The sequence below is a fragment of the Girardinichthys multiradiatus genome, chromosome 21 (genome assembly GCF_021462225.1).
Source record: "Girardinichthys multiradiatus isolate DD_20200921_A chromosome 21, DD_fGirMul_XY1, whole genome shotgun sequence".
NCBI classification, from domain to species: Eukaryota; Metazoa; Chordata; class Actinopteri; order Cyprinodontiformes; family Goodeidae; genus Girardinichthys; species Girardinichthys multiradiatus.
This window is the reverse complement of record NC_061813.1, coordinates 23,772,086-23,986,370: the sequence shown is the minus strand read 5'-3', so window position 1 is coordinate 23,986,370 and position 214,285 is coordinate 23,772,086. Positions and strand designations below refer to the sequence as shown.

Below are 214,285 nucleotides of genomic sequence, written 5' to 3'. Positions count from 1 at the left end.
GCTGGTGTTGGTCCACTGTGTTTTATCAAGGGCAGGGTCAATGCAGCTAGCTATCAGGAGATTTTGGAGCACTTCATGCTTCCATCTGCTGAAAAGCTTTATGGAGATGAAGATTTCATTTTTCAGCACGACCTGGCACCTGCTCACAGTGCCAAAACCACTGGTAAATGGTTTACTGACCATGGTATCACTGTGCTTAATTGGCCTGCCAACTCTCCTGACCTGAACCCCATAGAGAATCTGTGGGATATTGTGAAGAGAACGTTGAGAGACTCAAGACCCAACACTCTGGATGAGCTAAAGGCCGCTATCGAAGCATCCTGGGCCTCCATAAGACCTCAGCAGTGCCACAGGCTGATTGCCTCCATGCCACGCCGCATTGAAGCAGTCATTTCTGCAAAAGGATTCCCAACCAAGTATTGAGTGCATAACTGTACATGATTATTTGAAGGTTGACGTTTTTTGTATTAAAAACACTTTTCTTTTATTGGTCGGAAGAAATATGCTAATTTTGTGAGATAGGAATTTTGGGTTTTCATGAGCTGTATGCCAAAATCATCCGTATTAAGACAATAAAAGACCTGAAATATTTCAGTTAGTGTGCAATGAATCTAAAATATATGAATGTTAAATTTTCATCATTACATTATAGAAAATAATTAACTTTATCACAATATGCTAATATTTTGAGAAGGACCTGTATATTGTAAAAAGAATCCCAAAAACGTGGGTTATTAAAAGACAAATACTTTGTGTTACAACTAAAATTTAAGAAGATTTATAAGTAATACTTTTGCCCTAATTAACAATAAAACGTCTCCATCCACACAAAATCAGTCCAGGGGCAGCAAATGGACCCCGGGCCGCACTTTGGACACTCATACCGTTATCAAAATATATAATTATCTGCAAATTCTGAAGTATTTGCACATTTCTATACAAAAAACGACACAAGAAACATAAATTTCTAAAGTTCATCTTTACATTAAGCTTTTGACCCTAATACCTAAATTAGGTGACATTATGCATTTTTGAACTGATCAAACTACTTCCGACAATGCATACTAAATATTTACTAGTCCTCCAAATGAGAGCAGACTCAGGAGAAAACAAGGAAGCTTCTGTAAAAGCAACCACTGTATGATGTAGTAAAAATACTCCTAGAAGTACTTTTATTTCCAAAACACTACTCAAGTAAATGTAACGAAGCAAATGTAAGTCGTTAGTAGTTTCTAATGGCCTGACCCGAGGCAACATGCTTTTAAAACTAGGCTACAGCAGGGGCGGGTCTACAAAATTTTACATACGGGGGCAAAGGAGGCACAAAAGGTCTAGGTGGGGTGGCGATGCTGGACCTCTTTAATGAAGTACATATAGACTCAATGGAGTCAACAACAAAAAAAACAAATTTCTCTGACATTTTCTTCTTAAATAAAGACACCTTTTAGGTATCATTTTACATCCTTTTATATCTAAAATCTATGACAGAATGATCTAATAGTTTTCATTGCATTTCTGCGCTGTAAAGCTGGCTGATCACTGTTTTATCCAAGATTAATGGAAAGTCGAGTGAAAGGAAAAATTATATATATTATAACTGCAGCCTTGACATGTTGAAGCAAAGTCAATTCAAGAGGTTGGGGGAGATTTACGTCTCCATACAAGTCCATGCTAAGACCCACAACAGGACATGGTTTGTAACCGGCACATTCCTTGGTAGTTCATTCCTGAACCAAAAATCTCTGAAGCATCTAAATGAATTTTCCAGCAGGATTCGGTACCCTCCCACACCATAATATCGCTGTGCTTTACTGGGCAGAAATCTGGCCTGATTAAGCCCTACAGGAAATCTTCCAAATCATTGAGAAGATGAAGTGAGACACCAAACCCAAGGCAGATGACCCACTGTCGAAGTAACCTGAGCCTCCAGGACCCTAAAGCAGGTTCTACAGGCCGATCACTCCTATGCCACGCTGCACTGAAGTAATTCATCCATAAAAACATCCCTAACCCAGTAGTGAGTGAACATACCACACAGTACATGCACATACATACTAGGCTGACATGTTTATTTGGTAATACTCGTTTTCAGATAAATGACCCCCTCCCCCATTAGCTGTAAACCATAATAAAACCTAAATGTGAGAATCTGTAAGAAATCTTCAAATTTTAAATTACTGAAACAATCTTTCGAGGCTACTCTAAATCTATACCTGATAACCCATGATTCAACTATGTGGCATCTAAACATGGGTTTAGATGCACTACTCAGGTTTTAACTCATATTCAAAACAAGTAGAGGTAGTTCCATTATACTCTTTCCTGCTATGGCTCAGAATAATTCATACCAGTTCATTTCAACTGTGGTCTATACCAGGGGTGGCCAACTCCAGACCTCAACCACTGGTGTCCTGCATGCTTTAGTTGGGTCGATTCCTACACAGCCGAATTACCTCATTACATCAAGCTCCACTGATAAGAGATCAAGTCATCTAATTCAGGTGCCTAAAGATTGAAGTTGACCACCTCTAGTCTACGCAACATCGGTCCTGCTTACTATAAAAGCAAGGGAACATTAACGGAGTTGATGATTCTCTTATTTAATTATATTAATGTGTGAATGCGATATGAAATGCTTGTGACATCAGCCCATCACTCTCAGTTCGCCGGTGAAAAAAGGTGCTTTTGATTTCATTTTAGGAAATCAAAGGAGGAGAATCATCACTGAGTGAGGACTCATTATAGCACTTCAACTTTCATTAAAGCATGTAAAAAGAAGACCAAGTGTCAGACGGTATGTGTACAAATATCTTTATTCATTTGAGCGCTTTACGCCATGAACTCGTAGGGGATGGGCTCCAGCAGCTGAGGCTCGTTGTTCTTGGTGCTGACAAAGTGAGCCTGACGAGGAGCAGCAGGCTGAAGAGGCAACAAATAGTCATTAGGACTTAAAATACAATGTCAAATTTAAAAAGTTTAACAGCAAATAAGTGCTTTGTTTTGGTGCTTTGAATGCATTTTAACCTGAGGTGTTCTCAGGGTTAGATCTGCTCGTACCTGGCGCTTCAGTTCCACCCAGGTGCCTTTCTGCTTGGCCTCCAGCTTTTTGCGCTCGTTCTCTTTCACACGCTGCAGGAAGCTGTCCCTGCTCTTCGAATGCTTTATGTGCTCAATGCGCACGTTAATCCTTTTGGCCAGAATCTTGCCTCTGAAACGAAATGTTAGCACAAACACATGAATAAAAACAACCTTTCTGTAATGCCCTGCAGAGCTGCAGTCCTGTGATGTTTCCTCAAAACAACCCAAAGCCAAAACACAAGGTTTAGACCGGGGTGCATGAGGATCAGCTATTGTCCCCCACATGAATGACCACCGAGGACAAAAAGGCTCCAGGTGGCAAAGTGAAGATGGGGATTTTAAACCGAGTGTGAAAAACAAACACCAGAGGTTCAAGCAAACTTTCATTCCTCAGAGCAAGTGACCAAACCCCCCGTCTCCAGACACTAAAGTAAAATGTCACAGAACACTGAATAACCACCTTCTACTTACTTGACCTGCTTGTTGACAATAATGCCGACAGCATGTTGAGTCACATTGTAGACGCGTCCTGTTTTGCCGTGGTAGCATTTATGAGGCATACCTTTCTGAATGGTACCTGTGCCCTGGAAAGACACCAAACATCACAAAAACAAGTTAACGGCACAATCTGAGTCCTTTTACTGTACATCAACAGCATGGGAGGCATTAGCTGTTGCTCTTAAGAGCTACAAACACCTCGCAAAATGATTTGTTCCATTCATTTAAAAAAACGTTTAAGTCTAAGATTTTTGCTGTATGGAAGCATCCTGCACACCTTTTATGTCAAATTTCCATATTTTTCCACAATCAAATATGCAGAGCATTCTCAAACCAATTTGTGAGGTTTTTTTTTAAGCATACCTACCAAAGTTCAGTAAATGAATGTGGCAGAGATTTTCCTTTAGACCTTAGGCTTTAAATATGGTTAAATAAAGAATATAAGATGGTTAGATGGTTGACGGATGAATGAACAGAAGGTGGAAAGAAAAGACTTGCTGACCAATAAATGGCTGGTTTGCTGAATACAGATGGATAAATAAACAGATGGATGTAGGGATGGTTGAACTGGACGGATAGACTGAAATGATCAGACTAAGATAAGGACGGATTTAGACAATGGGACAGAGACGACGAGTCAGCGCCTACAAATAAAATCCTACGACTTCAGACCTGGAATACTTAACTTCCATACTCCTCCCAGGTGGCCTAAAACGCCAAAAACCTTAAAGATCCGTCAGTCATCTTTCACATCATGATTACAGACATTTTAAGGCCATTTTTGTGGTCCCCATGTCCAAATCAAAACCCTGATTTACAAGTTTTCTGGAGATCAGAAAAGCAGCTAAATTTTTTTTGTTTCTGCTCAGTAAAATGACATCTTTTGGAAAATTAATTAACGGGATAATCTCAAAATAATATTTTTTTTTCTTTCACACACATTTAAAAACAAAGTCAAATTCTACAAACATTTAAGACTGTGCAGGACACTTTTTTAGCAACTGATGAGCAGTGGACAGTTCCATGTAGGGGTCAAAGTGCACTGTGGAACTCAAAGTTTCTTTATTACATGTTAAACAAACTAAATTGACATCACTGCACCAACTATTCCCTTCTATAAACTAGTAAACATCACTCAACACCTGAATAAACACAGAGGTTTACATTCAGAGGTTTGACTTTGTAGTTTATGCTGATGAACCGAACTGGCCTGAATTCAACAATGTGCAATGTCCCACCTTGATGTCTACAATGTCTCCTTTCTTGTAGATGCGCATGTATGTGGACAGAGGGACTGGGCCTTTGGAGTACAGAAAAAAAGATCAACATTAAAATAATAAATATCAAATAAAAGATAGTTTTTCCACGCCTGATGAAAACACTTTGCTCACTCCATCAATAACATAACATTTTGTTAGCCTTATAACATAATTGTCAAATTAGGCGATTATGCTAGGATTCCTTTCTATTCAACACAAATCCTGGACAATCAATAAGCTACACATTTTTTAGATTTCTTCAAAAAAATTAAATAAAATTACAATTTCAATTACCCCCTAATTGTTCACGTGTCTCCACATGTAGTCATTAGTATATTATTAGTATTTGAAAATTTGGACTAAAGCTGTTTTTACACCAATGACCACAGATGTTTAGATTTCTTAGAAGGATTGTATTACAACTATTTCATACCAGTGAAAGCCTAACATTAGTATTAGTCTGAAAGTTTGGACCTTTCTTCTAGCACCGGATGAATTCCTTACCACAGAGGACTTAATGATCTAATCACCTCTATTAGAAAGATTGGATTAGAACCAGCTCTAACCAGTAAAGTCCCAAGGATTATTAATGTCATTTCATATGTTTTTCTGTCATTGTAATGTTTTTCCTCATGTACAGCGCTTTGAGTGCAGTGTTGCTGAAAAGCGCTATATAAATAAACTAGACTTGACCAGTTTGAGTAAATTACTTAAGTGCTCAAGAAAACAAATTTCCAAACAAAGAATTACAATTATCAAAAATAAAATAAAAAAAACAAATAAAACATTTGTCATCACTAAATATTCAGAGTTATCAAGGTTACAATATGAAACCTGCAAAAATGATTCATGATTGCAACTTTCAGACAGTGGGATAGGGACTAAAGTCAGAAAACAAAGACATTTACAATGCAGAAAGACACTTCCAACTTCCATACTTGTCCAGACTGTATAGGAACTGTGTAATAAGCACAATTACTCCTGACAGATTATTCAAAACATAAGGAGTATATACGGAGTTATCACAACGCCTCAGATGATGCACCTGCCAGTTAATAAAACATCATTAGCAGCTGTGAAAGCGGCCCAGACATCTACTTTTAACCAAACTACTCACCGTGTTTGCGGAAGGGCCTGCTAAACATGTACCTGGTCCCCCTCCTCTTGCCTCTGGTGTTCGTCATGATGCCTGAAAACTGCAGAAAAACAGAAGAGTTTACCAACCTACAACATACACCAAAAGCTAAAGTTATGCTATTAAGTTTTCAAGCAGTGACAGTTGTGCGCCCCCCAAAAAAAAGTTATCACCCAATTTAGTACTACCTTACAAGACGATTTTCAAAATTACTCAACTATAATGTAATTACATTATTATATTATGTAATTAATTTGTATTGTATTGCACCGACTACGCCAAAACAAATTCCTTGTATGTCCAAAAACGTACTCGGCAATAAAGCTTTTCTGATTCTGATTATCATTTTTGAACAGAACGCCATTTATAACCGACAACTGCGCATACGGTGATGAACACCATTGGCCAAACCTGTAAATGTGTTTTATGACAACAAGAGATGCTACAAGCGTATTAACTGGATTTAATTCAGATTTAGTGTATTTCAAAAGGACATTAACGCTTCTATTCAGTGTTTCTGAGGCAGACAGGGCCGCATGGAGAGCCACGCTGCTCCTCATTCTCACAATTAGCAAACAAAACTACACTCGGCGATCATTTTCCACCCAACAATACTTAAGTGGGGTCTAAATGTACATCTCCGGCTAGCGTAGTGATATACCGGGGTATAAATCAGGTGATAATTAAGAGGAAAATAAGGATTTCAAAGGAGAACATCTTACCCCCGGTCTCTACAAGATGGCGGGTACGGCGGAAAGAGAGATTAAAGGCCCCCAAGCTCCGCCTTGTGAAGTAGGATTTAGGCACACCATCAGATTGCCTGAACTAAAACAAAGACGTTAGATTTGTTTTAGGGGCTAATAACGTTTTCAACAAATTCTCACATACAGTAATTATAGGTATGAATTTCATATTAATTTCGGGGTGTCAATAATTTATTTAAGCAACTCTTTTAAATGATTATACAACCAACTTCAAAGTTTTGTAGTCTAGATCTTACTACTGTCCACCACTGTTGAATATATTCGATACATGTAGTCGCATACTACAATTAGTGAACTGCTTTCAAGATTAAATAAATAAGTAAATAAATAAATAAATATGGTTGCCCCCGGGAATGCCGCTAAGTTTAACAGTTGGCATTACAGAGAGGCATCAAGCATGTCTTGACCAGAAAAACAGGCTGGAACAGAGTTAAAAACAGTTTCTTCCCAATCAAATGCATAAATAAGGCATAAAATATAACACAAAAACTAAAATGGAGATTTATTTTTTATCAAAGGGGTACAGGAATTGTTTTGATGAGGGCTTTTTCTTTGTAGTGTGTATTTTTAGTTTTTCTTTGGTGCTGATCTTACCAATTGTGGTCAACTTCTTAAATGTGAGCTCAGCAGCGTGTGATATGACCACTCATCTACCAAAGCAGAGCTTTGTGCTCTCTCAAAGCTATAAGAGCAACTAACTGGTGAACTCGAGCCACTGGGTGTTTTATGGATGCAGAACTCTTAGATATGAAATCTTCAGTGTCTTTGTGCAGACACTGAGCTCTTGAAATTCAGACATTTTGTTCACCTTTACTTCTCTCATATTACAAATTTTAAGTTTATAGTTCATAGAGTTTCGTAGCCACAATAACTCTTCAAAAGTGTAACTTCTTGGAATTGTAACAAAATTATCTGAAAGATAAAGTAGTTGAAGTAACTGAATGTGTATGATGTTGTGGAAACATCAGTTATCCTCGTAGTTTCTGAAACTTTTTTCTACCATACTTTTTCCTTACACTCAACTTTCTATTGAAATGCTTGGCTGCAGCACACTACGACTAGCCAGCTTATTTAGTAATGACCTTTTGTGGAGGGTTTCACTGACTGTCTGCTGGACAACTGTTAAATCAGCAGCCTTCCCCATTTTTGTGTGGGCCACAACATATTATCAATGTATTAAAAACAATTTTTACCCCTAAATCATATTGTAATTTCATAAGCTGTAAGTCATAATCATCCTAATCAAAAGAAATGAGCACTTGAAACATATCACTGTTATGAATCTATACAATTACAAAATAAATACATCTATAGAAATTTAAATAAAGTATGAAGATATGTATAAAATGTTTAGTTAGCACATTTTTAATCGCATCGTGAGACAAATGAAGAAAAAAACTCTCGTCCTGATCATATGTGGGCATTGACGTTACAGGGTTAAGTATACATTAGAACAAATTGAGGTGTGGAAGGTTTCTGAATTTTTTTTTTTGGATTTTTTAAGATCTAGCAAAACTGATTTTTAAAACTTATTTTTTGTTGGTTTTGTTGTTTTTTAGGAAATATATTGTTTTGGTAAGTTGCCCTGTTCTGTGGAAACACAGTCATGAATGATGTGGGTATACAGTTTTTTTTTCTGAAACACATATGCAATAGAGAAAGTGGGGGAGATTAAATGTCTGGATGGAGTAATGATTTTAAATGTACTACTAACTTTCCTACTACTATAGGAAAGTACAGTTATGTAATGATGGTCAATTCTATATGTGATGCAATTACAACCAGAGGTCTCTTCCAAGAACCTGGACTGTACCTGGCAGCGGTGCACAGATTATGCACACAGAGACAGAGAAAATGCACACACACCCTGTGATTTCTGACACAGCTCAGTTGTTATACTGGCTTCAAAAGGTTTTTTCTTAGTGTTTGTCACTGAAGAAGGAATAGGACAGCCACGACAACATACAGGTTGGTGTTGGTCCACTGTTTTCTTAAGTCCAAAATCAGCTCAGCCATCTATCAGAAAATGTAAGAGCACGTCATGCTTGCTTCTGCTTCTTGCTTTGAGGAAATGCTTATTTTATTTAACAGCCGGATGTGGCATCTTCCCACACTGCCAAATACCAACACCTGGTGATCTCAGGGCCATGGTATGATTGTCCTTGATCAATCAGAAAACTTGCCCGAGAAAGACATCAACCCCTGTAATGCATATGAGCTGAAGGCCTCTATTGAAGCAAAGTTGACTTCCTTATCAGCAGAGCCACAAAGAGATTACATCCTTGCCCCATTGATGCAGTAATTCATACAAAAAGAGCACAAACCAAGTATAGAGTGCACCGACATTTCATCCATCCATCCATTTTTTTTTGCAAGGGTGGCACGCATGCGCAAACAAAAAGAGCGATAAATTATAACTTGTTTACTGACACCGACCATTTTAAATGACGTAACTTATTTATTTTATTTGTGTTACGAATTTTCCGTTTGAGGTTTAGTCAGGTCCGACTGAGTGCCAAAACTGAAAAGCTACGAGAATCCTACGACTCGTATTAATCACGCGAAACCGGAAGCACCTAGCAGTGAACAGTCTTGTCTTCTTCAAGCTGTTTGTCCGCAGCAGTCGCGAGCTCAGCAGCGTCTCCTCACGAGGACATCCAGCCCAGTCCTGTCAGCGCGCGGCTGTGTTGTGGAAGATGGCGCTAGCCGAATGGAAATCCTAATGACAGTCTCAAAATTTGCCTCTTTTTGTACCATGGTGAGTGCGCAGTGGCCACATACTTGCATTATTTACACTGTATGATTATTCAGAAACCACGACTATACCGTTATTAGCTATTTAAGCCGTGGAAATAGACATGAAAGCAGTTAATGCTGGTGGTTGTGCTAGGCAAGCAGTATTCGGTATGTAGCCACCCACAGGCTTCTCCTCCGCAGTTTTTTTTTTTTTTTTTTTTTTTTTTTTTGGCTAATGGCTAAATACGGACTTTACTAGTATATATGGCTTCCTAGGCAGTAGCTTTGCATCTTAATTATGTCATGTTTGTCGGAACCTGTTGTGCGGACGGTGACTGCACCTGCTGACGCTGGGATTCGAAGCTAACTAGCTAATCTGTAGCTAAAATCAGTGTCTCTGCTTGTCAACAACTGGGGCAGCTGGATAATGGATGCCTTCAGAGGGAGAGACAGTTAGCCTATATTAGTTATTAGTTTTATTGGACAAAAAATCAACTCTGAAACTAAGATATTGCACTGGGCTTTAACCAACTAACAGATATTAGTTAGGTGGGCAATGACGACGTTTTTTTTTTTTTTTTTTTTTGTTTTTTAACGGCGCAGTTGTGTTCTCCGTCTCCAGCTCTTTTTAGGTCCTCTCTTCTTTCTACGGCTGGATTGTGTTCTCATCACATTGTTGCTATCAAGCCACACCATTCAAACATTTAAAACCTTAGTGTCGACTCCTAGAAAAAATCACCCAGACAGTTTTGCATTCAAAGCCCGTTGAAGTTTAGGCATGCCCACCTTTACTGTCAGGTAAAATGTATGCATGCTTTTAGCTCTAGTGACAAAAGTGCAATGTCTGATAGTGTTGTCTCTCTTTTTTTGAAAATATTTTATTTGAAAATGTAATTTTTCATTTCTTTAAGCCATAGATGACCTTTTAAATTCATGAGTTTGTAAAAATAGCATGTATATGTTGCACCTTTTACAGGGCGCCAATGCCTCTGCTCTGGAGAAAGAGATTGGATCTGAGCAGTTTCCGGTCAATGAGCACTACTTTGGCCTGGTCAATGTAAGTAAATAAGGGAGTGGTTCTAGATTACATATCATTTATTAAAAGTTTATTTAATTTCCTCAAATTGTCAGCAATTGCCTTGATAAAAAAAAATACCTTGCTGTATGTATTTATTCTATTTCATCTTTACTCAACAAGTCTGTTGTGTAGTGTGAATAAGACATTAAAATATTAATCTTTATAAGACTTCCTGCTAGTTTCACTAGTTTATGAGCTCCAATGAGTTGGCTCTCCCCACTGCAGCATGCTCTTTCAGCAGACTGATCGGCCAATCACTGGCGGAGTTTGGTTAATATGCGAGATGAGTACATGTGCAGACTGTAAGTAGGAGGTTCGAAGGTTTAGGCGTTTTGTCCGCACAAATATTGATTGGTTCATTCAGGTCGCCCTGTTTGGACCAGTTTCTGGTATTAATAGATATCAGGGTTTGTAATTATACCATTGTTATGGTGTACAGTCTTTTCTAATGAGATGCCAGAAAAAGTGCTGAAGTGACCTGTATGGAGCATAAAGTTACGCTGGGCCCCTCCTCACTGCCAGTCAGCTGGCTGAAACAAAGACGCTGTACTTTGTGTTACTTACAAGACAACTGTGCTATTTTGAAATATTTCCAATCACAAAAAAAGGATGGTTTTGATGCAAGTAGTGCTACCCTTATTAAGGTAATCTTGGTCTGTTAAGCTGCTTACTTCGATTCTAGGAGCACAGACATCTAAGTTATTAACCAGCAAATATCAGCTGGTTATATGTGTTTTTTCTATACAGCGTAAAACAGCAAAAAGGTATAATTTGCTTTGGTCTTTTAAATAAAAACTTATGTAATCCTTTTCTTGTATGTTTTCATGTTAATACTGTGAAACTGCGGGGATTTCTACACAAGGTTATCATACCGTGAGAATCTCATACCATCCCATGCCTACTCTGTTTATTTAAGACAAAACCAATAAAAATGCTGAGCCTTAACATTAGGAAGATGGATTTATGACTCGGTTTTATACATTTATGTTTCTCAGATGGTGGAACAGGTCATGACGAGGTTGAACCGTATGCTTTTCAGACTATAAACTCCTTTTCGTATATTGATTTTAGTCTTGTTAAAAATGTTTAGCTTTTTCATTGTGTTTAATGCATATGTATAAGTATCAGTTCAAAAATATCTTACGGTAATTTCTTAAAAACCTTTGTTTCATTACCAGTGACCAGTGGGCCGAAACACCTGAGAAATTTTACTCTAAAGAGGCCCGAAATTTTTATGAGTTATTTTTAGGACGTGTGAGCACGGTTTGCAGCAGCTGTTAACAGCTGGAGTGAACTCCTGGACTGCATCCCTCCCTTCTGTGCAACAAGCAGTGTGTTTTATGGGGAGGGTTCCTAAGCAATCTGAATGTTGGGAAATAAAAGCTTATTCTTACACATACTTGCTTCCCGCTTCCTTTTGGTAAGATAAAAATGTGAATCTGATCTTATTTGGTCCAAAATAAATAGCTTTGATTTTACATTTAGATGGTGACCTCTACCTGTGATTTATCTTATCAGAGCTTGAGCTTCTGTTCTTGATTTGGGTGAATTTCACTGATTGTTTTGTGACTTTAAATCCTTTTCACTCTTGGTGTTAAACTGGACTTTTGCACTGGGTTCAGTTTAGATGCCATAAAATGTTTTTTTATTTATTCTTTGTGTTGTGGAGGTATTGCTGACTCACCGTGATTTAGAACATCTGTGTTTAATCTAAAATAGTCCAGTTTTCTAAGTATTATATATTTTAACAGATTTTAAGTTTGTCCAGATGCTAAAACATTGTGAAATAGCACATTGCCACATTGATGTATCAGAATCCAGCTTTACCACTGTGTTGTTTTCATGATTTACTAAATATCAGAGAGCATGCAGCACCTACCCTGAAACCCTCACTCTACCAAAGTTCTAACTACTATTATTGTTTTTCTAATGTGCAGATTCCTGCGGTTTTGCCATGGCCGAATTTAATTGCACATTGGATCTTGGAATTTCCAAACTTCAGCATGAACTCTGTTTTTCCTCTTTGGTGCTGTAGTCCCATGGATGATTGTAGCTTTTTATTCTACTAAGTAAAGTCAGATGTAGAACTGTTTATGACCCGTTGATCTGGAAAACAAGAGCAGGAGAGTGGTAACTTGTCACTTCCTTGGCACAGTCAAGAAATACTTCAGCATTTTTTGCGAAAGATTGTATGAGGTACTTATGAGTAGCCTAGTTAGCGTTAATTTGGAGGAGTGGAGGGGAGTTTCGAAAGAGAAAGCCCCCCCAGATCAGACTAAAGCAGCTGAAATATGCCGAGAAAGTCACGGCGTTCCAAGAAACTAAATAAATCTCTTATGCTAATTTTTCTTTGCAGTAGTGGTTTACCTTCTTTATATTCTTAACTGATAAATGTCCATGTTTCTGTGCATGTTTGTATGCACAGTGGCAGCTGCACCGGGTTTTTCTGCCGATCCGATCAGGAATTGTGGGGTTGTTTTTTGACTGCTGGAAGTTAGTATTGTAAGAATGTTTTAAAATGGTGCCGATTGTGCTTTTTCAAGCTCGTCTGGGGATGTATGTTGGGGATTAGTTAAGAAAACAGGCACTGTGCTTAAAGTGACCAGAAGCCAGATCATTTCCTTTTGCGATTTTAAGCATTAAAAAAAAGGAACAGAAAATAATGAAACAACATGCATGTGCAAAGTGAATTTCTGTACCACAAGCAGTGAGGGACAATTCCAACAGAAAATACTTACAAAAGAATTATAATATTTTCCAATATTTATTGTTGTTGTTACTTTAATATTTTTAAACATTGCATCCTTTTATGCACACAATGGACTCATAATAAGACTGATTGATTTACATAATTTGCGCTTTAAGTTACACTGTTATGTTGCAAGAGGCAAAAGCAACAGCTTTGCTGTAGAAATTTAGCCAGTTTTTTCTAAATTTGTGTGTCTTTTACCACACGTTTACCATCTGGAACTGGAGCGCTCTTTGACGGAGCAGAGGTTGCTGGCACACACTAAATCTAAACTGTTCATTTTTCAAAGGGCCAGCGATCAAAGCGGAGACTTGAATATGTTATCTGGCTGTAACTGCAGCCCAGCTGTGGCTGTAGGAGTTTTTTTGTAGGTGTGGTGCTGAACCTGACATAGATAAGCACATCATTTTCTCTTTTGTGATTTTTAGTTTGGGAACACCTGCTACTGCAACTCAGTCCTGCAGGCTCTGTATTTCTGCCGGCCGTTTCGGGAGAAGATCCTAGCGTACCGCAGTCAACCTCGGCGGAAGGAGAACCTGCTCACCTGCCTGGCTGACCTGTTCCACAGCATTGCCAACCAGAAGAGAAAAGTGGGGGTCATACCGCCCAAGAAATTTATCACAAGGCTACGCAAGGAGAACGGTAAGTGGGAAAGAAAATACGACTGAGGAGCAAGATAGAAGATCATTTCACCACCTTCAACAGTGCCTCATATCTGGAGATCCGGAACATGTTGTAGTTCTGGCTGAACGTGCAGCAGTTCTGAAGTTTCTCTTCTGCTCACTCCTCAGAGCTGTTTGACAACTACATGCAGCAGGATGCTCATGAGTTCCTAAACTACCTGCTAAACACCATCGCAGATCTCCTGCAGGAGGAGAGGAAGCAGGAGAAGTCAAATGGCCGTCTTGCCAATGGCACATTGGACTCCCAGAACAACAACAGCAATGCCACACCTGCTCCAACCTGGGTCCACGAGATCTTCCAAGGCACGCTGACCAACGAGACGCGTTGTCTCACCTGTGAAACGGTGAGATCCCTTCCATATTTTCATTTCATTCAAATACATAAAGTTTCACTGAAGTAGGCCTTTATATTTTGAGGACTGAAAATTTGTAACCCTGGTTTTATTCAGAAAGATGACGGGCCTCCATTACACATCATGTCAAACTAAGAAATTAAATGTCTGACTTGCTTTTGGTTCATCAAGACGTTTGAATGTTTTTTCCTCTCCAGATAAGCAGCAAAGATGAAGACTTTCTGGACCTTTCTGTGGATGTAGAACAGAATACCTCCATCACGCACTGCCTCAGGTAGAGCTACACAGCTTTTAGCACAGAATGATTTATTGAAGAGCTGAAGACAAGATGTGCAATCCTGCAACAGACATCCGAGTTTTGAGGAATTGTAATGAAGGCTGTTTGCTCTTTTCAAATGGTTGCCGAGCATCATTTTCAAAAATAATACCGGAGGAATCTGTGAGTTCTGTCAGTGTAAAGGTGAGTTTGACAGACGAAGATTTACTGCTGGTTTAGCTGGTGTAGAGAGGTTGAACTTGCAGCTTCCTCCAACACAAGAAATAAATCAATAATTTATTTTAATGAATCAGCTTGAATGCCTCACTCTAAGCACGATAAGACCACAGGGAACCTGGCTGTTTCTGTGCGGAGGCAGAGAGTTCTGTCAGGTGCTGAACAGTCAGGGTTTATAGCAGCAAGGCTCTGGTCCAAATCCACACTGAACAGCACGTCAAACCGGACCGATGGTACAAAAAAATGCGAGCTGAATCACAGAATTTGATTTATAAAAACATGGAATATCATAGTTTGTCCTATCAGTGTACCGTTACACCGACGGGCGTAGCGACTGTTTTGTGACCCACTCAGCCGCAGCTTGGTTCCCCCTCAGACTGACAGCTGTCCGATAGAGACCTGACTGCAGCATAACTATGTTCATTAATAACTACATCCTCCGTTTATGAAGCTGAAAAACGGCTCGAATGGTGAGTTTTGTCCACACATGATTACTGAGAACTGCAGAAACATGTTCTGATCCAAAAGATCAACCAGAGCATGTAATCAAAGAGAGCAGTAGTCTATCAATTCTGTAAACTCCTTCCTCAGCAAAGCGAGATGCACATTTATTGCAAAAATCATTAGACAACAGGGTATTTTCTTTTAGCTTTACAAATACATTAAATTCCCAATAAATTTGACCCATTTTCTATTTAACAGCTAAATCTGCCAGGGTGTGAAATTTTATGGCTGAAGTGAGCCGTGTGTTACGAGGTGAAGTCTGTGATGCAACCCTTAGAAATCAAGTTTTATCCATCATCTTTTTCATGTTTCTTTTATGTTCTTCAGTAAAATGAAGCAGCCATACCTTTTTGTCTATTTACCTGCATTTCTGTTTTGTATGTTTTTGGTTTTCTTTTAAAGCTTTGCTTTATGAAATCCGCTGAATTGTTTCCACAACTGCAAATGAAAGAATGCTTAATTGATGATCACTTGTTTGGAGGTTGCCACACAGCTCGAGTCGCGTTGTGTTGGATATTCAGGTATTTGACCTTAGCTTGGCGGCCTGACTGCACCATGTCCTAAAAACATACTGCCAACCACAGAGGTGGGCCAGTTATCCTTTAACGGTGTAAAATAGTTTTCCCTTATCACCGTTTATGTGGTCAACAATGCTGTAGTAGCCTTTAGGTTTGTTATTTCTGATTTTTATCAATGAAAAGACCCTACCCTCTACAGGTTAGGGTCCACTTCAGGGTTGTTCTTTGACTTAGCCAAGCTGACAGAGGGAGTAGCTTCCTAAAACTGGTTATTAAGATGCTCCTTCACTACTTTTTAATATTTCTTTAGAGCAGACATGTTGGTATCAGCCTTGGGAAAACCTTTTTTGGGCTTCTGCGTTATCCCCTAGCCCAGCAAAGGTTAAAGGGGGAAAGTTTGGTGATTTAAGATATATTTAACCTAATACCAGCTGTAAAAAGGCTTTGTTTCGGAAGCCCCTAACGGCACCAGGAAAATGTTGGGATAATTTTAGCAAATGTAGCCCTCAGATTGAACTGATGTTCATTTGTTTCCTCTCAGAGGGTTCAGTAACACAGAGACTCTGTGCAGCGAGTACAAATACTACTGTGAGGAATGTAGAAGCAAGCAGGAGGCACACAAGAGGTCAGTGCAGCAGATCTTTTTGTTTACAATGTCCTGCCGAAACATTCATACAGCTTGAAGTATTTTCACATTTTGTCAAGGTGCCTCCAGACTTCAATGTGTTTTTGTGGGAGTTTATGTGAGAGATCAACACAGAGAAGAGCCAGAATGAAGGAAAATTAAACATCTGAGGAGTGGTCTCTCAATCTAATCTGATTTTAAACTGTTTTGTAAAGAGTGGATACATTTTTTAGTCTTTAAATGTGTGAAGCTGGTTGAGTCGTACCCTACAAAAATTGCAGCTAAAGGCTTTTCTAAAAAGTATTGCCTCGGGGGGAGATGAATACAAAGGCAATACATGCCAGATTTTTTTTTTTTTATTGTACACAAAAGTATTTTAAACCATGTAATCCTTTCCTTCCACCTTAAAATTATTCACTGCTTCATGTTGATCTGTCACATAAAATCCCAATAAAACACATTGAACTTTCTGGTTCTCACATAAACAGTTGTGAAAGGCACGATAAATCTGTTCACTTTATTTATCTCCGACCCTAAAGGATGCGCGTAAAGAAGCTGCCAATGATCCTGGCTCTGCACCTCAAGCGCTTTAAGTACATGGAGCAGCTCCAGCGATACACCAAGCTGTCCTATCGCGTTGTCTTCCCTCTGGAGCTCCGTCTCTTCAACACCTCTGGAGACGCCACAAATCCTGAGAGGTTATACGACCTGGTTGCTGTGGTAGTGCATTGTGGGAGGTGAGTGTTTGAACATGTAACCGGCGTTAAACAGCTGGTCCTTTTGACTCTGTGAGTGGGAGTTAGTATGTCTGTGTTTATTTAGGGTGTTTTCCACTTACTGTTCAGTAGGTACATGCTGAAACAGACTCCAGCTCTGCACGGTGCTGAAAACAAAAGTAAAGAAGGGAAAGTAGAATAAAAGGTTGAGCTTTAGAGCAGAACACATGACCTATATGTGTAAAATGACCTCTCTCCTTTGAGCTAAACCCTTTTTTGTGGCTTAAGAGCCATCCGCAACTTAATGTCACTAATACTGTCTAGAAAAGGCTGAATAGAGGAAGCATCTGCTTGAGGGGCAAAAGATTTGACATTCGTCTGCATATAAATGGAATAGAGTCCCTTATTTTACTTTGGACAGTTCCTGTTGGCAAACGGTACAGGGAGAAAAAGAAGAGGCTCAAGAAAAGAGCGTTATTGCACCCCCTCATGGCAGGTCAGCAGTGGAAGAGACAGAGACGCCAATCCTCTCACAAAAATGTCTGTCGTGGAGGTTGGACTTCAACCACTGGAGAGCTGATCCTATGGTCCCCACCCATTGCTCCGGCCATGGAATCAGGATATCATGGCAACACATATTTTCCACAGTCAGATGCTAAATAATATTGTTAAAACACATAAGAGGTTGTTCTGTGCTGTGGAATGATGCAGACATGTTGACAACATGTCACAAGGAAGGCAACCCTCAACAACTTCCAAACTCAACAGTTCTCTATTATGGATTAAAAGTTGAGGCAAATTGATCAGGGAGGCTCCTAAAAGACAATCGGTAATACTGAAGGAGCTGCAGGAATTACTGGATTTGTGTTCTTCATGCAGCAACAATCTCCTGTATTCTCTGTATGTCTTGACTGAGGTTTAGGGTTGCAAGACAGAAGATTTCTCTTTGAAAGAAAAACATCCAGGCCTGGCCAAAACCTCTCTAAACCTTGTTGGAGAACATGTTCTGGTATGATGGAACCACAATTTCCTTCAGGGTCACAATTCCAAAGGGCAAAAGAGCACCATGCCCACAGTGAAACATAGTGGTGGCAGCGTCATGCTTGAGGGTTACTGTTCTTCAGATTGAACTGAGGGTTTTTGCCAAGGTGGATGAAATTATGACCACATCAGATATTGGTCAGCTTTGACCTGAAACCTTCAGGTGTTTGCTGGAAAGTTGAAGATGAAGAGGGATTTTATTTTCTAGCATCGCAGTGAGTCCAAGCGAGTCTAAAGAATGGCTTCACCCAAAGAAAAGGTTTTGGAACTAATCGTGGTGTAATTATTTTTACCTCACATAAACCTTGCATTATAACAGGATTATCTACACTGTATGGAAATATATTCCCCACTCAGATTTCCAAAATGTTCTAAAAACTGACACTGAAAATCCCACATATTTTAGTCTGGAAATGTTTGAAACTGAGTTGGTAAACTAATGTCTTGTTTCTTTTCAGCGGTCCAAACAGGGGTCACTATATCGCCATTGTAAAAAGTCATGACTTCTGGTTGCTCTTTGATGATGACATTGTAGAGGTAAGCAGGTCCTTTCTTGTTTAACACTTGAAGGAAGCGTTTGTTTTTCATCATTCTACTTTTTTCCCGCTAACCGAGCTGAACGTCTCGTTTCTGCTCTCGTAGAAAATCGACGCCCAGGCCATAGAAGAATTCTATGGTCTCACTTCTGAAATCTCCAAGAACTCAGAGTCGGGCTACATCCTCTTCTACCAGTCCAGAGACTAAATGAGACGTGGACCCGAGTGCTTTGCCACGTTGTCCCAGAGACTCCCTCTTTTACCTTTTGTGGGGGACAGCAGATTGTAAAGTTGCACGGTGTCATACTTGCCTACACAGCTGTAACTCATACCTGTGCTTTTACGCACCTCAGCTCTGCAGCTCAGTCGTGGCAGTTCCCTCTACTTACCTGCTGACCCCTCACCCTGACGGCCTCCGTGTCCTTCCTGCCCCTCCCCCCATCTGCCGCTGCGAGGACAGAGGGAGACAATAACTAATGAAACTGTGTGAAGATTGTTTTAAAAAAGGAGTAAGGGTTGTACAGATATTGATTGGTTGTATGAGTGGTGTTCTAGGTTTTTCCTTGGGTGTCGGGTGAGTGGGTATTTAATTCATATGACGTAATATCGGCCTGGAGTCTTCACCTCCCACAATGTTAACCTAAACTGTGACAGAGGTATTTTGGTCATGGATGTAACGGAGGATGGGTGCGCCACTTACAGGGAGAATTGGGCTGTGTATTTCTAGTGTACAGAATGGTATTTGTATAAATATTTCATTAAGATATTATCATTGGAAAATGTTAGACTTGGAGAAGATGTATTAACACTATGGTGCACTTTTGATACTGTTTTGTAGGTGTTGGCAAGCTTAATGTGAGGGGATTGCTTGAAAAGGCCTGTTGTGAAGCGATCATTTTCTGTTTTAAAGAAAAAGAAATAAAGCCAATAAGATTGCGGGACCGTCTGCTTCACTTTGTGTCCCACAGGTGCGCACTGATGACTCATGGGTGAGGGGCTGAACGTCGCCATCTAGTGCCGTTTCATCAGGAGTTATTTTTAATCCGTTCAGATCCAGGAAGGCAGGAGCTTTGGAAAAAGACACACAGCCTAAAGATTTTATACAGGTGCATCTCAGTGAATTAGAATATCATTGCATGTTCATTTTAGTTAATTGAAAGTGTTTAATTTTGATTATCATGATTTACATATTACATAAGAGAAATGCAATTATACAATCATTGGGAAGGAAAGTTGTGCACCACACAGTCAATAACATTCTACAAGGAGGGTAAGCCACAAAATGCCATTAGTAAAGAAGCTGGCTCTTCATGGAGTGCTGTATCCAAGCATATTATTAGAAAGTTTAATGGAAAGAAAAAGTGTGGTTGGAAAAAAAAGTGCACTATCAATAGGGTGAGGGCAGCATTGAGAAGATTGTGAAGCCCATTCAAGAAGGATTCATAAGCTGTAAATTGTGGCTGGAATCTGTGCGTTGAAGTTCATCCCACTGATGTTCCCATGGCCATGGGTTAAAACTATTACATTCCTTTTTTAAGCCACTTTTGCCAAAATCAGGAATGTCTTACCTCCTATATACACTGCTCAAAAAATAAAGGGAACACTCAAATAATACATCCTAGATCTGAATGAATGAAATATTCTCATTGAATACTTTGTTCTGTACAAAGTTGAATGTGCTGACAACAAAATCACTCAAAAATTATCAATGGAAATTAAATGTATTAACCAATGGAGGCCTGGATTTGGAGTCGCACACAAAATTAAAGTGGAAAAACACACTACAGGCTGATCCAACTTTGATGTAATGTCCTTAAAACAAGTCAAAATGAGGCTCAGTATTGTGTGTGGCCTCCATGTGTCTGTATGACCTCCCTACAACACCTGGGCTCCTGATGAGACGGTGGATGGTCTCCTGAGGGATCTCCTCCCAGACCTGGACTAAAGCATCCACCAACTCCTGGACAGTCTGTGGTGCAACGTGACGTTGGTGGATGAAGCGAGACATGATGTCCCAGATGTGCTCAATCAGATTCAGGTCTGGGGAACGGGCGGGCCAGTCCATAGCTTCAATGTCTTCATCTTGCAGGAACTGCTGACACACTCCAGCCACATGAGGTCTAGCATTGTCCTGCATTAGGAGGAACCCAGGGCCAACCGCACCAGCATATGATCTCACAAGGGGTCTGAGGATCTCATCTCGGTACCTAATGGCAGTCAGGCTACCTCTGGTGAGCACATTTCTTTGGAGGGCTGCATTACTGACCCACTGCCAAACCGGTCATTCTGAAGGATGTTGCAGGCAGCAGATCGCTCTCCACGGTGTCTCCAGACTCTGTCACGTCTGTCACATGTGCTCAGTGTGAACCTGCTTTCATCTGTGAGGAGCACAGGGCACCAGTGGTGAATTTGCCAATCCTGGTGTTCTCTGGCAAATGCCAAGCGTCCTGCAAGGTGTTGGGCTGTGAGCACAACCCCATTTGTGGACATCAGGCCCTCATACCATCCTCATGTAGTCTGTTTCTAACCTTTTATGCAGACACATGCACATTTGTGGCCTGCTGGAGGTCATTTTGCAGGGCTCTGGCAATGCTCCTCCTGTTCCTCCTTGCACAAAGTTGGAGGTAGCGGTCCTGCTGCTGGGTTGTTGCCCTCCTACAGCCTCCTCCACGTCTCCTGGTGTACTGGCCTGTGCAGAGTCCAACTTGCTTGAGGTCCAGTCTAAAGTTTCCTCAGTCCGTGATTATTTGCCGAGTCATGTAATCTGCTGATGTTGGTCCTCTGTATATTATCAAGTCCAAAGTCAGTCCAGCCAAGACAATTTTAAAGCGCTTCATACTGTCGGGCTTTGTGATTAGGCTGATTTTATTTTTTCAGCTCTTGAAAATTTTCTGACCTACATCCCATAATAAATATGTGGGTTATTGTCATAAGGAAGATGAGCTGAACGCCACTCATCTTGGAGCACTTCAACAGTCACAGGTTGATCACCTCCATGCTACGCTGCATTAATGCATGCATGTACTGTACAGTAAATTGACATTTTTTCTCTAGGCAGACATTCAGTATTAAACATCTATTTTTGGTTCAATGTAATATTCAAATTTTCAGAGAACCCGTATTACTCTAATAAATCTGGAAGTTTCACTTTTTGAATTGTATTTAAAAAAGTAGAATTTTGAATGACATTTCAATTCAATATGATGCACCTGCATGATCAGATGGACGCTTTTTTGTAACCCACCTGTCTGCTGAGGTGACTTGGAGGCGGCGCAGCAGAAGATGGAGGACAGGGAGGAGACGGAGGAGGAGGTGGAGGTGGTTGACACACATCAGGGTTGCTGTTTAATAACACAGACAAGACCAGAATAGCAGGGCGTCTCTGCATCCAGCCATCTTCACGTCTGAAACTTAAGTCGGGCCTAAAAATGTTCTTCCAGAATAACCTTATGAGATACGAGAAGTAATCATATTCTCCAAGCTGAAGGATAATTGACTTTTTTGTGAATGAAGCCTTCATTTGAAAATTGTGTTCTCAATTATAAATTTGTCCTGATGAGGCGCGAAGCCGACATTACTAGTTCAACCAGTCTCCGGCAGTCTGGCCCTTCTGGGACTCCTCCGTCATCATCATCATCACCTCCACCCTCCTCTCTTCTCACTCACCTCCTCTTCCTCTGCTCCGCCGCTGCTGCTTCACTCGCTGCTCCTTCCCCGCACAGCCGCAGTCCACGGCCCCGTCAGTGGCCGAGCCGCTGCTGCGCTCTTTTCTCCCTTTTTTCTTCCATGATCATCATCCCTCTTCTTCCCTCTTCCCTGAGCTGTGTCTCTGTCCGCCGGCCTGAATCATCTGCACCCCTAACATGGGAATACAAAGCTGTCGTTCTTCCATCTAGACGGGAAGTCGCAGCTCACAGAGTCAAGGTAGGCTGAATGGATGGATGCTTGCATGCATGCAGGGAGGCGGATTACTGAGCAACCTTTGCATGCATGGAAAGATGCATGTTTTCTTCCCTCTTTACTCTCACTGTCTCTGTTGTGGACGGAGATAGTGGAGGTGCAATGTGTTTCTCCAATGCAAGGTGCGCAGGGATGCATGTGTGCAGGCTGAGGTGTTTCCATGACGGGTGCGGTATGTTCTCTAGCAGCTGGCGCGTTGAGCTATGACCAGGGCTGTCGATATCGACTATTGCAACCTGGAAGTTACTGGAAAGGATTGATTTCGGTTATTCGCACCCTTCTGTCGATTCGTTTATAAACAGTCCTTCAGTGTAACAGACCTCTGTTGTGATAACTTTTACAGTCAATCGGTCACATCTCTCCACTAACAATGCTGCTGTACAAGTGTATCTTATATAGTAATTGCAGTGGGTAGTCTTTAATCATTTTTTTAAAGGAATAATGATAGAAAATATGCTTAATGTCCAAGCAGCAACACTAATGCTCCATGCTTAGGTTTCTGAAGCCCAGAGAACACCCAGTACCACTGGTGGAAAGCCATGACTGTCCTCGCAACCAGTAAATATTCTAAAAACAGCTGAAAATCAAAGCTGAACAAAGTGATTTAGCACAGGGACACAACCCCTTTTATTTATTTGTTATGGACGAAAGATTAAACAGAGACCAAAACCAGCAAAAGAGATTTATTAATGTTGCTTCTCAGTGGCTAATCGTTCAGGGCGCCATCCTTTGAGGGGTGGCAGAAAAGCTATAAGAAAAAAAGTCAGTTTCGTCCTGAATAAGCTTGTATTTCTTATTTGCGTGGCCAGGGAATGGGGACTCTATTATGTCTAGGGTAACCTCTGTAGAAGATTTATTAAACCTTTATCTACTTTCTTGCAAAAATATATTGTTAAGCTTCATCTCATCTCCCGATCATGAACCAAGTATCATGTGTTAGCTTGTGAAATTAATATATAACAAAATGCAGGGCAAATGAGTAAGCAATAAATTACTAAATGCAGGGATAATTCATAGGTATACAAGTAAAAGAGCAAAATTCTGAATGAAAATGAATAGATAAATGAACTAGAAATGACTGAAAATCATAAAAAAAGTAAAACATTTTAGTGTTTTGGTTTAAAATTTTGAATTATAGAGGGGGGATCACACACACAACATAGATTAAAAAAAGCAATAGATGAGGAGATAGTCATAGTTATTTTCAACCCTTTTGTTGTTGCTGCAGGTTAAATAATTAAAGGGAGGTGAACAGGCTGCTGGATACAGAGACTCAAATACTGTCTATATACAGGTCCTTCTCAAAATATTAGCATATTGTGATAAAGTTCATTATTTTCCATAATGTCATGATGAAAATTTAACATTCATATATTTTAGATTCATTGCACACTAACTGAAATATTTCAGGTCTTTTATTGTCTTAATACGGATGATTTTGGCATACAGCTCATGAAAACCCAAAATTCCTATCTCACAAAATTAGCATATCATTAAAAGGGTCTCTAAACGAGTTATGAACCTAATCATCTGAAACAACGACTTAACTCTAAACACCTGCAAAAGATTCCTGAGGCCTTTAAAACTCCCAGCCTGGTTCATCACTCAAAACCCCAATCATGGGTAAAACTGCCGACCTGACTGCTGTCCAGAAGGCCACTATTGACACCCTCAAGCAAGAGGGTAAGACACAGAAAGAAATTTCTGAACGAATAGGCTGTTCCCAGAGTGCTGTATCAAGGCACCTCAGTGGGAAGTCTGTGGGAAGGAAAAAGTGTGGCAGAAACGCTGCACAACGAGAAGAGGTGACCAGACCCTGAGGAAGATTGTGGAGAAGGGCCGATTCCAGACCTTGGAGGACCTGCGGAAGCAGTGGACTGAGTCTGGAGTAGAAACATCCAGAGCCACCGTGCACAGGCGTGTGCAGGAAATGGGCTACAGGTGCCGCATTCCCCAGGTCAAGCCACTTTTGAACCAGAAACAGCGGCAGAAGCGCCTGACCTGGGCTACAGAGAAGCAGCTCTGGACTGTTGCTCAGTGGTACAAAGTACTTTTTTCGGATGAAAGCAAATTCTGCATGTCATTCGGAAATCAAGGTGCCAGAGTCTGGATGAAGACTGGGGAGAAGGAAATGCCAAAATGCCAGAAGTCCAGTGTCAAGTACCCACAGTCAGTGATGGTCTGGGGTGCCGTGTCAGCTGCTGGTGTTGGTCCACTGTGTTTTATCAAGGGCAGGGTCAATGCAGCTAGCTATCAGGAGATTTTGGAGCACTTCATGCTTCCATCTGCTGAAAAGCTTTATGGAGATGAAGATTTCATTTTTCAGCACGACCTGGCACCTGCTCACAGTGCCAAAACCACTGGTAAATGGTTTACTGACCATGGTATCACTGTGCTCAATTGGCCTGCCAACTCTCCTGACCTGAACCCCATAGAGAATCTGTGGAATATTGTGAAGAGAACGTTGAGAGACTCAAGATCCAACACTCTGGATGAGCTAAAGGCCGCTATCGAAGCATCCTGGGCCTCCATAAGACCTCAGCAGTGCCACAGGCTGATTGCCTCCATGCCACGCCACATTGAAGCAGTCATTTCTGCCAAAGGATTCCCGACCAAGTATTGAGTGCATAACTGTACATGATTATTTGAAGGTTGATGTTTTTTGTATTAAAAACACTTTTCTTTTATTGGTCGGATGAAATATGCTAATTTTGTGAGATAGGAATTTTGGGTTTTCATGAGCTGTATGCCAAAATCATCCGTATTAAGACAATAAAAGACCTGACATTTTTCAGTTAGTGTGCAATTAATCTAAAATATATGAATGTTAAATTTTCATCATTACATTATGGAAAATAATTAACTTTATCACAATATGCTAATATTTTGAGAAGGACCTGTATAGTCTGTAGATGGATTTGTATTAAATGAAGACAAAGTATTTTAGCAAGTACTAGAACCATATTGAGAACACCTTGACAACATTCGAGGATCATATATTTAAGTCCATATTGACAAGATTGCATTGCTCAGTTGCTACAGATTTGATGGCTGCATGTTCACAAAGCTAAGCTCCCCTTCACACGCCCAGTTGCTCTATTGAACTAAGATTGGGTGATTGTGGAGACCATTGGGGTACAGTGAACCTATTTTCATATTCAAGAAACCATTTAGGGATCATTTGGACTTTGTGGCATTATCCTGCTGGAAGTAGCGATCAGACGATGAGCACACAGAGTTCCTAAAGGAATGGAGACGGTCAGCAACAATACTCGGGTACGCTGTGGCATTCTTCATTTGTTACTGGAGGGTACAAAGTGGGGCCGAGACAATACCCCCCTATACATTACACCTGCAGCAGTAGCTCAAACTGATTCTACAAGGCGGGACGGATCCATGATCAATCATGTTTTTCACATTAAAATTCTAGCCCTACCATGTAAATGTGGCAGCTTAAACCGAGAATCATCGGACCCATCTGTTATTGTCCATATTTGGTGAGTCTGTGAGAATTGTGCCCTCAGTTTCCTGTTCTGAGCTGATAGGAGCCGCAGTCAGTGTGGTTTTTTGATGTGGTGGCCCATTTTCTGAACGGTTCTGAACTGTGCTGCCAGAGATGGTGTTCAGAATACTGACCAACTATAATGAATGGTTATTAGAACTACTGTTGCCTTTGCAGCCGCTGAAACAAGTTGGACCATTCTTCTCTGGCCTCTGACATCAACCAGGTATTTTCATTCACACAGCTGCTGCTCACTGGATATTTGCTGTTTTATGAACAATTCTTTGTAAACTTGAGACATACAGTCTCAAGTTTACAGTCTCATGTAGTTGGAAGTGAAAAACCCAGTAGATCAGTAGTTTCTGCAATAGTCAGACCAACAACCATGCCACATTCAAAGTAACCATGTCTAGATGTCTAAATATATTCAATACCAAGTATGAGCAATTGAAAAGATGTTAAGAACAAGCATTATTTCTTGGACCACACCAGCCAGCCTTTCCTCCCCAAATGCATCGTGAGCCATGACCACTCGTGACCATGTCACTGGGTCACCACTGGTTCTTCCATGGTCCACATTTGAAAGTGTCCACAGCAGATTGGGAACACCTCACAAGCGCTGAAGTTTTTGGGGTGCTTTGATCCATTTGTCTAGAGTAGGATTTTCTGGTACTGTTTTACACTGGTTCGGATCTTATTTGGCAGACACGGATTACTTGGGTCATTTGGTAATTCTAAATCTGGGCATATAAAAATGAATTGTGGGTTTTCTCAAGAGTTCATTCTTAGGCCACTTTTATTTAACATCTATATGATCCCGTTAGCTCAGATTATAAGGTACTCCAACATACTACACTGCTCAAAAAAATAAAGATAAAGGGAACACTTAAACAACACAACTGGACTGGACCTCAAGCAAGTTGGACTCTGCACCTCTCTACTATTCCTCCAATTGCTGGGACCTTGATTTCCAAACAAAATCCAAAATGTACCTTCATCTGAAAAGAGGCTTTGGACCAATGAGTAGCAATCGAGTTCCTTTTTATGTACTGCTCAAAAAAAAAAGGGAACACTTAAACAACACGGCTCTTGAAAACTGCTGCTGCCAAAGCCCTGACCAACACCAGAGAAATAGCTCATAGCACACCAGTTCTAACATTACTGCCATGGCTCCCCGTTTGTCAAAGAACAGATATAAAATTTCTGCTATTGGTCTATAAATGCTCTTGTGTCAATACACATTTCTGAGTTGCATGTCAAGTATGAACCATGAAGACCCCTCAGCTGTTCAGAGACTTGCTTACTCGGTCTTTCCAGGACCAAAACTAAATCAGGTGAGGCAACATTTGGTTTTTATGCTAGTCAGCCCTGAAACAAACTTCCTGAAAACCTGAAATCTACAGAAACAGCTGGCTCCTTTAAATCAGGACTGAAAACATTACTGTTTACTGCAACTTTAAAACATAGACTCTGATGCACTGTTAAAAACATGTTTAATTTATGCCTTTAATATCTATATTTTAACATTTTTATTTTGTGTAATGATTTTATGCTGATGCTTTGTTATTGTCTTTTCCTTGATGTCCTGTAAAGCACTTTGGATTGCCTTGTGTATTTTTATATGAATAAGCTTGTCTTGCCAATCAACACAATCTAGCCTTTGTCTAATTTGCTCACTTTCTTATGGTTGCTTAGTCTTCCTGATTCTAACACATAATCTCTTCATGACTGAACAGAAGGTGCAAAGATGGAGAGATAATCAGTGCAGTTCACTAAGCCTGTTCATGAGATTCACTCACTACTGGTTCATGGGCCTGATCTTTACCCTTAAATATTCTGCATAATAATTGTTGTGTGTGCGTTTCCATTTCAGACGGGGAGCATAATGAGTGAGGAGCCGCCGGTCTCCCCCAGCTGGCTGGGCCCCGATCCGACAGCATGGGCCAGCGGGGGACCAATGGACAACACCACCAGCTTAGGGATGTTCCCAGCGAAGGACTCCCCACTGCCACCCAGCCAGCTGCCGCTGCTGGTCAACCCCTGGGACATCGTGCTGTGCTCATCGGGGACTCTGATCGCCTGTGAGAACGCCTTGGTGGTGCTGGTGATCTGGCAGAACCCGGCACTCAGAGCTCCCATGTTCCTTCTGATCGGCAGCCTGGCTCTGGCGGACCTCCTGGCCGGCCTAGGCCTCGTTCTTCACTTTACCTGTGCCTACCTGCTTCGCTCGGACTCGGCCCAGTTGCTGACAGTAGGTCTGGTGGTGGCTTCGTTCTCGGCTTCTGTCTTCAGCCTGCTGGCTATCACCATTGACCGCTACCTGTCGCTGTACTACGCCCTCACCTACAACTCGGAGAGGACGGCGGCCTTCACGTACACCATGCTGGTGCTGCTGTGGGGTCTCTCCCTGTGTCTCGGCCTGCTGCCGGTCACTGGGGTCAACTGCCTGGCCGAGGAGGCTACCTGCAGCGTGGTGCGACCGCTGACAAAGAACAACATCGCAGTTCTGTCCGTCTCCTTCCTGCTCCTCTTCGGCCTTATGCTGCAGCTCTATGTACAGATCTGCAAGATCGTGATGCGCCACGCCCACCAGATCGCCCTCCAGCACCACTTCCTGGCTGCCACGCCCTACTACGTCACTACGCGGAAGGGCGTGTCAACCTTGGCCATCATCCTGGGTACCTTCGCTGCCTGCTGGATGCCGTTCACTGTCTACTCCCTCATTGCTGACTACACCTACCCTCCGCTATACACTTACGCGACGCTGGTACCTGCCACCTACAACTCGGTCATCAACCCGGTCATCTATGCCTTCAGGAACCAGGAGATCCAGAAGGCGCTGTGGCTGGTGTGCTGCGGCTGCGTGCCAACCAGCGTGGCTCACCGTGCTCGGACACCCAGCGACGTGTGACCGTGCAGGCACAGGTGGGACGAGAAGAGGCAGCCTGGGTCAGCTCTGCTCCTCGTTTGACCCGTCCGGTGTCACAAGGAGGGCAGCAGCAAAGGGCTGTGGGTGCGGCTCTGGCTGGAGATGCAGCAGCCCACTTTGTCTCACTGTCTTCCCTACTTAAGGCCAAGAAGGTGGGAGGCATCCTGCCCACACCAAGCACGGCACGCCCTTTTCTTATTTCTGCAAAAAAAAATGCATCCCATGTCCCATGCGGCAGCTGTGCGCCTAAGACATGCACACACTAACAGCTCTGTAGCTTGACTTGATTTAATGATGCACATAAATGATCGTACAGATGCGCAGCGGCTGAGCAACACTCGCAGCCTGTCTGGGGCAGCCAGCAGCAGCGTCCCGACACTGTTGGTACTGCTGCTGCACTCTGGACGTGCGTCGAAAGCCGAGCAGCCGCGGGGAGTTAAAAATAGACCCGATGCTCTCTGATCCGCTCCACAGACGCCGGGGAAGAAATCTAGCCTCTATTTCTCCTGTCCTCACCCATTTCCTCCACCTACTTTCTCTCCTCCCTCTTTTGGCTGTAGTTTGCAATGCGCAACAATAAGAAAGGCTCCAAACGGACCCGCCCTAACATTACCTCTCTTCTATATTTTTGTTGCTATATATACACCAAACCAAACCAAGCCTATCAGATTATCTTCATGTCCTTCTCTTTAACATTTTTAAGGCATCTCAAGATCTAATTGGATATCCAATTCACCAAAGTTAGCTAGAACAGCAAAATTATTTGTGATTTGATCAGAACCATTAGATTTAAAGCAACTGGCCAGACCTTTCTGTACAATAAATCAAACTCACTTTAGATATAGTTTGTCAGCTATAGAACAAGACGTCACCATCAGTTTAATCTATTTCTATCTCATGTTTTATTAACATGAAATCCCCCCAAAACAAGCTTCCACAGGAACATGCCTCCAGTGACATCACACAAGGTAAAAGGCAGCTGCCCAGAGTTCTTCTGAGCAAATCCATCCGTATTATTGTTTTCTTCCTCTATTTTCATGACTTCAGTCAACATAAGGTTGAACTCCTTGCAATTCAAATTCAGCTCCAATGGTTCAGAATCAGTGTTGCAATCTATCCATCATAAGGTTCGCTAATGCCAGCTGTTTAGCTTGGTTCTTGTGCCTCTTGTGATGTCATAAATCCGAAACAGAACGCAGTATTTCCTTCCTTGAGCGCCCTTTTTAAAACCATAGTATTTTGTGAAATCCATGTTTCGCTACCAGGCTGTGTTCATATTGTCAGTGTACATTTGTTAATAAAAGCAAAAACAACACTGGAGAACATCTTCAAATAAAGAAATTAGCCGTGATTTGCATGCAACTAGCACAGTTCAGTGAGGTAGGTCACACTGGCCACTGCAGGCAATGTGCCATGGCTGCCTGACATCATGGTGACCCAAATAATTTTGTTTATGTAGAAAGCACCACAGTGTACCTCACATGTGCTGCATTTTAAGAGCTAAAACAAGGTCATGGAAGCTGTTATTTGTTTAAACAATGTCAATATTTTTGCTTTTAGCATTACAATACCTTGCAAAGGTTTTCACACTTTAAACTTTTTCAAGTTGTATCACGTTACAACCTAAGACCCGAGTGTTTTTCATTGGGATATTATGGAACAGAAAGAAATTATTGGGAAATTATTTTAGGGGTATATTTGGGGTCATTGCTGCTAAAAGGTAAACCTCTGCACCAGTCTCAAGTCTTCTGTACCTTCTAATAGGTTTACTTCCAGGATATCATATATTTAGCTCCATCTATGTTCCCATTAACTCTAACCAGATTCTCTGTGCCTGAGAAATCAAACCATCCCCACAGCCTGAGGCTGCCATCACCCTGTTTTGCAATGTTGATGGTGTGTTCAGGGTGATGTGCCATGGCACTATATAGTGTTTTGCATGTAGGCCAAAAAGTTCAATTTTGGTCTCATCTGACTTCTAAAGGCAGTTGTTTGCACTAAATTTTATTTAGCAATATAGGAGTAAGGGGGCCTGAATACAAACGCATCCCACTTTTCAAATTTTCACTTGTAAGAACATTTTGACAACCATGTATCCTCCCACCTGTTAGTTGCTACTTTGTGTTGGTCTATCTAATATAATCCCAATGAAACCACGCTTTGTGGTTGTAGCGTGATAAAATTAGAAAAACTTCAAGATGTTTGAGCACCTTCGCAAAGCACTGTATATGTGCTACATGCTGAATGAAGACAAGTCCTATCACTTCCATGCTGCTCTGAGTTACTGTCTCCAATCATCTGTTGGTTCTCTGATCCTTCGGATCATGTTAGCAATAACTAGCCTGAATGGTAGTTATTTTTTAGATGTGAAGCAATACTCTGACAACAATAGCATCCGCGGTTCCCTGAAGCACCAGAACGTCTTAGCAAGCAGGCTCTGACAGCCAAAAGTGATAGATAGTAGAAAAAGTGTTGTTAATTTCTCCCGGGGCAAGATCAAACTGCTTGTTCATACTGGTGACACCACTGCCTCATTTTATCCACAAACCCTAAATAGGGTTATGATCATTTGTCACATCAGGAGGAGAATTGTGAGGTTCTTCTTCTCTGCCTCTCCTGAGTGTACAAGGTGTCGTGGGCATTGTTACCTCAAAGAACAAAAAGGGATTTCTTTCTTTGTGAGTGTGTGTCTGGTCTAAATTGCCTGGCATTCTGAGCGTGTGCACAGGTGTGTGTTATTATGTGTCTTATGTGTTGTTGACACCCCTGACCTTAGAGGATTACACTGTCAGTCTTCCTGTCGGTACCGGGAAAAGTGGCCTCGTTCCGGGTTCCTTGGAGGGAGATGGGACAAGGAGGTTTGGCGCCCCAGCACTTCAAGCCAAGGGGAAAAGGGACTCTGAATGAACTGCGATCCCAATCCTGCTGTTTTCTTCTGTGTCGCCTGTCGTTACACTCTACCTTAAACCAGTCTGGCTGAGACAGATGTAGGTTAAGTGACCTCAATGATCCTATAAGGTAAAAATGGCTTCTTGCAAATACAAAGATGAGGTTTTATTTATTTTGATTTTATCTTTGTTTAATTCAGCCTCATAAAGACATTCCAGGAGCTTCAAATGTTCCTCTTTGTGGCAGGAAAGGAATATTTTTTAAAATGGAGAGATTAGCTCAGAAAAGGAAAAACATTTCTAATCAAGGAAAATTAGCCTGTGTGGGATGTTGTGTGAAGAGGCAGACTCAATCTTGTAGATTTACAATATCTTGTAAAAGTATTCAAGCCCCTTTAACTTTTGCACATTTTGTTTTGTCACAACCAAAAATGTCAAGTATTTTATTGGGACTTTATTTGATAGAATAAGACCAAGTAAGACGTGAAGAAAAACATTAGATGGTTTCAAACATTTCTACAGCTAACAATCTGAAAAATGTCTACATGTATTCAGCCTCCCTGAGTTAATGCTCTGTAGAGCCACGTTTGGCCAGTTACAGCTACAAGATCTCTACCAGTTGAACACATCTAAAAACTGAAAATTAGCTCAGGCAGATTGGAGGGAGAAAATCTGTAGACATAGCCCCAGACGGCAGTTTGGAAACCACTGATCTAAACCATTCCAATACATCCAACAGGTTTTCTTCCAGGATTGCACTGCGGTTCGCTCTACCCCCCTTCCCATCAACTCTGATCAGCTTACCTCTTTCTCTGGTGAAGAAAAGCATGATGCTGCCACCATGTTTCACCATGTTGATGGTGTGTTCAGGGTGATGCGCTGTGTTAGTTTTCTGCCATACATATCATTTAGCATGTAGAACAGAAAGGTCAGTTTTGGACCGACCGTTTCCCCTGTCGTCGCTGAAGAAAACTATCCCCACAGCACCATCAGTTGGCTGCACCAATTGTTACTTAGGAATATCAGACTCAACGGTGCTGCATACAAACGCACAAAACACGGTTCAGATTTTTATTTAAAAAATGAATTTTGAAAACTATGAATCAGTTTTATTCCACTTCACATTTAAGCACTGCTTTCGTTCTCTCATGTAAAATCCCAATAAAATACACTAAAATCTGTGGTTGTGACTAAATGAGGAAAAGTTCAAGAGGTATGAATACTGTTGAATGTTTTTGCAAGGCATCATGGGTCATACTGGTTCACCATAACCATCATTACTTTTTATATGTTATAGTAACTCAGAGGATGTATTTTCTATTCATCCCTTCAGGTGTCTGATGTATGACACGAACGTGCTGTAAAGCCTTTCTCTGAATGTAGTATCTATAAAACATGGGTTGCACCATTTTGTTTTATTTGTTAATGTCTGAATCATTTTCTCCATTTAATATGCAGCGGTGTTTGTTTTTAATTTTGTCCTGTCGGACTTGCAGACTGATGGGGCAAATGTTGGGGAATTCAATCGACACACAATCGGGGAATGCGAATCTCTTGTTGCATCTGTATTGACGAGATTTTCATTGCTGAGCATCTGAACAAGGGCTTTGTATCCAGGAAAGGTGACGGACTGCAAAGGTTGAGTGTATTTATTGTTGTCTAACACACCTGTTTATCTACTTAATGCATTTATTTTGTAATAATGCACAAAAATGTGAACAAAGTAGTTTTTTTTATATAAATAACTGTTGGACCAGCAGGACGAGGTTGTCTTCCTTTCTGATGGTTACTATTTTAGAGCTAAATATCAAAACACTCAAGGGCCTGTGAATGTGTGTGTGAGCGTGAATGACATCAGGTTGAAGCCACAGAAACAGCATCTTGTGTAGACGTAATTTTCAATGTGAAATGCACTTTATTTTTCTGGGGGGGTATTAAAATGGCACAATGAATAATTTATCTGCAAAGCGCAACGTATAGACGATAATCAACCTGCACTAACTTAACTAAAATATTGTAAAAAAAAAACAAAAACAATGTTTGTGTGAACGTGGCGTCTATTTTTCAAAGGTGTTAGATGTACTTTTTATTGTTTTGGTTAGTGCACTCAGAGATCTTGTTAATTTTGTATTAAAGACAAACGTGCTGTGCATAAAACTCCTGCCTCCTCTGGTTTTTTTTGTGTGTTTATTTTCCATCCTTGCTATGGCTCACTGCCCTCCTTTTATGCGCTCTTGTTTCCTTGGCAACCCTCCTTCATAGCAGCACTGTTGCGATGGAAACCGAAATCCCGCAGCCAGGTGTGTGTTGTGTCTGCGATGAGAGCAGAGCATTAAAGAGACGTGACAGCTCAGCAGTGATCCTTATTCATGATTTTATTTCTCTTTGGGTCAAAGGTTACAGAGTTACAAACTACCCCCTCCACACACACACACACACAAACACAAACACACACACACACAGCAGGAAGCGATTGCAAATGCAAGTGGCTCATTAATTATAAGACTTTTCACATATCTTTTATCCATCACCACAGTGTTTTAAACACCAGCCTTTGCCACATTACAATAAAAACGTCTATATATTTTAATTGTATTTTATGTGATAGGCCAACACAAAGTGGTGCGTAATTGTGAGGAGAAAATAAAATAAAAACAGAAATCTAAAAAGTGTAGCATGTAGACAGCAAACATAATGAACCCAGCCAGTATCCCCATGGGAAACATGGTGGTGGAAGCATCATGCTGTGGGAAAACCTTTCTTGGGAAGAAAATCTGTGGCAAGGTTTGAAAATTGATGTTCAGAGATGCTCCCCATCCTATCTGAGCTAATCTGGAGAGAAGAACATACAGAAACATCAGCCTCTAGATGTTAGGAGCCCATTGAGACATTCTCCAAAACACTTGCAGGTGTGAGAATGGCAAAAAGATGGTTTTACAAAGTAGCATTATCACTAACTGGCACTACGTATCATCCCTAAAGCAGCATCATGATTCTGAAACATGGTGGTGGCAGCATCATGCTGTGTGGAGGCTTTGTTTCAGTACAGACAGGGAAGCTATTTAGAGTTTTGGGAAGCTGGTAGAGAGTTGAAGCTGTAATTGTAGCCAAATTCAGTTCTGCAAAATTAATATTTTTTATTTGTAAAGAGATGTTAAAACCATGTTTTTTTTTTTATTACTTCCACTTTAAATACTTTGCGTTGGTCTATCACACAGGATCCTAATAAAATGCATAAAAGTTTCTGGCTGTAACCTGACAACATTTGAAGAAGTTCATAGGTTATGAATACTTATCCGAGTCCCTGTAAACTATTTTTTTCAAAGTGGGGTTATGTGGAGTTGCAATTTGCGGTCAGTATCTTCAGCACAGCAACAATTTCTAAGAACAGTTTGGGGAAACAGAAATCCACTTAGGATCCACTCTAATCTCAGCTTCTCCAAACAGGTCAATCAGATGGCCACCTCTACAAGTAAGACACTGACTACTAATGACACTGCCACACAACCCCGCTGAACTGCCCCTTTCAAACAGCCACCACTAAACGTTCCCCATTCTTCCAGTTATATTTCTCTGCAATTTCAAGACTTACCTCGGGATCTATAGCATAAACAGGTATTTCAGTAAAAACACTTAAAAAAAACATAAGTACATAGGTTAGCTCAAGAGGAAGGTTTCTAACAGCTCTAACACTTTCAAGCTTCAACTATACAGGAAATAATCACGTTCACGTGGTGTGTTTTTATAGAGAAACATCTACTTGGGTGTATTCACAATGCTTTAAAGTATATCGAAGCTCAGTGGTTAACAGAGTGGTCAGCGTTACTCGATATTTTAAGTTTAGGTAAGATATTTGTGCATATTTGCCAATATTTTCCAGTTTTAGTCCCTACAGCTTATATCAGCCCTATAGCATGTGATTGTGTTTAGGTGCAGCTTCTGTGTTTTACAGCAACAAAGTCTCTGATGGTCTGTGGATGTGTCACAGTGGGCATTCTTCAGGGTGAGCGTGAGATTAACCGTGTTTCAGTAGTTATCCTAGGTTTTTATATGTGTTAATCTGACCAGTCGTTTTCCTCCAACTCGGAGTCGTCCTCCGAGTCGGAGTATTCGACGGCGATGCGCCGTGACAGGATGGTGGCCACGTCGTTCCCAACAGGTTCTCTCTTAGCCTGCTGCTCCTGTTGCTCCTGCACCTTCTTCAGCTGGATGCCTGAAGATGGAAAAGCATATTTTTACCACTGCACTCTTTTAGAGCTTCTGAAACGTTCAAGAGATGGGGAAGAATTAAATACTTTGGACTCTACAGCACCCTCTACATCTATTGGAACCCCTGGTAAACCAACTTGAAACAAAATCCCCATCGTCACAATTATTTGCAATCCTTACAATTCCTATTAAATTAGTTTTTAGAATATCTTTTATGTAGATAGTTTACCTTTTTATATTCAAGTGCCAAATAGTTAGTTCATTGGTTTGTTAATAATACATAACTTCCTGTTTCCTTGGGTTATAAATATGATGTGACTCAGAAACCATTTTCTTTTAGCCTATCTTCAAAATGGGAAAGACGGGAGAACATGCCATTCAAGTAATATAGATGCGTGTTGATCTTCATAAGTCTGGACATTCCTACATGATGCTAAATAACTGCACTGAGCTGGAACTGCGACATATATGACAGGATGGATGGATGAATGATGGATGGATGGAAGTATGGATAGAAGGATGGATGGATAAAAGGACTCTTGACCCGCTGGTGTCGGCTGGAGCGCTGGGTAACGTCACTTCCTGTTTTCGCTGTTGGTGAATTGTTTGGTGTGTGAAGCTCTCTCGTTTGATCTGATTTCTCTCTACTGTGATATCTCTTACTTGTTGTAATACATAAGCACGTTAAAACACATACTTTCTGTTGGTACTTTTAACGTTTGGGGACTCTCCGTCTCTTACACGGTTTTTCCAGTAGTGGTAAAGGGTCGCTAGCTTAGCGTTAGCTTTAGCTCCATCATGGCTACCCGTTCTGCTGTTTCTCTCTCTGAGTCTCCTCCTCTCTGTGTCAGATGTTCAGTTACTCCTCTGCCTCCTTTAGTGATAATGGTACGTGTAATAAATGTAGCGTTTTTGTAGCTTTGGAGGCGAGGGTCCGCACTGTCACCGAGGGTAGCTCCCCGTAGCAGTCCTCCAGCAGAGCCCGCGCAGCCGGGGCTTCAGGCCAGCTGGGTGACGGTACGTAGAAAGCATAGTCCTAGATCCCAGACCACAGGTTAACACAGGACAACAGATTTTCCCCGCTCAGTGACACACCCGCTGAGAAGCCAACTCTGGTAATTGGCAGCTCCATAGTCAGAAACGTGGCACTAGAGACAACAGCGACCATAGTCAAATGTCTGCCAGGGGCCAGAACGGGCGACATCAAATCATACCTGAAACTGCTGGCTAAGGATCAGCGTAAATACAGTAAGATTGACATCCGGTTACGTCAATCGGAGGTCACCAAAGTTAGTGTTGCTTCGGTGTGTAAATTTGCCAAAACAATGTCGGACTCCGTCATTTTCTCTGGTCCCCTCCCTGATCTGACCAGTGACGACATGTTTAGCTTCATGCTGTCATTCAATCGCTGGCTGTCTAGGTGGTGTCCAGAAAACAATGTGGGCTACATTGATAATTGGCGAACATTTTGGGGTAAACCTGGTCTGATCCGGAGAGACGGCATCCATCCCACTTTGGATGGAGCAGCTCTTCTTTGTAGGAATCTGGCTGAATTTTATTAGCTCTCCAAAACTCTGACAGCTCAGGGTTCAGACCAGGAAGCAGGGTCGTAGTTTAACACTCCTTTCTGCAGCTTCTGTACTGCTACCCACCCATTACCCTATTAAGACAGTGTCTCGCCCACGGCCAAAATTCAATAGATTAAAAAATAATCTAAAAGGAGGAAATCAGGAAAATCTCATAAAAATAAATACAACTCAGACTGAAAAGAAAAATAAAACAATTAAATGTGGCTTACTGAACATAAGATCTCTCTCTTCAAAGACATTGTTAGTTAGTGACCTGATTTGTGACAATCAGATTGATTTATTTTGCCTCACAGAAACCTGGCTGCAGCAAGAGGATTATGTTACTATAAATGAGTCAACTCCTACTAATTATTTAAATTTTCACATTCCTCAAATTACTGGGCGAGGAGGAGGAGTAGCAACAATCTTTCAGTCGGATTTATTGATTAGTCCCAGACCAATCAATAGCTACAACTCTTTTGACTATTTAACCCTTAGTTTTCCTCATCCAAATTGCAAAGCACTAAAACCTCTTCTGTTTGTTGTTTTGTACCGTCCACCAGGTCCTTACTCTCAATTTTTAGATCAGTTTTCAGATCTTTTATCTGATTTAGTGTTAAATACAGATAAAGTTATTATAGTGGGGGTTTTAACATTCATGTAGACGCTGAAAGTGATAGCCTAAATATAGCATCTAATGCTATCTTAGACTCAATTGGCTTTGATCAAAACATTAACAAACCTACCCACCTTTGTCTTCATTCTCTGGACCTTGTGCTGACATATGGCATTGAGTGTAAAGACATAACAATATTCTCTCATAATCCTGTCCTGTCAGACCATTTCTTAATTACCTTTGAGTTTAATTTAACCGAGTACTCCACACCTGAAAGAAAATTTCATTATAGTAGATCATTATCAGACGATGCTGTAACAACCTTTAAAGAATCTGTTCCACTTTTAATTTCCTCATTATCACTGAAAAACACAGTGGAGGGCAATAATTCTGTTTCTGCCCTTTCACAAATGGATTCTCTTGTTGATAGTGTTTCTTCATCGTTGCGTGATGCATTAGACAATGCAGCCCCCTTGAAAAAGAAAATAATCATTAATAGGAGGCAGGCTCCTTGGTTTAATTCAGAGCTGCATACTTTAAAGCACAATGTTAGAAAATTGGAGAGAAAATGGCGCTCTACACACCTAGAGGATTCCTACTTAATCTGGAAAAATAGTCTACTATTGTATAAAAAGACACTTCGCCAAGCTAGAACAGCTTATTTCTCATCATTAATAGAAGAGAACAAGAATAATCCTAGGTTTCTCTTTAGTACAGTTGCTAAACTTATACAGAGTCATAGCTCTGTTGAGCCATCCATTCCCTTAGCTCTTAGGAGTCATGACTTTATGGGATTCTTCTTAAATAAAATTGATTCTATTAAAAAGAAAATCTTTGACATACTCCTGAAGACGATTACTTCATCCTCAGCAAGTGAGACAACATTGGAAATAACTGTAGAACCTGATTTGTGTTTAGACTGTTTTGATCCTGTGAAGCTTCCTGAGTTATCAGAAATATTAGCTTCATCTAAACCTTCAACTTGTATGTTAGACCCAATCCCAACCAAATTATTTAAGGAAGTGTTCCCTCTGATTACCAGCCCCATTTTAGATATGATTAACCTATCTTTAGTAAATGGATATGTACCACAGGCTTTTAAGTTAGCTGTAATTAAACCTTTACTTAAGAAACCTTCGCTTGATCGAGATGACTTAATAAATCACAGACCTATATCCAATCTTCCATTCTTATCTAAAATTCTGGAGAAAATAGTTGCTAATCAAATGTGTGAGCATTTACAAAGCAATGACCTGTTTGAAGAGTTTCAGTCAAGCTTCAGAGCTCATCATAGCACTGAAACAGCTCTGCTGAAAGTCACTAATGATATTCTTATGGCCTCATTTGATACAGTCGACCATAATATTCTCTTAAAAAGGCTGGAATATGCTGTATCACTTAACCTGGATGGCATTAAATTGACCTCCGATAATAAAGTAAAAAACCATGGTGTTATTTTTGACCAGGACATGTCATTTAAATCCCATATTAAACAGGTTTCTTGGATTTCCTTCTTTCATCTCCGGAACATTGCCAAAATTAGAAATATACTGTCCAGGAGTGACGCTGAAAAACTAGTCCATGCATTTGTTACTTCAAGGCTGGACTATTGTAATTCTTTACTATCAGGATGTCCACAAAATGCAGTTAAAAGCCTTCAGCTGATTCAAAATGCTGCAGCAAGAGTTCTGATGAAAATTAAAAAGAGAGATCATATTTCTCCTATTTTAGCTTCCCTTCATTGCTCCCTGTTAAATCCAGAATAGAATTTAAAATTCTCCTCCTCACATATAAAGCCCTTAATGATCTAGCTCCATCATACATCAGAGATCTGATTGGTCCATACGTTCCTAACAGAGCACTTCGTTCTCAGACTGCAGGTTTACTGGTGGTTCCTAGAGTCTCTAGAAGTAGAATGGGAGGCAGATCCTTTAGTTATCGAGCTCCTCTCCTGTGGAACCAGCTCCCAGTTTTAGTCCGTGAGGCAGACACCCTGTCTACTTTTAAGGCTAGGCTTAAAACTTTCCTTTTTGATAAAGCTTTTAGTTAGAGTGGCTTAGTTTATCAGGGAGGGAGCCTTCCTCCCTCTCTGTTGGTTGGAGTAAGGGGGAGTCAGGTTTAGCCTAAACCGGCTCAGTTATGGTTGAGGTGCAAACACACCCTCCATTTCTGCTACCTGTCTGACCCCTTCTCTTTTCCAATGGTTAAAATCAGTCTGACAGAGGGAGGTATCCCAATCCTTGTGGTTTTTAGTATAACAATGACCATCAGTGGGACCCTTTGTGGGGCGCCTTGAGACGACATTGTTGTAAATAAGCGCCGTTTAACTAAATAATCTGAACTGAAACTATCTGTGTAGTTATGCTGCTATAGGCTTAGGCTGCTGGAGGACATAATGACAACTTTCACCTTCTTCGCTACATTCTCACACTACTCTCCAATTTTGCATTATTTGCTGTTATTTCAGCTTTTAACTTTCTGTTCTCCCTCTTTTCTCTTCCTAGAAGCTACACCTGGCCTGACTCTGTGTCTACCTGTGACACCTTTCTGGAGAGGGGAATCGTCCGAGCTTCTGCTGGCAACAACTTAATGCTCACCCTCTACCGATGATCCACATAGCCCTGTCTTTTAGTGTTTAACCCTTTCTCTCTCCTAGACATGGAAATTGACTGAGCTTAACTGTAACTAATTATATGTGCTCTCTTTCAGACTCTAACCTTGAAAACTGGCTCAGAGTTTATCTGTTCTTTCTTTCTAGGTGAAACGACTAAAGGAGCTACATCCATTAACATTTACTTCTCCTTCCCATAGAAAGTACTCCTGGATCAGTGCTTCTTTGTTCTTTGTGTCTCTGCTCTGTTCTCTCAGACACCCAGTCGGTCGTGGCAGATGGCCGCTCACACTGAGCCTGGTTCTGCTGGAGGTTTCTTCCTGTTAAAATGGAGTTTTTCCTCTCCAATGTCGCTACATGCATGCTCAGTATGAGGGATTGCTGCAAAGTCAACGCCAGTGACTGTCCACTGTCTCTACATGCTCATCCAGGAGGAGTGAATGCTGCAAGTCACTGACTGGATGCAATCTGCTGGGTTTCCTTAGATAGAAAAACGTTTTATCCAATTTGAATAAAAAGCTAACTCCGACTGCACTGTTCAATTGTTAGGATTAATAGGAATGTATGAACCTTACTGTTGTGAAGTGCCTTGAGACAACATGTGTTGTGAATTGGCGCTATATAAATAAACTGAATTGAATTGAAAAATAGAAGGATGGATGGATGGATAATGGATGGATGAATGTAAGGATAGATAGATAGATAGATAGATAGATATAAGGATGGATAATGGATGGAAGTATGGATGGATGAATTTAAGGATAGATAGATAGATAGATAGATAGATAGATATAAGGATGGATAATGGATGGAAGGATGGAAGGAAGGAAGGATGCATTACAAAAATCCTCTTTACTTATTAAAACTTCTCTGAAGGTTAGAAAAAGTGTTCCTCAATGATAGACATAAGGGATGACTCAAGAGTTTTGCACAATACTCTACATCAGCCTTTTTGTTAATGTTGTTTCAACTAAATCTTCTCCTGTATAAAGTAAAATAAATCTTACCCATACGTATAGCAGCTAGCAGGTCACTGCGAGCGTCGCTGACCGCTGCGTTCTCGGCCTGCACCGTGGAAGACATCTTGTAAGATGTAGAGTGAGAGGCACCGGGTGGAACGGGTAGAGGTGGTGGACCTGGGGGACCAGGAGGAGGCGGAGCCGCTTGAGCTCCAGATACAGGTGGCGGGGCGTAGCCGGCAGAGACAGCCATGGGGCCGGGGGACATCGGACCTCCTGGTGGTGAGGCGAAGGCCGTCTGTGCAGAAGGTATGAGTGGGGCAGGGGGAGGTGGAGGAGGGCCAGTGTTGGCATACCCGTCCATACTGTAGAAAAAAAACAGAATGAGGAGGTAACACATATTATTGCAGCCAGTAGCAAAACACTAGGTGGCAGTAATAACACAAACATTTCACCTCAGAGCCTGAGCTGAGCTGTTTACTACTTTCCATACCAATTAAAGGCAAGTACTACTTGAACAAAAAAAACCCATTTGCCAATAGGTTAAAGCTCAGAGCTGTGTAAAATAATAAGAACCGGGCCTTTGTTAGCTGGATCCTCTAAATTAAATCCGCAAAGTGTCCCGGGATTAGACAATTATGTCCCCTGTTTCTCATTTGTTCTGTCATTAAAGTTTAATTGCTCAGGCAGGATAATGAAAGTAGGTGAATCCTTTTTAGGTAATGAGATTTTGAAAAAACCACATTAAACATCATCAGGTTTTCAGATTAACCTCAGAGGAACAACAGTAAAGTGACTGGAGGGAAAAAAAAAAAGAAATCAGTGTGTTGCAAATTGTTTTGTCAAAGTCTGAACTTAACCTGTTTGAATCTGAGAGCGAAACATAAAATGATGCCTGTAAACCTCCGTTAATTAAAGCTACATTCTGTTCTTCAGTATGTAGCTTTAATGTAGCTTTTCATACACTGCTTCTGTTGGTTAAGCTTGTTTTAATAAATAAACACAAGATGTAATTTGTCAGGAGCTGATTATTTGCCAGTTTATGATGGAAAAAAACTTTAGAGCTGTCAGAAAGAAAGAGTTTCTGTAAAAATCTGTTTCTGTGATGCAGGTATTTTATGTTCATGCTGAAAATGCAAAACACAAAGAAAACCGCAGATACATGATAAGATGTTCACACCCCTTGTTTTTTTTGGGGGGTTTTCAGTCTGTTTTATTTGGATTTTATGTAATAGACCAACACAAAGTGGAAGGATAATGATACTATGTTTTTAATCTGGTATTGCAAAACTATGCAAAGCGTGGCCTGCGTTTGTGTTCAGGCTCCTGACTCAATATCTTGTGTAATCAGTTTTCAAAATGCACTGACTGCTGCAAGCCCCACATTCAGAGACTGGCCCATTCTTCTTTAAATAACACCTCAAGTCCAATCAGTTTGGGTGAAAAGCATCTGTGCACATCCATTTTTAAGTCTTACTAAAACTTTTTAGGTCTGGACTTTAACTAGGCCATTCTAATGTATGTAAATGCTTTGATCTAAACCAGTCCACTGTAGCTCTGGCTGCATGTTTAGGGTCATTGTAATGCTGGAAGATGAACCTCTGTCCCAGTATCAACTCTTCTGCAGCATTTGATAGGTTTTCTTCCAGGATTGTCCCGTATTTAACTCCATCTCCTCGCCAACTCTGAGCAGCTATTCCACGCTGAAGAAAAGCATCCCCACAGCATGATGCTGCCACCACCTCGTTTTACCATGGGATGGTGTGGTCTGAGTGATGTGCACTGTTAGGTTTCTACCCCACATAGCACTTTGCATTTAGGCCTAAAAGGTTTCATTTTTTACTGATCTGACCAGAGCACCTTCTTCCACCTGTTTGTGGTGCCCACATGGCTTGTGGAAATCTGCAACTGGACTTTGTATGGCTTTCTGACACCACTGGCTCTCTTCTTGCTACTTCTGGATAAAGGCCAAACATTTATAGTAAATAACAAACGGTTGTCCTGTCAAGAGATTCTACCACCAAAGCTGTGAATTTCTGCAGCTCCTCCAAAGTTACCCTCTCGGCTGCTTCTTTAATAAATGTTCTCCTTGCCCAGGTGGTCAGTTTAGGTGGATGGACATATCTTGGTAGTTTTGTTTATTCTATTCTATTCTATTCTATTTAAAGGTCTAGTGTTTGTTTTTAATAAATGTTCACGTTGCAAAAAAAAAAAACAACAAACATAACAAAGACCAACTAGTGATTAAGTGAAGCCTTTTTTTTTTACCTGTAGTCCATTGGTGGCAGAGACATAAAACCACCATTCATGGCCTCAGCTGGTGGAGGAGGCAGAGGGGCTTGGTGGTGGTGAGAGCGACCCAGTGTCCCACCCTGGTAGGCCATCATGGTCCTTCCTCTGCCGTCGTGCTCGCTTCCTCCACGTGGGGCGTGTCCTGCAGCCATCTGGGCGGCCAGAATGCTGGGCGGAGGGCCAGAGTAGGTGTGGGCATGGCCGGCATGGTTCATACTGTTTGGGTAGTGATGCTGATCCACACCGTGACACCTGAAAGAAATAAAATAGTTACTGAGTTTTTAAAAACATAAAATAATGTTCTGTTTTTTTCTTTAAGTACCTGTTTTCTGGTGACATGGACCCTTCAGAGGAGGCTGCTCGGTCTCTGTGAATAGTGTGTCGGTGGTCTGGCCTCAGCTCCTTATCCAGAGCCATCATGTTCCACTCCTGCCGACGGTTCCGTGCCTTGCGGACCTTCTTAACCTCCCTCTGCAGCGTCCCATCCACACAACGCCTCTGCTCCTGCAGCAAAATAAATAAAACAGGCAATGTAGAGCTTCTCAAACTCTACATACAAATAAACTGCTAACGACAGGTTAAAGACATGGTTGTGGTACTTCTTATGAGCTTTCAAACCAAGTTCCACTGAAATTACTTTATGTTTTATTCCTCATACTGTGGGAGAAAGTTATGGTTGGCAGACAATTAAAATCTCATAAGCAGATGCGATCAAGCAATGTGGGAAATTAAATCCTAGCCATTTTTATTACCTTCTGCTTCCTCTTCTCTTTCCTTTTGTCCTCAGTGTCCTGCAGCATCTTTTCTTTCCACAAGTCAAAAAAGTAGGAGGGGTCTGTGTAAAATTTAAGGGCCTCCTTGTGATCATCTCTAAAGAAACAAGCACAAACAAGGTTATCCTAATTTACAGATCTCTCTTTGCATATCCACTCATCATCTGCATGAACGTCATATAATTATTGGGCTTATAATGAAAGCCGTTCTGGTTCCAGGGTTCACTGATTATACAAAAAATAACTTCAGTTAAGCAAACATCTTTCTCTAAGCTGTAAGCTACACTTCCTCACTCATATTTGGTTCAGTGTAGCAAGGACACATCACACTTTTCTTGGCTGTCAATAAGCTCCTGGCAACGTTCTGGCCGGTGTTTGACCACTCTTCTGATCAGAGTTGGTAAGGTTTAGGGAGGCACCAATATGAACATTTGGGCCGATATCAATATTAATTTTGCTATTATGGCCGATAATCGATATTTACCAATATTATATACATGTTTCACTACCCTTTTGACAGTGTGAAAAAACAACAGTATCGCTAACATTGCTTCTTTGCCTCAGTTAAAAACCCCACAGTCCTTCACTGCATCACTACCACTGTCACATGGGCCAGTTTTACATATCCGACTGATTTCTTAAGAAAAATGATAGTAATAGGCAGATACCGATGTTAATGCTGATATATTGTGCATCCCTAGTAGAATTCATCAGAATTTCTTGGTTTCCTGGCACAGACCCACCTATTAAGAACAGTCCACAAAGTTCTAACAGGGACGAGATCGGACCCATTCTAGATGCTCAGTGTTAACCATTTTCCATTCTAAAACCAGTTTTGAGGTGTGTTTGTGTTTCGATGGCTGCTTCAGTATGGCTGTCTTATTTTGTTATTTGTCTGTACTGCGACGTGACTTTGTCTTGTCTCATACTGTGTCTACGTGGTTTTTGTAGTCACTGAATTAAAGTCCACAACATATTTCCCTTAGGGGACAATAAAGTATGTTTGTCTTATCTTAAGTTTCCCCATCTTTGACCATCTATTTGGACGTATTCCTCCTTCTACCATTATTTCATCCACTTGTTGTAATGGACCACTAACACTGTCAGCAAAACAGACCCTCAGCATGACGCCTTCATCGCCATGCTTGACAGGTTGTACTAGGTTCTTAGGTTCGAACGTCTCAAAATGCTCCTGGTCATCGTGGTCAAGCAGTTACATATCTGTTTTATGTCTTTCCGTTTCTGCAGAAGGCATTTGGGTTGTTCAAGAGAGCAGCTGCACACTTCAGTCTAGTTTGAGTGTGTCTGTTTAGAAGCAGGAACCGGTCCATGGAAAACTTGCTTCATTGTAGACAGTGACACTGGTGTTCCAGCAGTCTCTGATTCATGGCACAGCTGAGTTTTGGTGATTCCTGGAGTGTTCCTGGACATCCTAACCATCTACTGACAGGGCCGGATCAGAAAAAAGCCACAATAAATTGAAATCTGAGCATCAAATTCTTGCTTTTTTAGACCATTGTATAATAATTCTAACCTGGAATAATAATTAAAATGTATCATCAAAAACACAAAATTAATGTAAACGTCTGGCCAGAAATGTATGTCAGTGCTGTTGCATTGCAGAATGACGGATATGTTCATGTGAACTTTAGAAGTAGGTCAGAAGCAACCATGTTTCCATATAATTTAGATAAATTTCTGCAGAGGTCAATACAAGATCAATAACTATAACTGAGCATAAAATGAAAACTAACTTAACAATTACAACCAGAGATCATTGGTGCACAAATACTTTAAGCTCTCTTACTGTTGGACTGGATCAGAATTAGGTCTTTTTTTAACAGAATCTCGTATTTTTCAAAATCACAGCTGTTTAAAATTTTATAATTTGTAAAATATGCATTTAGTAACTCAAGGTTTCCTATGGATATCTTCCTTGATGCTACTAGATGGAAAAAAAAAATAAAAAATCAAGCATATTTAATCAAAATGTTATGAGAAATATGACCCTTTTTTTTTTTTTTATTACGTGGAACCAGAATCAACTTCATACGACAGTCTTTAAATGCTTGTAAATAATTTAGAATCACAGTTGTTGAATAAAAGGTTGTTTTCACATAAAGAGCCAGAAGGAAGGCCTAGCGTTTGATAAACATCTAGAAACCTCCAGAACCCCCGACCTGTAAGGCGTGAGGATGGTGAGGGGTGGAGGCTTGTTGCTCAGGTTGTACATCTCTTTGACAGGGTTGGGCACGCTGCTCTTGGACACCACCTGCTGGTCTTGTGTAGTGGCGCTCTTAAAGGCCTTTCTCATGTTGATATCTTGCAGAGAAACTGAGGGCACAAAATCAATCAGATGAAAGAGGAGAGATGATTGCACTACTAGAAGACTAAATTCAAAACAGGGATTTTGCTGGGTAGAACTAGCCAAATAAAACACAGAAGACTGACAATGCTTTGGTGACAGATGGTGGCTTGCTCTACCCTTCTACCCACCTTCCTCCACTGTGGAGTCCAGCTGCGTGACTTTGATGGCGAGCCGGTCGATGCGGTCCTGCAAAGAGTTGGCACGCAGGTAGAAATTGTTGGCCTCGTTAAACAGCTCGCCAAATATGTCCTCTGCATGTTTGCCTGGAGAAAAGAGGAGCAAATAAAGAAAGAAGAGATGGGCGACTGAAGGAGTAGGAGGGAGACTTTAATCTTCATTCCTAGCCAAGCAGATCCCCATGGAGGCTGAAGTCCAATCAATACAACGATAATGTGATACAATGAGAAAAAGGAGTGGAAGGATCTGTGCTGGGAAATGTAGCTCATACAACTCCAAAAAGAAATTACCTCATGAATAATTTAACACCAGCCAAATATAAATCTACCAAACTGAACTCGGAGCATATTAGTTTGCAGCAAGTGACCAAAAGCATCTGCGTTAGTCTTCAATCCCATTGTTTTTCTACTCACCCATAAGACCTTGCTACACTCTGTGTTTTTGGGTTATGTGCCTGCCAGCTTATTACATCTTTTGCCCCGTCTTCTTAAACAAAATAGCTCAAGAGCATCTGTGAACTTTATCTCCATCCATCTTTCCATCAACTTCCACCAGCTTCCCTGTCCCTGTCGAAGAAAAGCATCCCCCACATCATGATGCCGGCACCACTATGGTGCCATGTTAGTTTTCTACCAAACAGCGTTTTGAACGTAGGCCAAAAGGTTCAGTTTTGGTATCACCTGACCAGAGCATCAGCTTCCACAAACTGCAAAACATACCTTCCTCCAACAATGGCTGTTGCCCTCCTCCATGGGTGCCAAATTAGTAAAATGCATGACTTCTGCAGGGAACTGAATGCAAACGTAAAGTACTTTGTGTCGGTCCATCTCATTTCATACCAGTGAAGTAAACTGAAGTTTGAAATTGACACGACAAGGAGTGAAAAGGTTTAAAGGGTATAAATATAAATGCAAGCCCAGTATTTCTGAAAATGTAGAGCATTGACTTAACATTTATTGACATATTTATGAGCCAAAGTGGAAAAACAGGGTGGTAAAAAATGATTAGTATTTAATTAAAGCATTCTAGAGAAAATAGGTTAACATTTTTTAACCCAAGCAATTGCTCCTTCATACAGTTTACAAATATTTCTGGAAAACATCGGTCCCATCCCTGTAAGTTGGGGAGGAAGTAGCATGCAATAAAATGGACAATGTTGCTCAATGCAACACTGATTAAAACCAAATGGGAGAACTTTCATTCTAGCTTTAATGACTATTTCAGTGCAGAACATTATGTCCAATGTTGTATGCAGAATGGCAAACAAGGGGCTATTTCTGTCACGCCTGCTGACAGGATGGGCTGCAGGAAAAACATTTAGAGGAAGGAAGAATCCCAAATCTGTCACGCTGAGCCCGTCAACTCCGGCCTCTCTCTTTATGGTCTGGCCACACACACACACACACACACACACACACAAGCACAAAAAAATCTACGGCGGACACAGTGTGTAGATTTCCTCTGTCAGGCCCTTGAAAGCATTTATATTTAACCCGCACAGCTGCTGTTCAAGGGCCAACTCCCTCAGCAGGAACTTGACACAATAAGATGGAGACAGAATCAACATAGACGGGGCCAGAAGAGCAGAAAGGATGGACGTTTTCCTTTATCCCAGCAAAGATCACAACAAACTTTCAACACAGTTCACGTGAGAGCTGGAAAATGAACGCAGCTCTGTGTCAAATAAAAACACATTAACAGCCTGATGGACGGTGCTATAAAAACTCCCAACATATCGACAGATCAGCCCGTGAACAGCTTTCAGATAAACACACACTCTGAGGCACTCGTCCAGTGAAACAGCGCAGTCACATGTCCACTGCTGGATGGATAAGTCCCTTTTGCGCCGCTGTCTGAAATGATTACATTTCAGCGCTCGCTGCTCCAGTGTGAGGCTGTTGTAAGCCTGCAGCTAACCCTCTGACCCCTCCGCCACTGTAACCATGACGACACGCAAATCAATCACAGCTTCGTGATTAATGATGAAGCCATGTGATCCGGCACAAAGAGGATACACAGAGTATAAACATCATCGCGCTGAGCTTAACGGGGTAAAAGCCTGAGGGTGCTGTAGTCTGCATCTGTTGATAGTTTCTGTTTTAATTTATTCAAATTCAAGTCGTTTTGGCAGCAGTTTGTTTAATTGAAAGTCTCATCTAGGGACACAGCATTTGATTGGAAGAAGATGCTCTGCTCAGATGAGCCTAAATGCAAGAGCGCTGCACACCACCTGAAACACACCTTCCCCATGGTGGCACATGGTGGTGGCAGCATTATCATGTGGGAATGTTTTTCCTCAGCTTAGACATGGAAACTGGACAATAAATAAAGCCACAAAATGTGAAAAATTGAATACTTTTGCAGTTGATCGTTGAGCGTCTGATGAGTGTGTGTCTCTTACTCAGGCTGCTGAGCTGACGGATGATGGCAGACAAGGTGTTGTTCATCACACACTCCAGCTCGCTGCCGATCCCATCCGGCAGTGCCCCCCGGCAGAGGTGACGCGGCTCGATGTTTCTCTTCACCAGCGGCATGGCGAGGCCTCGAGCTGACAACAAACCGCAGGGAATAAGGATGGATCAAACACACACCCAATGAGACACAGATGTAGATGGTCAGCATCAAATCTGCAGAGCCGTTAATGAGCAAAAAACATTGATTAAACTCCTAATTGCTTCAATGACTGATGCTGCAGTTTATATATCAGAAAGCAGTCAGATTTCCCAGGAGTGACATTTAATTGCAGAACCGGGTCAGGTTTTACAGATTAAAACCAAAGCGGAGCGACGGATCTTCTAAAAAACACTGGAAACATGAAGCACATTTTCATGTCAAAGCATGCACACAACCACAGGTTTAGTTTTAAGACCAATGGTAGGGTGGGGAGCCTGCTCCGACGGGCCTTCATCTAACCCTTCAGCAGGGATGGGTTACTGACAACACAAATGTTATTTAACCATTCCACCAAGTTGTTAGTGTGAAAGCTTCAGCGCAACCAGTAGAACCAGTAAAATATGCAACCCATATTCAGAGGCTTCAGTCCTCCACAGCCTGCCACGGGTTCAAGTCCCAGCCCAGGTGACCTTTGCTGCATGTCTTCCCCTCCTCTCCACCCATTTCCTGTCAGCTTAAGGAAAATAAAGGCCACTAGTTACATGTAAATGGCTATTCCACAGTTATTACGGAACCCTGGGCTGTATTTGGTTACAGCTACTTGAAAATCTAACATGCTGAACTGGATAATTTCGCAATGAACAAGAATTGTTTTGTGCCGCTAGTGACCCATCGATAGCTAGACAGCAAGAAGGGCAGAGAGGGAAGGGGAAGCCGCCTCCATATATGATGCACCTGCCTTACCCCCGAGCCGCAGGGCACCTTTTTTAAAAACACAGTTTGGTTTTTAGAAAACCTTTATTAATTTGTAAAAACGCAAAAATTAGGGCTTCCACAGCCCTGTTCAGTGACTGGCTGGTTATAAACTAAAATATACCATCTACAAAGTCATTGAAATACTGATGGATGTATTAAGTCATTTAGAAGCCAGAGTTACATCAATGAATATCCTTATGTTAAAATGGCTCAATCAAAGTCCAGATCTAAATCCAAGAGAAAATCTGGAAGGACTTGAAAACTGATGTTCACAGACACTGTCCATTTAATCTGACCAAGCCTGAGATACCTTGCAAAGAACAATGAGGGACGATTTAAGCTGGTAGAGACGTATCCCCAAGACTCCCAGCTGTTACTGCAGAGAAAGGTGGTTCTACTGCAGAGCTGAATACCAAGGCACACAACATTCGCTAGATTTTTATTTGTAAAACAAAATGAGAACTATGCATAATGAAATCCTCCCAAAACACATGGCAGTGTGTGGACGTAATGAAGCAAAATGTGAAAAGGTTTTCTGCAAAGCACTGTATGTAGTGTAAAAACAAGTGGTGTGTGTGGGCTGCTGACCGAAGGATAGTGAATGACGAGCAAAGCCAGACTCCTGGCGACCAGAGGAAAGATTAAAGCATTAGACAAGGGAAGATACAACATGCCAGCTAATCCCAGGGCAGCTCGTCACAGGTCCAGCTGGAAAACTGTCACAGCCGGTAATTCTGCTTTGCACCAAAAGAAGAAAAACATAAATAAAAACTTTGTTACGTCCGAAGCTCTTTGGCTTTCTACAGACAATAAACTGTGCTTTGCTCAAACCCACTGCCACTCTGAACATGATTCAATAACTTAGACCTCAGTCACGAAGGATCAGACACTCTTATTCTCTGTAGTTAAAAGGACTACAAGCAGGAGAGAACCCAGAGCATCAGAGTGGTGGTCTTGTCAGTCCCTCCTGCTTCCTGTTTTCGAAGCCCGAGTTCTCCCCCTGTTTCCTGGTCTTCCTCTGGTGTCTCCTAAAACCTTCCCGTCCAAACACTTGGGAAGAACAATACAGTTACGGCTGGACAAGCAACCAGAAGGACAGTTCTCACACAGTTGAGTTCAGAAAAAGGATTCGGTTTTGATTATGATCCCAGGGCGTTTTTACTGCACAGCTTTGCTGAAAAATGGGAGAAAAGAGAGAAATCAGCAGAAAAAAGCAGGTTGCAGCGACACGGGAGATCTGGCAGCCTGACGGGGGGCTAATAATAGCAGGCTGGCGCAGGAACTGTAGGAAACACAGAATAAAACATAAAGGAATGGGAATTCTTGGCAACAACTTGATATGTAAAGTATAGTCTAATTAAAATCCAGACTTTGACTAGGTCACACCAAAACCTTCTTTTTTGTGCCATTTCTGCTGCTTCAGGTCTTTGTCCTGCTGCATAAGCTTGACGTCTTAAACGGGTGGACGGACATTCTCCTTCAGGATTTTCTGCCATAGATCAGAAATCATGGTTCTATCAATATGGTAAATCTCTCAGGTCTGCAGCAGCAAAGCAGCCCCAGACCATCACACTACCACCACTATGTTTGACTGCCAGTATGATGCTCTTTTTGTGAAATCCTGTGTTCGCTCTATGCCAGAGGTGGCAGCAGAGGCTGGAGTCCCAAAGCCTTGGTAACCCGTTCCAGTCTGAAACACATGAAGCCCAAATGTATTCAAACCTCTGGCAGGTTTAGATTTTAAAGTATTTTCATTCAACCAAGAGTTTTGTTTTTGAAAGAAAATAAAACAGGTGTACGATTATAAAACAATACAAAAGTGGTATCAACTTTGAGAAAAATTATTTATGTTTTAATTTGATTTCTTAGATCTTTTGGCCTACTTCAAGTTGTCAGACAGGTTCCAATAATGTGATTTCTTGATTCTACAGGTTTGACAATAATCAAGACCGAGTGTGGCTGGTGAAGTCGAGCTCCGCCTTGCCAAAAAGTGTCGATCATCATCACTTACGTTATCTCTGTTTGATATTATTAAGAACCTGAAACCTGTAAGTGTGACAAAAAAACAAAACAATACATCGGTATTGTTAAGGTAAGGCCAATATGAGGACATTTAACACAATAAAACACAATGTCTCAGCAGGAAACCACAGTAATTACATAGTGTCATTAAACGACGATGGCCACTGCTGTTCACCCAGAACAATTTCCACCCGCAGACACGGCCCTCCTCCGGCTCTGTTCCCAAGCAAGATCAGGCAGCATCGTGCCGTCAAGCTAAAACAAAGTGTAAAATCACTCCCACAATGTGCTGCCACGCAGACACCGCCAATAAGATGCCCGCAGTGTCCCAAAACCACAGCTTTTATCTTTCTACATGAACACTTTGGAAACACTGTGCTTTCTGTTGGAAATGAGGTGATGCAAATTAGAAGATTGCGTGTTTTTGCTCACACTGTCTGACTAGCATGACAATCATGCTGATGAGGCGAAATAATGAGCAAACCAGAGGGGGGGGGGGGGGGGTGAACCATTTCTTGCTTTTGAGACATGAGGGGAAAGAGGAGGGCGCTAAATGAGACACCAAGTGGGATAAGAGTGGGACGGATGAGATACGGATGAGTGTGTGTGTTTTAGGGACAAGTGGGAAGTAGACAACAAGGTATGTATATGTGATATGTGTGTTTCTGTGTTTGTGTAAGGGAGAAAGACTGGATGGAGTTGGGGGATGGGTATGAAGAGGGGCCTCAGGGGAGCCACTGAAAGGTTCCCGGGACAATAGAGCTCCGTTCACACAGCAACAGCTCCAGCTCCCTCATGAATCCCCCCCCCCCCCCCCCCCTCCTCCTCCTCAACCTTCTTTAAGCCCCCCCCCCCCCCTCCACAAAAAGCAAAGCAGCCGAGCGCTCGTTCCTCAGAGAAACTGAGCTCAAACTTGACACATATTTCCTGCTCCTAACACTTCCTCGGGGTCATGTGTTTGGATGCTTTAATCGTTAAACACAACATGCGCAGTCAGCCGTTCACCAAAACATCACACCAGGTAGCCTCTTAAATGTCCCATTAGCAGCCCAAAAAAAGCTCTGTCTTTGATCCCCAGAGATGTGACAGTCAGGCTGCATCCTGGGCAAAATTTAGCCCTCCTGGGCCCTCTGGCAGCCCTCCGGCAGGACGCGTCCACGGACCGGGCCTCACTACTATGGCTGCGAGAGCTCCATTAAGTTCTGAAATGGGGAGTCATTACCAATTTATGCTCCGAGTCCAGCTTCTCATGTCGGAGAGTGTTTTGCTTATTCTGCTGTTATAAATAATTCATCCTGGATTACGTCACATCTCACTGCCCTAAATATGATGTCTGAAAACAAAAAAAGAAACAATCTGCCGTAGAGTCTTTCCTGTCCAGGAACGTCTACTTGTTCTAATAATATTCTGGGACAAAAATAGTGCAAAATGTATTTTTGTATTGCATCCTGGCAGACTGAGAAGAGGATTTTCACCCATTTCTAATTCTACGAACTATAACATAGAAAAGAGAAATGTAAAGTAGGTTTTATCCATCCAAGCATATAAACTTTAACAGATTTTTAACTCTTAACTAATTTTGTTACAAGTATTTTCGACATCTACCTCTTTAACAAAGTAAGTACTTTTCTCCAAAACCTGCAGTATTAAGTACATATATTGCTAAATATATTTTACACATTCTGCATAATAATAGGGCTGCACTGTGGTGAAGTTGGTAGCGATGTTGCCTTTCAGCAAGAAAGTCCTTGGTTTGACTCCCGGCCAGGGGTCTTTCTGCATGGAGTTTGCATGTTCTCCCCATGCATGCGTGGGTTCTCTCTGGGTACTCCGGCTTCCTCCCACAGTCCAAAAACATGACTCTTAGGTTAATTGGTCTCTCTAAATTGCCCTTAGGTATGAATGGATGTGTGCACGGTTGTGTCTTAAAAGCATCCAATGAACAATTCAGTTGGAATTTTCTGACAACAGACTCCTGTATCAAGCTTTAACAAGTCAAGTTTCAAAAAGGTCATCAAATTACATGCTGCTGGTTGATGTCTTTATAGATCTTGATTTCTGAGTGTCTACAGTTTCAGGTTCCCTTCGGTCTTGGCCCCTCTCGGACTAGCTGTTAGCTTCAGCCTCCAGGACCAGCTAATCTGGATTTATATCAAATGAAGCAGCCCAGATAATTTACGACAGAAGGTAGGATATTAACTACGCAAACCTCTCAACAGAACACCACTTCAAAAACCCTGAACTATACCTATAAAGTGATAGATTTCCTAGAGTGAGGTTCAATAGAGTTGTTATCAGCAGTCAACTACTTACCTGCAGTAATATTATTTGTGTCGTTTTGCTACAATGTTCTATATATTTTGCATCATAGTTTTGATGTCTTCACTGTGTATCTATAATGTAGGAAGTAATACAATAAAGAAAAGAGATATAGCAAAGGTGGTTGGGGTTGATAATATGTATTGAGAGTCATCTTTTGCAAACGTAACAGTGGTGTATAGGTTTATATTGCAGTGTTTGCATGAACCACTTTATGATTTTTGGGATTGAGGGTGGCAGAAATGTGCTTCACCACTCTAGCTAACTGTTACCTCTACTCTGTGAGGAAAAATCTACCTTTTTCTCCAAACTGGGATTGTTCAGACTACTTTCCATGACAGATACAACACTGACTGCTAATACCAGCTTTAACAAATCCCACTTAAGAATAAGAAAGGTATCCCTGCATCTATTCAGTAAAGTTTTTTAACCTAACATTTTTTTTAATTTATGCATTTAAAACCATCTGCATATCTGTTAAGCTGCTGACTGCATGCTGTGCATGAGCAGATTGCCTGACTAAAAATGTACCTATTAACAGCTTATGTTTGTTACTATATAAATCGTGAAAAGGTAAGATTTTCTGCACAATAAGCACAGAAAACTTCAATTGAATGTAGATCATTTATATTTTTGCTTAAATCGTCATATCAAAACCAAAATATTGAAAAAAAATAAATATTACGGGACATTATTATAACTAATAATCAATATGTTACATTCTTTGGCAGCCGTTGTAATTGTTACTTTTCTGTTTAAAATTAATTCCTTACCAGCAAATGCCCTAAAAACAGATTTGAATGCAAACATGACACAAAGGTGTCATAATCCTAATGGTTCAATAAATGGGATAAGAAGCTATTTTATTTCAGGCCAGTCCATTAAATTATTCAGTTTTTAATAATTGCACAAATTAAAAACTTAACAGCTCTGGTAGCTAACTGTTTTTCCTATTTAGAAGAAATATTGAGCATTTATTTGGGTCTAGTCAGAGAGGGATTTTATATTTTCGTTTAATCAACAAACAATTAGCATTGAGGACTGTCTCAATTACAAAATGCAACGACTTGCACCTTATGTTTCTAATGGTCGGTTGTCATATGTAACAAAAATGTAAATATGTAATATTTTATTTGGGGATTAGATCTAATAAATCACATGTTGTATTTTATATTGTAAAATTGTACTGAATATCGTTCACATTGCAAATCCTAGTTTAGCCATTCTACAATATATTTTACTTTTTATTGCACTACTTTGATTTTTTTTAAATCCTTACAATATTTAGTTTAGCCTGCATAATATTTAGATTTTTATATTTCCAGTTTAAGCGCTTTCCTGCTTTTCCTTGCCCTCCGGTTTATAAATACACACACACACACATACACACACACACACACACACACACACACAGAGGCGTAAATTGATGGCAACCGCGATCAATCACTGTTCCGCACCGTCGCTTCTCGTTACCAATACACTGACCCACATCTGTTCATCTCTCTCGCTCCTCACTTTTCTACGATTTTAATCTAAATTGAATCTGGCGTCTTTGGTTTGGTTGTCTTACAAACGCGACTTATTATTATTTTTTGGTTAAATAGCTTCAAAGTAATCTCATAGCAGGGATAATATTCAATGTTTCGGGGTCGTGTTTTATATTATCCTCCGCCGGGGTCCGCTCTGATTGACCACTCTGGCTAGCTAGCTTACGTCCAGTCTTTTACTATTTAGTTTGGTCAAATTAGGCCGAAGTCGGCACAAATATCTATATAAATGTCATAATTATAATAAATGGTATCACTATTGGTTGTAAAAAGTATCAGAAGGCCCTCACCAGAACTTGAAATATTAGAAGAAATCACTCCGTCCGCATGTCCCGTTAGTTACTCCTACTAGCTCTGCCATCCTGTGTCCCCCCAACCCGTCTGGTCACTCCGGGGAAAATCCTTTGAGGATGAACACACGCCCACCAGCCGTTTTAACCAATCACATTTCAAAGCTGAGGATTTATCACATGACCGACGTTCGTACTAACCAATAGAATCTCTGTAGGAGAGACTGACAGGGAACCTCCCCAGCTCTGAAGCAATGCTGAGAATGGAAGAGGCGGGACAACAGTTGGGCGTTGCTCAAGGGATTCTTTCCCACCATTCAAGTAGCTTGTCTACATCATAGATGCCATTAATGAAAATATTTACAATCTCTGTTTTATTGACTTCATAAAATCGCGTTCAGTAGCCACAGAGGTTTTCAGAGTGTTTCTAAATAATCACAGGGCACTAATACAATAAGGAAGCCGAGTATTGTATTACAAAAAATAGCTGGGCCAGCATCCTTCAGAGAGAGGTTCGATGGAACCTGATCCAGATTTATAGTCTAGCCTTTCAGCTGTGTGGTCGGGCGAAAATACTCAGCAAAATATACCTGCAACAAAAAGGATAAAGAATGAAAATTTAACAACTAGGCAAATAAAAACATGTCACACTAAGAGAAATCAATGTATTTTCAAATGTTAGTGAAGAGACAACTGTCCCAAGTTATTCTAATTTTTTACTGCTGGAATAATAAACCAATACGCAGATAAAATCAAAGATGGCAGGTGTCAAACCTAAGAAGTTATATGTAAACTACCCCCAAGCATCTGGACAGTACCAACCCTCCTAATTCACATTAAGGAACACTGCTTCCAGTACTATGTATTACTTGTACCTGAAGCTGCCTTTACCTTATTTTAAAACTAAGCAGATCATTTTGTTGTGCTCTGACATATGTCATTAGCTTCGAAAAACTGATATAATTCTGTATTTTATATCAAAGAATAAGTGACTTTTGCATATCTTTTAAAAAGTAGTAGTGGTTTTAAAGAAAATATTAAAGTGCCTTCTTATATGTTGTAATCTAGAGAAATGCAGCCTTTTCCACAAGTTTAAAAAAATGATCAAACTTAATGTTTCCACCTTTATTGTCAGGATATTTGTTGCATGTAAAATATTTCAGTACATTACAGTACAATGCATGTTCCATCGGCCTTCCTCCGTGCCATTGGTTGGTTTTGCCGTCACGTAATCTAAGGCTTTAACCAAACCACAGCATGCAGTGGCCGAGTGCTTGGCTCAGACAAGCTGCTCTTGCCGTGAAAACAAAACCATGACCACAGATAAAATTATAAACTATTAAAATCTTGTAATTTTTCTTTGTCCTCTTTTGAAAATAAAAAGAAAAAAAATCCACTCAACAGATGCAGGAGATCCGCATCCACCCAGCATGCCTCCCAGCAGCTCTTTGCAGCCATCACATGAACGGACACACGGAGAGGCGGACCGACGGGCTGGGAATCTGTCCAGGCTGGCAGTCACATAGCAGCTTTCAGGTTCATCCAAGCTTTGACAGGAGGTGAATTGGCTGGGAGAAGGTCAGTCGCAGAGTAGAGGAGAGGACACCAGAGATTCTTCGTTTTTATTATGTCTGAGTAACAGAAACAGGTCGGATTCTATCACATTTCCTTTTAATTTTCCCTTCCTGTTATCCGTTTCACGAATCAGGCTCTATGCTTTGTTTCTCAAACTGGATTCCTTTCATAGTCTGGAACAAGCCAAGTTTGTTGATAGGTTGCTGCAGATATAGCGCCCTCTGTGGGGTTGGTTAGTTGATTGGTTGATGGGGAACGTTTCTCCACATCCCTCAGTACATTCGTTTAGGTGGGCGTGGAAAGAGCTGTGTGTGTGCGTGTGCTAGAAATGGGTGTGTTTATGTGCAGGGAGGGGTGTTTCAGTAGCGGTGGGTTTGGTGGGAGTACTGGGGTGGCTGTTGGGAGGTAGAGGAGTATCCCATGCTGCTTTGGGGCAGTGATGTGCTTGGTCCAGGGTTCTGGTAGGCAGCATGTGGATTTGAACGCTGTAAATACAAACAAGACTGCCAAATTAAAAAATTTTCGGTTTTCTGAAATGTCTTTTAAGCTTTGCGAACACGATTTACAACAAATCGGTAACTTTCTGACTAAAGGTGAGGTTTTTTTGTTAGACAGCAAATTCTGTTATTTTTTTAAGTTGTTTACAACTTTAAAGAGGCAACCAGAACTAGCCCTCAGACTAGCATAATGAGAAAAAAAGAAGCTAAAACTAAAATCCTTTAAAGGTTTTATTAAAAATACCTTAATACAGGCCTAGTACGTCTTTACAACAATGATAAAAGTCGGCTGCTTTGAGAAACTGGGCGGCTGCAGAGTGACGTCAGGATAGAGGGACTCACCTGGTAGTCTGAGGTCATTATGAGGCCACCTGAGGTAGTGGTGGGTGGGACAACCCGCACTTTCTTTAGAGGCGGGCCCTGGGCGTGGCTGTTGTCAGGGTTGCCGGTGTGACCTGCCCCATTTGTGTGGTTGTTTCCCTGTTGCTGCTGCTGGTTTTTCTACAAAACACCAAACACGATTTTGTAAACATGCTTGTTGCTGTCAATGAAAATATTTGAAAGAAGGAATGGAAAAAGAACTTGTAACCATTTTCACAATTTGTTACGTTACAGCACAATGTCCAAAGTATTTCAATGGGATTTTATGGTATAGACCAAAGCAAAGTAGTGCAAAATCGTGTGGCATGCATTTGAATTTACACCCAGAGTCTTTGTAAAACCACCTACAGCTTTGACTAGGTAATTTCAACACATGAACATGTTTTGATCTAAACCATTCTATTGTAGCTCTGGCTGTATGTTTAGGGTCTTGTCCAACTGGAAGGTTAACCTCTAACAGCCTCTAACAGGTCTTCTTCCAGAACTTTTCTGTACTTAGCTCCATCCAACTTCCCATCAACTCTGACCAGCTTTGCTGTCCCCACTGAAGAAAAGCTTCCCCACAGCATGATGCGGACCATCGGGATGATGTGTTCAGGGTCATTGGCAGTTTTAGGGTTTTTGTCACACAGGCCTAAAGAAAATTCTGTTTTGATTTTACCTAACCAAAGCACCTTCTTCCACATGTTTGCTGTGTCCCTAAACGGCTTTGTGGCGAATTGTAAGTTGGACGTTTTATTACTTTTTTCAACAGAGGCCTTCTTCTTGCCACTCTTTCATGTAGTTCAGGTTCGTGGTATTCATGATTAATAGTCGTCTTGTCAACAGATTACCGTGGGCCTCTCGGTTGCTTCTTTGATTAATACTCTCCCTGCCCAGCCAGTCAGTTTAGGTGGACGGTCATATCGTAGCAGGTTTGCAGCCCTATACTAACCTAACCCTGCTTTAAACTTCTCCAGATCTTTTTTCCCCTCACCTGTCTACTGTGCTCCTTGGTCTTCATGTTGCTGTTTGTTCACTAATGTTCTCTAACAAACCTCTGAGGCCGTCATGGAACAGCTGCACTTATACTGACATACAATTAAACACAGGTGGACTCTCTTTATTAACTAGCTGAATAATGACGCCGGATTTTATTTAGGGGACATCAGCGTAAAGAGACTGGAGACACAGGCACACCACACTTAGATACAATTCCAATAAAATAGAGACAAGTGGCAAAATTTGAAAGAAGATTAAATAATAATTCAAGAAGTATGACTAATTTCGCAAGGCCCTGTAAACCAAATAAATGAGGACAATAAACAGATTTTACTTTGTCTCCTTTGTCCTCTGGCTCCTCTTCTGTCAGGAACTCTCTCTTGGGATAAGGAATCTGACAGCCTGCAAACACACTAGAAGAAAAAAAGGCAAGGACGGCTGTCACCTTCATATGTTTATTCCCATGACTCAGCTCAAATTAGCCAGGTGACCCATTCAAGAGGTCTCTGAATCATGTGAGTATAGCTTAGAACTATAAAAAGAAAGAGAAACTGGTGGTAAGCGTGCTGTATCTCACTCAGAGGTTGGAAGAGGTTCTTCTAAAAAGTAGGGATCCTGCATCGCCTGCTCGGAAGTGATTCTACGGATGGGGTCCATGGTCAACAGTTTTTGCAGCTGTAATGAAAAACACAGTTTTAGTGTGAATCTAGAAGGCATATCATAATTATAGCAGAGCGGATTAATTTAAGACTCACCAAGTGGAATGCTTTACTGTCTGGTTTAACTTTATGTTTTTCCATGTACTTTATAAGGCTGCAGTTTGTGTATCTATAAAAGAGAAGGAGTTACATAATAATGATTCCTTATGTTAACCCACCAGATAAACTCAGACTGGAAAATTTGTGCAACTCCAAATGAATTTTTGCCAGCAGACACACTTTGCTTTGCTCCCGCTTTGTTTTAGATCTTAGATTTGTAAAATTGGGACAAAGGTTGTTTTGCAGACTTACGTGTTCCTTCTAAAGTCTTTCATCAGTGTGGAGTGCTCCGGCATCTTTTTGATGTCCTCCCAGTCTTTATCTATCAAACGACAAAGACAAAATTACAATTCGCTACATCTTTATTCTAATAAAGATTATTTAGACTGAAGTTAGCTTCAAACAAAAACATATTTTTATCCCAAGCAATGACTATAAAACAAAGCTTGAGAAGCAGTCTATTAATTATTTATACATCATTACCTTTATATTTAAAAAGAACTCGTAAAACATGTACACAAGTTAGCTCTCATCTTTTAGGTGACAGAGTTCCTGCAGATCTTTCATGTTTAATTCTCTGCTTTTCCAAACTCCACATTCCCTAATTGTTTTATGCTCATTTAATGAATATATTCCTACAGGTTTTAAATAGGAAACCTGCATAACGGCTAGATGGATGGATGATATGATCAGGAAGAAAGAAATGATGGATGGATGGATGATATGATCAGGAAGAAAGAAATGATGGATGGATGGATGATATGATCAGGAAGAAAGAAATGATGGATGGATGGATGGATGATATGATCAGGAAGAAAGAAATGATGGATGGATGGATGGATGATATGATCAGGAAGAAAGAAATGATGGATGGATGATATGATCAGGAAGAAAGAAATGATGGATGGATGGATGATATGATCAGGAAGAAAGAAATGATGGATGGATGGATGGATGATATGATCAGGAAGAAAGAAATGATGGATGGATGATATGATCAGGAAGAAAGAAATGATGGATGGATGGATGGATTATATGATCAGGAAGAAAGAAATGATGGATGGATAGATGATATGATCAGGAAGAAAGAAATGATGGATGGATGGATGGATGATATGATCAGGAAGAAAGAAATGATGGATGGATGGATGATATGATCAGGAAGAAAGAAATTATGGATGGATGGATGGATGATATGATCAGGAAGAAAGAAATGATGGATGGATGGATGGATGATATGATCAGGAAGAAAGAAATGATGGATGGATGGATGATATGATCAGGAAGAAAGAAAGGAAGGATGGATGGATGATATGATCAGGAAGAAAGAAATGATGGATGGATGGATGGATGGATGATATGATCAGGAAGAAAGAAATGATGGATGGATGGATGGATGATATGATCAGGAAGAAAGAAATGATGGATGGATGATATGATCAGGAAGAAAGAAATGATGGATGGATGATATGATCAGGAAGAAAGAAATGATGGATGGATGGATGATATGATCAGGAAGAAAGAAATGATGGATGGATGATATGATCAGGAAGAAAGAAATGATGGATGGATGATATGATCAGGAAGAAAGAAATGATGGATGGATGGATGATATGATCAGGAAGAAAGAAATGATGGATGGATGGATGGATGATATGATCAGGAAGAAAGAAATGATGGATGGATGATATGATCAGGAAGAAAGAAATGATGGATGGATGATATGATCAGGAAGAAAGAAATGATGGATGGATGGATGGATGATATGATCAGGAAGAAAGAAATGATGGATGGATGGATGGATGAATGATATGATCAGGAAGAAAGAAATGATGGATGGATGGATGGATGGATGATATGATCAGGAAGAAAGAAATGATGGATGGATGGATGGATGATATGATCAGGAAGAAATAAATGATGGATGGATGGATGATATGATCAGGAAGAAAGAAATGATGGATGGATGGATGGATGGATGATATGATCAGGAAGAAAGAAAGGATGGATGGATGGATGGATGATATGATCAGGAAGAAAGAAAGGATGGATGGATGGATGGATGATATGATCAGGAAGAAAGAAAGGATGGATGGATGGATGATATGATCAGGAAGAAAGAAATGATGGATGGATGGATGGATGATATGATCAGGAAGAAAGAAAGGAAGGATGGATGGATGATATGATCAGGAAGAAAGAAATGATGGATGGATGGATGATATGATCAGGAAGAAAGAAAGGATGGATGGATGGATGGATGATATGATCAGGAAGAAAGAAAGGATGGATGGATGGATGATATGATCAGGAAGAAAGTAATGATGGATGGATGGATGATATGATCAGGAAGAAAGAAAGGATGGATGGATGGATGGATGATATGATCAGGAAGAAAGAAATGATGGATGGATGGGATGATGATCAGGAAGAAAGAAAGGAATGGATGGATGGATGATATGATCAGGAAGAAAGAAAGGAATGGATGGATGGATGATATGATCAGGAAGAAAGAAATGATGGATGGATGGATGATATGATCAGGAAGAAAGAAATGATGGATGGATGGATGATATGATCAGGAAGAAATAAAGGAAGGATGGATGGATGGATGATATGATCAGGAAGAAAGAAATGATGGATGGATGGATGATATGATCAGGAAGAAAGAAAGGAAGGATGGATGGATGGATGATATGATCAGGAAGAAAGAAATGATGGATGGATGGATGATATGATAAGGAAGAAAGAAAGGAAGGATGGATGGATGATATGATCAGGAAGAAAGAAATGATGGATGGATGGATGGATGATATGATCAGGAAGAAAGAAATGATGGATGGATGGATGATATGATCAGGAAGAAAGAAATGATGGATGGATGGATGGATGATATGATCAGGAAAAAGAAAAGATGGATGGATGGATGATATGATCAGGAAGAAGAGATGGATGGACTGATATGATCAGGAAGAAAGAAAGGATGGATGGATGGATGATATTGCTCAGGAAGAAAGAAAGGATGGATGGATGGATGATATGATCAGGAAGAAAGAAATGATGGATGGATGGATGCTATGATCAGGAAGAAGAAAGGAAGGATGGATGGATTGGATGATATGATCAGGAAGAAGAAAATGAGGATGGATGGATGGATGATATGATCAGGAAGGAAAGGAAAGGAATGGATGGATGGATGATATGATCAGGAAGAAAGAAATGATGGTGGATGGATGGAGATATGATCAGGGAAGAAGACAATGATGGATGGATGGATGGAGGATATGATCCAGGAAGAAAGAAAGGATGGATGGATGATGGATGGATATGATCGGAAGAAAGAAAGGATGGATGGATGGATGTATATGCTCAGGCAAGAAAGAAAGGAGGAATGGATGTATGATATGATCAGGATAGAAGTGAGGATAGATAGATAGATAGATTAGATAGATATGATAGATAGATAGATAGATAGATAGATAGATAGATAGATAGATAGATAGATAGATAGATAGATAGATAGATAGATAGATAGATAGATAGATAGATAGATAGATAGATAGATAGATAGATAGATAGATAGATAGATAGATAGATAGATAGATAGATAGATAGATCTCAGAATATAAACCTAGTATTTCTATACTCTATCTACTGTTTTCCATTCTTATCCAGATATAGAAAACCTTTAAATCAAATCCAAACTTTTTCCAGACTCTAAAAACGCTGAAATAAAACCCCAGTCCATTTAACTGGCACCATTACATTTTTTTCCCTAATGTTATTGGGAATCAAGGAGGAACTTTTAAATAAACTGGTTTATTAAATGGAAAGAGCTCCAGAAAGGGATGAGGATCAGCTTAAGTGAACTGGAAAATTTTGGTGCAAATGTATCCCTGCCAGCAAATGTTTCTGTTTGTTACTTAGTATTTGTGCACAGACTGTGGATTGTTGTTCAGAGCCCACAGACCACATTAATCCATTCAGAAACGGAGCAAGTAAAGCCTCAGGAAATAACAAGCCTCAGCCAGGAATGGAAAATGACAACGTCTTCATCTCGTCACATCTCTCCAGATAAAGAAACAACACAACTAAAACTAGTGGTATAATAACTGCATAATAATCTGATTAATTTAACTAAACTGATGTTGCTTTTGGAGTATTTCCCTCTGAGGATAGCAGAGGAGTCTTACCAGCAGGGAAGCCCATAACGTTAAATATTCGGTCCAGCTGGTCGTGGTGGTAAGGGTTGCTGGTCTTGATGTCTTCCTGACGACAGTGGAATATGGGCTCAGACGTAAGCAGCTCTGCAAAAATGCAGCCGATCGCCCAGATGTCTGTAAGGAAAGCAGAGCAGATACTAAGCAGGGTTTCCTCAACACAACCAGTCCACATGTACAAGAGCAGAACAGAACTAAGCTTCACCGATGGCTTTGGTGTAGTGCCGAGCTCCCAGCAGCAGTTCAGGTGCTCTGTACCAGAAAGTGACTACCACAGGGTCAAGATCGGCTAAAGGCTTCAGCGGTGAATTGAAGAGGCGTGCAAACCCCATGTCCGCTGCATAACAGGCATATGGGGCGATAAAGGTGAAGCAAACCAAAACAATGAACAAGATCTAAACATTTTGACCCCATACATACCAATCTTTACCCTGCCCCTCTCAGGCCCTTCTCCCATCACTAAAATGTTCGCTGGTTTCTGATGGTGACAAGGCAAACATGAAAAAAATATTCCAAACGTTCAACTTTTGACTGATTCAGTTGCAGAAGTTCAGCAAATATAACTCTTGCTGCCCTCTAGTGGACAAATGAGTCTCCTGCATCCCACTATTCACAAGGGTTACCATTTCACATAATCTTGAGGTTGTTTTTTCAAAACAATTAAATAAAAGCACTCCAGTTTAGTATTTAATTATCTACATAAATGGCCAGTCTTCAACCTGTTAATGTTATAGTAATAATCAAGTGGTCACATCCCAACTGACCTCTCAGCGATCTAATTTTTCCTTGCGCCTAAACGCCTAACTTCCCCCCCTCCTCTTACCAGGTCTCTGTGGAGCACCCAGTTGGCGTGGAGGTAATGGATGCCATCCAGAATCTGGTAGAGCAAGGACTTGACCATTCCTCTCGGCAGCTGAAGTGGCTTCTTGTTGGCCTTGGATGCTCTGTGAAACTTAATAATGTGCTGAGGGGAGATAAGATAATAGTTGATGTAGCATGCATTGACATTTGGGTTGAAATACATGGCTTTTCTTTGTAAGCTAAATTGCAAACATTAATCTAGCTACAGGGAGGAGAGGCAAGGCTGATATTTATGCCATATGTTTTCACTTGTTTCAAAGGGCATTGTAAGTGTTGCAGCTCCGTGGCAGAAAGTGCTATTCAACTCAGCTCTGATAGTCTGCCAGCTGTAGCTGCAGTCTGTAATGCAGCTGAGGTTTAACTACCAAATGTGGAGACCATCTTGGTTTCTGTGTGTGTTTCATTGAGGTTTGGCAGTGAATATTCAACCAATTATGTGTATTGATTGGAAAATGGGTGGAAATCTGCAGTGGTAGAGTTTTTTTTTTATATAAAAAAAAGAGAGAAAGACATTTTATAACTCTGAGGTGTTCCAGAATCAAATTCGGAGAGTTAATTAATTTTAATACAAATACAAAAAAGCCATAATAATTTTATTGCAGATATTTCTATTGAGGTCTGGCTTTGAAGATAGGCTCTGCAAGAAGCTCTGGATGGAAGATGGGGAGGAAAGAGGCAGAGATGAGAAGAAAAGAGAACTGAAGGAATAAAAGGGAGGAAAAATTGGAAAAACGGTAGCAGGGAAAGAGATAGAAGAAATGAGGAAAAAAGCAGGGGAGACAAAAATGAAAAGAAAAGGAACAAGCAATGGAAGAAAGAAATAAATTTGGATGGAAGGGGAGAAGGATGGATTAAAAGGAAGGAAGAAGTAAGGAATAAGTCAGGAAGGAAGCATGTATATAAAATGAAAGAGAAGACATGGAAGAAAATAAAAGGCAGCAAGGAAAAGAGAAAGGAAGGATAGAAGGAATGGAAAAGATGGAAAGACAAAAAGAAGGAAAGGAGAGATGGAGAAAAGGGGAGTAATTAAACAAATAAGGAAGGACAAAGGAAAAAAATGAAGCAAGAAAAGAAGGAAAAATGGAAGGGAAAGTGGAGCTGAAAACAAATAAGAAGAAACTAAGGAAACATAAAGAATGAAAGAAATGAAGGAAAAAAGGGAAGCAGCTAAGAAAAGAAGGATGTACAAAAGTAAAGAGCGAAGGACAAAAGGAAGCAAGAAAAGATGGAAATACAAAGATATAACAGCAAGAAGGAAAGAAAGCATTAAGGAAGGATGGGAAGCAAAACAAGGAGCAGAAAAAGGAAGCAAATAAAGAAAGAATGAATTACAAAAGGAGAGAAGGAAGGAGAGACAGAATAGAAAAGAGATGGATTGTAAGAAGGACTGAAGGGAGGTTTGAAGAAAGAAAGAGAGAAATGACAGAAGAAGGAAGTGTGGATGGATACAATATAGGGCTGCACAATGGATCATGAATATATCATCATACTAATATAACCATATAGCAAAGGACTGGAGTAAAATAACTGGTCACAGAGCGATGGGAGCACAGAAGAGAAAGAGAGGAAAGAAGACAATAGTCATAAATCCCACTTGACATCGCCGTCGCAAGGTTTTCTAATATCATGCGGCCCTCATACAATATTTAGATAATAGAAAAGGAATATTGGCTGGAAATGCAGGACACAACATTGAGTGCACAACATGTTGCCCCGAACACAGGACAAGATAACATACTTAATGAAGCTGAGCTCCAGTTTCTGTTTACACTTTTACCCAAAGATCATGCTCGGCGTAGTCGAACAGCAGCCACACCTTGCGGTCGCTGTGGGACAGGAAGACCTTCTGCAGCGCGATCACGTTGGGGTGCTTCAGTTCCCGCAGCAGCTGCAACACAAGAACCATTCAGAGAATGACCGGGCCAGGAATGATGCATGACAGTGAAAGTCAGATTGTATTTATTATTGCAATTAATGACTGAGAAAATGGTAAATAACTGTACTTTCTAACTTAAAATCTATATGCAGTAAGAAAACAGAGCTAATGTTTTAATTCCCATTTTCGATTGTTTTCATTGATTACCTTTGACTTCCCCAAATTACTACAGCACTGAGGAACTGTGAGAGCCGTTCCTTCACAGACCAAACAGAAAAAACAAAGCAACTCTTACTGCAATCTCTCTGCAGGCCGACATGGAGATACCGGTGCCTTCAATCTGCTTAAGGGCGTAGTCCTTATCGTCCTTCCTACAAACACACAGAGAGAAAGGCACAGCGACATGAACACCAGACCAGACTGCTGGTCCCTGGAGAGGTGCCTATGGAGGACAAGGCCACTTGGCAGCAGCTGGCACAGAGGAGAAGGGGCCAAGTTGCATTACCTCCAAATTTGTGTAATCTAGCTCACCTCTGAAACTTTCAACAATAAGAAAGGGAGAGGAAACACACTCTGTGTGGCAGCTGGTGAGGGACAAACAGGGCAAGAGGTCTGTCTAACCCCTTCCCTCCGGCTGGCCAAAAGCACCCCATAAACCCAAGCTCTGTGACTTCTCCAGAGTGTAAAAAACAGCAGAATTACATAGCTCACTGTGCCTCATAAACAGCAGTAAAACAAACATCTTTAAACACTTTGGGGCTTTATTTTATGTTCCTGTTGGTACCACCGTTCAGGCCGTGATAATGGCTCCTGCATGGACTTGGTACCTCATGTTCTCCCCAGATTCGGTCTGCTCACAGGATACTGATTACAGACAGCGGGAGAATTATGGAAAATATTGCAGGTTATTAAATTGATATCAGCATTTAGAGTAAGCCTAGTTTTTCCCTTAACTATTGTAGGCTTCAAATAGAAATGACCTAAAATGCAGAAACGGAGGGCACAGACATTTGTTTAAATGGGGCTTTAGTTATGATAAAAAGATTTTCACCCTTAACATACTATCCCCACAGTGGAACATGTTGATGGCAGCATTATGCTGAGGGCTGCTTTTCTTCAACATAGACAGGGAAGCTGGTCATAGTTGATGACGGATGTATAGAGGACAATCCTGGAAGAAAACCAGTTAGTGCAACAGAATTCATACTGGGAGGAGGTTCACCTTTGGAAAGATTCAATGAGGGCAAACAAGTGTTGATGTCCTGCTTATTGCAGGTGTCCATGTTGTTACAGTTGAATGCAAATTTATCGTAAACATTAAATCAGGGGGAAAAAAACAACCGAATAAATCGCTCCGGTGGTGGAATTAGTATAAAATTTAAACTTACAGAGTCCACTGGACTAACCAAACAGACGGCTTCTGTTAAACACTGTAGTGTCGTAGTTTTACACAGAGCTACAAAAAGCCCAAACAGAAAGGTTGGAACACAACCAAGGCTGAAACCATCCATACAAATCAAACTAGATGCAGCATATCCAACCCAACCTTCATCCAGGTTGGTTTACACCCATGTTAATACTTGCACTTGAAGCTTCAACAATTACTGATCAAATGCAAATAGTTTAAAAAGCCTAACAATTAACACAACTGAACATTACTTTTGCACAAAGCATGAATGACGAACCCGGGCCGGGTGCCAGAATCAAAGTTATCCTGAAAAGGTAAGGTTTCAATCCGGCTCCAACTACCATCCCCAAATCTACAGTTATAACACCCGCTTGCTGCTAGGCACTGCTGTTCAGCTGGCTAAAAGAAGGTTGCCACACTTTTGCCATGCTTACATGAAAGACAAATTTGGATGTCTGTAAATACTTTTGGATAAAAAAACAAAAAACAAACCACAGATGACCACAGTGTGGAAACTAAAAGGACCTCCGCCTTTCCCTCCTATCAACATTATGCTGGGACAGTTGGCAAGCAACAAGCTGCATGTCGAAAGCACCCAAATACTGGCTGGCTACCCGACAAGATGGTAATTAATAGTGACTAATTAACCCAGGTGTCGGCAACCTGTGGCTCTGGGGCCACATCTGGCCCCTCTGCTGTGGGTGACCAGAGAAAACAGGAACTCCAAAAAGGTTTTGGTGCTCTACTTTGTGCATTAAGCGGATAGAGCTTTCACAGCAGAAAAGACCAGATTATTGGGGGTTTGGCTGCCGTTGTTAAACACGGCATTAAACTGCTTTAAATACCTGGTGCAGCTGCAGATTCTGCTAAATATGACGTATGAAGTTTCCAGCAGAATGTTTTTTTAGGTCAGTTTGACTAAGAGTTCATTAACCATCTTTGTACTTTGTTTATCTATTTACTCTGGCATGCAGTGCCAGAGTAAAAGTCTCTCTTTAGAATACAAGAGAATACTTAGATTTTTAAACATATTTTATTTGCAAATATTGTGACGAAACAGAGAGGGAAGTTTTGCAGACCTAATATAAAACTAATAAAGTTTTATGCATCAATAACATGTTGAAATAAGTCATTCATGTAACAGGAAATAAACGTGCGAATCTGCTGAAAACATTTAGATCGTAAATGTTGTAGATTGTCGAACTGACCTAATATTAGCTGGTTAAACTGGTGTTACTCTTTAAAGAACAGAACTGCAAAAAGGCATCATGTTCAGTGTTGATACAGAGGGTAACAATTCAGATAGTTTGGGCTAAATTAATTTTATATGATGTTCTTTTTCTTTCAAGTCTTTAATATGCTTTCCAAGCTAAAGCAGTCTGTATCCCATTCCCAATGAAGTTTATAACTACAATATCAGTAGCAGTTTATTTCTGTTTTCCCTCAGGTCCTATAGGGCTGGAGACCAGAGGTCAGGTTTTATTGTTTTCCCTCAAGATGAAGACATTTTTCAATGTAGTGTAAATTTACCCATTTGCTAATTTGAGATGGGAAATGAAAAACTAAATTTAACAACCTTGCAAAACCAAAAGCGTAAAACATTTATCAGAATGAGGGTAGCTGCTATTTTTTTTTAAAACTTCTAAGCAATATATACATTTTCCCCCATGCCTCTAGTGAAAAAAGGGGGGAAAAGAATATATATATATTTTTGTCCAGCTATTTATTTTTAAAAAGACTTTGCACAAAAACTGGTGTCTCCTATAATACCCACCCCCCCAAAAATACTAATTTGCATATGAAGAATAGAAAGAGAATTTAAAGAGTACTTTAATTGCTAAAACTGTTATTTAAAAGGTTCAAATTTCAGAAAATTCATGCATATTTGTTAGACGTAGTAGGGACTGAAGTTAATAATGGTAGTTATGGAAAAAAAGGAAAGCTATGTCTATATAATATCTCTTTATTAATCCTAAAACGCATTTTGTGGGTGGAGCCACAAACAAAATGATCCCTAAGGGTTACATTTTAGTCTTAATACTTCATACTCAGGTGACCATATTGTAAGAATCTCTTACTGGTTCCTGTTTAGAAAAAAAATATGTATGTTAGGATGAATTATTACCTATTTATTTTAATATCCTTTATAAAGTCATCAACCTTATATGCTCCTGCCAAATCCGACCAATAAGCACCTTCGCTGTCATCAATTTACTAATGTTAACCAAACACAAGAGAGGGAGAGCCACTGTCCCAGCAGTAAATCACGTCCATTCATGATGTCTACGTGAATGTGCAGCAGTAAGCCTGCTTTAAACGGGACCAAAACGAGAGAAGTCATTTAAATATATTTGGGAGAAGGAGGCAGGGAGGGGTGCTGGCTGGCTGGAGGCCTGCTACTCATCAAACTCACCCATCTTTTCTCTTCGCCTTGTACACATGACCGTAAGTGCCCCTTCCCACTTTGCATCCTTCGTACTCAAACAGGTCCTCGACTCGCTCTCTTTCGCCGGTGAGCTTCACTTTAAAGTCATAGTCCATTTTCACCACTGTTTGGCCTGAAGTGTGTGCACTCCTTCCTTTCTTAAAGCGTCGCTTTGGGAGGCAACTGTGCTCCTCCAACGAGCTCGGTTTGATATTTCAGCTGGTTCCCTTCCCCAGCGTGGCCCTTTCTTCTTTTAACCCAGCTTCCACATCGAGCTGTCGAGGTAAATTTAATGTTCCGGCGGAGGGATGCGCGGTGAACGGAGTTGGTCCAGGGAGAAATGACCCCGAGTGAATTGTATTTTCTCTTGCTGTTGCGTTTCCCTCAGCCGGTATCTGCTCCAAAGAGACGCACTTCACTCGGTAACGACGGCGTATTCACGCACGGCAGTGTCGGAAAACGTCGTAAAGACGGACCACGCAGTTGTGGTGGTGTGAATTTTGTATTTTCTCCGGGATCCGGGTCAATTGGGCGGCTCTTTCGAGTTCTAAACGATTCTTCAATTATCACCAGGGCTTTGAAAATGATTCATATCTTAAGGCTTTTCACACTTTGTCACGTTCCAACATAAAATGTCCAACTTATTTTTAGGGGAGTGGAGAGATATTCTGAGATGGATCAGCCCAAAGTAATGCATAATTTTGAAGTGAAAGGAAAAGGATACACATTTCATTTTTTTATATAAATAAAAATCTGAAAAGTGTGACATGCATTTATATTCAGTACTTCAAGAACAATTTTTCAATGTAATTTTAGCTACAAGTCCTTTAGATGCCTTTACCAGCACTCCAAATCTACAGACACATTTTTTTGTGCGAATTCGTATTTGCATAATTGTTATAATAAGATCTCAAATTGTTATAGTATCACCCTGTATTTCACTCCAGCACTCATTTAATCAACTCTGATCAGCTTCCTTGTACCTGCTGAAGAAGAAAAGACATCCCATCAGCATAACGTGGCCTTTGTCGTATTTCACAGTGGGAATGCTTAAATATATACAGTACAGACCAAAAGTTTGGACACACCTTCTCATTCAAAGAGTTTTCTTTATTTTCATGACTATGAATATTATAGCTTCACAATGAAGGCATCAAAACTATGAATTAACACATGTGGAATTATATACTGAACAAATAAGTGTGAAACAACTGAAAATATGTCTTATATTCTAGGTTCTTCAAGTAGCCACCTTTTGCTTTGATTACTGCTCCACACACTCTTGGCATTCTGTTGATGAGCTTCAAGAGGTAGTCACCTGAAATGGTTTTCACTTCACAGGTGTGCCCTGTCAGGTTTAATAAGTGGGATTTCAAGCCTTATAAATGGGGTTGGGACCATCAGTTGTGTTGTGCAGGAGGTGGATACAGTACACAGCTGATAGTCCTACTGAATAGACTGTTAGAATTTGTATTATTGGCCATCATTACTTTAAGAAATGAAGGTCAGTCAGTCCGAACAATAGAGAAAACTTTGAAAGTGTCTCCAAGAGCAGTCGCAAAAACCATCAAGCGCTACAAAGAAACTGGCTCACATGAGGACAGCCCCAGGAAAGGAAGACCAAGAATCACCTCTGCTGCGGACGATAAGTTCATCCGAGTCACCAGCCTCAGAAATCGCAGGTTAACAGCAGCTCAGATTAGAGAACAGGTCAATGCCACACAGAGTTCTAGCAGCAGACACATCTCTAGAACAACTGTTAAGAGGAGACTGTGTGAATCAGGCCTTCATGGTAAAATAGCTGCTAGGAAACCACTGCTGAGGACAGGCAACAAGCAGAAGAGACTTGTTTGGGCTAAAGAACACAAGGAATGGACATTACACCAGTGGAAATCTGTGCTTTGGTCTGATGAGTCCAAGTTTGAGATCTTTGGTTCCAACCACCGTGTCTTTGTGCGGCGCAGAAGAGGTGAACGGATGGACTCTACATGCCTGGTTCCCACCGTGAAGCATGGAGGAGGAGGTGTGATGGTGTGTTGGTGCTTTGCTGGTGACACTGTTGGGGATTTATTTAAAATTGAAGGCATACTGAACCAGCATGGCTACCACAGCATCTTGCAGCAGCACGCTATTCCATCCGGTTTGCGTTTAGTTGGACCATCATTTATTTTTCAACAGGACAATGACCCAAAACACACCTTCAAGCTGTGTAAGGGCTATTTGACCAAGAAAGAGAGTGATGGGGTGCTGCGCCAGATGACCTGGCCTCCACAGTCACCGGACCTGAACCCAATCGAGATGGTTTGGGGTGAGCTGGACCGCAGAGTGAAGGCAAAAGGGCCAACAAGTGCTAAGCATCTCTAGGAACTCCTTCAAGACTGTTGGAAAACCATTTTAGGTGACTACCTCTTGAAGCTCATCAACAGAATGTCAAGAGTGTGCGGAGCAGTAATCAAAGCAAAAGGTGGCTACTTTGAAGAACCTAGAATATAAGACATATTTTCAGTTGTTTCACACTTTTTGTTCAGTATATAATTCCACATGTGTTAATTCATAGTTTTGATGCCTTCAGTGTGAAGCTACAATATTCATAGTCATGAAAATAAAGAAAACTCTTTGAATGAGAAGGTGTGTCCAAACTTTTGGTCTGTACTGTACATGTGATATATGTGTGGTTTTCCACCACATATGGGCCATGAAGTTTGGTTTCAGTCTCATTTAATCAGAACACATTCTTCCATGTTTTTGCCATGTTCCCTAAATGGCTTGAAGTAAACTTTAAACAATCCTTCTTATGCCTTTCTTTCAACAATGGCTTTCCTCTTACCTAATTTGTGGCATACAGGACTAATAGTTGTACTGGCAACAGATTCTTCCACCTGAGCTGTGAATTTTTGCAGCTCCTCCAAAGTTACACTGGGCTTGTTGGTTGGTTCTTTGATTCATGTTCTTCTTGCTCAACCTGTCAGTTTACGTGGACAGCCAAGTTCTGGTAGGTTGGCAGTTGTATCATGCTCTCTCCATTAGATGATGCATTATTTTACAACCTAACCCTGCTTTAAACTTCTCCATAACTTCATCCCTAACCTCTCCTTTGTCTTTCTTGGTCTTCATGACGCAGTTGATTCATTAATGTTCTCTAACAAATCTCTGGGACCTTCCCAACATTGCTGGATTTATAAGATTCAAGTACTACACATTTATCAGGTGACTTCTGAACGTAGTTGGTTGAACTTGAACTTTTTTGAGGCAGGCATCAGAGTAAATTAGAAAAAAAAAAATAGAAATCAAAACATTGAAAGATCTTTTTTCATTCCCTCTTACAATGATGTGGTACTTTGTGCTAGTATATCATATTAAATATAAAAAATACATTGAAGACTGTGGTGTGATCAAATATAAAAACATTGAAATGGTTTGAACACTTTTGAAAGTCATTGTACCTCTAGCATTTAGGAAAAGACATGTGTTTTCACATTTAATCAGTGTGTGTTTATACACAAATTATGTATCACAAGAAACCACTCCAGCAGCCCATGTCCTGTGACAACTCGTGCTTACAGAAAAAAGGTTACTGAACAGAATCAGTGATTAACAGCTTCTCCTGTGATTACAGCTAAATACAGCTCTCTTATTTACAATTATATTTTTTAGCTGCATTGACAACTTATTCTTAGTCTTAGATATCACACACAGAAGCATGCAGAATCTGTCAACGTTCCAGGTTGAACATTTGTTCTGATGTCACTATGAAGAAAACTTTAAGTTAAAAGGAGCTGGCATCTTGAGCCGGATCGGCCATGAAGGACACATTCCTATGCAGAGCAGAAAGATCAGGGAAAAATGGATGGAGAGACTACATCATGTGGAGATTCATACATATATTTATCATAGCACAGATATACATTTTATCATAACTAATAAATTGTTGTTGTATAAATATATTTTTATATGAACCATATTGCTGCAACATGGTTGTAGTTGCAGCATGCTGTGGAGAGACTTTTTCTTCAGCGTAGACAGGAAAGCTGGGAAGATAGATAGATGGTAGGATTCAAATTTACATGTTTGAGTCTTAGATTGAGTCCAGTGACCTCCCATGCCATAATAAATACTGCTTTGGATGGCAAAACCTAAGCAAAACTGTTGCCTTGTAATGATAACAATGCTACTGGCATGGTGGGGCTAACTGGTAGAACAGGGGTCATTGTAAGTCTGCCTCTCATGTAGTCATTTTTGGTGGCATTAGCAGTTTTTCGGGAAACATTTTTGGGCCATGAAAAACATCCTAAAAGAACACTTCGACCAGACTGCATAGTTTTTGCCATAGCCATGCTCAAAATGATTACTAAAGGTCTTTAATAAGGAAATGGGACCAATCCAGTCTGCCTGCTTCTCTTCACAAACTGCCTCCAGGTGCTTTACTGCTGCCAAATTATCCTTAAATTTATGCAGTGTTCTGAAATACATCTTAAAGTTTTTTTACTCTATTTGTATAGAAGAAGAGTAAACACCCTGAAGAAGGGGTCTGATTAAAAAATGTGCAAATGAGGAGGAATAAAGAACAAGAAAATACAAATGAATGTGCTACCAAACATTCTGATCAGTTGTTTTAGACCGTCTATAAATAAAATGTATAATTATAATTCTATAATGTTATCAGAGAAATGTAAGAGCAAGCTTGTTTTGGGGGGAATAGATTGTATCTTTCATGGATAATAAGTTAATAAGTTACAACTATATAGCAAAACAAATCAAATTTCTTTTATGAATCTCTTTGATTTCATAAATGATTTCACAAATGTATTACAGGTTTTACGCATAAATATAGTAATAAAAAAATAATAATAATAAAAAAAAAATATATATATATATATATATGTATGAAAATCTGAGGTGAATTTATATATATATACTTCAGATTTTGAACTTAAAGTTATCAAATACTGTCCCCCCCTTGAATTGTACCACCTATATAGGAATCAAATACCAATTTGAGAATAATTAGTGAGCTGCTGCAAATGACCAGATTTTTTTACAGCACTTTTACACTGTCTACAACTGAGTCGGACACCTTTCCCTATTGATTGGATATGCAAATGAAAAATAAGAAAACATGTCCTGGCACAACTGAGGTGTCAGGGGACGGCACAGTGGTGCCATGGGTGAAGAAGCATATTGCCCTTAACAAAAACTGCTACAGGAGACAAACTATATGAAAAGTGAGGCTGTCTGATTTTACAGAAAAGTCTGGCAAGTTACATTAAGACACAATATATTAATAAGCCACCTTTAATTGTGTGTTTTTCTCCTAATGATCCTTTTGACTTTCGATATCACTACTTTGATTGAAAAAATATTAGATGCAATTCTTTTGTATTTTATGTTTGCTTAGTTATTATGTGAGGAAAAGGGTGTTTCGTTGAAATGACATTTTATAGGAACAAGTGAACGACGGACACTGTTTCTGACGGACCGTATTAGAATCAGGACCACTGGTCCCATCTTGGTTTGAGAGAGAAGAGAGCTCAAAAAACCGTCCATATTACAGCTGCTTTGTCAGGTACTTCAGTCGCTCAGTCTCAGTCAGCAGTTATTGATTTATGATCTCTGTCAGTTTCAGGCTTCGTATATCTTATCTGTTTTATAACATTATTTGTCATGAGTGTAATGTTGAATTTTTCTGACAGTTTGCTCTGGTGTCGACTGATTGCTGCTCACTGGCTATGCTAATATGCTAGGGCTCAGTTAACACCGAGGCGTTGCGCATTTAAATGACGCTTTGCAGGCTTGAAACGTCTGCAAACGCAAATGTTGTGTCTTGTCAGTAACATTTAATTTCATCACCGGGTGTAAACGTCTTATTTAGGATCAGCCAAAAGTGCTGAGGGGATTCTTTGTCTTTCCTTTGGTGCTTTGCGTTTACATGGAGGAACCGTCCGTTTAGCCTCCAGTGACCCGCCTTTGCGGCGTACTGATTGGATGCCTGAGGTGTCACTCATTAAGAGTAGGTTGGTGATTGGTTGCTGACTCGGATGACAAGTCCAGCCTCTGTGCTTTATTAGCTTCTGTCTACTTGGCTTTCCGTAGATGCTAATAGAACCTAATGTTGACCTTTTGAAAGATACGTTGTTATTCTATTTGTTAATAAATCGAGCATCTATGCACATGTCAAAACTGGATGGTTTTACTGCACTTTCCTTCAGCGTAAGTGCTAGCACGTACGTCATGGCCTTGCCCAGCTGTTGAAATCTTTAATTAAGTATTGTGTTGACTGCCTTTGGTATATCATTGAAAGAGGGGTTTAAGTTGCATTGCTTTACACCTGTGATTCTCAACCCTGGTCCTGATGGTCCACTGTCCTTCGTGTTTTAGATGCCTCTGCTCCAGCACAGCTGATTCATATGGTTGTATGTCCTCCGTATGCCATGAAGTGCTGCAAAAGCTTGTTAATCACCTATTTATTTAAATGAGGTGTGTGACAGCAGGGAAACACATAAAGCATGCAGGACTTTCGGCCCTGAGGACCAACACGATTAACAACATGGAGTGGCAAGCCCAATCCCTGGATTTTAATCCAATGGCAGACTTGTGGTGATGTCAAACATGCTGTTTTCAAGGCAAAACCAAGATTTACAGAGGTGGAAGAATGTAGTTCAATCATCCTGGGCTGGAATACCTGCTCAAAGCTAGGGATGGGTACCTTTCACATTTGAACCGATACAGTACCGATGCCCAGTACCTGGGAATCGGTATTGGTACTCAAGGGTACCCTTTTTTGGTACTTTTTGTGTGTTTATGTGGTAATAAATGTTAATTTGTTTAATAATCTGAAAATTTTTTCAATTTAACATATTTATTTCTGAATATAAAAGCTTTGAAGAATATATCAAAACAACATCCAGCTGTTTGTGTTGTAACATCTCAGTTGTTTCAAACATTTCTTCGCCCATGTTCCTGGCTGCAGACATCAAGTCGCTTACGGTGCCGAATGCAGGAGTTGTAGCCGTAGATCTGAAGCTGACGAAAGTTGTGCCCTTTTCAGTCTTGTGCTTAACCAGGTGCTTCCTTAGATTAGAAGTACTCTCGCCGCTGGTCTTGCACTTCGCGTCACAAATACAGGTCCTTCTCAAAATATTAGCATATTGTGATAAAGTTCATTATTTTCCATAATGTTATGATGAAAATTTAACATTCATATATTTTAGATTCATTGCACACTAACTGAAATATTTCAGGTCTTTTATTGTCTTAATACGGATGATTTTGGCATACAGCTCATGAAAACCCAAAATTCCTATCTCACAAAATTAGCATATCATTAAAAGGGTCTCTAAACGAGCTATGAACCTAATCATCTGAATCAACGAGTTAACTCTAAACACCTGCAAAAGATTCCTGAGGTCTTTAAAACTCCCAGCCTGGTTCATCACTCAAAACCCCAATCATGGGTAAGACTGCCGACCTGACTGCTGTCCAGAAGGCCACTATTGACACCCTCAAGCAAGAGGGTAAGACACAGAAAGAAATTTCTGAACGAATAGGCTGTTCCCAGAGTGCTGTATCAAGGCACCTCAGTGGGAAGTCTGTGGGAAGGAAAAGTGTGGCAGAAAACGCTGCACAACGAGAAGAGGTGACCGGACCCTGAGGAAGATTGTGGAGAAGGGCCGATTCCAGACCTTGGGGGACCTGCGGAAGCAGTGGACTGAGTCTGGAGTAGAAACATCCAGAGCCACCGTGCACAGGCCTGTGCAGGAAATGGGCTACAGGTGCCGCATTCCCCAGGTCAAGCCACTTTTGAACCAGAAACAGCAGGCAGAAGCGCCTGACCTGGGCTACAGAGAAGCAGCACTGGACTGTTGCTCAGTGATCCAAAGTACTTTTTTCGGATGAAAGCAAATTCTGCATGTCATTTGGAAATCAAGGTGCCAGAGTCTGGAGGAAGACTGGGGAGAAGGAAATGCCAAAATGCCAGAAGTCCAGTGTCAAGTATCCCACAGTCAGTGATGGTCTGGGGTGCCGTGTCAGCTGCTGGTGTTGGTCCACTGTGTTTTATCAAGGGCAGGGTCAATGCAGCTAGCTATCAGGAGATTTTGGAGCACTTTATGCTTCCATTTGCTGAAAAGCTTTATGGAGATGAAGATTTCATTTTTCAGCACGACCTGGCACCTGCTCACAGTGCCAAAACCACTGGTAAATGGTTTACTGACCATGGTATCACTGTGCTCAATTGGCCTGCCAACTCTCCTGACCTGAACCCCATAGAGAATCTGTGGGATATTGTGAAGAGAACGTTGAGAGACTCAAGACCCAACACTCTGGATGAGCTAAAGGCCGCTATCGAAGCATCCTGGGCCTCCATAAGACCTCAGCAGTGCCACAAGCTGATTGCCTCCATGCCACGCCGCATTGAAGCAGTCATTTCTGCAAAAGGATTCCCGACCAAGTATTGAGTGCATAACTGTACATGATTATTTGAAGGTTGACGTTTTTAGTATTAAAAATACTTTTCTTTTATTGGTCGGATGAAATATGCTAATTTTGTGAGATAGGAATTTTGGGTTTTCATGAGTTGTATGCCACAATCATCCGTATTAAGACAATAAAAGACCTGAAATATTTCAGTTAGTGTGCAATGAATCTAAAATATATTAATGTTAAATTTTCATCATGACATTATGGAAAATAATTAACTTTATCACAATATGCAAATTTTTTGAGAAGGACCTGTATTGCAGTGAGCGTAATCTGCATCGCATTTTGAAAAGTGGAGCCATACTTTGGAGAGCTTACAATTACCTATGCCTGCTTTTTTGACTGTAGCAGTGGCTACAGACACCGTTACGCTCCTGTGCGTGCAATGCTATGTTCATGTCTTGCATGAAAAATCACCCACTCTTCCACTGCATTAGTGTGACAATGTGTTTAGGTACCGAAACATGGTACCATCTACATGATGTGAAGCAGTTCTCAGAAACAGTGAAATGTTATCTTGAACCGTTTTTCGGTCTGACTTTGTAAAGACAATGCATGCATTTTTGTTAAAAGTTTAAACATTTTCTTCATAGTTTTCTTTTGAATGGTACTTGGTCCCAGTGCATTTGCGTATTTGGAAATAAAGGCCATTATAATATTTTTGAGCATACCTCACTTTTTAAGTACACTTATTATTTTTGAACAGAACTATATGTCCACTTGTGCAATGCTGCGATTCCATCCATGACTGAGAATCAAACCCATCTGCCCCCACAGCACGTTTGATGGTGATGGACCCTCCTGGTGGGGGAAGCGAACGGCGGAGGCAGGCAGAGCGTCTTCGACGGGAGGAGGCATACTACAACTTCATTAATGAACTGAGTGAAGATGAATACCGCCTGATGAGAGATGGCAATCTGCTGGGCACTCCTGGTAGGACACACCCTAATTAACCCTTAATGGACTAAGCACATTTTCTATAATTTTACCTCCACTCATGTATTTACCTACAGACATATCACACCACGATGGCCTTCATGTTAATACATACCATATTTTATAGGGGAGGTGACTGCAGAGGAGCTCCGTCAGCGCCTGGATGGAGCAAAGGAGCGGGTTTCGTCTCAGCCCCACACCGAGCAACGATCGCAGACTGCCGATTCTGGAGAGCAGCAGAGCAGTAGCAGCGGAGGAGAGGAGAGAGGGGCTGGAGGAAGAGGAGGGCCAGGTAGGATGGGGGGTAGGGGCCTTACCTGAACTCGCAAAATCTGGCTTATGCCCAATGGAATATTTAATGTCTCGTTAATGTCTGCATACACCTTGAACGTTTTCACATTTTGACAAGTTGCGACCACAAACGTCAATGTGTTTTATGGAACAGACCAACACAAAGTAGTGTATTATTGTAAAGTAAATAAAAATTGATGCTTGATGTAACTTCTTTGTATTATGTTTTATAAAAATCAAAAAAGTGTGTTGTGTAATTGTGTGAGGTAATGCTACATAGATCCATCTTTCCCTGCTATCACTGCTGTTGGACTTTTTCCATCTCTACCAGCTTTGCACATTCAGGGACATAACCTTTTACCCGTTTTTGTTTTAGCTCAAGCTCAGTCATATTGGATAGAAAGTGTTCATGAATATCATTTTTCAGGTCTTGCCACAAATTCTCAATTGGATTTAGGTCTGGGTTTTAACTAGGTCATCCTAACACAAGAATATGCTTCAAAGCTGTTTTAATTTTGAGTACACAGAATATGCCTTTTAGAGGCTGCATGGGTGTAGCCTTGCAGCATGTCAATCGGCAAGGCACTTAACCCCAAGTTGGCTACCACATCCATGTGGTGTAGGCGTTTGTAATTTTGGCTCTAATGCAAAGCTCTTTGAGTGGTCAGTATGACTAGAAAGGTGCTATATAAATTCAGTCCATTTAAGGTTCTCCACAACTTTCTCTCTGAGCTGTCTGCTGTGTTCCTTGGTCTTCATGATGCTGTTTGTTCACTAATCTCCTCCAGCAAACCTCTAAAGCCTTTTCAGTGCAGCTGTATCTATATTGTCATTAAATTGCAAATTTTTCATGACAGTTGATTGCTCTGGGTTTTATTGGGCGTCATCAGAGTATAGGGGCTTAAATACAAATGCATGCCACATTCCTCAGATTTTTTGTGTTTAAAAAGAAAACTAAAAACCCTGTTTTAATTTTTATTTCACCTCTTAACTAGGCACTACTGTTACATCCCAGTAAAAGATACTGAAATTGGTGGCTGTATGGCAGCACAGAAGAAATAACCTCAGAACATTGTTGTTCAAATGAAATCATAAAAGTACAATTTAGTCATTCACATGACTTCACAAGTGATAGTTTTGTGTGTGAACATTAATAATGACACAGTGTGATGCATATTGACATACTTAGTCTGACCCATATTATTTTTTTTTTTTGTAGGGGTCACAGAAGCTGGAGCAGAACCTTCTAATGGTGATTCATTACTGGAGTGGCTGAATACGTTCAGGCGCACTGGTAATGCTACCCGAAGTGGCCAGAGTGGCAACCAGACGTGGAGGGCTGTCAGCCGGACCAATCCAAACAGCGGGGAATTTCGTTTCAGCCTCGAGATCAACATAAACCACGATCAGCCTGAGCCGGGAGAGCATATTGAAATGGTGAACTCTGCAGATGTCCCAGAACTGCCAGTGATTCCTCTAAGCCCCTCTGCACCCTCTGTCCGCACTGTATCCCCGCTCTCCAGCTCTCAGCCTTCAGCAACACTGAGGCCAGCTCCGTATCCCTCCCCACGCCCGGCCATACGAAGGATCGAGACCCGGCGAACACGCAGCAGCACCACCGCTCTGTCCGTGGGCCCCGTCACACTTCCTCCTGCAGAGATGGTCCCAGTTGCCACTCCACGGCGGGCTTCTACTTTGCACTCTTCAGCACCTTCTCCCGCTGTCTCCAGTCCTCCCTTTGAACAGACCACTCCATTTCAGCATCAAGTCCTGAATGTAGAAGTAGAGCAGGGGCATAATGAACTGCCTGCTTCTCTAGACTGTCCTCGGGTGTCGCCTCAGGGTGAATCGCATCCCCAGGCTGTGGGACACGAATTGCGCAGCAGCCGGACTCGATCACGTGGCCGAGCGCGCAGGTCTGCAGCGGGCAGTGGAGTTGCATCTCGTGCATCGAGAAGAAGTCGATCCCCTTTGAACAGAACGCCTGGTGTCAGTACCTCCCCACCATCCGGGAGCGGTCCGAATGGGTCTATGGTCCAAACTGGTGAGCCGAGCGGTGTCACAACCTCTGTATCCATGGAGACTGGAGGAATTGTGTCAGAACCAGATGCTGTGCTGGAGTCCGCTGTGGAAACAGTAGAGCGTGCGAGTGAGTCGCCCCCAGCAGGAGCAGGAAGCTCCGCGGTCAGACGGCATCCAACAATCATGCTGGACTTGCAGGTGAGAAGGATTCGGCCTGGCGAGAACAGGGACCGGGACAGCATCGCCAGCAGAACTCGATCCCGTGCACGGGTTGCAGAGAACACTGTTACATTCGAAAGCGACAGCGGTGGGTTTAGGCGCACCATTTCCCGTTCGGAGCGAGCCGGTATCCGCACCTACGTCAGCACCATCCGTATTCCACTGAGACGCATTAGCGAGACGGGCCTCGGGGAACCCAACTCCACCGCCCTGCGCTCCATCTTGCGTCAGATTATGACTGGCTTTGGAGAGCTTAGCTCTCTCATGGAGACGGAGGCGAGTTCTGAAAGCGTTGCGCCCAGCCTTGCAGATGTCGGCGCTACAAACAGCAGCAGCAGTCGTCTACATCTAAATGAGAATGGACCTGGCCAGGTTGGGACAGGTGAGGTTCTTCAGGGGATGGAGGGGCATGTGAGCAGTGAGGACGGGCAGATCGGGCAGGCCAGACTTGGGGGTGGAGTAGTTGGCTCCGCAGACGGACGGGCAAACAGCAGAGACACCAACAACCTGGTGGAAAATGGCACCCTGCCCATCCTGAGGTTGGCTCACTTCTTTTTACTCAACGACGAGGAAGACGACGAACATCCCAGAGGCCTGACCAAAGAGCAGATCGACAATCTATCCACACGTACGTACGGTCAGGCCAGCCTCGAAGGCGAGATGGGTCGCGCCTGCAGCGTGTGCATCAACGAATACGCTCAAGGCAACAAACTGCGGCGCCTGCCCTGCTCCCACGAGTTCCACGTCCACTGCATCGACCGCTGGCTCTCCGAAAACAACACCTGCCCCATCTGCAGGCAGCCCATCCTCGCAGCACATCATGATTGACCCGCTCACTCCTGCTCACGGCTGGCTGAACAGAGCAAACCCAAGTGGGCCTGGCGTGTACATATCGCTTTCACAGTTTTTCTTTGAAAACCTCTGTTGAGTTGAAAAAGGCCGAACCAAAAGTGTGCAAAGTAGGAAAGAAACTTTAAATCCAGAGAATTAACAAAACTTTATTTTTTTAGATGCTATGTTTTCAGAAGGTCATTTAGCTCTTCCTGTGACCTTAGTTGCTACTTGTTTCATCGGGCCTCAGAAGTCTCAGTAGATGGCCTTTATGCTTTAGGATCTCCTGCATTGACCGTTGAATAGTCTGATTCTAACTCTTTTGTGTGAGATATGCGTGACTTTTTCCACAACTGACCATACAAATCACTTGTGGGTTTGGTTTAATCCGTATGAGCTGTATATACGAGTGCACTGCTTATCAGGTTCTTGAAGAGATACAAAATTAACATCCCATCTACTCAGAATGGAAGAAGGAAGCGTTTTTGTTTTATTTTATTCTAAAACCTTAAGTCCATTTTAAAGTTTCTTAAATTGTGAGTTTTGAGAGAGTTTTGTATTCACTATGGAAATACTGTGCTTGTATTAGTTTAAGCCCTAAAGTTAACAATGCAATAGAGAAATCCATCAGTCATCCCCTAAAATCTGTCACTTTGAATTACAACCATCTCCTGATTTGTCGCCACGGTTCCAGTAAAACACAGGCTGTTGATAATCAGACTGGTCAGTACAAGTTGTGCAATATCAAGAGAGGGAGATCTTGTCTTGTTGGACATTAACATTGTTGTCTCTGATTGCCATTTCCACTCTAAAACAATCTCTGAAGTTCATGTTTTCTCAGATATCAGTTGAGAACAGACTGGGAAGATGAGACTGAGGAAATAAAATAATTCTGCAGTTTGTCCCACTAACCCAAAATCCCTCATATAGCATCTGACTTTGTGCAACCTGATTTTTTTTTTTTCATCTATTTTTTTTCCCAAAACATGCACAGAAAAACATTTTTCATGTAGAAGACATGGATTAAGAGCTACCCCACCCAGTTTCATTTGTTTCTGTCACTTTATACATAACTGCAGTACTCGCCACTTAACTGCATCTCTGCAGTTTCTGTGTCCCCAGCTAAACTGCAGGGTTGTTGGAGAACAGTATGTAGGAATGTGTGAGAGTGTGTGGTTTATTTGCCTGTGTGTGTTTGTGTGTAAAAAGAAGGCCTGGTGTCCATTACGGTTGGTTCTATAAGAACCCTTCTGTTCTGTATGGCCACCTCGGTGGGTTGGTGTGGGCAAATGGTTCAGAAGTGAATATTTATTCTGTTCCTATTTAATATGATGGAAATGAGTCTTTGAAATATGAACTGATAAATGTTGCTATGTGGTGAGAGTAAATAAAATGGCTTTGATGAATATATGGGAAAACCAGACGTTGGTTTTCTTCTCTGCTTCTTAGAAATTACTTGCTTTATAAGTGTCTCACAAAGGATTCCTACCCCTTGAATTTGTTTTAACATTACAGCCTAAAACGTAATTGTATTTTATGTGATAGACCAACACTAAGTACTGCCTAATTGTTAAGTTTAACAACCATCCCTGTTTTTTTTGCACTGTAACTCTGTCTGATTGGATGGAGAGCATCTGTGCACAGATTATCCATTAAATTTAGGTCTGGACTTTAACTAGGCCATTGTTGTTTTTAAAAAAACAAACATTTATTAAGCTAAACAAATCATTAACGATTAGTCCCACACTTATATATACACTGCTCAAAAAAATAAAGGGAACACTCAAATAACACATCCTAGATCTGAATGAATGAAATATTCTCATTGAATACTTTGTTCTGTACAAAGTTCAATGTGCTGACAACAAAATCACACAAAAATCATCAATGGAAATCAAATTTATTAACCAATGGAGGTCTGGATTTGGAGTCACACACAAAATTAAAGTGGAAAAACACACTACAGGCTGATCCAACGTTGATGTAATGTCCTTAAAACAAGTCAAAATGAGTCTCAGTATTGTGTGTGGCCTCCATGTGGCTGTATGACCTCCCTACAACACCTGGGCATGGTTCTGATGAGACGGTGGATGGTCTCCTGAGGGATCTCCTCCCAGACCTGGACTAAAACATCCGCTAACTCCTGGACAGTCTGTGGTGCAACGTAACGTTGGTGGATGGAGCGAGACATGATGTTCCAGATGTGCTCAATCGGATTCAGGTCTGGGGAACAGGCGGGCCAGTCCATAGCTTCAATGTCTTCATCTTGCAGGAACTGCTGACACACTCCAGGAACATGAGGTCTAGCATTGTCCTGCATTAGGAGGAACCCAGGGCCAACCGCACCAGGATATGTTCTCACAAGGAGTCTGAGGATCTCATCTCAGTACCTAATGGCAGTCAGGCTACCTCTGGTGAGCACATTTCTTTGGAGGGCTGCATTACTGACCCACTGCCAAACCGGTCATGCTGAAGGATGTTGCAGGCAGCAGATTGCTCTCCACGGTGTCTCCAAACTCTGTCACGTCTGTCACATGTGCTCAGTGTGAACCTGCTTTCATCTGTGAAGAGCACAGGGCACCAGTGGCTAAGTGTCCTGCACGGTGTTGGGCTGTGAGCACAACCGTTTGTGCAGACACATGCACATTTGTGGCCTGCTGGAGGTCTTTTTGCAGGGCTCTGGCAGTGCTCCTCCTGTTCCTCCTTCCACAAAGGTGGAGGTAGCGGTCCTGCTGCTGGGTTGTTGCCCTCCTACGGCCTCCTCCACGTCTCCTGGTGTACTGGCCTGTCTCCTGGTAGCGCCTCCAGGCTCTGGACACTACGCTGACAGACACAACAAACCGTCTTGCCACAGCTTGCATTGATGTGCCATCCTGGATGAGCTGCACTACCTGAGCCACTTGTGTGGGTTGTAGAGTCCATCTCATGCTACCACGAGTGTGAAAGCACCACCAACATTCAAAAGTGACCAAAACATCATTCAGAAAGCATAGGTACTGAGAAGTGGTCTGTGGTCTCCACCTGCAGAACCACTCCTTTATTGAGTGTCTTGATAATCACTAAAGATTTCCCCCTGTTGTCTATTTCATTTGTACAACAACATGTGAAATTGATTCTCAATCAGTGTTGCTTCCTAAGTAGACAGTTTGATTTCACAGAAGTGATTTACTTGGGAGTTATATTGTGTTGTTTAAGCGTTCCCTTTATTTTTTTGAGCAGTGTACATAAGCATTACCACCGTCTACATGTTAAAATCTGATTGTACAGAGTATGAGAAATATCACAGTAGAAAATAAAAATTAAGTCCTTGTAGATGGGATATGACATTTTTTAAAATAAACATTCTTAGTTGTAAGGTTGCTATAATGTCCATACTATTCAGTTTTCAGCCTTTAACTAGGCCATTGTATGACATGAATATGCTTTAATCTAAGTCATTACCTTGAAGCTCTAGCTGCATGATGAGGGTCATTGTCCTGCTGGAAGGAACCTCCACCCCAGGCTCAAGTGTGTTTTCAATTAAATTAGAAAATGCTTTATAATCTCAAAAGGAAATTAAATGTCAGAACTCAAAATATCCAAGTTTCTTCAAAGAGCCGTTGTAGATGGTGATGGCTATATTGCAGTCTGAGGATGCTCAGGGTTGTCAATTTCTGATTCATTTTATGAAACATCCTTTGCACAGTCATCTCCTGAGGCTCCAGAGCAGTCCCTAGAACAGAAGTGGATGGTCACATATTGGTAGGTTTGCTGCAATAGTACTCATTTTCAGATGATGGATTGAACACCTGTATGAGAAGTTCAAAGCTTGGGATGATTGTTCTGGCCTTAATCTTGCCTTAAACAACTCAACTTTACCCCTGACCTGTCTGCTGTGTTCCAGTCTTCATGATGCCATTTATTCATTAATGTTCTCTAATAAAATTTACATTTATACTAAATTACATACAGGATACCTCATTACAGTTTACATTGGCTTCAGAAGGTAATTGGGGGGACTATCTTTTATTTATAAAATAAATGCTTGCCACTCTTTAAGATTTTTATTTCATAAGACTTTCAAAATCATGAATTATTTCCCTTCTCGATTATATCCTACTTTTTGGTTGTCTGTCACATGAAACCCCAAATAAATACAATGAAGTTTGTGTTTGGAACAGGACTGATGGTGGAAATGCTTTTTGCAAGATGTCGTGTATCAAAACATCGGTGTGGAATTTGTTTAATATTTTGTAGTTAATAAAATAGGACAATGGTGTTTGGATGAGCAGAACCTGAAACAATTTTTTTATCAAGAACTGTTTTGCAGTTGTATTTTGAAGAAAAGAAATCCACATGAATAGAAGTAGGTGGTCAGGATGTAGACATCTTGGAGGGCTTAGTTACACAAACCTTTTTCTTTATTCAGAAACCACGGTTTGTTTTTACTGTTGAACTACAAAATTAAGGTAAAACAAAAATTACAATTATACTATGATTTATCTTTTCTTTTTGAGTATTACATAATGACTGCAGAATCCATTCAATTTTACATTTTCTTTGCCATTGTTGGAGACCTGACTAAGAGTGGCAACCAGAAAGAAGCTCAAGCAAACATGAGGAAAGCCTTCTGGAGACTCAACTGTCATTGAGCTGTTTTGCCACAATGGCAACAAAAATGTTAGGAGTTGGGTGAGACTTTTAAACCTAAGAACATTTTACAAATTCTCAAGGATGGTAGTGGCAGCATTATGCTGAGGACCTATTTAGCTGCAGGGTGTATGTAATAGTATTAATAATAATGCAGAACTGGCTAAATTTCTAAAACCACATGAAATCAATTACTAGATGGTTAAAACCTGGACACAACAGTAGGGCAACGATCCTGATTCTAGCGTCTTGTCATGCTGAAAAGTAGAGTCGATGCCAAGAAACCAACCAACTTAAACCATTTCTAATAAGAAAAGTGGCCACAGATCCAGGCAGAATTATCCCAGAAACACAAAGATGTCACACAATATTCACAATATATTCACTTGAGCCCAGTTCATCTGTATGTTTAATGATATTCCATTCTGGAAAGCAAAATTACATTTGGCACCTTCAACAGGAACCTGTTCAGTTTAGTGTTTTATTTTGAAAGAATCCACCGGATGTGTGGTAATCTTATTTCAATGTAATTTACGCTGTTTGGAGCTGTCCCTTCACCGTGTCCTCGGCGGTCCAGCAGTAGAGAAACGATGATTGGCGAGCAGCTCCAGCAGCAGGAGGATCAGCGGCAGGTGAGGTGGACTCAGCCCGGTCCCAGGGCGGCTCTCCCCGGCTCTGTTGGTGGGCCGTGAGCATGTTACCGCTCCGGCCTCCTCCTCGTCCCTGCCACACCGACTGTCATTCCCCTCTAACAAGATGTATTTCAACCGGAGAGGCAAGAAGATCCACAGTGAGGGAGGTGAGATAAATAACCTAATTCGGATATTTTAATGGTTGACCAATCAGGGTTCACCCCGCCGCCAGAAAGTGCGACCTGTCCTGTCTGACTGGGGGGGGGGGGGGGGGGTGTATGTGCCTGGCATAATAACTCCGGACTGCGGCATGCATATGGGGTGACTTGCAGAGTTGCAGCATCTTAAAACCGCTTAATTCATTTTTAGGCTCCGGGTGGGAATTCAAGGGCAATTAGGCTGCAGATGACGGATTTATTGTTTAACCCTGATATTTTCTCATCAGGGAATCCGTGATGATGCAAAACCTTGGGATAAAAATAACTCGAGTGCAACCTCGTACCTGCATCACCTGATCCATGACATAATGCATAAATACGTCGGATTATTGCATCTCACCCACTTGGTTGTAAGAGTCGACTCGCGTGTTTTTTAATTTATATATATATATATATTTTTTTTTTTCTTGTTTTATAGCGGCTCATAGTAAAATATCAGTACATTTTCTGGGCCAGACGTCTTGGCCAAGCACCTGACCACGTGACCGTCCAAAGAGCGCACCTAACTGTCCCGTCAGGCCATCTACAGGTGCATCTCAGTTGATTAGAAACTAATCGAAGAGTTAATGTATTCAAAAAGTGAAACTCATATGCAGATTGATCACACAAAGTTAACCAAAACCCTAAAATTCAATTTATCTGAAAATGACAATGTTACATCGGGCCAATAAACAAACGATTTGTGATACAAAAATGTTTGGGAATCATTGAGAAGACCGAAGACTAGACAGTTGTCCAGCCGACAGTCGCTGACACCCTCCACATGGAAGGCATAAGTCACGAAAGGTCATTGCTAAAAAGGTTGGTTGTTCACAGAGTGCTGTAACCAACCATATCTTTGAAAGTTTAGTGGAAGGAAAACGTGTGTTAGAAGAACTTACATAAGCAACAGGGATAACTGCAGCTTTGAGAGGATTGTGAAGTAAAGCCCATTCACGAGTTTGGGGAAGATTTACAAGGTGTGGTCTGCAGCTGCATTCAGAGCTTTAGGAGCCACCACACACAGACGTATTCAGGACATGGGCTACAACAGTGGCATTTCCTGTTAAGCCACTCCTGAAACAGAGATGTCAGAAACGTCCTACTTGGGCTAAGGAGAAAAAGGCACGGACTGTTGATCAGTGGTCCGATGCTCGTTTTTCAGATAACAGTATTTTTTCAATGAGAAATCTAATTTTATTACCTCTATGCCATAATAATCAAAATCTACTAAAATAAATGCTTGAAATATACCAGTGTGTGGGAGTTTCGTTTATTGAATTGAATTACTGAAGTAGATGAACTTTTCAATGATATTCTAATTTATTTCATGGGGCCCTTAAAAGAGTTTGATTGGTGGGCGTTCCAAGCATCCGCATCAGTTACCAAAGCTCAACTTGTGTCTTCCTTATATCATCCATAGTGCTGGGCGATTGTGGGTCTTGAGGAGCAGTTGTGGGTTTGACTCCAGCTTCCTTCACTGAACCTTTAGTTGCCTCAAGATCTGTGTATGAATGTGTGAATGTTGTGTGACCTGGTGAATGTGGCTCTGTGTAAAACAGCTTTAAGTGGTCGGTATGACAAAAAAAAAAACTATACAAACTATACAAGTTAACTGTTGCCTAAATCATATTTACATTGCTTTTCTAGAGCCGGCCTAAGGTATAAGCAATCTAAGCTACTGGTTGGAGTCCCCCACACCCTCAGCATGGCCCCAAAGAAAGCTTCATTTGATGCTTCTACACTGAGAATGAGAATAAATTATATTTAAAAAGACAGTTTTAAAGTGGTTATGTTAACATGGTCACAATTTAATGCTACCGGTTTGATCTTTTCTGTCACTTCTATGTGAGCCAAGGTGGCTGACAAAAACATACCAATTTTCTGTAGCTGTTTTTATGCTGAACCAAATGCTTAGTTCACCACAAACACATCTGTTGGGTCCTAAAAAAAACCCACACAGGTTAATTTACATGAATATACTTCATGTCTACAGTCTTTTGTTTAAATTAGTGTATCATCTTTTTCCTTGAGTAAAAGCTAGGGAGAAGCACTCATGTGATGCTGCAGTAGATGATTTCATGTGTGGCAAACAGGGGGTCTTTGTTTTTGTGTGTGTCTGCATTGTTCCTAAAGCTTCCAGAAATTTCCAGGATTTTTTCAATCTTAAATGGTTATTTTTTATGGACATGTAATCGCACTGTGGCCCATTTGAATCAGACTAATGTAAAACCTGACTTTTCATTAATAAAAATGTAAAAGTTGACTTTTGAAAAAGAAGCTTGCTCGTAATGCATTACTTTATTTAAAAATCAAAGTAATAGCCCTAACACAGGACTGATGCTTTTACTCTTTAATCTAAGGATTAAGTAGTAGTGGATAATTTGGAAGTGCAATGCAAAGCACTTCATAATATAAAGTGTGGTGTATACATGCATTCAGTCACCCTGAATTCCTGCTAGAAGTCTTACAGATTTAAACTGGATTTAGGTCTAACACATAAATGTACTTTAATCCTGCTCTATTACGGTTCTGGCTGTGTGTTTAAGGTCATTGTCCTGCCAAAGGATGAATCTCTACTCCAGTGTCAAGTCTGTTGCTGCCTCTTTCAGGATTGACCCATTGTAGCTGACCTGGTGAAGAAAAGCATTCTGCACATTATAATGCTACCACTGCCATGTTTCACAGTGGGGAAGGTGTTTTCAGGCAGAGTTAGCTTTCCAACATATAAAGTGTTTTGCCTGAAGACCAAAGTGTTCAATTTTGGTCCCATCTGACCAGAGACCTTCCTGAACGTAATTGATGTCAGTGGGTTTTATTTAGGGATATCAGAGTAAAAGGTTCTGAAGGCCACATGTTGTAGATTTCTATTTGTAAAAATAGCTAAAAACCATGTATTGTTTTCCTTTGTCTTCAGTATTTTGCACTATTAATCTATCACATAAAACGCCAATTAAACAAATTGAAAATAACATTTTAGGACATTAATGCGACCTGTGAAAAGGTTCAAAATGTATTTACAAGGCGCTCCAGCACAGTATATACCGTACTGTCCTTATTTTAATCTCTTGGAGCCTGAACTCTTGGTACTTTGCTCCAATTAGCAAGCTGCTACAGGTGATGACACCCACTTCTGCCAGTCTGTTACATTTACTCATACTATTCCCAAACAGATATAAATATGCATTCCTTTTAAAGTTTATACCATCTTTAAGACAGGTCCTATCAAGCATATAACAAAATACACTTCACAAAGTTGTTTCTGCTTGATGAATTTGAGTGAATGTACTCATGTAGGCTTTACAGAATCCAGCCCAAGTGATTTGTTTTTAACACAAAGGGCACCATCTTGTACCACTGCTAGCGTGTCTAATTTATGTGAGTCGTGCAGATCAGCCAACTGTCAACAGTGCATCTGTTTTGGGAAGATAATGACTGGTCGTCATGGCTGCCTAGAAACTGAAGATCCCATTTGGGAGATATAGGTGGAAACTAACGTCTATGCAGAAACAAGGTATTTCCTTGAAGAAGCCACAAGGGGGCACTCGTGCACAAGCTAGAAGAGCTTTCTGTGAGCAGCTCTCTGCTGGACACCTTCCACTTGCAGACATGAAATTTGCAGGTCACTGTAAATTGAAAGTTCAGACGCTGTTTTCTGAAGCGCAGTACGTGTATAATGACTTGTTGTCCTGTGTGTGTTGTTTTCTTCTGCTGCGGCCTCTTATGGCGCCCACAGAGCAGTTAGTGTTGACCACCATTAGACAGGAGGCTTCTGAACCCCAAGACCCAGGCCAGGGCGCCAGCGCTACCATGCGTGCTCGCCTCGCAGACAGGTTTGACAAAAGTGAGTTTGCTGAAACCAGGCTGGATGATGAGAAACCTAAGTTGCATGTGCGGCTAGGGACAGTTTTTTCTCCAACCCCCGGCCCTAAAGAGCTACAAATTAAAGTCTTTTGTTTTAAACTTTGTTTTGATCTGCTGCTGAAAAGTTAAGCAACATTGCTGTGGGTCCTTAATTACTGTAGCTCCTTGGGGCCTGGAGTGATGAAGTGGTGAATGCTGTACAGGACTTTACCTTTTCACTGCATGTGCTTATAGCCAGTAGAAGCACTTACAACATTACTGGTGAAAATGGATAACTGGAGGCAAATTTTCAATATTAGCACATGCATGCTGTGCACCTCAGCACATGCATGTAAATATGACCACGGCATGCATGAACAGAAGTACATGGACAGTGCTACCTGCATGTATGGCAGTGAGCCAGATGCAGAGAAGCACAAGGGAATAGATGCATGTTAGGTTCTTTTACATGCTGTGGCGTTAAAACCTGCACTCACCCATCTGTGTGAAAACGTATCTGTGCAGTGGAAGTGGGCGTCTGTGAAGGTATGTATGTACGCACACAGTGTCGCAAAAGTACCCATGCCCCCTGGCACTTTTCCACATCTGGTCATTTTACAACCATCCAATCAGAGAAGCAGCCAAAAGGCACCCAACTCTGGAGGAGCTGCAGAGTTCTAAAGTTAAGTTGGGAGAATCTGTTTACAGGCTAATAATTAGTTTTGCAGTATCAATAAGACAAATGACTGTTTGGAATGTATAAACTGTATTTTTGCATGCCAAACAGATGCCACACCTGGCACCGGTAATAGGGCTCAAGATGCTAAAGGTCACAGAGAGTGTTAGAGGCTCAGGTGAGAAAGAGAGGAGGAAGGAAAATGTGGCTTTATTGCAACTGACAAGTTATTGCAATAAGTACCAATTATTTTATGTTGTGCAGGCATAATGCTAGATGAGGAGGAAAACGAACAGTGCACATTATCCCGAATGCACCCTCATTGTGGTAAAACATGAGGTCCAAATGCACGCCATACTTGTCAAAAAACCATATATTCTTCAGAAGACCATTAAGTGCTACCTTGCGTTGGTCTATCACATCAAATGGCAATTAAATACTCTGAAGCTTGTGGTTGTAACTTGACAAAATGAAAATAAGGTCAAGGGGTATGAATACTTTTGCGAGGCACTGTAATTGCATGTGTTGAATACGTTAGTTAGAGTTTATGTTACCGGTGCGTAGGATTACCAGGTTATGGATTAACAGCAGGTGAAGTTGCAGAGCAGACACAGAAGGGATTATCATGCTCACTCGCTTCATCCCTAAGAGGCTTTCTTCCTTTTGCTTCCTACTTGAGTACGGTGGCAAATGGACCCACGGGGGCTGATAGCAACCATGTTAGCAAGGAGCTGGAAATAGGACTCAGGGCACCGGGGCCGCAATGGGATGTAAGGGTCGCCCAGGCAGGCGGAGCTCTGTAGGTAATGTGTTCCTGTGCTGAACTTTACAGAGACATATTTTTGCCATTTTGAATATAAATAGGGGAATCGTGATTGGTTTAATACATGAGAATAATATATTGTGCCAGGCAGTCATATTAGAAGATTAAGGAGCAAATAGTGAGAAATTTTGAGATGAAACATTTCTAATGTTTTTGAAGATGATCAAGCTGAAATAAATGTGATATGTCGATTATGTAATGATTGTGACAAGCCTAGATGACAATTTGTCTTCAGCGTTTAGCCTGAGTAGACTTCATTGAGGCTTGCCACTGTCGTCGGATTAAAAACAGCCCTGCTGTAAGCAGACACTAACTCCCCCAAAACGTTTTCCTGCTAAATTTGCCAGCCATACTGCAAAAGACATATGCACGGCCTGATTAGGAATGCCGATCCACGTGGAAGCTGATTCACTTTGAACATTTTTTTTTAGATCATAAAAACACCCAGAATCCTTTTCTAAGTGTGGCATGTGGGGTGGCAGAGCCTCAACATCCTGGGATGGTAGCCGTCGTTATGATAAGCAGCTAACACCTTTCGGCTCATTTCTTCTCTGGGCTGCATCGCTGGATTAACTGTTCAAGTGTCTGTGAAGTGACTTTTTTTGCCATTTAAAATACAGCCCAGATGGGAGACCGTTTGGTTGTGGCTGTTGTGATTGCACAAGCGCAGCAGCAACAAGGTAGTGCACTGGCTTGAATATGCTCTGCCATAATGGAAACGTTAGATGAATTATGCAGCTTCCAGCCATGTATTATTCAGCAACCCAGGCTGCTTTTTAACAGAAAAGTTTTGGCACCAGCCCAGATCAAAGTACAAGAGGGACCTCTATAATTTGTAAAAATGTGGAGCCTTTTTGCAATGCTTGAACTAATTGTCTGTATTTCTGAGTTATATTGCCCTCTTTTCTCCTTAGGAATGACATTATTTCAAGTGCAACCTGTGTTAAACAGACATTTTAAAGGGTTTAAGTTTGTGTTAAAATCTCAGCATCTATTCATTGTATTACCATGCGGGTTTCTTTTTCAAGAAACTTTAGTTTAAAACTGGGGAACTGAATTGGTAACTGGCAGGATCTTGCTCGCAGGGTATGAGATCAGAGTGTTGAGTGGGGATCAGTCTAGTTCTTCCTGCTTGGGTGCTGGTTATCAGACCTGAGGTACCTAATTTGGCTGCCTTGGGCACTTTGTGTGTAATTGACCTGGGCTGTGCTTTGTTGGGGTTTGCTGCTGACTCATCGGCGGGGCATCAGTGCAGAGTTACGGAGGCATCTGCAGCCTCCGTTCCGTCCGAGATCTAAAGACGCTGGAGCATCGATCTCCACAGAAATGAATTATAGCTGATCTAGAGGGGGGGGGGGATGCAGAGAGAGCCGTTATTGATCTTTTCTAGAAAGGTGGAGTCTGTCACGGTTACAAAATGAAGGATAGTGTATTTACATTTTCCAAAAGATTCTTGAAAGATAATGCTGTAGCTTGATCACATCAGTACAATGTCCTTTTGTATACCTTTCACCTTGTGTTTACTGTAATCATTTCAGTTGGCTGCTATCTTGGCTGTCCCAAGCTGTGATATTCTTGACTCACATCTCAGTTTCTATATCTCTCATCAGGTAAAATGCTGTGCAGAGATATAGAAAAAGGCAGATAGGCTGTTAATTATCAGTTTGCTTATATACACTTTGACCTTTGAGCTTGTCCCTGACTTTCTGTTGGCACACCTGTTAAAGATGTGTAAAAAGACCCAAAACAAACTGGTTTTAGTGCGGCAATATAATCTCACACTGAAAAATTATAGACAGATTTGAAGTTTAATTTAGGTACATTTATTCAGTGTTGTTTAACGGCACTGCCACAATTATTATATCTAAAGCATTTCTGTAAGTTCTACTTTTGAAAGGTGATCGAAATGCATTATAAATTTTACTTAGTAATCTATTCCTGTTTTCCTGGGGTATTTATTGGTGGCATAATACATGGTGAGGAGGATGGAAAAGGAGGTAAAAAAATATCCAAAGCTCACTGAACTTTAGCAAAAAGAGGGACTCACCAAGTCTTTTAAAAAGATTTTCTGGCAGTAAATGCTGAGGGCACTGTAAGTATTTGAGATCTTAAAATGTCAAGCAGATATCTTTGGTTAATGTACAAAGTGGAGAATGTTTAATTATCAGCTAATCTATTATTAATGTGTTATTCTGAATAAACAAATGTTCAGTTCAAATATTTGTTTGGATTGAAAAGTGGATGTACGAAATACCAACAGGATACTGCCTTGCAACTGTGTTCGTACCTCTTGAACCTTTTCACTTTTTGTCATGTTTTAAATGCAAACTTAAATTTATTTTATCGGGATTTAAAGTATAATATTAAAATGGTATAAATGTGGTGTGCATTTGTATTCAGATTGGATTGTAGAGTCTGGAAACATGAACTTTCATGTTCTGCTTCAGATTACCATGTAGATTTATCCTGGGACTTTGTTTAGGCCGTTCTAACACACAAATATGGTTTGATCTAAGCCTTTGCATTGTAGCTCTGGCTGTATGTTTCCGGTTTTAGTCCTAGTGGAAGGTGAACCTCTGCTCCAGTTGCAGTTTTTCTCTCTAGGACTGCCCTGCATTTAGATCCACAAATTTGTCCTGTCCCTGCGAAAGAAAAACATTGCCAAAGCATGATGCTACCACCACCATGTTTTACAGTAGGAATGGAGTGTTCAAGGATATTTGTAGTGTTGGTTTTCTACCAAACTTAGAACAAGACCTCCCATTGCTTTTTTTTCCCTCCATACTGGCCAGCTTTGTGAAGTCAACTCCTACCTTCGTCTTCATGCAGTGCTTTGTGTTGCTCACAAATCACATAAAATCCCAATAAAACACCTTAAGGTTTGTGGTTGATGTGTGACAAAATATTAAAAAGTTCAAGATGTATGAATACTTTTGCAAGGCGTGGTATTATCACAAAGTCAATTGATGAATCCCTTCACTTTACTTCTGTTTACTTTTTACAATTTTTTCATGCCCAGAATATCCTGCTTGAGTGAAATCTAAGGATGTTAATCCAATTTTGGTTATCGATGATGGAGCAGACTAATGCATCTACTGTTGCCTCTGTTGTTGCATTGCAGCGGTGCAGAAATGGCACTTTAGGACTCTGGAAATTCAATAAGCGTAACCCTGCCAGAGCTTATTCTTTTTTGAATAATTCATGCAATTAGTCTGTTGATGGTTTTACTCACAGAGTTTCCTTTAGACATGATCCCATAACAAATAACTGGAGAAACGGAGCCCATGTTTATAAATGGGCTCTGTTTTAAAGGTGGCAATAATTTGATGAATGCAGTGCTGGGGGAAGTTGCAGGGGCATCAGAGAAAAGAGAAAGCGACATGAAGTGATCTCTGATGGATGTTTCCTGACTGCCGGATGTCATTTGACCCCATCTGTGCCCGACCACAGAACCTTGAGGCGATGTGAGGCTTCTGGCCCTTTAAAAGCTGAGCCCCGCAGCTCTGAAGGAGCTCCATATGGCTTCCCCGCTTCGTTCGTCTGAGCAGCCTGGCAATCGTGTTGGAGGGAGGAGCCCGCCTGAAGCGCTCCAGATAAAGCACATATAGCGTCTCAGCTTGGATGTGCACATTTCCTTATACCTCACCGGCAACTTCAGATTTAGCCGAGCCGAAAGAGGAGCGCGGAGAGGCGTGTAGCGCTGCTGCAGCCGCCGTCGCCCATGCGTGCTCGCCGTTGTTCCTGCAACTGAGTAATCTGTGGCTTCTGGAGCTGTTTGCTATTCCCGGCGCTCCCACAATGTCTCTGCACTTGCTCCGGTGTTTTATTGGGATAATCCCACGAAGCTGAGGCGTATGCGGGTGTAAATGAGCGGCGATCACGACCCTCGGAGATGATAAAGCCAGGCGGGCGAGGAGAGGTAGAAGGAGCGGATTGCATCCTCCTCTTCCTCCTCTGTCACTTTTCTGGATATTCTCTGTGTAAATGTGAGTTCAGTGTCCCTGTGAGCACCTGATAAAAAACAGACAACCCCGCTGTGTTTGTTCGCCTTTGTGCATCACTCAGCATATCCATTATTACACGCGGGGATCCCGTGGGCGTCGCGAAACGCGCGCGTGTGCGCATGAAAGACAATTACAGAGAGAGTGGAAACGTCACCGAATCGACCCGAACCGCTTCAGCAGAGATCAGCATACAGCAGCCCTTCCCTGGTTGTAATTGGTCGCTGTTGAACTGTTAAAAACCACGTCCCCACGTCTATGTGTGTGTGTGTGTTTCTCCCACCCCTCTCCTGTCTCTGTCTCCCGCTCGGACTCACTCAGCCTCACCTCTCTCCCATCAATCCAACGGCGCAGGACCCTCTGGCTCGTCCGCCGGGTATCGCAAGGCGGATGACGAGATGTCCGGGACCACTTCCCAGGCGGATCCCGTAGACGCCACGGCGCGGACGGTGATCCTCAACCGGCCCCAAAACACCAAGTTCTGCGACAACCACGTGAGGTAGGGTTCAAACTTCTGCTCTAATGCTTGGTTTCTGCTTTAACGTGTTATTTCAGTTAGGAAGTTGTTTAAGGACATAAATAATCATGCTTGGTGAATAAAAGACGCAGAACTGCATATAAATACACCAAAAAAATCATTGAATCAGGTTTAAAACAGCTTTTACAGATTTGACTAGGATTGAAATATGCAAGTTTGCTAAAAGACACTTAATTGAATTGCTTAATTAAATTGGAAAGTTATGAGATGGACAAGGAAAAAAAAAAAGCAAAACAATTTTTAGTAATAAAAATCTGAAAAGTGAGGCATGTATTTGTATGTAGCCCAACTGGGCCAATAGTCCTTAGAACCACTTTTTGCCACAGTTAAAGCTGCAAGTTTTGCACCTCTAGGGACCGAAATTTCTTCCTCGCTTAATGGCTCAAGCTCAGTCAGATCGTAAGAAGAGCATTTGTGAACATAATTTTTCAATTGTTGCCACCAATTCCTTTTGGATAGAAGTCTGGACTTTGACTAGGCCATTCTAACAAATGTGATATGTTTTGATCTAAATATATATATCTCTGGCTGTAAGTTTGGTGTCATTGTCCTGGATAAAGTGAACCCCTTCCCTAGTCTCTTGCTAGTCTTTTGCAGCCTTTTAACTGGTTTTCCTCCAGGATTTTCTTGTAGTTGGCATTATTTTTCCCATTAAGACCAGCTTTCCTGTTCAGGAAAAGCATTCCTATTGCATTATCCTGCGACCACCCTGTTTCCCTTTGGGGATGCTATGTTCAGGGTGTCGTACCAATTAAAATGTACTTGGATGACAGGGGTGCAACATGACTCAGTGGTCAAGCAGGTGCACCATATATAGGGGTTATAGTCCTGGATGCAGCTTTCCCGGGTTCAATTCCTGGGCAATTGCTTCTTGTCTTCCACTTCTTTCTCTGCCATTCTTCATATCAAGCTACTAATGGTTAAAGGGCACTAGACCCACACGATCCTAAAACATGTCCTTGCTCAACTAAATTGGTTAAATTCTTACAAATTACAGAAGGAAACCCTCAAAGGTGAATTTGTTTTATTAAAGCGACAGGAAGAAAACGATGTATATCCAAACCAGGATTTCAAAAAAATATTAACAAATAAAAAGCACACTTAAAAAACCCCAGAAATATATTATTTCCACAAAGTAAATATCCAGGGCACTAATGTCTAATGTGACCGTAGATGGAAATAATTGTAGTAAGCAACTTCGATCTGCACACATAGTATTTCAAGGTGAATTGTTGGCTTTAGTAAATAGTATGCGGATGAGCAACATTTCACAGGTTCAAACGTGGATTCAGAAGCATTTTCATCTAAATGGACGGACTTTTTCCCTGAGGAATGCAACACAGATCAGACAGTGGTCAAGTACCAGCTGCAAGGGGTTCAACCTTGTGTTTGAGCCAGAAAATAACAACCCACAAACCATGATAAATTCTAACATGGAGGCTGAAGCAAACATTGATGAAGGCAATCATCCCCTTCAGAACCTAAATTTGTGTGAATCTATTTATATTCCTTTGTAAAGTTTTTATGATTGATTGAGAAAAAACAGAAATGGTTGCATGTTGCGCTCACTAACCATACATGGGAGTCTTCTGTTTAATCAACTACCTCCTCTTCTAACATCTCAGGGTCACAAACACCGCAGTTGGCTAAATTTTATCCAGTTATATTGTGATTTACAACCTAAAGGCGAAACAAATTTAACGAGAAGGCAATAGAGAACAGAGAAGGCAAAACTTTATAAATTACAGGTTTATTGTTGTTCATCTGTAACAACTCCCTCTGGGTTTAAGAAGCCCAGCTTGCTTGCGAGTTCGAGCTTAGCAGTAGTGCTTTTGCGAAACTCGCCACAGATGCAAACAAACCCAATTTCTTGCTTCAACACAGACACTTCTAACATCTCTTAGCTTCTACCAACTTAAGGTTTTCAATCATAAAACGACCTATATAAATATATTGGCGCTACCGCAGCAGCTAATGAGAAACGAGAATAGCTAGCTAACTAGCTAACTAAGTAGTTTGGGCAACCGTAGCAGTTAATTTCTCATCAAAATGTTAGGTAGGGTTTGTTATCAAAATAGGGTTCGTAATGTTGTTAGAATTGATACATTATTGAATGGTTTAAATGCAAAAAATTTTAATGGCTAATATTTAATCCGCTCCAAAATTCATTTTTATAGGTTGTTTTCTTATTCTTTGACAAAGTTGACCAAATTTTATACCTTTTTAAATTTTTGACTTGCATTTTTTGGTGCCTGGCCCTGCTAAAAGATGGCTCAACAGAGCTTATGTTTGCTCAAGAGGTTTTAAATCCACACTGAGTGGGGTTGAAGGACGGTCTCTGACAGCCACTGTGTTTCACCTGTATGTCCAGTAGACTTTAGACCTTGGAAATATGGTTGTTTTTCCTCTTAGAACATTTTCCTCTCATTTAAATAATGATCTCTGACTGGATTTCTAAAAATTGCCACAAATTTAACAGGGGAAAATTTCTCTCCCTGTTGATGTTTATTTACAGTCCGAAAAGGGTGAGGATAACGTGTCTCAGCGGTGGAAAAAGAGCTTGGCTTAACAACATGCCATGACACAGTGTTGCCCTGTCAATATGCCTGCATTAATATTTAATGCTACAAGTGAAATTAAACCCTAATTACAAATTTCACATAAATGTACCCAAAGTGCCTCAGGCGGGCCTGTTGGAAACTGCAAGGAATTATTTTGCAATGACTGATGTCGCTGATAATAAAACCTTTCTCCTGTGCTTCAATCTCAAAGGCTTAGGTGTGATTTGTTTGGACATGACCTGTTTGTTGGGGAAATATTCCATTTGTCTTATTGTCATTTCTCCAGTGTCCTTTGCCTGTAGTTCATTTTTTGTATGTTTAAAATCTGCTTTGTGCTGTTGGGAGAAATATTCTCTTTTTCTGTGACTGAATGGGTTATCTTCTGTTTGTACTCAGAGCTTTTAGTATGATTGTTTCTGCAAGATTCAATTTCACTTATAAAAAGAGGCAATTGAAGCTCCACAAATGAGATTAAGGTGGATGCCGGTGGGCTCATCTGATTGGATCCCGTTGGGCGGTCTACCTCTCCTTCATGCAGATTGAACGGATGGGGAGCACTCTCAATACAGAGGCAAAAAGACTGATGTCTTTGTGTTCCTGTAACTCTTTAGTTTGTGTTTTAAAAATTCAGCAACATTATTGATTTTCTTCCTGAGGTTGAAGCCTTACAGCTTTTATCTGTTTACCGTCCTTCTCTCCATTTCCCAGACCTGACTCTTCAATATACAACATGAACCTTTTTAAAAGTAAAGAAGTGCTGTGAAAAAGTATTTCCCCCCTTTTTTGTCACACTTGATCTTCAAACTATTTTAATTGTTCATAGATAACTTTATTAAATAAAAATAACCAGTTTTTAATTTTGGTTTCATTTATTAAGAGAAAAAAAGCTATCCAAGCAACCAACCTGGTCCTACAACTTGCCTTGATTACAGCAAGTATCCAGGACCTGAAGCAGCAAATCTTTCCCACACCGTCACTCTACCACAGTGCCTGACTGTAGATATGATGCACACTTTACAAAAATTTCCACTTTTGTCTCGTAAGTCCATTAATTAGTTTTCAAAAGGTCTTGGAGAGGGGTTTTTTGGCAAATGTTTGGCATGTCTTTGTGTTGTTTTTGCTCAGCAATGGTTTTTGATCTCTACCATGGATGCCATTTTGGTCCTGTAATTATCTGTTTCAGTTGAGGCCTGCGGAGCTTTAAATGTCATTGGGGGTTCTTGTGTGACCTCCTGGATGAGTCGTTGCACTCTTGGAGTAAGTTTGGTAGGTCAACCAATCCTGGATCAGTTAACCACTGTTCCAGGTTTTCTTTATTGGTGGATTGTTGTGGTTTTCTGGGGTCACAGAGCATTCGAAATGGTTTGCTAACCTTTACCAGACTAGTGTAAATGACTTTGTTTCCCATCTGTTTTTGAATTTCTTAGTTTGGGGCAGGATGACTTTTTGACATCTTATTCTGCCGTGTTTTTACACGGGTTTGGTTGAAGTGAAGTCTGACATCAGTCAGGTTAATTCATAAGGTGGGAAATCTCTTCTCCACACAATGCCAGATTAGTTTGGATAGCTTTTTTTATCTTGATGAAGTAAATTTTTTAAAAACTCCTCTTGTATTTACCCATGCTATCTTTGTCCGATATTAAAATTTGGTTAATCATCTAAAACATGTTTAAAAAAACATTTGTAAGGGGGGGGCAAATACTTTTTCCCTGCACTGTACTTAGAACGCTGTTTTCTATAATAACACTCCAAAGCTGCACAGCTACAGGACAGCATCACCCCTGCTGCCAACAGCTGCGCTCACCTCCAGCAGTCTGGACATATATACGACAAAAACTAACATCCAGATTTTTATTTTTATTTTCTGACAATGTGGGAATGTGCTAGTTTCTGTTGCTGGAGTCCGGTGTCGCTTGTCTTTGATTAGATTGAGACGTGTTGTAACACCACCTCGGAGGTATCCATAGCGTCCGGGTCAGGATCCTGCGTGTCCGTGTGGCCGAATGACAGATGTTGCTTCCGTGTTTTTGTTCCGTGTAATGTCCTGCTCCTCGTATTTTGTGTCTGTGTGAGGATCGCAGATATGGGATGGAGGGGGCGCAGCAAAACAGGTTAAGGGTTCATCTCCTTGGAGATCCTGAGTTGCGCTGTGCCATTTAATGCATGCACACTCGCTGTACTCACGCTGGACAACATGCACGATCCATTAAATGAAGTTCATTCCAGAAGCTTTTACTCCTCACTTAGGGCAAAACACAACAAAACAGGTCTTAACTTGAAGGTTGACTTTATTTTTAGCTTCTGTAAAAGCACTTACTGTAGCTAATGGCTATATCAAGGCTAATCGATACAGCTGTCTGATCAATACAGCTGACTGGCGGAAAGACTGGTGTGGGCAAGGTTTCTTGCTTCTATTATCTGGGATTCTTGGTCTTAATTTAGTGTGTTGGACTAAATATCTAGATCTATTTATAAGTGGGATGTGTGTGCTGCTGTATTGGGTTTTTCTCCCTACCTGAGCACAATTAGGTGTTTTAATCCAAATGAAGTTTGGCTTTATTTATCCTCCAAAGAAAGTGATGCCCCTGAGAATTTGAGGTTAAGAGATCATTAGTCATTTGAGATCATTATTAAAATGTATCAATCCATTCCTTTATTTGCTAATCCATTAGTTGCATTTTTTTACTGTTTATCTGAACACGAGCTGAATAAATTCCCTTCTGTTTCTGTTTTCTTCATACAGTACCACCAAATATGGGATTTTGACCTTTCTGCCCCGGTTCCTCTATGAGCAGATCAGACGGGCGGCCAACGCCTTCTTCCTGTTCATCGCACTTATGCAGGTAAACCCTGAAGCTGGTGTCAGTTTGGTTCTGCGTTTTAGTCTTTACATTATACTCGAAATGGACCAATAAGAGATTTTGTAGACAATTTCCTTCACCGATTTTTGTCAACCCTGACCTGCATAGCCCTCTTTAAAAACAACCAAACAATTTTTTTTCTATTTTGTGGATACATTTGCAATTAACTTTCTATTAAAACAAAATACTTATAGTAAAATAAGATGAATCATTTCTTAAAAATACCTGAAAGTTACAGAGCTGCTTCTCTCTGAATTACCTAAAATGTGTAAAAACTAAAATCCTCCAGGTTATGGGTAAAAGGTACCCAAATAAAAATAAATACAGGATGTTTCACTGTTTTTTGTTGTTTTTTTAAAGTAATGAAGTGCAACATATCACATTATTGTCATTTTTTTATATTTTAAAATAAATAGTTTTGTCCAACCTCCTATTTGAGAGGCAAAAGATCAGATATTTTCTTTTGTGTTCGATTAAGTCTTTTTTTTTTTTTTTATTGTAGCTAAACAGTCGCCTTAAGAAGCCAGTGTTACACATCCCCACAGTTAAATTATTTCAAACAAAATAGACAAAATGATTGCCAATTTCACTCTTTTAAAGGGTCGGTTTGGGTTTTTTGAAGTGAGGTCCTGGGAAGTTATTAAGAGATTCGGAATACTTCCCTGCAGTGAAAATAGGTCTTAACAATGAGCTGAAATCGGCATAAAAAATTAATCCTGAAAGCGGAGGAAGCTAACAGCTAGTTAGATATACATCGACCGTTTTTAGCTGCAGCTTAAAACTGAAAAGGTTTATTAGTGGGACACAACGTGATGTTGGCAAATATTAACAGTCTACTATTTCACAATAAAAAGTCATCTGTGACGTTTTCAAAATGACTGCCAACATTTTCAAATCCAACATCTTCCACATCCGATAGAAATGGACTCATCAAAACAGTAAAATACATTTAGTTTCCTGTTGACGACTGAATGAAAAGCAAACCTGCCTCCGTAGAAAGTACCAGTCGAAAATGTAGTCGTCTGAGTCCAGTAACTGCCCAATTTCTCTACATCTGTATACCATAAATCATCAGTAGAGCTGCACAATGTATCCAATATGAGTCATCATTACAGTATCAGTGTGCAATATCACAATCACAAAGGACTGCTTGGATTAGTGAGATATTCATTTCAAGTGTCATGCGTTTACACTCTGCATATCTGTAATAAATTTGGCCAAGATTGTAACGTCTGTTAATACCACCCCATAATGGCTGAGATGCCAAAGCTCATGGAGAATGGTGTGTAAGGGTAAAGACAGAAAGTTGTCTGAGAAAATTAGGGTTAATTGTAATCAATGTCATAATTTTCTGCAATAAAACATTTTCCAGAAAATCCTGCCACCCTATTCTGATGCAGTCTAAACCCAGACATTTTTGCCTGGCTTTGTGGTGGATGTTTGAGAACAGACAACCAGGTATTGATTGAACTCTAACTAAGTTTACCTACAATAACTTCAATTTACATAATGCACTGATCACAATTTGACCATTGTCCTGATTCTTTAGAACCAGCTAACAATGGACCATGTTTGCGTGGGATAAGCTCCGTGCATCAGATCTAAACTTTGACCAAAGATTCCCTGGTCCACAACCGACTATCTAGCCGAGTCTTAACCTAGTTTATACAGGATATCTTTTATGGATCCAGTGTAAACTTGGACCAAAGTTCCCCTGGTACAGAACTTGATAACTACAGGTACTCCAGACCAAATTTACAAAGTAACCTGGGAACACTTGGACCCGATCCTTCAAAACATGCAAACTAAGATCTAAATTTAGATATCTTTTGGTACATAACTTTTCTGACCCAGAATGCTTTTAGAGAAGCATTTTGTGCTGTTTTGTGCCATGGCTTTGTATAATTTAATTTGAATAGATTTCACAAGCCCTGTCTGTTTTCCTGCAGTTTTTTCCCATATTTTAGGTTGTATTTTTATTTGCAATATCAATAGTTATTTAATAAGTGTTTGATCATGTTTTAAATTGTTATTGTAAAAATGTTTTGGTAAAAACAGCAAAAAAGTTACAGTAAAAGTAGGAACCAAATCTCTGATTGTGGTCTTTTCTTCTTTTCCAATTTTTCTGTCATATTCACCATCCTTTCCTTGCTTTTCCAAGAATTTATGACATCTATGCACCATTATCTTTCCTGACATCTTTGTGAAAGTAAAAAGAAATGTTTGCCAAATTCATCAATAAGTTAAATAAGTACTTTTTAGAATAACTGCTTATCATCATATTAGTTCATCTCAGACCCAGCACCAAAGGGGCGGGCCTGGCCCAAGACAGATTACAACCCCGTGTAAATTAAGTTGCAAATATACAATGTATTACCCAAGGCAACCAGCAGAGGCTGCTGTAGGCTATTAAATGGGACTTTGGAGGCGGTCAGTGTTGCCAGGTGTATGATAATTATCGCATTTGTACGATAATTTTGCTCTCTGTACGATGTCCGATCAATATTTCTAAAAAAGGTCAAATGTACGATAATTTCACCATTCCGTGAATGTGTGGTTGTAATCAGTCGTCATCAGCCTATCGCCAAAATCTGTTGGAGTTTTTTTGTGAACCTTGAAGGCATCTGTGTCCGGATTCGGGAACAGATGCTGGAAATTCCAGCCAACCGTGCTTTTCTAAATGTGACCTACGTGTGACGTGATGCGTTGGCCTCAGAACAACGGCCATGATTGGCTGAATAGTCCACTGCGCCCGCCCATGATTGAGGAAAAGAAAAGAAGAAGAAGCAGAGCCCGGCACTGTAGGGCTGCAGATGTTGATAAATCCATTTCATACTGACGCCACAAAGCTGCGAGTGCCTGTTAGACGCTATTCAACACATCAACAGACTTGTTATTTTGGTTATGACGAGTGTACGATAATTTCCCTCAAAATATGATCATTTTATGTCTCTAGTACGATAATCCTACATTTCTCACCTGGTAACACTGGAGGCGGTAAAGAAGACACTTTGACTCGGCAGTATGCCAAAATAGCCTTAGGGTTAGAGGGCTGCATCCTTCGAAGGCTGTATTGCAGGTCGATTACGTCATAGCGAGGCGACGAAGGCTGTCCAAATACGAAGGCTCGTCCAAATGTGGCCAATAAATGGGTCTTTTTTCCCCAGATTTAAAGGTCCAGTGAATCCGTCATGGCCCACCCTATCCCATGATTCATTGCGGGTCGAAGTGGTACCAGTCATAGTTTAAATGGAAGTAGTAATGGCAGATGAGAGAGAAAAGCTATGAATAAAGTTGGAAATATTACGTTTTCAATTATTTTAATGCTGATACGTTTCTAAGATTTCTGCAACGCATGAGCTAAAGTTTATGCTAACCTGAGCATAATTACTCAGCATTTTCTGGTGACTGATGCATACTTGCATGTCACTGTTTAAGACATTATTCTTTATTTTTATTAATAAACATGGTTATTTAATTTGAAAGGCTACATAAATGTTTATTTACGTATTTATATCCCCCCTTCCCAAGCTAAATTCCTCTGAAGACGGGTCTGGTTCATCATCTCCTTCACTGTCCATCAGCACAGGCGTAAGTGTAGATTGCTTTTCTTTCTCATCAGCAAATCCCCGATGTATCACCGACCGGTCGCTACACCACCCTGGTGCCACTTATCTTCATCCTCACTGTGGCGGGAATTAAAGAAATCATAGAGGACTATGTGAGTAGCTCAGCAGGATCATGGTCAGGAATTGTGCTTTGGCTCCAAGAGCAAGTTTTTAATACTTTACTGAAGATATTTCTCATGTTTTTTTATTCTGAAAGTTCTTTTTTTTTCTTGCCTCATTGCAGAAAAGACACAAAGCGGACAACACGGTGAACAAGAAGAAGACGACAGGTATATCGAGTGGTTTTCCATCAGTGTGCACACGTCTGTTTGCCTGGGTTTTGTTTTCCTTTCATGGCAGGATGAATGGCTGTTGTCTGTCGGTCATTATAGCATTACAGGGCACTCAGGCCGAGACAAAAAAAAAGGACAAAGGTTTAGAGGCCATGAATACTTTATGGGAGTCGCTCCATAGGCTGACTGATGGCTGTGTTGTCCTTGTCTTTCAGTGCTGCGGAGCGGAGCTTGGCAGACGATCATCTGGAAGCAGGTAATGCTATCATCACACACACAGCTGCGGCCGTTTTATTGATCACGCTTGTGATTTTTCTTTCAGTTATATGGTTGGCTTCATCGCGTTGTATGGTTGACAAAATCCCTACAAAATAATGCAGTGTGGAAAGTAAAAGGTCTTGCATATACAGGTCCTTCTCAAAATATTAGCATATTGTGATAAAGTTCATTATTTTCCATTATGTCAGGATGAAAATTTAACATTCATATATTTTAGATTCATTGCACACTAACTGAAATATTTCAGGTCTTTTATTGTCTTAATACGGATGATTTTGGCATACAGCTCATGAAAACCCAAAATTCCTATCTCACAAAATTAGCATATCATTAAAAGGGTCTCTAAACGAGCTATGAACCTAATCATCTGAATCAACGAGTTAACTCTAAACACCTGCAAAAGATTCCTGAGGCCTTTAAAACTCCCAGCCTGGTTCATCACTCAAAACCCCAATCATGGGTAAGACTGCCAACCTGACTGCTGTCCAGAAGGCCACTATTGACACCCTCAAGCAAGAGGGTAAGACACAGAAAGACATTTCTGAACGAACAGGCTGTTCCCAGAGTGCTGTATCAAGGCACCTCAGTGGGAAGGAAAAAGTGTGGCAGAAAACGCTGCACAACGAGAAGAGGTGACCAGACCCTGAGGAAGATTGTGGAGAAGGGCCGATTCCAGACCTTGGGGGACCTGCGGAAGCAGTGGACTGAGTCTGGAGTAGAAACATCCAGAGCCACCGTGCACAGGCCTGTGCAGGAAATGGGCTACAGGTGCCGCATTCCCCAGGTCAAGCCACTTTTGAACCAGAAACAGCGGCAGAAGTGCCTGACCTGGGCTACAGAGAAGCAGCACTGGACTGTTGCTCAGTGGTCCAAAGTACTTTTTTCGGATGAAAGCAAATTCTGCATGTCATTCGGAAATCAAGGTGCCAGAGTCTGGAGGAAGACTGGGGAGAAGGAAATGCCAAAATGCCAGAAGTCCAGTGTCAAGTACCCACAGTCAGTGATGGTCTGGGGTGCCGTGTCAGCTGCTGGTGTTGGTCCACTGTGTTTTATCAAGGGCAGAGTCAATGCAGCTAGCTATCAGGAGATTTTGGAGCACTTCATGCTTCCATCTGCTGAAAAGCTTTATGGAGATGAAGATTTCATTTTTCAGCACGACCCGGCACCTGCTCACAGTGCCAAAACCACTGGTAAATGGTTTACTGACCATGGTATCACTGTGCTCAATTGGCCTGCCAACTCTCCTGACCTGAACCCCATAGAGAATCTGTGGGATATTGTGAAGAGAACGTTGAGAGACTCAAGACCCAACACTCTGGATGAGCTAAAGGCCGCTATCGAAGCATCCTGGGCCTCCATAAGACCTCAGCAGTGCCACAGGCTGATTGCCTCCATGCCACGCCGCATTGAAGCAGTCATTTCTTCAAAAGGATTCCCGACCAAGTATTGAGTGCATAACTGTACATGATTATTTGAAGGTTGACGTTTTTTGTATTAAAAACACTTTTCTTTTATTGGTCGGATGAAATATGCTAATTTTGTGAGATAGGAATTTTGGGTTTTCATGAGCTGTATGCCAAAATCATCCGTATTAAGACAATAAAAGACCTGAAATATTTCAGTTAGTGTGCAATGAATCTAAAATATATGAATGTTAAATTTTCATCATGACATTATGGAAAATAATGAACTTTATCACAATATGCTAATATTTTGAGAAGGACCTGTAGAACACCATTAAAATTAAACTTTGAAAGTCTCAAAATAAATTCTTCCTTCACACTGAAAAAGTAGAAAAAAATACTTCCTGTATATTTGCGTACGAATGTACAAAATATTTATCAATTAAATTGGGGAAGTCAAGAAATCACATTGAATATTTCCGATGTGTTGTGATCTCAAAATTGGCACGAAACGGCTATAAGAAAACTTTTCATCTACTGTCAGAGCAATAAAACAATTTATTTAAACGTTTGTCACGGTTGAAAACGTCGCTAGCAGGACTTTTAAATGCAACTGTGTGCTTATGTCAGAGCAAACTATGATAAAGCATTTTGGCAACAAACACTCCAGGTGGATTTTGCCAGAAACAAAGGATAAATATGTGAAAAGCAACTCATGCCTTCTTTTAAGTATGATAAGCAATTTGTGATGCTGCGGGCCGGTTTTTCTTCCAAAGGCCCTGGTAACCTTGTTGGAGTGCATGGCGTTGTGAAGTCCATTGAGTTTTTGAATAAAATTTAGTGGCCTTTGCTAATACACAGAAAATGGGGTCATTGTTTGGATTCTCAATAGAACAGTTATCCAAAATATTTGACCAAATCAACAGAAAAAGGGTTCATCAGTCTCAAAAACATTTTTTCCAAAGCCCCTACATGTTAACCAGTTTTAGGAAAAATTTGTGTCTAGGTACGGCGGAGGATCCTTGATGCTATGGGCATGCATGTTTTCCTTCCAAAATCCTAGATACATCTCGCCATCTTGAAAATACCAGAACAGTTTGATTTAAAAATAAATCTGGTGGCTTTAGTGGCTTCTGGTGGGTCATCATTATGTGAAACGCTCCACCAGACACAAAATCATCAATCCACGGCCTTCTCGGTCCCTAGACCTACATCCTATGGAGAGGTGAAGAGAAGAGAGCTTAATGGATGACCCAGGACTGAGTGATCAAAGATCGCTCTCGTTGAATGGAAGACTGGGTACTTTCTTTTTGGAGAATAAAGATGTATAAAGTATTAACAGCCCAAAAATGTATTAATAAATGTGCCAAAAATAATTTTTATAAAACTATTTGAGATTGAGTTTTTCCATTATTTTCAGTGTGAGAATGTTGTTCAATAATAAAAAATTATAATATTTTAGACTTCTTGTAGATAATAAACTAGGAGGGTGCAACATAAGTAGTACAGAAAACAAAAGCAAATGCAGAACTGAAAGTAAAGCCAGTGCATTGAACATAATTAAGCAAATAATCAAAGTACTGGATGAGAAATGCAGCGGAACGATAAGATTTGGACTTATTGAATGATCTCATTAGCTGGGCCCAGCTGTGCACAGCCTCGCTCCATTAGGTTGCATCATGTCAGATGTGGGCCCTTGTGTGTGGGTGACGAGCTTGTTGATCAGGATTTCAGGTTCACTGTGTCAGAGCAGGTGAGGGAATTTGCTCCAGCTGCCGTTCCAGCTCGTTAAAGTTTGTTTCTGAAAGATGTTTTGTCTAAAATTTCTTCACTTCCCTCTAATTTGTAATTTTTTTACATATTGATTTAGACTAAATGGATGTTAGGAGGCACTTTTTTTGTGAATTGGTATCTGGTAAACATACAGGATGTGGGTTCTAAAGGTTATCTAAATCTAACTGAAAACAGGGTTGTTTACATTTTTTAGGTCAACCATCCTCCCTCTGTGCTGCATTAAAAGGAGCCAACAGCCTATGAAAACAGTAGTTTCTTTCATGCGTAGTGAAACTGTTTTAACTTGTCTACAGGCCCTTGTTTTCTAAAGAGACTGTTGTTTTTTTGTTATTTGGAACATATTAAAAACATATTAAAACAGACCACTTCATATTTTTGGTTTTGCTTTTACTATTTGGAAACCTTTGCTTTCAAAGCTGTAGGTCTGTAATGGATGGTTTATTAGGTAGCTCACAGGGCTGCACCATGCTTGACTGATTTAAGAGAAATGGAAACACTTTTGCTTTCTCCGAGACTCTTCTGTTGGCCTCTTCCTTACTAGCATTCCTTTTAAAGTGCCTCTGACAGAATTTTTCGATTTTTATGATAAATCCAATTACATTTATGGAAAGAAAACATGAATAAAATATTTCAAAAAGAAAATTATGCTGCTAAAATGAACAGTTTTTGAGATATATGGTCATAAATGTCACTAAAAAGGTATTTCCAGACTACTCTTTTGCGCTCTTTTATGATGTCACAGGGGAGCCCAGGCCAAGGAACGGAACAGCACAACATCCAGATTTTCATATAATTCACTCACCCATTGTAAAACAGAACACATGAAAATATCTGGATGCATATAACGAAACATTAAGAAGTTTAACTTCCACAGAATGACTTGTTTTGGACTTGCTACCACATTTATCACTGGCTTTTATTGCGCGATCTGCGTATGGTTCTTGGAGCTCCTCTGGGCTTCACAGTGGACTGGAGCAGATACAGTGTGAATACAAGGTTACTGTAAATACGGCACTGAGTGAAACAACCGGAGGCGAAGTGAGCGGCAGCAGCAGACACATGGGATGATTCAAGATCTGAAGACACTACCTGGTATCATTTTTTAACTTTATATTAGAACCTTTGAGAAACAATTATTTAAATACATTGTATGTACATGTAATTTCTTATTTAAATAATAATTTTGGATTATTATTATTAATAATAATCATTTTTGATTTTTAACTATCAACAATAAATGCCGATATCTAAATGTACTTTTGCAACAAGGAAATGTTCTCACCTGTTGAGCCTCGATCCGTTTAGCTACAGCAGCAACAACCTTTTCTTTGGCTCTGAACTGCATGGCTATAGACTCTGCTTCAACATTCTCCTTCGTCCGTAAAATATCCCGACCTTTAACATCATTTCTATCAGAGGTTTCTTGTTCGAAGCGGTTTCCCGAGAAGTCCTCTGATCACAACTGGCTGTGCTTGGTGGGACCAGCCCATCAGTCCCTCCTCAGTTTTCCAGCTCTGATCCAGGGAGCTCTGATCCTCTTCACTTCAGGAAATGCAGACTGACTGCTGCTGTCTCAGCATTGCTGCCACCACCACCAGCAATGCACCGCCTCACTATATTAACACTGTTTTCAATGCAACTTGGCTTCTACCTAAACAGTTTATCAATGACGCTCACACAATGAATGCCTGGAGACTCGAAATTTGCTTATTGTGTGTCACAGTTGTCTTTTGTCATGTCTTTAATCCTAATATCATGTCAATCACTGCCCAATTCCTTCAATATATAGATTTTTTCTTTGAATTTCTGAATTTGTGGAAAAAGCATGTCACAGGCACTTCCAGCTTCATGTTTCTCTAATCTGAACCGGTTGCAGCCCAACCCAGAACAGTTAAAGTCATGCACTACTGTGCTCGCTGTCATGTTGTCTTAGGTCTTTTCTCTCTGATGGCTGCATTCTTTCTGGTCACGGATTAACCTGCCTCCTTTCTCTTCTCTTCTACCCTCCACCTCTTTACCCACCCCCACACACCCTCCACCTTTTTACCTACCCTGCACACCCTCCCTTGCTCATTCTGTTGCTCTGCTGCATCCTGGCCACCAGGTGGCAGTAGGAGACCTAGTGAAGGTGACCAATGGCCAGCATCTTCCGGCTGACATGGTTATATTGTCCTCCAGGTCAGACTCTGTGTGTGTGTGTGTGTGTGTGACTCAACATAAATGTGTGTCTCTTATAACATTGTTTGTAATTAATATCAAATAACCCACTAAGTCTTTTTTTACTTTTTATGATGAATCAATTGGGCTTTAACTAACTTCTTGCTGAGTAAGGTGTTGAATAGAATGAGAATATGTGAAATGACCTACACACATGACTTTAATTGACCTAAAACAAATGAATTAGAATTAAAAGTAAATGAATTACCCAGTATATTAACTAGTTTTGTTATTTTAACTCTTCCTTCCTTCCTGCAGCGAGCCACAGGCCATGTGCTACATTGAAACCTCTAACCTGGATGGAGAAACCAACCTGAAGATCAGACAGGTACAATAATCAGGGGGGGATCCCACACTTTCTGGAATATGTCTGGAGTTTGATTTAAATATTTTCCAGATCTGGATGAGTATGGACAAAGAATAGTGTTAAAAATATTTCCAAACTTTATTGCTTTTCCCAACCATCCATCAATCCATCAGTTTGTTCTCTCATCCATAAATCCTTTCATTCATTCCTCCTTCCATTTACCCATCAATTTTTCCATCCAATGAACCCTGTATTGGTTATATAGTAAAAAAAAAAGTTATTTGGACTCTTTTTCTGTTTTGCGTGTTTCTAAATCTTCCACTTCTTTGATATGCTGGTTTTCTTTATATCCAGGGTCTTTCCCAGACAGCCGGTTTTCAGACCCTGGACGATCTGATGGCACTGTCGGGTCATTTGGACTGTGAAGGTCCCAACAGACACCTGTATGACTTCACAGGCACTCTGCGCCTGGTGAACCAGAAGTGAGCATGCACAGCTTTTAGCAGCAGTTGTACTGCCAAGGGTGATAGATAATTGGTTGTTTTTTAGAAATGAAAACTAAAATGTGCATTAAAGTAAGTGTGCAAACAATGGCTACATCTGGGATAAGAAAGGGAGAGATTTAAAGGAAGCCAACATTAACCTTTAAATGTCATAAATTTCCATTTATGTGCCAAACTTTTTGCATCTGTTTTTCCTCAGTCCAGCTTCTCTGGGTCCGGACCAAGTGTTGCTGCGTGGAGCCCAGCTCAGGAACACACAATGGGTTGTGGGAATCGTGGTGTATACCGGCCATGACTCTAAACTAATGCAGGTAAATCAAATGTCTCAGCTTAGAAGAACCAAGAAAAGTATGGGTTTTAGATATAAGAGAAAGCTGACATTTGTTTATTAACAAGAATGCGCTTTTTTTTAGACAAATAGAGCTTTTAATTATGCATGATCTTCAAGACTTTCACAGGGGGATTGCATCTGAATTTTCTCTTTTGCCTAAAAATAATGCATATGTTTTATAACCTGTCCATTTCCTTAGTTGCAATTATCAATGAAACATTAATTTGGTAAACAGAGAAGTTTAAAGGGTCTTGTTAGCTGGATTTATCCTTCACAGAGATAACTTCATGATTCCTTTGGCTTATCCACCTTTTCAGAACTCAACCAAGGTGCCGCTGAAGCGCTCGAATGTGGAGCGGGTAACCAACATGCAGATCCTGGTCCTTTTCGGCATCCTGTTGGTCATGGCGTTGGTCAGCTCTGTGGGTGCCGCTATCTGGAACAGGGAGCACACGGACGACGCCTGCTGGTACCTGTCACGGGCCGGTGAGAGCACACGCAGACGCACACCACACTTCGCAGGTTATTGGGTCTAGTCTTCATGGAAGAAAATGCACATGCCTTGCTTTGAAAGAATGTTGTTTTTTTGTTTTTTTTTTGTTTCCTGCAGGTGACATCTCCCTTAACTTTGCATATAACCTGCTGACGTTCATTATCCTCTACAACAACCTGATCCCCATCAGCCTGCTAGTTACTCTGGAGGTGGTGAAGTTCACACAGGCCCTCTTCATCAACTGGGTATGAATCCACTAGGTTTTATAATTACCTCTTAATTAACTCTGGGATAATCCAAATCTATAATGTATTCTATTGGGATTTTATGTAATAGACCAACATGGACATTACTGCATAATTGAGAAGTTGAAGTAAAAGGATGCATTATTTTTTTTTATAAATAAAAATCTTAAAAGTGTGCTGTGCATTTATATTCAGTCCCCCTTTACTCTGATAATCCAGAACATGAAGCGCAACCAACTACCTACAGTCCACCTTATTGTATCTCAGTATAAACACAGCTGTTCTGTGAAGACCTCAGAAGTTTGTTGTAGAACATTTGCCCCTTTTCCACTGGCTCAATTTGGCCCTGCTTGACTCCAATCAGCTCACTTTGCGAGTGTTTCCATTACTGTTTTTTTCATACCTGTACCTTCTTATTTGGTCCCTGCTCCTGAGCATGTACGACCAGGGCTGAGTAGGGACTACATGTGATGTGGACAGACGGCTGTTCACTGATTGGCCATGGGACAAGGAGAAGGTCAGAAGGTTTTTGCTGAGGTAGTGCAGAGAAATGTTGATAAAACTCAAGAGCGACAACATTAATATTAAGGATCACAATGGCCGGAGCAGGTCAAATAGAAATATAATTTTACTATTTACAAATCAAGAAAACACAAAGGACTCATCAGCTTTCTGAGTTACAGGCAGGTGGCACGCTGTATTTAAAAACACCCTAAATCAGCTGATCACACATAAAATCTTTTGTTGTTCAGACGCAGAAACACATTCCCTCCAAAACAATACCACCATGAATCGCCGTGTTTGGTTCGGACATTTATTGACGATGTTTTAAGGAACCAGCATGTTCAGGAGGAGGGAGCAGGCAGAGAGCAGCTAGTCGAATCAGACCACCTGCATTGGGTCAAATGGGAGAAAGACCTCACTGAATCCATGGAGCCTGAATATCCAATATCCAACCTAAAACTAACTGAACCGCGGTCAAAAGTCTGCAGTTCTTTGCTTTAAATTCCTTGTCCTTGTTATTGACATGCCTGAGAAAAATAACTTCCTCATTAAACCCAAAATCCTAACTTTTTCAGGCAAACTTTGGAGCTTTACCTGCTTCTTCTGCCATCCCTCTTCACATCAGAACCCCTGAGCCTTGTTTTATAAGTTCTGGCTGGACTGTGGTCCAAATAATTATCCCTGTGGATCATTGCATACATAAAAAAAAAACATGTAGGACATTTATGCATATATTAATACAAACATAATTTGTATTTTGTTTATGTATTTATTTTCAATTAATTTATCGATTCATGCAGATTACTTTATTGTGACAATGTCACACAATAGTTAATAGCACAGCGCAGGAGGCGGGGCTTCAGTCGCCATAACTCCAGCCGTCAGTGGGTCAGTGGAAACACAGCAGGTACCGTACCGAGTAGAACAACACCGAGTGCTGCAGAGCCGCTCCGCCTAACTAGAGCCAGTGAAAAAGGGGCATTATTGAACAAACGGCATCATAAAGACCAAAGGAGCACAGCAGAGGGACGAAGTGGAGAAGTTTAAAGCAGGGATAGGCCAACAGAGCACTCGTACAACCCCGCTGCAAAAATCCCAAGACTTGCATCTGAATTTTCTCTTTTGCTTAAAAATAATACATATGTTTTATAACCTGTCCATTTCCTTAGTTGCAATTGTCAATGACCAATTAACATAGTAAACAGAAGTTTAAAGGGTCTTATTAGCTGGATTTTTTCTTCACTTGAACACCTCACTAAACCGGCAGGCTAGGAAAGGAGAACATACTTGGAGAAGCAGCGAGGAAGCTCATGGTAACTGTGGGAGAATCTGTTAAAAGGTGAAATATAAATTGGGCATTCCACTAATCTGGCCTTTAAGAGTGGAAAGAGTCTCTGTTGAAAGAAACTCATGAAAATCATTTTTCTCCAGTTTAGCAGCAGCCATGCAGGGGAAACGGCAAATGTAGATTAAAGTTATCTGCTCAGATGAGACCAAAATTAAGCTTTCTGGGCCACGTGCAAAATACTGTGTGAAGAAAAACTAATCCAGCACATTAGTGTACACTAACCCCGCTGTAAACAGCAGCATCATGCTGTAGGGATGTTTTTCTTTAGCAGGGTCAGAAAGGCTGGTCAGAGTTGATTGGAATATGAATGGAAGTAAGGACAGGGAAATCCTGGAAGAAAACTTGTTGAAAACCATGTGTCGTTTTCCTACCATGTGAAACTTGTGCTCTATTTTGCTTTGGGTTTATTCCCCACATAAAGTCCCAATAAAATACACAGAACTTTGTGGATGGAACTTGACAAAGTGTAAAAGTTCAAAAAGTAAAAAAAACATCTGCAAGGCGCCGCATAAAAAAAAATAAACGCAGTATACCCGAGGGTTGTGTTGTGTTTTCTCCTCAGGATGTTGAGATGTATTACGCGGAGACAGACACGCCGGCCATGGCTCGAACATCTAATCTCAACGAAGAACTGGGCCAGGTCAGCCCCTCATCCTCCTCAATAATAGCCTTTTGAACTAAGAGTGGAACAATAATTCATGCCACCTCTGTCTTTTCCAGGTGAAATACCTTTTTTCTGACAAGACGGGAACGCTCACGTGTAATGTCATGCACTTTAAGAAGTGTACTATCGCAGGAATCACATATGGGTCAGTCATCCTTTATTTAAACACCTCTTTTACATCCTGAGTTTACTTGTAAAATGAGGATACAGATAAGAGAATATGAGCCCAGAATGCTGCTAAACACACTTCTGCTGTTTCAGGCTATACATTATGTAGCAGATTAACCCAATTAGGCCTGAGCTGATTGTACTTTTGCATGTTTGAACAAAGAAACGAATCACCTGTTTTCGACCTGATTCTCTTTCCGATTCAACCTCGTTTATAACTGCAGCCACTTCCCTGATCTTGACTGTGATCGCTCATTGGAGGACTTCAGGTGAGTCACCTCCAAGCTTTGTATTTCTGTTTTGGACGTCTTGTAAATGATTAACTATGTGCGCACACGTTTGAAGAAAGCATTAAATAAATCTTTTTAATATAATAATGTTTTTATTTCTAATAACTGAAATATGTGTTTGTCTCTCAGCAACCTGCCGTCCAACAGCCATAACTCTACAGAGTTTGACGACCCAAGTCTCATTCAAAACATTGAAAAAAATCATGTAGGTGTCCTAAAGATATTTCTCATGCTTTAGATGATCTGTAAATCAATAGGTTGCAGTGAGAAGCTTTATTGTTTCTGTTCTTTTTTGTGCGTCTTCAGCCAACATCACCTCAGATCTGCGAGTTCCTGACCATGATGGCAGTGTGCCACACTGTCGTACCAGAGAGGGAGGACAACCAGATCATTTACCAGGCATCCTCACCAGACGAAGGAGCGCTGGTCAAAGCTGCCAAAGGACTAGGCTTCGTCTTCACAGCCAGGACCCCTCATTCGGTCATCATCGATGCTGTAAGCTTGTAAAATCTCTGCTGGGATTTTGGTTAGGATTTGACCCTTTTGTCAGCAATGCAGCAAGGTGCTCTCATCAGATGAGACCAAATCTAAACTTTTTGGCCTACACGCAAAATGCTGAGTGTGGCAGAAAACAAACACTGAACATGAACCTGAACACAACATCCCTTGTTGGGTTACAAAATTCTATGAATTTTCAAAATTGAAAACTTTGCTTGCAAATTAACATGGGTTTCATAGGAATACACAGAAACAAACCTGGAATTTAAAGTACTCAAGGTGGGTGCTAAACAGGGATTTTACATATAGTTGGTTATATATATTTATCAGCCATACCTTGACTAAAACAGATTTCATGCCAGTACACTTAAATATGTATGTGCTGTTCCTCAATCATATGCACACCTAAGAGTGCTTACTGCACTTGGATATCATGCAATTTCTTTATATTGCCCTCAGTTTTTAGTAAATTCCCATAATATTCACATTATTTTCCATAATTCCCATTGAATGTTTCCAGTTTGGAATATTTCCAAAATTCTTCACCTTAACTTTGCATGAAAAGTTTCTGGAAATTTATCGGAGCCCCATTGCTACTCTAATCCGTATTGTGAACCATGGTAGTGGCAATGTCATGCTGTGGGAATGCTTTTCTTCGTTAGGAACAGGGTATCTGGTTGGAGTTTATGGGAAGATGTAAGGAGCTAAATGCAGCGAAATCCTGGAACAAAGCCTGTTGGAGACTGTTAAACTCTTGGGCAGCAACCCTAAACTTGCAGCCAGAGTTACAGTTAAAGGGTTGAGATAAAAGCTTATTATGTGTTTTGAATGGCCCAGTCAAAGTCTAGACGTAAATCCAGTTCAGTCTGCGAGTTAAGTGATGTTCACAGACACTCTCCATCCAATCTGACTGAGGGTGAGCTATTCTGCAAAGAATGGGCAAAATTTTCAGTTTCAACAGTGCTTTCACCGAACATGTGGGACGCTTTGTAACGTGCCAGAGTCCGGTTTCTGGAGAGCATCACGCCGGTGTGAACCCATCCTGGAGCTTGAAACAGACCAAAGAATTGTACCCAGTCATGGTTACAACTGTCGGTCTCTGTACGGTTTATCTGGACCGTGGACAATTTCAGTTAAAGATCATTTTACAAATTATCGACTCAGAGGGAGTGAATAAAAATGCTTTTCAAATATTTACTTGAAAAGTGATGGTGAAGTTGCCTTGCTCCACTCCTATCTTCTATATTTACTAATGATTTGCCTTGCATATTGGAGAAAACTATTGTAGTTGGGTATGCTGATGATTCTACATTGTATTGTGCAGCACACACATCAGATCATGTGTCTAACCTACTTAATTATGATTTAGATAAAGTAAGTAGATGGCTTAAAGATAATACATTGGTACTGAATATGGGAAAAACAGCACTTATCATTTTTGGAAGTAAATCTAATTTAAAAAATGAAATCTTACTAAATTTGTTAAGGAGTTGCAAGTGAAGCAAATCAAATTATTGGTTATTTTAGACTCTCACTTGTCTTGAACAACTCGTATAGATGATATTGTGGCCAGAATGGGTGAAAGCATGGCCGTGGGGAGGAAATGTATTACATACATACCCACTACTGTGGCTAAACAGGTTGTACAATATCTGGTTTTGAGTTATCTGGAGTACTGCCCAGTTATATGGTCGTCTGCTTCAAAGAGTGAACTTTATAGCTTCGGCTGGCAAAAAACAGGGCATGTTGCATAGTTTTTATCTTTATGATTTTATTTTATGTACTAATGCTATTTTAAATGGTTGTAATATATTTGTAATTATTTAGTGAGGATCCCAGGAAGAGTAGCGGTGCTTTATTAGCAGCTAATGGGGATCCTAATAAAGCAATAGCAACTTTTTAAATCCTATTTTACAGTTATGCACTACTACTATCTAATTCTAGCTAATTCACCTTTTGATGGTCTCTTAAATAATTTTACAAGTAGAATAGAATTTATTGTCATTTCACTGGGGGGTACAGCGAAATGGTAAGTTCGGACGGTTTCACCAAACATCTGCGAAACTGTGGTATTTTTTTTGGGGTACAAGCTTAACAAACTTTCTGTATTTCAGAGAGGAAAGGAGATGACGTATGAACTACTGAACGTGCTGGAGTTCTCCAGGTAATCCCTCCTGAAATGTCATTTTCTCCTAACAAATGTGACATTCAATCGAAACTACACTCTCTTTTACAGTACTCGCAAACGCATGTCCGTGGTGGTCAGAACGCCCACTGGGAAGCTGCGGCTTTACTGCAAAGGAGCTGTACGTTCATCAGATTATCTGCATCATTCTGAATGTTTTAAGTACGGTAATCTTTAATTTAGGCTGAAATTTCTGTGTATTTTATTTCAGGATAATGTCATCTTTGAACGACTAACGGAAGCATCTCAGTACAAAGATCTAACCATCGCTCATCTGGAGCAGTTTGCTACTGAAGGTATTCTATCAATACTGAGTTTGATCATAATTAAAGGATAAAACATAAAACAGTGGTATCTTCATTCTCACCTGTTAAAAAATAGCATATCTTTACATATTTGTGCACAATGGAGGAAGAAACAACAACTTTAACAACATAATTTTCAACTAGCATGTTAACGGCAGAATCAGTTTAGGGGTCCTACAAGGCTCCATTTCTGGACTGGTCTTGTTTACACATTAATGATTTACCAGAAGTCTGTACAAATGTTAACATTCAAAAGTATGCAGACGATACATTAATGTCCAAGAATCTTTTTTGGATTCTCAATAGTTCTGATTCAAGTATATGACTGGCGTTTCTTTATTGTAACATTTAAAAAAAAAGACAATTTGTAGAGTTTAGAACATTTTTTCTTTAATATGCTTAAGTATACAAGATTCTGCATGTACTTGACCTCCTTTAAGTGAGTTTTTTTTTTTTTTGACTGAAAGTTGAATTGGCACAAATTTTTCTGGATAAGCTCTGCTGTCTGTCAGTAGAAGGTTGTAAATATCTTATATTTATTCTTCCTTATATTTTATCTTTAGGTTTCAGATTGAACAATATATGAAGGAACACTTTTGTGCGTTCCTTTTTTTTTAATACACCTATTCTTATGTATTTTTGCTGGATAAATTGTTAACCAAATCGTTCTCTGTTGTTAGTCTGTCTTCTGTTTTGATCCTTTCTGCCCATTAACAGGGTCTAACTATGTTAATAAATCTGTATGAAAAACGTCCAGTTTTAAATAAATGTATACAATTAAACAAGTTTTCTCATCATGGTCTAAATATTCCAGATTTCCACATTTGTACTTTTAAACACCCACGATTCCTTTAGATTAACCAATCAAATGAAATCAGACAAGATTTCTTCTAAATCAGGTGTAACAACTGTTGCCTGGTGGCATTTTTCTGTTTTTATTTCTTCATTGAAAAGTGCGCAGGACATTGTTGTGGATTTTATTTTCTGTCACCATACTATACTTTGTAAAAACGAAATGTTTGATTCAGGAACTTTCAGCTGGTGGTGAGTTTAGGAAGGGGTTTGTCTGGAGGGTGATCTGCTTTAATAACTAACCCAGAAGGCGGAGTAAAGAGTTACTGATGAGCTCATTCAGTGTTTTTAAAATCTGCCTTTTATTGTAAAGCACTTTTCAAAGTCAGCTTATGGGTAACAACAGCATGTAATGTCCCTGCTATAGATTATTTTCTAGCTATTAGTCAGTGATTGCACAAATTCAGGCCTAGAGCTTTTCAACCAAGCGTTCAGTCCAAAGCTTCTTGCTCATCTCCATTAACTTACATTAAAGCCCAGTGTGTCTTCTTGTGTGTCTTCGTGCTTTCCAGTGCAAGTGTATTAGACCCTTCACATTCACTTAAATACAACAGCAGCTGTATTTGCCCTACAAGTGTATTGTATGACCAGCCTCTCCTTCCTTGCTTTATTCCTTCAGGCCTGAGGACGCTCTGTTTTGCGTATGTGGACCTGGAAGAAGACGCCTATCAGGAGTGGTTGAAAGAATATAATCGTGTCAGCACTGAACTCAAAGATCGCACTCAGAAACTAGAAGAGTGTTATGAAAAACTGGAAAAGGTATTAACAGATTTTAATTGGTAGTGATTGAGTGCTGGTGATCTCAAAGTCGCATTTTTGGAAGCAAAGTTCTGCAAGTGTTAATATAACAGTTTTTTTTAACTGATTGACCAAATGTTCTTTGTTTTTTTTTAATGGTAGTTTTGATTGTGTAGTTTTGCATGGTCCGTAGTTGATATCAGTATAGGACGGTTAGGGTTTCTTCTGACGGTGCCAAGTATTCACAGCCACCAAACGTTTTCACATTTTGTCACGTTACAACCAGAAGCTTCAGTAACCTTCATGGGGAAGAACTGTGACATGGAAGGAAAACGATTGATGTTTTTTAACAGGTTGTCTGTCAGGATCACCCTGTGTTTACTTCCATTCATATTCACATAAGCTCTAAATAGCTTCACTGTCCCTGCTGAAGAAAATAATCCCCACAGCATGATGCTGTATAGATTGTGTTCAGAGTGATTTGTCTTCTGTCTAACATTGCGTTTTGCATGTTGGCGAAAAAATTCATGCTTGGTCTCATGTGACCAGAGCACCTTTTTGTGTTGGTCTATCACATTCTTCAAGAGCTACTATCCTGCAACATTTGGATACATCCCTTCCCTGAAACACCTGAATCACATGACTATATTCCTTTATCAGCAGTATTTCAGCTCTGCAGAGGCCTGGTAACAAGCCCTTCATTTAGTTCGGGTGTGTTGGAGAATGGAAGCATCAAAACACTGCAGGAGGGACTGGGCCTGGGCACCCCTGATCTATCCCGTAAAAATCCCACCAAAAATACATTAAAGTTGTGGTTAGAACTTTCCTAAATATAAAAAGGATTCAGAGATAGACACTTTTGCAAGTGTGTGGATTAGTGTACTAAAAAGTTTTCTGCTATGTGACTCTTGGGTTAGACATGACAACAAAAGCATTTGTAGACTGTGGATTTTGGTTGCCAGCAGGTGGCAGAGTGGATCCACTGATTCTCACTTCTTTGCTGCTCCTTTTAATGTGTCACACAGATTTACAGTTTTAATGGGTTTATTTTTCTTGTTGATCATATGTTGGCTTTTGCTTTACGGTGCAGCAGTGCATTTCAAGTGTGTCTTGTAGACTACATAACCTGGTTGAAAATGAAACAGATTCAGGAGAGAGCTGAACTAATAGGTGTGAAAGCCAACTGATTTGGCGGAGAGCGCTTAGGTGAGAAAAGTCTGTGAGGAGAAAAAAAGAGAGGAAGCAGGAGGAGGAGGAAACCTCTGACTGGGAAACCACAAGGGCAATTACCTGCACTGGCATGCCAAAAGCCCCATAAAGCCAGAGTCAACAACACAGTTGTGTTAAGTTGTGTGTCTGTGTGAGTGTCTAATGAGGACATGCAAGCATTTAAACATTGCACAAATTAAAGCAAGCATGGGAAAGGGTAATGGGTTACTTCTTGGCTTGATGGTTTCCCAACTCCAATGTGAGCTGTCTGGCATCGCTCTCATTCTTAAATTATGTATGATGTTGTCAGAATCGTTCAGATATACAAGAAGCTGATGTCTGGCTGAAATCAGAGTCTAAATATGATTTCTTTTAACCTCATTACCTTTTTGATGCCATTATGGGTTTGCTTTCCTAGAATTACTGCCGGCTCTTTGCCTTTTGCCAACAGAACTTAATGCTGCTTGGAGCCACAGCCATAGAGGACCGTCTCCAGGCCGGCGTCCCAGACACGATTGCCACGTTGATGAGGGCCGGTATCAAGATCTGGGTGCTCACTGGAGACAAGCAAGAGACCGCCATTAATATAGGTGAGAGAAAACGATTATATGAAGGCACTGATGCGATATACAGTTCTGTCCAAAACAATCTAAACCACCCATCATTTCTTTTTAATTTACTTCTATTTTGATCAGTGGTTCTGAATGTTTTGGGCTCGCTTTGGGGTCTTGTGTCTGATGCTGACATCATGTTGTGAAGTGCGTGCCCAAAATATCATAAATTGACAAGTGGATGAAAAATATATGAACGTTAGCCGCAACATTAGTTCATGTCTTTAATTTAGGAATATTTTGCTTTGTTGTAATGGTCAGAATCAGTTAACTAAACAAATTAAACATTTATTTAAAAATTGTCCATTAGTAGACTGAAAATGACAGAAAAGCAGTTTAGTCTTAAAGCTTAATTTAGTATTTCTCTCCTTAATGTCACCTTCAGATATTGTGCTGCTCTCTTATTTTAAAAATGTTTGGCTTGCAAATATTCTCTACTTCCCCTCAAAGTCAGTGTCTGTGCTCCGATTTACTGCCTCTTGCGCACTTTTCAACTGTTTTGAATACCTCGCCTTGCACTTTAACCCCTAGTTCACACTGAGTACATGACGTGTCTCCTCCGTCATCCGCCGAAAATTGTGCTGTGCTGCGATTCACACTGGATGCGTTTAGGGTCCGTTCATGCATCCGACAACAGCTGCGTCATCCGTGAATTTGACCCCTATTGAAATTCCCGCTTTTGTGTTCAGTCATCCGTCAAAAATAGACGTGATACGTTTCTGTGATGGCCGATGAAGGAGGGCCCTCCGTCATGCTGCAGCGCCACGGAGCCGGTGTGAATTACCGCATTAACTAGAATGGCTTCTATTTGTGACGGCGAGTAGAACGCACGGTTGACCGTCAGTGTGAACTGACTCAGTCATCCGGGGTAAGGGTGGGTTCTCTTAGCCCGGATGACTGAATTTTTCCGAGTTCCCAATCGGAAATTTAACAGCTGCGGCACTTATTAAATGTATCAAAAGTTGTCCATATAAACGTTTTTTTTTTTTTCTCCTTTCTGATTTCATCCTTGGTGATTTCTATGCACATCCAAGATTGCACTGCTGATGGCAGCTTGTGAGCTTTGCCCTCTCGTTTTCTGCGTGTTTTTTGGTTTAAAATCTTCACCGAGAGCAAAGTGTACCGGAGTCACACTTGGCAATAAAGCTGATTGTGATTCTGATGCTTTTTTATTAATCCAGGGCCAAAGATGGTATTGTACAACGTCAGTACTACACAGGTGTGGATCCATAGTATTGTGAACATGATTCTTTAATGTTTAAATACATATGATGGACAGAAATGTCATTAGCTTATATTGTTAATATATGTCAGCAGCAAAATAAACGGACATTTTCATCTTTGTTTTAGATTGATTGGTAGGCAAGTTTGAGATTAAGGAGCTGGATTCATTCAGGAGGAGAAGACATTTCTGATAGAGGCATTAAATCTGACTGCAGAAAATTTTTTTGGGAGTAACAAAGCATATAAGCCTTTGAGTGTGAGAGCAGCATCTTGAGTGAAAATAAGAAATATTGAAAGTTTATGCTCTTCGATCTTACAAAAAGAAAAAAATCCTTTAGTTTAACATGTGACAAACATTATTTATGATCTTGGTATCTTAAGGATGTATGTATGTACTCTGGAAGCGTGCATATATGTAGGTATTTAGGTCTTAGGTTTTTAACAGCAAATTATTGGAGGACAGTTTTGTTGTGGCCGAGTTCAATGTAGTTATGTGAGTTTCTTGGTGTTCCTGAGTCATGGTGACAGTTGTCCAGGAAAACAAGGACCTGAAAACAAAATCTGAACGAATCTCCTTGAATCTCCTAATTCAAATCTAGTGATGTACACGCACCCCCAATTGCACCTTAAAAACCAAATCGGGTTGAGAGGTTTTAGCCTTAACGGGTATTGCTTAGTATGGTGCGTTCACTGATCAGAAAAAGGTTGGATTTTTGAGTTTCTGACTGCCTGGTCGTCATTTCAGGTCACCTCTGATTTTTTTATTTTATTTTATTTTTTTTTTCTGAGCATCTCGACATTAAATCTATCAATTTCTAGAGGGTGTACTTTCTTTTGCCCATGACTGCAGCAGATTATTACTGTCGTTTGGTCAGAGGTTGAGTAGGTGTGAGTGACGTTTGAGTAAACCCAATCCCTCTCCCATCCTCCACTCTCTCCCCTCCGCTGTATTGTTTCTCAGGTTACTCCTGTCGCCTGGTGACACACGGCATGTCCCTCATCATTGTCAACGAGGACTCTCTTGATGTGAGTAAACCCTCCTCCTCCTCTTCTTCTAGGCGGCCTCCTGCGCTTGCATCACTTTGTTAAGCACTGGGGGATTTTCTTCATGTTCCCAAGGGAGGAAGTTATGTGGTGCGGTGTTTTTTTAACCAGGCTACCGTGAGAACTGGGGTGTGGTCTGCAGTCAAATTGGTGGGTGGGGCTCTTTGTGTGTTCGCAGGTGGAGGCAATTAAAGTCTCTGATGTCCCCTTTGGAGAGATATGGATAGGCTCCACACCAGGCGCGTAGTTAGCCCAGGATGTTTTCTGAATCGCCCCGGACTTCTTGATAGAAGAAATTTTGAAGTTTTAAAAAGATGCAGCCACAAAATGGTATTGGAATTCACATTTTTATTTAAAAACAGTCAGATTTTTTCAATTGTGTTCCATATAATCATGTCCCGCACCACCCAATCTGACAATGAGTTATAAGGAGAAGATAAAAAAAGTTAGTTGTGCACTCGCGGCATCGAACAGGGCTCATTTCAGAGCAACCACAGAGCCAACCGGAGAGTGGGAGCCTGGTGTATTTGTTTTCAGGAACAGGTGGAAACAGAGCGGTATAAACCAGACGAAGATGGCGGTAAAACCTGAATGCTGACTCAGAATGGGATGATTGTAAGTTACAGCTAATCACTGATTCACCCAGCAAGACATGAGGTGGAGATTCACTCTAATGAGCATCTTCAGGATCATCATGAGGAACTTTCACCTGAGCTACAGGTGAAGTTAAATGATCTGTGATAGAAAACAGCAGCAACCTTCTCTGTGAGCTTCTAGCGGGATTTGCATCATAATGTGAAAATATCTGGTCCTTTACTTCAGTCAAAATAAAAACATTTAATCCTAACGTAGCTGAACACATTAAAAGTCCTTCAGATCAACACATTACATCTCATTGCTGCAGCCGGTCTTATAGTCTAGTTCTACATGTAGAAAGAACCAGGTGTTGCTCAATAAACCAGGAAAATATCTCCTGGTTCCAGTAAGACTTAGTAGAAAGAGCAACAGTAAGCCTCCCTCTTCTCTTTCAAATTTTCTGTGCTGATTCTAAACATAAAGTTCTGGCTTTAAAGATGCAGTATAATTAAGAAATAAATCATCCCAATTTACCACAGGTGGACCATTTATTAGTCAACTATTTTATTTTTCTGAATTATGCATGTAATATTATATAAACTAAACTAATTAAACAAGGATACAGTTTTACTAAAGGTAAGACATACATACCATATGTATACAGTTATTAATAACTGTAATATTAGTACTGATAAGGTCCAGGACGAGGCTCTATGCTCTATTTTAAAAACCACAACTTAACACCCTTTCCTCTCAAAGTGTTTAATAGTAAGAACTGCACTAATGTCTCACCTGTTCAGTGCAGAACAAAAGACTGTTGTAAAATGTTTCTTTTATTATTTTTGGCAGGCTAAATTTCTCCAGAAGTGGAATGAAGGGCTGAAAAGATGGCAATAAAAGAGAACAGGTTAATAAAAGAAGGAACAATTTTAATAAAATGTTTCCAAAGCTCTTGGCATAATAAAATAAATGTGTTTTAGGATTTTACCATTTGACTAAGGTTTAGGAAAATCTACTTTATACCACTTTCCTTTTTTGAAATATAAGAATAAAGACAATGGAGCCTCAGGAGTGGAAAACTTTGATGAAAATTTAACATTTTTAAAAGGTTATTTATGTAGATGACAAAATAAGAACATTTATCTGACCCATAGTAAACATCTTTGAGTTTAAGAAAAACGTTTGTCAACAAAAATTCAGATTAAGTTCTTTTCTAAATACCTCAAAATGTGTCATTATTTGCTTCAGCAAAATGGTTTTCATCAGGCCTAAACTCTGTTTCTCCTTGTCCTTCATTCAGCTTCTTACAAAAATAAAAAGTACAATTATTGCAAACCTTTTTTGTTTGATTCACAGTACCGTATTTTCCGCACTATAAGGCGCACTTAAAAACCATTAATTTTCTCAAAAAATGACAGTGCGCCTTGTAATCCAGAGCGCCTTATATATGGATCAATTGGTTAATTGGTTGATCCATACTGGTTGTACACGGCGCTCTGTCAAAATGTTTCAGTACGACTGGTAAACTACAAAGCCGCACCGCTTGCAGCATTACGGCTACCGTAGTCAGGGGTGTCGCCGAAGTAATAGCGGTAAACACCTGTACTGTGCTTATTCCTAGTCCAACACCACTTGTGTGTGTATAACGACCCCAAAATTGCACCTTTCAAGAGACACGCTTACGATGCTGAGTTCAAACTCAAGGCTGTCAGCTATGCAGTCGAACATGGGAATAGAGCAGCAGCGAGAGAATTCAACAGTTAACGCTACTATATTGTGAATGTACTAACGTTTGATTTAGTGCATCAAACTGTTTCTTTTACGTGTTTACTGAATCAGGGAAAAGTTCCCTTTCACGTTTTAACAAACGTTTAATTTTAACTTCAACTTCATAGACTCCAATGCATTCCTAACGTGCGGTTGGCTCTATTCAATAGATTTCTATGTAGAGGAGACCTTACCATGAGAGTGAATGGAGTTATCAGAACGCTGGTTTGTAGTGTATTAATAAAGTTTGACTGACTGACTTATCTGACTGTTTTGTTGACATTCTCTTTAGCACAGCTCCATCTAGTGGATGCATAACGCAACCCCAGTCAAACGTTTGACTGCAGTAGCTTCTATTCTATGCGCCTTATAATCCGGTGCGCCCTATATATGAAAACAGTTCTAAAATAGGCCATTCATTGAAGGTGCGCCTTATAGTGCGGAAAATACGGTAATTTACATTCAGTCTAAAACCAGCCGAGACAGAGAACTGGTACAATATGACCTATATTATTTATAATTTTAAATCCCCTGTAAAGTGTCTTATTGAAATCTAAATATTTTGGATTTGGGCTAAAGCCCCCAATGTTTAGAGACCCTAAAAACACCCCTGCTCTACACTATCACTAAAATATTACACTTTTTGTCTAATCTAATTAACCACTAACCACTGCATTGTTTGCATGTTTTTGGGGTTGCTTTTTAAGAATAAGTGCTTTCCTTGTTTATAGATAGGATTTTTCTTTTTGGGCTGCACGGTGGCGCAGTTGGTAGCACTGTTGCCTTGCAGCAAGAAGATCCTAAGTTCGATTCCCAGCCTGAGGTCTTTCTGCATGGAGTTTGCATGTTCTCCCCGTGCATGCGTGGGTTCTCACCGGGTACTCCGGCTTCCTCCCACAGTCCAAAGACATGCCAGTGAGGTTAATTGGTCAATCTAAATTGCCCTTAGGTGTATGAATGAGTGTGTGCACGGTTGTTTGTGTGTTGCCCTGCGATGGACTGGCGACCGGTCCAGGGTGTACCCCGCCTCCCGCCCATAGACTGCTGGAGATAGGCACCGGCTCCCCCACGACCCACTATGGAATAAGCGGTAGAAAATGACTGACTGACTGACTCTTTCTTTTTTACTGCACTTGTATCTTTCTTGCATTAAGGTTTCATAGTTGACTTTAATGCTGCCCTGTGTGTGAAGAACCTCATCAAACAACACATTAACGTTTTACATTTGTTTAATATGTGTGATGTGTTGTAGAAAGGTTCAGCTCTAGTGTTTTAGAGAATACGAGCATTACTTACTTTCTATCTATGCACAGATAGCAGTACTTGAGCTGACACTTTCTACAGGCCTGTCGTCCTATGCATGTTGGGAGCATATGAGTCATCGAGAGCTTTCACTTTTGCATCTATTAAGCTTGCTACGATCATTATGTTCCTTAAAGGTTTCTACATGGCGGAGGCAATAAACGGCTCTGTTCGAACTGACTGCTCAGGGTTGTTTGGCATTGCTACTTTAATTATTCATACATTAATTTAGTGCCCTTTAAATTATTTGAGTAATAAAGTAAAAGTACTGCTCAAAGGGTGGTTCTGAACCCTGCTGCAGGTGATGTGGGGTCTTTTAGATCCTTTCAGAAGATAAACTGAATAACAGAAAAAGTTCTGGTAAAGCACATCTATGCTATTAATGATAGAAGAAAGAGTAGTTTAAAAGTAGATCAGTGCGATTATATGGACAGTGGATGGTGCTGGTGTTGCATTGCTGTTTAACTGACTCCTGACTCTGACTGACAGTCAGGGTCAGGAGTCTTTTCAATTATTATGTTAACAGTTAGGAAAGTGAGAGAAAAACATGTTTTGGGGGGACTAGCTGAATGCTTTGAAAACGATGCTTTACTTTGGCTGAAGTCCGACTATATTTAGTCCACATAATAAAATCTGCAGGCCATTTGAAGTTGGCAGGAGACCAGATAGACGTTGCTGTGTCTTTTGGTCACCTAAAGGGGATTGCAGCCCCTTTATGTGCAATAATGCTGTAGTATGTGCATGGATATATGTTTGTGGGCCCAAAGTGTGTCTTAAAGCTAAAAGAGAGGTGAGGTCTATGCTCAGTTTGTAATTTTCCTCGGTTGGTAGGCGTCCTGGACTGTGAGCTTGTAGAGTAATTGCATTACGCTGGAAAATGGTCAGCATGATCCCTTTATATGGTAAACAGGGGATCTAATTTGAAAGTTGTGTAAAAAGATTTGAATTTGGTAAAGATAGCACATTTAACTGCACACTGGTACTTACCGTCATTTTTTAGATTCTTGCACTGTGAAAGATAAATGGAGCACTTGTGAAATTTGACACTTTCACGCTTTATCAAAGTGATGCCCCGAGGTTCCCAGACTGAGTCCTGATGGCATGTGAGGCCACTTAAAAGCTGAGTAAATTGAGTTGGACAGGGTGAATATTTTAGATTTAGAGCAAATATTGTGCCTCAGACCTACAGTTTATGCTAAACGGTTGACAGCTTATGCAGTTGGTGCTCTAATCTGATTAATCACAATACTGTTTGCATTTTTTTTAGATCTGCTATGTGTGATTGATTAGATGTGTGCTATGTGGTTAATAGTTGATGTGAAGGAGGACAACTTGGCCTGAGTAGAAGGTGAAGAGCAAATATTGTTTTTCCTGCTCTTTCATTTTTGCTTCATTTAACAGATTATGCATCCTATAAGTCATAAAAAAGTCTTAAGTATGTTTTGCACGTACATATGAGGTGAGAAAACCTTCTAATCCTTCTCAAAGAAATTGTTTTCATACAGAAGAAGAAAAATCATGAATGGCTGAGTGACTTTATATGAAGCAGGATAAATGGGGCTGTCTCCAGATGGGACTAGCAGCACAAACCCAGAGGTCTGTTGGAAGTTTCATTGAACTGAGAAGGTGAGGCGTTTTTTTTCTTTTTTTTTTTCTTCCATGCATTTTACCGACAGCAGCGGGAAATTTACAATGATTGATGAGATTCAGGAAACTTCAACGAATGACTGGACTTTGAGTTGATCTCATTACATTTTGACATGAGAAAGCTTTTTAGCGATAGAGGAACTAAGCTAAAAGACTGTAGGTTTAAACTGAAGCTGAAGAAACACGCCTGCATGTGGTGTTAATGCCTCTTGTCTATCAGGGTGACTTCACAGAGCTCTTCATGTGCGTGATGCAGATGAAAGCCATGCCATCCTCAGCTTAACACTTATCTGCTATTCACTTAAAATAACTCGCAACAGGTCCGTTTTCTTTATGCATGTGGGCCTGTTTGAAGGCATAACCTGCACATGAGTGAAAACAGGAGCTGCTTATCAAAATCTCTTCTCAAAATTTGACCTATTGCTCCCATTTGTATCCGGCGCTGTAGCATTACTGGGGATGTTTTGGACTTGTGTCAGACATTTTTTTTTTTTCAAGAGATCAAGGAGTAAGCAGGTCTGGAGTCCACCTTTCTTTTTTTTTTTTTGGTGGATGGATTTTGTTTTCAGGACTAAACTGGGCTTGGGCAATTCACAAAACGTCTCAGCTTTGTGTTTGTAGCGTCGGTTGGTTATGTTAAACCATACTAAGGATAAACCACTCAGTCATAGTCATTCAAATCAGAAGGAGCAATATCTCTTTTGTCCATTCTGTAAATTATTAAAAATAAAATAAGCAAGAGATTTATTGATATTTCTATTTAAAGATGGTCAACACTGAATTAACACTTCAAACAATGATCTTAAGGAAAGCCAAAAGTAACAGCTAATCTACTTTATTAGGAACTAATTTCATTAAATATACTAACCCCTATTTAATGACTTAATTAAGCTAATAAAACAAACATCTAAAGAACTTACAAAACATACAAAATATAATTAATCCGAATTAGAAATAGAGTTAATGTGTTTTTCAGGAGTCTAAGGAATGGGGTTTGTGGCCTAGATTTAAATCTAACACCCAACATTACTCTAAAAGGGGGGAGAAAAAAGGGAGATGAAAGTCATAAAACTGCCTGGGCTCAACTTTCAGCACCAGAACCACCAGGAATAGAACTGGAAATGGCACATTACGTTTGTCAGATGTAGCTGTTTACTCTCACAGAACCAAGTTGCGTGTGGTCAGATGGTTTTGCCATCTCAGTCTCTGGTCTGGAGACATGTTTGCATGTCTGTCTGCCACAGGTCAGTCTCTGACAGGCATGTGGAAGTGGTCTTTTCTGGAAATGGCTTTTAGATGTGTAAAGTTTCCCCACTTTAGATAAAACCAGGTAATGCTGTTAAAGGTAGTCGTTTAGTAATGCAGGGTGCTTGTCCAAGGCCTGGAGTGTAAACAAAGGACAAAAGAAATATTAGACAAATGAGCCAGAGACTACAATGCAAGTAAAAACAAGTAAGAGCATCCAAAGCTGACAGGTTGGTCGGGACTGGCTCCAACTTTGAAAGGAAAGGCTTGTTGATGGCTTGTTGTCTGCTTCATTCTTATTGAGTCAGAGTAGATACCCAGCTTGCTATGAGCAATGTGCTTCTGGGGGAGGAGACGTCGGGAGGGCTGATCAGCCAATCAGAGGCCAACTTAAGCTCGATATTTCTTTAGACGAGAGAGACCAAAAATGTTTGCAGGTTTTAGAAATATTTAATTTTTCTAAAACATGGAATCATTTCATTGAATAAAAAGACTGGTTCACATCCAAGATTCAATGGATGGATTGTATTTTTTTGGGAGGTTGAAAACAGTCAGTCAGTCATTTTCTACCGCTTATTCCATAGTGGGTCGTGGGGAAGCTGGTGCCTATCTCCAGCAGTCTATGGGCGAGAGGCGGGGTACATCCTGGACAGGTCGCCAGTCCATCGCAGGGCAACACACAAACAACCGCGCACACACTCATTCATTCATACACCTAAGGGCAATTTAGAGTTACCAATTAACCTAACAGGCATGTCTTTGGACTGTGGGAGGAAGCCGGTTAAAAACAGATTAGAGGAAATATTTTATTTTCACCTAAATTAAAAGTTTAGAATAATCAAAGCAAAATCACCAGGAAAGAGAAACAAACAATTGTCACTTTTTCAGTTTTTCTGAAAATCGAGGAAATTAACATTTCTGCTTATGTTCCTAAATACAAAAAAAGAATTCTTGTGGCCAAATATATCAATAGAAAGCCAAATTTTTATGCATGGCACCTAAAATATTATTACAGCCAACAAAATATTCCATAAATACGGTTCTTTGTGTTAGTTATTAGTCTGCTGTCTGGTTTATGATCCTGATCTTCCTTCTGAGAGCAGAGCATGCACACAAATCTGTACACAAATCCTCCTCAAGCTGCTACCTCCACGTCTGTCAGCATGCTCTTTATGCTGAGGAAGCGACCACACACCCTGTGTGCTTCGTGGCAGGACAAATTAGACTGAAGAAGAGCAGAAAACAGGAACAGTATATGCATGTTTATCTTTTAGGAGACACAGAAGTGGGTTTGTGAAGAAAGCACTGGGGACTGTTTATTTGGTTTTATGGGTGAGGTGGACAGTCTGGAAAGGTGCAGAGTGGAGGTGTTTTACTGGCCCGTTTTAGGGCGATGAATGAGTGGTAATGCAATCTCCTTTTGCTGCTGCTCCTCACCAAAACAAACCCTAGGACCAATGCCTCCTGGGTAAACGGTTTGCAAGCACTAACGCTATGAGATGCGCCACCTGTCACCTTCAGATCAGCCACCACACACAGACCTGCACAAACCTTCACCCTGCCCCACCTCCTCCTTGCAGTTGTTTAAAACCTAAAAACTCCGAAGCACATGTAGAATCTCCTTATTTCCCCATCTCTGCTTAACATCACACACTGTTTACCCACGTCCAAGTGGCACTGGTTCCTCCTGATCAGCTTGATAAACGTGTAGAACCAACATCCCATCAAACTTTCCCACAATCACAAGGCTCTTGTCATGCTGCCCGCAGTACAACCCTTAAACAAACACCGCCTTTCTTCTGGCCATTCATCATCTTTATGTGCAGACGCACACGGTTTTGCAGTGTGCCCCAACTTGTAACTGCTGTTCTTCTCACAGTTGAGGTCCTCCTTTTGTGCCTTTTGTGAGGATTTCTGACCCTGGCTGCAGAGGATGTGGGTGTTTGCACAGATGCACCGTCTGATAATTAAACGGTATATTACACCTCACTTGTGACAAAATCTCTTAAAATGAGCGTCTCCTTGCCTGACTTTTTTTCCACTCTTTTCCACGCTTTTTCATGGTTTGTCTGGCGACCACTCTGTCTGATGTATTTCCACATGTCTCTGTACCAACTACTAGCTGCATGGGCTTACAAAAGTTTCCAAATCATTTGAAACCTTCCATACTTCTGTCCTGTTACAGCCGCAAGCTTCAATGTATTGCAAAAGTTTCCATACACAAACAATTTTTATGATGACATTACAAGTCACTGTTTGCGCTTTTTGTACCGTAGTATTACAGTTGTAGATCTACAACCTCTGGCTAAGAATAAGGGATCACCTATCTTTAAGAATGGTCATTCAGCTACTTCAAGAATTTAATTAATGAGTATCATATATATGTGAACACACAAAGCTTGTGTTGAGTCTAGAAATTTGTGGATTCTCGGACAAATTCAGCATTTTTCTCGGTCGAGCAATTGTCCCCAAAACCTCCACAATCATACCTGTAGCAGAAAAGCTTTTATGTTCTTCCTGGGTGACTCCTGGGGAGTGAGAGGGTTGCAGATCTGACTAGTCCTGAGTCCTGACCTCAACCCGATCAAGCACTTTTGGGATAAATTAGAGTGGGGAAAGTGAGTCAATTCTTTCCATCCAACATCAGTGTCTGACCTCATGAATGCAATTCTGAAAGAAAATTCCAGTTGTAAGCTGTTCTAGCTGCAAAGGGTGGACCAGCATGTTAAACCCTATGGATTAAAAACGTGATGTAACTCAAAGTAGAATGTGAATCCTCATAAATGTTTTTGTTTCAGAAATTTACATTTCTGTGTAATGTCCTATTGTATCTTTACATGATTTGAAAACAATAAAATTTTAATTTATATACTTGAGTTATTTTAATTTTCTTGTCCCTTTTTTTTTTTTAATGCAGTAAGAGTGTGACCTGGGATGCCTCACTCTGCCAACATACACCACCCTCTTTCATATCCAAATATAATCCTAAAAAAATGTCCATGCAGTCGGGTCTGTGAATGCAGTCTGCTAATTGTGCACCAGTGTTTGTGTCTGTGTTCTTGAGTCTCTGCTTACTTCCAGGCCAGATGCATATGAAACATAAACATTTAGTTTGGAGGCTGAAATGTCTGCTATTGACATCAGTCATGTTGTTAGTCTTGCATTTAAAGAATAAGACTTTTCTTTCCCCTGCATAGTTTCCAGAAATAGAAGGTAATTTGGTATGAGAAAGAAGGAGACCTTTTCTCATTCTTGTGTCAGAGTTTTTGTTTAAGTATTATCAGACCACAGTGGACTATTGTTAAGACAGCTTTTCTTTTGTCATTTTGGTCTGGACTTGGTGTGTTGCCGCAAAAGCCAACCATTGTTCAAACTGTAGTTACCTTTTAAATCCTTGTGGCTCTCCGCATGTTTATCCTGGTTATTATCCGGGGTTATCTTAACTGCCGCTCAAGCTTTGTTTGAACCTGCTGTGACAGGTTACAGTGCTGCAATAGGATCTGGTGGCAGCTGCATGAGACTATTTCTGCTCCTTTATGTCTGGGTTTTTATGAGCTATCATATATTAAAGCACAACTTATCATTAATAAATAAAATGTGATGGAAGGAACTCTTGTTGCTAAACAGAATCAAACTCGCATTGTAAAGCACACGCTACCCATGCTCATGGGCACTAGAGTTTTCTGAAAACTCTTAACAGCCTTTAATCTCCTTTAATCCTTTCATTATGTTTTTGTTTTCCTCTTCCTTGTTTTGGGCGAAAAGGTGAAGGCAAACAGGAATTCAAGCATTCAAGGGAAAACACACAGCCCTGGGCTGAGAAAACAAGAGAGAGGAATTTTTTGGGAAAAGAAGGGACACTTCTGTGTGTGTGTGTGTGTGTGTGAGTGTGGAGGGCACGCACGTGTGCATCGCTATTTGGCAAGAAGAAGAGCAGCTGCTTTGTTCATATGGCTGAGTTTGATACATGCATGTCTTTCGCATGCTATGTGAGCACAAGAGGTCACCTCTCTGTGGGTTGGTGATTTCTCCGAGGTCAGATAGCAGCCAGTCGCCCACTGTGAGAGACAGAGTTAATCTCTAAAATTCGATGATACATAGATATTTACTGTTTACAGTGCCTTGAAATCTTTGCCATTTTTTTTTTAAGACGTTGCAACAACAAATTTCTGTGTATTTTATTATGATTTTATTTGATAGACTGACGCAATGTAGAGCATATTTGTAAAGTGGAAGGATACATGGTCGCCAAATAAAACAAATCTTAGAAGTTTACTATATTTTTGTATTCACCCTCCCTGAGTCAATACTCTGTAGAACGATGAAGGATTACAGCTGCAAGCCTTTTAGGGTATCTACACCACTCCACACCTCTGGACTGAAATGTTTGAGCTTGAGCAATTACATAATGAAGAACATGCAATCAGATTGGATGCAGAGAGTCTATAAACATCAAGTTTCAAGTCTTGTCAAATATTCGTAATTTGCTTTAGGTCTGGACTTTGACTAAGCCATTCTAACATATAATTATGCTTTAATCTAAATGGTTCCGTTGTAGCTCTGGATGCATCTTTACCGTCAGCGTCTTGCTGGAGGGTGAATCTCTGCCCCAGTCTCCAGTGTTTTGCAGCCTCAAACTGGTTTTCTCACAAGATTGGCCTGTGCTTGGCTCCCTCTGTCTTCCCATCAACTCTGACCAGCTTTAATGTCCATGCAGAAGAAAATCATCCTCCTAGCATGATGCTGTCACTGCCATGTTTCAATGTGTGTTCAGGGGTGTAACATTGTTAGTTTTCTGGTGAATGTAACTTTTTTACTTGTTGGCCAAAAACATAAATTCTAAGAAAGTGGCTTCTGAAGGCAGTTGGATGCATTTTATTTGAAGCTATGAGACTTAAAAGTGCTAAATCCAAAAGCAATTCAAGAAGAATAGCTTGTTTTGCAAGGCTCCTATTAAAAATGTGTGTTATTTCTATCTGTGTTTCCATAAATCATTACTTTCAGGGATAAAATGCATTTAAATGTATTTCTCAATTTGTTTAAAAACAGAAATAGGTTTAGATGTAAAGTTGTTTGCTGATGTAGTAGCTGAACATTTTTGTTGGATAAAACATTTACTTTCTGTTTGACTGGTATTTTAGTTACTAATTTTCCCTGAATGAAACTTTTTAATCTGAGTTTCTCTTTAATCAGCTACATTTTGTTTGAAGTCCAAAGGATTTTGCTAAGTAAATAAGGATTTCAGTCAGTGGAAATGACTAATTCAGGTATGTGTGTGTGTGTGTGTGTGTGTGTGAGTGAGTGAGAGAGTTTGTGGGGGAGGGGAGGATGGTGGTGGTCAGGCTTGTAGCGTGTCTGCTTGTCCACATGGAGTTCATTACACCTCAGCTGGATGTTTGTTTTCTCTATTAATCCCTGTTCCTCCATTATCAAGAGCTCAATCAAAACAGCCCCAAACTGCTGCGCTGCAGGCGAGCTGGCATTTCCACACTTGCACACACACATGTACACATGCACCCTTTGCTGTTACTTTTGAAGGCTAGATTTCACCAATCCATGCCGGTTCAGCTCATTTTTCTTATTTTTCTTTTGCTAAGGTTTCTCTTACTGTCTTGTGCTTCAACCCATGAAGGAAGGATTGGGATTTTTACAGTCCGATTAAACGCGCCTTCGGGGCTTGACAGCATATGCTTGTTGTTGGGATCCCTGGAACAACTGTGAGCTTTATATTGGCATTTTTAATTGTTTTGGGGGTACACAGAAGCTAATTGTTTCCCCAGATGAAAGCAGACCATGCAACCATGCACACATGTCTTCCATTTTACCTGCTGGTGGCTTTTACCTTTCTGCAAACCGGCTGGTGTGTTTTGATGTGCGTGATTTGCATTTTCACCACTTTGTCAGACAACAGTGTCCACCTATTAAAAAAAACAAAAGAACAATGTGGTGGTTTAAAACATCTGCTGCCTCACTGCAGAAAAGGAAGAAACATTTTATGTTCGATTTAGAGATTAGTCCGGGGCAAGATTTGTGGTTAGAAGTTTTACATTCAAACGCTAACAGCATTTCCTGGTGTAATCTTCTAAGAGTTGCGTGTGTTGGTAATGTTAGAAAATTAAACTCATACCTTTTTTTGCTTTGTGTGTTTGTCTTCTTCAGGCCACTCGTGCCACCCTCACCGCTCACTGTTCCTCCCTGGGCGACTCTCTGAGAAAAGAAAACGAGCTTGCTCTGATCATCGATGGTCAAACCCTTAAATACGCCCTGTCCTTCGAGCTCCGGCAGGCCTTCCTCGACTTGGCGCTGTCCTGCAAAGCTGTAATCTGCTGCCGGTAGGGAGGAATCATTCATCATTTATTGTGCATTTAGAATAAAAAGCCTTTAACGCTCTAAGGCTGATGTGAAAAGGTCAGACAGAATTGAAAACGAAAATGCTGAATGTAATTTGTCTCTAAAAGTGATATTTTTCATAATTTGCTTTATTGGAGTGTGAAAAAATGGAAAAAGCCAACCTTTTAAATGAAGTACATTCAATGAGCAGGCGGGGTTTTCTCTTCTCTTTCCCATTTTGAAGAGTGGGTAAAAGAAACTAGCCTCTGAGTCATTATGTATTCATACCCCAGGGAAACCGAAAGCTATGGATCACTGTTCTTTTAGACATTAAATAAAAGGGTAAAATATTTATTACAGAAAATGCTTCATCTACATTAATTAAATTGGATACTTGGGGATGGCAATAAGTGTAACACCAGTGATTTTAGGAAAAAAGATTATTTCTTAATGTTTTCATGTTTACCAGAAGAATTAATTTTTTGCACATAATGTACTCGTACTCGTCGTCTTCTGCTTTTTCCGGATCCGGGTTGTGGGGGCAACAGACTCTGCACCTCCAGCTCCTCCAGGGGGAGCCCAAGGCGTTCCCAGGCCAGCCAAGAGACATAGTCCCACCAGCGTGTCCTGGGCCGTCCCCTGGGCCTCCTCCCGGTGGGACGTGCCTGGAACACCTCCTGAGGGAGGAGTCCAGGAGGCATGCCCGAGCCACCTCAACTGGCTCCTCTCGATGTGGAGGAGCAGCGGCTCTACTCCGAGCCCCTCCCAGATGGCCGAGCTCCTCACCCTATCTCTAAGGGAGTGCCCGGCCACCCTACGGAGGAAGCTCATTTCAGCCGCTTGTATCCGGGATCTCATTCTTTCGGTCCTCTGTTTCCACCAGGGAATGCGTGATGGCGAAATTGAGGAAATCCTCGAAGTACTCCTTCCACTGCCCGATAATGTCCCCAGTCGAGGTCAGCAGCCTCCCACCCCCACTGTAAACAGTGTTGGCGAAGCACTGCTTCCCCCTCCCGAGGCGCCGGACGGTTTGCCAGAATCGCTTCGAGGCCAACCAGTAGTCCTTCTCCATGGCCTCACCGAACTCCTCCCAGGCCTGAGTTTTTGCCTCTGCCGCAGCCCGGGCCACGGCACACTTGGCCTCACGGTACCCGTCAGCCACCTCAAGAGTCCCACAAGCCAACCACAGCCGATAGGACTCCTTCTTCAGCTTGACAGCGACCCTTACTGCCAGTGTCCACCACCGGGTTCTCGGATTGCCGCTGCGACAGGCACCGCAGACCTTACGGCCACAGCTACGGGTAGCAGCATCGACAATAGATGCGGAACATGGTCCACTCGGACTCTATTTCTCCAACATCCCCCCGCAATCTGGTCAAAGCTCTTCCGGAGGTGGGAGTTGAAAACATCCCAGGCCAAGGGCTCTGCCAGACGTTCCCAGCAGATCCTCACTATGTGCTTGGGCCTGTCAAGTCTGTCCGGCTTTCTCTTCTTCCAGCGGATCCAACTCTCCACCCGGTGGTGATCAGTGGACAGCTCAGCCCCTCTCTTCACCCGAGTGTCCAAAACATCCGGCCAAAGGTCTGACGATACGACAACAAAGTCAATCATCGACCTCCTGCCTTGGGCGTCCTGGTGCCAAGTGCACTGATGGACACCCTTATGTTTGAACATGGTGTTCGTTATGGACAATTTGTGACAAGCACAGAAGTCCAGTAACGAAACACCACTCGGATTCAGATCGGGGAGGCTATTCGTTATCCAATCACGCCTCTCCAGGTGTCACTGTCGTTTCCCACGTGGGCGTTGAAGTCCCCCAGAAGAATAATGGAGTCCCCGGGAGGGGCACCATCCAGCACCCCTGACAGGGACACCAAGAAGGCCGGGTATTACGCACTGCTGCCCGGCCCATAGGGCGAAACGACAGTCGAAGACCTGCCCCCAACCCGAACGCGCAGTGATGCGACCCTCTCATCCACTGGGGTAAACCCCAACACGAGACGGCTGGGCTGGGGGGCAACAAGCAAACCCACCCCAGCCCGCTGCCTCTCCCCGTGGGCCACTCAGAGTAGAAGAGAGTCCAGCCCCTCTTGAGGAGATGGGTTCCAGAGCCCACGCTGTGCTTGGAGGTGAGCTCGACTATTTCTAGTCAATATCTCTCGACCTCCCTCACAAGCTCTGGCTCCTTGCCCCCCAGTGACTAGACATTCCACGTCCCTAAAGCCAGCCTAAGCATCCGGGGATCGGGCCACCGAGGTCTCCACCTTTGTCTGCCGCCCAATCTTCTTTGCACCAGTCCCTCACAGTTCCCCCTGCAGGTGGTGGGCCCACTGGGGGATGGCCTTGCGTCTCTCCTTCGGGCTTGGCCCGGCCGGGTCCCGCGAGGAGCAGCCAAGCCACCAAGCGCTCTCTGACGGGTCCCGACCCCAGGCCTGGCTCCAGGGCGGGACCCCGGCTCCCCCATACCGGCGACATCACGTGCCTCAATCGTATAGTCCTCATGAGGGTGTCTTGAACCACTCTTTGTCTGACCAGTCACCTATAGCCTGTTTGCCATGGGGGACCCTACCAGAGGCATTTAAGCCCCAGGCAACATAGCCTCTCGGATCATTCGGGCACTCAAACCCCTCCACCAGTTTAAGGTGGCGGTTCAAGGAGGGGTGCACATAATGTTTCTAACAAAAAAACACAGAAACATTGTTTAACAGTTCATGTGATACACAGCAAATTTGTGCTGTAAAAATACCCAAAAAAAACTGAACTTAATTAAGACATTGAGACTAAAAATATTTACGAAAAGGTGTGCAATAGAAATGTATGGCTAAAGAATCTTTTTCTTTGACTAACATTACAGACTGCAGTTATTTCTGTACATTCTTCCAAATTTATGGTTTACGAAAATGAAAACCAGGTTTTTAGGAAATCACAGCCCAGACATAGATTATGTTTTTTTAAATACCAAATCCACTCTTTTTTCAGTTTTGTGTGTCATGTCAACGGCCAGTTGGATCAGTGCATTATTTAATGTGAACCTGAGAGAAAGTGAATGAGGACGGTGAAAGTCTTGTCATGTTCGTTTTATTAAAAGGTCATCTATAACTCACTGCTGATACCCCTACAATGGATGCTAGCACACACCTGATTTCAAAGTGGATCCTGTTAATAAAATTCAAACTGCATGTTCCCATTTTTGATTATGTTATAGTCAGAACCAGTTGGATCTTAAACAAAGGAGTTTCCATCTGTCCATGTCTCTGTGTGTATTTGTGTGTGTGTTTTTGTCTGTAGCCAGGAGGGACGTAACCGAGTCTCTCTTCTGTATCCAAACCATATCCGGACTTGGGTCTCACAGGCCTTGCAAACAGCCTCCAGCTGCCTTTTTGCTCCATCTTTTTTTCCTGTCCATCTTTGTTTCTTTGTCTCTAATGAGAGCAAGAGTATCCTGATATCAGTTTAACAAAAAATTACCTCATAATGTAATTGGCATTAAGAAAAAGACACTCTAAAACACTAGAGATGGCTATTAACTCCAACATTTAAGATAGATTGTGAGCACCACCAATATTAAAAACTCCTAAACACACAGACTGCAATAATTATCTTCCAAAGAGATAAAAAGATAACTGATCAGAAACATCTTTCGAAACTCCTGCTTTTCTAACTGCCTGTAATATCTAGTTGTGCTGCAGTGTGAACACTTGCTTGTACATAAGCATCGGTAACACCAATACTAAACAAGCATTAAAATAATGATCTCCCAAAATGATTTGCACATTGGCAAAAAAATTAATTAGTCCATCATAAATAATTGCATAACTATTGAGTCAATGGCTTATAGGAAGTTTTTCTAATATCTTGTTGCAGCTACCTGTGCTACAATACTTAACAGTAGCTTGTTTCAGCTGTTGATTTTTGCTTTCCTAATTTATGATAAAGCTAAAGCTGAATCCACATTTGTTAAAATTGCTTATGGAAAAATATATTTTTTGCTGTCTTTGTGCACTCACTGAGTTGGCATGCTATATTCTGACAAGTAGAAACTACCGCCCAACAGTACCGATCCTGAAAACCACCATTGATGTTCATTATTATAATCTCCCCATGTATTTTCTTTCATGATGAAGGTTAACAGAGCATAAACAGTCTCACAACGTTAGAGGCAACCACTCTAACCTGGGGCTTTTCTAACTTCCTGTAAAGACGAGCTGTGCTTTTGTGCTAGCATTAGCTTGTACATGCATAAGCCTTATATTAAGCCAAGTTATTATTTTCCTTTGTTTTTATTATGAATGTACCTTTGTTCAATAAACTGGGAAACTTTATTTAGAGACATTCATTCACAGAGAGTAAAAGCTTTGTTAGCTGGTGCATTTTTGAAGAAAATGGAAAAATATTGTTCCGTCGCTGAGTATAAACTCGGATATTTGCAAACCCCTGAAAACTGCAACTATAACTGGGATTGTTATTTAACCTGTTAATATTTTTTCCACTGCTGATTCTATTGTAGCAAAAATGGTTTGTTTTAAATTATAATTTTATGTAATTGTGCTGTACTGTTCTTAATGTGACTGGAATAGTGAGATGTCATCTTTGTGTAGTGAAACATTTCTAGCTCAAAAGACTTGAAAGAGTTTAAAAACAATTTTTATCATAAATGCATTAAAACCACACATAAGATCACATTTCACTCAAAATAAACAACGTTTACTGTTGATTATATTTCAGCTCGGAGCTTCATAAAAATCGGAAATCCGAGGTAACCTAATAAAAGTGTAATCAGTGCACCTCCAATCTGTGATAAATTAAAATATGGCCCTTTTGTTGATGTTTAGATTTTCTTTTTTCTAATTACCTTTGTGGCATATCTTGTATAAGTTTCATTTTATCCTGTAGCTTTGTGATTGTCAGCCCTTTTGGTCATCTAGAGCTTCAAAACGATGTCTTTTTCCAAACTGCATACAGAAGATTTTTTTAAATACTTCAAGGAATCTGTCAAAACAAGGAGCCCTTTATGTGAATTACTGTCAATGGTCAAAAGATGGGAAGCTAGATTTAAAATCCAGAGACAAAGACCAAATAAAGATGTCGAAAAACTAACTCAGTAAAACAGTGCTGTAATTTTTCCCTGAAATTATCCCAGTGCCCTAAACTTTATCATGTGACCCTATGGGAGTTCCCATTTCCTCTCCTGGGAACCAGGTTTTTTTTGTGATTTCTCCAATGAGTAGATATTTATGCATATAATGAGACCTACATTTGAATTTCAGTAAAGTTGTCTGTGTGATGAGTTATCGTGTTCTGTGTGTGATGAATCAAAGTAGGGGAATATGTTGTGTGTGTCTCTCTCAGGGGGCCATTTGGTCGAGTGTGCTCGGTACGCTTGGGTTCCTGACTTCACTGTGCATTTGTTTATAGGAGGACTTAGCGGCTGCTTATTTTCTGCTCAGTTCCACCGTGAAGAGCTTTCGGGAGGCTTTCATCTTCCCAGCTCCACTTTACACAATCCTAGACTCTGTTGGCTGTGTTTAGAGGGAAGCTAGAGGTAGAGATGAAGAGAGATTTGTGGTCAGAGGCCAAGAGATGCAAGAGCGTGCACTTTGGTTGGAGAAGCAGGAAAAACAGAGAACAGAGTTAGATCCGATCCTTCCTTAATGGCCTCGGAAGCCAGACAGCAGATGTTTTGCTCCTGCTGCTCTCCTGTGGTGGTTAGGGTGAGGTGAGTAATAAGAGGTCTCATTCGTTGATAGTGCGGTGAATTTGAGATTTTTGCACATGATTTCATGAGTACAAGAAAACCACTTGAACCTGATTATTCAGTTTCTGAAGAATGGTCCGACTTGATTAAGTGTCGTCGAAGGATGGGATAATAAGTACAGTATGCTTGTCATTTAATTTAGTCATAAAAATCATTTCATTCTGTTTCCTTGTCATGTGATGCCTCGTGTAGCTGCCTGTAATCTAATGTTGTAATGTTATCACAGCACTGACGAGCATGGAGGGGATTCACGGCTTTATGTTGACCTCCAGGATTCACGCTTCTTTCATTCAAGCCGTTGCGGAGAGAGATTGGCTGTGTCTTTCTAGAAAATGTTTTAGCTGAACATTGATATTTAATTATCACCTCATGAACAACTGAGACTTGAGTAACTGCTAGAGATGCACCGATCAAAGATTTGTGGCTGATTTCCAATCTCCACTTTGATCTGTTGATGCCGAATTTAGCCGATTCTCACTCCTCTTTAAGAAATTCAGTTATGACAGTAAGCAACTTTGTTTTCAGCACAGAGATTGACAAATGGACAAATGAATAAGGAACATCATGACCCAGTGTTGACTCTAATACAGAGCCTTGTGGAGCACCTACTGTGACATTCAAGTAACGAGAAGAAAGAGCATTGAGAGGTCCACATTGTTCATGAATAGAGATGCATCAATCGGAATTGTGGCTAATTTCTGATATCCTTAATTTGTTAAACTTTGACTTGACTATTTAATTTTCTCTTTAAGAGCTATAATAAAATAAAGATAGAAAAATACAACATTCAAAATCTTTTTTCCAACCGTTCCTCGCAGTAATCGGACAGTTTTTGTAACACCGAGTCAGAGAGTAAAACGAACATGAAATGGTTTGGAGCTAACATTTTTATTTTTTATTTCCTGCTGCTACTTATTTGCATGATTAGCAAGGTTAGCAGTAACTTCCTATCAGTGCAAACATGAGTCTCTCTAAAGAATAAAGACCCTTTTTATAGATTGCCAATTGGCTTAGAATATTATGTTTTAATTAAGCATGTCCCATAAACTCAAAAGAATGAAAGGGAGCCTCTTTGCTCTACTCCTTTTAAGCTTTTCATGTATCAACTGAAGTCGACTGGGTCAATTTGCTTACAAAATCTCTCCAAGGTGGGTGTAAATTGCTGTTCTGTGGCAGATGGCTCATATTCACATCCAAAAACGTCTAGTACAAAACAAACAAACTGCAAGAGCGTTTAATGGCAAAAGCACTGAATGTCCTGAACCCACAGAAATCTTGCTCTCTTTTGTAGCAGCATGAATTAAAAGCCATCATGCATCCAAAGGAAACTCTTTCCTTTCTAGAAACCTTTTACAGCCTTTGTGCTTCTTCTGATTTCATTTTAAATGCTTCACTGATACAGAAAATATGGAACTTTAAGTCTTGTTCACTCAGTTATAAGTTGTGCAGCAAGGAGTGTTGCCATTGCAGGAAACTCTGATTACTATAATTAGGAAAATATAATAAATGTTTGCTCTCATGCTGTAGGTTAATATTCAGTTATAGAACTACTAATAATAATCTAAGTATCTGGCTGTAGAGATCTTTCACTGACCTTGTGTTAGCCATTCCTCAAAATTCTTAATAGATGTCTGGATCCATGCAAAAATTCACAAAATCTTTTGAAAAATACAAATATCCAAAATTGAGATATGGTAAACATCTGCTTGATGATCTACATGAGGTTCTAAAATTACAAGTGCTTTACTTTTTGTTATTCAGCTCTAATCCCAGTGATTGTATCACGTTTCACGTTTGAGATATATTTGTTTTCACTGTATATTTTTCAGATAGTACATGATGAAACTCATTAAGAGTTTGGCTGCAAGTGACTGACGCACACTGAAAAGCATCCTGATACAAAGTGGTTTTTAAACAGTCTTAAGGACAAATTCAGTCCAGGGTTCAACTTCAGAGAATGCAAACACTGTGTGTGGGCCAGGATTGTTTTTTTTACTCACACAGCTTGAAACATACAAAATGCCCTGGACACACACACCACTTACCATTGTGAAACATGGTGGTAGCAGCATCATGCTGTTACAGGACAATCCTGGAAGAAAATCATTGGAGATTGACTGTAATACAACATTTGAAAAGTATTTACTTAGGGAGGTTGAATAAAAATGCATACTACACTATTGCAAAAACATTTGCAAACCATGCATCATTGTATCAATACTTTGTGTTGGTCTATCACATAAAATCCCAATGAAATGCATAGAGGTTTATGGTACTAAGGTGAAAAAGTGGTATTATGGCTTTTTTAAGACATTGTCAAAAACATGTGGAGTCTAACACTGATGAAAAACCAGTTTAATCCTAGTTGAGAGCAGTGAGCTAACTCCAGTCTAGTTCTTGGACCTTAGTTTTGCTGTGTTTTTCCAGTATGTACAAACCGTTATTTCTCCATCAACAGCAACTAGTATCAATGAAAACATATGTTTCTAAATTAAAGCCAATCAGAAAAGCATTAGTATGTAGGACTAGTACATGTTTTGTAGCATATATTCCTAGATCCCCTTCAGTAACCATATGTCCATAAGTCATGTCTTCTCAGTCGCTTGGTAAATGCAGCCTGACACTTCGCCGTCCTCCCTCAGCGTCCTTCAGGGAAGCACCTGAAACTGAGCCCCCTGCGGTCTTCTTTTGTCAGTGAAGAGACCGAACCGGTTACCGACTGAGTATCAGTGATACAGGTCAAGAGGGTGGAGTACCTCTGGAAGCTCCCTCAGCACTCCAGCTCAGGATGCATCCAGTCATGCATAAGTCCATGCAAGCACACATCAAGGATGAGTTTCTGGAAATCTGTTAAGCAGAGAAGTGAGCGGTTGTTTATAGCTTCTGCTAACTGTGCTGTGTTTCCGGCAGCTTCTCAGTAATCCGTTTTCCCATTTTCGTCTGGCTTTGTTTGTGCTAATGACTGATTCACTTAATGCCTTTTTTTTTTTTACAATATATTCTCCTTCCTTTGTCCTTCCTGCCTCTAATTTCCTGCCCAGTTCAGGCATCTGCATCCATTTAATATTAACCAGCTAATCTCCATCTGTTCACTGCAGAGTGTCTCCGCTGCAGAAGTCAGAGATTGTGGACATGGTGAAAAAGCACGTTAAAGCCATCACTCTGGCAATAGGTGATGGTGCGAATGATGTGGGCATGATTCAGACGGCTCACGTCGGAGTGGGAATCAGCGGCAACGAGGGCATGCAGGCCACCAACTCCTCCGACTACTCCATCGCACAGGTGAGAGTAGACTCAGCCAACAAGATGTGTTCCTAAATACTGCAAGAAAAATGACATCCAACATCTGAAAAGAGCCAACAGGAGCATTTATATAAGTAAAAATATGGCTACAACGAGCTTAAATTAAACATGATTTATTTCTACAAGTGTTTTATTAAAATGAATATAGTATTTAAAGAGTTTTTCATCCAAGAATATCATAAAATATTTGTAGGAGGATACAAACACAGTAGGCAAGGTAAGTTTATTTTATATACGCACAAGACAATTCAAAGTGTTTTACATGATGAAAAACAAAAGTACATTGCAGTGATTAAAAAAATCATAAAGTACATTGCAGTGGCATAATAAAGGAAAGTAAAGAAAGGTAAAATAACAAAGTTTGATTACAGACTGAAATAAAAAAAATGCACTCAATGCTTTTAGGCCCATATTTTCTTAACATAAAATCAAACGCTTCTCCCTGGGGAGGAGGCAACTCCTTAGAACTGTTCTGACCCATTATCTCTACATAATGGGGGAATGTTCCTTTTTAAAACTGGTCCACAGCTGGACCAAGAGTCAGAGACTTTCAGGTGCTCTGTACCTTCCTCCTAATTTCTTTTAGGAGAGCCCAGTTTAGGAATACGTTGTTCGGACATACAATAACAGCCGGGACAACTGCAGGGATTTTTTTTCAGTTTGGTGGGATTTTGTTAGCATTTAGTACTAAAATGTAAATTAAGGTCCAATGCAGCCTGCAGATGAATGACACAAAGGCACATTGGGTTGAGTGACAATAAACAACCGTCATCAGCATAGAGATGGATGAATGCATCAGTCCCAATACTGAATTTGATTTCTCTTTTATAGGCTTTAATATAGGTAGATAAATTAACAATTTAAACACATTTATTTCTAGTCTTCCTAACGTAAGTTGTCATTATCTTTTTTTTATGAGAAACAGAGGCGTCGTATTGCCGCCGAGATCAGTCATTGTACAGTTTTAAGACAAATGTTTACTGGAGTTGACATTTTAACTGTCTAGCTTTTATAATGCTAGCCATGTTAGTGCAGCTAGCGTTACAAGCTCAACAGTCTCCGCAAGTATTCATTAGAGAGCAAAAGACCTTTACCTTATTGAGATTTCCAAATGGCCGCCAACATTACCAGGTACATGGTGTTCTGTGGTAGACAAAGTTTGATTAAAATAAGGCTCTTTTGCTGTACTCTGTTAAGCCTTCCCGTTATCCGTCTAAAATCTATCACTCTCTCACATCTTGAGTGAACATCAGTTGTGTCTCAACATTAAACAAACACAGAAAATACAGTTTTGTTTAAAACTAAAGTTAGAAGGAAGCTACTAAAAACTAAACACTTTTCTATCTACTCTCTGTAATAAACGTCCACGTAGAAGATTGTTGCGACCAGTCTGCTGTGTTCACTGATCGGGGAAAAGATTCATCAGGTCACCGGTCAGGACAGATCGGACACCAACTTGTTTCTCCTTGCGTCTCTACTTACGACCAGAAATATAATTAGAAAAGCAGCCGATCGCTAAAGCTGAAATGGCGCCATCGGAAAGCCTTGAGTTATTTTCTACAGCAAGGTGTCCAAACGTTTTGTTACATGGGCCATTATTGTCAAGTCAAAAGTACTGGTGTGCCAATAAAATAAATAAAATTCCCTAAAAGTTTTTATTTTTATCCTTCAGAAACAATAAACTAAGTATGCAGTATTTTAATTTAACAAATAAAGTTGTCAGAGGTTTTGTAGGAAAGGGACAGGTAAATCATTGTAGATCCCAATCATAAAAAGGGGTTTTGTCTTCCAGTTTGCAAATAATTTTGGGCTCGTTTCAACAAAAATTTAAACTAATGTAGTTGGGGGGGGGGTCTAAATGCCTTTGTAGAAACTTTGCATGCCAAGGACCACAGTGCTGCATATTGTATACCATTGACAAAGACACTTAAAACTCTAGAAACAGTTACAATGCAAAGCTATTGCCCAAACCCAAGCTGATGGTTGGGTCCAAGTATTTCATTAACTGGACATTTACTGCCCTTTCAGGCACCTATTTATACAGTTTAGAAATCGATTTTTATATATGTATATATATAATTAGTTTTATCAACTTTTTGTAAGAGCAGAACAAAAGTTGTCGAGCCTGCTGCAACGTCTTCAGTTACTTAGTCCTGGCTGCTTACGCTTCATCTAATCCTGCTCTTTAACCTCACCTCAGGGGAGGAAATGAAAGGAGATTTCACTTACAAAGATCAGTGAAGTATCATATTATCCATATGAAAACATTGCTCTCAACAGGCCTTTACAGTCTGAACTACGCCAATGCTATAGTAGTCAAAACACAAGCAGATACAAGTGCAAAGATTTCGCACACGTTTGTTGTTGCTGTGGAAGTAAGGTTAGTTAACAATAAATGCATGTGTCAATAGAGAAATACAAGATTATTATCACATATGTGTCATTTATGGTGTAAACTTTACAAATCTGAAAGGACCAAAGACACGTTTGGTAACCCCTGGCAGATGAGAGTAACACAAATTAGTGTGTTGTTGTATTTATCCTGAAATAAATTATACACAGGTGGACTCTCTTTACTAATCAGGTGACCTGTGGAGGAAGTTTGTAAGCTGGATTTTATTTAGGGGTATCAGAGTAAAGGGGGGTTGATACAACTGCTTGCCATGCATTACAGATTTTACTTGTAATAAAATGAAAGCCATGTATCCTTTTCCTTTCCCTTCACAATTTTGCACCACTTCGTGTTGCTCTATCACATAAAATACACTGAAGTTTGAAGTTGACTAAATGGAAAAGCTCTATGGGGTGTGAATACTTTTAGAAGGATCTGTGCCTATTATCCATTCAAACAATAACAGAGTTAATCCAGATACAATGCAGAGGTGCTCCCATGCACCCAGCAGGGTCCTGGAGGGTGTGTGGGGGTTTGCCCAACCAGTCTACATGTGCTTTGTGGACTTGGAGAAGGCGTTCGTCCATGTCCCTCTGGGAATCCTGTGGGGGGTACTCCGGGAGTATGGGGTACCAGGCTCTTTAATACGGGCTGTTAGGTCCCTGTATGACTGGTGTCAGAGCTTGGTCCGCATTGCTGGCCACTTTTGTCATCGATTCTTTTCATAACTTTTATGGACAGAATTTCTAGGGTCAGCCAAGGTGTTGAGGGGATCCGTTTTGGTGGCCGTAGGTTTGCGTCTCTGCTTTTTGTGGATGATGTGGTCCTATTGGCTTCATCAGCTCGTGATCTACAACTCTCACTGGAGCAGTTTGCGCGTGAAGCGGCCAGGATGAGAATCAGTGCCTCCAAGTCCGAGGCCATGGACTTGAGCGGGAAAAGGGTAGAGTGCCTTCTCTGGGGGCACTCTATCGGAGTGGAGGTCTTGCTTCAAGTGAAGGAGTTCAAGTATCTTGGTTTCTTGTTCACGAATGAGGGAAAAACAGAGCGAGAGGTCGATAGACAGATTGGTGCTGCATCAGCAGTGATGCGGGCGCTGTACTGGTCTGTCGTGGTGAAGAGAGAGCTGAGTCAAAAAGCAAAGCTCTCGATTTACCGGTCGATCTACGTTCCTACCTTCATCTATGGCCATGAGCTTTGGGTCATGACCGAAAGAACGAGATCACGGATACAAGCGGCCAAAATGAGTTTCCTTCACAGGGTGTCTGGGCTCGGTCATCGGGGAGGGACTCAGAGTAGAGCCGCTGCTTCTCCACGTCGAGAGGAGCCAGTTGAGGTGGCTCAGGTATCTGGTCAGGATGCCTCCTGGACGCTTCCCTGGTGAGGTGTTCTGGGCACATCCCACCGGGAGGAGGCCCAGAGGAAGACCCAGGACACGCTGGAGGGACTATGTTTCTCGGCTGGCCTGGGGAACGCACTGGGATTCCCCCGGATGAGCTGGCCCAAGTGGCTGCGGAGAGGGAAGTCTGGGCTTCTCTGCTTAGGCTGCTGCCCCGCGCCATGATCCCGGATAAGCAGAAGACGATGGATGGATAAATGGATAAATGGAAAAGCTGTATGGCGTGAGAATACTTTTTGCCGGATCTGTCTGTTACCCGTTCAAACAAAACTGTACTGTGCGTGACATGTTAATCCAGATACAAGCCATCAAAAATGCTAAACAAAAAAACAGATCGTTGCTGTAATTATCACATTTCATTAGGCAGCAGCCATTTTGGATTTTGAGGTCAGGGTTAGTGAGGAGTCAGAATTGCAGGTTCTGAGTGTGTTGACTTTGACCTCCAAATGCAAACTGATTGTAGCATTAGCAACCCCATAAATAAAGAAGGGAGGAAGAGGAAACGCATGATCTATGTCTGCAGGATCCTATTTAGAAGATAATGTTCAGGGACAAATGATTGATTTTAATGTAATTATGTAATAAACTATAATTATGATCTCTCAGTTTTTTACACAAGCACTCAGCAGAGGCCTGCATGATAATGTCATGGGATATTGCGATAACGTAGATAAATGTTGCAATGACGATGAGGCATGTTTATAAATAAACAAATATTTTAACTGCAAATTGTTGTTTATCTGCTTTGGTTTCATTGCAAACCTAGATGCTAGATAGTGAATGGTTTATCCAGTAAATGGAAAAAGTCACATTTTATTGCCACCTCAGCAGCAGTTTTATTGAAATAGTTCCTTTTGACAACATCTGCAGTTTTCTTTTAATATCTAAATGTCCTCCAAAAGCATCTACAGTTAGGCTCTCTATGCTAGTAATAAATTGTTGTAATTCTAATAAATTAGCAGTACTTTCTGAAGCTATATCAAAGTAGGTTATCTAATCTTTGTTCATTTTAATGCTCTTTGAGCCTTGCTTTGCTAAAACTTGGTCACCTTCTTCGCATACTGTAATCTTTGTTCATGTTCCACCTGCAGTTTTCCGTTCTAACCTTCATTTTTCTTCATCTCTGTCTCTGATTTTCCTCTTCTCAGTTCTCCTACTTGGAAAAGCTCCTGCTGGTCCACGGGGCGTGGAGCTACAACCGCGTCACAAAATGCATCCTCTACTGTTTCTATAAGAATGTGGTCCTCTACATTATAGAGGTAAGAGCCCACACACCCACACGGTTACATTAACAGAGACATTTGGCAGCTGTTTGTCGACATGGCTGACAGTGACGGACGAGGTGCCCTTCTGGTGTCTGCTTTCTGTCTCCTTCCCACACACACACAAATGTGTGTGTGTGTGTATATATATATATATATATATATATATATATATATATATATATATATATACCTAAAAGTCTCTTTACATCATCTGTGGCGAGCCCTTGGCCCTTGAGGTCAGCTGCCTTGTGTGCAAATACTTGAATTACACATGTTTTATGTACTTCTTGGAACCAAATAACCCCTTTAAGGGGAAGGATTTGGTGTGCAGTTTATTACTCATTATTGTAGTTTGTATGATTTGAGAAAATGCCTAAAAGATGATTATGTGATGGTTATTTGTTACCTAGAGTTGGATCTCTTTGTTAGATGAAGGAGTCTGCTGCAGCTGTCCTCACTCCCAGCACCTCGCTTTGCCGTAAAAGGACGCCAGCAGGTGCCAGTTCTCGCGGGAGAGGTGGGCCTCTGCCTGACGTCCCGTTCTCACCACGGGCTCACGTTACTGGATTCCAGCAGGAAATTATGGCCGAGAAGTTAGAGACAATCTCTCTCCCCTTAGAGGAGACACAATAAGTGGGAAGGGTGTGTTTGTGTCTGGCCTCTCCCTTGGGCTGTTTGCTCCACTGTATGCCCCAGTAACACCACAGCTCCCAGCAGCAGTCCCAAGAATTTAATCTGTCTGACCTCAGATCAGATTGTGGCTTAATGAAGGTCCATCAATCTATGTTCAACCATCTGACCTACACTGTCACCTTCAGATTAAAAAGAAATTCTTTATAATGTTCAGGAACCACCCAGGCTCAAGCCTTTCATGAACTGGAAGGTGTGGGGACATCAGTGTCCCCGTCTACAGTCGAGTGAGTTTTAGGATGCTGACCAAGAAAGAAGCGCCTGCTGTAAAAAGTGACACCTTCAAGCTTGCCTGAAATTTGCAGCTGCCCACATCAGTGAGCCTAATGTCGTCTTTGTTGGTTTTTCGCTTCTGGTCGGCTGACTAGGTTTCGAAACTAAGAATGGAAATTTGAGCGATTCCAGGAGAATCTGAATGTTAGTCCTGGTTCCAATGGATTTTCGAGTCTAGATGCCCAACCCAACTACCTCTAATCAACAGACTGTTGAAGCTTTTTGACAGTTGGGTGTTCTAACAGGGCAAAGTGGATGACAATGGTCAACATGAAGCTTTTTTGATGGCCCTGACTTTAACGCTGGTGAAAATGTTTGGACTTTGCTCAGAAGCTGAATCCTTGCCAAGAAACCTACCTACTTAAAGGATCTCTACCAATTCTGCTAAGTAGACTGGTCAAATATCCACCCAGAGCTATGGCAAAAGAATGCTGATGGCTGCAAAAAGTATGGGGTTGAGGTGCAACTTACTGAAGGATATTTGTCACAATATTAGTCAGGAGCGTATGCATATATTTGATGTTTATTTCTGACTCTGTGGGAATTGGGAACAAATACTCCAACAAATATGAACTTAGTGCAGTAATAGTTGTGGAAAAGTCATTAAAGTGACTCCTTCTATTATGAGCACACCCTGAAAAAAGACGAGCTCATATGCATCTTTACGATCCGAAATGGATCGTGGCATTCATGTCTAAGTGTGGGACTGCATATTTGTTATTTTGAGGTTTCTATGTCGTTTCTTTAAAAGAGACACATTTATAAATGTCTTTGCATTGTTTCCACCATCATTCCCTACAAAATGTTAGCCTTACCTTCAGCTGTTACTCCTCTCATCGCCTCTCACCTCTTTCTGTGTCCTAGCTATGGTTTGCCTTTGTGAACGGCTTCTCCGGTCAGATCCTTTTTGAGCGCTGGTGTATAGGCCTCTACAACGTGGTGAGTGTTCACCTCTCACACTTTCACCTAGTCATCCCTCCTGCTCTCTACCTATCTCTCATTGGATCTCAAGCACTCTGTTCTTATTGCTGCTCCGTCTTCATGCCAGAGACGTCTGCATGGAAGCATGTTTGGATGAGCGCGTGCTTGTGTGCGTTCTGGCGACTCCGTGCGTCTGGCTGCAGATGCCTTGGGGCTTCTCTGCGTTTAAAACATTATGGAATTCCTTCTTAGCACTGACCATCTGATAAGAACAATGACCGCTCAGCAAAGCATATGTGTGCGTTTCTGCAGATATTCACCGCGCTGCCCCCTTTCACTTTGGGGATCTTTGATCGGCCATGCAGCCAGCAGAACATGCTCCGCTTCCCGCAGCTCTACAGGATAACCCAGAATGCCGAGGGCTTCAACACCAAGGTGTGTGTGGTGAAAATGTTTTTACTCCCGCTTTCCTGGCTTGTTGTGGATGTTTATGATCTGATGAGTGATGCTGGGTGTTTGTTTGGGATCTGGGCGAGTAAACGAAGTCTTAATGAAATTCGCAGCTGCAGCATAAGAAAGTCTTTCATTTTAGCGTGCTGTGTGTGCGCTGATACATGTTTACTGCACAGGAAGGGGCTTTTGATGGCACATAGGGAATGATGTGCATTACTGTAAGAAATAGCTTTTTCTGTATGTGTTTTTTTTTTACATGTATGAACCATGTAAAACAATGTAAAAATGTGTGAAAACCTTTAAAATTCCTCTTATTAAACATAATCTTATTCTGAAAAATAATTCAACTACAATTATTCGGTGGGGAAAAAGAAAGAAAAGCGCTGGTGTTTATTAATTATTACTCAGAACAACTTTTATAAAATAAATGTATCTGAAGCATTTTTGTAGTTCATATTTTACTATTTGGAAGAAATCTGTGATTTTCTGTTTTTCTAGGGTATAAATATCAGGTAGCACCGACCCATGTTCTCTTAGACACTCTAGAAAATGGGAAAGACAAGTGAACAGTAGGCAGGAAATTAGGGCTGCACAATATATCGCAAATTTATCGTTATCGCAATATGACTGTAGGCCATATGCACTTTACAAAAAACTGCTTGGACTCTAGTAAGTGTTGGCTAATTAATTAAGTATTAGTTGTTCATATTTGGAGACACTTGCATACATGCATAATACAAACATGTCTCCAAATGATCTAAATTATCTTTATAACTAGGGATTCGTTGTCAGGATGTTTATACTTGGGCGTTACAGAAGTAGTAATAATTCTGAAAACTTCACATACTTTCTCACATTATAAACACAAATTTAATGTACTTTTTACAGATTTTGATTTCAGAAAAGTAGGACGTGCAGTCCACCTTTCTGATACCCCCAAATGAAATCCAGTACAAACATCTGCCTTTAGAGGTCCTCTAGTTATTAAACCCACTCCAGTTTAATTTAATCTCGATATAAAGCCATCCTTCTCCATTATTCTTGATCTGAGCAGGAGCATGTTGTGTAGCTTTAATCTGTCAGCTGTGAAACGCGACGGCTGCTAAACAGTGTGCAGGTTTGTGAAGTGAACAAAACTTCAAGTCAAGGATTTTGCCTGAATACATTTTTGGCTAGTTATTAAAGACGGTCAGTGAATCATTTTAGCTCTATAAGGAGGGAAAGAAAAGGTCAAACACTCACTGATGGACCACTGCGGCAACCTTTGAATGAAATATGCATTGGACTCCGGTCTTATCATATCTTTACCACAGGAGACGGTAATTGTTCTGTTTGTGCTTTCAGTTTTTCTCCACCTGTTTTTTTTAATTCTCTCTCACACCTTCTTCCAGGTGTTTTGGGGACACTGTATCAATGCACTGATTCATTCAATTATCCTCTTCTGGTTTCCTCTCAAAATGTTAGAGCATGGTAAGCACAATCAGACACATCTTTATAATGTATGATTAATTTTGTCTTATTTCTTTACAAAGTTTCTCGTTTTTGGTCCATAGATTCCCCGTTCAGTAACGGCCAGGGAAACGACTACCTGTTTGCAGGAAATATGGTCTACACGGTAAGCTTCTTGCTTTTATTTTCTGGCTGCAGACTTGTGTGAAAACTCTTCCTCAGAATCATTTCAGAGTTGTTTCATCCATCTGCTTTGTCTCAGCCCCACGCTCAATGCTAGTCCATGTACCATACCGGTCAGACGTTCAGACACTCATCATAGACATGAGCTTCATATTAATTTGGGGCTTTCAAAGATGCATTTGAACTGTTGCTTTTTAAGGCTGGAATAAGGATACAACAGACATCTGTAGAATTTAAAAATAAAAACTCACTGCACAAGCTCAAATTTGTCTTATTTTTTTATCCAATCCCCACAAACCAAAATTATACATACAGTAATAAACTAAGTAAAATCAGTCCAGACGTTTGTTGTTGGCCTGCTTTTTGCAATCCAGTTTCATTTTTGATGTGTGTTTGGGATCATGGGAAAACACAGGGTTTCCATCCACCTGTTCTCGGTTCAGTTGAATATGGAGATGGTCCTCCTTTTTCACTTAACCAGCATTCCATGGTGCATTTTCTTGTGGTCGTTTATTTTCATTTTTTTTTTTTTTTTTTCCGGAGCACATTTATGGGCTTCGGTTTTGCTTGAAGGCATTAATTTTGGAACATGGCCTCCTTTCATAGTAAGCAGTCTCTCGCTGCATGGTGATTTAAAACCTGTTTCACTCTGAAGAGTGACGCTAGTCTCCCAGCATGTTCTAATTTATGATTAGCTTGAACCTTGGTGGTTCCTGCCTTGGCTGTCAACATCCTGACCAATTTCCTTTAATTTGAGGTCATAGTTTGGGTCAAATGAGGGGAAATTTTGACACAGTTGTTTTTCCCAACAAGACAATGATCCCAAAAACACATAAAACTAGTTTTGTGATTACTTAAGCAGGCTGACATTAAGCTTCTGGAATGGCCCAGATCTTAATCCTGTCTAAAATTTACAAAATGTTAGCTTAATGGTTTTAACCAGTTTAAATTAACTTGACCTTATCTGCCAAGATGACTGATCAAATGACCAACCAGAATCATACCAGGATGTTGTCTATAAGACACGTGGTGCAAGTGCAGTTTTTCAAGGGACATTTATTCAGATATTTGTAAGAGTGCATGTGTATTTCTGTGATTGCAAATTTGAACCTGGGGATCAGAGAACATCTGAAATAAAATCATACTTGTGTACCTAGTTGTTGTTTCGAAAACGTATTTGTTGTATCATGCCATCCTGAAACAAGAGCAGTTAATATGCAGTATTGAATGCCCAACATTAGTGGCATTCATGCCAAAGATGATTGTATCTGAAGCTTTAGCTCCATGCAGTCTCATGCGAATGTGTGCAATTTGTTGTATTCAGGGTTCCTACACAGTCTGGGTAAAAAATAAGAGTGTGGAAAAGTATTTCTATTTGCAGATTTTATTCCCAATCCCAATGTTCAGATATTGTTTTTTATTTCCTTTCCTCTGCCATAAATTCATGGTGGACTTTAGTATTTTACATTTTTAATGATTGTGACAGACTGAACTCTGGGAAGAGGAGTCTGGAGAAGTCTGGTGTTTTTACATGAGAACTGTGTAGGAACCCTGTCTATTGTGTGTTTGTGTAAAGTGCCTGGTGGGGGTCTGAGGTATTTTAATAGGCATTGCTGAGTTTACTGTAAGGCATTAATGTTTATTGTCTCCACAGTTGCCAGTGTACTAATTCGGTCTCCTGTTTTTTTCTCCTCTGTTTCTGTTTGTGTGCCTCTGTGCAGTATGTGGTCGTTACAGTTTGTCTAAAAGCTGGAATGGAGACCACCGCTTGGACCAGGGTATGAGCAAAACCTTAATAAACCGAGCCACATGTGATATTTTGCTCATACAGCGGGGAGAAGAAGTATTTGATACACTGCCGATTTTTCAGGTTTTGCAATAAAACGAAAAACTGCAAAATCGTCAGTGTATCAAATTGTTGTTCTCCTCACTGTACGTAAATAGAAGAGTGTAGGTTTTTTTTTTTCAATGTCAGGTCTTTTCAACTTCATAGTCAGGGAGAAGCCTGTGGTGAAAGCTTTAGGGTTTCTCCAAATCCATTTTCTTTTACAGTTTTCCTCCCTTCACTTCATCTGTTTTCATAAATATAAAACATTGGAGAGCAAAAAATGCAGAGTCTGAAAAAAATCCAAATGACAAATTAACACTCGAGTCTGGAGGCCTTACTGTGAGGCACCTGAGAGGGCCACTAAATATGCTCTGAGAGATTTATCTTATAAAGTACAAAGGCAGATCATAGCTGCTCAAACAGGGCACGAAGAACAGACCAGAAGAGGAAGAGATTCCCATCTGTCAGACCGATATTAAAGGCAGAAGCACCGGAGGGACACATATTTAATTTTACATTGCTAATGTAGCGTGCAGATGTCCTGTCTTTTCAGAAAAATGTTTTATTCAACTCACACTCCTGTTTTTATTATGAACTGTTATAGAAGACAGCCAATGATGAATAAGGTTCTGTTTATCATTTTTCAGCTAAAATATTATTTGTACTTGTTTATTTGTTAGAGCCATTACTCATTTGTAGATAAAGTGGATGGGAATTATTTTTCCAACATTCATAAGAAATTTCTCAAAGAAGTGCATAACCCTTAAAATATATTGTCTCTTGTTTTGTTGGCAAACCGATTTTCATCGGGCACATTAAAGGAAACAACTGTGGTAGATCATCCTGAGCTGATAAGCTGATCAGTCTGAAGCGCTGTTCCATTGTTACATACTAAGGTAGAATTTGGGCGTGGTCCTCTTTCTTCATTGGTCAATGGCCAATTCCACTGGTATTTAGAGAGACCCTCAGCATGATGCTGCCATTTTGTTCTCTCTCCCAGAACTAAACATCATTTTGATCTTGCAGCCCTGGTTTAAGGGTTTTGCAGCTTGTTCTTGATGTAGATTTTGGGCAGAACATTTTTCTTCCATGGTATCTGAAAATGAAGTGGGTCTGCAGCAGTGGGAGGGACCTATAAAAGACTCTCCAGACATAAAATCAGGTGGAAAAACAAAGGCACCTTATCAAATCCAAATGATTAAATTGTAGGTTAGTATAAAAAGTATCCTTGTTACTCATTAAACAACATATCTTTAAATAAAAAGAGGAAACATTTCGAACACGCTACCCCTTATAGCTAGTGTTACCCCTGTTGAAGGGGATTCAAATAATCAAGTAATTAGCAGAACTCTTTAAAGCTTGGTTGCAAGCTGAAGCAGTAATTCAGCCATTTGATTCAGGCATGTTTGATCTGGGACACATCTAAACGTTGCCGGACACAGGCCCCTCGAGGGCTGGAATTTACCTTAACTGTGAAATTCAAAGAATTCGGCAAATATTTCCAAGCCCAGCATGTTCTTTAACAGACTGATGTTGAAAGCTCATAAAGAAGAAAAGAGAGGAACTTTGCAGTAAATTCGTTAAGCCTTCCTGTTAGCTGCTAAAAATCTCCCCCTGTATCATAGCCTGAATGTACCAATGACCTGTCCCGACTTAGCTTCTTACATCTTTGTGTCTCCTTTGACTTAATTTGTAAATACATCACTGATACAGAAAACAGGATAATACAACATGATAGCACTTTCTTTTGGCTTGTGCACTGAAACATTTAAATTTCTGAGTTTTAATTAGGCCGGTCACCAGTGAGGGACAATTGGGCTGAAAGTCAGCTGATTTCAGTACATGGTGTCAGCGTTCAGTTTTGAAACACCAGCAGAACTGGAGGTAATGTTTGGGAAAACGGGAGCTCACGCTGTGACAGTGACATTATTTGGTTAGTTCCCGCTGCCGGAGTGTCAGAGACTGGCAGGACAGACAGCTAGGCGCTGACACCTTTGTCCGTTCAGCTGTCCACACAACAGTCTGGGAGTAATGAAGTGAGGTCGCACTGGAATTCACACAGTGTCCCCTTACAGCACATTACAGAGACAGGTTAAAGACAGGGGAGGAGGGAGGGAAAGGTTGGCTATATTCAGAGCTGTATGTGCGCTATTTGACCTCGTCTTGTCTTTTCTGAACCTCTAATCTCCCTCTTTGTTCTTGTTTTCTCTTGTCTTCCTTTGCTGTGTTGTAGTTTTCCCACCTGGCTGTATGGGGAAGCATGGTTCTCTGGATGGTCTTCTTTGCCGTCTACTCCGTGTTCTGGCCCGCCATCCCAATTGCCCCCGACATGCTGGGCCAGGTAATTTGCTCTTTATAAAGCAGCTGATTTGGGTTACTGTAGCCCCTCCCTGTAAATCTTTATTTTTGAACATCTCCTGCCCCTCCTTTCTGAATATTGGTCATGGCATCTAAGAGACTCACCTCTTGGGTGTTCTATGTCAGCACTGCTGGAGCCCCCTGGGAGGGAGGTGTAGACCCCAGCAGGCCCCCTCAGCAGACTCCACGCACCTGCTGCAAGTCACCAGAACTCCTGTCTTTTACTGCTCCCTGTGGAAGTGTGGACTTGTATGGGTGGGCTGCTAGTGAGGGTGATGAGGGTATAGTAGGGGAGTCAGGAGAGTGTAGAGCACCTTAATTGGGAGACTGGTTGTAGAGTTTGAGGATAAAGACCCTGGTGGGACTGGGTGCCCCACTGAGTGGACATGCAGGAGAAACCGGACCGCCTCAGCTCTCCTCAACCCATTAATTCAATTTATGTCAAAAATCAGGAATGCGGTCAAATATCCCTGCAGCTGCTCAGTCTGACTGGGGAAATAGTCAAAGACACCTAACCATCATAACCCCCCTCTTTCATTCCCCACCCCTAAACTACCTCCTCCTGCTATCTATACATCCATTTGTCCATGGGGGAGGGGGCTGAGGATGAAAAAGAGCATAGTTGTACTCAGTTATTCTGAGCACAACTATCTTACACCCTGCCACTCTCTTTGTGTCCTTCTTCCTTCCTCCTTTCTTACCATCCTTGGTTCCTTCCCTTCCTCCCTACTTCCCTTAAATGAGGCATTTCTTTCATCCTTCCTTCCTTCCTTCCTTCTTTGCTTCCTTCCTTCCTTGAGTTTTTTTCTTTCCTCTTTTGTGTCCTTTCCTACTTCCTCCCTTGTGTCCTCCTTTCATTTCTTTCCTTCCTGCCTGCATTATGTCCTTCTCTACTTCTTACCTACTTCCTTTCTTGTGTCAGTCATTCCTTCCATCCTTTTTTCTTTCCTTTTTTGGGTCCTTTAGTTACTTCCTTTTGTCTATTCTTACATTCTTTTCCTTCCTTCCCTCTTTCATTCCATCTGCCCACTGCCACAAAATCAAAGTAAACTTTAGTGTATTTATATTTTTAAATTACCAAAAAGAACTGAGAACTTTGCGAAGTTGGAACTAGTATTTTTACTTGAAGAACATGTGAACTCTGCTCCCTTCCTCTCTGGGAATCCAACCGTGTTCGTATCTGTGTACGCAAACCCATTGAAGCAGAAGTCCCTGTGCACGGTTTAAAGTGACAATTGATCTAAATGTTTCTGGCTGCAGACAAAGACTTTTGTAAAGTTGTGTGAGAAGGTGAAGACGAAGATTAACAGCAGCAGGTGATGACAAGCAGCAGAGACAACAGTCACTAATGAGGAAAGAAGGTTGCGAAAGAGTGAGATTGAAGGGAATCACAGGAGAAAGATATGTGGGAGTGAGAAGCAGAAAGAGACATGCCGACTGACAAACTGAGACAGTGGTTGGCCGCATGATTAATCTCAGGAGACGAACTGAGAACAGGGTTAAAGGTCAACGAGTCGTGTTGCAGCTGGACTGCATTGTCAGGATGGGTAGGAATCTGCTGTTTTCGTTTCACAGCAGCAGAGTATTTCAGTAAATCCATTCAGTGGTGCAGATACTATGTTGGGTTAAGATTTGAAATGGTCTCACTCTCTGTACGTCATCTTTGCCTGTGCCACATACACTCCTCTGGAAAAGTTTTCATGCCCCTTGAACCTCTTCACCTTTTTATCTTGTTACAACCATAAACTTCAATGCATCCTATTTGGTGTTTATGTTGTAGACCAACACAAAGAGGCAAGTAATGGTAGAAGTGGAAGGAAAAGGATGCAGGATTTTTATTTACAAAAAACGTTTACATTATGAATCAAGTTGTGAGCACATGAAATCCCAATACAATTCTCAAAGTTAGGAGTCGTAACAAGATAAAAGGTGAAAAAGTTAAAGGGGTGCGATTGCTTTGCAAGGCAGTATATGTTAGATTTTCCCTGGTTAAGGGCTGAGAAATTTTTTTTATTTAATTTAAATCAAAACGTAAGTGAAACTGAATGTAGCCCATATGTCATCATTGCAGGCTGGTAAAGTGATGCAGTGCTGGCACTTCTGGCTGGGCCTGGTCCTGGTGCCCACCGCGTGTTTACTCAAAGATTTTGCATGGGCAGCGTAAGTAGAGCACGTTTAATGTAAATACATTAGATAATCTACACACAGACTGTATGAGTTTACTGAATCGTTTACATAACCCACATTGAGCCTATGTCAACACTGACGCACAGCGTATTATGAGCTGCATGCATCTGCAATTGAAGCAACTCAGACTTTCCTTCATGGTTCTGAGCTTATTTCTTCTCCGCAGCACACGTCGTACTTTGAGGAAGTCTCTGCTGGAGGAGGTGCAGGAGTTGGAGGCGCGGGCCGTTGACCCGGGAGCCGCAGTGCTCAGGGACTCCAGCGGCCGCAGGTGCAGCATACGAAAACAGGATTTAACCTCATCTCATCAGCATTCACATTGTTTTTTTTTTTTGCTGCATTTAATTCAACCATTTATGTTGGTTCAGTTTTCCATCATTGTAGATTTATTTCCTACACTTTTTTTGTAAATATTCTGAATCCATTTCACTCTTCGTGGTAATGAATTAGTTAATCTCCCTGCTGTGGCACTGTTCACAGGGCCGAACCCAAAGCTGAGGTCCCATAGACAAAGAACTGCTCCACAGAGGTAGTTTTTAGGTTTGCACCGTGTACTCTAGCCTCACATGACCTTGACCTTGTTTCTAATCGCACGCTGACTTTTGAGTGACACTTGCATGGTTTTTTTTCTCCGTTTATCTCTCAATCACTTCTGAAAGGTCATGTTTATCTTCTCTCTTTATGTCTTTTAAAATTTTCCATTCCTCTGGATTTTTTCTTTTTTTTTTTTGTAGGTGGACCAATTTGAACTGCTGTACAGACCTGGTGTGTTTACTGTTTGGCTGTAGCTCCTTAGGCTGTGACTTAGTGGTGTTTGTAGAGTTGTGTTAGAATGAAATGGACCAGGTATTCTGGTGGTTTCCAAAATCCACAGCCAGTTTTTCCAATTACTTTTTAAGGTTAAAACCTTGGCTTTAATTTACATTATTATGCATGCAAAAACATAATTTTCTCACCTGTTTGGCTTCTACACACACATTTCGGAGTGTGACTATTAAATTAAAATAGTGCCTTTGTGGTAAAGTATGTTTAGTATAGCAGCCTTATTGCCAACTCGCCTTAAAATGAAATAATAATCTTTTATTGCTATATCATAATCTAGCACTGAACATTTTGGACAAATCCAACCTTTAATTTAAGTATATTTATTTGGTGGGGAAAAAACAAGGTTAAGAACTAATGTCTTTTAGCAGGATTATTGGTCCAGCACAATTTGGCTGTCCTGCAAAAAGTGTCACCAATCCAACCCATGTTCGTTTTTTTAATGTAGGCATTTTAATTAAAAGATTTCAGATATTTCAAAAGGTTCATGATGCCGTACTCTCCAACAAAGTTTCAAGGAGTGAAACAGGCCCACAGCATCACAGTTCGTCTGCCCTACTCAACAGTGGGCATTAGTGTTTTTTCCCTATATTCATCTATTGTGTCACAACAAACCCATCTGAGGGTGTGTTGCTTAAAAGCTCATGCTTTGTCCCATTTGTCCAAAGCCTTTGGTTCTAGTTAAAGTCTCAGTAGAGATTTGAACATGCTTACATTTGAGATGGTAGGACTGCTGTCACCAAGCGACCAGTTGGCATATAATCCAATTTAAGCTCTCTAAATGTGATCTTTAGAGATTTTTTTACCTCAATTCCCATCTCACTCACCCTCACTCAGGGTATCAGTGGGTCATGGATTACTGTGTAAATGTTCCCAAACATTCTGATCAATATTAAAAAGTAAACGTTAGATATACTTTAGTTTCCCTTATTTTATAGGAATCTGTAGTGTTTCCACAGTAAGTTTAGTACATTTTCACTAGAGGTGCCAATAAGTTGGACGGGTGTTGAATGATGCATTATCTAACTAAACAGAGGGCCAAGGTAGCTCCAAGTCATGGTTGATGTAGAAGTATTTGCTGAAATGATTCTATCTGCAGCTCGTTCATTGAAGAGTAAGGAAAGCGTGAATTCTGCTTCAGGTTTCCAAAGGTTGAGCGTTGGACCCAAACATAGGGTCTCATCTTTCATCAAACCTGCTTTCCAGCTCAGAATCATCACCAGATCCTTGCAAGCACTTCATTTCAAATCAGAGAAAGGAAAGAAAGGAAGGTCAGAAGCAGTGGGGGTAAAGCTTGAAAAGAGAGCACATCTGTGTTTCAGTGCCGGATTTTCTCTGGAAGGGTTCGAAATGGAGAATATCCTTAGGCTCCTTTTGAACAGACAGGAATTTGAGGGAAAATGACTCAGTTGCAGAAAGGACATGTGTCTATCCAGCTTCCATTTAGTCCTTTATGATTCAGCTCGGTCATCGATCTAACAGACGTTTCTTTTTTCGGGGCCAAAGAACTCCTTGAGCGAGCTGAAAAGCTGTTTGTTTCTTCTCTTCAGTAGAAACTCAGGGGAAGATTCCCAGCAGTTTCCTGGCCGTTGGATTCAAATTGTAGCTCTGGGCATACTGGCCCAAGTTCATAACTAGTCCACCGATTATCATCGCTGTCGAATATATCAAGTTTCGATGCAAACCCCTCAGTTTTATGCTGTTTAAACACCAGGGGATATAACGTTAACTATACGTCCTGGTCCCTGTCAGCGTCCTTAACGTTTATAACCCCGTGCTTATGCTTTTACGACTGCCATGACTGTGATGAGACAGGGGGGAAATTCATGATTGTGTGTTTGTGTTAGTGTGGAATATGTGGCGAGAGCTTAGTTATTTTTGGTCAGGGGAGGAGAGGAGCCGTAACGGCGTGTGGTCTTAAAACAGAGGGGCCACTCTTCGTCGTGGACAGGAGGAGTTATGAGGAGAGGAGCATGGGAAGGAGGAATAGTTTACTGTGGATGGCCTGTTTCCCTGCAAGCAGTTGTTGGATTACAGTTGAGCTTAATTAAATCTGCAAAACATTCAGTATTTAGTCCTTCTGGACCTAAACTCAATTAACATGTTGATCAGTGTGTTTTGATTTAGACGCATCAAGACGACTATTATTTTTGCCTGGTGTCCTGAAGTGTGCTGCTCCTGTAAACTGTACCAGTTGTGGTAGAAATCCACCATTAGTTTGCAGTAGTTGGGTATTGTGTTGATTTTTTTTTAACCTTCTGTTGCATTGCGATGCTCTAAAGCTGCAGATTAATTGCTCTCCCTTTCATCTGTGTTGCAGTCTAAACGAACGAGCCCATCTGCTGACAAGAGTATTTAGGAAAACACCTTCAAGTGTTGGACGCTCCAACTCGGTGCAGCAGACGGTTTCACGTGAGTCTCCTTAAAGAAAGAAGTTCTAACAGTTTCTTTTATTCAGGGCCCTGCAAAAGTATTCACACGTAGCTTTCCACCTTACCCTGCTTTAAACATGTCCAGAACTTTGTCTGTCATCTAAAGCCTTTGTAGAACAGCTACATTTAGACTGAGATTAAATTACACGCAGGCAAACTCAATTTACTAATTAGGTGACTAATTAGGTGACTTCTGGGGGTTTTATTTATGGCCATCAGATTTAAAGGGGCTGAATACAAATGCACACTTCTTAGATTTTTGCTTATAAAAACAAATTACATGTTTTTCACGGTGATGCTCTACTTTGTGTTGAATTACATTGAAGATTTTAGTTGTAATGTGACAAAATCTAAAAAAGTTCAAGGGGTGTGAACACTTTTTGGAGGCAGACTTGGCGTTGGGAACCCTAAGCGGTCCGGACAGAATTGAATAAATTATTAAACCACGAGAAATAAAGCCACAATACAATCTTTGATCATTCTAAAAATTGTTTCCACCTTTTCAAAAGGAGAAAATAAACAATTTAAATATAATGCTGCCTTTTAAGTTAGTTTCACTGTACATGAAGCAACCAAAGAGGACAAATTAGCTGATGTGGGAACGCCTGGAGTTTAGACGGCTTATAAATAAATTCCTCTTGTTAGAGTGTAAAAGTTTTACATTTTATTCTGTTTTGTGTTTCTTCAGATGGCTACGCCTTCTCTCAGGAGGAGCACGGTGTGGTGTCCCAGTCCCAGGTAGTTCGGTCCTATGACACCACCCGCCAGCGCCCCAGCCTCTAGCCACCTCCACCCAACCCAATCGAGGCTTTGGCTCAACGTAGCAACCGTTGTCATAACGACAGTGAGATGAACTTGAGAGCCACCCTCTAACGCCTTGGTGACTGGCCTATGCTGTGGCCTTACCAAGACAATGATGTGACCTCCCTGTCACATGGGGTGGGATGGTCATTGGCGGGTTGGGGGGGGGGGGTAGGGTGCGGGCTATGTCTGGTTTTCGGAGGACTGGATCAGATAAAGGGACCAGTCTAATTACTGAACAAACTCCTAAAAAAGCTGCACAGGCATGAGCGAACCGTATTCCAGACATGCCAAGTCAAACTCAGAGACTGCTACTTGTACGTGTATACACCTTGGACCGCTTCACGCCACTGTGTGTTGACGTGTGTGTGCGTGCGCCTGTTTCAGTTCGTCTGTGTCTGCCTGTGCATGTATGTCTGCACACCATGTCGCTGTGCGTGTTTGCATGTGTTGTCTACGTGTGTTCGCTTCGACGGTTACAGTTCATCTCCAGCAAGGAGGAATCTGCACACCTGTCGTTACGCACCGATGCAGAGACGGATGTCAGAATGATAGAGCACAGGGTAAATTCCTTGTTAAAAACAGAAGGGAGCTCCACACCACAGCTACACTCCCAGTTTTGGATCCATGGCAGCACCAAGCTTCACTGCCAAACACCACAGAGACGCAGCTCCTACCCCCTCTGAGACCTTCTCTTGTTTATTTCTTCCTTGCTCTTATCTCTTCATCTCATTACACTTCTGCAGCCGCCATGTTCTTTTTCTTCTCAACTGCCTTTAGTTCTGTTCAACCTCGTCTAACGCCATCACCTGATGTAGAAGCAGCATGCCTGTTTTTAACGTTTCCCCTTCCATTTCTGTTGGGATATCTGCTCTTACCTAACATTTTATGTTTATTTTTTTTTTTTATTAAAGTGGACATTCATGTGCATGCATTTGTATTTTGTTTCTTCTGATGTATGTTTTTGTACTCATAAATGGAGGGACACCCGGTAATACCCGGGGGAATATTTTACTTGAACTACTACTAATAGGCGTCCAAAACGGCAAGGGATTTGGATTGAGGACACTTGCATGAATCATGTGTTTCTCTGCTCTCTGTGAATGTCCATTGTCTGTGTGCTCTGTGTTGAGGACACCTCTTCAGGAATGCAAGACTGAAGGGTTGGTGTGGGTGGGCTCTGAGGAGGGGTGTCCATCCAAGTCCTAATCATTAAATCTAATCTATCCATGGCCCGAGCAAATGTCTGTGTGTTTTCACTGCTGGTTGAAAGGTTTCTGAGTCCAACTGTAGCTCCAGGGAGGCTTCAGACGTTTGGTTTATGTTTCAGGCTGAAAAAATATAAAGGCTCCAAGGATTTGACATGAGATGCACACAATGTTGACCACATTTACTGGAATCCCCGGTAAAGATGTATACAAAGCCTTAATTGACTTTAGAAAACCTTTCATTTTGGTATATTTATTCAGTCAGGGACTATGAGAATGTATCATTCCCATAGTGAAATGTGGTGGTAGCATCATGCAGTGGGGATGCTTTTCTTGTGCAGGTGGCTAAATATAGGGCTATCCTGGAGAAAACCTGTTGGAGGCTTAAAAAGATTTGACACTGGGTCCAGCGGGATGAAGACCCTAAACATACAGTACTTGCAGATAAAATATTTGTGTTAGAATGGCCTGGTCAAAGTCCAGACCTAAACCCTTTTGAGTCTGTGGCAACATTGACTTTTACATATATTCACCATTGATCTGACTGACGTTGAGCTATTTTTGCTAAGAATCGGCAAAAATTACAGTCTCTAGATGTGCAAAGCTAAGAGGCATACTCCAAAAGACTTGTAGGTGTAGCTGCAGCAATAGGTTGAGGAATTAACTCAAGGGGTTCAATACATGTGCACAATACTTTGTGTTGGTCTATGATGTGTAAAGGTTCAATGGGTATGAATACTTTAGATCAGAATTACTAGAAACTTTAAACTATTAATTCATGGCTTTTTGTTTTCCTGGACTGTACATATAAGGTGATAAAGGGGCCTGCTTCTTTTGAGCACTGGCCAGTGACACCAATATTGACGTTTTCGGTCACTTTAGGAAGGTTTAGTGTAAAACAAAGGCTTGATAGGTGGAAAACCACCTCTTGTTTAGGTATGATGGAGAATCTGTGATGCTATGGGCCTGTTTCCAAATGCCCAGGGAACTCTTTGAGATATCTGGATATTTTTTGTAAAAATCTTGTAGACTCTGCCAGAAAACTGAATATGGGTCATCACTTGGCCAAATCAACAAAAAATGTTTCTCCAGAACCATAATAAACCTTCATCTGTGATTATCTCAGTCATCTGACCTAATTCATATACAACACCTGTGAGATGAGCTGAAGAGAAGAGAGACAGGAGGAGCCAGGACCCTGGACAATCTAAAGAGCTTAGGTGAGGAGGTATGGTCAAAAATCCCTCTCTCTGTGTGCTCCGTCCTTCTGAAATGTTACACAATAAATGCTGTCCTGTTGGCAAAAGAGGGTTCTAAACTGTATTAACAGCAGGGGTGGCAATAAATGTGGTCAGAATCAAACTTCTACGCTCTGACGTTAAGCTAAGGAGTGTTGTTACAGACAGGAGATCATCCCCTCCCACCCCTCAGTTAGAGATCCCTTTCTCCCCCACCTTCCTGGATGCGGCCCAGTCAAAACCAACCACAGCTGCTGTGGGGTGGAGAATCCATCTTTAGGAGAAAGAAATCCATTTAGTTCCTTCAGTTTCCCTCCAGTGGCTCGTTCCGCTTTTTCTCTCATTTCTGGAACCCAGACTTTTAAACCTCCACGTTAGTTTCTATGTCCTTTGAGTAATCGGACTGGAGTTCTCTCCTGGCTGCTGTGGGAAGCAGATTTGTCTGTGAATGTATGTAATGTACTTCTGTTTTTCACAGTTTAAGGCGACCTATTCCCCATACAGGTATTTGTTTTTTGTTGATGTTAAATCTTGTCTCCAGGTGTCTTTTTTTGAGCATCACTTGTACAACACGAACTCTCACCAGACCACATTCAGTTTTAAAATGTTTATTTTTCAAATTCATATGAAAAAGTGTCATCTCCCCCTGCTTTATATATTATTTCAGAGAGACCTATAATGAATCCACCGTTTGTCTCACAGAAGCTTCCCACTGAATCTTACAATGTGCTTGGATTAGAGCTGAGGTCCACAAACACGGTACACTCGGTGTAGTTGCACGTTCTCATGAAACGCATGTTCCCCAGACCTTGTTGCATGACCTTGCACAGAATGGCTGGAAATTAAGCAAGTTTTGTTTATTTTTCCTAATTCGCAGCCAATAACTGCCCCTTCCGTGCCTTTTTTTTTCAAGTGGAAAACTGTGACTCAAACCTGGCCTGGAGCTACTCTTGCTCCTGCTGCTGCAAGTTCACTGAACTGTGCGGCGTTTGTCACAAACACCTCTCACCATTGCCGGCTCTTGAATTACCCCCAAACATTTAAATAGAGAAAATTACATTATGAGGAAGGGTAAAATGCAGTGCAATCCTTTACAAAGCCTCTATGCTTTAGTCTCCCTGTGGCCCATATCAAAAGTTACCACGGCCTCTCACAGGAAATAATTGAAGGGGTTAGGCTTTCAGATTCCTTGCTGTGTATTTCCACTCTTGCTCATGTCACAGTAACACTTCCAGGGAACATTAACCACCAGCTTTGTGTGAATACTGCCACATTTGGGGGTCTGTGAGTGTGTTTCCGCTCGGGGATGTTTTCTCTTTCTGGGTGGTGGACTAAAGGGGTGGGGGGTACTGGTATATTTGGGTGGAGCGTCACAGTCTGCGTCCCGTGTTCACTTCATTAGATTTTAAATGGTCTGCTGGGAGATTGCAACAGCCTTACACATCACACCACCTGCATTTCCCATTACACCCAGTTCACTCACAGTTACTCGTATAAAACCACATCCGTCTATGCTTCATACTCACACTAAATGTCTATCCACATGCTTTCTCTCCTCACGCTTTCAACACAAACAAACTACACCTTGTTGTCTAAACTCACTCGCATTTATTCACAGCCACAGATGTGCATGGAGCTTAAACAAAGCATGTGGTCTTGTTCTTTTTTTGCTCAAAGATCCATTTTTCATACTATAAATCAAACAGTCGTCACTCATTCCTGCACATATAAGCCAGCAAATCTCTTTTCACACTTTGCATACAGGTCCTTGCACACAGAAACATATGCAGAGTTGATTTGAGCTGCATGTTGTACTGCATTGAACTGTGCATTGTTATCCACCTGGCCTGTGGTAAACCCTAAAACATTCAGTTTGCAGAGAATTGTTTATGGATTCATAAACCCCCATCACGGGTTGAGCTTAGCTCAGTGACACTTTGCCAAGAGATCATATGAAACACCACACCACACACAATAGCAGGGCAGATCTAGACTGGGAACAACTTTAAAAGTCTTTCATGTGAGTTGGACTCCTTGATTTATTTTTCTTTTCTCCACTTTGGAAGTGAGCCCATACGTCCCTGCTCCAACAAAGTGCAGAGTGGTCTGCAGGTTAGCCCCCTCATCACACTGTCATTGGAGGGCATTTATTGTCACTGGATCCTGCTGTTGGAGGAGGACAGGGGGACTGGAGGGGTCTGTATCCCCCCTGGCTGTGGTCTAAAAAGGCTGCCGTAGAGGACACAGGGTGGGCGTAGCCGATGTACTGTGGGTGCATGAACTGTGACTGATGGGACATGATCTGGGTGGCCTGCTGGCAGTTGAGAACTGAGAAGTTGGTCGGCATGTTGACGAAGACACTGGCATCAGGGGGCAGACAGCAGGAGGCTTGAGCCCGCATTAGCTGAGGGGGACCAGTGCGGGCCCCAGCAGGCGGAGCTGAAGAGCTGGATGAGGTGGCCGTGCTGGACTGACGGGACGAGGAGCCCCTGGAGCTGTTTGCCATCATTGGGATGGTTTCCAGGAGGCGCCCGCCCGTAGTTCCGCTTCCTGTGGCACTTGCAGAGGAGAGTTCCTGCTTCGGTCTGAGGCAGCGGCAGCAGCACACAGCGACCACAGAACCCACCAGGATGAAGGCCACAAACACAGATCCCACGATCAGGAAGGGCACGTAGATCGGCACTGAAAGAAGAGAAGGGATTATTAAACAACAGTTTAAAGCCTTGACTTCTAAGTTGAAACTTAAATGTTGCCTTTCTACATGAGAACTATAGTGCCTTGCAAAAGTAATCAAACTCCTAGAGCTTTTTATTGTATTTTGACATTACCACAGACGTCAGGGTATTTTATGATAGACCAACAAAGTAGCACAAAATTATGAAGTAGAAGGAAAGTAAGACATAGTTTTCAACATTCGTTACAAATAAAAATCAGAAAAATTTGCTGTGTATTTGTATTCAGCTCAGTCTCCATCAGACTTGATGGAGAACCTTTGTGAACACAAATCTTCTCAACTGGACTAAGGTCTGCACTTTGACTTGGAAATTCTAACTCATTCAAACAGGGGTAATAGATTCATGCCTCTTTATTCTGGTCAGCAGGCGGGCTGCAGCATTTTGGACACTCTGTAAAAGCTGCGGGGAACCCTGGTCCAAACCTATATACAAAGAATTATAGTTATCCATTTATGTTATAAATGCGTGGATTACTCTTTCAAAGTCAGCCCGAGGAAGATAAGATTTTATCTTTGCAAGGATCCTCAGCTGGAGAAAACTGGCAATGATGACAGAGCTGATGTGTTGGTCAAATTTAAACAGAGGATCAACCATCACCCCCAGATTTTTCACACAAGGACAGCAGTAGGAGGACAAGAGACCAACCACATTGTCATCTCCATGCAGGAAATTACTTTGTCCGAACACCACAATCTCGGTTTTATCTTTATTTAGGTTGAAGAAATGGTCTCTCAACCATGCCTGTACCTCCCTAAGACAATCCTGGAGCATTTTTATAGGGGACTGGCTGTCATTGGCAGTTAGGCTTAGGATCCAATATTTAGGACCCAAACCATTCTAATGAAACTGTGATTGTATGCTTAGGGATGTCTTGCTGGAAGGTGAACCCGGTCTAAACTCTTTTGCAGCCTTTAACAAATGTTCTTTTACAAAAACCCTGTATTTAGCTCCCCGCTAATGAAAAAGCATTCCCATAGCATGACTATGCTACCACCATGTTTCACTGTGAGATTGGTGCACGCATATTTGCTGACATGAGTTTTTAAGAAACCCCTTGAAGTCTCTTGTGAGTTTCCTCAAAGAAAGATGTTCTAGCAATATTCTTCTATTCTGGCCTTACAAAAGTATTCACACTCTTTGAGCTTACATGTTGCCACCTTACACCTGCAATCTTCAATGTATATTTTGGGATTTTATGTGATAAATCAGCACAAAGGAGCACATTATTGTGGATGAAAAATGATGCATAGTTTTGTAAATATTTCTGACAAATTAATCTGATGTGTTCAGCCCCCCCGGATTAATTCACAGAGCATGATGCTGCATCAACCACAATGTGTCACCAGGGGTTCTGTAGTTTCCCTTCACATAAAGCATTTTGCATGTAGTTTAGAGAGTTCAGTTTTGGTCTCCTTCTTCTTCATGTTTGCTATGTCCCCTCTAAACAAAACTGCATGTGACTTTGTTTCATCAGTGACTTTCTTTTTGCCACTATTTTTAATAAAGGCCATAAAGCTGTGGATCTTTGCTGCTCCTCCAGAGCTGCCATAAGCCTCTTGGCTGCTTCTGTAGTCAATGCTCTCCCTGCCGTACCTGGCAGTTTATGTGGATTGTTTGGTCTTCTTTCCCTTTGTGGATGATGGATATTAAAGTACTCATTGAGAAGTTTAAATATTGGGACATTGTTTTATAACAGCACCATCTTCAAAAACATACATGTAGGTTTTTTGGGGTTGTATTGTGACAAAATGTGAAAAGGTTTAAGTAGCATGACTCCTTTTGTAAGACACTGTATGAGACTAAGACGACAGACTGAACAAGGCAAGTGTTTGTCGCAGATTAAAAGAACGCGAGGTATTGGGGTCCCCAGGGGGTCTCAGGGTCTCATTAGCAGTTATTAACTTTGTTTTGATCTGTTTTAATCCTCCACGCCCTGCTGTGTCCTCAGCCTCCTTCACCCCACAGACCTGTGTGTGTGTGTGTGTGTGTGTGTGTGTGTGTGTGTGTGTGTTGGACTGGGCAATGTTCTTAAACCCAGCTGCCAGTGGATATTTGTGACCCTTCTTTTTCCTCAGCTATTTATGACTACGCTTAACAAAATAAGTTACTGTAGCTGAACTGTTGCACTTGGCATCAGTTTAAAGAAAGGCTTTAAAGTGGACTGATTTATTGTTGCAAAGAGAAGTTATTTCACTCTGTAAATCAGAGGAATAAGCTGGTTCCTTCTCACTGACCTTTCTGGGTATTTTAGTTACAAGAGCAAATCATGCTCGCAGCTTTCACAGCTCCACCAATCAGAGTCTAACGTTGAGCATGTATAGTCTTGACAGTTTTACATGCGAAAACCTCGGTTTTAGAGTGTTAATGTGGTAGGAGAGCAGGAGGCGCTCCAGGAACAACTTTGGAACATGATCAGCAAGAGCGTTCCAGTTTTTGCCAAATGGGAAAAGTGCAGAGAGAGTGAATTTCACCCAGACGCCATATAACATGATGTCACTCATGAGGTGTTTCCTGCACCTATTCATTCCCTCCAAACACAATAATGTTCATGTGACATTTAAAGTGATTAATTTAGTCTTATTGTTCCCACAGGGTGTAGCTGAGTGCTGTTGGGTGGTGTAACTATAGGCCAGAGAGAGAAAGGTGGCAGCCTGCTCTGGTTTCCTTTTGTCTTCGGGCTCTTTTGAAATGCAACCATTTGACTTTTTCAGAATGCTCATCAAAAGTCGCAGGGCATTAAAAGGATTACCACATGAGACTTTCTGAGAGAGGGAGGGAGGAGCGTACCGACACGAAGCAAACTAGGACCTTGACCGGTTCTGTTTGGTGGTGTGAGAACACCTCGCTACTCGCCTCCAAGATTTAAAAGAAGCCTCGCGGCAGAAACATCTCTAGGAGTCTTCTTTTCCTGCTGTGATACAGCTTAGTTTCAACATCTTTGCCTTCACTCCTCTTTTCTCTGTGCCTCAAAACCTGTTTTTCTGACCGCATCCATTCTTTCGCTGCAAAGCTCCTTTCCAAAACCACACCGTAAATCAAGAATGGAGGAGAAGGTTTTACCTGCTCAATCACAAAGGAAATACAGTCTGTTAGTTTAGTAAAAAAAAAAAAAAGACAGGCAAAACAATCTCAAGACCCCCCACAACTGGATAAATGGCTGGACAATATCCTTCAAATAGAGCTACTTGAACTGGAGTTACAGAGCCCCACAAAAGTTTCTATACACCTTGAGCTTTTTTGTCATTTATCGCGTTACAATCACAAACTTTAAAGTGTTTTAATAGGTTTTGACCACCTCTAACACACAAAAAATTTAATATTTGGCCGTAAATTTGCAGTGTACCAACAGCATGGTGAAGAGCAAGGAACACAGCTGGCAGGTCAGGGATGGAGCATTGCTCAATCCATCATCTGTAAACGGAAAGAGTACAGCACAACATCAAACCTGCCAAGGCATGAACATCCACCTAAACTGAAAGGCAAGCAAAAGCATTACTGAGATAAGGAGCCAAGAGACCAGTGGTAACTGTGGAGGAGATACACCGATCCACAGCTCAGGTGGGAGAATGCGCTCCACAAATCTCGTGTTTGTGGAAAAGTGACAATAAGAAATCCATAAGCAACCTTGTTCAAAGTTCGGTAGAAACCATGGAGGACACAGATAACGTGTGAGATGGGGGACTGCTCGGTTGAGACTAACGCAGAACTTCCTTGTCTCCATGCTAAAGGCTGTGGGGCGGAAAAGTAACACTGCACATCTCCCTGAACACATCACCCCATGGTTGAAAGACAGTGGTGGCAGCAAAATGATGTAGGGATGTGTGAAAAGCTTTTCAGAGTTGATGAGAAAATAGCAAATATCAAGTTATATCAGGGGAAACCTGGGAGAAAACCAATAGGAGGTGCAAAAGATTTGAGGCTTTGATCACCTTCCAGTAGAACGACTTTCAGATTTTTATTTGTAAAAAAAAACAAAAAAAAAAACAATAGAAAACCTTGTATTCCCAATCCAGTTCACAATTTTACACTACATTGTGTTTGTTTATCACATAAAATCCTAATAAAATACATTTAAGCTTGTCATTGTAACATGACCAAAGGTAGAAAAGTTCAATGGGCATGAACATCTTTCCAAGTCACAGTGTACCAACTTTGAACATGATTTAGCGACAGAGAAGCTTGTAACTAAAGGATCACAAAGTACACCTGGGAGGCTGGATGACTAATGGACTGGAACAGAACAAACAGAACCGAAAGCTTTGAGGAAAAATTGACTTTTGTTTGATGGATTTCAACATTCTGATTCTGCTGCACAGAAAACATTTTGGATTTGAAACTACAGTTAAATGCTGAAATGTCTCTTTTAGTGAAGCAGCTAAAAGGTGAGACAATTGTAGTATTTCTAAAATAAATTAAAACTCCCCGATTGCTTACTTCATGCTTTGAGTAAAAAAAGCAAGAATCAGTTTTTGTGATCTCCCATTGTTTCCTGTCACTCATCCACACCTGTTGCTGCAGCTGAGCTGTGACTGCCATGCTGCAGTTAACAGCAGCCCCCCTCGCTTTAAGCTCTTGTTTGGGGCCGAGTCTGTTTGAGGCTGGCCGGCCTGCCTCTGTCTCCTTGGGCCATCCCATGGGGATTCTCTTGTTCCTAAATACCACATGTTCCCTCATGTAGAGCACATTAATAATTTCCTGCCACTGCATCATCCTGGTATGATAAATAGGCTACAAGCAATTGAAAAATTTGCAAATTGTACAAAGTGAACAAGGTTTTCTTGTACTCGGTGAAAAAAAAAAAAAACAACCACTTTGAGGTAATTTTGGCTGGAGGCCATAGACTGGAATGTATATTCCTCTTCCTGCTGTGATAAGGTATGATATTCACAAATGACAGGTTACACTGTAGCTGGAGACCAATGAAGAAAACAAGGAATAAGCCCCTCCTGTCTAATATTTGCTTTCTTCTTGATGCCTCTTTTAAAAATAAAATGCTAGTTCAAAGAGATTAACTCATGGGAATGTAGACAATGATGAACAAGTTTGTTTTGTCAACAATTCAGCAACATAAGCTGAAAAATACAGGCTTAGTTGTTGTTTTTGGTAATTATGACTCCCTGAATGTCAGGAGATTCACTGTGTGAATCTCATAAAGCCCACAGACACCAGAGAGACTACAGTAGGTGGGAGGTGGGTTGTTTAACAGGAAAATAACATGATTTGAGTTTTTTCTTCCCTTATGAACGGCGCTGTCAGCACCCTCGGCGAGCCACTCTCCAAGATCCGGTTAAGTCCAAATTCGATCCCCGTGGGGACAGCATGATTTGAGCCTGGCCGTACTCTGCACTGTTACAGAACAAACATGGCTATTTATAAAGTGCAGTGGCATGGCACAATCCGCCATTTGTGAGGGCTGTTAACTGGTTTTTGGAGGAGTCTGCTGTCTCCTGTGCAGCTGTCGCAACAGATGAGTCCTTTCTACAGAGAGTCGTAGCTGCTGTGTGCAATGCTATGTTAACAGAGGGGAAACTGGACCTTCACACTTCTCCAATTTCAAGATCAAGCCCAAAACATCCAGAGCAGAGGGTTTTACGATATTGTCAAACCAACAAAATCAAAATAAATCAACTGAGGCTGAATGCTTTTAGATGAACATAACCTTAACTTTGGGCATTGTGGCTTTCTGCCCAGGAGGGCACAACACAGAGGGGTGGCATAAAAAAAAAGGCTACGCTGGCAAATGGGTTTATTCTTAGTTATATCTGGGGCACAGCCACTTGCTAATTTACAGCAAAGCAATTTATCAGACTTGTCTGAGAACCTTAATTTCATGATTCTTCTGAGACAATCCCAAAGGTAAAAAGTTCAGAGTAATCCTAATAACATCATCTAATAACAGGAGAATAAATTGACTTTTTTTAATTCAGTTTCCTTTATTTAGTTTTAAACACCTAAGAAAAGGTTGTTTCGTTTGTTATGAATCAGTTCAGTTTTTCTGTACATTGAAGGGTGTAATAACAGGAGTTATACCTTAGGTATAATGACTTTCTGCCCAGGGTGGCATGTTCGATGGAGCTCAATGATACATATAAATAAGACAAATGCTAGTTCTGCCTCCATTAAGTTTTTTTTTTCTTGCTATTTAGCATGTGCATTCAGAGAGAATGGCGCCCCCTGCAAGGTATATGCACTATAAGAAAACATCAAGAAAACACCAAAAGCAGCTAATGATGCTGATGTTGGTACCTGATTTGGTGATGAATTAAAGCGCTATTGACTTTTTTTAGGAGTTGGCTTGTATTTGAGCGTCTCTAGTTTAAAATCGTACATGTTAAGACCAGCCAAACTTTAGCTAGATTGTTATACATAGAACAGAGATTCGATTTTGGGGCTTTTTTTTTAATGGTTTTATCTCATTAGGACAGCCTACGATTAAGTCAAATGTAAAACACGCATATTCAGAGTGGTCAAACTTAAGACTAGATTATTGTAGAGTAATTAGATATGTTTTTAAAACAAGTTTATTTGATTGGTGGGACATTTATAAGAGCGCATTCATGCAAGAAACGTCATTAGTTAGGCTTTCCTACCTGCACGGGAGTCCTTGTCCTCTTTGCTCTCCGTCCCCGGCACCTCTGCCTGCTTGTCGTTGTCGCAGCTGCCCTGATCCAGCCGCGCCTCCGTGCTGGCACAGCAGTAGCGCAGCTCGCACTTCCCACAGCAGATGATCGCGTCCTCCCCATCGATCTTTTCCGGACACTGGAACCCGTCCTTCCAGGCTCCCTGGGGGTCTCGCCAGCCGTGGCAGTACTCCCCGCTGGCCTTCACGTCAATGACGACCAAAAGCAGAGTCATAACCACGGGGACAGACATCGGGAAACCTCCTCCACGCATTCTCAGCCGCACGCCGGTGCGTTTGGATGCACGGAGGGACGCTTTTCAGTCGCCTTCGTCAAAGCTGGTGTAGCGGGTGATGATGAGTTGGGTCAGTGTGGTAAAATGACCTGAGAGGGTGAAGGTAGAAAGCTGAGGAGCAATCGCAGGTTTTCATTTGTTTAGAAAATCCCGTGCGTAAAACAGATCCAACGCCTCGAAAAGTAGGTTCCAAACTGTAGCCTATGGAGCCTTAAACAGTAAATCTGTCCTAAAACGAAAGCTAAACTGATGTTCCAGCTGTGGTAAATCCGATATGTATAAAAGATTAATGGATTTCCTCTAATGGCACCGCAGTCGGACTGTTGGCGTCTTCTCCCAGCTCTTCAGATGACTTTCCTTAGGAATGCAGGGGAACCAACACATGAACGTGGGCTCACAGCTGCTGTCCCAGCCAGTCCCGTGCCTAAAGATACAGTTTCCAACTTTTTTGGCCTGCTCTGCATTGTTTAAAGTCAGAAGTCGGTCGGCCAATAGCGTATTTGGGTGTATGTGTGTGCGTCGCTGCTGGCTGAACTGCGCTGGGCAGAGTCTCTCCCACTATGTGTCGGAATGAGAGGGCGTAAGAGAAGACACTCAAATAAAACACCTCACAGACGCTCTGAATGAACATCAAGTTAAAAACCGCTTCATACAACTTCCTGTTTAGGACCTTCAAATACAGGCGCAGCTCAGTTAATTAGAGTTATTGAAAATCCAACCTGTAAGAGCCAAATTGAACGTTTATGTGTTTTTAATTTCCAATTTCAGCACAGGTTTTCAGCTTAGTCCTACATCACAGGTAATTGGATGGCGGGGTGTGGTCGCATGTTACTTACCTGAGACTGGCATGACCACTACATGCTGGTGCTGGGTGAGTGGTTTAACTTTTGTGTTGACTGTCGTTTTCCCAGTCAATGGTTGGCAAGTTTCAGTTCAAAAATAAATACTCAAAACGCAAGTTGGACTCAGCCCGACTCAATGGAAACAAAACCAACTCAGCCAGCAGCAGCTTTATTTGTTGATTGAAATCGCTACACAACCATTTCAATGGAAAGTTTAGTGGAAGGAAAAACTTTTCGTTGAAATTGTAGTTGAATAGGTGCACAAGCAAAATGGATACAAGGAGGGTGATGCAAATTACTCAGCACAGCCACATCCCCATGCCACGCTGCAGTGATGCAGTAATTCTTGCAAGTAGTGCTCCAACAAAGTACTCAGTGTGTATGTTGTACAGAATATGAACATACCTTTCAGTAGACCAACATTTATATTTTGTCTTATGTAATATTCTGACTTGTTTCAGAAACTGAATTTGGGTTTTCATTAGCTGTAAGCCCTCACCAGCTAAATAAACTTTTTGATCATATTCTTATTTATTGGGATTCATTTGTAAATTAAACCGTGAGATTTATCTAGAATTTAGCTGACATGTTTGCCGGGTCAAGGAATATTTGCTCTACCAAAGAAGGGCTATGAGATATTCCTCCTGTTTCATAATTGACTTTATTGAATTAATGACATGACTATATGAGGTAGAGGAACTTGTGATAAGACAGCACCTGGTATAAAAAACAAAACAGACCTAAATTATAAAAGTAAAAATCATGTTCATTTTCACAGCATCCAAGGCCATATAATAGAAAAATGACATACATGTAAAGATTTAAAATATATTCAAACTTTTCAAACCTCTGCAAGAAAGAGAACCCCCTTCAGCTTATTTAATACTGTCACTTAGTTTTCAATGAATTCAGGAAGAACTTCTAACAAGAAAATCCTAAATGAAATATGTCGACGTTTCTCAGCACACACTGGTGATCTATGCCACAACATTGCCATCTAGTGGTGCTGCCCTGTATTCTGTCCTTTGCAAATGGTCATTGATAACGTAGGAGCCGTGGAGAATGGGGTTAGTTTTACACTTTTAATGCTTTTGATCTTGGAGCTCTTTTAAGAAAGATTATTGGGAACTAGTAAAACGTGGCTGATATTCAATAATGTAACTGTTTGTTCTGCAACACAAAAATAAATCACAGAGTTGAGCTTTGAATGATCCGACTCACCACACAGACTGGGTTTGTTTGTAACATACCCTGAGTTGATGTGTCACGTGATTCTAACAAAGTTTTGACATAGACCTCCAAATAAATGTGCAAATGTGGCAAGCTGTGTTTCAGTGTGTTTCTGCTTGTTTTGTTTTTGTTTTCCCAATATAGTGGCAACTACATGTCATACACTGAACTCAAGCTTCTTTTTCTACAAATAAAATCCTGAAATGGGTGGTGTGCATTTGTTTTCTGTCTTCTCTTTTAATGCTTTGTAAAACATTTCAATGCAGTTACAATTGTAACCCCTTTGGGGTGTATCTCTACCAAGTTTCCACATCTAGAGACTAAAATCTTTGGAATAGCTCAAGCTCAGTCACATTGAATGGTCGGCACCTGCTAACATAAGTAAAGATATGCATGTAGATAAAAAAAAATTCTATTTTGTTCTTATTTATGGAGTGTCTAATATTTGTCCTTTAAAAATATTCTTCTGTTCTCTGATTAATGCTCTTTTTTTCGGTTTAGGTCGTCGATCACATCTTTCTAGGTGGAATCCCATTTATGAATATACTCAGATTCGATTATAGACAGGTAGACAAATACAACAAATACATTTTTCAGATTTTTACATGTAAAAAATTGGGAAAACCATGTACGATTTTCTTTTCACTTCACAATGAAATGAGCTGCTCTGTGTTGGTCTCTCACATTAAACCCAGATACACTACCTTGAAGTTTGTTGAAAAAATTCAAGGGGTATGAATACGTTTTCTGAACATTGTAACTCAAATGTCTAAGTCACGTAGTCGTGATCAGAGACGCTACAGAATGCACACAATCTCACTTTTGTGCTTATTAATTAATTTTATTCATAATTACTCTTAAATTATCTGGAGCATTTCTTCTTTTGTAGCCTTACTAACTGATGAACTTTATATCTTCTCTTGTGTAGCTCTAGGTGACAATATGCCTGTGAAAAGTGCTTTATGAGTAAATCATTCATGCATTCAGTCAGCCCAGTTGGTGGCGGTAGTGAGCCTTGAAGTTGGTGTTGTGATCCAGAGGAGGAAGCAAAGGTATCCGTGGCAACAGCACAGGAAGTGGCGCGCGACAGTTTAAAAACTGTCCCTGAAAAACCTGAACGGGAGATTGTACTGTCACTAAATGCTGTTAGCTTCTCTGTAATATTTATATCCGTGTAAAAATCTATTTTGCTGCTCACCGTGGCTTCAGACTTAAAAGTGTTTTCCAGGTTTAATTAGCCTTGACGACTGAAGCAGAAATTTAGAAAATACAGGGGGGTTCGCGTTGGTTTTGTGTTTGTGTAACGGTTAGCTTCTGAGCTAATTTACGGTCTGAATAGATGTCGTTCGTGAGAGTGGGGCGTCCGCAGCAGCAGCAAGCCAAAGGAAAAAGACCTGTTCGCCCTAAGAAGACAGCAGCTCCAAGGAAAGACTGGGTGGTGAGTAGTGGCAGGAAAAATTTATACAAAATCTACTGCGTTTAATTAATAAGGGTTTAAAGATAACAGCACAATCCACTTTTGTTGGCTTTGAGGCCCTGGCTAAAACGAGAGGATAGTAAATTAAATACAGTTCATAAACACAAACATTGTAAAACGTACAATAATGGAAAGGCAAATTCCCACTGTCATTATTTATTTAAATAAACATGAAGATGGAGAAGCTATGCGTGGAAGTACACCTCATAAATCAATAGGTTGTAGAGTCACCTTAAGCTGCTCGTTTTTGTGTGACTTTATCAGTCGCTCATTTAGTTATGGAGGAACTTTGGCTCACTCCTCTTTACAACATTGCCTGCATGAACCAGTGGTATACAGGGGAGGTCACTGGTGACTAAATGAGAACAAGATATCCAGATCCATACAAATTATCAGCCCGCAACCACCGTGCTTGACAGCTATCAACTAGTCTTTGAAATACTCATTCCACCTAGCTGTGGCCATCCAGTTGCATAACTACTCCCTTTAACCACAAACCAAGCATGCTGTCACTTGCACTAATGCCATTTCGGGTACAGTATTAGCTATTTAAAATAAAATACCTTGCAGCACTTATAACTGAACTTATTTTATACCCTTTGTTGTCAGATTTGTTTACTCTCTATTCTTCTTTCATATTTCATATGTACGTTTAAACTAAGTGACTATAGAAGAATACTTTTAGTAACAAATTGTGAGTTTGATTCAGTCTTGGCAAACATTCCAAAAAACACGATACTTGTTTTTTTGTACTGTCTGTTTTTACAGTAAACATATTTAGCCAGGCCTGTATAAACTGAAATATGCCAGACTTCCAAGTGAATCTGCTTGCTTGTCTGCTCCTTTGTTGTCTAAAATGTTGTCCACTTGTGAATAATCATCCTTACTGTTCAGTGTTAGACTTCAAATTGTTTAACTAGGCCTTAAAAGGTAGCAGCCACTGCTTCTCTAAGATTATTGTTGATGTCTTTTCTCCTTGGCCTTTGTGTTGACCCACACCTGAATGCTCCAGAGCAGCAATATCCTGAAACGCTTCTTTACCTGGTAGTAATAATCTAACCAGGTGCTTTGATTAGCAGCATATTGCTGCCACTTTACCTATCCTGTCCGTGCAGTAAAGAAAGTACTTGGTGTTTTGGCACACCCATTTAAAAAAAATGTTTGCTTAGTTTTTGTTTAATAAATAATGACAAGGTGGAATTTTTAATTTTAAATACACTTGAGGTTACATTTAAATAGTAGAACCCAATCATTGACTGGATATATGAACCCCTACAACTATTGTGGCACTAAAATCATGAAGACCTAAAAGCTTCAGGTTTTTAATTTTATTTTTACGTTTTGCTGAACTTTATTTTAAAATCTAATCATTGAGCTTTTTTGTTGCAGAGCACTGTCAATGATCTCTCTGTGCACAAGCTGACTCCTGCTGAGCTGGTAAGATCTTTAAATCATAACATTTATTTTATAAGGGGAAATTGTCACAGGGTGGTTTATGTACATAACAACTTGGTCACAGTGTTTGATATAATATTTTATTGCATGTAGGACATCAAATGATAATCTTACCGGATTCCATTTTGTTCTCCACTTCAGAGTCATCGACATGAGATCCACAAGTCTCACAACAAAGCTACAGCTCAGTGGGAGCTTAGAGAGAAAGCCCTCAAACGTCGTCTCAGACATCCTGGGAGCCCCGCACACCTGGACCAGGCCAGCCTCAGCATCATCAGAGAGGTGTGTGAGCTGAATAAACTGTCGTTCTTCTTCACAGTTTTAAGCACAGCTCAGTGGAAAGGTGATGTGTTTCTGCAGGTTTTCTCTGATCAGCTGCTGCTGCAGGATGTGCTGGCCAGGTCTGACCGGGCCATGGCTGTGGTCAAAGACCTGTTTGGAGATGCTCCACGGAGGCAGACTGGTAATCAATGTTGTTGGATAAAGATTATGTACATCAGTTTGAGAAAATTATGCCTAATGTCCTCCTTTTGACTTCCACAGGGCAATTCAGTGTGACTGTGGCTCCAAACTGTGACTCTGACTTTGAACTGCCTGTTCTCCAGAAACCAGATCCTCCAACCCAGCTGTCCCTTCTCAGCCAATCCATGATGGATCAAGAGGTATTTAATGATGACACCTTATTATCTACCGTGCATGTGTGGGTTCTCACCGGGTACTCCGGCTTCCTCCCACAGTCCAAAGACATACCTGTTAGGTTAATTGGTCTCTCTAAATTGCCCTTAGGTGTATGAATGAGTGTGTGCTTGGTTGTTTGTGTGTTGCCCTGCGATGGACTGGCGACCTGTCCAGGGTGTACCCCGCCTCCCGCCCGTAGACTGCTGGAGATAGGCACCAGCTTCCCTGCGACCCACTATGGAATAAGCGGTAGAAAATGACTGACTGACCGTATTATCTTTTAGGTTGCTGTATGGGGTTTTGACGGCACCGACATTGTTTATTTCAGGCTCTTAATGAAGTAGAGGTTTCTAAGGAGGACGACACAGATGAGAATACCTATCCGTCATGCTGCTCAGAGAGTCGTGTCGTCAGAAGGTATTAATCCAACAGTTTGGGATTCAGTTCATCTAAAATGTTCTTTTTCACGGATAGAAGGATTATAGAGCAAAACATTGCATGGATTTCAAACGCGGCATTTGGAGTTACAATGAAGAGAAACTTCATCACACCGGTGTTGAAGTTTTTCTAGTCAACACCAGTATGAATTATACATACAGGGTCAAATATATACATACACCCTCCCTCAGTGATATTTGTTTAAAAGTCCCCTTACTTACTTGGAAAGAAACAGCATATTTTTGCAGGTTTCAGCATGGTTCTGACTGGATAATCGTTAACTCATCAGAAATGTTAGAGATCATTTAAAGTAGCTGGTTTCCTGATACCAGCTTTTTAGCGTAGTTCATAAATTTACATCAGGGTTGACTTCGTTCCAGAAGCTTAATGCTAGCTTGCGTTATCCATTCCAAAACCAGTGTTGATCAGTGCTTGGCATCCTTGACCTGTTGGAACACCCAGTTGCGTCTCAGCTGTTTATTTGAGGTGAATATGGAAAATGTGGATGTAGTTCTTCTACTCTGTTATTCCAGTTAGTTTGTCCAATGCATCAACACCACTGACAACAAAAACAGAACCGCAGCATGATGCTACCACTACCATATTTTATAGTTGCTACTGTGTTCCTAAGATCTTACCTTGATTCCAGGGAACTTTCTTTTCATTGTGGCCAAACAGCTCAACGTTTGTCTCCCCTGGCCGTGAAAGTTTTCTCCAAAAGACATTTGGTTTGATTATTCTGATTTTGGAGCAAACGATTCTTTCTTGGTCGACACCCTCTGAGTTCATGTTGATGTTAAACTGACTTCACTGTGGACCCTGACTTTTAGAATGGATAAATCCGACTAATATCAAGCCTCTGGAATGACCCTAAACTCAACCCAATGGAAAGTGTGTTTTACTATGTTTAAAAGCTGGATCTGTGATAGAAAACCAATTTATATGAGCTCTGTGATTAGAAGAGTGGTCAAATGTCCAGTCTTACTTATGCCAGAAACTTGTTGATGGTTACCAAAAGTCCAAGCTTTTTCTCATATTTGGAAAGGGGAATTTAACCAATTAGGGGGTGTATGTATGTATATATTTGACACTGTATGGATTAGAGAATGTCAAGAATGTTGTTGTTTAATTATTTCACCAGTGAAAAAGAGCAGTTTTACAACGTGATGTCATGTTCATGTGAACGATGACTGTATGTGAACGTCTGATTGAAACTGCACATACAGGTCCTTCTCAAAATATTAGCATATTGTGATAAAGTTCATTATTTTCCATCATGTCATGGTGAAAATATAACATTCATATATTTTAGATTCATTGCACACTAACTGAAATATTTCAGGTCTTTTATTGTCTTAATACGGATGATTTTGGCATACAGCTCATGAAAACCCAAAATTCCTATCTCACAAAATTAGCATATAATTAAAAGGGTCTCTAAACGAGCTATGAACCTAATCATCTGAATCAACGAGTTAACTCTAAACACCTGCAAAAGATTCCTGAGGCCTTTAAAACTCCCAGCCTGGTTCATCACTCAAAACCCCAATCATGGGTAAGACTGCCGACCTGACTGCTGTCCAGAAGGCCACTATTGACACCCTCAAGGAAGAGGGTAAGACACAGAAAGACATTTCTGAATGAATAGGCTGTTCCCAGAGTGCTGTATCAAGGCACCTCAGTGGGAAGTCTGTGGGAAGGAAAAAGTGTGGCAGAAAACGCTGAACAACGAGAAGAGGTGACCGGACCCTGAGGAAGATTGTGGAGAAGGGCCGATTCCAGACCTTGGGGGACCTGCGGAAGCAGTGGACTGAGTCTGGAGTAGAAAAATCCAGAGCCACCGTGCACAGGCGTGTGCAGGAAATGGGCTACAGGTGCCGCATTCCCCAGGTCAAGCCACTTTTGAACCAGAAACAGCGGCAGAAGCGCCTGACCTGGGCTACAGAGAAGCAGCACTGGACTGTTGCTCAGTGGTCCAAAGTACTTTTTTCGGATGAAAGCAAATTCTGCATGTCATTCGGAAATCAAGGTGCCAGAGTCTGGAGGAAGACTGGGGAGAAGGAAATGCCAAAATGCCAGAAGTCCAGTGTCAAGTACCCACAGTCAGTGATGGTCTGGGATGCCGTGTCAGCTGCTGGTGTTGGTCCACTGTGTTTTATCAAGGGCAGGGTCAATGCAGCTAGCTATCAGGAGATTTTGGAGCACTTCATGCTTCCATCTGCTGAAAAGCTTTATGGAGATGAAGATTTCATTTTTCAGCACGACCTGGCACCTGCTCACAGTGCCAAAACCACTGGTAAATGGTTTACTGACCATGGTATCACTGTGCTCAATTGGCCTGCCAACTCTCCTGACCTGAACCCCATAGAGAATCTGTGGGATATTGTGAAGAGAACGTTGAGAGACTCAAGACCCAACACTCTGAATGAGCTAAAGGCTGCTATCGAAGCATCATGGGCCTCCATAAGACCTCAGCAGTGCCACAGGCTGATTGCCTCCATGCCACGCCGCATTGAAGCAGTCATTTCTGCAAAAGGATTCCCAACCAAGTATTGAGTGCATAACTGTACATGATTATTTGAAGGTTGACGTTTTTTGTATTAAAAACACTTTTCTTTTATTGGTCGGATGAAATATGCTAATTTTGTGAGATAGGAATTTTGGGTTTTCATGAGCTGTATGCCAAAATCATCTGTATTAAGACAATAAAAGACCTGAAATATTTCAGTTAGTGTGCAATGAATCTAAAATATATGAATGTTAAATTTTCATCATTACATTATGGAAAATAATGAACTTTATCACAATATGCTAATATTTTGAGAAGGACCAGTATATGTAAATCATTGTGTTTGTGTTCGCAGGACAAATCTAAGGAAAATGAAGGCTCAGGGTAGAGCAATGCAGAAACACAAAGTTAATCAACTCAGATCTCATCCAGGAGATAAAGAGAACGTCCCTGTGACCCCCATCACATCAGGCGGAGCACCTGACCCAACCGGTAAGCTTGATCCAAATGGTTCTGTTTAATTCATGGTGTAAATGGATTGTATGACTCCTCTAGCCGTTTCATTTCAGCTCTCAACGCCACTGTTGCTGTTCAGCGTGTTCTGTCCAAACAGCGTCCATCAGATGAAGACGAGAAGGAGACTTCTGTCGTAGTGTCCCAGGTCCTGAATCCGGACCTTCCTTTAAGTCAGTCGGGTAATTTCTACAACGAACTGATTTATAAATATTTGTCCTGAAATGAATAATTCAGTAACTGAATTCTACCGTATTAGTAGAAACACATTTTAATGTTTCTCAGGAAGAATCAGCAAACACCCTGGAAAGACCAGGAAGTGTGTTTCTCAGACCTTGGAGCTGGATGGCTCCTCAGTTACTTCTCTTAATGGAGACCAGTCCAGCCTGGGCCTGCTGCAGGATATGTTGGGTCAAGTCAAGGCAGACTTGGACGCTGTGAGTCCTGACACGGTACCAGAATCAGCAGGAAGTCCAGAACATCACAGAAGACAAGCTCTTACCGGATTCTCCTTTGCCTTGGTCTCCACACTTGGACGTTTAGTCCACCTCCTCAGAAAGGTACTTCAGAACATCTGGGAATTCTTTATTATCAAACAGCCTCATGGACATAATATACAGTTTGAATATTGAGTGGTTTGCTCTTTTCAGTAAATATCCTAAATGGTTTTTGTATGTGAGAATGTCATAATTCTGCTGCTATTCTTTCATCCTGACCTTGTTTTCAGATGCTCATAGTACTGCAGGTCTTTTTCACTTTGAGCATGAATTTCTTTAAAATTGCCAGAAAGTTGCAAGAGACCAAACCTAATGCTTGATCTCGAGAGCCTATTTGCATGATCCAAAAATGTAGTGCTTTGCTAAAGTATTTCTACTCCCTTTAAACTTGTTCACATTGTACAAACACAATTGTCAATGTATTTAAGTGGGATCTTATGCAATAGACCAATGCAAAGTGATGCATAATTATAAAGTGGAAGGTAAATCAGCCAGCATTGCTTCTGTGGAGGACAGGAAGTGGGGTTGACTAGAGGTGAGTGACAATGAGGAGGCACAGGGAAGTCTCCTGAGGCTCGAGGTAGAGACCTGAGATTGGACATCTTCACAGGAACACTGGACATCTGGAGGGAATGCAGAGGTAAAAGATGACCTCCCGGAAAAGAAGGGACGGAACAAAATTAGCCAATTTATATGAATACTGATTAATTGAGGTCGCTGAAAGTTACCAGAACTTTTTTGGTTTTCTATATTGTGTGTTATACATATAAAAATTGTGACATGCATTTTTATTCAGCCCCCCTGAGTCAGTACATTGGACAACCACTTTTCACTTGAGTTACAGCTGCAAGCTTTTTAGGGTGTCTCTACAGACTGGCTTTTCTTTTGTCCACTCTTTGCAGAATAGCTCAAGCTCGGTCAGAATGGATGAATGGAAAGCAGAAAGTCTGGACTTGGACTGGGCCATTCAGACACATGAAAATGCTTTGATCTTAACCAGTCCATTGTAGCTCTAGCTTTATGAGTCAGGGATGTAGTCCTGCCGGAAGGCTGGTCTTTTGCAGCCTCTAACAGGTTTTCTTTCAGGATTGTCCCATTTTTAGCAGCACCCATCTTCCCATCAACTCTAACCAGCTTCCCTTTCACTGCCAAAGAGAAACTTCCCCCACAGCATGATGCTGCCACCACCATGTTTAGCAGTAAGGATAATGTGTTCGGGGTGATGTGCAGTGTTAGTTTCTGCCACACATGATGTTTTGCATTGGCCAAAATAATCCATTTTGCTCTCATCTGACCACAGCATCTTCTTCCACATGTTTGCTCTGGAAAACTGCAAGTTGGAGTTCTCATGACTTTCTTTCTGTATTAGGCTTTTTCTTACCACACTTCCATAAAAAGCAGATTTGTGGAGTGCATGACTAATAGTTGTCTTGCCGACAGATTTTCACACCTGAGCTGTGGAGCTTCACCGCTCCTCCAAAGATGCTACAAGCCTCCTGGGTTCTGTGTTTAATGCTCTCCTTTGCCTTGGTGCAGTCTTGGCGGATGGCCGTGTCTTGGTAGGTTTGTAAATGAGATCAGTTAGAAACAGGAGGACTATTTCCTAACTAGGTGACCTCTGAAGGCAGCTGGTTGGACTGGATTTTATTTAGGAGTATTTGAGTAAAGATGGATGAATACAAATGCATGCCACAATTTTCAGCTTCTGTAAAAAAAAAAAAAAAGGAAAATACACGTATCCTTTTCCCTCTACTTCACAAATATAGATTTTTTTTTACTTTAATGTGAGAAGGTGCAAGAATTGTAAAGGGGTATAAATACTTTTTGTCTCTGGAGCCATCATGGAGGGTTTAAGGCTTCTCTCACGTTAACCCAATTGCGGCAACAGCAAGAGTATAAATCACTCATCGATTTGATGTTTTATTTGTTCCTTTGCTTCTTTTTTGTAAGAGAGAAGCTGAAGCTCAGAAAGAAGCCGATGAAAGAAGACGACTGCTGGAGGAACTGAAAGAGCAGCGCGGCCTTATCGACGCTCTAACAGCTGAAACCATGACCTTGAGAGAAGAGGCTGCCGCCTTGCAGGTGACACTGAGTGAGGTTTCTTGTCTAGAGTCTAGACTTTTCAAGTGTTATTCCTTTATGTTTTGTTTTTCTTGTTGTCTGTCGTTTAACTGGTCAGGCAGGGTTACAGCAACAGACAGTGGAGCTGGAGCAGAAGCTGGATTCAGTGGTTCTCTTGATGGGAGGACTGGGACTGCTGGGGGAACAGATGAACCCACCCAAAGACTCTGATGAAGGAGGGTCCCAGTCTTATGGTATAAATCAGTCTAGATGAATGCGGTGTGTACATTTGCTGTATATGTGTTATAATGAATCGTCGCTGTGCAGTTTGTCAGTCCGCTCCTGGCGTTGAGAGACCTCTTGAGAAAACACAAGCCAGAGTTTCTCCTGCTGTCCTCCTTTCCCCACCTCGACAAAGTGATAACTGGCAGCAAAGTCCTGGTAACTTTAAAGAAACCTCAATTAATCCGTTTACATTTAACTGAAAATTGCTAATTTTGTTCCTTCCCTTCTTTTCCAGGAGGTCATCTGCTACCTCTGCATTCCCCTTCAGATATCCAGCGTTCTTGTGAAGATGTCCACTCTCATGTCTCTACCTCAAGACTCAAGAAACTTTCCTCTGGCTCCTCATTGTCACTCACCTCAAATCAACCCCAGTCCCTGCCCTCTGCAGAAGCCATGCTGGCTGAGATTGCTGAGCTGAGAAGACAGAACCACCTGATCAAGGCTCAGCTCAGCCAGACAAAGAGCCTCGGGTCAGGGGTCACAGGACCGCCCAACTGCAGCAACAAGCAGAGTAAGTCAAGCCCAGTCAGCATGGGCAGAGTCACGCCTCAGAGTGTTGCAGAGAGGAGAATATCTGGGTCCAGCAGCTCAGAGAGAGGCCAGCATCTTCAGTCTCCAGAAGGAATGTCTGCAACTTCTCAGGTGAGCTTATTCAGTCGTTGATTTGCTCCAGAAACCTTCGATAAAAGCCTAAACAGACATTTTCCCATTTTCTGCATTTGTATTTTTTCAATTCTTTAGAGAAAAACACCTTTTATGAAGAGAAAAAACTAATGCTATGGAGAAAAAAATGCATTTTACATAAATATGAGGTACCTAAATCAATGTCATATCATGACAGTGTTAGACTGGTTGGCTTGGATTCGGTTTTAGGACATTGGGATCAACATTTAATCCACTGTTGTGATTATTGTATTAAAATAAATAGATTTACCCAAAATCTCAAGAAATCAAGCTCTTGTATCTTAATCATCTCATTCAGATAATGAGATAATTACACAGTTATTACAATGAAACAATCTCATGGGTTCGTTATTTCAAGATAATGATATAAACATGCCGTAACAAACTCTCATTCCTTTGAGAGAATGTAAATATTAAGTTTCTATCGCAGCAAAAACAACCTTCAGGACCTCATTGCTTGAGGTGAGTAGATGAGCTGTTAAACAATGATCTCAAAATCGCATTATTTCTGTGTAATGGTTACCACAACATAATTTTACGATCTAATCTCAACATAGTGAAATAACCGGACTGCTACCTGTGCTGAATGAGCAGCGCTTATCTCATTCTGATGAGAAATCTCATTTTAAGATCTTATTAACTTAATGTCACGAGGTAAACCGCTCATTTCTAGATGATTTAATGTAAAGAAATGTCTGCGTAGGATTTTGGTTTTCGCTGACTGTCTGTATAATTCACCCACACGTGTACAGGGTTCCTACCCAGTCTGGAAAAGTATTTTTTGCTTCTCGATCAGGATGGAAAAAGAACGTGTAGAAAAATACTTGTTTTTTTATTTCCAATTTTATTGTGTGATCGTTCTATCCACCAGCGTTTGTCCATTCATCAGTTGGTCCATGCATCTGGTCTTCTATTCGTCCATCCATCTTCCGTTGGTCCATCCACTAATCCATCCAGTTTTCCATCCCTTCTTCCTTGCAGATTGTGGTTTGCGTAGGTTACGATTTTACATAAAAAACATGCCGGCACTGTGATAATCTTCGTTTCCTTTTTCAGGAAGGGTCCTCTAGCTCCCTCAGCGTGGAGCAGCGTCTGCTGGAGCTCAACAAACAGAGTGCGGCAGCTAGGAGTCGACTGTTGGAGCTTATCGAGCAGCAGAAGCAAAGTATTTCGGTCAGCGTCTCTCCATCCGCCTCCCCCATCCTCCCACCAGCCATCAGTGCAAACACAGAAGGTACGCTGGGTAAACGAAGCTTTCTGTTGCGCTCACCATATAGAGTTAAAAAAGCATTTTATTTTCAGCTGGAGTACAGAGCCCAGAGGAGACGGTGCTGCTACCTGAAAGAGAGTCTCGGTCCCATCGACGGTGAGTGGCTGAGCTGAGTGAGAGGACCACAGTCAAAACTTAAATCCTGCATTGCTTTCACATGTATCTCTACACTCTAGGTGTGCACAGTATGATTAGTGGCCATATTTGTGTTGCAGATCTGCTGGTTCTGATTCTAACAGCTTTGGCTTGGAGAGCCGGACTGGAGAATTAGAGGTGCAGACTCATAAACTTCAGATCATATCCATGTTCTCAAAGTGAACGAATCCGTTTAATGAACTTATCTTTTTTTCCCTTTCTCCTCTTTAGACAGAGAAACGGAGAGAACGGATGGAAGGATGGTTTTCCCTGTTCGCTCACACGAGATGACACAAGGAAAAAGACTGAACAAACTGAATGTTTTTATTTGTTTTTTTTAGCAACTGAAATAAAGTTGTAATGCTTTTCATTCTCACACTTTATATATTGGTTGTTTGAAAAGTTTCTCTGTGAGGAGTCCACATCTTTTTCTTTTTCCTTCCTGAACAGTTTAAAAAATTGTCTTGCAAAAACTGTTGCATTCAGAAACGAAAATGGTCAGAGTGATGAGGGGTAAAAATGGCTGTTTCACAGCAGGATTGGTTAGGTTTATCTAGAGCTTCTTGCAAAGGTGCAGGACAATAAACCTCTACCTGGGTTTTTGTAAGAGCTCAAGATCTCTAAACATATGCATCTTTCTCAGGGTTCCCACGCAGTCTTGAAAAGTCTACAAAAGTGGGAACAGGGTTAGATAATTTTCCAAGTCTATGAACAAAAGTTTACAGCCTCTTTATTCCATGTTTCAAAGGAGAAAATTGGTTAATATTTAGATGACGTTTTCTTGTTTTTGTCACATAAATATATTTGTCCAGTCCACCCAGTTTAAGAAATTAAACCCAGCAATTGTTTTTTGCCTTTAGACCCTCTTGGTTTAGGGTTTTGACTGGACATGTGCTTTCTTAAACTGGGTTTGGTTTAGATGCCAAATAAACCTCTAATTTTGGGAATTTGTACAAGTGAAATAAAGGTATAAAATTACAAACTTTAAAGAGGCTCCTAATGATTGTAGGATAATCCAATCCAGATGATGCAGTGTTCTAGATTTTAAAAAGGACCTGATCTGCTTGTCCAGATAACAAAAATAACACTGCTAAAGCTTGTTCCATGGTTAGTGGAATGTGGAGATAATAAAACTCGGCTAGATAAATGCTTGTTGAATGTATGAAGAACATTCATGCATGTAGAACGCCTGTTCTTACAAAGCTTTTGCTATGAGACTTCCCTAAATCAGTACTTTAAACCATCTTTCAGTACAGTTAGAGCTGCAGGTCCTTTGGGCTCTGCCAGCTTGGCACTGGGCGACTGAAACGTTTTGACCGTTTTTTCTTGTAAAATAGTCATATTTCAGATTGGATGGAGAGAATCTGTGAACATCATCTTTCACATACTGTCAGATTTATTTGGACTTTGACTAGGCCTTTCTAGTACATAAATATGCTTTTGATCTGAACCACATGATTGTCTCTCAGGTTGTGTTTTGGGTATCAGTCCTGCTTGAAGGTGAACCTTCACTGCAAGCTCAAGTCTTTGTGTTTTTGTTTGGTTTTGTTTTTTTACAGCTTTTCTTCTAGCATTCTAGTATTTACCTCCATCTATCTTCCCATCAACACTGGCCAGATTCCCTAACCTTGTTGAAAGAGAGCATCACCGCAGCGTAATGCAGCCTCTGCCGTGTTTCACAACGAAGCTTCTTGTTCACTAATCTTCTCTAGGAGACCTTCGAGTCCTTCACGGAACAGCTGTATTTATACTGAGATTACACTACACACAGATGGACTTTTTGTAGGTCTATCACATGAAATTGTAATAAAATACAGTGAAACTTGTGGTTGTGATGTAACAAAATGTTTAGAAATCTATTTGCAAGCCACTGTACAGATTAACCAACTGAGATGGCACCGGTAACCTGGGAATGATTTATTGTAATCATAACCTGTTCTCTGGGGATTTTCTCTCTGTTTTGTTTTTGGGTTATAATTCAGCTCATTTCACGTTTTGGATGTTCAGGGTGAAGAGGTGCAGCTCAATTTGTTGTCAGCAGGTGGCGCTGCACTCACATACAGGTCCTTCTCAAAATATTAGCATATTGTGATAAAGTTCATTATTTTCCATAATGTCATGATGAAAATTTAACATTCATATATTTTAGATTCATTGCACACTAACTGAAATATTTCAGGTCTTTTATTGTCTTAATACGGATGATTGTGGCATACAGCTCATGAAAACCCAAAATTCCTATCTCACAAAATTAGCATATTTCATCCGACCAATAAAAGAAAAGTGTTTTTAATACAAAAAACGTCAACCTTCAAATAATCATGTACAGTTATGCACTCAATACTTGGTCGGGAATCCTTTGGCAGAAATGACTGCTTCAATGCGGCGTGGCATGGAGGCAATCAGCCTGTGGCACTGCTGAGGTCTTATGGAGGCCCAGGATGCTTCGATAGCGGCCTTTAGCTCATCCAGAGTGTTGGGTCTTGAGTCTCTCAACGTTCTCTTCACAATATCCCACAGATTCTCTATGGGGTTCAGGTCAGGAGAGTTGGCAGGCCAATTGAGCACAGTGATACCATGGTCAGTAAACCATTTACCAGTGGTTTTAGGCACTGTGAGCAGGTGCCAGGTCGTGCTGAAAAATGAAATCTTCATCTCTATAAAGCTTTTCAGCAGATGGAAGCATGAAGTGCCTCCAAAATCTCCTGATAGCTAGCTGCATTGACCCTGCCCTTGATAAAACAGCAGTGGACCAACACCAGCAGCTGACACGGCACCCCAGGACCATCACTGACTGTGGGTACTTGACACTGGACTTCTGGCATTTTGGCATTTCCTTCTCCCCAGTCTTCCTCCAGACTCTGGCACCTTGATTTCCGAATGACATGCAGAATTTGCTTTCATCCGAAAAAAGTACTTTGGACCACTGAGCAACAGTCCAGAGCTGCTTCACTGTAGCCCAGGTCAGGCGCTTCTGCTGCTGTTTCTGGTTCAAAAGTGGCTTGACCTGGGGAATGCGGCACCTGTAGCCCATTTCCTGCACACGCCTGTGCACGGTGGCTCTGGATGTTTCTACTCCAGACTCAGTCCACTGCTTCCGCAGGTCCCCCAAGGTCTGGAATCGGTCCCTTCTCCACAATCTTCCTCAGGGTCCGGTCACCTCTTCTCGTTGTGCAGCGTTTTCTGCCACACTTTTTCCTTCCCACAGACTTCCCACTGAGGTGCCTTGATACAGCACTCTGGGAACAGCCTATTCGTTCAGAAATTTCTTTCTGTGTCTTACCCTCTTGCTTGAGGGTGTCAATAGTGGCCTTCTGGACAGCAGTCAGGTCGGCAGTCTTACCCATGATTGGGGTTTTGAGTGATGAACCAGGCTGGGAGTTTTAAAGGCCTCAGAAATCTTTTGCAGGTGTTTAGAGTTAACTCGTTGATTCAGATGATTAGGTTCATAGCTCGTTTAGAGACCCTTTTAATGATATGCTAATTTTGTGAGATAGGAATTTTGGGTTTTCATGAGCTGTATGCCAAAATCATCCGTATTAAGACAATAAAAGACCTGAAATATTTCAGTTAGTGTGCAATGAATCTAAAATATATGAATGTTAAATTTTCATCATTACATTATGGAAAATAATTAACTTTATCACAATATGCTAATATTTTGAGAAGGACCTGTATAGCACAGCTTTTAACACATGGACTCAGAGTGTGATTTGTTAGTCATTAAACAGCATATTCTGCAGTCTGTATGCTTAGAATTGGGAAAGTGAAGCGCTAAAGACCGGGTTCTTACAGGGGGTTAAAAACTATGAAATTTAGCATTTTCCAAAACTAAAGAACGATGGGAAAATAACATATAAGATCAAGTATAACACTTCTATTCATTTTTCTAGAACAAAAACATCCATGAATGGTGGAGTAATTTCTCAGACACATTTTCCATAAGAAAATATTTGGAAACAGAATGGCTGCTGCTAATTTATATGTTTATCTTTTTTAAATCATGATTTACAATCTTTTTTTTTTAACAAAAAACAAAACTCATGTTATTAGACAGAGTGAATTTGGTGCAAACATGATTGGTTTTTTAGCTTGATGTCTTACCAGCATAACCATCCAGATCTTTGCTGTAATACCAACATTTAAAACATTGAATAATTGGAAATATTGAATGAATAAATATATTAACAACTGAAGCATTGGAATCACAAGATATTAAAACAGTAAAGAAACAGTTATGGCAACAAACCCAGGCCAAAATTGTATTATTTCTAGGTTATTAGATAGTGAAGCTGCCATAACAAAGCATTTAAGATATAGGATACTCCATATAATCAGGTTTAAAATAATTAAAATAATTATAATTTAAAACTTATTGTGACAAAAAAGCTTAAAATATTGCAATATCTTTAGACAATGAGACAAAGAAACCGTAAACAACAGATGAACACATTATCTCGAGATACTGAAATATTAAAATCGTTACCACACCTAAATTAACTCCTAATCTATTAACATTTTAATTATTTATTGTATTATCGCACTCAAGACAGTAAATAAAAAACTTGACTCCTTTTACTACTAAATGATCTCAAGAACTTATCTCAAAATATTGAGATAACTGATCTTTAAACACAACAAATGAGAGATTATCAGATTATCTCGAGATACAGATTTTATGAAATCATTACTACAACAAAAGGAACTTGAGATCTCAATAATTGGACTGATATCAGTACAAAATTAAGTTGAGGACTGATTATCTTCTGATAATGAGACAACTGAACAGCCACTGCAACCAAACCAGATGAAGGTCTCACTGCGTTGAGCTGATAAAATAATAAACTATCAATTTCAAGTATTTATTACTGTATATTTGAGGTAAGCAACTCGTCTCTAGATAGTTTCACTAAATATATATATACATAAACAACAAGTTACACTTGACACATGTACATCTACATCAATTTCTATAACACACGGCTGTGGTTCAGGTGTTAAAATGCATTTTCTCCAAGGTTTTGTAGCTTTCAATTCTTAATGCGCTCTGATACTAATCCCAAAACACTGTAAAAAGAAAAATGAAAACATTCATAGCCACATATCACAAATAATCAAGAAATCTAATAAGAGATGTGAAGATTTGAAGCTTGAAAAGTTTGCAATTTTAAAAAGGAACAATTTGTAGAAACCCCATTAAGAAATGGTTTCTGGTCTAAAAAGGTTTATTTATACCAGATGAAGCATATCTGAGAGTTGCTGCATGTCTTCAAGAAAGAACCCGTCACAGAACCTAAGAGATGTTGATCCGAATTCATGCTGCTCCTAATATCCTGAATCAAAAAATCCTAAATAGGTCAACACACACTGACTAGTTTCCACTTCAGCTACTGTTTGAGCTTCATTTTAGGGTGACCCAGGGGATAGGCGAAAAGAGAGCTTCATGGTGAATCTTTTGATCGGTGCAGATGATGACAATGTCCAGCAGGGAAATTAAAGAAGTAAATATTGCAGATAATGGACAGGAGACTGACATAAAGGAGAATGGAGACAGGAGCCTTGAACCTGGGGGCAGAGGTCACAGCGGCGACGCAGTAGGAGGTGACCAGGGGTCATTATGCCCTGGCAGGCTGAGTGAAAGACTGGGTGAATGGGGATTAACCTCAGCCCAGTGATTCTCAATGCATATTCCTCCACGGCAGGAGAAAATTCCCATGTGATCGCCACCTTCCTGTTCAACTCAGCAAACTGAGCAAACTCCTAATATTCTCACAAACGTTGAGTTATAGTGAGCGTGGTGGAGGAGATATCAGTCTTGTACGAGCCTGGATATACTGAATTCACAAATACATTTACAAAACTATGGGGGGTGTAGGGGGGAACAAGAAGGGGTGGCTGTTTTCTTTACTCGTTTAAATGTGCCCCCACTTCACCCCTGAGAAGGACTCTAAAGTCACTCAAAAAAACACACAATGAAGCTTGTGCAAACGCTCAAAGTAATCTTTTTGAATCAGTAAACAAAGTGGTGCGGCTCTTATTTGCATTTTTAGTCCAGATTCTACAGAAACTCAACAGGAACCATATTATGCTCTTAATTTTCTTTTTCATCTTTTCATAAGATTTTTGTGGAAAAAAAAATAGATTTCATCAGTAGCATAAGTCATTTTTTTTTTTTTAATGAAGAAAATTATTAATTATATGGGAAAACATTGGCTTTCATAATAACCTTTGTAATATCTGTGAACAGGTGGATTGGAAACATTTCTAAATATTTATTTTTAACATGTATATAAAATACCTTTTTAAAAAAATGTATCAATTTATTTGCCTTTTTGTTTAGTTTTCTTATTTTTATTTAATTCCATTATTATTGGTTGTAGTCCAGGTCAGAGGCAGGGCTTGTTTTATATGGTGCTTGCGTGCCGCCCTTTATAGTGCCGCCCTGGGTCACAGCCCATATGGGCCATGTCAAAAATGGTCATGCTATCAATTTCACTATCATATTGAATTTTTTATTTATTTAGTTGCATTAAGTAACTTTTGCTGCACACGGCTACCTAAAACCTGGACTTCTGAGCAGACAACAAATTAAAACAAATGGACCTCTCCTCCAGCAACAGATACAGATATGAACTTAATAAAATACATAAGCACTTAATATGAGTTCTTTTTTTCTCCGATTGCTTTATTTTGTTGTCTTTTACAGTACCATCAAGAATATAAATAAATAAAGAAACAAATTCCGTCAGGGTTTCAGTACAGCACTACAGCCATCAGAGGGCAGTATTAAGTTTTGCCACATCTCTGTTTATTCGATTTTGTGTTTTTTTTTTAATGCTGCATTGAGAAATATTTAATGGCTCCTTCTCTCCTTTTCATTATGTCTTATTCCTTTTTCAAACAATTGTCAAAACATTTTGCAAAACGCAAACAACATATTAACTCACTGAAAGAGTTTCACAGTAGGATAACATAACTTTTTTGTAATACTTTAGTTTTCCTTCACTTTAAAGGAGGTAAAGCGCTTAAATAAAATACATTTGATGTGTAAACCAAACCTGTTGTCATTATCTATTTCAGTTTGCTATAGTGCACTTGGCTGTTCTGTGAAGAAGTTGTGCTTTAAATGATTTCTACCCCTTTCTCATAAAAAAATGACCCTTAGAGTGACCTAAATTTCAGTGTGTGCATGGCGTGACATGTGTATGTTTGCGTGTGTGCAAGCATGCGTGTGAGTGGTGTGTATAAGGGTCCTCCGCAGCTGCACGAGGTTCTGAACTGCAGCAGGCTGTTGGCTGCTGTGAAAATATTATTGCAAGTGTTTATTATTGCTTCAGTGTGAAACAGTGGGAGAGTTGTGTGTGCGGCACGGGCTGGTGGAGTAATGGAGTGCCTGCGTGTGTGGAGGAATGGGGTTTTGGAGAAAGGTGGTGTTGGTCGGAAGGGGGGATCTCTCCCTTCTCCTGTCCTCTGTTTCCCACCGGCCAGCCCCCGGCCTGTGGCCCATTGCACCCTGGGTAATGGGAAGGCCTATTGGAGTTGATTAGTTCCGGCTGGATACCAGATAGAGTTCTGACAGGCAGGAGAAACGAGCTCTCAGCGTGACCCTCCGTTTCCCCCCACACACCCCTGTCTCAGGCACAATGGCTAAAGGCAGGAAAAGGGTTTTTTAAACAACTGCACTTTTGCTCAACTCCACTCCACTTCCCACCAACAACCTTTCCATGGGCCTAAAATGGTGCTATTATTGCAGCAAAAGCCACCGCTGTAAAATGTAAACGTTTACTGCAGTCTCTAATGTCAGAACATGGTTTTTTCTTCCACTTCTGATATGAATTGTTTGTATGAGTGCTGATTCCTATTACAGATGGGTGAAAAACGTGTTATGTCACAATTGCAAACCTCAAAGCATTTATTGGGATTTCATGTGATATACCAACACATCCTAGTCGATAAATGGTAATGCTTCATTAGAGATCGGATTAGTCTGTTGGGGCTCATGTTTTTACACATCTAGAGACATAAACCTTAGCATCCTGCCACAGGCTGTCATTTGGACTTAGGTCTGGTCTTTGATTGGGCCATTTTAACACTTTAAATTCTGACCTAAGCCATTCCATTGTTGCTGTAGGTGTTTGGTTATTGCTGCTGTCCTGTTGGAAGGTCAACCGCCTCCCCAGACTTGAGTCTTCTGCCACCTCTAACAGGTTTTCCTCCAGATTTACCCTGTTTTTAGCTCCATCGAGCTTTCCATCAACTCTGACCAGGTCCCCTCTCCCCACTGAAAAAAACATGTCCACAGCACCATGTTCCACTGTGGATGGGAAGACAATGGTGTGTTCAGGGTTAGTTTTCTGTGAAACAGGTTTGCATGTGGCCCAAAAATATTACCTTGATTTTATCTGACCAGAGCACCTTCACATGACTCGTAGCACATTTTGAACAGGACTTCTTGTGGGTTTGTTCTTGTCCATCTTCGTGCATCCTGTCAACCGATCCTCCCACCTTAGCTGTGGATCTCTGCAGCTCCTCAAGTGCTACCTAAAAAACCTTGAGGCCATCACGGATCAGCTGCATTTATACTGAGATTTAATTACATACCGATGGGATCTATTTACTGTCTTAATGGTGAATTCTAAGGGCAGTTGGTTACACAAGGTTTTACCTTATCATACAAAAAGGGGCGGAATACAAATGAATACCACATATTCTAGGGTTATTTTCAACAACACAGGATTTTTCTGTGTCAACCAAATTCCCAATAAAATACATTTAGGTTTGTGGTTGTAACGTGAAACAAATCGAATAAAGGATAGAAATACTTTTTAAGGCACATTTTCAAGACAAACCATGACACCTATGGCACACAATGACATTCACTGGACACATTCCTCAATGAGCAGCATCATTCCCCTACGCTGCTTTATCCTTTCCACTCTTTATTATTCCCACTCTTCCCCTTAGAAAAAAATCTTTCTCTGTCTTTTCTTCTGTCTTTCCCTCTTTCTCCACACATAATTGATTAAGGGCCGTTTTCATAAATCAATTTGGGACGCACATCAGTCAGCTATGAATGGAGAGCCACCCCCTCTGTGCAGCTGTATTACAGGTCCTTCTCAAAGTATTAGCATATTGTGATAAAGTTCATTATTTTCCATAATGTCATGATGAAAATTTAACATTCATATATTTTAGATTCATTGCACACTAACTGAAATATTTCAGGTCTTTTATTGTCTTAATACAGATGATGTTGGCATACAGCTCATGAAAACCCAAAATTCCTATCTCACAAAATTAGCATACCTTAAAAGGGTCTCTAAACGAGCTATGAACCTAATCATCTGAATCAACGAGTTACTCCCAGCCTGGTTCATCACTCAAAACCCCAATCATGGGTAAGACTGCCGACCTGACTGCTGTCCAGAAGGCCACTATTGACACCCTCAATCAAGAGGGTAAGACACAGAAAGAAATTTCTGAACGTATTAGGCTGTTCCCAGAGTGCTGTATCAAGGCACCTCAGTGGGAAGTCGGTGGGAAGGAAAAAGTGTGGCAGAAAACGCTGCACAACGAGAAGAGGTGACCGGACCCTGAGGAAGATTGTGGAGAAGGGCCGATTCCAGACCTCGGGGGACCTGCGGAAGCTGTGGACTGAGTCTGGAGTAAAAACATCCAGAGCCACCGTGCACAGGCGTGTGCCGGAAATGGGCTACAGGTGCCGCATTCCTCAGGTCAAGCCACTTTTGAACCAGAAACAGCGGCAGAAGCGCCTGACCTGGGCTACAGAGAAGCAGCACTGGACTGTTGCTCAGTGGTCTAAAGTACTTTTTTCGGATGAAAGCAAATTCTGCATGTCATTCGGAAATCAAGGTGCCAGAGTCTGGAGGAAGACTGGGGAGAAGGAAATGCCAAAATGCCAGAAGTCCAGTGTCAAGTACCCACAGTCAGTGATGGTCTGGGGTGCTGTGTCAGCTGCTGGTGTTGGTCCACTGTGTTTTATCAAGGGCAGGGTCAATGCAGCTAGCTATCGGGAGATTTTGGAGCACTTCATGCTTCCATCTGCTGAAAAGCTTTATGGAGATGAAGATTTCATTTTTCAGCGTGACCTGGCACCTGCTCACAGTGCCAAAACCACTGGTAAATACTGGTTTACTGACCATGGTATCACTGTGCTCAATTGGCCTGCCAACTCTCCTGACCTGAACCCCATAGAGAATCTGTGGGATATTGTGAAGAGAACATTGAGAGACTCAAGACCCAACACTCTGAATGAGCTAAAGGCCGCTATCAAAGCATCCTGGGCCTCCATAAGACCTCAGCAGTGCCACAGGCTGATTGCCTCCATGCCACGCCGCATTGAAGCAGTCATTTCTGCCAAAGGATTCCCGACCAAGTATTGAATGCATAACTGTACATGATTATTTGAAGGTTGACGTTTTTTGTATTAAAAACACTTTTCTTTTATTGGTTGGATGAAATATGCTAATTTTGTGAGATAGGAATTTTGGGTTTTCATGAGCTGTATGCCAAAATCATCCGTATTAAGACAATAAAAGACCTGAAATATTTCAGTTAGTGTGCAATGAATCTAAAATATATGAATGTTAAATTTTCATCATGACATTATGGAAAATAATGAACTTTATCACAATATGCTAATATTTTGAGAAGGACCTGTAGTCCACCCCAGCATGCCCTACCACTCTCGCTAACACACATTTAACCATTCTTACACACATCTGTATGGTTTTTCTTAAGTTTTTCTGAAGATGCTCGGTGGTGGAACATGCAGTCTGACAGGCAAAAAACAGCATGCTGTTCTGTCGGATAACAATAAAAAACTAATGGGCAAGTATTTTGTTTGGAAAAAACAAATGATAGTTCACTTCTTCTGTCTCTAAGATAAATCCATCTCATTGCTGTTTATAATTACAGCAGTTTTATTGTCATTATTATGTTATGACTTCATCTGCCTGTCTGTCTTTGCCCCGAGTCCTTTCCTCCCATTCGGAGCTGTTGCTCTGGATGTTTTGATACGAATGTAACCATGACACCACCCTTTCTTATTAGAAAAAGCCTTTCCAAGCTGCAGTGCATTCTGGGAACATGCAGGCAACAGCTGCAAGTGATATTCTCAACTTTCCCCTCTGCTCTCAATGTGGATATTCTTACCCTCTACCCCCTTTTTCCCTCGTAACGTTCTCCTTCACCTTGATGTTTCTTAAAAAAAAAGAATAATTTGTTCCCCTGGTGGTTCTTTTTAATTCTACTTCTTTTACCTTCCCCTTCATCTTTCCACCCTCGCCATGCCATCCCTGTCTCCGTGCTTCAGGGTGTTGGCTTTAGTGTCAGTGAAACTTGCTTTGCCTTTAATAACAGTTGGTCTTAATGAGTGGGGGGGCACATGCAAAAGAGAGACCGTGGGGGGGGCACAGAGGGTCACAGCTGAAGCCAATTGCGTCCCTTTCCTGTCTGAGGCGCTGCAGGCTGGGGTCAAGCTCAGGGTCACGCTGGCCCATTGCCCTCGCTAAGTCTCGGTGCCGGTTCTGAACTTTTGCCAGCATGTGTGTGTGTGTGTGCGAGCAAGTTAAGAGAAGAGGGCAGGAGGCACATCTGTTTCTGATACATCCAGAAAGCCTGGCTCTCCAAACTGGGACGTGCTGGCGAGCCTGGTGGGGGGGTGGGTTAAGAGGGAAGGAAAGGGTGTCGGGGGGCGAATGAGTGGTCACACGCAAACGGTATGTGTTGAGTACAATGTGGTGCAATGTGGCGTGCTTTAACTGCTTTATTTTCTTCTGCTCCGTCTTCCCATCCTAAAATCATCCCTATAGTACTGAAAAAATACTCTTACTTTAACATCTTACTTAAATTCACTAAATTCCTAAATTCAGACAAAAATCTTTAGATCAAGAGTAGAAAAATGAGCAGCAAGGGTATCCATGTCCATGTTACTGCCAGACTTGTACTGAAACCCCAGTGAGCATAAACATTTGGGGTAAGGGTAAGAGCTTGTTTATGCTGAGCTGCAGATGTGCAAAGAGCTGTAGTTCGATTCAGGGGTGTGATACTTGGCACGTTTGACCCCACGCACACCTCCTGATAATGACATTTAACTCAAACATACATAACTGGAGCCTTGTGCATTCATAAAGGCTAAAAGCATATCAGAACAAGAGACTTATAGAGTTAGTGTGCTAGGATTACCATCTGTGCTTGCATATGGGGAATAAAAAGGCGAGTTATTGTAACAGCCCTTGCAAGCCTATGAAAACTGCACTTCATCATTCTAAATGTCTGCACAACTAACCCCAAATATTGGGGAAATAAAATATTTAGTTTAATGTCTTAGTTTTTTCTTTCTGATACCATTCCTTTAGTTGCATTATAGCTTCAGCCTTTAATGTAATGTATTGGGATTAAATGTGATAGACCAAAGCAAAGAACCAAGTTATTGTGAACTGGAAGGAAAATGATGCATGGTGTTTATATTTGTTTCTAAATACAAATCTGAAAACTGCATAGACTTTTGTATTCAGACCCCTTTGGTCTGATACCTCTAAATTAAATCCATTGCAACCAATCTCACTTAGTAAATAGTCAACATGTGTATAGTTTAATCTCAGTATCACTAAGGTTGTTCTGAGAGGCCTCAGAAGTTTGCTAGAGGACGTAAATGAAGCAGACAGGTCAGGGAGAAAGTTGTGGAGAAGCTTACAGCTTCTCAATGAACATTGTTCAATCCATAAGGATTCTGGGGGAGCTGCAGAGATCTACAGCTCAGGTGGAAGATGAATCGGTCAACGGGACTATAGTGATGCCTTTTATAAAATCCGGCCTTTATGAAAGGCAACCATTGTAGAAAGAATCCATGAGAAGTCCTGTTTGCAGTTTGCCACATACCAAGCAGGGGTGACAGCCAACATAGAAGAAGGTGCTCTAGTCAGATTGGACCAAAAACTAAACTTTTTGGTCTACAGGCAAGAGAGTATGTGTGGCAGAAAACTAACACTGCACATCCCCTTGAACACACCTTACCCACGGAGAAACAAGGTGTTGGAAGCATGATGCTATGAGGAGGCTTTTCTTCAGCATAGGCAGCGAAGCTAGCCTGGGTTGATTGGAAGTTGGATTTAGCTAAATACTAGGCAGTTGTTGAAAAAAAACTGCTAGAAGGAATGGTTTAGATCAAAGCATATTCAACTATCCTAACATTTTTAATCATACACATGTTTCCTTTCACTTCACAATTATGCACTACTTTGTGTTTGTTTGAGCCATAAAATCCGAGTAAAATTCGTTGATGATTGTGGCTGTAATGCAACAAAATGTGAAAAAGTAATGGGGGTGTGAACACTTGATCTACTGCTGTAGATGTAGACATTAAGTTGACAGCAGTTTTATCTTTAGCAGGTAATGAAAGTAAGCAGTGAAAATGCTGATATACAGGGGTTGGACAATGAAACTGAAACACCTGGTTTTAGACCACAATAATTTATTAGTATGGTGTAGGGCCTCCTTTTGCGGCCAATACAGCGTCAATTCGTCTTGGGAATGACATATACAAGTCCTGCACAGTGGTCAGAGAGGATTTTAAGTCATTCGTCTTGCAGGATAGTGGCCATGGTCACTACGTGATACTGGTGGAGGAAAACAGTTTCCTGACTCGCTCCTCCAAAACACCCCAAAGTGGCTCAATAATATTTAGATCTGGTGACTGTGCAGGCCATGGGAGATGTTCAACTTCACTTTCATGTTCATCAAACCAATCTTTCACCAGTCTTGCAGTGTGTATTGGTGCATTGTCATCCTGATACACGGCACCGCCTTCAGGATACAATGTTTGAACCATTGGATGCACATGGTCCTCAAGAATGGTTCGGTAGTCCTTGGCAGTGACGCGCCCATATAGCACAAGTATTGGGCCAAGGGAATGCCATGATATGGCAGCCCAAACCATCACTGATATCCACACCGTAACTCTCCCGGATGTGGGGAAAACAGTAAAGGTGGACTCATCAGAGAACAATACATGTTTCACATTGTCCACAGCCCAAGATTTGCGCTCCTTGCACCATTGAAACCAACGTTTGGCATTGGCATGAGTGACCAAAGGTTTGGCTATAGCAGCCCGGCCGTGTATATTGACTCTGTGGAGCTCCCGACGGACAGTTCTGGTGGAAACAGGAGAGTTGAGGTGCACATTTAATTCTGCCCTGATTTGGGCAGCCGTGGTTTTATGTTTTTTGGATACAATCCGGGTTAGCACCCGAACATCCCTTTCAGACAGCTTCCTCTTACGTCCACAGTTAATCCTGTTGGATGTGGTTCGTCCTTCTTGGTGGTAAGCTGACATTACCCTGGATACCGTGGCTCTTGATACATCACAAAGACTTGCTGTCTTGGTCACAGATGCGCCAGCAAGACGTGCACCAACAATTTGTCCTCTTTTGAACTCTGGTATGTCACCCATAATGTTGTGTGCATTTCAATATTTTGAGTAAAACTGTGCTCTTACCCTGCTAATTGAACCTTCACACTCTGCTCTTACTGGTGCAATGTGCAATCAATGAAGACTGGCTACCAGGCTGGTCCAATGTAGCCATGAAACCTCCCACACTAAATATACAGGTGTTTCAGTTTCATTGTCCAACCCCTGTATTTCAAGCAAACCTCTATGATTAATGACTCTGTCTAAACCTACATAGTTGGTTTTAGTGTTTTGTACCTGGGAAGCTATTTAAAATGTTGCAGCAGATACAAACTTTACAAACTAAGATCTTTAATAGCATAACTATCTAAAACAGTAACATGAGCATTGTAACAAAGTTCTAGCCTAAAATGCTTCACACTTGTGGTAAAACAACGTAAAATTAAAATTATATTGAACTGTAGTTACCTGCTATAAGGATGGATTGGTTTCTTTTCGTTTTAAGTTTAAAACAACATACAAGTACTAGTTTCTGGAGTTTCAACTGACCTTTTTTTTTCCTGTTGTCTGCTCCTCCACCCGTAACACTTTACCTTATGCTTCATTCTGTTGTTCACCAAATAAGAAATGCCTCATCACTGTAAAAAGATAAACATTTTACCCCTATTTGTACTCCACAACTATTCCCTTCCTCCTGATGACCACTTCTCTATACTTCTTCCAAACATCTGGGTGAAGAAGGTAAGGCTGAGATGAAACGCCATGTCAGTCTTTGAACAGAGCCCATAAAACAGGCCCATATTGACAAGCACGACTAACAAGCTACAGGCATTGTAAGGATGGATTACGCACACACACACACACACACACACACACACACACACACACACACAGTTGTACAATATGTCTCCTCAAGTATTTCCTTTTCCTTCTATCACCCTTGAGATTCGCCTTTTGTCTTTTAGTCACAGCTTTGCCTATTTTCCACACACATACCAAGCTTGACTTAATTTGGAGATCTTTTTGAAATGGTTTTGATATATATTTAATGATTGTGCCAGAGGACGGTTCAAGTTTTTATTTTCATCCCCTGATTTATTTTTCTGTGGCCATAGTTTCTGCGCTAGGTATCCATCTCCCTTAAGCTTTTTCACATGTTGTCACATTGTAACCACAAACCTCATTCTGTGTTATAGACCAACAAAGTAGCCAATAGCAGTGAAAATGTTTTTTTTTTTTTTCACAAAACATCTAAAAAGTTTGGTAAATAATTGTATTCATCCCTTTTTTGATGAAACAGCCCTAAATAAAACCCATTACAACAAGTTTCCTGTAGATATTTAGTAAATATTATAAAGTACCAAAAGGTTCATTTGAGAACAGCATCATGGAGACCAAGGAACACAGCAGACAGATCACGGAGAAGGTTGTGGAGAAGTTTAAAGCAGGGTAAGGTTATGAAATAATATCCTAAGATTTGAACATCTCACAGAGGACTGCTCAATCCACCGTTTGGACATGGAGAGTGTGGCTAATGTGCACCTTACCAGAACATGGCTGTATACCTAAACCGACAGGCTGAGCAAGGAGAGCTATAAGCAGAGAAGGCTGTGGTCACTTTAGAGGAGCTGCAGAGATTCATAGCTCAGGTGGAAAAAACCTGTTGACAGGATAATGAATAATGGTGCTTTATAGAACACTGCTGTTGTTGAATGAGAGCTAAAGGAGGTCCTGTTTCCAGTTTGCCACAGCCAACATGTTGATCAAGGTGCTCTTATCAAATGAGACTAACCTAAAACCTTTTGACCTACATGCAGAACACCATGTGTAATGGAAGCTGACACTGCACATCACTCTCAACACACCATCTCCACCGTGTAACATGGTGGTAGTAGCTTCATGCTGTGGGGATTCTTTTCTTCAGGAGGCACAGGGAAGCTGGTCAGAGTTGATGAGAAGATAAAGGGAAGTGAAGACAGGACGACTCTGGAAGACAACCTGTTAGGGGTGGGAAACGACTTGAGGGGTTGCAAGACAACAACATCCAATTAGATCAAGCTTGAGCTTTTACAAAGAGGAATGAGCCAAAATGTCAGTCTCTAGATGTACACAGACTTGCAGGTGCAGTGTCACTGAAAGGTGCTTCTACTAAGTATTTACTACTGAGAACTGATTACAAATGCATGGCCCAGTTTTCCGATTTTTATTTCTAAAACATAATTCTTAAATGCATTCTGTTCCTTCCTTTTCATAGTTATTGAGTTCTTGTTGTTGGTGTATCACATAAAATCCTAATAAAATACTCAAAGGATTGTAGTTGTGACTTGACAAACTGAAAAGTTTCAATGGGTATGAACGGTGCTGCCAGGTGCAAAACTTATATCATGCTGACGGAGAGAAACCATAGCTTAGCTTGAAAGATGACCTTAAAATAGTCCAAGCAGACAAGTTGTCTTACTTTAGAAAACTAAATTCTTCTTTTTGGTGCATAATGAACTATCCCTGTGCTGTAGGGGGTTGTGGGAGAACCTGACTAACTGTTTCAAAATGTTGAAGCTGAACCAATGATAAGCAGTTGCTTGTTGGACCTTTACTCCTTCTTTGAAGTTTGTTCTGTCTGATTCTCTTTTTTACTCTTGGACACGGGCCCTCAAAATCAGCTCATTGCTATGACAGACATAGTCTTCTAAAGACTGTTCCTCTGTTCCAAACAACCCCCCCCCCCCCAACCCCTTAGCACACCTGAGCCAGACATTTATGCCAGGAAAATCTGTTCAGTCTCTCCATGCCGTCATCCTCTGTCCTCCCCACCTTCCTCACCCTTCCAGCCCCCAAGCATTGCAATCCCCTAGGCCTTGCAAACTGCCCCATACTTAACTTCTCCCAAGCCCCTGAACTGCACTGTGACCTCCTCACCCAACCCTTTTCTCTTCCCCAACTTCTCCCTGAATTCATCCTGAGGCGCTTAAGCCACTGAGCCTTTAACCCCCCCTCACCCCCTTCCCCTCGCCCCTTCTACTCCCGATGCAGGCTACTTCAGAGAGGTTTTTTACAGCCCTGTCATCCCAGCCAGAGCAGTAAAAAAAACATCTGGAATCACACTCTATGTTTCTACGCTCTCAACCCAGGTTTCTGAAGCCTTCCTCACCTTCCTCCTCCCCTCTCCTCACACAGCGAGAGCCATGACGCAGGAAAAACACACCATAACAAGCTACAAACACTGAAATAACACTGTTACCCTAAGTGTGATGTTTCTAATGAGGGCTGGAGAGGAGGTACACACGCTGATTGGGGTGGGGGGAGGCAGGGGGCGAAGGAAGCACACTGTGAAACAAGATGCAGGCATGTTGGATTTGACTGTACTCATCCGCCCACACAAGCTGAGGCCATTTTGGATCACGGTCAGGCTTCAATTTCCCTTCGTCCCAGAGGCTGCATGTCTTCACAAGAGGAACTTGTTGTATGACCCTCCTTTCGCTCCTTTGAGTTTTTGTGTGAGAAAGTGTCTCCT

At 41.0% G+C, this 214,285-nt stretch overlaps 9 protein-coding genes across 15 annotated transcripts; 5 read left to right on the top strand and 4 right to left on the bottom strand.

Annotated features, from left to right (window-relative positions):
• Window positions 1-2,797: 2,797 nt before the first annotated feature.
• rpl21 (ribosomal protein L21) lies at window positions 2,798-6,772 on the bottom strand. Its single transcript, XM_047349845.1, has 6 exons — window positions 6,693-6,772; window positions 5,953-6,031; window positions 4,815-4,876; window positions 3,550-3,662; window positions 3,058-3,208; window positions 2,798-2,919 (listed from the first exon to the last, which is right to left on the bottom strand). The coding sequence occupies exons 2-6, from the start codon at window positions 6,017-6,019 to the stop codon at window positions 2,830-2,832; spliced, it is 483 nt and encodes a 160-aa protein (XP_047205801.1). The 5' UTR covers window positions 6,020-6,031; window positions 6,693-6,772; the 3' UTR covers window positions 2,798-2,829.
• Window positions 6,773-9,219: 2,447 nt separating this feature from the next.
• Window positions 9,220-19,702, top strand: usp12a (ubiquitin specific peptidase 12a). Its single transcript, XM_047349844.1, has 9 exons — window positions 9,220-9,492; window positions 10,447-10,527; window positions 13,726-13,939; window positions 14,089-14,324; window positions 14,531-14,607; window positions 16,390-16,473; window positions 17,013-17,210; window positions 18,689-18,767; window positions 18,873-19,702. The coding sequence occupies exons 1-9, from the start codon at window positions 9,445-9,447 to the stop codon at window positions 18,972-18,974; spliced, it is 1,119 nt and encodes a 372-aa protein (XP_047205800.1). The 5' UTR covers window positions 9,220-9,444; the 3' UTR covers window positions 18,975-19,702.
• Window positions 19,703-22,020: 2,318 nt separating this feature from the next.
• On the top strand, window positions 22,021-34,202 carry gpr12 (G protein-coupled receptor 12). The gene is made up of 2 exons (XM_047349843.1): window positions 22,021-22,690; window positions 28,102-34,202. Exons 1-2 carry the CDS (start codon window positions 22,274-22,276, stop codon window positions 29,137-29,139), a joined length of 1,455 nt encoding a protein of 484 aa, XP_047205799.1. The 5' UTR covers window positions 22,021-22,273; the 3' UTR covers window positions 29,140-34,202.
• Window positions 34,203-34,402: 200 nt separating this feature from the next.
• On the bottom strand, window positions 34,403-57,286 carry wasf3b (WASP family member 3b). Its single transcript, XM_047349842.1, has 9 exons — window positions 57,166-57,286; window positions 50,020-50,166; window positions 47,570-47,704; window positions 47,254-47,407; window positions 45,053-45,170; window positions 44,623-44,804; window positions 44,277-44,552; window positions 42,057-42,373; window positions 34,403-36,258 (listed from the first exon to the last, which is right to left on the bottom strand). The coding sequence occupies exons 2-9, from the start codon at window positions 50,150-50,152 to the stop codon at window positions 36,101-36,103; spliced, it is 1,473 nt and encodes a 490-aa protein (XP_047205798.1). The 5' UTR covers window positions 50,153-50,166; window positions 57,166-57,286; the 3' UTR covers window positions 34,403-36,100.
• A 989-nt stretch (window positions 57,287-58,275) lies between these two features.
• On the bottom strand, window positions 58,276-72,634 carry cdk8 (cyclin-dependent kinase 8). The gene is made up of 13 exons (XM_047350610.1): window positions 72,136-72,634; window positions 68,610-68,685; window positions 68,216-68,326; window positions 66,401-66,541; window positions 65,998-66,055; window positions 65,783-65,914; window positions 65,551-65,694; window positions 61,610-61,679; window positions 61,355-61,427; window positions 61,177-61,274; window positions 60,934-61,012; window positions 59,580-59,738; window positions 58,276-59,225 (listed from the first exon to the last, which is right to left on the bottom strand). The coding sequence occupies exons 1-13, from the start codon at window positions 72,261-72,263 to the stop codon at window positions 59,100-59,102; spliced, it is 1,395 nt and encodes a 464-aa protein (XP_047206566.1). The 5' UTR covers window positions 72,264-72,634; the 3' UTR covers window positions 58,276-59,099.
• A 4,966-nt stretch (window positions 72,635-77,600) lies between these two features.
• Window positions 77,601-86,329, top strand: rnf6 (ring finger protein (C3H2C3 type) 6). Of its 2 annotated transcripts, none has more exons than XM_047349736.1 (4): window positions 77,601-77,710; window positions 81,400-81,555; window positions 81,686-81,850; window positions 83,069-86,329. In XM_047349736.1, the coding sequence occupies exons 2-4, from the start codon at window positions 81,408-81,410 to the stop codon at window positions 84,916-84,918; spliced, it is 2,163 nt and encodes a 720-aa protein (XP_047205692.1). In that variant the 5' UTR covers window positions 77,601-77,710; window positions 81,400-81,407; the 3' UTR covers window positions 84,919-86,329. The 2 variants fall into 2 exon arrangements, with proteins under 2 accessions (XP_047205692.1, XP_047205691.1); XM_047349735.1 differs by having other exon boundaries at window positions 77,669-77,710; window positions 81,329-81,555.
• Window positions 86,330-89,941: 3,612 nt separating this feature from the next.
• Window positions 89,942-171,411, top strand: atp8a2 (ATPase phospholipid transporting 8A2). 5 transcript variants are annotated; one of them, XM_047349731.1, is made up of 37 exons: window positions 89,942-90,349; window positions 94,116-94,223; window positions 100,077-100,221; window positions 105,565-105,664; window positions 109,305-109,403; window positions 109,535-109,580; window positions 109,799-109,839; window positions 115,164-115,237; window positions 115,535-115,604; window positions 115,938-116,065; window positions 116,286-116,397; window positions 116,735-116,903; window positions 117,028-117,155; window positions 119,570-119,647; window positions 119,728-119,816; window positions 120,064-120,108; window positions 120,259-120,334; window positions 120,436-120,624; window positions 122,742-122,791; window positions 122,864-122,933; window positions 123,024-123,108; window positions 124,589-124,728; window positions 126,368-126,506; window positions 128,713-128,777; window positions 141,492-141,664; window positions 150,516-150,699; window positions 155,660-155,770; window positions 157,604-157,678; window positions 157,973-158,095; window positions 159,505-159,583; window positions 159,667-159,728; window positions 161,467-161,523; window positions 163,807-163,914; window positions 166,003-166,091; window positions 166,285-166,389; window positions 169,261-169,352; window positions 170,061-171,411. In XM_047349731.1, the coding sequence occupies exons 1-37, from the start codon at window positions 90,307-90,309 to the stop codon at window positions 170,153-170,155; spliced, it is 3,642 nt and encodes a 1,213-aa protein (XP_047205687.1). In that variant the 5' UTR covers window positions 89,942-90,306; the 3' UTR covers window positions 170,156-171,411. The 5 variants fall into 5 exon arrangements, with proteins under 5 accessions (XP_047205687.1, XP_047205686.1, XP_047205689.1 ...); XM_047349730.1 differs by having other exon boundaries at window positions 100,044-100,221; XM_047349733.1 differs by lacking the exon at window positions 94,116-94,223 and having other exon boundaries at window positions 89,943-90,349.
• Window positions 171,412-173,211: 1,800 nt separating this feature from the next.
• LOC124858032 (protein shisa-2) lies at window positions 173,212-182,839 on the bottom strand. The gene is made up of 2 exons (XM_047349737.1): window positions 181,945-182,839; window positions 173,212-175,301 (listed from the first exon to the last, which is right to left on the bottom strand). Exons 1-2 carry the CDS (start codon window positions 182,246-182,248, stop codon window positions 174,745-174,747), a joined length of 861 nt encoding a protein of 286 aa, XP_047205693.1. The 5' UTR covers window positions 182,249-182,839; the 3' UTR covers window positions 173,212-174,744.
• Window positions 182,840-185,397: 2,558 nt separating this feature from the next.
• Window positions 185,398-196,726, top strand: spice1 (spindle and centriole associated protein 1). 2 transcript variants are annotated; one of them, XM_047349064.1, is made up of 17 exons: window positions 185,398-185,779; window positions 187,208-187,255; window positions 187,415-187,555; window positions 187,634-187,736; window positions 187,817-187,935; window positions 188,280-188,368; window positions 191,254-191,390; window positions 191,468-191,584; window positions 191,697-191,971; window positions 193,859-193,990; window positions 194,088-194,223; window positions 194,297-194,410; window positions 194,490-194,896; window positions 195,995-196,172; window positions 196,241-196,304; window positions 196,424-196,481; window positions 196,575-196,726. In XM_047349064.1, exons 1-17 carry the CDS (start codon window positions 185,681-185,683, stop codon window positions 196,632-196,634), a joined length of 2,277 nt encoding a protein of 758 aa, XP_047205020.1. In that variant the 5' UTR covers window positions 185,398-185,680; the 3' UTR covers window positions 196,635-196,726. The 2 variants fall into 2 exon arrangements, with proteins under 2 accessions (XP_047205020.1, XP_047205019.1); XM_047349063.1 differs by having other exon boundaries at window positions 191,468-191,593.
• The last annotated feature ends 17,559 nt before the right edge of the window (window positions 196,727-214,285 follow it).

Bases quoted from the DNA above. Each gene is read 5' to 3' on its own strand.
- gpr12 (XM_047349843.1), top strand. From the start codon at position 22,274: ATGAAGCCTTCATTTGAAAATTGTGTTCTCAATTATAAATTTGTCCTG. The intron at 22,691-28,101 runs GTAGGCTGAATG...TTTCCATTTCAG, and splicing joins TCGCAGCTCACAGAGTCAAG to ACGGGGAGCATAATGAGTGA.
- cdk8 (XM_047350610.1), bottom strand. From the start codon at position 72,263: ATGGACTATGACTTTAAAGTGAAGCTCACCGGCGAAAGAGAGCGAGTC. The intron at 65,915-65,997 runs GTATGTATGGGG...CCTGTTATGCAG, and splicing joins GAGGGGCAGGGTAAAGATTG to CGGACATGGGGTTTGCACGC. The intron at 59,739-60,933 runs GTAAAATCTGTT...GGTGTTTTGTAG, and splicing joins CAGAGGACAAAGGAGACAAA to AAAAACCAGCAGCAGCAACA.
- usp12a (XM_047349844.1), top strand. From the start codon at position 9,445: ATGGAAATCCTAATGACAGTCTCAAAATTTGCCTCTTTTTGTACCATG. The intron at 14,325-14,530 runs GTGAGATCCCTT...TTTCCTCTCCAG, and splicing joins GTTGTCTCACCTGTGAAACG to ATAAGCAGCAAAGATGAAGA. The intron at 18,768-18,872 runs GTAAGCAGGTCC...CTGCTCTCGTAG, and splicing joins TTGATGATGACATTGTAGAG to AAAATCGACGCCCAGGCCAT.
- spice1 (XM_047349063.1), top strand. From the start codon at position 185,681: ATGTCGTTCGTGAGAGTGGGGCGTCCGCAGCAGCAGCAAGCCAAAGGA. The intron at 187,936-188,279 runs GTATTTAATGAT...TGTTTATTTCAG, and splicing joins AATCCATGATGGATCAAGAG to GCTCTTAATGAAGTAGAGGT. The intron at 196,173-196,240 runs GTACGCTGGGTA...TTTTATTTTCAG, and splicing joins CATCAGTGCAAACACAGAAG to CTGGAGTACAGAGCCCAGAG.
- atp8a2 (XM_047349730.1), top strand. From the start codon at position 90,307: ATGTATTTCAACCGGAGAGGCAAGAAGATCCACAGTGAGGGAG. The intron at 120,109-120,258 runs GTGAGTCACCTC...TTTGTCTCTCAG, and splicing joins CGCTCATTGGAGGACTTCAG to CAACCTGCCGTCCAACAGCC. The intron at 161,524-163,806 runs GTATGAGCAAAA...GCTGTGTTGTAG, and splicing joins AGACCACCGCTTGGACCAGG to TTTTCCCACCTGGCTGTATG.
- rnf6 (XM_047349736.1), top strand. From the start codon at position 81,408: ATGGTGATGGACCCTCCTGGTGGGGGAAGCGAACGGCGGAGGCAGGCA. The intron at 81,556-81,685 runs GTAGGACACACC...CATATTTTATAG, and splicing joins CAATCTGCTGGGCACTCCTG to GGGAGGTGACTGCAGAGGAG. The intron at 81,851-83,068 runs GTAGGATGGGGG...TTTTTTTTGTAG, and splicing joins TGGAGGAAGAGGAGGGCCAG to GGGTCACAGAAGCTGGAGCA.
- wasf3b (XM_047349842.1), bottom strand. From the start codon at position 50,152: ATGCCGCTGGTGAAGAGAAACATCGAGCCGCGTCACCTCTGCCGGGGG. The intron at 45,171-47,253 runs GTCGGGGGTTCT...TTGTTTCTTTAG, and splicing joins ACCATCCTCACGCCTTACAG to AGATGATCACAAGGAGGCCC. The intron at 42,374-44,276 runs GTAAAAAAAAAA...TTTTTTCTACAG, and splicing joins CTGCCACCAATGGACTACAG to TATGGACGGGTATGCCAACA.
- LOC124858032 (XM_047349737.1), bottom strand. From the start codon at position 182,248: ATGCGTGGAGGAGGTTTCCCGATGTCTGTCCCCGTGGTTATGACTCTG. The intron at 175,302-181,944 runs GTAGGAAAGCCT...CTCTTCTTTCAG, and splicing joins GGACAAGGACTCCCGTGCAG to TGCCGATCTACGTGCCCTTC.
- rpl21 (XM_047349845.1), bottom strand. From the start codon at position 6,019: ATGACGAACACCAGAGGCAAGAGGAGGGGGACCAGGTACATGTTTAGC. The intron at 4,877-5,952 runs GTGAGTAGTTTG...TGTACTCCAAAG, and splicing joins CAGGCCCTTCCGCAAACACG to GCCCAGTCCCTCTGTCCACA. The intron at 3,663-4,814 runs GTGGGACATTGC...GTGTCTTTCCAG, and splicing joins GAGACATTGTAGACATCAAG to GGCACAGGTACCATTCAGAA.